Raw genomic sequence first — 270,324 nt, forward strand, 5'->3', positions numbered from 1 at the left:
GCAGTATATGAAATGGCGAGATATTAGCTGTTAACAAGGTAGCTACCTACATAGGTAAGTATTGAGACGTTTGACGTTTCCAGATGCCAGATTTACTTGAGGGCGTAGAAAGCATTAGTGAGGCTGTAGCGCATTAGGTAGTTGCCGATCTCCCGCGCTCGTAGTGCTCAAAGCCACTGTGGCGGGAGCTATCATGCCCCTATTACGTATCAAAATATCCCGCTAATTGGAAAGAACCCGACGAACTGGACCCGCATGCTACACTACATGTACCTGCCATCTCATATGTATTAACTGCCATATACATATTAACTTTAGATTAGGTAGTTAGAGGTACATCGCATTATGTCACTCCTTTTTTGTCGAAGATGAAACTTAGGTACATGTATATAACCAAACTACCACGAGGAAGTCTTCGAGTTACGAACGAGACCCGCCCATCTCTCAAGAAGCATGAATTTGACAAAAATGAAATTCGGCATAAGTCTAGTCATCGCCCGACGTCTTTCACCATGAGTTCAGACCTACCAGTACAAATCCGCGCCAGCTTACAGAGTCAGGGGCTGCCAACTCCGTCCTTAACTTGGATCCAGAGTGCTATGCCAAACCGGAACCCGCTGCCTCCTTTACCCGCTTTGATAGCTACCGTGAAAACGCGTCTGCTAGCAGCCGACCTGACGAGTCCGGGTCTCTGGGAGTCGCCGTCGCCAGCGTTTCCACCCAACTTGGGTAACCCGGAGGTCAAAGAGACTAAACTCTCCCGAGACGTCCCCGTGCAAGTCTTGGATATTGACAATCTGTCCAAAAGCAAGTGGGATCAAGTAGAGGAGCTGGAGGCCATCGCGCGCGGGGAACAAACGAGAGGCCGGGAAATCATCCGCCTGCCCACCGGGAACGAGGAAGACGAAGAGGACGGCGCAGTCAGCCAAAATGCGTTGGCAGCCACGGGTAGGAACGCGGCTGTCAACGCTAACGTGGCAAATGCCGCGGCCGCCGCGAGGAACGCGACGCATAGGCTCGTGATACAGGACTGCAAGGGCCAGAAGGTGCACGGGCTGGAACTAAAGCGCATCGATCGCATCGGCATCAGCTCGCTTAACATCGGCGAGAAGATGATTCTGAAACGAGGCACGACCGTCGCGCGTGGTATCGTCCTTCTAGAGCCGGCGACTTGCGTCGTACTAGGCGGGAAGATCGAGGCGTGGCATAGAGCCTGGGTAGACGGGCGGTTGACGAGGTTGAGGGAGGCGGTGGGTGCTGACGTTCGCAGTTAGGTCGCTTTTGGGGACTGTTATAAAAAGAAGGAGAAGTTAACGAGGGTGACGATAGAGGTCATACTTAGTTTGGTCAACTTAGTCCATAGTGTATATAGATTTATCTACATAGCTGTAATTAGTCCAGTTGAAAAATGGCATTATAGTATTGTGAGTGTGGAATCAATATAATATATAAGAACAGCTTTATAATATTTCAGGTAGTCATATCATAGGTAGACTATCAGTTCTCTATAATGGCTGATTTATTTCTAACAACCTCCTAGATAGACTAGTATCAATACCACTGTTCCGATATCGTATTACGTGGTATAAATCGAAAATAGGCTCTTCACGTCATATTGCAACAAAGTCTAAAATAGATGAAGCATCAGCTAGGTTGGTACATATGTACGAATTACAAATCTTCCGTTTATTCCGGACAAAGAAGAACTCGGCCGAGTCTGTAGGACCTTACCGGGTTAGGTACCCTGAACCCCTAGAAGTCAGGTACGCGGGTGCTTAGCGTAGTGGATCCTACCAGCTAACCCGAATTCCCGGTAGGCACCTGCACGGTTAGGTAATAGGGATGTACATGAGCTGTCGTTCCCTTACGACGCGCAATCGCGATCAACTTACACTCATCCATCTCTCAACTTCCCATTGTCGAAGCATCATAGCTTTCACTCAACTTGTGTTATTTATCATAAATCGTGCTATTATCTACATCGAGTCAATAAAAATTTATATCGATGCGATCTTTCTCGTTATATATTTCATAAGCTATTATCAACCTAGTCCATAATAGCCGCACTTCAATTTACGATCACAGCAGAATATGTCTATAAGACAATTCCCCAAACTAGCGAGGCTACCATTTGTTGGCTCCCTGTACCAGTCGGCCATTAAAGTCCCCCAAACACACGATGACGGTCAAGCTTTGCTCGAAGATGATGCGTTAAGTATTCCACTTGAGAGCAATGAGCCAGCCTCTGACCCAGCTTCACAACGGCCAAGACTAGCAGCAAGAAGTTATTCTCACGCCGCGTCGTGGCAAAACAAGTCATGCCAATACGCAATTTTCTTGGCCATACTGGCTGGCCTGTTGCTGGCAGTATTGCTGCCGCGCCGTCATCCCACTTCTATACCTCGGGCTGACGGCCTACTACCATGTGGTAGTTCAAGATATTCGATTAATGATGTGAGTTTAAGGCACACTCTTTATTAAGATCCAAGAAGCCAGTTCTAAATCAACAAGCATACGTGCTATCGTGGTAACTTTCTCTGTCCGGTTGTCGACAAGAAACGCACGTTACAGTGTGGTAACGATTGTTATCTGCCTCACCTATTCTCGTAAGTCACTTGCCATATATCTGCGGCAAGCTTACTTACAACTCTAAGTTGTGACAATGGAAAACTAGTATCATTACCCGAACCTGACTTCAACGAAAGGCTGCCATCTAAAGAGGCCGGTCAGGAATTGTGTACATCCAGCTCTTTCCACTTAAGCGATCCTCCATATGATAATTACTTCGCAGCCGATTGTAGCAGTGCAAGTCAAGTTGTTGTGACTAGCCCATTACCTAGCAGCAATCTCAAGATTATCGGTCCTAGACTTCTAGTAAGAACCGCGACTCTTATTATTTCCTTAATTACCAAACGACGGTTGAGACTGATGTGTATCAGATCGCTTGGCCAGCCGGTAATAGCGGGATCGTGTTATATTTCTCACCAAAAAGTGGCGTCAACGGAACACTCGGTATTGAGCTTAAGAATCTTGCTAGCGTAAATCGTACGTTAAATCCGCTTATTGGCGGAGTAAGCGGTATTCTGTCTCTCAACTCATCTGCTACACTTGACTTGGCTATTCTAGGAAGTATTAGAACAATACGGGAATTTGTCGAAGGACCAAGCATTCTTTCACCCAAGATCCAAGATGCAATCGCGATTCAAACATTGCCCGATGGGGGTATTCATCTCAATCGCATATGGCTCGACAGAACAACGGAGACATTTCTCACAATACACAACCTTAATGGCACTTCTATCCCTGTCAAAGACGGCCGGCCTCGTCTTACAGTCGGTACTTATGCCTTCAATGCTTGGAGCAGCTATCCGCAACTTGACCAACTCGGGACCACTGGAGTCATCAATCCTGCCTCTAAGTCTATTATATCGCAAAATCAGGAGGACGTAGAATCGCTCACGTTTTTATCATACCGCTCCAAGATTTTAGCTGGAGCTTGGCGGTTTCTCACCTATTTTGGACGTGATAGTCTAATATCGCTTCTCCTACTCAAACCTATACTCAGCGAAGGCAACGGGAGCGCAATTGAGGCCATTCTCGGAGCAGCCGTTGAGCGAATTAACCCAAAAGATGGCAGCGTTTGTCACGAAGAAACTATTGGTGACTATGCATCGTACTTGAACGACCAGCAGGGGATGGATAGCTCAGATCCCTTGTGCGACTATAAGATGATTGACACTGACTTCTTTCTTCTGATCGCAATCAACGAGTATTTCGTCAATTCCGCCATTGGAAGAACCCGCCGCGACCTATTCTTTTCTAGGAATGCGTCCGTACTTTCCGCGAACCGTGGACTTGCATATGAAGATCTTACTTTAGCTACCGCGAAGAAGATCATGAAACTCACCGCTAACTTTGAGCAATCTCCCGTAAAAGAGAATCTTATCCATATCAATAAGGGGCAAACGGTAGGGCAGTGGCGCGACAGTCCTAACGGTTTAGGCGGAGGCCGTATACCGTACGACGTGAATACGGCTTTAGCTCCAGCAGCACTCAAGTCCATCGCCTCGTTATCTGACAATGGATTTTTCCCTTCATATTCAGACTGGAGTGCGGTTGCTCATAAGCGTGCTACCATCTGGGAAGATAACACCCTTTCTTTCTTCCAGGTCAATATTACGGCAGAGAAAGCCCGAGGTCTGGTTGAGCGCTACGTCGACGAGGCAAGATTCCCAGGCAAGGTCAATTCGTCAGACTTGGACTCGCCAGTTGTATTCCACGGTTTAGCCCTCGCCGGTGATGAGCAATCGGTTGTCCAAGTGATGAATACAGATGACTGCTTCCGGCTTTTTCTTCTTAATGGTACTGACCAAGTCCAAGTCTCCGCTTTCCTCTCTCAAGTAGCAGATAATATCCTACGCCAATTCCCCCTCGGTCTTTCTACAAGTGTCGGATTAGTCGTTGCAAATCCGGCTTACGACGATGGATCCGCGAATTTAAAGGAATTTACAGAAAGTGCGTATCACGGTACAGTGGTATGGGGTTGGCAACTTGCGATGATGGCTGCAGGGTTGGAGAGACAGCTTGCGCGATGCGAGGATGAGGAGCTGGCGTATTGCGCGGACTCGAAATTGCACGGGCGTGTGCTCAAGGCGTATAACCACCTATGGGATCTAATCGACACCAATCGCAAGCACCTAAGCAACGAGGTCTGGAGTTGGGTCTACAGGGACGACGACTTTCATTACACACCTTTAGGTGCTCTATCACCCCCTGACGGGCAGAGCCCAGTTGGTCCGTTCGATACCGCTGAGAATTTGGAGGAAACCAGCTAACGCGTTTGACAGAAAGTGATATTCGGCAACTTTGGAGTCTGGCCTTCTTGGCAATGAAGAGAAATGAATTGTATAGTTCCTCCTGAGTACGAAACCACGAACTTTAATGCAGCATCATGGATGCTGCAAATGAGGCTCGGCATGGTATAGCATATATTCCTTGTCCCTCTTGCGGTGAGTATACCAGCCCGACGCCCAGGAAAAGTAGCCATCCGGGCCTCGTGTATTATCGTGCCTAGCATAAATTACATCTCGTTTCATAAACGAATAACAACTGCATGGAGGTGGAGCTCTACCGAATTTCTGGTCCCTGTGGCCTAACTAATCAAGATATTATAGGATGATAACGTTGTTGAAAAGTCAACAACTTTGAGACGTATACGAGGCAAGTTTTTAAGGTATTAGAATTGCACAATTTTGGAAGCGAGAATAATGCAGGGGTTTCCGTTGTAGGTACCTGCAGGTTTAATAATTTGTTCTTATTTCGCTGACCACCAACTACATAGGCCGGACCCCAATCCCACCTACGACCTGGTAGCCTCACCACACGCCACACACACCCGACTTAGGTCTCGAAAATCTTCAAATTTTTCTTAATTAACTCCCGGGACGTCGATAGGTTGCATATGTTTCAGTTGCGGAGATGAGTAATTACATCCAGGATAATAATCTCATCTCACTAGTATATCACATGCCCCCCGTCTTGACAGATGACGCTGAAGGTCATTGTTTCAAGTTGTACTATTTTGGGTCGGCAAATTTGGCTATGGGCGGGCCGGCCTATTGTCTTGGGGATTTTCCCCCGCTGACTGCCGCCAGGCTGTCTCAACATTACCAAATCAACGAGGAACAGAATAAAAATGAGGAATTGCATACTTAGGTATCTAACAGGTACCTATTCCGAAGACACGCTATATAAGACGTAGGTAGATAGGTACCTAACCTACAGGTATATATCCATCTCCTTGCCTCTATATGTAGATACGGTGTTACATCACCCACGTTGGTACGTTGTTTCGAACGCTACGTATTTCTAGATAAGGCTGAGGCGTCCACTCCGCGAACCACTCTTTGGCATTCCAGCCTTTCTAGTCTTTTTCCCCCAGCTGCAATCCCGCGCAGTTTATGCTGCTCTTGTGATCGTTAGCTAATCTTATATACATGTACATAGCCCCAAGTCGAAGTGGTATTATCCAGCCGGCACTTATCTAGAGAGACGCCCCTCCTTTTCCTGGCTCGCAAAATTACTGCAGATACTTTTGGATTGTTCCTAGTTTAACATTGATACACATTATTACAGCAATTATACATGAACGGACATGGGACCTACGTTTTAGTTTCCTGGCGGACAATGTCGTCTTGCCCCCAGGAATATTGGCCCTCAGCTGATCCCGACATAGCACTACAGTTCTTGAAAGCCGGCTCGTCGCCGAGTGGGAATCAACCTGTTCAGTCTCGAAATGGATTCCCCATTTTTCCACTGTCAGGATAGGTATCTACCACACTTTCCACACCTCCCCCAAGGAATATAAGTATAGATATAAGTGGGGAGTGTACTCTTCTCTCTCATACTTACGCTTACTTCCCGGCCCTTGAATGGGTCTTGTACCTTTGTGGCCTACCCGTCTCATCGCCCGCCGATCTATGTACGCATTGCGGTCTCTACTGTATGTGTTCAGACGAATTGTTTCGGCATGCAGGTCTGGGCCGCAGTTATACATACTCCCGTTGATCGTTGACGATTTGTCAAGTATAATTCCTTCGGGGCCGGAAGTCATAGTCAAGCTTGGGGTACTCTCACCACGGTAGAATCCATCTCTCATAAATAAGGGCCTTCACCATCTGGTTTTTGGGAGTTCTAACCTGCTTAGCTCTAACTTCAAAGACAGACACTTTCATCTTCTCAAAGTCCGAAGTCCAATTTCCATACCAACGACATACGCCTGTTCCACGCTATAAAACCTACCGAATTCCCTTCTTCTCCAAGATCCTTCTGTTGCTTCGTCTTCGATCTTTAGCCCAGTGCCATCAAACTATATCTTATCATCATCATCATGGCTAATGCACCTTCCTCTATCGGAATCAACCTCGACGGTTGTTCATCTGGCCCGTGAGTCAATCCTCCCGAGCAATGACGGCAAGCTTGCAACTAACATTAAATTATCTCAGGCACGGTCCGATCATTGGATCTCCTGAGGAGAGAGATAGCATGCGGGACCAACGTCTTGCTATGACGCAGCATCCAGGAACAGACAGCTTCACCGATCGTCACCTCAGCGGTAGAGCTGGTTCTCATGACCACGAAGCAACTATGAGAGAGAAGCTTGCGGACCTAACATCTCGACTCCCTTCGACCACAACGAACGGGTCGACTAACGGCAGCGGTAATTCCACGTAGCCGCCTTTATGCTACAATATAACTTCACGACCATTATTATGTACAATACCGCTCATCTGGCAGACGCCTGCCGAAGACGGATGTGATACCATTTTACTACTGTATGAGATTACTTGAGCGGCGAAGAGTAATTACTGGACTATCCCCTTTAATGTATTTTCTTTACTCTTGTTTTAATAACTAGAGGTGGAGTTCTCTTATCTCTTTACTTTTCTACCCGCGAATGGCGAATGAAGGATTTCGGGTTTCTTGTCAGCAGGGCGGGGTTTGAACGACTTCATGTACAACACGAAAACTTTCCTTTACAGCATGTATGCCTAGGTAGATTTCGAGCATGGGACATTTCACGTCTTGCTTTTTCATTCATGTAACATATACCCCTTATCTCATTTCCCGGACACCATGTACTAGTGGGATGTTCTGGTAGGATGCTAGATTTCCTTATTCCAGAAGATTCGTCAATAAAAGTTTTGCTTTTGTCCCTTCCAGCTTCTAGCTTCCAGCTTCCAGGTACAACATGACGCATGGTGCAGGATATGGCGCAGCCATCGGTCTACACGCCGCAAAAACAGTACCATGGCTCTGCCCTGAGAATCCTACCGTCCCCATATGTATGTGTATTGTATATAATCTTTAGACACTGTTTCCCACGTGCGGCAACAAAGCCAATCTACCTTTCTCCCCATACCTAGATCAGCGATCCGCAGTCCTGCCCAGAAGCTCAGGTCAGGGGTTTGCGGCTCAAACCCGACTTGGCAGTACCCAGGTCCATTGTATCTATGTACATATAGCACCGTCCAATCGGGCAGTCCGTCAACTGGTACGACAGCAAGCAGGCTATCATAGGTTACCTAGGTTAGGTAGGTAGGTAGGTAGCGAGTGAATCTGCCGGAAGCTTAATTCCCTGTCGCTGATACATAGCTTCACGACGTTTTTAGAGGTAAAGGTACACGACTTCACTTGTGCTAAAAGATGGTAGAAACAGACATGCTTCTTGTAAGACTCAACCCAAGGGCTAAAAATACTGCCGTTGCTATCAATCATCCTAACCATTCGCTTTGGATTACTAATTCCTTATGAGTTCCCGTCTTGTCCCGTTACAGATTACAGATGTTGTTAGGAAACCAACCGGCGGCATGCGTCGACCTTCCTATCTTGTCTTGTTCTGTAAGTATACCTAGGTAGAGGTTGTTGTTTCATCGCATATAGCATAGGTATACATCACTGCCGCGTCCGAGTTGAGCTGTTTTTGAAGCTCGCTAATGATAACAACTATGTATATTCTCTATGCCTATTGGACCAGACCAAGGAAGCTGGGGAGTTTCAGCGCGCTCCGGTTGTGCAATAATTGCTACCCTACAACGCAGGGCAACACAACACAACACGATAGTGCCTACCTAGGTAGGTTAGGTAGGTAGGTTAGGTACACCATGGGCTAAGCCACACCAACTACCTCTTTGCCAAGTCTCGAAAGCACGAGCTAGACGAGCAGATGTCACCTCGTGTCCCTGGCAGCATACCCCTGCCACCTTGCATCATTCCGGCACGTTTATGCACGACTTACTGGGGATGTCTTACTGGGTTCTCGCACGTGGCTTAGAAGATCGTCTAGGGTGTTGCCAATGGTGGTGCGTTATTCGAGTTTCTCTAAGAATCCTATCCCAGAGCTGATACCACCCACACCGCGCCTTAACCATCCACACCACCACGCCTTCTTATACATTACATACCTACATTACATACCTACATTACATACCTACATTACATACCTACATTACATACCTAGGTAGGTACGCATACATGGCATGGCTACGCGCCGACCTCTCGTGCAGCAGCGATCAATCCTTTCTTTTTTCAGAAGCATAGGTACATACATGTCACGTTGTAAGACATATCGAGTTTATTAGGTACTGTGCCATTCTTTTTCCAGAAGGTGTCACTAAAGCTAAGCCTGATCGACCAACCCGTCGGCGCTTAAAAACTGTGCCTCCGAGGAAACATACCATACATTAATCACTCTGGTCATTACCCTTACGTAAGTACTTTCATACATGAAGAACAGGAGTTTGTCTAACGAGAACGTGTCTCTCTATAGCACGCTCATGTCTTTCCGGGTCAACTTCAATTGCCGTACGGGATGCATAGGTACCTAGGTAGGTACCTCTTAAGGTACCGTAAATGGGCGCTATGTTTCGACAACCGAGGTCTCGCATTAACCACTCGATCATTTACATTAGGTACGTATTTCATATCTATACCTACGTCTTTTCTTCTTTTTTATAGATCCGGGTCCCGATTAATGCACAAGTCTCAGGGGGGACCTTGCTATGAGGTATCTATTTGATCCCTGCGCCACGTGGTGAGGATGGAAACATCCGAACGGTAATAAGGATGGCCTAGTTCGTCGCGTCGCCCTACAAAATAGAGGCATATTATATGCGTACCTAATGTAGTACATAGACATTTACATGCATACAATACATGGTACTAGGTATGCACGGTTATCCAAGCGAGTCTAAGACATTTATGAATAGTCGAAACTTTATGGCGCCGACACAGCAGATAGTCTGCGAAATGAGAATATTCCAACGCACAAATAAAATAGGCACTGCCTCCCCCACTAACCCAATTCTCATCCTAAGCCCGCTTCTCATGATTCAGAATACTAGGTACCTACCTACATACCTAATTCACCCCAAGTCTTTACCGTTTTCGGATACCGATGCCGAAGCCAAAGGATGGGCAGGTCGCTCTTGCCGCCCGGTGGCGCTAAATCTTTCATTCTACCTACCTTAACTCCGTAATTCCGTAATTCCGTAATTCCGTACCTTCCCCGGCCCCATGGAGCAAGACAGTAAGACAGCAAGACAACTAGGTAAGCAAATCTATTTCTTTCCCCCTTTATTCTTTTCGTTTTTTCGTTTTTCCTTCGTTCAACTCTTGCGTCTCCATTTAAATATCTTCGGCTACTTATTAATTGGCACGTCCGGCCCAAAAAGATGCTTCACTCGGATCCTGCTATGCAAGGTATATAGGTATATATGCATTACATACACCTGCTGCATCACAAATCGCAGCGCCATGTCATCTACCTAAGTAGGTATCCTACATATTGCCCAAGTTACTTAAGGACACCCCCCGGGTCTACCCCCGTGCGGCCCATGTCCTCAACGTTACATACCGAGGTGCATACAACCGCATCTCTTCGCAACTTTCGCAACTTGGACATGTTTCTAGAATAGCGTGTTAGGCAACCCCCACAATCCGCAAGCATTCCCCGTTACTCTTACACCAAGCAGCTAGGTACGTAATCCTACGCGGCATTGCGCACGGGGAAACCCTAGTAAGTTCCTAAAGATACCCAAGGTGTCAACGGACCACGACGCTGACTGTTATCTTGGGGCGCGTAGAGTAGGTAAGACCTGTCTCTCCGGAGCCGCGTCAGTCTTACGGCATCTCGGGGCCACTCATCCCGCCACGTCACGGGATGTGCCGAGCGCATTCACGCCGCGAGGGGGGTTCGATTATGAATAACGGCCAAATCTATCACTGGCCACATAATACGAACGGGTAGACTAAGCACCTTGTTGATGCGTGCAAAGTTTTGCCCCGGGACAATTTGGCTGTCTTACTGTAGTAGACTTGGTGGGGACGTTTATGAGGTGAGAAGTAAGACGTTTATATTGTGGACTTGATAAAGGTTAAAGGTTATGAGAGTAGATCAGATGGGTAATAAATAAGTCTAGTTCGAAGATGATGGAAGCATGCTTTAGAGTTAGCCAAGATTCTGGTTAATATCACTATTACTATTATATTACTATTATATGTTATCGGATCTCTTGCGGAATGATATACTATAACTACTTACTAAGTACTCGTTTGGTTTGATGTTAAATTTAGACAGATTGAGTCTTCACTATGTACTATGTCACAGGTAGGCCGGCTTTATAACTTGTAAGACGTATGATAACAAGTTTTCTCATTGGAGAATGCCGAAAAGACTCATCGCTCACTAGATTAATTTGCAAGATCTAGCTCTTGAGACTTACTATAAGCAGAAGCACTATACCATGATGATTTTCTTTGAGTTAAGCATATATATTCTATATTCGCTATTAATCACTCTTCTTTTACTAATGTGTTAGCAGGCAGTGTATTAGATACCAAGGTTATATATCGACTTTATATCATTAGTATTATTATTTTTTAGATCAAATTGTCACATTTAGCCCGTAGCCCCTCAAATATGATTTATATCTAGTTCGAGGTATACCACTTTCATTTTAGGAGAAGGTGTAGTGAAGCTACAGTATCTTCACCTCGTTATGAAAACAACTCATATCATCTGTTCTTATCAAAGACCCATTGAATTGTATCAACTTTGGAATCATTTATGCCTCTGTGTAAGTCTTAAATATTTATAATATTTCTTTTAAGCTAAGTCATATTTAAATTGCCGGCTCTCTCTCATTCGACAGCGAAGCAGGATATGGGATAAGTCTCGTGATTATGGTAATAACGAAACTTACCAGACACTCCTAGTTGAGAGACATAGCTAAACGGGCAGTTATACGATGCTTTTAATATCCGCTTCTTTACTTCACAAACCCCTGAATCCAGCCAAAGGAAAGCCGTGTAAGTTTCGTAGCAAAATGCTTAGTAAAAACTTTGGTATCCATCACTTGGCGATGCAGCGAAGAACATAAGAAGTTGAGTTCGTACCACCATAATCATCCAGGCACCACCTTTTGCAATATAAAAGAGCCTCAGCTTGACGATTCCCTGCGCCACGGCCATATTTAGTTTCTCAAACTTATACCTACCAAAGGTAATGCTAAGTCCATGATGTCCATCGTGTATCTTAATATACTACAACCTAGTAACATACATCAATGCGAGTCTCTCAAATTAACTTCCTCGAAATAGAAAAGGGGCTCCCCTGAATAATATGTGTTGCAGCTTTACCGGGTTCTAATTGGTTAATATTCGAGACTCTTTACCAACGTAGGACATGCCAAACTACCTTACCTACCCAGGTACCTGATATACCTGACCTATATCAGAGTCCCTATATACCTCCCCAATCTACCCAATCTACCCGAAACACCAACCAGCATCTACCAGTCTCAACTAGTTCTGGAGCCACACGCCTGGGTCGCCGATATTACCATTCCCATGCCCTGTCACCTTACCATACCGGAGTGCCTAGCCCATAAGGCTGAGTGCAAGATATAATTAGGTCTGTGTTTGTAAGGTGGCACGGTGCCTACCTTAGGTACGCATGTGAATCAGGTATGTGTGTAGGTATGTACCTGCATCCGCGCCTATAAGGCCACATGGATTGCATTAATATAACTAGCCCTATGCACAACAGCTAGCTGCACAACAATCCTGTTGCCTTAGGTATCTGCCACTTACCTGCCTAGACATGCAACTGCAGCCGAAACCCTCCATGTGCCGACATGTCGTTACCACCGTATCGTGCCGTATATGCCGTGCGCCACGCCACGCCACGCTTCTACATGCCTACCTACCTACCTATCCACGGCTGCGGGTTCGGGTGGGATATAGTTATCCTTACCTAGGTACCTACCTAACTACGTCCATGTAGAAACGTATGATTGTATGATTCCCCAAGCTTGCCTACCCAACCCTTTGACAACAGGCGTTGCAGAAAATGTTCGCATGAGGGCTACGCTGCACTGCTACGTTACCCTATTTTCTTACATAGGTATGCTAGGTACCATACTCGCCTATGCATATCCCATCTCCGTTCCTTCTTTTCCCGCTTCTATTTTACGCCTACATAGGAGGTACCTATATACCAGAACACACCCCTCCTCCCCTCCTCTCCTCCAATCATCACAATCGAACATCTCATCTCACCTCACCCCACCTCGCCTCACATAAGACGTACCTACCTACCTCAAAAGTCCCAGCCCCCCCCCCCCCCCGGTTTTAACCCTTATGTTATAACTACCTTTACCTAAGGCTAGCTATGTACTCAAGGTAGTATCATCTTTCGCGGAGAAACGCAACATACATGCTGAGGTAACTTACATGCCATCTGCGCCTCAATCATATAACCTACCTGGCTACCCAGGTTACTACCTCACCACCTCACCCGACTTAGACGGGACCGCTATTGGGCCGAACACATAGGAATCTACGTTAGGTAGTTAACTTCCGCAATAAATGTGAAACGGCCCCAGCCCTATTTCTTTTCCTTCTCGGCTTTTCCTCCGACCCGCGCCGCGCCGGCCAACATTTCTATCTACCTACCTGGTATAAGCAAGCGAGCGAGCAAGCACCTCGGACTGCAGAAAAATCTACAATATTATATTCTATAGACTATCTATCCACCTCTTATTATAGCATACCGACGTACTGACTGGCCCCCGTGTTTAACCCTGTCCATTTCGACGATCAGTTATTATCTGTCTATTTCACGGAGGCTAAGATGCGTATAGGACTTGAATGATTGCTAACTTAGTATGCTAGGTGGCTATTAATTACCGTGTCTATGTATATATCCATGCTCGAGATAGATGGCCGTCTTCTCCCAGATACAAAGACAGATCTATGTCTAAACGCGGCGCATTTAGACCCCGATGAGAATTGTCTACCTATGCTGCTCTAAGCTTAACGAGGTCATCTGAAGACCATTACCAGCTCGTCCGGAACTTCCGGGACGTCAGGCCGCCTGCTGTTCTATGCTCTCCTTCTAAGGCTATTCTGCGTGGGAGTGAAAAGCGGCATGCTTTATTTCAAATGTACGAACAAACCCTTCTAGCCTGAGCCAACAACCCAGCGCCACGCTTTTCTATACCCCCTACTATTCCTAGTATAATCATAACTTCGATCTGCCGAGTCATTCAGGTACTCGGCCCTCGAGTCCGGCAACGGTAGCAAGGTTAACCTGGCTTAGTTGCTCGTGCGTCTCGCCGCTCAGTCCAACTCCGGCGAGCAGAGCTATCGACTCCACAACATCCTCCGGCTCCAGCATGTGCCACTTAGCCAACGTGACCTTTGTACTAGCACCGACGGTAACGGTGAAGACGTGGCTCCTGTCGACTTGTGTGTCGCTGAGACCGTTCAAAGCCCTGAACATGTCTTCGTCGGTGAAATCGTCACCCATACACAGGACGAATTCTAACTTTCCTTCTTTGTCCTTGTCGATTTGCTGCCCGGATGCAATGTGCGCAATATCGGTATTATAATCATTAATCAGGCGTTTAGCGATCTCGCCTTTGTTGATGAAAGTGGGTCGCACTTCAAGGTTAGCCTTGCCTTTCATTACGTCGACCTCCCACTTCTTGACCACGGTCGACTCGAGTTCCTTATATAGTGCTAGAGATGCATGGACGCCCTGTTCGGGATCTGCCTGGCGATAATGCCAAGTCAACGCGCATCGTTTACGCTCGATGAATGAGCCTAGCAATTATTAGTTAGTGGGATTTATAAACCATGATTGCACGGAGAGATCTTACCGGGTACGCGATCGGTGTACTTTTGGAAGACTTCGACCACGTCTGTCTGCCAGCCCATGTCCAACTTCTCCGCCAGATTCTCCCAAGACGTGCTGCCGGGATGTCTGATAAAGCTTCCATGCTCCGCACTGAAACCCAGTTCTGGAATATGACCTAGATGCTGCTGTAGAAAATCCTGATCTCTGCCTGAAATAATCCAGACAGCATTGCGGTGGTCTGCTGCCAGGGCCTTCAAGGTTTGGATAACGCGCTCCGAAGGAACAGCAGCCTGGGGATCCCTAACAATTGGAGTAAGCGTACCATCATAGTCGAACATAAATAGACGCTTGCTAGCCTCGCGGTACTGCTTCAACATTAGTGTGCGATCCAATAACGGCGTGACATTTTGGTTCTTAGTTGACGCCAGCGTGCCGACGAGCTTGCGTAGGAATTTCGTGATCCAAACTTGAACGTTCTGAGTCGTAACGTGCCGGTAGAGGCTCGACTGCATCGCCATGCGCTTTTCGGCGGACATGGTGAGAGCGTTATGAATTTGGTGGGCAACATCGGTAAGGTCCCAAGGATTTATATGTATGGCGTCGCGCAGGCTACCTGCAGTACCGCTAAACTCCGATAGTATTAACGGACCATGCGTATCACGCTGGCAAACGACATATTCCAAACTGGTAGTGTTCATGCCGTCCCGGACCGACGTGATCAGGCCAATGTCTGCTGCTCTCATCAATGCGAAATATTCCTCCGGTGACAAGTACTGCGGATAATGTTGCACCGGCGAAAACCCCAGGCTTCCATACGTGCCGTTAATCCTCATGACCAGCTCGTTGACTCTACTCGCTATCTTATTCTCCGGTTCATCTCCTCCCTCCTCAATTGTGTTTGGGGACGTAACCTGTACTAGAACCACCTTCTCTCTCCAGTCAGGATAAAGTTCGAGGAATCTTTCGAATGCCATAAGCTTTTGGGCCACACCGCGAACACTATCCAGTCGATCACGTCCCACGATGATTTGTTTGTCCTTGTAGAGATCCTTTAGAGCCTTGTACATATCCGAAACTTCTTTAGACCACGCCAACTGCTCTACCTTGGTTACGTCAATGCCAATTGGGAAGACGCCGACTTCAACCCGAGACCCGTAAGCATCCACACCAACGGAATCCGAAGGAAAGTCAAGGATCCGGGTACAGCAGCTCGCAAAGTGGCGCGAGTAGCTGTACGACTGGAAACCGACCAGGCTGGCGCCAAGCATGCCTTCGAGAACCTCCTTCCTCCGCGGCAGGCATCTCAAAAACTCGCTACTAGGGAATGGACAATGAAGGAAGAATGTGATGTACATGTTCGGTATTCTTTGCCGCAACATGCTAGGAAGCAATAGTAGATAATAGTCATGAATAACGACGATATCCCCGGGTTTATAAGTTTCAATAATCTTATCAGCAAATTTCAAGTTGGTACGGAAGTAGTCAGCCCATTCAATACGTTCCGAGCGGCCATCGTTGGGTTCGTGTTGCTTGTAGTGGAACAGGGGGTACAGCGTGTGTTCAGCATATCGCCGCCATCGTCCTTGGTGGTTTAATGTAATGCCCTCTTCGCTCGTCTCGTTATCGTCGGCGAGCCACACGGGAATTGCTTTGATGCGCCTATCATGGGATAATTGTTGTTCTAGTTTCAATTGGCTTTCGCGCGTAATCCACAAACCGTCAACCTCGGGGGGTGTTGGTGGCGTTTCTCCATCCAATGGTATAGGAGCAGAAAGATGGCTCAGACCCGGGATATTAGCAGTCGTATCGGGGATGGCCTCCGATACAGACGACAAGGATTCGGAAGGTGATTCAATCTCGCCCGTCCATGCAACTACAGTATGATTCCAAGGTGTTTCGTCGGACGACAGGTAGGAGAAGGAGTCGAAAAGAGCAGATTGGCCGCGACGATGATCCAATTCCTATCTAGCGTTAGTTTCGGGATGCATTTATTTTTCCTGCCATATCAAACTCACCCATTCGCCATTCTTATGGTACTTAATAGAATAAGGCGTTGTAAAAGTAACCGAGATGATGTTACCGCTGAGAGCTAAATCGGGAGCAGCAGCTCGTATTTCCGAAATCGACTCTCTTCGACCCTTAGTCGAAATACTCATCCGTCGTAAGACTTCCTGGTCTGAGGTAGCACCTTTTACTAAATTTGTGGGAGAAGATCCATCTGAATGGGTTTCTGTCGGGGGTGGTTGTGACACACCGCTGCTATGGTTGGCAGGATCCCGTGTGAAATAGCCCTGGCCCGCAGCCTTGACAGAGTCGGTGCTCGTTCCGGACAAATAGGTCGAGGACTGAATACCTGGGGTCACGGGAACCCTCGTAACAGAATTTCGAAGGTGAGGTGGTAGATCAGGTGAATCTTGTTGAGAACTGCCGCCGCTGAGCGACTCGCGGGGGGAGATGGACATTTGTTCGGCCTCCTTTATGATGTTGTTGGTGGTAGCGGTCTCAGTTTCTTGTGCACGTTCTGCCATGATTGTTCAGCTTTGTTTTTCTTCAGGAATTAGATAGTAAAGTAATATCGCGATTCCGAAGTTCTAGGAAACAAAGAGATGTAGCGGTGACGCGAGATAAGGGGGAAGGCACAAGGCTATAGTAACAGTTGATAGATTAGAGGGGTTGTTGGTAGCGAGGGAGAATGTTGGCGGTGGCTGTTATTACTAGGTAGACGAAGGACTACACCGACAAAGCAGTCAGGACCAGGAAGAAGGACGTAGGAAAGAGGATTAGGTTAGACATTGGCAAGTTCAAATAAGAGTAAAAGTAAAGTAGGAAGAAGTAGTGGAAGAACAGAATCTAGAAGGCCAGAACGACATGGACTCATAGCGGGGCAATCATCGCCGTCGTGATAATTGGTTTATTCTAGCTTTAGGTATGATAGTGGGGCAATAGAAGCAAAGTGATGATACCTGATAGTGATTATTGATAGGCGGGAGGTGTGGTAGATGTAACCGGGAGGTTTTGCTCCTAGGCGATGTGGGCTACTTTGACCGTCCTGGCGACAAGTTCTGAAGTGCACCAGACAACGCAACCCACTACAGCGAGCAAGGCCAGCCTCGAAGTGATTTGATCTCGGTCTTTCTTCGTCCCCGGATTCAAACTTGGCGGTTCTGGGTACGGGGCTCGAAGTGGGCAGATCAAACATGTACCATAGAGACTCAATTAATAAGGAGGATAGCCGAAGATGAGTCGAATAAGAGGCAAGTTGCACGAGCAATTAGACGAGCTAACCTATTATAAGTTGCAAAACTCCCCAGACGAGGTGATTGCGGTGATTATGTATAGATAATTGCAGATGTATGTATTTCTATGTGTTCGTTCGGTATGTAGTGGGGTAAGACGTTGTGAGCCTGTGACGCTGGCACATGCTGAAAGACGGGCTGGGAAGAATTTGTGGAAGACATCATCATGGACAAGGAAGAAATAGAAAAGCGTGGAAAAGCATTGGCCAACGGAGACCCCGGACTAGCTGGAGAGCTAACTCGGGATTGGTACGTACCTCAGACCAATGACGTATTAGACATGTAACACCTAACCAAAAAATAGCCTAAATGCGACTTTAAGAAAGAAAGAAGCATCGAGTGTATTTATAGTTGGAAGTAATTCTACAGGGAAGAAGAGATTGTAGTACTTGTACTAACACCAACACTAGAGAAGAAAAAAAAAGAAGAAGAAAAGCACATGAATTCATTGCTAATCGGTCGAACGGGTTTATATCGTACATTACGTATGCATGTACATGTAGGACCTACATGAATAGTACATATACAGCATACAGCATAGGTTAGGTAGGTACATAGGTACCACATATTAAGGTACCTAGCGTGTATTCGAGCAGAGAATTCCTAGTGCGCAGTACTAAGCAGTGATCAATACGCTTATAATCGCTATCGAATCGATCACGATTGGACCTTTTCAACCCTTACTTAACATGCTCAAAGAGCAATCAGAGCAATCAGAGCAATCATCTCAAACGGAAACCCCGCAATCGGATATGAGTAACACACATGCCACCAGAATACAGCTTCTCCAGGTAAACCTTTCCTGCTGGTACCGTTTATACGCCTTGATTGGTACATCCAATATAATCCAAACACCCGGAAGAGAGTGCATGCCATAGTAGAACGTCTGGCTGCGCGTTCGAGACCGGCCTATGTCTCTACTGCAGTGAAACGGCCCGTATTTGGGCCTCTTAGGGTGTGACCAGGCCGTTAGGCAATTAACCTCACAATAATCTAACAAGCCAGTTGCTGTGTAAGTCAAACCGTAAGACCACAATATCGAGAACCCGATAAACTCCGCCGAAACAAGACTCTCTAAGAACAAACACATTAACCTGACGCATAAACGGCAATTATATAGTTTTGAATCAATATGCATTATATCGGCTCGGCTAGATCAAACATTGAGCGATTTTGACTTGCGGGATTAGATGCTGTTATTGATATATGAGGGCATTCACGGCCCGGTTATCCCCGCGATGCTGCCGATAGTGCTTTCAATCGTACACTCAACATGGCTCTAATTATCTTAGCCAATATATAACTCATCTTTTAAACTTTATTATAGAAGATTTGGTAAGGCCATGCGTTAGACTTTAGCGTTTCCAACCGACATATTCATACCCCTTACACGGGTGATGAAGCCTGTTCTCAGATATTCCCCCTGAAAAGGGGGGTTCGCATCAATATATAGTTGCTCCAGAGATTTCGTTTATAATAGCGACCCAATCCTAGTACCGCTCCGCGGGGTGGGGGGTTAGACTAGATGTTGTCGTAATGGTATCATCTACCAAGATTTCCAACGACACTACTAACCATCACCGCGACTTCACGATCCCACCCGCCACTCTTTTCGGTATCTCCTTTCGGGGTCTTCCCCTTAGCAGCCACAACGGTACTAGGAGGCTGACTGCCTCGGATAACGCACTCTCTGATAGCTTCTCCTACGCTGTTACGGTTTGACTTCAATGTGCGAGCTGAAACACCTCCACGGTTTACAATTTCTTGAACTCGTGTTGCCAAGCCGCTCGCCATAGTCCGCCAAAAGTAAGATGCAAGCGAACCAGTCTCTAGATATGCCAACAGAGGCTGTAGAAGGTTATATTTATCTAATGTGTGCTTATGTGCTGGTAAGAGTGGATGCGCAGGCGCACTTGTTGAAGCGAGAATGATCTCTAAGGCGATTATGTTTTGGCATCGCGCAGAAATTTCCGCCAGAGTCCGGTCAAGAGACGGTAGTGTCGCAAGTGACCTGGCTAGCGATGCGACGGAGCTCTGTAATGCGTTGCGCAAATATACCTCGAGGATCTGTAGGAGTAGCAGAGGAGTCCATTTATCAGGCTTCGTGCCGGTGATGGGCGATATGAGGTACAGAGAAATAACGGCTGATATCGTTCGAACTTTGACCTCCTCGCTCTGTGCAAAAGTGGCTGTCCCTGAAGCGGATCCAATGCTGAATTCTCTAATAATCTGTTCAGAGATGTTTTTAACAGATCTTTCGACTGGGCCCACGACATTGTCCCGTAAACTCTTGATTGCGTTGACTTTATCGAGCCCATAGCCTTCCTCCCCTGGTGCTTTCTTGTCGAGTATTTCCCGCAAGGATAATATAGTATGTGCGCAGCGTACTAGTGCTCTATGGTCTTCTTTTTTGCTGCTGCTAGTCGTGGTAGCAGATGCTGAACTAGATATTTCGGCATGTTGGATTTCAAGCTGCCGACCCAACTGAAGACAGCGGCCAACAGACCTTCCCAGCTTCAGAGTTTCCCATAGTCGGGCAGCAACTTGGCGTACTTCGTCGGCTTCGGCATGCTTTTGTATAACCTCCTTCTCTAATTGCTTATAGCTCTCGTTTAAGCTCTTAACCTGGTTGTCGATTTCGGATATTATCTTTCCGCTCGCTTCTGTCTGCTCTTTGGTGTACGTTAAGAGAGGGATCGCGGATCGGGTAGTAAGAAGGTCAATATGAGAGTCGACCTCTTGGGCATCGAAAAGCACTTTAGACAACGGTGTTGAGAGGTCTAGGGGAGTATCGTTGGGGTTATTTGTAGCAAGGACAAGGCTATTAGCAAAAGAAGAGGGGCTAAAATTCGGGTCGAGAAAGGCGTCGTAGTCGACATACGACGCATCCTCGTCTTCGTTGGTTGCCATATGGGTAATTGGGGTAATTGACGCAATTGGGACACATCAAACGGCCCAATTGCTGCTCATTTACGAAGTTGATGTTTAACGTATTATTATCTGAAGTACATGTATGGAAGTTCGCGAATATTTAGGTACCTAGGTTACGTGTTTAGGTAGGTAGTACCTACCCCACTAATCGATAACGGGCTAAGGTAAGGTTCACATAGGAAAGTCAAGCCACGGAAATGCTCCATGTACAGCCACGAGAGCCACAACCATCACCCCCTTTCATCAATCATTAGGTAACCTAACCTAGTGACATAACGCAATCAAGTTTCTAACCAAGAATATAAGTAATTATTCAAAAAGCCAATTCAGTATTGCAAGCATCTTCGCTATATCCAAGATGGTAGTTATATCATGTAGTTAAATTAAATTTGAAACATTTTCGTTTTATTAAACGTCCAACATTTTCAAAGTCAAGACCCGATTTCCACGTCCTAGGTTCATTTATTCGTTCATCATATCCCATTACATATACGCCAACCCTCCTGCCTTATTAGATACCGTAGCTCTTAAATGCACTGTCGTTGTTCTTCTTAGCGGCTCCGCCTGCGCCGGTAACACCGCCAACGGTGCTCCCGACAGAGTTCGTCACGCCGCCGACAGTGTTGCCAACACCTTCGGTAGTCTGGCCCACGGCGCTTCCAACTCCCTTAGTGGTCGAGTTCAGGCCCTTGCCGAGTCCTTCCGTTGTGCTGCCGACGGCACCGCCGAGACCCCCGAGTAGACCGCCTTGGCCATTAGCCTTCTCGCCCCCAGTAAGGACGTTGTCGACTCCACCGACTAGACCGCCGAGGAGTCCACCGTTCTGGTTGTTGTTGGACATTGTCTGTTGTGGCGTAGTTGAGTTTTGTAGGTTATAACTTTGTAATCAAGTGAAGCAAGCGATCGATTTTTTGGTAGTTATTAGATCGATGGAGATTCTGAATTGACCATAACAAATATTTGTTCAAACAGCTCGAAATTCTGCTTTGATTTATATTATTACGAGGGCTGTTTCTATGCCTATATTCTCACGAGCCACACTATACGATATGATGTAATGCCTCCAGTAAGAAATTATGTTTACCTTGGAAGAAACGCCACATGAACGCATACTTTATGTGGCTTGCGTCAGAGTTATGGGTTGGTGTGGGTAGAAACTTGTTCCTTCAGGCTTGTCAAACCCCAGAACCAGGATCCAGATTTCTCACGAACCATTCGTAATCCGGTAGACGAACGTGCGGCTCGGACACCGATCTCTTAACCATGGTTTGATTTGCCGATCCAGATCTGCAGGTCGCCCAGTGACGCTAATAGCCTTAGCGACCGACAACCAGAGCCGGGTTACGACTGGCGTCATCCGTGGAGAGATGATCGATTATCGATGGATCGGATGATTTTATCAAGATGAAGACGTCAACAGGTCAGCCAGGTTACTACTTGCCGGGGTGGCATTTTTACCCAAAATCTATTATGTTTAAAGGGGTTAGAAAGTAATTAATAAAGACAAATTTCTTATTTCGGATTTATCATAATCCAGCCTACTCAAACCATCGGGCCTTTCCTCTTAATCATATCACTATCCTTTAAGCTTCCGTCTGACTTATCTATAACACTTAACAAGTTAGAGATTCGGGATTGTCCTATGAATTATGCAGTGAAAGGTCCCAGAACACATCCGGTCCGTATCAATTCATTATGGAGCTTTTGCTGAACAGACTCGTTTGCAAATCTGAAGATAGGTTGTCACTACGAACGATATGAAGCTTAAAGTGAAGCAACTCACAGCTTTAAGATAGCCATGTATTATCTAGCAAGTCAAACACGAAAAGTTACTTGATAATATGAATCATATATATTATGGTCATAAAACGTTTCAGCGAAATCGAGAGCTCAAGAAACTAATCATAAAACCTAGCAAGAACAGTCACCATCAGGAATAAATAAAATAATAGAGAAACTTAGCTCTAGAACACTATTACACCTTAGGGGAGTACTCTCAACCCGAACAACGCCTATCTGTCCTCCAAATACAATTTATCTAGCTAGTTCCTTGAATTAATAATACCTAATTATTGTAATCTTCATGGCATAAATGGATTTATATAGTGTCAAAATAATAGTTTATATAACATATTTATCGATATAGTATGGCTATAATAGGCGTAAAGCAGATGGTTTACGCGGACTTGAAGATTTACAAGTTTAATGACATGACCAGCCGATTCAATAGCTTAAAGACTTATAAGGAGCAAACAACTGCATAACCTAGGTAGGTATAAAAATAGGGTTGGTCGCAATCTTGGAAGCTCTATAAGCTTATACCTGTTAATACTATAGTACAAGCGAGAAACGAAAATTTATCTACTTTACGAGAATGTACTATATAATATTTTCCCAATTCCATCTAGGGAATAATAGAATTATTCAACTTGGGCGTACTTTTGTGTCTAATACTCGGAATATCATAAATGTCCCTTCAACAAAGTATTAAAATACTCCTAGGAGCTTAGAAGACAAAGACAAATTCCTCGTTCTGGAGGTCAGTCAGGTTCTCAAATGCTCTCTCACCAGGCCTTTCTACTTCAGTAGAAGCGGCAGCGACATCACCTTCCTCGGCGTTCTTAGCGTTCTTATCCGCATCATCGCGGATTTGTTGCGCTGCTACCTCCTCTGCAGAATCTAGGCTGGTATCAACAATAACAGCACTCTTACCCATAGCGACCCGTCTCTTAGCATGTGCCGCATTGAGAACCTTGAGGTATGAACTGGTTATCCCAACCAGTACGATGATTACAATATAGAGCGCTAGGTTCGAACGTAAGCCCTTGGTATAACCTGGCGCTTCTGTCTGTGTGTATAACATCGGACCGATCACATTTCCCACAGATTGGCCGATGAGAAGTATGGCATTGGTACACTTCTTTTTCGTATCTCCAGCCGTGTTTTGCGATGCCCAGGAGTAAATGAGCGGGGCTTTGAAGTATTTGTTAGCATTTGACTTGGGGGCATCTCATTATAGTACTCACTGATTCCCGGATAAACAGATATGAGATAGTATCCAACTAAAAGGGATGCTCGGTGAGAAGCATCTCTAGGAAGTACCATAAGCATCACACAGCCGGCTATAGGGGGTAGGCAAAGCGCGGCGATAACAGGTCCCTTCATCTTGATTTTCTGAGCCACGAAAGCCCCGCCAACAGTCGCGACTAGCTGTACGAACCCAAAAGGGATGTTGAAGAGGATAGTCCCGAATGAATCGAATCCAAAAGTCTTTATGATCAGCGGTCCGAATGTTGAAATCCCACCGGACGGAATACTGATTGAGAATAACAGCGCGAACCAGAGCCACGACTTAGGGTCCAGTAGAGCTTCCTTAAGATGATCGTTTCTCCACTCGCGTGATACCACTCCCATTTGGTTCATGCGCAACCGCTCAACAGCTATTAGCTTGTCGTCGTCGCTTAAAAACTTTGCTTCTACCGGCGAGTCTGGCATAAAGGCCAACATGACAAAGCTAAATGCAACCGTGATAATTCCAAAAAACAGGAATATGATCTACACGTTGTTATTAGCCTTCGTAGCAGTAAACGTGGTAACACGTTGGTGATTCTTAAATACCTGGTAGGAATGTAGTTGCGATGATATGTGGCCCAGGCCGTAGGTGATTAAACTGCCGAACTTCGTCATCTTTAGTCAACTCACCCTTTTATAAGCTGCTGGAGCTAACTCACCATATTCGTAAATCCATTCATAGCACTATAAGGTAAAACGTTAACATAGTTGAACCCATCTTGCACGTCCTCGGGGATCGTCTTCGAAGTCGCAATACACATAGGTATGGAATGCAGATGCTTCCAATACAAGTCTGCCAAAAGCGTCTTGTACTCCCAGCGAGAATATGCAGCCTATCGGAGAATTTTGGAGTATACTTACTACCAATAACTAGTTCTAACAGTCTGCTCTCGTCTCCTCCACCACATCTGCGTGATCGCAACGAAGCTAGGTGCAACACTCGCCTCAAACACGCCCAGGAAGAAACGCGTGGCTAGCAGGCCGCCAAAGTTATGCGCAGCTGCCATGCACGTGAGAGATACACCCCATAGGAGCACCATAGCGCTCGTGAACTTGGCGATAGGTAGGCGCACGAGTAACCACGCCAGCGGTGGCTGCATGGCAAGTTGCGCTAGGTATACGATGCTGCCCAGCCAACTGTACTGGTTGCCCACAAGTTTGGTGTCCTCAATCAGCCCGAATACTGAAGCGTATGCGAGCGTTGTCTTGTCGAGGCCTTGCAAGAAGTAGACTGTCAGCATGATAGGTAGTATGACGGTGTCGATGCGCCGTAGGACTCGCGCCGACTCGGCAGGAGTTACAGATACCCTCTGGCCCGCAACATTTTTGGCGAGGAACGAGGCTGCGATGTCTTTGCTGCCATTGCCATCGTGCCCTTCTTGATGGGGATTCGGCGACGGAGTGGCATATTCGGCTTCTGCTGCTGATGCTTTGGTCACACTCATCTTAACGGGTATTGCGGTATCGTAAGGTATTTTCTTGTCGCCCGCGACTTGACGATGGCTTGTGATATAAGCGAAGCATATGATGTGAATGTGTGTTACCGAGAGCCAGGTCCGGTAATGAGGAGTAAGTGGGAAGTACCAGGATGCTCTCTCATTCTATACCAGAATGGTGGTTTCTACTCCGCACGCTGCCGCGTGTTTGTCAAGGATTAAAGGTCACACGCAGAACTTATCTCACTTTGGTAAACACAGATCGGTCTGGACCAATTGCCATGCTTGTGATCATGACTGCCGGTTTCATGCCCGGTGTACTCAGTCTTGGACGGTAAATAGTTGAGCATCATTGACCCGATAACCGAAACATGAACTTCACCGGCGTAGACATTCTTCTAGATACGGAGATGTTTCGAGATTCTTTTATTTTCTTATATTTATATAACTATAGAACAAATCCCAAAACTGTGGGCTTGATTAAGACGAAATAATTTACCTGTTTGTATGTATGCATGATACTATCGTGGCCCAAGTCTTTCGCGACGATGTGTAGGTCAATAGCAGAGGGCAACAAGTTTTATCGGTAGTTTTATTAGAAATGCCAAGCATATGGGGTATGTTATTCCTCGTATCAACGGCAACATACAATTTGGTCCCTAAACTATGACGTGGGTCTATAATGAGACCCGAGGTTAACTCATAAAGACACTTTGAAATCCGAGTTGTTGGTGTCATAGGGTTATTGAAAGGTTTCTGGTTTACCTTATGACTTTGAAGGCCAAGAAGAAAAATAGAGCTATCGCAAAGGATTAAAATCATTCGCCGCAACTTTAAACGTAAGTACGATGTGTCATATTATAAGAGTATCTTGTAAATTTGTTGGCTTAATTCGACGTCTCGCATCCGGAATATGAGACTACGGTGATAAAGCTTACTTTTCACATAGCTAAGGATAGCGTAAATATTTATAGTTATTACTCGTCTAAGCCAGAATATGTGCATGTGCTTGAGAACTATCGCGTGTGTGTTGGCTATGGTGTATGGATACGACAATGTGACATAATAACATGATGAAGAGCGTATGAGAACCCATAGGTTGAAACATTAAATAATGTAGTTAATAGTGATAATCATATTTGAAAAGCATTATGAGCCTTGGTAATTGTTTGAGACTGCCGCGTCTTCGGGTACCCAACTACCCAATTAGGCGTTAGAGGTATTTGTTAGTTGCCTATACGTAAACAATTAAGTGATAGGTTTGTAAGAGTATTTGTAAAGACGTATACATTTATTACATAAGTAATTGACTACGACTACAAACTAGCATTGTATGGCTTGAATTATCTCTTTAACTTGCCGTAGCTAAGCTACGACATAAAAATTTACCACATAATGCTGATAAATGCTATGTGGAATAAAATGACCATGGGGGGTTGAAAAGATGGCTACATAGGCGAGGTTATACGAGATGCAACATTCGGGGTGTACACTACCTTGGCTTGGTAAATTACCAAGGTATTTATAGTATTGGAGCAGGAAATTAACTATGCTGACGTCGGAAATCTGCATAGACCAGGGGTTATCGTATACATAGTATGTAGGTAGGTAGGTACCTAATGCTACATCAACTAACAGAGCAAATAATCAAGTTTGGGCCTCATTTCCGCCGACTCGGGCTGCATTCTTAACGCCCTTGAGTGTTTTAGCCGAGCTTTACAGGCAAACGCGTCGTTACAAGTTTCAGATGATCCGACGAGAAATGGGTGCGAAACAGCGACTCTTGTTTGTGATAGTATATAGATAGAGGTAGGTACCTAAAGTACCTCCTGCATTCCAACATGAGAAAACTTGATAGGGTTTAAAGATCCGATCTCTAAGATGTCGCCAAGAGATATCACAATGCATATTATATATAAACGTTTCGCGCGTGAGAACATTTTAGAAACACGAACTGTCCGAGCTCAAAAGCAACGGCAAAGTTGCGCACTAAGAGACGAGCAAATTCCGCTTATACGTCTGTTTGCGTGATCCCGTCGCGTATAAGTCGGGGCAAGGGCCTTAGGTAATTATTAAAAAATACCTGGCAAGGTGTGATCGAAGAGTCGTAAGATGCTAGGTTAGAAGAGTAATTTGCTAAAGGGTCAATGATTATGTGCTTTGTTTGTTTTATGTGTAAGAACTTGCGCGGCTATTGCTAGGTAGGTAGTTATCTTGGTCATCCCTTGGCCAAGTTCAGTAGATTTCAGTAGATAAGAAGTGAATAACTGATTTGGGTAGGTACCTACCTAGGTAGCTTACAACATTGCAACATCCTAACAGAAAAAGCAACATCTCAACAATATTTACCAATCTCTCGTATCAACGTGTTAACGACAATCCTCCTATCGATATATGCAAGCCATCTGCAAGGGGAGCCAAGATTTAACGGGGTTTATACGTTAGGTAGTTAGGTACCCAACGTAGCACGTTGTATCACCATCGGAACCTATTTGGTACGTTAGCTTAGCAGCCCTAAGTGCCGATTGGGCAACGATAGACAAAACTTTGTTCTGGGGTTCCCCATAAGAGTCCCACATTTTGATGAATCGCCGGATTGAGTTTACGGTTCGCAAGGACTACATCAATGGATCCATCACCGGCAGGCACCCGTCACAGCACATCATAATGGTAAAAAGTTTAATCCCCTGCTCCCCCACAAACCTATAGTCCGATGCTAAATATTTTAGGTAGGTACATACCTCCAGGGCTACACCTACCTTAGGTTAGGTACTTATATACATACATGTACTTCTTTACTTTGCTTCTTCTCCAAAATTCGCATCTCTGGGCATCTCGAGTCAACATGCCGTCTGCATGGCGTACCGCGACCCGCACAGAGGCGGCGCTTAACGTTACCATCTAACACCCGAATTCCTACAGTTTATAAGTCACGCGGCCATACTGTCGATTGCTCACGCTCACGCTACTCGCACTCTTTAGTCTAGGCCCGAGAGAGAATATGCACCGGCTGTCCAACAACTTAGAATGCTGTCAGCTTGCAGGGTCACGCAGCCTCAGACTTCGAAAAAAGGGAGGCGTGGGAGATATGGGAAACAAGGAGTTCGGGGAGTTCAGGGAGGTGAGAACAGACCTCGGAGCTAGAGGGCGTAAGGCGGAGTGGAATCCCGTCAGATGATGTCGTGGAATGCTTATTAGCCTGCCCTCTGGTCTCCATACAGTACCCTATCTCAAGTATATCTCAAGCATGCTCTCATCTTATATCAAGTATATGAAGGCCGCGATACCTAGGCCCTGGGTAATGCCGCTCTCCTACATTCCCTCCCTAATCCACGCTACACATCGTCGAGTTCTCGCTCGGAGCTGTCCGAGGCCCGTGGAACTTCAATGATTACGATAAAGGTGGCTATTCTCGTGCTGTGCCACTTGTGCTGCCTTGTAGTCGCTGTTGATACTGCTGTCGATTTGACATGCAATAAGTATGTCGGCGTAGCTACGCCGAACGGCATCACGCAATGGCTTGGCATGCGGTACGCCGCGCCGCCGGTCGGTAACCTGAGGTTCATGCCTCCGCAGGATCCCCCATGCAGCAACGCAACACAAGTAGCCGACCAGGTGCGTGTTTCCCAGCTCTAATTTATAGAAACACTTGCTAACACTTTGCTTTTATAATAGCACGGGAAGCTTTGCCTGTCAACAAGCAACTCCCCACCAGACAGTAGCCATGACGAAGATTGCTTGTTTCTCGATGTGTATGCGCCCACCGGCGCGACTCGGCACTCCAATTTACCCGTATACTTCTTTATCCAGGGCGGCGGATTCAATGTTCTCAGCAATCCAAATCTCAACGGATCTGGTCTAATTGAAGCTAGCGGGAACTCCATTGTCGTTGTCACCTTTAATTACCGTGTAGGCCCGTATGGATTTATCACTAATGGGGATAAAATTACCCCTAATAATGGGTTGCGCGATCAGCGGAAAGCACTTCAGTGGGTACAAAACCACATTTCCCAGTTTGGTGGTGATCCGGGACACGTGGTTTTGGGCGGCGATTCGGCGGGCGCTGCTAGCATCAGTCTTCAAATGGTAGCATACGATGGCAAGAAGACCGACTTGTTCCACGCCGCTGCAGCCGAGTCAGTATCATTCGCCACGGTCCTTACCGTTGATGAGAGCCAGTACCTTTATAACAATTTCTCGGCCCTTGTCGGATGCTCGGGTTCTAATTCTCTCGACTGTCTGAGAAATAAGACTGCTACGGAACTCCAGAGCCAAAATACAGGCTTGCCTTATCCAGGAGAGATGTCGAAACCATTGTATTCTTGGAACCCAGTACTTGACTACGACTTTCTCACGGACTACACGTACAACTCATTCGCCAACGGCAAGTTTGTCAAGATCCCCGTAATTTACGGCGATGATACCAATGGAGGGACAACCTTCACACCAAGGAGCACGGCGACGCTTGCTGAAAGCGAGGCATTTCTGCGTTCTCAGTTTCCCTATCTAACTCGAGATCAACTAGACAAGATCAGCTCTATGTATCCAAATAAGAATGACAGCTGCCCCAGCACCGGTTGTTACTGGCGCCAGGTCAGCGACGTTTATGGTGATATGAGGTATATGTGTCCGGGACTATATATATCTTCAGCAATGAGGAAATACGGAGTTGGCCGCTCATACAACTATCGTTACAACGTCGAGGATCCGGGCCAATTCGCCGAGGGGTTAGGTGTGCCTCATACTGTAGAGCTGGCAGCAATCTGGGGCCCGGAGAATGTTGGGGGTGCACCGGCGAGTTATCAGAATGGCGGCATTAATGTTCCAGTTATCCCCGTCATTCAGGCGTATTGGACGAGTTTCATCCGTACATTTGATCCGAATACACACCGATACCCCGGCTCGGCAATCTGGAAGAAATGGGACGAGGGAAAACAGAACCGACTCTTGTTTCAGACAGGCGGCAATACGACCATGGAAACCGTGGCGCCAGACACTCAAACCCATTGTAAATATTTTGCGAGCATCGGTGTCGATATACGGCAATAAAGCGAATTAGAGTCACACGGTGCTCTATCTCGACGTTGGGAAACGCGAGCGTAGTCCCTATCAGGGCTTCCAACATGCTTCTTGGGACAGTTTGGAATAGGTAGATCCAATACCCGGTATTATAGAGGCGTATGATTAGTTGGGTTGGCTTAGAGGTAGATAGGTCTAGGCTAGTGATACCCTTTTGGATAGTTAAATCATTTACTTGTTAACTAACGGAAGCCGAAGCTTCCACATTTCAAACGATTTGACTTAACAAGTGACAATATTCAGCCTCTTCGTAATAACACATCCGCCGCGTGGCCCTACATACAAGGTATTCAAGAACGCTCACATTATAACTCACATTTGCAAAAAACCACAAATTCAGAATTCGCATCACCCTCACATGATTAGTCAGTAGCATAACGGTAAGTTAAACCACCCTTACTGGGGCCACCCTAGTAGGGGCCACCCATTTCCCATACAAAATCAACAACTTCGCATGTCTATAATTAATTTAAGAAAATAGATAAAAATATATAATCTCTTATGTTTTACTTTACAATTATTATAATAGCTTATATATATTTTATTATATTTAAAATTTAATATTTTAATAGTAAAATAATAAAGTATATTTTTAATGTTATTTTTAAAATTTTTAAAATTTTAATTTTATATGGAAATTTTATTAAATTACCATAAAACTTTATAAACGCTTATAACTTCTTAAATAAATAAGTTATATAATTGGCCTTAAATTTAAAAGTTATATTAAAACGTTTTTTATTTAACAATATAAATTCTACATTTATACCATATTAATTAGTAAAATTATAAGCAATAATATTGAATAGGAGTTGGTATCTCCTGTAGAGTATAGCATATTACTTTAACGTTTAAATCTTCGTAAAAGGCTTTAAATAATTGATGATAGTATTATACTTTAAAAGAATTGTAAAGATCTATTAATCGGATAGGATATATAAGATAAATACGCAAGATAAAGCCATAAGCTATAAATATGGAAAAATAATAAATGTGTTTATATTGAATGCATAATTAAATGATGATGATTGTGGCTATTTGATCAGAAGAATACGACGAATATTAAATCTTTATATGGTCTGTGACTTAAGATTACATAATAATACCTTTGTTCTTGGCATTGTGGCACCATACCAGTTCAATATCCCTTAATAACTTTACATATAAATTTTTATATGTAATTGTTAATGTATACTCTTGTATTCATTTTACCACAAATATTAGCCCTGCCATTTTTTCAAAAGTTTATACCTGGTGAGAATTTAATACCGTACTCAAAATCAAAGATTGTATAATTTTATCTATTTTCTTGAATTAAATACAGATATGCGAAATCGTTGATTTTATATGGGAAATGGGTGGCCCCCACTAGGGTGGCCCCAGTAAGGGTGGTTTGACTTACCTAACCTACCCTCTAAAGTCAATACGACTTTTAAAAGAGTCGCCAACATGTTGGGCGTGATAGCTGGCGAGTTATCTCAGTAGCAATGCGTACATTACGAGCTAGCAGCTTAGTATAGCTATCCTAAGGTTAGGATCCATAGTTTTTCACACATTGGCCTATGGCCCTATCCAAGCAGATTATTTCGGAGCCTCCCGTTGTTAGTCTCAATTACGAAGGCCCAGGCGAGCTAATTTAGACCTAACATCAACATGTTGAAGTTCATAAGACATTTTCTAGCTTAGACAGAGGCATATAAAATCCGGATAATTTTCTAAGAAGTGTCTTCAGTTAGCAAATATGTATTTATATGCCTTTGGCCAGTCTCGTCACCATCTCCTGAAGTAAGCAGAACTTCTATATACCGCAAACATTATGTGGAATATGGAAATATTTACATATCAAATCCTTCCAAGACTTTCTTCACGAATCACGCTCATTCTTCATATATAAGTCATACATCAGTTAGTACCTTATATCCTACTCAAGTGACCAATATAGAGCTGCGCGGTAATTAATAAAACACCTTATTCTGACGACATCAAATCGATGTTTCGTAGTGGAATGACAGCATCTAATTTTGGATAATTCTAGCTAGGGATTAAGTCATAATACTTAGCTCTATGTGGACGCTTTAGGCATCCTAGTATCTGTTAGCCAAGCGGCGTTAAGGAAGTCATAACGAGTCATTTGTTGATACCGATAATCCACTAAAACAGAAACGTCTAAGTAATAGGTTTCTGCTCTAAATGGCATTATAAACTAATAGATTCTCTAGTCTAAAGGCTTTTACTAAGGAATTGATATTTAATATGTGTAAGGAGTTCGCGAAACTTATTGCTAGTAAGTTTATGTAACAAGGGCTTGTAAAGGGCTTGGAATATAATCAGGATTACTAATAATTTTCTAGGGTCTCAAGGTCCTTAGTTCTCCCCTTCTTTCCAAGAGGAGATCTCGACCTATTTGTAAACAATCTAAAGTACGTATCTCTCGGTCTAGCCGAGTCCTTATCGATGTGTTGGCTCCGCCTGCATATAGCTGCATGGTCGTGTGATATTCCTTATCCAATGAATCCTGAAATAGTTATCCTGTATCTCTTGTTGGTTGTCTTCTTCAACCAACAATCTCTTAGCATTACTATCCGTGTGACAGTTTACGCCTGAATAGTGGCGCTAAAGGGGTGTTTTTAACGAGATAATAATAAAGGAAACCAGGATAATTTCGTGCGAGTACTCTTAACTTATTTTACTCCATACTCCTATAGGTTTCTTAACCTACTTATATTTACCTATAATCAATATGTGTAACTGTAACATAAACCTTCCTACTTACATGTAGTAAGTATACAAAATTATAAGCAGGGTTAACTTAGAAGTACCCAGGTACTTTAGTAGTATCCTTTAACATCTAAATATGTGCAAAGCTGTTGAAAACAAATACTAACCCTAAATAGTACGGCTGTCTAGCCTTAGACCGCTCGAGGAATTATGGGCAAATGTATATCTATGGTCTTACATAGATAACTTGACAGCTATACGTATTTTAACCAATCGGGACCAGGGCAGCCAGGCTGTGCTGTAACCAAATGGGAGTTAAAGGGATAACCATAGCCAATTATTAGGTTTCATTGCATTTTTTCAGCTGACTACTTGCAATGATACGTGGTAAGCCTTCTCCCCTACCTTGATCAAGCATTGCTTCTTAAAAGGTCGAAATCGCGCAATCCTCAAGCCTTGAACTCTATCCATCCAAGTGTCGACATCAAATCTTCATTCACACTTGCACCGTTCATCATGGCTTCATTTTCTAAACGTAGAATTTTCCGGAAGATTTTTGGAAGAGAATTGCCAAACTTACATGAGGCGGGTAGTGAGGGAAAGAGCCCGCTCAGCTGCCCCTCTACGCTGTACAGCAATCAACCGCCTATCGTAACTCAAGATAGCCAGTCTCAGCCTGTTACTTTAGCCTCTCAAGATCAAATTATAAGGAATGGGCTTGGGGAAGATGTCTCCAATGCAGAACCGTGGCCAAGTAAACTTACCTTAAATTCTGAAATTCATAAATCCGAGTATTTACATCTTGATAGGGAATATCGGGCTCCAGCTTTTCAGCACCGAACATTTGAGCCAAGACAAAATCAAAGTGATCAAATCAAAATTGGACGATGCCACAACAAAACTCAACAACACCATTATCAAGCACGAAAGACGTAATGGAAGCCAGGGAGTTGAGTTTACTACTAAGGGTATGGTAGACGCTATGAAGGAAGCTGGCACTTCACCACAATCCGGGATAGTGTTCGGGAAGTACATTGAAGGAGTTGTGACTAAACAACGGTTCCTACGAGACGAGACGACACGCGGAAAATTAACACACTATGCAGCGAAGCTATACCCCGTCACTAGAATGGTTCTCGGGATCGTTTCCTTCAGTGCGGATGCTGCATCTTTTTCACCCGTAAAGATCGCCGCCAACGGCTTGCAGCTAGTTCTTTCGGCTGCCATGGACGTGCACGAACAGGGAGAAGATATTATACAGCAATTAGAAGCGCTGAATGACTATGGGCCATTTCTCGAGAACCTCCGCGAACTCGATAACAGTTCTCAACTAGTAGAACGAGCATGCGAATTCTTAATAGAGGCTACCAACTTCCTAAATGCGAGCCTAGAGCATTTAGACAAACCAGCATTTCGTAGGGCAGCCAGCGAGTCATGGGTTATGAGTAAGGAATCATTTGAAGGTGCTCGCAAGAGGTTAGACGAGCAAGTTGAAAGAGACGTGCAAATCAACCTCTTCAAATGGATCAAGCAGAACAAAGTTGATAGGATTCTGTCCTCCATATCAGTGGATGCATCCTATAGAGAGAAGCAGCAACAATATTCAGCCAGGCGAATGCCTAATATAGGGCAATGGGTATTAAACAATGACAACTTTAGGGAGTGGGAAAGGAAACGGCCAACTGACAACGCCAAAGTCTTGTGTTGTACTGGATTGCGTAAGTTAAGCCGTTGAACTTTCTGTATGGTATCGAACTAATAGCTGTTTAGCCGGGGCTGGAAAGACATTTATTGCGTAAGTATTTTATGCCGCATCATACACCATAAATTATAACCACTGAAACTGTATTATAGGTCTCAAATTGTAACACATCTCGAAGAAAAAAGATTTAGACATGCTTTCCAAAACCCCGAGGGTAAAATTGGCATTGCATATATATACTGTAGCATCGCAGATGAAGGCCAACAGACCGCAATAGGGTTTATATCAAGCATTGCAAGACAACTGACAGAACTCCCATTTCCTCGACCTAATCCACTTATGGGGGATGCTGAGTCTTTCTACAATAGCTATTCTTACCAAGGGAGAATCCCAGGGCTGTCCGAATACAAGTCACTCATCCGAGATCTTCTCCACCGTTTGGATCATACTTTTATTGTGGTTGATGCCCTAGACGAATGTACCGAATACGATGAGAATCACATGAGCGTACGCGATACGTTTGTGAAGACACTACTCTCCTTTGATGTACACCTACTATTCACATCACGGCACGTCGGTGCAGTTGACAGTTTAAAGGAGGACGCAGTACGGTTAGGGGCTTATTTCAAAGCAATGGAGATATCCCCCTTACCAGATGACGTGAAGAGTTATATTGACTGGAGAATAAATGATGAGCAACACGGGAGCACTCATTTACAAAGGTGGATAGAAAATGGCAATCTTTCTAGAGACGAGATCATCAATGGAATTCTCGACAAATACTCCGGCATGTAAGTCTTAAAATCTGGCTGATCTATATTTTTATACCGGCTGAGCTAATTATCTACGTGTTTTGTAGATTCAACTTGGTCCGACTGCAGATGGACGAAATACAGCAGTATTTATCACCCGGCGATGTTCGCGAGACTCTGCGTCAGCCCGGGAAGACTGAGGAACAGTTCTATGATGAAGCAATGGACCGTATCAAATCGAGCGACAATACGGGTATACGACGGCGTCTTGGATTCCGCACGCTCGGTTGGGTTCTGCGTGCAAAGAGACCCCTTCATTTCAAAGAGCTGCAAGACGCGTTAGCTATGAGTCGCTTTATGGGCGCTAAATCTCCCCGAGCTAGGTCAAGAGACGAGTTCAATATTCGGGAACAGGACATACTAACCGCTTGCCATGGTCTCGTCATTATCGAGTTGAAGACCAGGCTTGTCACCCTTGCGCATGCAACTGTGAAGGAGTACCTTGTTAGCACCCGCTGTGCAAAAATTCCATTCGATATTGATGTGGACCTAGCAGAAATTTGCCTCTCTTATATTTCCGATGATGTCTTTTCCAACGGAGCTTGTAACGACGATGATTCTTTCGCGAGCCGTGTGGACAAGAACCCGTTCTACTCATATGCAGCACAATATTGGGGGGAGTATGTGCGTGATAGACTTGAATTGGCTCTTAAAGACCAGATCATTAACTTCCTCAGAGCCGAGGGATTGCTACTCAGTGCCGTTCAAGCAAAAACCATAAAGGATAACAACTACAAGTTCCGTGGGCGGAGCCAAGCCTATGCTAAAAATATCAATGGGTTATGGTTCGCCTCACAGCTTGGCTTAAGGGATATAGCTGCTGCTCTCATCGAAGAAGAAGCCGATGTTAATATTTGCGACGACAAGGGCCGAACGGCATTAATGATGGCGGCTATGGGAGGACACCAGGAAGTAGTCAGGTTACTAATACATCGAGAGAGCGATGTATTAGCCCGAGATGAGGATGGACGAACAGTGTTACACTACGCGATTGCCCCTGATCGCCTAGGGGTGATCGAAATACTTATTACTGAAGCAAACGTCGACATTAACGCAAGGGATAGAGATGGATCGACACCTTTACAGTATGCGGCAGAGGCAGGCCTAGAAGCCGTGGTAGAAAAGCTGCTGGGTCATAATGCCGATCCAAAACTAAAGAACAAATGGGGATGGACGCCACTTGACTCGGCAGCCCCGTCAGGCTATCAAGGAATAGCAACTAAGCTGTTAGATCACGGAGCCGATGTTGATTCAACTGATGTGAATGGATACACTGCCTTGTATTGGACCGCGCCAGGTGAATATAAAGACACAGTGAAGTTGCTTCTAAATCGAGGGGCGAGGCCTGATTTAGGTAATCGAAATGGTGTAACTCCGCTTCACGCCACTGCTTACGATGGGGTTGAAGAAATCATGAGGCTTCTACTTGATAAAACTACAGAAGTTAACCCCGAGGACTCATTCCGGTGTACGCCGCTTCACGCCGCTGCATTGAGTGGACGGGATGATATGGTACGACTACTCCTCGAGCAAGGTGCTGAAATTGATATGGTCGACGAAGATGGATGGACCCCTTTAGAGGCAGCATGTCAGATGGACCATGAGTTGGTAAAAGAAATGCTAAGAGGGAAAACCCATGGCGGGGACGAGATAGTTGAGCGGGTGGAACAGGATAAAAGAGACCCATCTCTCAAGGCACGGAAAGAAGTGCAGGCAGAGAATAAAGCGTACTACGAATTTGCAGTTACCCGTGCTCTGGAACTTATTGGCGGAGGCCGTATCGATAAAATTCAAGCTCTTCTTTCGGACGGTTTTGATGTTAACGGGTACCAAAAGGGAAATATGACCCCCCTCGGCGTAGCAGCTGGCTGGGGTCAAAAGGAAACCTGCCGGTTACTTCTCGACAATGGCGCCGACGTCAACAAACCTGGAAACAGGGAGAACATGACTGCACTCCATATATCATCTCGTTTCGGTGATTGTGATATGGTCAAAATGTTTTTGGGAGCGGGAGCTAAAATCGACGCAATCGACAGGCTAGGAAATACTCCTCTCTCGCTTGCTGCTGATTATAGAGACCGAAATATAGTCGAAATACTAATTGAGGAGGGGGCTGATTTAAACATTGAGACGCGTGAAGGGCTGACGCCTCTCCATCTTGCTGTTCTTGGCGGCGACGAAGAACTCGTGCGGATGTTACTCAAAGCAGGGGCTGATACTGAAAGGCCGGACAAAGATGGGTTTACACCATTGCTAACAGCAGTCTACCAGTGGGAATATAGGATAGTCAAGATGCTACTAGAAGGGGGAGCAAACTTAAACGCAGTAGATGCGGACGGGATGTCAGCTTTTACATTGGCAATACAACATGGCTGTCATGAGATTTGCTGTCTCCTAAGACCTGGCTATGAGTTTGGGACAGGGGGAGATTACTATGAGTTCGGATTTGAGTCTGAAGGTAGTGGCTCAGAACCGGAAGAAGAGGACGAAGAAGAGGATGAACAAGAAGATGAACGAAAAGATATAGTGTAAATGCTAACCAAATGATAAAAGATTGTCTGTTATTGAGTTAGTATAATTGAGTAAATATCTCCTAATGTACCTAAGGCACTTAACCTGAACCTATATTTTGTTCTTCGCAACACAATAACCCAAAACAGACATAAGGGTTCTATATCATTAAGCTTGATCTACATTTAACAATTGCAAGTGCCTATTTCGCCCCTATTTCGGCGATATAGCTACCTCTATAGGAGAAGGGGCTTCGACAAGACCACTTCCCAGCGCTCGGTTAACCCCATCTGAGACTAGCTCATCGGCAAGCCGACGTGGAACTCCTATTTCGGATCTAGAATTGGCATATGAACTCCATTACGTACCATCCGGCGCCGGGGGCTACGACAATATGCCAAGCCCGAACCGGTCCCGCCGGCCTATCTCTGTCCGAGAAAAGCCAACCTGGCCAATTCTCAACCGTGATTGGCTAACCCGGCTACGCGACAACTTCAAAATAGCACCAATCACGGATGCGGCGACGTTCAAAGAGCCAAGTTCCTCCCGCCGTCGTGAAATGCCGTGCTTGGTGATCGGAGCCCCCGCATACAAGCTCTTGCGGAGTAAGAGGCGTAAACATATGCATTAGACATGGTCATGTGGGATAATAGTCTGGTTTTCCGACCTCGCGGTGTCTTCTCCAACATGGATCATCACCACCCCCCGCTCCGCCTGCTCCGCCTGCTCCGCAAGGAATTCTCTTTTAAACCTTCATCGGGGTTTTCTTATGAGGTAATCTTAACTTAGTCCTCAGTCTTAGTAGCTGCAATTCTTGAGTTATCAATACGGTGCTTCCTACATTTACTCGGAACTCTAGTAGGAACTTGCGATGAACATAGTTCGAGACTCTATTCCATGTCAGGCCACCCCTGTCTCAATTCTACCACAGGTGACTCTTATTAGAAGTCATATAGCTTCTTGGAAATAAAGTACCCAGATACCTTTTCCCCATTGCTCGCTTGTCATCCATTGCGTATAAGCCCCAAAGATGTTCAAGCAGTATGAATATATACCAACCAACTATGTGTTGGACACTTCGCACGAGACCAGCTCGGAGAAGACTCCCTCCCTAACACTCCTCTCTAACGGCAAAAATAGCCACGAAACATGCAATTTCATATTCGAAGCCCTGCGTCCAAATGTGTTTCGCACCACTTTCACAACCGCCCAACACTTATTACCACCACATCCCAGCGCAGAGCGTCCGGAACCTACCCTTGGGGGTGTTACTCCCGAGATCAATGTTAACGTGAATAAATGTTCTCAAACTATAAAACTTGGAGACGTCAAAATTGATATTAATTGGTCAAACACACCAGTTGTCTCTCTCTTCCTGGATGACCAGCAGAAGCCGATCCACCGTGACCTGGAATTCCGATCGTACGCTGTGGATGGCTCCGGCATTGCTCATTACACGACTTACGAGCCGGATAGTCTGCATGTTGGACTCGGAGAGAAGGCCGCACCAATGAATCTCAGTGGTCGGGGGTTTAATATAACAGCAAGTGATACCTTTGGATACGATGCTTACCGGACGGATCCCTTGTACAAGCACATCCCTCTACTGATCAACGTCACTCCCAATGGCTGCGTGGGCATTTTCTCGACTTCTCATGCCCGAGCGACTTGGGCTGTTGGATCCGAATTAGATGGAATGTGGGGTCATTACAAGGTCTACCGGCAGGCTCACGGTGGGCTTGAAGAGTATCTCATCGTTGGGAAGACAGTGGCAGACATTGTTCGATCTTATGCCGAACTGGTAGGCTTTCCGTTGCTCGTACCTCGGTACATGATGGGCTACATCGGCGGCGGCATGAAATATACCATGGAAGACTCTCCGCGCGGATGTGAATCTATCCTCAACTTTTTCAAGAACTGTGAAAAACATGGTATGCCGTGCTCAGCTTTCCAGATGAGCTCGGGATATACGGTGGCCGAAACCGAGCCCAAGACCAGGAATGTTTTTACTTGGAACTATCACCGTTTCCCAAATCCGCGGGAATTCACACGCGAGTCCCATAAGCATGGTGTTCGTCTTCTGGCGAACGTTAAGCCATATGTCCTCGCAAATCATCCAGCGTATGCAGAGCTTTCGAAGTCCGGTGCTTTCTTCAAGGACCCGAATACTTCAAATACTGCAGTCGCGCGACTTTGGAGCGCCGGAGGAGGAGAGAGCGGAGAAGGCAGTCATCTTGACTTTACCTCTAAGGCGGGATACAACTGGTGGTACAATGGAGTGAAGGCCCTTAAGGAGGTTGGGATCGACGCTATGTGGAATGATAACAACGAATACAATCTCCCCAATGACGATTGGCAATGCGCTCTCGAGACTGTCACCGTACCGCCTGGTGAATCTCGTAAGAATGTCGGACTCTGGGGTAGAGCGCTACATACCGAGCTCGTGGGGAAGAGTTCTCATGATGCGACAATCGAAGCTGAACCCGAGGTTCGTCCATTTGTTCTCACACGTAGCGCAACAGCAGGTACCATGCGATATTGCGCCAGTTCGTGGAGTGGCGACAACGTAACAAGTTGGGAAGGGATGAAAGGTGCAAATGCGTTGGCGTTAAACGCAGGTTTCTCTCTACTCCAGGTAAGTATCAAGTCAGTCTCATCACACCTAAAAGTTCTGTATCTTATTTATACAGTGCTATGGCCATGATATTGGCGGTTTTGAAGGTCCTCAGCCGACGCCAGAGCATCTCGTTCGTTGGATACAACTTGGCATCCACTCACCACGGTTCACTATCAACTGCTACAAGACCAATCCCGACGATAATCTTATAGGAGATGTCATTGAGCCGTGGCAATATCCGTCCGTGACGCCAATTATTCGAAAGGCGATGCAGCGTAGATACGAGTTAGTGCCGTATACGTACTCCCTCATGCTGAAGTCCCATCGAGAGGCAATTCCGCCTCAACGATGGACCGGCTGGGGTTATGAGTCTGATCCTACAGTTTGGACTAAGGAGATCCTCAATGGAGACTCGCAATACTGGTTCGGGGATGCTCTGCTCATCGCAGGCGTCTATGAACCCGGGGTTTCAAGCGCAAAGGTCTACCTCCCAGATCAAAGCGGGAACGACCTGGGATTCTTGAACCTTTCGGCGCCGTATCAATACCTCAAGGCCGGTCAGTGGCACGAGATTTCTTCAACTTGGCATAGCTCAATCCCCGTGCTTGCGCGCATCGGATCTGCTATCCCTACAGGAAAATCTAAGCCGACTACATGTCTCGTCGAGGAAGATCCGGAATTCCCAGGTATGGAAAAGGATGATTACCGAGCGGTCGAGATATTCCCTCCGCCACTAGCTCAATACCCTCACTGGCCTAAAGGTAATGAGCTTTCAACACCCGTTAACACGTCTGCGGAGACGAAATGGTTCCACAACACATGGCTTGAGGACGATGGTGTAAGTCCCGTGGAAAAGCCAACACTTTGCGAGGTTAATATTTCCTACGGCGTATCAAGCGACGAGATCCGCGCCAAAGTAGAATTCCAAAAACACAGCCAATTCGAGCCGTTATGGATTAAGAACGGCGTTACTTTGGTGTTGCCCGTTGGCGAAGAACGTCCTGTTAAATCGGAAAACAGCGGGGATTTTCAGGACTTGGGACGCGACGAGAAAGGTCGGCGGACCTGGAAAATTGGTATTGATGTGAAGGGTTCTTAGAGGAAAGGTTGAAGCAAAGAGAGACGGGCTTATTTAGAAACCAATAACCTAGTACATACTCAATTTGTAGCAGGATGAAAAGCACGCGGATACTCAGTGACATGACTTAGTGAGAGAAATACGCGCTAACCTAGAAGTTATTGTCGCTTGTTTCTAGCGGCATTGGGATAACTGGTTAGTAACATTGCTACAAGTATTCAAAAACCCCGCGTATTTACATCTAAGCATCAGTGGTTTAGTGGTAAAATCCATCGTTGCCATCGATGGGCCCCGCGTTCGATTCGCGGCTGATGCATTTATTTTTCTACATTAATCGTACTATTTTCTTTTTCTTTTCTCGTGTGCAACTTAGCCGGTATGTCCAATATCACATCAATTACTGCCGTTCTGGCCTTATAACTATTTCTTTTAGCACATTTCAGAGATGTGAGCGCCTCAGTGTCGGTTCCCTCACCGGACCTTAACACCATTGAGTATTGTACAATGCTACCAGGTTGTAAGAGCATGGAGGTAAAGATGTGCTGGGGTTGGGAGGAGACATCGCGGCTGAGTTGCATCCGTTTCAGCCCCCGCTGCTGCTCATCCTTCCGAAGACAGGATCACTGGTGAGGTAACCAAGTGACTGCTAGATAGGTAGCTACCGTCTCAATTGCTCCCGTACTTCATTTTCACTATAATCTATCGTAGTCACAACTAAGAAAAAAAAAAGCACTCGTGTTGCTGTTATATTCACTCGAACTATGATATATATAATACTAGGTTAGTGAAGTCTCCGGGTCTCCTGTGCTACCAGTATGGAAGAGTTTGCTCAGCTGGCCCGTGAGAACTTTGAGGTCTTCCAGCGGTATGGCGACACGGCGCTCGGTCCCGATCCCAAGCTCCGTGCCATCGCCGTGTATTCCTCGCCCTCGGGCCCGACGACCTACATCGAGAAGGATTTGAAGCTCGGCCACTTATCCAAGTTCTTTAGAGAACGACCGATTAACGGCGACCCTCGCAAGAGTGCAGCAACTACGCCGCCGCCGCCGCCTGCCTCGCTCAAGCTAGTCGTAGTCGATAGCCGGCTAGAGTCGTGGTCCACCCCCTTTCCTTCGCTGTGGGTGACCAAGGATGTCTTCCTAGGGCTTGTTGATGCGATGCACATGAGCCCGGCGGCACTATGGCTCCTGCGCTGCGAGTATGACGGCTTTCATTATTTCCCTTCTTCCTCCGTCGATTATGTAGATTATGACGAGGATCTGGGAGAGGAGAGCGCGACGGCAGATGTCGACACGTACTATGTCGGAACGTCTAACTTTGTATTGGTATGGACGTTTAACCAACGGACCCTACAGACGCACGCCCTATGGATCCTACGGCAGCAGCATAGTTTTAGTAGCAGCGCGCCCGCGGCCTGGTTCGTCAACGTGCTGCGGCGGCACCAGGAACACTTGCGCTCGCCGTTTCTGCTCGCATACGTAACGGCCCTAAGCGTGTGCTGTATGTTCGACGGCGAAATCTCATATCGCGCGCACATGGTACGGCTCACAGAGCGTGAGACGGGCTATAGCAGGCACTCGAGTGGTATTGAGGAGCGTCTAGGGATGGAGTCGATTACGGTATATATCAAAGACGTTGGCGAGGTGCTAAACCATATCGCCAACAACGAGCGGCATTTCCGCCTCGTAGACGCCGTCCTCGACTTCGTGCTTGATAGTGCGCTGCTGCCGGGCGCTGGATACGGAACCGCGGTCTAAGATAAAAGCACACGTCGCCTGGTCGCGGCGATACCTCTATTGAGGAGGCGCATGCATGCCTCGCAGGAATATCTCAAGTATCTCAAGGAGCGCGCCGAGCGCCTGTCAACGGTGGTAAGACTCATCCCAGAACAGTCATTCATATCCTTACCTCCTTACCTTGCCTTAATTTATCTTCCGTTACCCCCTAGACATAGAGCAAATATATATCCATAATGAATATCCAAAGAAAAAACCACAGCTAACAAGAGCCGCAAAAGCTCTTCGCACTCCTAACGCACGAAGACTCCACAACGCACGCAGACCTAGCAGACGCGAGCCGGCGGATCGCGGAGGCGACGCGGCACGACAGCTCGAGCATGCGAACGGTAGCAATAATGACGATGGCGTTTCTACCCGCGACGTTCTTCGCGGCACTATTCGCGCTGCCGTCGCTAGACTGGCACGCCGAGTCCGTTGCCGGCGTCGTCCGCAACCCCGGGTTCTGGGTTTACTGGGCGTTTACGCTGCCCTCCACCGCGATTGTCTTTGGTCTGTGGCTGTTGCTTGATCGCCGGAAAGGTGGACGTGGTAAGGATAGGAATGGTGGAGCGGTGATAGAGGGCCAGCCTGCCAATGATGACGGGAGGCCGCGGAGTGGGGGGAGTAAGGTAGAATAGAACTCCCCTCATGTTGGACAATTCCTATGCTTGGTAACTGTGAGATGTTGGATATATGATAGGGTCTAGATATACGTACATAGGTATTTTTGGTTATTTTAGGGCAGGAGTATAGCGGCCTTTGTATAAATGCTACCAAGATTAGAGTTAGATAGTGTTTATATAGGTAATGAAGCACTGAGCGTAAACTTTAGGGGTAGTGTACCCAGTATCCCATAACCCAGCGCATTCTTAAGATCTCACCAACTCGTATAAGACAATATGCCGTCCAAGATAATTTGCATTATTGTATCTTAAGTTCAACGCATACTCCAAGCCTGTAGATTAAATCACCGCAGTCAACTAATAAACACTAATACTTGGACGTGCTTAAATAGTAAACGATTTCAACCCAAATCCAGGACGCTTATGCTCCCAGACCTGTTGCCCATCCAAGACTCCATACTACGTACATGCTATTCTTACAAATGCAAGAAGCCCTCTAACGAGCGCCTAGATAAATCCGAATTATAGTCAAGTAGAATTAACGCCGCTCTAAAGTCCATCGCTGCCGTATGCTAAAATGGAAACCGACATCTTCATACCCCGTACCGATCTATGGCACAGAGTCAATTCATCACCATCCATCCTCATTATCTTCATCGCCCTCGGAATGCTCTTCAGACATATCCGCCGTTATTCCGCCGTTCTCCAATAACTCGTCTTCATCTTCGATCTCATCGTCCGGGAAGTTGATGTTGTTGCCTGTATCCAAACCTTCACTGCCTATCGATGCTTCAATATCCGAGCTAGCATCTGGGTCCGGAGGGACAGGGTTTTCTTGGCGATACTGCCTCAACTTCTCAAACAGAGACATCGACTTCGTCTTCACAGGTTCCTCGTCCTCATCTTCGGACTCATAAGACTCTTCCGATTCGTATGCAATATTGCAGCCTTGCTTTATATCCTCGCCTTCACCCTCATCGTCCTCGTCCTCGTCCTCGTCTTCGGTATCGGAAAGAACGACGCGGCTTCGCTTAGCAGGTCGCGACGGCATTTTAACTTCTTCGTGCTCATCATTAGGATCCTCTTCATCGTCCGAAGACACAATACGACGTTTGCGCCGGGCGGTCTTCTGAACAGGCTCCTCGTCGGAACCATCCTGCTCCGAACCATTATCATAATGATTAGGAGACTCGGGCTCAAGGCTAGAGAAATTGCCGACTTCTATTTCGCCGTCCAAATGAAGCTCAGGGTTCTCGTCCTGAATGGGAGAAAATCCGTTCAAGGTAGACAAACTATCTTCGTCGGAGCCAGATTGCACGACTAAATCGTCTTCATCCTCATTTGAGCCACCATCGCTATCAATTGTTGCATCATCTATTCCCTCGCTTTCGTACTCATCCTCACTTGAAAGTTCAAGATCGGACTCGCTTTCCATATCGGAGGACCATCCTTCGGCCCGCTCGCCCGACGCTTCGAGTCTTTCGTAGCGGAAGGCCCCCTCGTCATATCCGAATTCGATCATGGACCAAATTTTTAAGGGTTTGAGATGTCCAACGGTAGTTTGGGCATGTTTTTCAGCGAACTCTCGATGGTTCTCAATATCCGGCCAGCAAAACATAGATCTCAAAGGTTGTGGGCCCAATACTGCGTCATATTCTGTCTGCTGGGTGTAGAAGCGCTGAACTGAATCGGATATACACCACATTAAATCGCGGGAAGAATACTCGTAACAATCATAGCAGTAAAATATTCCTTTCAGCGTCGGATGAGTCGCCAGCCTCGAATAGAGGATTTCCTCATTAGCTGCGCGAAGGTAGTTAAAGGCAAGGTATTTGATACTCCCGAGAGATGAAAAGAACTCTTCTATGTCATCCGGGCCGAGGATACAGTTAATAGAGAGGAGTACGACATCTCTCTCACTGTTGTAGCGAACAACACCGCTTCCTCGATGCAGATCAATAGTATCAGGATATGATTTCAATGCTAGCGCGCGACTCTCCTTACATGTAGCCAACATTGCTCTCGCCGGCGCAGTCTGTTCTATTAGAGTTGCGCTTCTCCAGAACTCGATTGGCTTCGTCCTGATAATCAGGTGAAATACTCGCGCCTTTGTTCTAAGATCCGGGTCGAAGAACTCCCAGATGCGAGCGCGAAGTTCGGGAGGTAGTGATTTGAACTGGGGAAAAAAGAACTGTTCCTTGGTTGAGGATGTATCATCCGAATTCTCTGATTCGCCATCGGATTCGGCAGCTTCCATGTCTAGAAACCCATTGGCATCGTCTAAGCTAGACTCGTCAGAGCCATATTCATCAAGATCCTCATCGTGCTCAAACGCGACGCGATCCTCAATATCAGATTCCTCCTCCATGATGAGACGATGAGTAGTGAAATTTATTAAGAGCGCGAAATTTCGGGGAAAGGATTGAAGGCGCGCGATGCCTTGAATAGAAAGACTTTCAAGTAAGGAATTTTCAGATAAGGATTGGATTAAATTATGTACGGAAAGAGACTTGGAGGATAAGATGCAGCTGGAGGAAGGCTGTGAAGTTTAATGATGACGAGAAAAGGTACAAACGCTAAATTGTGACTTAACGAACTGAGACAATAGTATGTAAGGCGCGATTGGAAGCAACGCTCGAGGTTGCTTTTGTTGCATTCCGCGCTGGGATGTACATGTACATGCACATGTACACAGACCTCTTTAATTACATAGAAGTACCTACATGCATACCTAGGTACCTAAGACATTAGGTATGTACCTAGGTACCTATCCTCACCTTTCAATGTTTTTCATTTCAGTCAATTCTCCAATCTCTCTTACTTTCTTATTCAAGAATCCAATCGTTGTATTAATTCATGTTATTGGCCCTAATCTGAATAAAACTAGAATACTTCTTCCCACCTCTTGTACATACTATCATTCCTCCATCCGTTTTCTTTATGCGCCTTCGACAAAGCGTCCGTCTCCCCAACATAGTTGTTCGTTCATTGTCCCAATGAGACAAATTATTAAGAGTTGCTAAGTGTTCCTACAATCCAAGCCAGAATTACTTACTAATGTGAATCTACGCATGTCAGAAAGATTATTAATGGCATTGCTATGTTACCTAGGTAGCTTGGTATCTTGGTATCTTGGTATCTTGGTATCTTGGTATCAATTTATTGTTCGTCTCGAATACAGCACATGTATTCCTGGCCTTGTACTTGTTCGCTGGTCAACTTCATCAGAGTCACGATGTCACTGGCGTCCTTGCGCTGTTGGTACTTAGCTTCGCGCTTCCTTCTCTTTCCTCCATATCCTGGTATGGATTCGATAGCCCGCGTAATCCTCGATTACTGGTCTCTTCCCTAGAGCATCCACTAGCAGTTATTTGCTCTTGCGAGATAGTTTGCTACTGCCGCTGTTGTGGGAGCCTTTTTTCTTCAAGAATTTCAAGTCTCGGTCTCGCGCAGCCTCTCGCGCGGCCTGTCTCTGCTCGGCATCTCTGACTGTGAAGCATCGCAAGATGCACAGGTAGAAGGAAACTTTTCTCACGAAACCATCGCTCCATGTATTCCAGTCCTGACGATTCGCCCGACTACGGAAGCTGTCTGCCAATAGCACGAAACGCGTGAGATGGTCCGCTAGATCCCATCCTACTCTCTTCTCTGGACGCGCACGTGTCCACCGGTTAGGCACCACGTCGCCCTGCTTCACGGACTGGAGATCGAAGAATAAGTCCTCAGCCACCCAGTACGGCTTCTCCATAGCATAGCTACTTTCGCGGTAGCAGCGTACGAAGTCAGCTCCTAGCTCCAAGATCTCTCGCGCGCTGATGAATTCCTGGATCGCCGTGGGGTTCACGTCCGGTAACTCAGCCGCGACTTCTCGAAGTGTGTTACTGATATGATTCCAAAGCGTCCCCTGGGGTGATTCGGCCCATTCCTTCCTCACGCTTCTATGATGCCGTTTCGATGAACTTCTGCGCGATCCATCTACAGAGCCGGTGGATCCCTGGCGGCTAACCGTGGAAGACGAAAGGCTGTGGAGATCAACGGTGCTGTGCGGCCGGGAGATCTCAGGCTGTAGCCGGTTGATGTAATCGGCGAACAACGCAACCGAATTCTTAGCATCGCGCATATCGCCCATCGGGTTATCTTGGCATATTTGCGGCCCAGCTTGGTGATGTTCGTATTGTGTAGTAGACGCTTGCCAAGGCTGCATGATTATCTAGGTAGGTATGTATGCGAAAAGTAAGTGCGCTGCACGGAACCGAAGGGGGTGGGTATAAGTCGAAAGAGAGACGAGAAGAAATTTGAGTCCGTATCGTTCAAACGGACTCGATATGGGCTTTGCTGATCAAAACTTAAACTGGTAAGAAACACCCTTCCTGAGGATAGCAAGAAAAATCTAAATTGTGCAATGGCCAGCCAATATCTAGGTAAGGATGGTGAAGTATGAAGTGTGAAGTGTGATGGTTACTCCGGTACCTGAACACGTGTGATTTCTGATATTTAAACCACGTCACTTGTAAGCGGATGCCTATAAGACGGAACAATTGCCTTGTGATACTAGATAAAGACATGTATTTGCGTATTAAAAAACAATACAATCGTGGGATGACACGTGAATCCCGCTTTTGTATCCAAGAGAAGTTTGCGATCGCTCCCCGCCTTCTTGCGGGCTTTGTCCCACTGTCAGAAGAAGACAGTGCACGAAACAGCATTTCCTTAGACAAGCTCCTTCTAGGGGAAGCCAGAAAAAAAATTAAACTCTTTTGGACAGTCTTTCTTTTTCCTTTCTTTTATTTCTTTCTGTCTTCCCCTGAGCAGTATTAGCGTTCCATCCCCGAAATAATAGCCCCCTATCTGACAGCACAACTAGTGAGCAGCAACACGTTTAACAGCCAACGTAGATGGCGTTGGCGAAAAGCGCATAGGTGTCGGCGTGGTTCAAGTTCTGGGACGCCGTAAGGCCGCGGACACCCGAGTATCCGTAGGTGCCGTAGTCGTCGGTGCCGTAGAGATGGGTCGACTCGTGGAGGGTTGTGGTCGCCTGGTCCTGGGCGTGGCAAGTCCTGGTCAAGGCTGGCAGCGCGGTGAAGTACAGGTTGCAGTTGACTTCGTATTGGGCTGAAGGCAAGGTGTACGCAAGGACACCGCTCGTGCACGCGCCATACACGTCAGAGCAGTAGAGCCGCGCACCCGACGTAGTGCTGCCGCACTGGCTGGCTACCCTGGAGAAGAAGCTGGCGACTGTGCTGCGAGTAGAGCTGGTGCTCGACTTGAAGTACTCGGTCACCTTAGCGGCGTCGCCCGAGGTCGCAGCAGTCTGGGCGGCCAAGGCCAAAGAACGGCAGTTGCTGATGGCCGTGTTGGTAGCGCTAAGCTTGCTTCCGGTGCAATCAGACTGGACGGCGAGACGCTTAGCGTGGAAGCGGCGGCGAACTTCCTTAGCGGCAGCGCCATCGATCTCGGCGGTGGTAGTGCTTCCAGCAACCGAGTAGATGCCGGCAAGGTCGGTGGTGTTGAGCTCGGCGTAGGACATGGCTCCCAGGGAGACAACGTCGTACTTACCGCCGGCGCTGAGGTCGTAAGCCTGGGCTACGTCGAAGGTGGCCTCGACAGTCTCGCCAGCAGCGATGGTCTTGAAGGCATCCTCGTCAAGTCCGGTGGTTTGCACTCGCAGACGAATGCCGTCGAACTGGACCTTGTTACCTAGCAGGCCGAGTTAGTCTCTTCTAATGGTCCATAACGCATTTGCAGAAAACTTACCACCCTGGTAGATGGCAACCTTCTCAGTGGCAGCATTCTCATCCAGGAAAGTACCGGTCTTGAAGACCTTCAGGTCAGAAGCACCACTAAGAATTCATGTCAGCTCTAATTCTTAAACCAACCCCATTTAGACTTCTGAGGGGAAGAGTGAAATTCCTAGGAACTCAGCTCCTACGTACGTGTTGGTGATGCTAGCCTTGACGGCTGTGTTGCCAACCATCTCAAGCTTGACATCGAGAGGGGAGTCACGCTTGCTCAGGTCGACCGAAAGAGCGCTGGCCGCAGCGGCGAAAAGGGAGATGCCGGTGGTGAACTTCATCTTGAAAATATTCGGATTATGTCGGACTGGCTGTGAGCTGCTGAGGACCTTGTTCGAGCTGCTTACTGGCTAGGAGTTTCTCACAACTTGGAAGAGAGGAAGGGGGCCTTTTATAGCCGACGGGTGCGCGGTGTCGAACTCGAAGACTTTGGCTGATGTATGTTTCTGGAACGATGGTTTCTTTCTAGACGCATTCAGGAAGTTGCAAGGCAGGGTAGGAAAAGGCTGTATCCTTCAAGCGTTAAAACTAGACGCCAAGCCGATGGAATCATACTCTCGACGGCGATATGACCTGGCCTAGCTACATCAACACGGTAGTCGAAGTAACCTCGTGACAGGTCGCCAGCATTAACAATCTAACCAATGACCAGCATCCTGATTCAGGCAGAGACACGAGGTAGTGTGTCAATCTTACTCGTCCGTCACGGAGACGATGCTGCAGGAACACGTCCGGGGAGAATCGTATGGACGATAACAAGCCGTCTTCCAACTTCGGAAGGAGATCATTACAGATCCGACGGGAGGAAGATAACATTCTCGCTCCACCTCGTCAACGCGGTCGTCCTGTCGGAGAACATGGCGGAGTCACGGAATTAGCAGCCGTATTCATTGGTTGTTACCCCCATTAATCATGATAACAACATCTCCCAGGAACAGAGTTACAATTGGCCCCCCAGCATATCGCGTTATCAATCTATTCGCGAGGACCCGGTGAAGAAAAAGCTTTTCTCCATGTGGTAGGTATCCAGGATAATTTACCCGGCAGCGAGGGGAGAGTCGTGTTTGGGATTTTGGGTATGATCGTGTTCTGCAAACTTGGGAAATCTGAAAACCGTGTCGCAGGGATCTATAATATCCGGATTCTTGGCGCTCGAGGATGCTTATCAGCTCGGGAGATGGCCGGATCTTCGACGAGCTGAATTGCAAATCTAGAAGCTGAGATGCGATGTCACACGACTGGCCACCATGATCTCCAAGTGTTATAGATCTCGGGTTTTCGGTGCATAACTGCCAGACCTTCCCGATCTTGCTAAGATCGCTCTTTTGACTATAGTCGAATTATGCGGGTCTGTCGGATTACCGTCTATAGTTACCCACATCATCTTGACCTTCTTCCTTTGCCGTTGGGTCCTTTGGCTTGGCGCGGATCTCAAAGCTTATAAGTTGAAGGAACCGTTGGGGTGGCGAGGAAAATGTTATAAAATGCTTCTTTTGGGCTCGAGGGGTGGCGGTAAGGCAATTCATATCCTGGCATTCTTTGGGTCCCGGCGTTAGCTTCGAGCCTCAAGTTTAATATAACATCGGTTGGCATTACCACCTGCTCTATTGGATTAGTTACTCCGTCCTGCCGGTGCGCGTTGTCACCATCGCCGGGCCAGTTAAACTCTCTCGGCAACACCCCGTACTTCCCAACAGCATAAATCAAGATAAACGAGTTATATCATGCCACCTATTAGCATGTTCGTGTTGACATATGCTAGGAGGTAGTTAAATAACAACAATTGACTATCTAGCATCCTTGGTCGGCAGGTACATGAAGGCCTTGCCCCCTTGATCTACACTCAGTATTTCCTTCTCTTATCGCCTGGAAACCATCGGATACCACCGCTTAGCTCTAAGGATACACCGGCCGAGATCTTTCAGATCGACGGCCATGATCTTACAAATCAGCCGGGAGGCCCCGTTGCCTCGGGGCGTATTAAATCGCCGCAGAGACTTGACTTCCTATTCCAGCAGTTAAATACAGAACGTAAAAGTAATTGTAAGCGCAGTGTCTTCGTTGCCAAGTCAAGATAGTCCCACCTACTGAATTCGGAGGACTCAATACTGGATATTGTGGTTCATCGAGTTATTAGCGAGGGGCGGCCTTAACATCCTAGAAGTAATTGATATAGGTAAGAGAATATATATTAAACGAAAGGCAAATAACGGCTAGAGGATATATGCTATTTGTCATATAAAGGTCTTAGGAAGCATTTGTCTTTTCAAGAACTGAAGTAGCATGAAGAGACAACTTATGAAGGGGGGGGTAAACTAAGGGGGCAGTAGCTCAATAGTCCTTCTACCCATATACTACCATGCAATGAGAACCTTGGTGGAGATAACTAACAGGTCTGTTGATTCTAACATATCCTCAGCAATTCCTCAGACTCGTCTAATTCACTCAACTGAAATTGGTTTCCTTGTACTACTGATATGCCCCTTAAACAGTCTTTACAACCACCGAAACAAGTTCTCGTAAGGGCTAGGTTATCCATAGCAGGATCTTTCGAAGGTGTAAATGAGACATGCTGCGTATTATATTTCCTCACTGAGTTAAAGTCCGAAATTAACCGTGACCAGGGCATAACTAAGACGATCTGTCTGGAACTGTATCAGTCTACTATGGAGGCAGTGTCACTTTTCTATGAAGCCAACTTAGAAGTGTATACCAATAGATTCAGATAGCTACTAATTATGGCGGATATGCCAATATCAAGGGCTGACTTATATAACCCAATAAAGCCGTAGGTCTAGGTAGCTACCTTTAGGAGGTAGTCTCCTTAATACTGCTAAGTTTCCCAGTGAGCTCAGAAGAGTTCTTCCAAAGTCCTCATGAGAAACTTGCCATTTTCTCGCTCATAACCCTATTTTATAACTTACACTACCTATACAACCTACTGTGCCTTTAAGAGTTTACTTTCACCCCGCTACTGCATCATTAACGCTATATAATAAATATAAATACTAAATCACCAACATATACCAAAACCCGCGAGCTATCACGGGCCTACGACTAAAAGCAAGCAGTATATAGGTATAGACAAGTGGTATCAACCATACTTACACACCGATGCGCTGCGGCGGAACAAAAAGGGGGAGGTATAAACTTTACGCTTCATTCTTTCCCTCGGTCCGGAATAACTGCGCTGCACTATAATCTCCGGCTGGGCGCCAGTGTGTCCGGACATCTGGCCGCCCCAGCATTAACAATTACCTACTGTACAAGGATCCTATATAACGTTCATAATTTGTGACGCATAGTTCATATCTCATATCCAGTCGCGGAGGAACCGGTCTAGGTCATGCCAACCTTCCGATCTTCTCTCTTTTGAAGGGTCCTCGTACACTCCCGTGAGTGTCTGTTGGTTCTCACTATCACGGGAACCTCCTGGTTTTATTTGTTATTTCCGAAAGGCTAGAGAGCGCGCACTTCTCAGCTCCCGCCAGCATTTCCGTATCTTCCCATCAGAGCATCGACCTCCCTTTGCAATGCGTCGAGGTCCGCCAATATCTCCGCTCCTTGCTTGGTATCAATCGCAGCCTCAGCAGTAGTTGGAGTGGAAATTGTGGCCTCCTTCTGGGTGTCACCGCTTGTATTATCCATGCTCTCTGCAAGCATAGCTGAATTTTCCACGCTCGCACGGCTACTACCACGTTGTCTCGGGGGAGGTGGTGGAGGAGGTGGCACTGTTCCATCTTTCTCCTTACTAACTCGTCTTATTATGCTAGGCCCGCTGCTAAGATCTATACTCCTGACACTTGGTGGGCGTCTCGTGCTGGCTTGTCTAGTAGGTGGCGGGGGTGGCGGGGATAGTTTGGACAGGCCTTCCTTGTTTATGGTTATATTCGCTAGACTATTCGGGGCTTCTGTCTGCCCAATTTTGACCACGGACCCAAAACTCGTCCCTATTGGGCTGCGGTTGTCCTCGACCAGCCCTATAGTAGAGGCCGGAGTAAAATTCCCCTGGTTTGGACTCGTAAACGAACTCCCCTGTCTGGCATGATTTGGCCGGCGAGGAGGTGGTGGAGCGGGTACGTTTGGATTATTACCCAGGTTAGTATTCGCGCGTAGACTATCAGTTCGCGACCGGTTCGACTCTAGTGATGATCTCGGCGGGGTATCTTCATCTACATTCGTAGTATTAATGGAAGGTGCTCTACTATCGCTTCTTCCGTGTCGGCGTGGCGGAGGGGCTGCGGGCTTGCGAGACTGCGTGGTGCCGTTCGACTCAGAGGAAACCTGAGTAGCTAGGGATGATGCTGGCGGTTCGGAATTCGCCTGCGGATTAGCGAAGGGTTCGGGAACCTTTCCTATAGCCTCGCGATCGAATGGGGAATCAACTGCCTCTTCCACAGAGGGACGGAAAGGTGTTAGCGGGAGCGGTTTGTTTACATCAGTTGTTAAAAGCGGAGGTTGTGACGGGCTGCCCGCCTGGGAGTTGGGTTTACGTGACGGTCCAGTAGAAGGTAGGGTGGTAACATTTATAGATACAGGAGGTGTTGAATTTCTAGTGGGACGAGATTCTATACCTGCTCCCAACTCGATCTTTATCAGTTTTCCATGCCGCGAGCTAGGAGGCGGTGGCTTTTTCTTTATGGAGGAGGGAGCGGCCGAGGAAAGGGGAGACGTGGACAGGGCGCTTCTTCGCTCCCCAGGATCTTCCGATCCATAATTCTTTTGTGAGATTCTCGAGTTTTCTTTTGGCATGGCATCAAATATAGACTGGCGTGTTCTAGGACGTGCGTCCGTACTAGTCTCGCCGCCATGCAAGGGCGATTGAACCCTAGGATACCCTCCTAATTCGGGTGCTGACGCGGATGGGTGGCTCGGGATATTTGCGTATCCTGTTAATAGAAGTCTCTTGAACGAGTCAACATCAAGGGCCCCTTTTGTCAGTGCTTTAGCACTTTGCTCTTGCTCGGACTGCTCTAAATCCTGTAGCGTCTTGGTGAAGGGATTCGCTGGAGGCTCTATTCGGCCAAACTCAGAGCTATCCCGATCTTGCACAGCAAAGGAATCTGTGCCGCGTGGATCAATGTGATCAATATACTCTGGTAGATCACTATTGTCACTATCATATCCATCGTCATCGTCATCGCTTACGGAAGGAAAACGGCTGACGGGTACGGCATCCTCCTCGGGTGACGATGGAGGTGGTGATTGGACTCGGACTCTTTTGATAACCTTCTTCGGCTTATGTTGTACCGGCGCCGCCTCTTTCTCTCTCCCCTCGTGCGCCTTGTACTCGTCGTGCTCGTCATCTTTATGTGAGGCTGACTTGAAAGTCGTAAATGGTGTTCGTGGAATAGGATCGGAGGGGTTATTAAAACTCGAGGCGGGTGCCGAGGCGGGGCCGTCGGTTGAGAGAGAAGGATAGCCTAGCTTCCGACGAAAGGGGTTATTAGAGCTGAGGGACTGATCTCGCGAAGACATGATGCGATGATGCGATGATGGAACGCCTAAAAAAGCACGGTTTAGACGGATTGTGCAGGGAAAGCAATAGTGGAAGCTATGTTAGGCTGGCCATGATACGTGAGCGATACGGGAGCGATACGTGAGTCGGGTCGACGTCGGTATCGGTATCGGCGTGGTAGTTGTAGTTGTAGTTGTAGTTGTAGATGTGGTGCAGTTGTAGATCCCCCTCCAGACTACGACATACAGTAAAAAATAACAACTTGGGCGCGATGTACTGTATTGATTAGGTGTGTGACATGGTCAGCCTAGGCTGGAGCGGTAGACTCTTCGGAAGTTTCGGTAGCAAGTTTCGGTAGCGGGCTATCGGATTGCGATACCGTTTTGTTTGATAACGATAAAGTTCTATCATACCTACCTTGAACCTCTACATAATATGAACTAGACCCCAAAAATTGGAGGCAATAGCTCCCAGCTTTTGCGCAAAATGGGAAACGGAAAGGGCATAGTGTAAAAATTAATACAAGGCTAATCTAAAAATGGGTTATCAGCTGGATAAACATAACGTAGATCTACAACTAACAGGTAGTTATATAGTGGAGAGGGAAGATCGTGGTACAATACTAAAATCTGTAAGTCATAAGTCTGCAAGTCTGAGTTTAAGGTGTGGAGAGTTATATTACATAGTATGCAATTTCATATCTACCAACTCTATACTCCGATATTGATAAGACCTTGAAGCTGCTTTACTATAGTTATTTACATAATTTAAAACATACAACAATTATACTAGGTTTAACTGGTACTATGCACTGTGCATAATTAGCTTAATCTAGGTTGGTAACTTGTCCTACATCTCCTATGTGCAACTCATTTAAACAGAGTATAACTACCTACGTTTCAAGACTCAAGTATGGCTGTTCAGTTAAATATGAATTTATTGATATACCTACATAGCTACACACGCTTGTTTATGCTTACGGTCGTGCCATGTAGGTAATAGTCTGCATTTACCGGGGTACAGCTATTTACATACAACCAATCAAATTCATGGGGATACGCCATGTTAGTAATACATACATAGCAGATTAATATAAGAGCCCCTCTCACCACACGTGATAACTACTAGTATCAACACCGGTAGGAGCCCCGCAATGCTACCTAGCCAGGTTGTAAACAAATCGACAGTGAGCAAACGCGTCAACCAGGATCACATAAAAAACTTCACAACCGCGACAAGACTTAAACATAGGTCGGAAGCCGTGCAAAGGCCCTCTTTTTCATTGGTATAATTACAAGTATACTCATGATGTCGTCAGTTCCATACCCATCCTCTAACAGATGCCATGACTGGGGAATATGTGCAATCCAACCGAAACAACCGTGATCCCGCTAAGGGAAGGACAATATGCACACGAGCCGCTGGCACCGCTGAAGGTATGTCGGACACATCTGCAACGCTTCGGAGCTACTATGGCCCCCCTTCACTGAAATCCTTACCGACCCTTCCAAAAACACGCCGAATTCCATGGCGCAGTAAAGACGCACACGTAACTTTGTACCCTGTTCCCCAAACGCCATTAAACCGCCAAACCCCAACACACAATTCGAATGACACAAATCAAGATGCGAATGTTCATGCTGCAGCTTCAGCCTTTGCTTCCTTCTTTGGTGCCTTTTCCTTCTTGGGTGCGGCGGCCTTTTTAGGCGCAGCCTTCTTGACAGCAGGCTTAGCCGCCGTTGCAGTCTTCGTAACTCTGCCAGCCTTGGTCTTCGTCAAAGCAGCAGGCTTGTCCTCAGTAGCGGGAGCCTAGATCCATTAGATAATGCAGAGGCTGACAAGAATGCGTGTAAACTTACATCCTTCTTGGGTGCCGCCTTCTTAGTAGCAGGAGCTTTCTTGGGGGCGGCGGCAGCGGCAGCAACCTTCTTTGCTGCAGGCTTCTTCTCAGTGGCTTCCTTCTTGGGAGCTGCAGCTTTCTTTGGTGCGGCGGCCTTCTTAGTAGCTGTCTCTTTCTTCGGGGCAGCCTTCTTGGGAGCGTCCTTCTCAGTCTCCTTCTTGGCAGCTGGCTTAGCTGCGGCAGGCTTAGACTTCTTGGACAACTTAGTACCACCGGAAGGTCCTATAACAAGTTAATACCCAAGCATAGACACGACAAGGAATGAATTATAAGACATACCCTTGGGCTGCTCGAAGATACCCTTATCAACACCAGCCTTCAAGGCCTTGTTGAATAGAGAGTCGAACATCTTGTCTGTAACATTGATGGTGTTGTTTGCCTTGACATATTTCTTGAGTTGTTGACGACTATGATATAGTTAGCACGGATTGATCGGGGGGGTAAACGCGACCACTAAAATAGTGGGTATGAGGACAGGAGTGCTCGGATTTCCTTACCTGGAACCATTTCTCTCTTTGAGCTGAAGTTGAAAAAAGACGCGTCAGCATGTTCACTCAATAAGTCTAAATGATATGCTAGTCATGTAGGGTTGAGTGGCAGCACTGGACGATGAACACCTGGCATGCAACCCAACCACAAACACCAACTAGGCAATACACGATGCGCCGGGGGCAAAGGAATGGGGATAAGTACATGAACAATGGCATCAGTAATCATATCCTATAGCATGTTAGTACTCAAGATTGTCCAGTAAGATGCCGGTCGAGCTGTCGCTGCACATACCTGATAGGAAGCATGAGTGCTCTTGGGCTTGGGAGCTCCGTCTGCTTTCTTGGGACCCATTTCGAATGTGTTTGTTGGTTTTGATAACGCGTGGGAGGGATGCGAGCAATCAGTTGAAATAATCAATTGAATCTGAGAATGGCTTTCTAATAAATAGATGCAAACGGGAATGTTTCTACTGTACGGAAGGAATATAGTCAAGAGAAAACGGAAGGGAGGGAGGCATTCGATCGGGACGCGACAGCGAGAAAGGTGAGCTTGCTTATATATTAGGCGGGGGGTCGTGTACAATCAGTAAGTACGTTAGGTAGTCTAGTACAATCAGCTACAGTGGGAGAAATTGGTGCTTCCTCCTCCTCCCCCTCCATAAAAATGGATTCACTTTAAAATTCGCTGGCACTAAAATAAATACCTACATAAGGTACCTAATAAAATACCAGCAGTCGAGGCAGGTAATGTAGGCAACACGCACCTTTCACCCATATATTTGGACCCGATCGCACTCTATCTACCCTGCCTACTTTAACCTTTAAGGTTGCATTATCTTACTGAAACGTCTAAACTACTTCCTAGTCGGGCTTAGACCTAAATAACCCGCCGCCCGATAGACATCCTGCATAGCCTCCACCAGCCAGTCAAATGCTTGGAAGGACTGATTCGATGCTGATTTGGACCTCTCACAGCGCCTAGAATCTTTCCCCAGTTCGATAAAGCTGATCCGTCTTGTCGAATTTTTTGATTGGCCGAAGCTCAAACAACAGCTCACGCTTTCAAGGTACCTATTTTTCATTTTTTATTTTTCTTGTCACTTCTTAACTCACATCGATCAAATCATGCGCCTACGAAACTCGAGCCCTCACACACCCAACTCTCCCACCGTCCCCCCCCTTCCCCGTCGTCCTTCTGTTCTCCTCTTCTCCCTCTTCTTCTTGTTGCCTCCCACACATTTTTAATCAGGCGATCTGTTGAGTCATTTATTGACGTTCTATAGAATAGTCCGATTTAGAGAATAAAAAGAATGATTTAGTATAATGCCAACTTGTATCTTGGTCCGTCTCTAGAGCTTCTAGTTTGTTTTCGACCGATTTGGTTTTCGATATTATCGGTCGCATTCGAGATGGTGGCTTCATAACCCATGCATTGGCTTCCAAGCCTCGATTCAAGTGATTCTTCAGTTATTTAGCTATCTCCAAGCTATAAATGATACCCCGTTGATTATATTGCAATTTCAGAAAGACGGGCATTGTTTAGTTATGGGTTTTGCTGCTAACCCACCTGCATTCTCCCACGACATGAAGCTATCCGCATATCTTGCACCACCTCAACTACTCAACACATAAATCTCATCTCCCATTGATTTCTAGTCCTAACGCATATTAGCGACTCAAGGGGGTACTGTCTACTATTTTCAAGATCTAACCCGCTAAGTTTTGGTATTAAAACGCGTCTTGGTGTACACATGGGATGTATTTCATGTCGTGTTCTAAACTGCAGGTTTATCGCGGCGCATATCACAACAGCAGCAACCCAAGGCTCCTTCGGTGCTTTCGTACCTATCCTACCAAGCAAGGGGGCCAATATCATTCGTTTCGTCTATTTATCTGGAAAAGAGTTCAGTAACTAGGACTCAATTCCTTGGGGCATATACACATTCGCAGCGCGTGTCATGACGAGCCACATTCACAGAGATGCCTCAAGGCTGCAAGCGAGAAGCAACTCTGTGTTCTACACCAATAGGCTTCTACGCCCTTTTCAACCGTCATCCTAGTTCACTGAGAATCTGGTAACCTGGCCGTCATTATCTCGATTCGTGCCTGATGGGTCAAATGCAGAAGATTACTGTGTGGGGTCATGATTCGCGATTTCGATGTCCACGTCACCCATATGATCTGCCAGCATTTCAGCTACCGAGCATGACCACGACATACTGTCAAATTTTATTGTCAAATTTACGACAAACTTGCGAGCATTCTATCGCAAAAGCCTATCAACCCAAGTATTAACATCTACAAGAAAGGATTTACTCGGTGCAAATTTCTAGTATCCTGTGTTTGGACACATCCTTGGGGCTAGAGTAACACGGAGAAACGATCACGTTAAAGACATCGCGATAATGTTCCTCATGGGTTTCGGATATGAAACAGCAAATCTTGTGGACTTTTTAGGAAGGGCTTGGATTATTAACTGGACTATAAAACAGTCCGATGCCTTTAACCTCCTATTATGGCCATCATCTCGCCTCTCGAGTATCATTGGACCAACCATATTGGACAAGCATCAAGTACCAGACGCCAATGCTTCAACCAGACACAGGAACGAAGGTGGTACAAATTGATATACTGGACCAGACTAACAGTGTTTTTTAATGTGTAGGTGCACCTATCACAATACACAAGTACGACTACTGGGACGGCTTCATATGGTTTCGAGCCCTACAGCTTAAGAATTATCAGTCTCGCAACCAACTATCGGCATATCTGATTCATATTCTAGTCTTTCAGCAAATCTGGTTGGGACTGAAATACTGCCTACATCATGAGTTCCCTTCAAGGGAATGGATGGCAGGTCGAGGAAGCTCTCTTTGAAGCTGAGGAAATGGGCAGTACCCAACCTTTAGCAGTTATCCGATGCCCACCTACAACTCCAAATAGCAGATATCGAACTGGAATTATAATTAAATTCTCAGCGAAACATTCAGAAACTATGCCATATTCATGGACACTGCTCGGATAATATCGGCGGCACTACCACCTAATCCTAAATCCAAATCAGTTTGCATTAAGGTCGATCCTTAGGAGCAGAATGTGCTTCAGTCAATGAATTCCATAATCCGATTTAGGCCCAGCGACAAGAAATTTCATGGCAGCCAAACAGATGTTTCAATGTAGGTTGAGTGCGGGTTTTCGCATTACGGCAACGATACCCAGTTCATTCGAATTTTATTTCCAGTCTCTTAAGCAGCAGTCCTATTGGATTGTTGTTCTATTAACAGTAGAAAGGCTCTAGTGAGCTTGTGCCGTGTTTATGTTAATATACCTTAGGTACCTATCAGTCAAGCACTTGACCATTCCTTCAGATGGTCTGTACGCACATACCAGAGAATATTGTGCACCTCATATTTATGAATATCACCGATTATAATTTTAGGCGTAGCTCCGTTTCTATGTCGCGCATCGATGCTACAGTTTCTACTGGGAGATTCTGATGTTTTCGGTGGTTTATAGCCTATGGCTAGCAAACAAGCCTAGAAGATCTCAGGTGTAATTGATGCCGAGCCGCTCTAGGTTGTCCTACCCATCTCGTATCTATCCGAGGTCTTCGGAAATTCAACAAGTGTTGCGATGTCCCACACTGGATCAAAAAGGGGGTTCGTTCTGCTTCATATAATGTCAGTGCTGTTAATACATAATTACCATGCTTATTGACAATTTGAGGTAATTTAGCATTCTGATGGAATTTCTGGTTCCAGGTCCCCGGTATTTCGGTGATCTAGCTCCTCACAGAAGCTGGCAAATTATAAGCAATAGGACAAGATCGTCGACCCCGCCCTCTCACTCCGCACATGCAAATCAAGCGATTTAGGAACATCTCATAAAATATGTTGAAATGCAAACCAAAGAAGGGATAAGGAAAGACGCTCTTTTATATGTTTTTTTATGCTACATGTTCAAGGACAAGCAGGTCATAATGCCGCCGCTATCAGAAGAGGTTAATAATGCGTCGAATTGGTCCGCTACTGCATCTTCAGACGAGAAGCAGCAACCGAATTTTGACGGCGCAGATGTTTCGACGAGAAGTTCCCAAAGCGAGACACGGCAGGATAAACATAGCCATCCTTTAGCCCTATACGAGGAAATTCCAGACTGGTATCAGGACAACCCATATATCCGTCGAGGCTATCGACCCGTGTCCAACTCGGCGCGAGTCTGTTTTGGAAGTTGGCTATACCTACACAATGAGACAGTGAACATCTTTACGCACCTAGTGCCAGCAATAGCCCTCTTCATAAGTGGCCTGGCTTATCTAGTCTCGCGCCTACAGCACCGCAATAGCAACGATGCCGGTGTTGTCGCAATACTATTACTTTCCGCAACGGCATGTCTCGGTCTCTCTTGCGCTTACCATACGTTAATGTGCCATTCTCGAGAAGTAGAAGCTCTATGGTTGCGTCTTGACTTTGTCGGCATCATTTTGCTGATACTAGGGTCTCTCATTTCGGGCGTCTACGTTGGTTTCTGGTGCGAGACGTTGGAAAGAAATATTTATTGGTCTATGGCAAGTAATAGTCATTCTCAGTTTACATCTCTAATCATACCTCTGGCCGTTCCTAGGTCAACGAAACCGAGCAAACACCATGTACCCGATATGACCCAACTTCTTTACTCGGAATTGAACTAACGAGTTGTCTCTGTATTGGTTTACAGATCGGATCTCTTGCTGCAATATCCATAATTATCGTGTTGGCACCCACGTTTCAAGGCCCAAAGTGGCGCACCTTACGTCTGCTCACGTTCGTATGTACGGGATTCTCTGGGTTAGCCCCTATCATCCACGGGATCGTCATGTTTGGCTTCGCACAGATGATGAAGCAATCCGGCCTACCTTACTACCTGGCAGAAGGGGGATTGTTTCTCATCGGAGCCATTGTATATGCCGTAAGTCAATTACTAGTCCTATGTCTATTTGTTAATATTACTCTTCTTCAGAATATTCCTCTCCACCTCAGGTATTCTCGCAAATAAAGAGGAACAAGAGTATCTAGATCACTAACTAGACCATGATGGATCATACAGACGAGATTCCCTGAGAGTATCAGCCCGGGATTATTCGACATATATGGATCATCACACCAGATATTTCATGTTCTGGTTGTCCTGGCTACTGGAGTTCATCTAGCCGGCGTCCTTGACGCTCTCGACTACAATTACTATAACCGACAATGTTTAGGGTGAACTTTACAGTTTGCTATCCTCTAGTAGGTGGCAGGTGTCATATTGGAATAGCGCTAGCCAACATGCGCTGCTCTCCTTGTCCTTGGGATGCGCTCTGGCGCCTGAAACATCGCCATACAAAATAAACTCGAATAGAAAATATAAACGTCAATATCCATAGTCAGCTTGCTCCTATTGAAGACCATAAAAATGCTCTCGTAAGAAGTCCACTGTTTGATCTCACAAGGACAAGCGAAATTTTCATCCAGGCCCTCTTATAGAGTAAGTTGAGCGGAAGCTTTGAAATCGAATCTAGAGAATATCACTGCTTCCAGGTATTTTTAAAAATTCCTTAAGCGGAGAGAAATCCAGCAGCAAACCATAGCTTAGGCACCGAGCTATCATTTACTTTAGAAACTTATTGTAACTCAGTTCCAGATGTCACTGAATCCTTGACCAGCCTACTATGGTCTCGTCATTGTTATGTGGGGGTTTTGAGCGATGACAGCTAAGAGTATGATCATGGTAGATTCATAGATGTAGCTAATGACTTGGATACCTACCTAACCTACTAGCCCTGACAGTTATTATCTTATTAAGGTAAGTGAGTAATTATCATCCGCACATGCTTTATTTTAAGCTCAGGTAGGTTTGCCTATATTTTACTTTATTACCGTAATACATATTATCTAACATGATAATATATCGTAAAGACTCGACCAAGCATGTTTCATCGAATATAGAGCCACAGCTTAGATCGGTCTATTTCAATTTGCAAATCATATCTCTATAGTTCTGATTTTATTTCGTTGTAGTTACTTTAAGAAGTTTCCATGTCGCTAGCAATAGAAGCAAGTATGTTTATATACCTATTCGTATGTTTTCAATCACTAGGAGCATTTGTCTTACTACCAACCCTAACCCCTTCATCCATATATCATTCGCATATGGACATAAGGTCCTAGATAGGTGTGTAGGTCTTAGTATCTGACATGCATCGATAGATCGTACGTACTCCAAGGGCCAGGGCGAAGCAAGTTTCCTATAGTAAGAAAGGCAGATAAGGTAATGGAACATCAAAACCACTCATCGAGTTTCGTTGGTGCTGTGAGGCATGCGTGAATTATGCGATACCAGGGACTGTTTGCGGCCTCGTATAGAGCAATATAGGCTAAATGAGATATCTACCTTCTAAATTGGTTCTGCTTTAACGGGTGGCTTTTGAAGTACATTGTATGTCAATCACAGCTGTTTGTTTTTTGTCTGATGCAATATCATACCAGTGATTTTGCTACGAGGGTTTCATACAGCCTAGATCAGGTGTTTAGCCTTTATTCACGACATATATCATCTATAGGACACGGCGGATTCTAAAGGGGAGAAAGAGTGATAACACAAACCTGTCAAAATTATAAATTAAAAAGGTGAAGTTGTGTTCAACTTTTCTGATATTACTGCTAGGGAAGGAGTTGCAGTATCTACCAGCTTTTAGACTGATAACTCAAATATACTCTTCTATACCTTGATTTATTCTCTCACTCTCTCCCCCCCCTCTTCTATTTCTTTATATGTGTGTGCATGTGTGTGTGATGAATGGCAACTCTGTTGAGTGTTGAGTTTGAAAGGAGCGAGTAGCTTGGAATAGAGAATATGAACAGAAATATTATGCTTTGGGCTCAATATGCTTCAAGAACAATAATATCTTAGGACCTTTATGTACGACCATTAGTACATAGTTGAATGTTAGTATTTTTGGGGCTAAATTTGGAGTAGTTGCCGACGTTGGTTGAAGGAAAGGAGTCTAATAAGCCACAACTCTTGCTGAGGAAATGCAAGACCGTTATGTGCTTTAGTTTAAATAGGTCTTTGAGCCAGTAAATCAAAAGATGGAAAGTCTATCAAGGTAATTGTCCAAGGCAGCCGTATATAACCCGGCCTTATAGATCACAGTGGCATGCAGTGAGAACATTGGAGAAATCGTTGTTGAATTTAGAACAGGGCCTCTAATTCTAAATAGAATAACGCCCTTTAAACCATTTTTAACCATTATACGAAGGTGTTATAGCATGAAATCCTCTGAAACTACGTTTTCGAAGAGCTACGGCAACCTCATAAGGCGGTAGTAGATATACGCTTCAGGATCTCAGCGAAGCAGCTCTAGGGGTCCGCTGAATAACATTGTTACAAGGGGCGTACATTAAGCTGTGAAAATCTCTAGTGCACTAATTCCGTCTTAGCTATCTGGGTCGGCATGCAGGCCGGTATGTACAATACATCCTGCTCTGTTGGTTCTACGTACATTAAGACCCAGTCGCTTCTAATCCAATAATAATATCGCTTGTTTCTTCAAAGGCTATTTGAGTAATTACCACTAAAACGTAAGTATTTACCTGGCCTATATTATACCATATATATGAACATTTTCCCACATGCCTATTTCACTGAATGAGTAAACCCCATATTAAATCTTAAACTCGATAAAGTAAGTTTAAGCCTCCTAAACTTTGAGAGGCAGTGGGGCGTAATATATCATAAGCTATCATATTTCTTATATATATATACGGGATATATCAAGGTCTGTATAATTTATATACCCGCATGCTATGCTGCACTAATACGGCATATATAATCCGATTAAAAGACTATGTGTTGAATCCACAACGCGATGGATCATCAACCCTTGTCGATATATCTATTATACATGTTGAGCGTCTTCACTTACGGCCTCCTTTTTTCTTGTCACTTAGCAATTCCTAACAATTACCTGATAGTAGGTTGTTCAATTATTTTATTTTATACTTTAGGTACTTACTTCCTATGCATATATATGTGTGAACAACGCGATCCGTTTGTTTCCTTCGCGTCGCGTCACATCACGTGAAATATTACTATCTGCTCGGTGTGCTCGGTGTACTGCATGTAATCGCACGTGGGCCCCCATGATTCTTAATGTCCTTAACCTGGGTGGTCCCCCGGATGCCTAGGTATGTATCGGAGATTGGTATTACACGTGTGCTTAGGGTAGATCACAAAATAAAAGTTCCTTGTACGATACGAGATTATTAAAGAACCGTGCCAATTCCAAAAGGACAAAAAAAATAAGATAAAGGCATATGCCGTTAGCTTATTCGCAGTAAAGTTTCTAGCTCGAAGGGGGCGGCGGAGCTAAACTTAATTACTACTTCCGTTGGCCGTACTGCAGTGTAGCATTGAGAACCTTATTTACATAGTATTGAGAATAGTACATGCTGTGTACTTGGTACACCTATGTATATTAGGTGTGTATTTATGTACATACCTAAGTGCATAAACCTAACGTCATCGCCGCTGATCGGTAGCGCTAAGCTTAACCTTCTCGAAATCTAAAGTTAAGGGGTGGGAAATCCATTACCCAGACCCCTGCTGCTTTTAGGCGCTAGTAACGGGAATATGACCTTATTAAGCCACGCGCAATGGAAATAACCTTACATAAGATAAGGTATTCTGGAACGCCTTTAGATCCGTTACATGGTTACATCCAGCGGTCTTTTTTTACCCACATTGTTGGTTTTGAGTTCTGTCTCGATTGTGGGGCGAGCCACATCCCGAAGTACCTATCCCAAGTAGCTAAAGGTAATCTACACTAGGTAGTCTACCAGCCAAAATGGAACATACGAAGAAAATAAAACAAAACAAAACAAAACTTCAAACTTCAAGCCCGCCGCCCCCCCCGTCCCACCGTCCGTGCTAAAAAAGGACCTTAGTGCCACGGGAACTACGAGAAGTTGGTAATACGTGCGAAATACGTCGCGGATATCATACAATTACAGCACGAGCATGGTCCGATGACCGATCCAGATAGGTAAGAGAAAAATGCGTCTCTTGCCAAGTCAAACTGGTGACCGAAAACATCATGCTAGTATATCATCTAGCGTACCTAGTTACCTACCTAAAGTTAGATAGTATTATATATGTGTAATCTATCGTATGTGGTTAAGGCGAAGCAATATTGTATGTATATATAACGCGTTACGTAGGCTATAAGCTACATGTGCTTGGCTACCGCTTGTTGGGTTCATAAACAGTCGAGTTTGAATTTGAATTGACGAACCTTATTTAACCTCATAAGCAACCAACATGGATTATCGTATACATGTACATAAATACAATGTAAGCGTGTACGTATGTACATAGTATATAAGTAGACCAGGCAAGAATAAACGGGATGCGTTACAGGGGGACATCGTGTCTACCATGCCGATCTCTAATCCCTGCAACCCTCCCCCTAGTCTCGGCGAGGACCAGATTTCAAACAGTACTTACGTACGAAGTGGATGAGAAACGAGCGGTAAACAATGCAAGACTAAAATATTTGATTTCATGATATCGCATCGCTAACCTATCTACTCCTTCACAAATCCTCCTGATCTCAACCTTGTATGCCCTGAGGCCCCATTGATATGTCTGGCCCACGAGGGCGTCCATGCTCTGTTGTACGCGACTAAGCTATTTACGAAGCGCTAAATTAATATCGAGAGAGTACTTGAGCTCTGTCATAACTATCGTGAAGCTGAACCATAACTCCGACCCGCTGAGGATGCCTCGTAGATAGTAGAAAAGCACCCATGCCAAACAAAAGACTAGGCCCTGCCCCATCGCCTTGAATGCAATTTTTGAACGCCTGACCAATGCCAGCTAGATTCCCACCGTGAAGTCCTCGAGAGTCCTCAAAGGTAAAATTTGCGATTAAGAGATTGTATTGCTCGATTATCCTCTCCTCTAAACATATCTGTGGGTGTCGGTACACCAGATGCTCCCGCTGGGAGAGCTCGGGGTGAACTGCCCGCGCTATTATTACTACCCGGGTTTGCGCTATTTGGTTCCGAGTTAGCTGGTGTCCGGTTAAGAAGCGCCGATAAGCTGGCTTTGTTTGCATTGCCATTAGCGCTCTCCGAAGTCATTTGCCTTGGCGGCGAAACAGAATGATTTCTTGGGGGCGTCAACCCTCGAGATGCTGTAGGTATCGCGGGAAGTGGACCCTGTGGATTGCGTGCGCTTGTTGCTGATAGGCGGGGATCTATAACGGCTTGCACGGCTTGCGCAGCTTTCGCGGCTTGTGCAGCCTGAGCGGCCTGCGCAGCTTGAATTTGAAGATGTTGGGATTGCGGAGAGAGGCTTGGGGCTCGCCCAGGTACTGGGTAATGCCTGGCTAGAGTAGGCGGAGGTAGTCGATCACTCTCGTAGGTAAGACCTTTGGGATAAATGGGAGCCTGGGCGGAAGGCGCTGAAGTTGGCGGTAGCGGGGGTAGTTGATGTGGCCTTGGAGGAGGCTGCTGCGGTTGAGGTCGAACCTGGTGCTTTATCTCTGGTGTCAGCTTCCCTTGCATAAAGGGAGGAGTCTGATTAGGTGAGGGTGGCCATTGGCCTTGCCATGGCTGTTGGTTCCATGCGCCGTGATAGTTGTTATAGGGTTGCTGCTCAAGACTACCATTGTGAGTGGTGTACGGCTGCATAGGTGTCCTTGTTAAAGCAGGCGGGTTTGTCTCGTGAAGGCTTGATTCGGGATACATGCCCTTTACGGGGATAATATGTCGTAGTTGAGGATCCGTGGTTGGCTGAAGCAAATCGCCGGCTCCAGCGTGTGGTCGGGAGTAATATGAGATCAAGTGAAGGTGCTGGCCCTGCGACGTCGTTATGCTAAATGACTGCTTCATCAAACCATCCGCCTTGTATCTATAACCCTCTGGCTCACCATCCTGGTCTTCCTCGCTAAGTCGACCGCTATCAGGTGTCCTTCCGTTACTTCGTCGCGTTGTACCGAATGTGGTGCCTCGTTTACCCTCCATCTCTCTATACGTGAGAAAGCTACCGGAAACCCTGCTCGCACTCCAAGATTTCCCGTCGGTCCACCTGCGCATACCAGCTTCCCTCTCATCCCATACAAAAACTGAGCCAGATGTGATGGACTGCCGTTCTTTCTCCGATAATCGTCTTTGTACTCGAGGCAGTAAACCCAGCCTACAAGCTTCAAAGAGCTTGATTGCATCTGCGGGTGTTCGTACGTATCCGCGATAAGTCTCCATCTTTTCCCTCCTTGCCTAATATGGAAAGACAAAAGAAGAAGAAGAAAAATAGATGTAGTAGAGGTTTGCTAGATGTAAAACCGAAGGGAGAAAAGGTGGAACTTGATTCCTTGCCAGGTAAATAAGGTATTGTTAATCCTGCTACCCATCCACCATATCAGATCCACACACTGGCTTCAATCGAGGTGGGTCATCAGACAGTGAGCGGCTGAAGACTATTGCTGCGGATAATGGAGAAGCTTGCGTGGTTAGGGTCGGCCCTAGTCTTGGTAGCTGAAGAAGTGAGAATGCAAGTGTTGTCTTGGCGTTTCTAAATTGCGGGTAACTCGTGTCGATAGTCGGGGTCCCTGGATAATTAACGGTCCAGGCGTTACGGAACTAGAGCCGAGTGTCCAAACTCGTGGAAACCTTGCCTAGGGAGTTATCATGTTAGCTCTCCCAGTCGAGGCATCTAGGGGTAGATGAATCTCAGCCGCCGCTCTACACCGGTGTAATTATGCAGTACATGACATGTCTATATGTATCTGATAGGCCTACGAGATGTGTAGAGTAGAAACAAGAAAGGAGTAGTTGAACAGAATCTATATTGCTGCCAAAGTTTAAGGGGACTCAAGCTGACTGCGATCATTATTTGAGTCGTCACCAAGGCCTCGGTCTTAGGACTAGTTGTCTCATCCTAGGCTTCTCTTGGACTCAGTATAACCAGCTAAGCCAATGCAACGCGCTTGACGAAGAGGTTAATAATGCAGACCAAATGCTGGATATATGGTCTCACTAGGGTAGATTCCCTAAACGGGTTGGCTTGACTCGCCATCCCACTCCGCAAGTCGAATCTAGAACTCGATGCAGGTTTGACTTTGGGAGAGTGTGGAAGTGAACTTAAAAGAAAATATACTAGAGCAAATAGAAATGGCACGTACCTATGTTAGGCAAATTGGTGGCCGGCCTAAGGCCCGAATAAATTTAAATAAAGTCAAACTTAGCAAAGTGACCTCACACCGAACGTTATACGTAGACCGGGCGCTGGAGTAGATATCCCGGATGGAAAAATGAGGACATCAAATGGGAGAGCCAGATAGAGCCAGGTAGAGCCAGGTAGAGCCAAATACTTGGGTGGTTGACAGAGTTTTCAAGGATTTCCGATTGTGCCGCTTCAAGTAAAAAAGGTCCAACCAGGTCATAGAAATCTCCCGAGGTGTCCTTTCGGGGTATGAGATGTGGTTAGACGTGGCAGATGAGGTACTGTTGCTTTCAGACAATTAAGCGACCTAAGTCAAGGAGGAGGGGTATCTCCAATCCAGCTGGAATCGATTTGAAAATTTAGGGTGCTATAAAAACGGAACAAGAACGAATCTACGTCTTGTAAGCAAGTGATCCCAAGAGAATGTAGTACGAGAATATAGTGCGAGAACAGTAGGTTGAATGGTAATCTACTATTAGATGGGCAAAGGCGTTTTCTTTTATACAGGATTGGAGGATTGGAGAAAACAAGTTGAATAATTAAACCGTGAGGTTGCAAAACTGGGGTTTAAGAGGCTGCTTTGCTTACCAGGGTTTGATAGGTGACTTGTAAGTTTTTAAAGTTTTGTGCATGTATATTCGAGGAAGGCTGTTGGTGGTGGGGAAGATGGCCTTTAGAAGACCCTGAGACCCGAGCCCGAGCACGAACCAGCTTGTAGTGGATTGATTGAGAGAGGTAAAATAACCTGCCAGGTTGGCGTTATCGAGCCTCCTTTGACGAAGCTGACCATGAAATAATTAAGCTTGGTTGGACACGTGTGAAGTTGGAACTAATAAAATAGCTCCCAGCGTCGAAAGACCCTTGCCGCTTGTTCTGTCCTTTTTTATTTTTTATTTTTTATTTTTTTTAAAAATAAAAAATAAGGCCTGAAGAGGAATGGGGTTGACCAAGTTTACTTTTTTTCTTCTTTTTCTTTTCCCCTACGTAACGGATCTAGATGGTCTAATAATTGCCCCTTTCGTTGGTTCTTCGTTTACACCCTGGTCCCTCCTTGTATCGCTTCTCGTTCTGTTTCGTACCTACACAAGTCAAGTTTTCGTGAAGATGCCGAAGAGATAGGCTGCGGTCTGAATTTGTTAAAACGATGATCTGGTATTAATCTACGCCTGCAGCTGCAAGTAAACAACCAGGCGGGTCGACACGAGGCTTGTCTTTCGAGGCGAATGATTAATTAATCAATCAATCGACTTAGGGTAGAATGTTAAGAAAGACGTGAATAGATAAAGTAGACGGACAGTAGATAAATGTAGAGGAAAAGTAAATAAATTATGACGGAATGACGGAATTTTGAGGCAAGGGAAAGTGCGGGAGAGGAAAGCACATACAAAACGGATATTACCACAATAATGTGAATAAATAAGCTTCCCAATTAATTCAAGCTTATTAACCTTATTTTGCAACGTCTTTCCGATTTGATTTTTTTTTCGGCGAGGTTGCGGTCCCACGGTTACACGGGTCCAAGCATCTCGCAGCGGCTCAAGTACTTTGTACCCACTTTACAGGGGACAGTTAGCGCCCGTCGCCAAGACCTGGAAAGGCTCCAGTCCCCGGTACCAACAGCGGTATCCAATATGTACTCCCCTTCAGCAGCTAGGTAATCGGCCAAGGATTCCAGGGATTGAGTACCAGGCTTTACCTGGCATTGCGCTGCCTTAGGTGGGCTAAGCATTACTATGTACATACCTAACCTAGCTATGTACTTTGTATACAATTTATCCTTCGCATGATACTTACACCACGATACTTAAATATGTACATTAATGTGTATCTAACATATATATGCACCTACCTTATTGTATGCATATGCCAGATAATGTACATGTACCTATGTATTAAGAAATGAAGCTGTACGAGGCTCGCAGCTTCAACCGGGAAGGAAAAGAAAAAAAAAAGAAAAACGAAACATGGGAGGTATTCATGGAAAACGAAACCAAAGTCTCTCTTTTGAGGTATGTTACAACTGAGCGATGTTCACCGGACTCACTAGAAGAATCCTTCCGAGGTCCAATCCAAGTCAATTTATTTAAGTGTCCAAGTTATAAGCCAAGCCTAACATTCATTTTCCGCCTTATGAGGTACAAGTATTCCATATGGGGAAATGCGAAAGACCGTCCGTTCGCTTGCACATGCCTTTGAACTTTCCCATGTTAATCAGCACAGACTGGCGAAAGGTTAGCCATCAACTTTAAGAAACAGTCTTTCATCACTATGTGGCAGCCCCTGAAACTAGGAGAGTCTACGGAAGAGACCTTCGATGTCCAAACTCGTTGGAATCCGGTTCACAATCTCCTAAACAGACAAGAAGAAACCGTACCAGGTCGGCCTGGGCTCCCCGATGGTTAGACGAGGCACGGCGCGTACGTAGGGACAAGAGAACGTCGGCGCTATCAATGCCCAACTCGCCTAGTAGAACCGGCTATAAGTTGTCTAAATTCTAAACGGGACCTTTTTTAATTTTAAATTTTTAAATTTTTTTTTAATAATATGGTTAGTTGGTTATTATAAAGTTACTTACTCGTGAGAAGCTCACCAGCTAGAGAGCTAGAGAGCTTGGATAGCTATGGCAGGTCAGGTCAAAACATAGTGCGTCTCGACTGTCGAACCACAAACCTTATCGCCATCGAGGGCAATCCGTCTCGTCAACCCTGAGACACATCACGACAAGCCTTTGTGTTTCCGTAGTTTAATCACGTCCTCTGTCTTACCGTTTGAATCCCAGAATGGGATCCCGTGTACCGCAGTGTTGTCATTCTCGGACAGGACGTCACCGTTTTCGGGGATTCCTTGCCTCTTTCGTCTCTGCTGAGGTGATCACAACATTCTGTATGACACGAATGAAGCTTCTACTCATGTCCATCTCACATGTCATCTCCGAGCAACATTGCCTCGAGGGTCTAAGATACACAGGCACAACCACAGGCCTCACAGGCCTCACATCATCAATGCCCATCGTGCAAGTCTTAGGTGGCTATTACAATCCCTTACGGGTAAACGAGCGATCTTAGAAAGCTCTACGGCAAGCCGCACCCGTCGGCATGAAAAACTGATCTTAGTTGATGCCACCTATCTGTACCAATATCTGAATGATCTGGTAGTGACCAAATATATCACCTGGGAGGTTCAATATTCCTTTAAGCCGAAAAGCGCTGCCGAGCTTTATGCAAGGACCAGGCAATCCCGCAGCTTGCAAGTCGTGAATTCGGTGTGCCGAAAACGTTTACGGTAAGAAGTGTACATAGATAAATATATTGCTTGCTATTGTCAGACGAAAGGGCAAATTTTAGGGTTGGTTTTTTTTTTCTTAAGGAAATAAAAATTAGCACAAAGGGCAAACTTTTCGACGCTGCTGACGAAGCCGAGGCAAACTTCTTTTTTTTCATATCCAATGCGTAGAACAAGCGAAGAACACGGTTGCTGTCAGTACGTATCTGCATCCGACACAAATGGCTATTCGTCCTTGTGCCGGCGGCATTGGAACCTGGCTGCCTGGCTGATCATTGGTACACGGCACAGTAGTGAGTCCCGCTATTGGCGATCAAGCTACCATTCACCCGTCGAAGAGACCGACATGAGCCCATATGAATACTGAAGATCGCCAACTTTCCCTTCTTACGTTTCATTGTAATGCATGAGATCGTGAAACTGCCGACATACGGCTCTTCGTTAAATCATAACCCCGGGGTTTGGAGAATGAAGATCATATTTGGCTACATAAACAAAGGTCGCGGTGGCTTGATATCGCACAGCCATAGTTAGTAGCCCGCTGGAATTTCCCAAGGGAGGGATCTGGACCGTAGTATTCGATCGCTCGGATGGAGTAGTCCCTCGAACCCGCAGCTAGCACTCAGCACATGACATCAATAGCGCCTAGTTGTAGGTAAATAATCAGCAATCCTACTATTTACTGAGGATATACGAAGTATACTTATTTCCATGTTCTAGGCTCTAACCATCCAGTGTAAGGGACCTAGGACATGTAGAGGATTCAAGCTTCTTTTGTATTGGCCCTGGGGTGCATATGAACACACATAATAATACCCAGACAATCCAGACAATTGTTATAATAAGGGGAGATGCATAAAGGAGTGAATGTAATTGTCGGTGAGCCGAACAACTCGTATCATAGTCTAAGCAATCACCCACGAAGCAAACAAGTGTTTTGCGTTAACGCATATTACGGTAGCCTATAACCGGAGAAGAGGCGGCCGCTCAGGCCGATCAACCCATGAAAGCGAATGTTTTCTCTCTGGTCATCATCTTAAGCGTCCTTCGCCCAGGCCTGAGCTGGGAACGGATTGGTCTACTGCGGACAAGTGTCGGTCACGCTGATGTCCATGACAAGCAGCTCAACTCTGGTACTTGTTGGAAGCTAAGGGGAATGATCCCACTTTGGCATTGGCTGATGCTGACTAGGGGCTGGCCACGCGCTTGGCATCTTGGCGACCACGAGGGATCTAGCCCCAGACCCTCTATTCTAATGGCCTGGTCCGTTCACTTTAAGCATGAATTTAAGCGTGCTGGATAGCCAAGCAGGGCCAAGTTCATGTATGTACTCACATGAATGATCAGTTAGTAAGATGCCTTTTTTTAGTACTTATTCGAAACCCCCATCATACATAGCGGGTCGAGTGGCCGAGAACCGGATCGATTTCTTTGTTGCTATGTATCCTATCTACGCGAGAAGACTGTTTTTCCCGCATTGGCAAACTTGGCCGGGTGTCAAAAGACCGCTATGATAAAAGCAGGCCGAATATTGTAAACAAAAGCAATTACCAAGCCATATAATCCTGACTACAATAGCGAAACGGAACCCTTTCCACTTGGCGTTCACGCGTTACCGCCATCTCCACAATGAGCATAAAGAAAATACATACTCATGCGTCCGCCCTATCACCTTTACGGGAGGATCTGCGATCTTTCGGTGCTCTAATGACGTTTCACGGCGCATTTTGAAAGGCACACAGGGCTAAAGGTGTCAACTCTAAGCTACCTAAAGTGGGAAACAAATCCCACTCTCACGATTAGACTACTGACAAAAATGTCCTGCAGATCTGCAGTGAGCACCCTATGTATCCATCCCCCGATATGATGCGCGGAATTTACCGCGGTATTTCCTGCTACGGAACTATACCTTTGGGATGCTAAGACACTAACCTAGGACTTGGACGATGATAGCTCCCAGATACGACGATGCTATATGGTGTATACGAAGGATATAGCACGGGTTCGTCACCCCGTAATAATACGGGTGTATGGGTGTATATCTGGGTAGCTAAGGCGGTGCTGAATACCATGGTGTCCATACATACCGACCCCCTATCTTAAAATGCAATGATGGGGTCGTAGCACAAGCATAAGCTTCTGACGCAGCGACAATCCTTCGACACACCATCCTGGGAACTTTGCTCTGCTTTGCTTATTGCATTTCACTTGCTGCGGTAGGTATACACTTTTCTAATCTTCTATTATGGGTTTCACCTCTAACCTCTAAGCCATATATCTGGCACGGGGTCGCGCAGCCTACGGCTTCGAAGTCCGTAACGTCAGATTCCCCCTGTGGAACTTGAGAAATGACACCTATTTCGTTCGAGAGTATCGTCTACGCTTCTCTGCCATTGGCCGTGTTGGTAAAGTGCTATCTATTATTTCACCTACTACGAAGTATGGTAGTGACGGCGGGTGAGTTGGCTAGTAGCCACATTATTGGCCTGCACATTATTGTTGGGTAGAACTTTAGTTATTAGGATTCATTCCTAAGCTTGACTCGTCGTCACTCCAACTAGGTTCATACGGATCAGGTGTATATGGTCATGCCGCCGGGGGAAACCTCGAAAGCGATAAGCTTAGACGGCCGAGTGCCCCTATTAAGGTGTATACATACACGGAGCCGCGGTGCTGGGCTACTTTTTGTCCCTTTGTGAATTTTCCCTAGTACGCACGCAAGCCCTAGGCATGCATTATCTTCCCGGTCCCCAGCCCACGGTAGCGGAACCCAATGGCGTGTCTTCGCTTATCCGAAAAAAGAGTAGAATGCCCACCATCACGTTAGCAACCCCTCCCTTCATCGCGCCGGGGTCATCCTCCTCTTAAGCTAAGTTCAGCCCTCCTACGCCACGCATAACCAACCAAGGACCCTGACTTAGTAATATAATGCGAAATCGTGCGCCATCAAGTGTGTCGGCCGCCTCTAACGGTACCGACAGAAGGTTGAATGAAGAAGACTTGCTTCTTTTTCTTTCTACCCAACCATGGCGTATTAAATCTGTCACATCAAACGCGGCGTTAAGACCGGCTTTTGACGAGTAACGCAGCTTACTATGTACTACTACTAACTACCGTGGGGGGTGCCATCTTTCGACAGGATGGTGCTGAGAAAGCCCAAGCGAGGCTAGATCTGATCACGAAAGTTCCCAACCCCGCTCGGTATAGTCCATCCCGCGCTTCTCAGCAGAAGACTACAGAAGATGGCTGCATGTCGGCGCTCGAAGCTTTTGGAGGTGACAAAAGACCATTATGCAATGCTCAACTAATAGAGACGCTAGGAATATGATCGCAGTCTAATTCTAGTCCGGGTCTAGAGTAGGTATCTCGATTAAGTTTATCATATACCTACTTACTCTAGTTATACTATAATAGCCTTGTCATCTATGACTACGCTAGTGGTTGAAATAAAGCCACATTTGCATGGGATGCTTTAGCTTCAACTGGCTGGAGACTCTAGATGATACTGCGGACTTGGCTAGCTGGACTTACTGACTTCCATGGTGGATTAGAAGCTCGTATCTGTGGAAGGTAGAAACGAGTTACTGACGTTGGTGATTGGTCACATCGCTCAGTTATCGTTATATTACATACTCTTGCTCGCATAGTATGTTACTAAAGGAGGTAGGTCGTACGAACGGGGCACCGGTAGATGTAGATGATAAATAGAGTAGCCGTTAAAGTACATCACGCTTTCTTACCACGCCCGAAGCGCCGTTACAAGGGGGAGGAGGGACAATAAAGATTAAAAATAAATGAACTGCCCACCCTCCTCCGGCATGCCAACGCGACAAAGCGAACGCAGTTACACGAAGGTGAGCAGCCTGCAGCTACAGCAAGCAAGATATATTACAGTCAAACGAAGCTTAAAAGTCAAAAGAAACCTCCGATCTCTCCATACTCCATCCCACCCTACCTTATTTCCTCTCCCACCTTCTCGATTCGGGGTCGAATTATTATTCCTTTTATTTTTACACGTAACCTTTATTCTCTTTTATTCCCGCAACAGGTAGAGTAAGACTCTGGTTGCTTTTTAGCCAGTACCCTTCCCTCGGGTTCCGGATCGAATCCCAATCTGAGTCAAGCCGCCAAGTTTCGCCCACCCGCGTTACCGCGGAGCTACATACCTAGGTTAGGCTTTTAAAAAGCCATTTCTTCTAGTTTAGGCAACTAATCTGATTGATTTTTATATCGCGTAGACGCGGTAAATCTTCTTAGTAGTGATAATACGCCCCGCTTGCTCGTACGTAGTATAAACCGCACAACGAGAGAACTCTTATAATCTCCTTTCTGGGCTAGTCACCTTTCCGTATCTACATACCTCGTCTGCTAGTCGATACATACATATGTCTGTCAGCTTACTGGCGTCGAAACGAGGCGCTCAACGTTCTGGAAGTATTATTATTTTTCCCCCATGCCCTGCGAGCCGCTTTAACAGAACTTGTACGTACGGGATGTTCCATGCTCACGTCCGGTCAAACGGCGGAGAGAGGATATAACACGGAATAGATCAGCTATGATAGGCATCCTTTAAGAAGTAGTTAACCTGTTAATTGGTGTAACCCGGGTTAGGAGATCTCTCGGTGACAGAGCAATAAATATGCAAGTTGTGCATATACTCGTTGTGATCTGATTCACCCAACATACACGAACACGGGCATCATGACGACAATGGCACTTGCGAGTGGCTAGGATGCGACAATTTGCGTCTGGAGTGCATTAGCCTCGAGGCGTATAAAACGAATTATATACCATCTTGTGTGGGTGAATATGTATGAGCATGTATGAGATGATACCATACCGGATAGAGAAAAAAGAAACATGCAAGTTGTGACACCTAGGGGTCCTGATTATAGCGCGCGACGGCAAACTTGGTGGTTATATAAGAAATGGCGGTAGTATCACCCGAGCGCGTAATCCTCCTGTATGTAAGTAAAACTATGCCCTGCGCAACAGGGGGCTCGCCAGTTAATACCCAACCTGGGAGACAAGGTATGGGTACCGGGGAACTCTTAACCCAAATCGCTGGGACTCCCAAACCATTCGTTGGGAGTTCGATTCGAAGGAACAAGAACCTGGCCTCTTTCGAGTCAGCTTTTTAACCTAGGTAGTGATATGGCAAGCTGACATCAATGCGAAAGTCCATCACAGTACCATGTCTCTAGAAGCCCGGCCTTGTATGTTTTGGGTAGTTTACTGCGCATGCACGGTGATATGACCTGTACATAGCTGTCGTGAGTCAGCACCGCTATATCAAGCAAGCTTTCTAAGCTATGTACATATCCGGGTCGGATAGCGGTTGGTTTTCAGCGCCTCTTCTAGAACATCAGTAGGTGGTAACCTAGATATATCTATGCAAAGGGTATGTAATTGCGATAATTGTTGAAAGTCGCTAGCGGGCAAGGGAACAGGTGAACGAAACGAGACAGCCGTAAGGCACGTGCTATTATTAATTCATAGATAGATGCCTCAAATTCAAGAGCTGTTTATGTATATATTAGATATAAAGAGAAAGAGAGAGAGAGAGAGACGGAGAGCTAAGGCTGAAAAAGCTAACAGAGAAAATCCCAACACTAGCAGGGTAAGGAAATATTAACAGGCTCATCGTACCATTGACAGCGCAGTTGTGGGTAGTATGAGCATTAAATCTTATTTCTTGTAAACCCGGGTATTACTCAGATCAGGGTATATCAGGGTATATCAGGGTATACTTGTAGTTTAATCCAACCGAGTAGCTGGTGTCTACCTTGGTTAAGTTGTTCAATAAACCGGCTGAATCATCGCTCATACCTTCTAATTCTGCATTCTGCATTCTGCATTCTGCTGCGTGTCGGCGGCACAAGCGGACTAATACATGAGCGACATATCTATTGCATATCATTAGGTTGGGAATGTTTCCCAGGGCAATGCGACCGACCGCTAAACAAATCCCCTATCAAGACCATCACACAAACAAAACAAAAAAGCAGCACAGCTTCGAATGTTGTAATCTATGAGTATTGTGTAACGGGATGTAATCATTAGCAAAATTAATTCTTCTATACATACTATTTCGTCTAAACATCCTAAACGTCTTGCGCCTAGAGGAGGCACTATAAAACACATCACGGAGAGACCTTCGGGCACAAGAATCGACATAGTACGGGCGTACATACATGTAAGAAAAAAGAATATCCATTTACATACATGTATTGTACATAGTTTGTCCGGTTCGGACCCAAGTTTTGTTAATGGGTACATACTAAAATCGGCAGCGCGTTCCAATGTTGATCTTAACCCCCATATTTCTCGGCTACATTCTCCATATTGCAATGCTACATACATAACCTACATACATGCCTACATTTCTGCGGTTGGCGATAGGCCTAGTTGGCGAAAGATCGCAGATGCTGCTGATTCGCACCCCACACAGATAGTTCATAATCTTATTCAGACGCCGCTTCGCCGCTGTTGGCTAATAGCCAATAATCCTCTCGTGGCAGCCCCGGCTGACCGCTGACATTGTCCGTGGCCCACCCCCAGGCTCTTTCGCATTTGCTCCATGAGTCCGTTTCGGGTATCGCCTGTGGCACGATGGCAAATGCATACGCTTCGTATAGATAACCTAGTTATATAGGATATTACTCGTACTATATGTCCGCGAAGAGCCTTAGGAGTATGAGCCAAGGAAAAGCGGTCGCTGGTCTCATACATAGCAGCTGGCTGTGCCTATTCCTACCCAACTCTCGTCTCGGGGGAATACTATGGAATAAACATAACTATCAAAGAAAAGAGTAACCTAACCTAGGCTTTTGTCACATGTGAAGTCAATATGACATAGGTATGATATAGGCAGAATGCATCCTGGTTATATCGACAAGAAGGCTGTTGAAGGATATGAAGCATATGACGTGATGTTAATATCAATATCATGAAGTCAGGTAAATATTGTTTCGCCCGTCGTATCCGCCTATTGGCAACATGACTCCCTTTTAGCCCACTTATAGTTATGGAATTGGAGGCTACCGGGATTATGAGGTACTTTCGGACATGTTGCTGAAAGAAATGAAACAATAGACCCTCCATTTGTTACAATAAGGAATCTGCGGCGATTTATTGCCCTACGTAGATCCATACTAGTTACTCGGGCTGTAATTTACGGGGTGTACATACCTACGATAGAAATGGATCTACTTCCTTACGCCTAATCTTCTTCTTCTTTTTTTTTTTTTTTTCTGCCCCCAAGCCGTAACCAAGTTCCGAATCCCCATGTAACCCCCCTTACCCCCCCCCCCCTTCGAATGATGGAGAAAGCTGCTTAAGCTTAATTCAAGGACAAGGAACTTAATCAAATCAGAAACGTCGCTGGGGCGCCACTCATATCCTATTTGTCCTAGCGTGACCCCCCTTTAAATAGCAAAACTACAAAAGGGGAGGGGAGGCCACGCCGAGCTCTTGATCAGAGAGCTTGGCATGGGTTTTTTATACCCTGCCTGTGCTTAAGAATCTCGGCAGAGCCAAGCAAGCGTACACACAACCCACAGATGTAAATTCATGGCCGTAGCTTATTGGAGCAGGTCGAGTTCCCCACCATGTCCACCTTATTCTAACAGCATACATAACTACCTTTAGTCGTGTGCTGACGCGGCCCTTCGGTGATACTGTTGGTAGTTGTCAACCGTACATTCATGTACGGTAGATAATACAGCAGGTGGTAGCTTATTACAAGCTTATTACATACTATGTAGATTAGTTCGACTCTCGTTCTGGGATCGGAGGGCTTCGGAATGTCGAGCCTAAACTAATAGGGCCCATATCTCCGCGAGGTGGAACATCGTATACCACCACCAGAAACCTGACTTCCGAGCGCATAACAAACTGAGCGGAAAATGCCCACTGGCGATCGCATCTAAGCAGTACACGTGGGTCACAGGGGTTAATTAACGTAATGTTTACGAATATGTCCGCAAAATGCCGGGCTCGCTACCGTTAGAAATGCGAAGAGACCAAAGCGTCGTCTTGGACGGCGCAGCGAGATGACGGCTCGTTGTGTATGGTATGTATTGTATATCGTATCGAACAGCAAATGTTTGGCAATATAATAGTGTATCTGCGCCGCGAACCAGGGGGGTACTTAATAACAAGCCTGCGACTAACACGACTAACACCCTAATATGCACCAAAGAGACAAATTAGGGTGTAGCCAAGAAACGTCAAGAAAACGCCAAGCTTCTGATCGTGTAACGAAGAAACGGTCATCCAGTACAGAAGAATATCGTTTTCAACCGATGTTGATTGCCTAGCAAGCCCAGGCCCTAAGGGTGGAAACACGGTGGAAACATGGTCTGATCAGGATCTGGGTTCACAATCGTATCAACGAGATCAAGGTAATCCTGCACCCCGGATACACGTGAATCATCTCGGGAGCACAGAGATTCGTCGGGTAGGCAAGCGTCCTTCCTTCGATAGTCGCTCGGCCAAGCGCTTCATCGTCTTCTCATTAGGAAACGCTCTTCCCGATAACGAATCATCAAACTTGATAACGGCTTTGTTACCTAATAGAGCAGCTTGGCGCTCTTTGTATGATATGTATGAATGTATGATATTCGAAGGCCCCAATATCCCCCCCCCCACTGGTTACGAGCCAAAATAATACGTAGTAGTATTAGTAGTAAATTGTCCGTGTCATTCGTGTCCGCCCACCAGCTAGGAAGAGATGGTGATAATAATGGATGTGACGAAAGGAAAACGGGAAGAATCTGCCGGCTGCTCTTTGTGCCGGGAATTACACCGCAGCTCGATGCTACGTCTAGCTTGTCCAAATAGAATTTGTTCTTGGCAAGCGGCTAAGGCTGCCTGCTTGCATCTGCACCCTATCGCGATGAAACCAATATTTCTGAGGGTTAATTGAGGGGGAAACATCGCGTCGTCGTCCAAGGCCAACTGCATCAATGACAGTTTTTTGGGGCCGCGGCCCCAATGGATAGCTGACTTCAATATTCCTTGCATTAGATGAAACGTCAGTAGGACCTACAGATTGAGGGTGCGGTCATATGGCACCAAATCCGTCCTTTGCCGGCATAGTATGGGCACAGTTGGCAAAGCCGAACGAAGGTACCTAACGCGTAGTAATAAACCGAACGCTACGCCGTAGAAACGGCCGAGCAAGGCGGGCAGATTCGCTGTTAAACCGGTCAGGACGCGGGAAGGTCAGTGATTGGTCGTGATCTGGGTGTTCGCAGATATTTCCAGCTTAGGCGTGTCTCATATCCAGAACCGCCGTTGTACAAAGTGCTCCAGCTACCCAAGGTACGGAAGGGCTCGTCACTTTGCCCCTGACACTGAGCGCTGTTCCCTTTCGGCCGTACCAATGATGGCCTGATGAAATTACAACAAGTGCCCACCAAGATTGGAAAGGCTCGAAATATCACAAGCTCCAAAAGAAATCTTACTCAAGGGATGATAGGATCGTACTGGAGTTCTCCAAGGATAAGGATCTCCAGTAGAAAGTGGTTGACTTGACAGGTAGGTAGGTAGATTCGCACACCTGTGGATCTTCCACAAGAAGAAAAAAAATCTCTCATCTGCTGTGTCTCCCCGGAACGCTTTCCAGTATTCACCGATCCGGGGATGGGGATGAAGTGCTTGTGACGCGGCAGGCAAATGCTCCAACTGCCAACTGCCGAGTATCATGAACAAGTTCTGTCGATCTATCGCCACCGAACTCAAGCGCTAGGGAGGCTCGAAGACCTGCGCGTGCAATGGGAATTAGGAATTAGGTTATCAGATGGGATGATATCTGCATTGTATGATGCTGTTTATGTTAAAGTACGCTACATGATTATAATTAAGCATAATGCTGCAGCAGCTAGGAACATGTTACTCCGAAGTCCCTTACCTCTCTATCATAGGCTAGAGGCACTATTCAAGTGACTGTTTACTTTCGCTAGTTATGCGGTAAGCTGAAGCTCGTAGATGATAATCGACGGGTATTCTCTTTACGGTATCCCTCGAGCTCCTCCTAATATAAACGGAGAGTGGATATGGCAACACAAGACCCGTACGTTGTGTTTAGGACCTGTCAAAAACTAGCCTTAGACTTTGATTCTGCCCTCGTGAAATCCGAATCAACGCACAACAGACGCCACAAAGCTTGTTCGGCAGTCAAGTCAACAAAACCAATATTGCTTTGTGCGAAGGTGGTACAAGACACTCTCTACGTCCCAGAGAAGTAAGCGTTAACGAGCACGGCATGCCCGCTAGTAGATATATTGTGTTCAACAATCACATCGGCCGTACCAGCGGGGAAACGCGGAAGTGTCGTGTATTGTTTGGACCCCGGAGAGATAGCATATCAGCCGATCGAAACCCAAGCCGAAGCCGCCATGAGGAGGACAGCCCCAGCGTCGTAGGTCAACATACCAGTTAAGGTTATTTTCGACCGTATGCGATAGTTCGGTGGTATCATCTGGGGTGATGCTCGGGGTCATCCCATGATTGCGCATTGACTCCACCAGGTTTTCTAATCGATGCTCGCGCATGGACCCGCCTGCAATCTCGCAGAAGTCTGGCACAAGGAGGTCAAAGCATTCGACAGTTGTACCAGGTGCTGCCGTGTTGTGGTTCTCTGCGTCTGCCTTCATGTAGAAAGCTTTGATGTCTCGTGGATAGTTCGTGACGAACACGGGACTATTGCCGTTGTCTACTTTCATAGCAATATATTTCTCATGTTCAGTGTGAAGGTCTTGGCCCCAAATAGGATTGTGAATAAACGGCGTTTCTGACTGCTTCAGCAGCTCGATGGCTTCTGTGTATGTAATACGCGGCCAAGGTTCTCGTATAAGACCATCCCAACGCTGGGAAACTTGTTCTGCTGTGGCCAGATCTGAGGAGCTCTCACTTACGCGTGCTAAGATTTCATTCTTAACTCTCGATCCGGCCAGATCGGTGCAGACATGTCTTAGCATATCCTCAACAAGGTCCATTAAGGAATCCAACCTGTCAGTAAAGCTTATTTCTGCCTCTAGCATGTAGAACTCGCTAAGATGGCGTGGTGTATCACTTTTCTCTGCACGAAATGTTGGAGACAGAGTCCAGACATTACCGAGGGCTTGAGCTAGAGCTTCCAGATGCAACTGAGCTGACACGGTCGTATATACAGGGCGACGGAAGAAAGACTTTGGTGTCTCAGACTCTGGAGAGGATTGAACAGGATCACCAGACGACACGCGGAAGACTTCTCCTGCGCCCTCGCAGTCTGATGAAGTGAAGATGGGTGTGTGAGTCTGTACGAAATCACGGCTGCTAAAGAACCTCATTAGGGATGCGATGATTTCAGAGCGAAGCCGTAAGACGACTGAATTGAACGGTATCCTCGGACGAAGATGGGGCATGGCTCTGAGGTATTCTGGAGTCTGGTATTTCTTCTGCAACGGGAACGTCTATGAAATGGTAAGCTATATCATGTAGAAATGTGAGGCACGGCAGCCAGGGATTCTAAGCTTCAACAAACCTTACCGTCGGACGGTCCCAAGACTACGGCTCGTTCAACTCGCAACTCATGGCTCTGTCCATGGCCTTGAGATGGAATCCAAGACCCATGTAGTCGGACTGCTGCTCCAATATTCAGACTATCGAATGCATCATCATTAGCAATGGTGGATATTGCAGAGGTTTGATTCAAACTTGGATCTCGTACCCTTCAGCCTGGTCAGCAGGTACTACAGCTTGGAGTGGTTCGAGAGAGGATCCATCGCCGAGAGAGACAAAGTGATATCGTTTCTGTGCACGGACAGACCGAACGAAACCATGAATATTCACATCTGAGACAGGTTCTTGCGGCTTAAAATTAAGAAAACCAGCGATTGAACTGGGGACGGTTGAAACGAAAGCGCGCGGTATTGTCCGTGATGAGAGCTTCAGGGGGGCTCTAGGTGACGCTCCTCTCAAAAGCGGGAGGATAGAATTCATCTCACACAATTTATTATGAGATGTTCGGAAAGTTCAGGTGATTCCGATTCATTCGTGAACATCATGGACACATACTAATTAAAAGGTTGTGTATTATGTGCTTCATTACATGACATGTCTTCTCTTATAAAAAATTATGGAATGCCTTAGGTATTAAAATCAGTCGTCAATTTTCGGAAAGTCAAGTTTATCCTAGACCGGGTTTTGAGCACAGACCACATGAACATACATATTCTTCTTTTCTATTAACTTAGGTAGGTAGTTAGTCATCATTCATCCACTTTCATATCTCTTAATGAAGATGAAGCCGTCTCGAGTTGCACCAAGCCTAATTTACGCGACCCGGTCTCATGCTCCGAAATATTCATTTTATTTTATTTATTTATTTATTTTTTACAGAATGGCTATTGCCAGGCATACTTCAAAGTCAACTGTTGCGTATTGTGATATAGGAAGCTGAAAGCACGACTGAAAGATAACAAGGTTGGAACTTACTTATTATTCAGCTCATGGACGACATCATACTACAGAGGGTCATTAAATAAATACTCGATATAGTTGTGTGAGCAACCTCGGCGTAGATCGTGATTGCTAAGTTCCCGTCACAAGGTATGCACGTCAATCTCTGACGAATAACGAAGACTTAGTGTTACTATTTATCTACGAGCACTCTTATCTATCTATATCCGGTGAAGCCGTCGAGACGGACTTCCCGTGTCTATTATGCTCGTTAGCTTTGCTTTTCCGGTGAATCCTCGCCAAAAGGGGCTTAACAACGCCCCTTATGATTAGCTACCTACCTACTTACCTGCCTACTTTGTACCAACCCCGTTCACGACTATCGATACAAACAAGACGCAGCCATCTTGCTTATTGTAGCATCTGCTCGCGAACCCTCGACTGCAGTAAGACGGCTAATAGATTCATCACCCGTTAAAAATCGTTTCGTCCGCAGAAGTTCTACGATGCTGCGGGCTTAGGAGTACCAGATCTGTCCGACTTCGGTTATCTGCAGTGCGCCCTGATCTTCGACTGGAACAGCGATTCCATCTACCTGGGAGCCGAGCTGTATCACAAAGACAGATGTCTAATTCTCCCAACCTACCGGAATACCAAGCTGGTAAAGACGGCGCGGAAGCGCTGCGGTGGGTTTATATTATGAATAGCGAGCCTCTTAACCTATTGTCTGAATTCACTTCATCTCAATGTCTAGGACATAGTGGACTCGATAAGAGCAATCATCTTGTATTGGTGACACAAGAGTTTCTCCCGTCCTCTGCCCGCCGTTGACCTGACTGGGACGTGCCTGATACCTCAGCGTGAATATGACTCCCATCCTATTCGAGGCTGTCAATGTAGGTAGATGGAGCAGCTGCATCCCGTCTCATCTTTCATATATCCTTTCATATATTATTTTATATAAAACGATATCGAAGCCCGGCTATTTGAATTAAGTCTTCGTTGTCGACTAGTCACTTGTTCATACCGACCTTCTGCTATTCTACCCGACAGTCAAGTCTCTTCATAATGCCTTCTTCAAAACCTAAGCCTTCCGAAGTTGCGGCGGAAACGAAGCGACATTATATCCCTGTCATAAGAGCGGAATACGCCCGCCAATGGCCAACCCATTCGTATCTGTTCCAGCAGCCGCTGGCGCAGATTCCGCTCCAGAGCTCAATCAGCGGGTTTTCTCCATCCCCTCCGGAATTTTGTACATATAACCTTGTCGTGAATAATATCTACACACCCTACTCTAACATAATATCCAGATGTTTGCTCAGGGGATCCTGTCGACTTTGCCATCGATTGGAAAGAGAAGGTCAACATTCGGATACCATTTATATGCGCGGCGAATGACAAGAGAGCCGGCGGCGACTGGGAGACGGGTGTAGTAAGTTTTCCTACATTTACATACTTACAGCGGCTACTATTTACTTATACGCTTACTTACTTACGTAGGTGGGATACGAAGAACGACTCTGTAGACGCAGTAATCTATCGGCAACACTTAGCACTCCCGGTCCCGGATCTGATGTCGAGAGCAACTACCCCATCCCGTCCGAAGGGGGCATCTATTCTGAGTTTGTCGTGGTATTCCGTGGGCCACACGACCAATACAAGAAACTAGACCAATGGTACGACCTTCCGGTAGTCTCGATGCCGGCGGCGCGCTGGCCCAAGTTAAGCCACGGCGGTTCCAAATATGCATTCCCACTGGAGCGCGAAATGGTTAGGAACAAGATCCGCGCTGCTCTGCGCATCTGCGTCTATTACGAGCACCGGACCGTCGTTATCGGCGACTTCGGCCTAGGTAACGGACACCGCAACCCACCACAGGAGCTCGCTGAGCTCTGGCGCGAAGTGTTCCTTTACGACCCAGATATTCGGGGCCGTTTTGACTACGTCGCCTTCGTGTTTGAGGACCAGTACCAGAGCACCGCGAAACTAATCCTCGACGACATTGCCAAGAAAAGCAGGGGCAGCAGTAGTCACAGTCACAGTCACAGTCACCATTCTAGTAGCTCGAAGAGCAAGTCGAAGGCATCCTCCAGCTCGAGCTCGAGCTCCAGTAGCGGCTCCGGGTCGACGCCAAGCGACTTCGAGATATTCTCGCGCGTCTTCGACCCCAGCGAGATCCAGGGTGTCATGAGCCGACCGGATCCCCGATACGGGATTTCTATGCTTACATCCTGAAAAGGAAGGGAGAAGTTCTAACATGTGCGGGACGTTGAGTCCTCGTACGTCATTACACAGCGTCGAGTGTTATACGAACCCGTGTGGGTGGATTCAACCCGACGATCCGGTCGTATACCGGGACTTTTAAGTCAATTAACCAATTCAAGGGCTGGGGGTTTTTGATTATTTATCGTCGAAATTGAGTAATTGTATGCGAGTCTTTGGATATAAAGAGTAAAGAATCGGTCGTTATGTTAATTATTCATGTATTCTAATCACTTACGTTGTGTTACCTGCTTCTATCACATAATGATATATCATAATATCATCTTAAACAATCTCTTATTATTCATTATGAAACATCATATATTCCGGTTACTGGTTCACTTCTAACACTTGAGGTCATCGGGGCTGTCGTTTTTAATTTTGATAACAACCTTAGTTGAGAGTTTATAACATATCAGGTACTGCATTACTTAGACGCATACGCAGATGGCTTCAAAAGGGAAAAGTCTTACTTCCGTTATTAGGAGCAGGTCGATCCTCTTACGTTTTCAACCGTGAATGTCTTCATGTGATAAAAGGATCGGCTAAGCCGGACTGAATCGCGATCCAAGCCCCTCAACGATCATAGACATGCAGCACGTAGGAGTTATCTATTATAAAGCTCGAGTCGCACGGATCTTACACCAATTCAAGATTTAGTAGCTATTTACGATATTAGAACTTGATTCTGTAAGTAAAGTTCGGAGTAACTAACGCCACATATACTACCCTGCAAATCTTGATCATATATCATATTAAACTATCATGTAAGCAAACGCCAAACTTGCATGGGAGTAAGACCGGTGTAGGGGTGGGGGTACTGAGAGAACGCTTTCTTTTTTCTTTTTCAACGCTGGCCGGGCCTGGGCTCTCGTCATGGAGCCGTCAAAGCATAATCATGAGGCTTATATGGCGTGCGGCTAGAGTTCCCCTAAGGGTCCAAATTACTTAAATTCTGACCGGCCTTTCAAGATAATATCACACCATGCATGCATAAGGTATGGAGGTATATGAGAATGAAGCAAAACTCCTAAGTAAGTATCTACCTAGGTAGGTATGAGAATAAAACGTAAGTGACTAAAGATTAAAGGTATAGCTCGGGATCTACCGTCTAGACCTTGATATCGTATGTGATGTATACGCAGCCACTAGGCGTCCGGCCATGGGATGTGCATATCCTGTAGGTACTGTTACATTTTACGCCATCTACGGGGAGCATCGGGCGTCGACCCTGGAGAGCACAGCGTTAATTTCATATGCGACCTACCTAACATCCTATCCTAGCCCTTACTCGAATGTCTTTCCTTCCTATATTAGGTCTAGGACAATGCGCGCAGACGTTTCCCGGTCTGAGATAGATAGGCGAGACCTATCCTATTGTATTCTACCCATGTGGGCTGAGCCTCGCCCGTAAAATATTTACTCCTCGAGGTTGTAAGCACGTTCTAGCCACCTAGCCTAGGAGATTAATGAGCGCCACAGAATCCTAAAGATATACTCCAGCTGTAAGGCGGCAAGGGGTCAAGTATCATATCGGGCCTTGAGAGTTGGAGTTGCAAACAGGCACACGCATTTCCGGATGCTCGCGTTTACATACTGGAGAACTTCGAAAGGTTTTTTTTTTGATTGGAGCCTACCTAGGTAGTATGCATAGGTAGCTGTTTAATCAGCACACGCGATATTGGTGACTACAACTTAGACTTCTCCGAATGTATGTCTGAGAAGTCCTGTGAGTTCCCGAGTCCCAGAACCATAGCTCGGATCCAAGCGCAAGGTACCGAAACATCTGGTCTCTGGTTACGCCATAAAGAAAACTGGGTAATTACTTGCGATGGGGAGAAAACTTGAAACTTCTCTTAAGTTCTAGAAGGCGAAGGAAAAGTACGAGCGGCTGATGATAATCCGGCTAGGTTATTGCCTGTCAGCGGGATGGTCTTGAAGATCGCGTATATAATAAGGAAGTCCAGAACCACTAATGCGACTTATAATAAGTCACGCCTCGTATTATCAAGGTATGCGATACTATTGAACATGGCAGGTCTATAGAGCTAGATAGTATCCGATTTAACAAGATTACCAGTGCAAATAAGAGGGAACGTATGCTGCTATAGACGTGATTAGCAGATGTGTGAGGCTGGCTGAAGTGTGATAAATCTCTTTAATTGCCTAGCGCGAGGCGTGATATGGCCTGGTCCATGTGAAGTCCTCTCCTTTGCAATTGTGCATTTGTCGACACGTAAGGATGGCTGCATATGAAATGGCTATAACCACCGCAAAGCTGCCCCGTACCTAGGTACTAACTTAGGTGAGTATCTAAGGTACCTACTCTGACTTGTCAAGTTCCAGCTATTAGGAGATAATCGCGAGAATGCACTGTCTTAAAGTCGTATGCAATGGAAGTGTAAGTCAATAATATCCGTGAAGTAATATCCTATACGTTCAAACGGGGCTCACGGCCGTTACGAGCCATTGGAACGGGCTGAAGTAGTCGGCTATTTTCAGATGTCTTGGATTGCACTTCCGCTGTGTTGTTTGCTTGGCTGTGGTCACAGGCGAGATGCAGGGAGTTTCGGCCGAAGTAAGATTCTTCTCGTCTTCACTAGGAAAGATGCACAGGTGTTTTTCATAAGACGGTTTTGCGGAAAATAAAAAAGTGGTGACCTAGAGATTGGCATGTCTTGATCGGGGAGCTTCGGTGACACGGATTTACATTGAAATCACAACAAAGTCAACTTGGAGAACAGGCTGGTCATATGGTATAGGCTTGATGCCGTTCCCATATTGTGAAAAGCATGACCTGATGCCGATGCGGTGTAACCTAAAGGCCGAAATACTCGCATGCACTCTGGGTATTAGAGTCGATTCTTTTTCAAAGTCTCGGTCTGAGGTTAGGTACACCTTTTAACCCTGGGTCCTTGGGTTCAAACCTATCTGTACACGTAACTGTTGATATAGGGGTATTCTACCAATATTGCGGCCTCAACCCTTGAAATGTTGACGCTAGTGAAGTATGATCATCGCCCTCCTTTCGTCTTTGCCCAGCCAACTACATCGAGCAATGTTAGTGAATGTCCTCCACCCACTTCTAAAGCACCAGCTAATTCCACCAGAACCTTCAGCCTATCGTAATGCGAAGGGAACAAGAAATTAACTTACCTCAAGTTGTACGCCCTTATGTATATGTACTAACCAGTCTACATAACTTTGCGCTTCGTTGTTCCGATCTTCAATTAGCATTCTTGCAAACTCATACTCGGCTCCATCAATTCCTTGTCTAGCTAGCTGGATCGTCAGCGCCTTGGAACCGCGCATGATTTTGAGGAACTCGATTATGTTCCGGACCTGGGCGTTCAGGTGTGTCTGTAGGACTGGTAATGAAGAGCTATACGGGTCGAGTTGATTGAGGCTATCCTTGCCCTCTCCGAAGAGGTCTACTAGTAGATTGGGCGATGTCTGAGAATGGAACCATAATAAACATTGTTGCCCATTATCCACCAAGTATACGCCGCCTGGCTCGACTCGGCTGAAAGATGTACGAACGGCTGGCGGAATCTTTAAATAGCCTGTCTGTTCATCGGGAAATCCATCCTCCGGGTTCAGATTATGAATGGGTATCATCCTAGGGTATAGGTAGAGACTGAGCTCCGGAGCGCCTATTGACCTAATCATGCGCATTTCATGTACCCTCCGGTCAGATGTTTCGTTGCCCCCCTTGAATGCTCGGCATTTAAGAAGCCCAAGCATGTACATTGATAACTCCTTAAGTTTCTCCGGCATAACAAGTTGTCCGGGAGGATGCGATTGGGATGAAAAGTTCTTGCGATACCCTGCTAATATATCGATGGTTTTCTCTGTTAATCCTAGTCTTATGTCTTTGAGGGTGCTAGAAGTCGAGGCGAGTTTAGAAGCAGCATCCTTAGCGAGAATCGTGTAGACAGCATCTTGGTCTACGAATTTCATGCACTCTCTCGGGTTGTCGCTAACGCTAGCGATCACGTTGGAACACCTTACTCGTCGTTGGCCTGATGCGGTTGTATATAACAAGGCGGATTGGAAATGGGCATCAAGCTTCGAATCAAGCTTTCCATCGTAGCCAAACGTTACACCTACAGCTTTGTCGGCATCTATTACACCTATTTCAAGATCAGCTCCGAAGGTATGCTGTATGAAGTTGCCATGGTACGCGGAGATTTGGAGACCATTGGAGCATCGGACTTTCATCAAAGCTTGATAACCTGTTTCCCTTGTGACGGTGTGCTTGATTTCAAGGGAGAGCTTGGTATTATCGCGACCGGCCACGAAGTTGGGATAGTAAAACGTCTCTCCGCCTGTCGTAGACGAGACATGGCCTTGGGCGCGCGGTTAGCTACGATGATGATAGAATCATGTCTTGTATGTAGACTTACCAATGGTAGCCACGTCCAAATATCCACCTGACGGAGCAGCCAAAAAGAAGTCAACACCAACTCCGGCCGCTACCATCTTTTCTGCAGCTTTCTTCCACGCGGGATGTTCGGTAGAGAAAAGTTTCTTATCTATTTCACCACCAGGATACTTCCCGTCGTCTCTCATAAAAAGCCGTCCGGGGCCCCATGTAGGTAAAGCCGACAACGAACATACAATCTTGCCTCCGGTCTTTTCCAGCGCGGCCAAGCATGACGTTAATGTCGGCAGTAAGGCGGGTTCTGGATTTTTAATGTCTGCAAACAGGGTCGGCAATCGCGTAAGCAACGACGTGATAATAGCTCTAGATTCATATGGGTCAACGAAGAGCCCATCACTAAGCGGAACAAATGGGTCCTCGATATCGGGCATGATTATCATCTGTGCCTGTTCTAGAGCGGGCTAACTGGTTGTCAGGGACACTTCTTTTCAACAAGTTAGCTGGATACTCACATTGCAGTTGTAGAAATGTATGTCCTTGTCGTATGTGACGAATCCGACCTTTGCACCAGCTGGGATTCGCCGTTTCGGCTCACCACTCTCATCCGTCTCATCATTCTCTTCTGAAGTGTAAAGCGCGGCAAGAATGCCTTCACAGAAAGCCTCTAAAAAGCCCTTATTGTAAGATTCCTGGGTAACATCAATCACAAATAGCCAGTGGAGACCTGTCGGCTCTTTCGTCCAGTACTCCTTAGGTACCAAGAATTCGACTGTTCCCCTTGTCAGCTCGGGTCGCTGATCCCGATCCACTCTCACACCCTGAGGCGTAGTCGCGCAAAAATATTCCGAAGGGGTATCGTTAGGGTATGTGCATAGATTGCACACGAATTTACTGCCCCCCGAACGAAACATCATGAAAGGGTTGATATAGGCACGGCATCTATGACACCTCGGTGGTCCTACATCACCGAAATCGAGTACAGGGACTTCCATTTCACCGGGCTGAAGGCGAGCTAGTGGTTGCAAGACGAGACCTAGAGGCAACCCAGTGCTTTTTAGGCCTTCCGCATTGGCTGGGATATTGTTCATTGTCAATCGCGTAAACTTGGGCGAGGAATTGCCTTGGTCATAGGCAACGAAGGAGACAGTAGCTGGGGGAGGCACATGACGCTCAAACGTTGGATACACATTGCTTAGGTAGTGTTGTTGTGCCACGTCTCTGGAAGCTGGTACACTGGGAATGTCGTCTGCCGAGACTTGTCCTCCACCCGATGCTGGCACGAACGTAGGCGCATGACCTGGATCCATCTGACTATTTCTCGCAGCGAATTCAGCAGGAGTCGCTGGGGCTGCGGGGTGGAAAGGGGCATTGACAGGCGCCGGGAACTGGTTTGGCGAAAGGGGTTGGCCAATAAACTGGTTACCGGCTTGTATAGATGGATCTGCGTTCAAGAAAGCCGTAGCCTGTGTCCCTGCTGGTGGTATACCATTGTATGCCTGAGAAGAGCCAGCCGGCGCCTCGACAGAGTGGAAGGCGTGTCGGTCCTTCTTCTTTCTCCTTGCCGTATGCTGCCCATCTCCCAACGACATACCTGCCATCTGCGAGGCGAGGCCTGTATCTTGCGGAGCCGCGAACCCAGGTGTACCAGGGACAGGCGGTGGGGGACTTCCATAATACTGCTGATTTTGGGGTGCGGGAGAGCCATAGGCGGCGCCTTGTTGGTAGGGATTCTGAGCAATGGGCGGCTGAAATTGAGGAGGGGCGGGTTGATTCGTTCGGTTGGGGTCATTGGGATCAAGCTGCTCACCCTGCCCCAATGCGTGATACATGGAGTAATCAGCCATGATGAAGGAGAACAGCTAGATATCTAACCGGGTATTTCTTCGTAAACCAGATACTATGTAGGCAATTTAATGCGATGTGTCTCGTCGCATACGGGTATTTCGAGATGTAGTATGGTTCAGTTCGGGGATCGGCAAATCATGAAGATCGGAAATGTTCCATGGTATCTGGTATCTGGTATCTTGTGTATAGTGTATAGGGGATAACGCGTAACCTTTAGCCGTAGCTGTAGCTGTATCTATAAATTCGGTGAGGCGATTGACAATAGACAATAGGACGAAGTAAACAGGGAAGCAAGCTGTTAGTTAGGAATTTGTTTGCGACCTTCTGTCCCGTCTCGTCTTTTTTTTATGACTACAGTTGGAATTGGCATCTGAAATCGAAGCCAAGATAGGACGGCGCATGGAACAGAGCCAGGGGCCGTAGATCGATGGAAATATTGAATTGAATTATGGAATTGACACGATAACATTCCGGTGATTTTCCGATAATTTTCTTGCTTTGGCTGCTTTGGCTGCGCTAGCTTTGGGGGCTCTGTCATCTGCCCCACAGACAGATCCCATACCCCACCTGCCTAAAGGAGGCTTTACTATATTTAGGTATGCCATACAAAGACGTTAGTGGTCCATGCACTTAATCAAGTTGTTTTTAGTCCAACTGTATTATGTTTGTTTGTATTACATGAGTTGAAGGTTAATAAATCCAAGTCGTACTGTTTTTGATATTATTTAACATTATACTAACAAAGCAATCTCAATAACTTTTCTCATGTGATATAACAAACTTAGAGATGCATATTTAATCCTACATGTAGCCAGGTAACCTTGACTCACCTATCTGACTCAATTATCATATATCGCGCTTTGCTTAAGTGATCCTCTTTGAGAATTATGGATCGAGATACAAGCTTCAGTGCGCATGATGAAGTAGTAAGAGTATATTGAAGATTGCCCTAATATATAAGTGCTCTTGTCTAATGGCAATTTCTGAGATTATTCTCTCATTAAACGAACCGACAAAACTTTATAACTACTAGTTAAACTTATTCATCTTCTACCAATCATGGCATCCCTTAGCAAAACCCCACTGACGAAGTTTGAAGTCTGTCTCTACAAGAAAGACAACATCTCATATGTAGATTGTGAAATGGACTACCGAAGTGTATCCCTTCCGCCAAACTCTAAAGGACATGGGCCGTGTAAAGTGGACGGTTCTTGACTATGATCTCATGTCAGTTTAGCTGCGTAGCATTGACAACATGCTTGCTTTGTATAAAGATCCCGAGTGGATTGAGCTCGAAGAAGAGGCGCAGTTACGATGTAACATAACTATAGGTCACTTTGTCATCGGCCATGAGATTGTGGGAATCTAAGGAGGCATCTGAGGGAAACCTATCGGTATTGTGGATATTGTGGAATATGAACTTGTAACTAATTCTGATCACTTTAGTGTGATTTATAAATGAATATATCTCATCTCATTTTTAAAAAGTTATCATGGTATCTGGAATATTTTCATAAGAAAACAAATTGAATATTATACCTATATGCATTTATCTCTGAATAGTTACACGCCTTATAAAGATATTAGATATTACGATGCCTGGGCAGGTACCTATTGAGATGGGTAAGTGAGGTAGGTACCAAGGTACTTAAACTACCTAATGCCTGCACTATTTGGACGTGACTAATTTGACGCGTACCTGCACAAAATGGGCAATGAGCTGAAGCTTAGCGGCTGCTTAGATAATACTAATAATTGACTTGGTACCGCGAATTCAATTGGAAGCATTCCGATCTTCCTTTGTACCTACAACACCTTTCAGTTTCCCCGGATTGGCGCAATCTTACATCGCCAATAAACCATCAACCATCCCAAGCACTGGGAGCTGGGAGTGTTAGAGAACCATCTATTAGGCCTCCTAATACGATGACGCAGTCATGTTTACCTTTAGCTCATTACAGGGAGCGCTATCAGAATCAGCCGCGTCGCAATCTATCCTTGAGCTAGATGGAGGCATTAAAGTTTTGGTCGATGTCGGCTGGGATGAGTCCTTCGACGTCGCTAAGCTTAAGGAACTAGAAAAGTATTCTAGCCCGGTAGTCCTAATGCTGTGATGCCATTATCAACCGGATAACTAACATATTTGCTGCTTATAGACAGGTGCCCACGTTATCCCTAATTCTTCTAACGCATGCTACAACAAACCACATTGCCGCCTATGCGCATTGTTGTAAACACTTCCCCCGTTTTACATCGATCCCAGTATATGCGACATCACCTGTCATCGCTCTAGGTCGTACACTGCTTCAAGATCTTTACGCCTCTACCCCCGTCGCTGCCACCACGATATCTTCTACTTCCCTCGACGAGGTTTCGTATGCAGCTCAACAGTCTTCCTCCGATATACTTCTACAAGCTCCCACGCCCGAAGAGATTGCGACATATTTCTCCCTAATACATCCTCTAAAGTACTCCCAACCACACCAACCACTTGGCTCCCCATTTTCCCCTCCCTTGAATGGTCTGACGATCACGGCGTACAACTCAGGTCGAACTCTTGGAGGCACCATATGGCATATACAACACGGGCTGGAATCCATTGTGTACGCCGTAGACTGGAACCAAGGACGCGAAAATGTGTTTGCGGGAGCGGCCTGGCTGGGTGGTGCAGGGGGTGGAGGCGCTGAGATTATCGAACAGCTACGAAAGCCGACTGCTCTGGTATGTAGCAGCAGAGGAGGCGAGAAGACGTCTATCGCTGGAGGCCGGAGCAAGCGAGATGAACAATTGTTGAACAAGGTCAAGGCCTGCATTACAAGGGGAGGTACCGTTCTAATACCTATTGACTCGAGCGCCCGAGTCTTAGAGCTGGCTTACCTGATGGACCATGCGTGGCGAGCAGATGCGGCAACGGGTGACGGTCAGCTAAAATCCGCCAAACTTTACCTTGCGGGGCGCAATATTCACAGTACTATGAGATATGCTCGTAGCATGCTCGAATGGATGGACGACGGCATCGTTCGAGAATTTGAAGCCGTAGTCGATGGCTCTAGGCGAGTCAACGGCACATCGGATGGCGCCAAATCTGGTAAGGAAGCTGGTCCATTCGACTTTAGATTCCTGAAACTACTGGACAGAAAGGGTCAAATCGAGAAGGTCTTCGGTAGCGAAACCGACGACAGCCCTAGAGCCGGCAGGGTCATCCTCGCAAGTGACTCTACACTCGAGTGGGGGTTCTCGAAAGACGTACTGAAACGGATTGCGCAGGACTCGAAAAACATGGTCATCTTAACAGAGTACCCATCCTTAGCCTCGGAGACACGTCCGTCCTTGGCGAGAAGTCTCTGGACATGGTGGAAAGAAAGTCAGGAACGCGCAAGTGAGGTCTCGAATGGCACAGATACGCACGAGCTCGAATTTACGGATGCAAAAAGGCAACCCTTAGAAGGTAACGATCTCGTTATCTATCAGCAATGGCTTGCACAGCAGCGTCAGCTTCAAACTACTCTTCAGAGTGGAGGGGCCAATGTGCTTGAAGCGACAGGGGATGTAGGCGATGAAGCTTCCGAATCAGAGTCGGAGTCAGAGGATTCCGACAATGAGCAACAGGGCAGGGCTTTGAATGCCGCAACTACGATGGGCCAGGCTAGTAGGAAAAAGGCTGCTCTGACAGACGAAGATCTAGGTATCAACATATTACTAAAGAAGAAGGGTGTTTACGATTTTGACGTAAGAAATAAAAAGGGTCGAGATAGAATGTTTCCACACCCAATTCGTCGAAAGCGTGCTGACGACTATGGGGAGCTTATTCGACCGGAAGATTTCCTAAGGGCAGAAGAAAGGGACGATAACGATGGCCAGGACCAAGCACAGATGGGAAGAGATGAGGATGAGGAGAAACTTGGAAAGAAGCGGAAGTGGGACAACGCTACGACATCTGGCAAAAACCAGGGTTCCGGTCCATCCAAAAGACCACACCTTACCCGCAACATCACCGATGAGTTTGAACCGGCATTATCCGATGGTCTTGTCGAAGACGAACTCGATGGGATCCCCGACGATCCAGACGAAACAAACTTGGGCCCGTCGAAATTAGTGTTAACAACGGAGACCGTTGCTATCAAGCTGGAAGTAGAGTTTATTGACCTCAGTGGTATCCATGACAAGCGAAGCTTGCACATGTTGATTCCCCTGATCCAACCTCGTAAACTCATTCTCATCGGCGGAAACGAAGGAGAAACCTTGACGTTGGCTTCGGATTGTAAGAAGCTATTAGCCGAAGGCTCCGTTAGTATCTACACGCCAAACGTAGGCACGGCCATCGATGCGAGCGTTGACACGAATGCTTGGGTAGTGAAGTTGGCTCCCTCACTTGTAAAGCAACTTAAGTGGCAGAACGTTCGTGGATTAAGCATTGCGACAGTTACAGGACGACTGCTTGCAATACATAAGGAGCTAGCTGTACGCCGCGACGAGGAAACCACGAACAAACGCCTGAAAACTGAGAACTCGGCTGAACTTCCAGTCGAAGTAGTGGAGGAAGAACCTGTCGAGCCCACACTTGACGTTCTTCCCACCAACATGGCCTCGGCGACACGGTCCGTTGCCCAGCCTTTACACGTAGGAGATTTACGACTGGCGGATCTGAGAAAAGCTATGCAGCAGTCGGGTCATACGGCAGAGTTTAGGGGCGAAGGCACGTTGCTAGTCGATGGATCGGTAGTCGTGCGGAAGACTACAGCAGGGCGGATTGACGTGGAAAGTATCGGTCTCCCGACAGATGGCGGCCCCGCTACCCAGCTTGGTGGTACTTTCTACGCCGTAAAGAAGACTATCTACGAGAGTTTAGCAGTGGTTGCCGGTGCTTAATCGATCGGGACACCACCGGGGTTTAATGGACGTCACGTGTATGACTACCTTGTAGGACTAAATAAGCGCTTGCGCTTGACTTTTACGACAGTCGCGTTATTTAATAGGCGATGGAATAGATTTTTGCCTCTTATTTCTTGTGATTTAGGACGATAGTCGCAGTATTTATGATAAGAATTAGTTACTCATATTATATTATACTTTTAAGTGATATCTAGGTACCTAGGTTAGGTATCTTTGTAAGCAGTTTTGATATCACGGGCAGCATTATCACCAAGCTTACGTGAAGATTATTACAAATGACCATCAGCCACCTCCTCGTAATTTTGATTTTTAAGCTAGTTAATATAGGTAGGTAGATAGTCCTCCTGGAGAGGAGAGGCCGTTATTATATTTATGAAGGGGTAATCGGATATTTGCAGTTGGATTTTGTTCTAATGACCTCTCCCTGGCCTCCTTTTTTCAAGCTCGACATGAATGAACATCCAAAGCACCGCTTTAAGGATACCAGCGAAGTAAAGTCTATGAACAATTAGGACATTGAGGATACTTGCACTTCACGGTGACAATCTCAGTTTACTAGTGACTACCTAGATTCGGTTAAGCAATTGTAGTTTGCCGAAGCTTCAACGAGCATATGTTCTACCGTGTCAAGTTATGTGGCACTTATTTAGGGGCAAATCCAAGACTGGAAAAGAAAGACGAAGAAAAAAAATACTAATATTTCGGGCTAAGCACTCCTTCGATAATAATAATTCGCTACGTATGAGTTTGTTGATCCCGTGGTTGGAACATTGCGAGGGGATTTAGTAAAGCAAGCCAATAAACCACATCAAGGCATCTTAGGTGGTGACATGGAATTTTTAGGTGTTTAAAATAGTTAAACTACGTCAATCTAAGTCGTACGCTCGCTCATGAGCACTTTCGACACTGACTCACGATCTAGATTGGCACGCTCTAGTTAATACGTTATGTAGCTTATATGTGGCATAAGAGTTTAACCTGATCTGTTGCTATCTATAACTATCTCCATAAAGAAAATTATAGGTATTGTTGAAACAGGTAATAGTCTGCCGTACACTGCAGTTGTTTTAGTAAGGATTGATGTAAAGCAAAACGATAGATCCCCATATTATATCTTGTAAATGGTATGTTTCCAGGCTGAAGATGGTGAGTACCTGAGTAGTATCTAAGAGAAGAGACAGGCTAAGTGTTCCGATTTAAAATATGGAGTAATCTATGATATTTGGGGAGCCATTAACTTGACGAGTTGGTAAATAAGGGGTTGGACGTTTTATTTTTTATTTTTTATTTTTTGCTTTAGTTTATACAATACAGTCACCCCACGCGAGGTTGTTGCTGGTACTATACCATGTAGTTACTGTTTATTTAATTTTTCATGCGATCAGACCTTTCCTACAGTCATATCATCCCGTAGAGTAAACTTAAGCTTGTTTATAGAAGCTTGTTTTGGTCCAAGCATAACATTCTTATAAGTTGGGTTGGATTCCCTTGTTTTTCAGTGAAGCATTTTTTCGGGCATTCTGCTGGGCATGCGGGTTAGATTTGGCCTGGTAGTTTCTACCATAGCTTATTCGAGATACTGCAGTACTCTCGACTACTTCTATTTTATATTTCGGTGATTCCCTAGGATATCTTGTACCGCCCCACTGGTTTGCTTCCACCTAGCAGCTTTCCCCAGCTAATGTCTAATTCATCATTCTAATATCTTATTGTGCATTGGCCATGTAGGTACCTACTTACCTGACCTGTATTATACGGCTTCTACTGCCAGAGAAGGTGTGAAGTCGCTGCCGGCTGCCAATACTTCATGACATCCTTCATCGTCTTATCCTAGAAGCATAGGTATATTTACCTACCTATTCAACCATTCAACCTAACGGCGTCGTGGAAGTAGTTCCTAGCACTTGCAAAGAGATATCACACCTTCCTCACCCGTCAAATATTTCGCACTTGCCCTTCCATTATTTTCACAATAGTCACTGCTAGCCTCGGGTTTTCCCACATCACCCATATCACTCATATAAAAACCAAGTATCTATCCACCTTGATATCTACCTTCACTACCTACCCTTCTATATTTCATCTCCCATATTCTAGGAAGCGATTTCGTTTGAGTGTGAAGTTTTTACTCCACGTTCCTACCGTTTACAATAAAAGCTCTGGTCTTGTTCGTCGCCGATACTCTATTTTACCCTCTCGACAGCAAGACACTTTGTCTTTCGGCAAATCATTACTCACGTATTTTTACACACGCCTCCTAATACGCGCTACACTTCGTGTCCCGTCAAGGTTTGTATTTTATATCTACTCAATGTTTACCATCATACCCTGTCGCAGACGGATGTCGATCTAACTGCCAACCCTAGACACCGCACTAAATCCCGTCACTCTGAATTCAGTCAGCAAAAATGCCGTCACCGTCGTTCCTGAAGTACGAAGAACTTATCCCTGAGCTAAAGCTTGAGATCTGGCGCCAGGCCTCGCTTTCTCCCGGTGTCCATTACTTCAAAATTAGACCTTGGATAGGTAGACGGGGAGCCGATCTTCGCGTTCAAAGGGTTGAGCTTACCCCTTCCGGTCAGCCGGACTCTGATCCCTCGGTATGGAGAGTTCGTGATAGCATTGCCAAGGCCGATAAGTACTCATGGGAGATCGCGAACAAACTTCTAAAAGGGGCATCAGCCAAGGAACTCTGGCGTCCTCAACGCGGAGATCATCCCGGCGCTGTAATTGATTGTGACCATGACCTTGTCTGTATCCGGTTCCAGGGTCTCATCTCCAACCCGTATATTGGACGCTTCGGCGACTTCGACAAGTTGTCGGGCATTAAACGCGTCGCGGTCGAGTACAAAAAGAATTGGAGGCCTTCCATCATGTACAATTGGCCCCAACCGACTTTCCAATGCCTATGTCCTAATACAATCCATGAGGTCACAGCAGTTTGTCCCAAAACTCTAGAAGACTTCATCCCGTACTTTCCAGATATCGACACCTTCTACTTTATGGTCAAACTGACTAGCCAAGCCATCAAGCCCCTTCCACCAGCCCCAAGAGGAAAGAAGCGAAGTCGACAGGGAGTTGTTAAGAAGGAAGGTGGCCAGCAGCCTGAGCCCACACCGATAAAGTCACAGGCACGAGGAAAAGTTGCTCAGATGACTTCAGAGACGTTCACCAAGTTCCGAGGTAGGTGCTTCTTCTTATACCTTACAGGGAAGAACAAAGCTGGACTTCTATTTTCTTATGTATAGAAAATATGCTAATATGCCTGTGTGATTTGCAGATATTGCGGAACGGAACAAACTCGACACTTTCGAAGATCGAGTGTACACCTACTGCGAGGTGCGAGAAGCTGACACGTCGTGCCTCTTTATGCACGAAGAACTATGGAAGGTCTTTAGCGAACTAAAGAACCTTTGGAAACTCGCCAAGACGAAATCACCGCCTCCTTACCCGGTCAGAGAACCCGAGCTCAAAGTCCTAGTCTACACCGAATTGAAGAAGAGGTAGCTGTATTAAATATAAGGGCCTATAGAAGGCGGCACTTTGGGCAAATCTTTCACCAAAATTTTTGATCACAGATAGGGGCGTATAGGTCAATGTCGTTGGCATCTAGCATATGACATTTCCGAACCGGTAGTCCGAAGCAAAGCCATAACAGGTTATCATCTAGTAGGCCGAGATCGGCGATGCGAGAGGAAATAAAAGTGGCTTGGCGACTTGCTGATAGATCATCCCCATAAGAACAATAAAAATGCCTCGGTCATCCGAATTTACCTAACATACCTAGGTACCTATATAACAATGAATGAGTCTTCGAATAATTCCAATATACCCTTCCCTTGTTAATTTTCTTATTATATTAATCTAATAATACTTCCACCATGGCAGTCCGACGTAAACGGATTGTAGATGACTTACTGCCCGCCGTACAGCTTGTATGATCTCCGTAAATCCTCCCCTAAATAATTTATGCGCGGACATGCTAATCGAACGACTTCCGCACAGGCATTCCGGCATTCCCGGAGCAGCATCATACAATCGTGGCTTTACGTGCCCTTTGGCATAATACTGATGCTGCTGGCCTGTTTTGGGGTTAATAAGTTATTCGGCCTTGGGTCCGTGCCTTTCCCATCGTCGGTGGCCTGTCTCATTATCCTTTTCGCGGCCCTGCTGCTGTCCGAGCAAGTTCTCGGCGAGCATCGGACAAAGCGCATCGTTGCTACTATTGCGATCCCGGTAACTAGGCTCGTTATCCTCTTCGTGGATGACCTTATATGCTGAAGTTTCATCTAGGGCGACTGGGCGCTGCGATGGATAAACGTTTTATTCACGCCTTCATTCGTGTTATTACCCCTGAGCCCGTCAATAGGGGGAATTGAGGTCCTTAAGATAATCGCAATCTTTGGTGGGTAACCAGAAATAAGCCCCCGGGACTGTCAAGATCTAATATACTGACTCTACTTAGTTATCGGGTTCCTCGTGATGATGGCTCTCGCCGCCTATATGACCCGGGCCTTACAGCTTATGCTCGGGTCTTCAAAGCGAGCTATGACGGAGCGAGCAGAGGAGCTTAACCCCGATAGCGAAGATATACCTATGACAGCAACCTCGGTGCGCCGGGGTAATTCAACCCCTCAGTCTGACGAGGTTGATTTACAACGTCCCCTTCCATCCCGGGACGCTATACAGGGGCATCAGGCAGACGATTCACAGTCAAGCCGCACCCTCGTAGACAGCGACACCGACCGCCCCAGCCTACCACCACAAGCCCCCATACCTCCATCTAGATCAGACCGTTGGGCCGCGACCATCACCACTAGGCTAGATCTTCTAATCTGGAGCGCAACTTTCCTATTCGTAGGGCTCCCCGTCTATTACGCCGCCGGGTACGCGATGCCGATGCACCTAAGCTTCAACATCCTAACGTACTTCCTGGCAATGTCCCTACCGGAAAACTGGCGACGGTACCTCCACCCGGTCCTCGTATCGTCTCTGCTCACGGTTTTAGGCCTCTGGGCCCTCGGTCTAATCAAAGGCGATAGCCTCCCGTCCACGCTTGCCGCGTACAAGACGGGTATCGGATACGCAGAGCTCTGGAGCGGTAGCCACGGGCTCCCGGGGGCAGGCAACTTGTTTTCTAGCGTGCTAGACGCCAGTATTATTTCCTTCGCACTGCCCGTGTACCGATACCGGCGCGAGCTGAAGCAGCACTTCGCCGCGATCGTAATTCCCAACGTTGCCATCTCCGTCGGCTCGCTGTTCGCGTACCCGTATATCTGCTACGCCATCGGCATCAGCGCTCAGCGTAGTCTCGCTTTTGCGGCCCGCAGCCTTACGTTGGCGCTTGCTGTACCGGCAACGGCTAACTTGGGAGGTGATTTGAATACTGTAGCGGCGTTAGCTATTATGAGTGGGATCGTCGGAGTGCTGGTTGGTGAACGTATGTTGGCGTTGCTTAAGATACCTCAAGGTGAGAGCACCCTTTCCGGATTTTATGCCTCGTTGTATTTTCCGCATTTACAATCGGGGACCATACGTATTTATGAGTTGGGACTGACCACTTCACTTATGCAGACGACTACGTTACTCGCGGTGTGACGATGGGCGCCAATTCGTCTGCCATTGCAGCAGCGCTGCTCCTGCGTACCGACCCGCGAGCTGCCGCGCTGTCAATTCTTGCCATGAGCCTATTTGGCACTATCACTGTTCTGTTTACGTCCATACCACCGATAACAGTTGCAATCCAGTCACTAGTACAACTATAATCCCCGGAACGAAGTTGGTAACTATCTAGTTTCTAGATTTTTGCTTTGGGTCATTGGGCACGGCTTATAGACGACTCATTTATTCAGGTGTTTTAGCCTCGCCCTAGGTTGATACGAGCTTTGTGAAAACATTTAGAATGTCCAACGGGTGTGCCGGCCACCCTGGTAAATTCCTATCGGTGGTCAGTCGACTCTGCTCCTAACGAAGCATGGGTGAATTTCGTTCGTTTAGATTGACTTACTAACTTAATCATCACATACACCATTTACAATTATACAGGAGGCACCCGAAATGAGCGGAAGCTTACTATATAATAGACATATATTCATCTATCTGCGTTATTATCCCGTAAGTACTCAGACGTCTTTCTCAGTTGACGGCACAGGTGGTTAGTTTCATAATAGTAATCCTTATATCTGGCAAGCCGACTTATAAGCAGTTCAATATTCCTACACTCCTATCGATTATATGAACTAGAGTTCCAGATTATGAGAATTGGTAAAACATAAGAGTTAGTTACCGGAACATATATTTTAACGAGAGTGATGCCTTCGTTGAAGACAGATTGGCCTTGGATACGTCTCGTAATTACCATCAAGAGTAATAGTAAAATAACTCAAAGTTAGCAAGTATCGTCACAGAAGCCAATAAGAGAAAACAAAAAATTTGTTTCCTACTTACCTTGCTGCCTCGACAGATCCAGAGCTAGCCAATGAAGCTTCATATAACAACGAGCCTAACGAACTAGCATGGCCTTAGAATAACATAGCGCGATTCAGCTCGGATATACATTAAACTCATATCTCACTTAGGTATCGAACTACGGCGCCATATGCGCATATGTATTAACTACCTAGGTTAGGTAGGTAGTTAAGTTAAAACTAAGTTGCAACATACTTCGTAAACCCAAAGCCTCCATCGTCACTAATAGAGTTGCTGGTAACCCCTCCAGAGCTGTCTGAGGTACATAGCTAATAAACCACATATGACGTCACCCGTTAAATCTGCAAATATATCCCGACTTACCAGAGGATTGGTTTTACTTACGTACAGAATATAACTAGGGAGATATCCTCATTAGATTAAAGCGAATATAAAATAGAGCGCTATTACGTATTCTTTACCTTCGTGGCATGCGTAAGGCACTAATACATACCTTAGGTACATAGGCGGGCTTCACACCCGTAGAAGCAACCCCCCGCGCGGACAGGCGGATTAACAACACACAGTCTATCAAGTTAACTAGCTATATTCCCATCATAGTTACCGGCTAACCACATCATCGATAAACATACTATCATATCGCAACAAGCTCGGGATATGATGCTACGAGGGCCCAAGACGTACATCTATGTGCTAGCTCGCCCATACGACATTTAGTGTATTGCAAACTCACGCTCGCTAAACTTAGCTAAGGACTGGCTTCGGACTAATAAGTGCCGGAGTTCTCTCGGCCACGATCCTGTCTGGAAACGGTAACCGGACCGCCGATCGCTGCGGCGTTAGCTCGCTGCCGTCAAACGCTACCTCACTAGCCACTGTCGTTAGATCTCGAAGATCCTCGAGCGATATTGCCCAGTAAAGCTGGTGCCCTGCCCTGCCCCGCCCCGGCTTGACATATGGGTGAGGCTTGACCCAATTCTGCTCGTCAGGCCACGTCCCGATCCTATTTACTTACATACGTAGGTACCAACGCAGTCGCTGTGGCAAGTTGGGTATCGCTGTCAACTCGGGGATCACACGTAGTGCATAGGCGATTCGTCGTCGGTGAGCGCTCATTAAGGGATAATGCATATTGGATGCAGAGCGTAGAAGATCTCTCCCCCCTCAACTGGTCTACTTATGAGGTATGTGGCAAATGCGGATGACTGCCGGATGAGGAAAGTTTTCTACCTGATAGAGCCCTGTCATTGGCTATTGTGATACCCTATTTCGGTCGGAAAGTCTCTTAGACTTGTGGCTCAGAAGTGGCAACTTTACGTGTCTCAAACAATGATATTAATCTATCAATACCTACCATAACGCCTCATTCCCCCTCCCTTTAGCTATCTGTTGCGTCGATATGATGTGGCTAGTGATCGCAGCGATGCCTGACCTCGTCGCACCGACATCGCCCAAAGAGGGAACCACCCCAGGGCGTGATACAATAATATGTGGCTCATCGTCTTATACTAGGATCATATATTCTTGTGGCGATAGTAAGCTCTATGTAATGTAGATATTCTTTTTACAATCCCCCTGCCCTGGGCTGTTGGCGAGCCTCTTCAGAATCATGATTGGTTCCGGAGCCCCTGCCGGTTGTCTAACGGCGGCCATGGTTCCTGCAGAGACCGTAGCAAGCCATCGGTGGCGATCATTAGGCTTCATACATAATTGCGCTGGATATAAAATCTACCAGTGCTGGGAATGCCTTCGCTTCTGTACCTCGACCTCCCTGCTCAGCTGAAATAAGCGTTTCCCCGAGTTCTCATTGGATCCAGGCCTGATGAGACATGCATATGCCGTAGATTGCGATACCACGTGGTATAAAGAGGCCTCACTATGTTGTATAGATCGGGCTGTTCATAATAATTTTGTGTAGACGTCTTATATTCCCGGAAAGTCGCATGGGCGTGGAACCACTAGTCGATAACTCCAACACTGGATGGAAGTCAACCCTAGGTTTGCGTTAGGGCTAGCACGATATACTTCCAATGCACTACCGCCGACCTCTGGGCATGATACAATTAAAAACCCTCCCTCGCTTGCGTGGTTTCCGCCACCGGTCGGCTCCGGTATGCTCGATCCGGATTCGCGGAGAGTCCGGAAGTTGTTATCGGGAGTCAAGCCTCCCGTAGGTCTAGAAGGACTGTGGCGAGTGAGCCCCCTGACTGACCCCTGATTGCCCACTGTTGTTGCTGTAAGTACCTGTACTTGGACCACTAAACAGGCCATCTTCTTAATACCTGACGGGGGTCTAGTTCGCAGCGCGTCACAGTTGCATATGCAGGACCCAATGAACCCCAAATCACAGGCTATAACGGTACTGTATTCTCTTCCCACGCGCTACAATAAATGCTTTTAGCTGCAGCTCCAGGGGTATACGTCGGCACTGGATGTACCTATTGAAGTAAACGCCACTAATACTTCCGATAATTAAACCCGCTGTAATGCAATGCGATACGCTGAAATTACTGAGGATGGCGCTAAAAACCCCTCCTACTAGGGTTTACATGTGGCTATCGTCTGAATCAACTCTAGTAGGGAGTCTTTGTAGACATTAAGTCAAGTAGCGAACAAATATATTACCTTCATAATTTTAGCTTATGCCGATATGAATAAGCTGATTGGCGTCTAGGATTTTTGCGATGTGATCACAAATCTCACTTTGAACCAGTTATTTCGTCTGCATGGTCAGTCGCACGGACGGTAGGGCACGATGCTGAGTTTATTGTTTCGGTTCCCAAGGGTAGCACAGTAAAGGCGCCGTGTCTGAGATCCAGCGCCATTGGCGTCGTTGGAATTTCTAATTGCTTACCAACCATTCGAACAAGGCGAACCCACTAGACGGGGCCGTAGTTAGAGAATATGATTGTAGAGTTAATTGTAGAGTAAATGCCAGTGTTAAACTGTTAGTAGATGCCATAGGGAGACTGATAAGAAGGATGGTAAAGTCTTCCCATGTAAGACTAAGACTACCTAGTTACCCGTCCTTCAAAAACCCCTAACCTAGAAGATGTCTACAGACTGGTTTCGCGAATATCGATGCGGACCTCTTAGAGGGGGGGGGGAGATCTAGAAGTGAGCTAAGTCTCGTCCCTGCGTCGTGTCTTAGGGTTCTATCAGCCGTGAACCCAAGTACAAACAAGGTAGTCAATCCGGCTGGGTTAAGATAGGTCAGGTACTTTCGCGACCTAATACATATCCTACAAGCGCGGGGATGACGGGACTGTCTTCACCCCAGCAAAGTACCATATACCTGACGGTTAGGTATCACTTGTTCTAATAACTTCGAGGCCCCGTACCATGGGGCTTGGGCACCAGTAGTATAAGACATCCATCCATTCAGCCAGCCACATGTCGAGCCGTATGTATGTACACAATAGACTAGACCAGCCCATGTACAGAACGCGCAAACCACTCGCCACAGTAGGGCGAGTTTGCACTGCCCCAATTCAACCCAGACGTCGATCATTATTTGTGGCTTTCGAGGCATTGGAATTTATTCCAACGTCAGTTCATTATCGTCGGAAGGCTGTCAGGGATGTGAGTACCAAGCCCGCGTCCACGCCGGAGAAATGGCGTGTATTTGGATAATGAGGCGGTAAGGAAATAAGCGGACATGAATAGTGAGGATAGCCTTGGGGGTCCTTTGATTGGAAAACCGACGGTCCTGCAGATAGTTGATCAGTTGCTCTCGTGTCTGACGAGAAATGACGCTTGTCATGTCGCCCGGTATCATCATCATCATCATCATTATCATCATCACCACCACCACTACCACCACCACCACTACCAACACCGCTACCATCGCTATCATCCCTTTTTGTTTCCCTCCTCCGAGATTATCAACCCCACACGCGGAAGCAGAAATGTTAACGAGAACGCGGATAGCTCTCCGAGTGAAGAATGCATTAAAACATAAAATTGCACAACAAGTGTTTAATTGCTAAGCTACTACGACGGAGCGGGGGCGTGCTTCAAGTTTAAAATGAATGATCTTGGAATGAGGAGTGGTTGTTAATGGTTGTTAATGTTTTGTTTCTCTTTCCCATGTCCTCCTCGTGTATATCTACGGGGAGGATGTTTCGATTTGGGGAAATAATCCCGGTCTGTTGTTTTAATAGGAGGGGTTAAACGGTAGTGATTGCAGAAGATTGCAGAAGATTGCAGATTAGAGAGATGAAAGGATAGGACCCGGCGTCTTGGAGCCGGAGTTCCGCGTGCCTTGTGGGGTGCGGATCAAAAGTTCCAGGCGCCTCAAAAGCGTAATACTACCTACCTAAGGTACCTAGGTACCTAGGTAGGTACCTATCAACCCCACTAGAGCCATGATATTTGGAGGTGCTGGTAGGTAACTGATAGGCCGCGACTAGGTATGTAGAACCTCGTTGGGTTGGTTAGGGCGGGCATATTATTTAGGTACCTTAAGGTACCTTCCTTACAACAGTAATCCATGCTCTAATAATCCATGCTCCAAAAACAATTACGTAAGCAAACTCAGGTGCATTATGATTGGCTCGTAAGGCAGAAGATAGAAGTATCGTCCACCCCTTACATTCAACAATTCAGCATTCACGTAGGTATTAAACACGAAATAACCTAAGTCTACGTGCGCCAAAGTTGTAGTTAACCAGGCACTTCTATCAATTCAATATTTACGTCGTTCTTTATTTCCGTACGATGCTGACAGTCTAACAGGTAAACATGTCCGGCTGCTAACTTATCACTTACACGGATAACTTAGACAAGTATGGCCCTAGCAAAAGGTCGGGTACCTAGGCCTGACATGGATATTGTTACAGAACGTTTTAATAAGCCTCCCAAGAGCCCAAAGTGATCTAGACCTCAGCCCTTCCAAATGCAATGTGACCATAGGTAAGGGGGTAACCTTGAAGATCCCGTCAATTAAAGTTTCCGTGATGCTTCGATGCTGGCATAATCGGTTTGATGAAAACACTGTTTGAAGGGGCATCGCCGTAAGGTGAGGAGATCCTACATGAGGAAATAATACCGCAAAATTAGGTAAACATAATACCGATCGAGATTGTCGTCGTAGACAGATTGGCGATTCCTGGGAGATTAAAGCGTCGTCACCCGGCTAAACTTATGTAAACAGTATCAGACAAGGCTTCTAGTATCTAGACGAACCAACCCTACGATAAGGCAAAGAAAAATGAGTAGAAAAACACATAGGCTCTTAGATCAGATAACTGCCTAATAGGGAGTTACAATGTATTAGTCGTATTTTGTATATACCAAAAGCTAATATAGTAATTAACAAAATATTTAACAGCAAGTCGTACAGGTCCTATAGCATCATCTCTATATTAGGTAGACACCCTCTCATCGCCCATAAGCATCCCAGGACCAGTCGCAGTAAAAAGGAAAAAATAATGGTAGGGTGCAATTAGTATAACAGTGAAAATGCAATATTTGTGGGGTAAGCTATAGAGGCCTGCTTCGCATGCAGTGTAATTCCCAACCGTCTTAGTTGACCTGCTAAACCTTCAATATTTCCGAGGTACTCTAGGCTTCAAAGAGCTGCGTATATATATATATATATGATCCAAGTGGGTATACTCCATGACCAAGACATTATGCTCAAGATAGCGTTTTGGCAGCGCCTAAACTCAAATAGATAATACAGGCCGTATCTTCTCTAATGTATATGGCATCATCAGTCTAAAAGACCCGAACGTCGGTCCGTCACAACAGAGGGATCGAAGAGAAACAAAGCTGCCCTTAAAGGGCATGGTATCTTTTGATGTGCCGTTCGAACTCCATATATAATAAATCAAAATTCCGCCGGTTGTTCGTTGGGTATAAATATTCATGTTCGTCAAATAAAAAGGCGCAGACCGGTTCCAGGACTATCTTCCCGCCCTAGTGTATAACCATTGAAAGTAATAATAAACTCCACACCATAAACCCTTCAACACCCGTAGAAATTAAAAAGTAAGTCGTAGTTCGTAGCCTGTTGTTGTTCGAAACGCGCTGTGCGTCGAGGCTCTGTCACCATCAGGGGCATCGACGGCCATCATCTCCCATTCTCGCTTGGGTTGAGGTACACTTCGATCGACCTCGGCAACGTCAAGCGTCATATCCTGACCTTCAGATACAGCCTGGATCACGTCGTCATCTATTTCTACTTCCAACCCACTCTCGAGGACATGGACAGCCCGCACAATAGATGAGGGGTCGATAGCCCACTTAGCCGAAATTCGCGACACAAACTCCGATACTGTTCTCTGGGTTAGGTATATCGCTCGGTGAAGTTCACGTTTCTCTGGCTCGGGTCGATGCCGTCTGGCAATGTAGAAACAGGCGACGGGCTTCACAGGCCTCTCGGTCGGTGGTTTGTATGTTGGATCGACTCCAAGTGCTTCTATCCAGCCACTCAAATTCCCGGCATCATCTGTTTTGGGCACCTTTACAGGCATCTCAGACGCTCTTCGGGAAGCTGATGGCTCCCCGCTACTTGGGAAATCGTTCCATTGAGTGGCATTGGTCGGTTGTGAATGCAAAGACATAGAACTAGGAGAAGGAGAGACGAGTGAAGAACCGGCTACCGAACTTCGCACGCTTCTGATTTGCCATGCAGCGGCGTCTTTAGGGTCGACTTTGGTAAGATCGGTTGGTTCCCCAGGGAGGCTCACAGGGTGCAAGTCTGGATCATCTAAATCGTCGCCGCGTAAGTACAAGATGCTCACAGGCCGCGTGCTTGTGAACATATCCTGTAGTGTCTGAAGTTTGAAATGCAAGTCATCCTCAAGCGAGGGTCGTGTATTACCACCACCCCCGCCCGCGGAGCTGGCTGATGACATCGACCAGGTTCTTTTATGCTTCGGGGCTTTCCCTGGACGTTGATGGTCTTGGCTCTTAATGTGCGAGCCACCACCTCGTTTGCGTTTCCCAAAATCTTTCGCCCCGCTTTCTGCTTGAGCAATCTGTTGCTTGAGTTTGTCAATTGTCTTTTTAACATGCGCAACATCGTTAGAAAGTTTTCGTTCTGCTCCGTGGTCCCTAAAGAGCTTTACTTTGCAGTAGCAGATTTCGGACGTCGGGTCTGGCAAGGGAGGCGAGTCGGTCGCCGATAAAATGCTCGTCTTGGCACATAGCCTTACTGGAATGCCTTTGACACCTTTAGAATGACTAAAGTCCGTCGAGAGGAAGTTGAAGCGGACCGCGATGTTGCACTCCGCGGCACCATTAACACCTGGAGTCCAGACGACTGAGAACCCATTAAAGGAGGCCGTCTCAAGTTCGATACGGGTTCGCTTGTCATCGCCCTCAGCTGGTTGCCCGGCCTCAACATACTCGACTGCCTGTAGCTTCCCACCTCGCTGGTGCGCCTCATTGGTCCCCCGGCCTTCTTTCCATAGGCTCCAGCAGACGCCAGGCTTTTGTCGTTGTTGGTCGTCTTCGAAGGAGATGCGTACGAACGTTCGATATTTCGTGCCAGGAATAATGGGCATACTTGCCGTGGTATCGATTACTGCCAGCGAGTAAGCTTGTCCCTTGTTCAGGTACGTCACCGGAATCTCATCCGCGTGTTTGATCATCGCCGTTGGAGCGTTCAGAGTCGAGTGGAAACGGAACTTGTCGGCCGAAGGTGGCAGTAAGTGAGTCATGGGGGCGCCAAATTGTCTATGTTGGAAACCAATAATATTAGGCGGTGACTGTGAGTGGAATGTCGCACCCATAGAGCCTATATGATCCTCGTGACTATCAGAATCGAAAGGCGACCCGTCGTGATCCATCGTTTCGTAGCCGGTATCCTGGTGCACAAATGATGAAGGTGCAAACGAAGCTTGGGGAGGAGTCGGCTGGATAAACGGGTTGTAAGACTGTGGGAATTGATGCGGCGGTATGCCGTGATGAAACTGAGTGAGATCCATTAAAGCTGGTCCGGCCTGTATGGTACTTTCAGTTGTAGGAAGTGATAACGGAGTTCCGAGTCCCATCCCTAGACCCAATGACGGCGTATGCAAGTCGCCTGCTTGCGGGTGGTAAAGCGTATTGGTGCCGCCGGGTGTAGGCGTGTAATAACCCGGCGGTTGGTTTGCAAATGTGCTGAAGGAGAAGGAGTTGGGATCTAGCAACGAAGGGGTAAACCTCCATTCCGCACCCGAAGCCCGCGGTGTAGGATCCTGATCTCGGAACACATCTTGACTTGTGCTTTGATGTCTAGAAATATTATCAGGATTAGTTTTGCCATTTTATTTATTTTACTAGCGTCTTCTAATACCCCCCCAGTAGCAGGATCATGTGTATCAATGCTGGAGTTATAATCGAGCTGGGGGCTACGGAATACCCCGCGCTCAAGCTTGTCGAAAGCTCTAAGATGCGCTTGCACCACCTCACAATCGGACGACAAGACGCCAGCGGGAAGAATAAAAGGGAAAGTTTAGGCGTCAGGGGTGAGGGGTGATTCTGAAAGAAATCGCAACATACTGTTCTTGGCCCGGCGGAACAAGAACCGAGTTGTCAGCAGTTACAATATTTGGTGCTGGCACTCCTGGCGCCGAAGACGAGGTTACCGACGTGATCTCAGGAAACTGTTGTCGGAAATTGGCAAGCAACTCATCGCCAGGCTTTTGTGAGCTTGTCCTAGATTATGTGTAAGTATGGTTAGCAAAGCTGAACGAAAACCAGGAATTGTCGCATATAGACATGGAATACGGCATAAGCCATAAGGCATCAACGAGATGGTGTTGTTTTCGTAACAACCAACCGGACACACGCAAGGGCTAGCCATGGTTGAAGCACGATATTAAGCATAACTTACCTCTGGCGAAACATCTGGAAAAGACTTAAACAGGCGCTGTCGCAAGACAGCTCTGCCAACAGGTTTGCAAAATAAGCCCAAAATGAAATTCTTTGATGGAATTTGATTAATGCTCGAGCAGAGGCATGCGAACTTGAGAGATGTCCGCGGTGCTAAACCCTGCTACGGAGGCGGCGCAAAGTGATAGGACGAATTGCGTATAAGTGAATTTGAGCAGACGGTGGCGGGTACGTGAATGTATGTTGTTTCGTGAAATTTTCGTCGGCTGTCAATATTAAACGATAGAAATATCGTGGAGATCGGCGGCGCGGCACGGCGCGGCGCAACGTCTAGAACGATCGTGAGGGGAGAGATAGATTGGGGGGGGCTTGTGTCAGAGTAATGAGTCTAACAAGCGGTAAAAATAGAGAGAGAGAACAGAGGTAGGTAGCGAGCGGAAGGATTAATATGAATAGACACTGATTTGATAGGTTCCTAGGAGGGCGACCTGGTGGTAATATAGTACGGCTCACTAAAAGAGTGCGTAGTGGGTACTTGGACTTTAACGTGTTCCAGGTGGAATTGGTAGTACTTGTAAGAAATTCGCAATCTTCAACTAAGTCCCAACTTGTCGAGTTCTCTGGACTGCTGGGCTGGGCCGGGCCGGCCTGGCTAGCTAGCTACGGTCTTGTACGTATTTGTATAACGGCTAGGGTGCTGTCAGGGTCCAGCGGTATCAGTTGTGGTGGCGGTAATGCCAGTAGTGGTGGTATAAATTAGTACGAGCATAGAAGAAGTATAGGTGTAGTAGCTGTGTTAGGTCGTGGGTTTATGTATGGTATGTATAGTCATGGGACGGTGAGATGCGGATCGAAGACATTAGAGGGCCGGGACTCAGAAACATTAATAAGTTCGGACGAAAAGAGAAGGAGTACGGGAGTACAGGGGATGCCTGAGAACGGATGGGACTTAAGGTACCGTAGGTAAGGTAGGGCAAGGTATGTAGGTAAGGTAAGGTAGGTAGGCTCTGGAGAGCGATTGTGAGGGGGGGCGTGTAGCTTTGTTAAACGAAAAGAGGAGGAGGGGTGTATTTCAAGAATATTTCCACCATTGCACCGAGATGGTAGACGCCGCTGCGCAAACTTATACATGGGGGTATGTATACCTGTCTCTTCGCAAGTCGCAGTCCCAAAATTCCATGTACAATGACACTTAGGTTGGATTAGGTAGGTAGGTAGGTAGGTTAGATTTCCATGCGCTACCTTTTTTTTGCCCGAGTTGTCTTCTTGCCAACCGACGGTGTTGGTCGTGCACCAACGAGAATTAGCCTTAGTACGATCTCGTAGTAAAAGAATGGGGGAGGTGAGAAGGTAGGAGAGGTGGGAGTTGGGAGTTGGGAGTTGGGAGTTTGCGCGATTGTGGGAATGGAAAATGAGTGGAAGCTTCAATACAAGGTACAAATGTGCCCACCTTAGCTAGCTTAAACATTGGGTACACCTTCTCTAAAAGTGAAGGGATGATAGTCCGGGGCAGATGTAACAGATACTGCAGATACTGATAGATCTAGGAACCTCCAATTCGAGTCCCATGTACCTTACGTACAAAGTACGGTACGTACCGGTACATGAATTTCTTATCCCCTAGCAGGTAGTTGCCCCCCCCCCCATAGAGGCTTGTCCGTACTGGGAGGGTGGGTACGTACCGGGACGGAGTCTAGCCGGAAGTTGAGAATATACAATGGACATGCAAGGTCCAGCCAAAAAGACTTCCGGCGCCTCCATGCCTTACAGTTATTGCTCCGTTTTACTGTGGGTAATGTTCTAATAAAAGAGAAAAGAAAGAGAACAATAAGCATTAAAAAGCAAAAATCAAATAAAAATCATATTACGTAACGTTATTATATTAAAACACCAAGCTACCCTAATCCTGTCTAAATTAATATAATTCTCACCATAATAAAAACGGAAATTTGGTCACGTTAGCCTTTGCACGTGTACTAAGCATCTCTTATGTTATTATTTGTGCGCTATAATATTGACGAACATGGTAGAGAAACGGACATCAGCTTCTGTATCTAGACCTGACTACTGCATTAGCCCCTGCGGCTGACCCAGATTAAGAGACGTGGCTAGCATATGATTGTCGGCTCCGGCATTCAGCTGGCACCTGCGCTCGGATGGGCCTGATCGTGTCGTACGTGTACCCGCGGCATTTCAGACATGTCCCGCTGTAGCCAGTCCTCAGTTACAGAAAGGGGGCGGTGTTTCTAGGTGGCAAATGCTGAAGGATAGACGATACAACTGAGCGCATATTATACGATATACTGGCCGCTTTATGCCCATTAGCACAGCTAGAAGAAACATTATAATAGAGTTTTGGGCCGCTATTAACTATATGTCATCATTCATTCGTTGTCATTTCTTAATAAGATGTATGTGAAATGTAGAATAGCACTTATACCAGAAGTATGTATGAATCATTTAAGGTTATCATTTATCGTAGCGACTTCTCTAGTTTTGTCAAGATATTTATTTCATCAACATTGCCTCCACAGGCAACTTTATCTGTTAAACTAACGAAGGGTTGACATAATTACCTACCTATGCACCTAGGGGGGCAGCGAGATGACCCGTACGCGTTCACATCGGTTTTAAAATATGCCATAGTTTAATTCACACACAATTTCATAAACATGCTGCTAGATACTCGCGTACATTACATTTATAGAATAACAAATAAATAAAAAGGAGGTCACGTTACAATTCCTTGAGACCTAGCAAGTGAATGCTTGGCTTATGTCTTAGCAGCTGTCAAGCGTGCGATGTTTTCTGCTTGGAAAGATATTGGTACCTTTTAGCTACGGCTAATGGGTTATTAGCGTTGTCATTAGAAGTTTAGGAATATTGGGGGGAGCTAATGAGGGCATCGTCGATCTTTAGTTAGATATGTTTGTCGACGGAGGCTCATGATAGACAAAGTAAATTATACGGGTTGCAAGCAATATGTTAGAGTCGGTGAATTGACTGCATAAGGCATATAAGCTATGGGGTTACTCCCGCTTCTCGTTTCCGGCAACGAGGATATATTCTTAATGGCCCATTCCGTGTGATCTCTCGGTCGATTGCACTAATCATTATGTATGGCAGCAAGACAACTGTCGTCACTCCCCACGAGATAGCGGTAGTAGTAGCCTTCTAGGGAGGCCTCGCTTGGCTGGGGCAATTTCGATTTACCTACCGCCGAACAATCCTACGCGGCGTCCTAAAGGGCTAGTACAAGTGCAAGCGACTAGTTTAACGCCACTGTTTTCTACTGTGTCCCTTTTAATCTTCTCATGGCGCGATCAACGCGTGGCATGTTTTACAGATTGTCAACCCTAATTCGCGCGTGCCGCCAAGTGCTGAACGAGAATGGTGTCTTTGTATTAAATATCTTGAGAGGCGAGCCCAGAATAATGTGAAAAGGAAACTGTAGACTTCTCGTGGCGTCCTAAGCCTCGGCATACTAGACCCAGCCAGCCTCCGAGCCTACCTGGATAGAGAGATGGAGAAAGGAACATTAATTGGCCTCTGCACGAGATAGCATATACGTAAATGTCGTGCTTGGGTAATTTAGAGAGGACCAAGGAAAGAGAAGAAGAAAAAAAAAGGAAAAAAAGCGAAGAACATACTGGTGGAATTGTTAATGATGGATGATAATCATCCGGTAAAGAGGCAACAAACTATTTTGGCTACATATGTTAAGTTTGCGTAGCATGATCAACGTAAGAAATCCCCTAGCGAGCAAGGTAGAAGAAGATTGGTAGCTGGGGGGGTCTTTGCATAGATCTGCCCCCGTGTTTATTTTTAACCCTTGAATAATTGATTAGGATAGGGCAGTAATGGAGATTCCCGCGGCGTTGTAACATCACGTGGGGTGACGCACTTCTTGTGGCTTGATGATTACCTATCTTAGGTAGGTTAGGTACCTACCTCCTAATTCTTTCGCAAGTCCAGTATTATTACCTACCTATGTTTCGACTTCCGGTACCAGACCCGTCTTTAAACTCTTGTGATACGGCGGGAATCTACGGCGATGAGATGCGTACCTGCCTTATTTACCTAAACTTTCATCTATACGGGCAGGTATGTATGTTCATTACTAAACCATCGAGGATACAACGTACTTTCTGAGCTAGTCTTAACATACCTAGTATAGGTAATTCCTACTGCCCTTTTTTCTTCCCGTTGCTTCCTCCCCTCTCCGCCCGTTATGAGTGAGGTCCCGCCATCGCCCGCTCAATCTCCGCAAGTCGGCTCTGTAACCGACAGCCTATTACGATCCTTGATACACTTTTGTTTTTTCAACTCAGTCCTCTTTTGGCCTCTTCCTCCGCCGCTACTCTAGGATTTCTAGGATCTCTAGGATTTACCATAAAGCCGGCCCTCACCCAAGCAAAACCGCGCGCGAAAGAGATTGGGGTCTGTGGAGGATGTATTCATGCAAAGGACCCAGAGCTTATTTCAATTTGTCTGCAGGAATCCACACTATGACGTCATGACTTATCAGTCAGCGTACCCCTCGTCTATCACATCTGCTTATCCCCAGTTCCCCCAGCTCGAAAACGGTCTTCACCCGAAGTCAAGCGTTAGATCCGGCTTTGAATATAGCCCTACTCTAAAAAGAATATTAACTACCACGTCTAGCTTCGCAGAATTTCTCGGGCCAACGCTGACAAGGTCTTAATATCTTAATATAAGTAGGGTAAATGCCCGAAAAGAGGCTCTGGATACTATTCTCGGCGTCGGTTATATATCTACAGAGTTCGAGGTAAAGAAGAAAAAAGAAAAAAAGCTCGGCCCTCTACACCGTGCCGACCGCTCCATATGCTGGTACTCGGCATAAAAAATAAGAAACCCGCCATGTAGCGGTCAAATCCCCAAACGGGACTTTCTGACGCTAAGGAGACGCATATGCGACTTCAAGCTAACTTTACTTAGAAGCATCCCGCGTTATCTCATTCTCTACCAATAGGGTTTTGAGCTTCAACTCTACACTTCCGGCTGTCTATTAGCCAATAATAAATCAATATGACATTTTATAACTATTCGGACGCAAGCGCGTAACGACAATGTTTATCAATATGTATAATGCATGATAGATTTTAATCCTAAGCGCCTTTTTAATCGCTATTTAAAGCGCAGCCGCCGGGTTACGATTGAAATAATTCCGCGTTTAAATTACAATATATACCTTTTTTAGGAAATTTTCATTTATAATGCATCCGTACCTGGCAGACCGGCAATCTACGGTTCTAGATCGAATTAATAAATAGCACATGATGGTTGATTGAAGGTGATTAAAAGCGATCAAGACTTATACTCGTGCTACATCAAATATGTGGTTATAGAGTATGTGCCGGTGCTGCCCATGCGCGACGCGTCGTCTTATTAGCTGTCATCTGGTAGTTTAGTACGCCTTTAACGGATAAGCACACGAGGCGTCGTGATGAACGGAGAATTATTCCGCAACAACTTCTAATTCAGTGTGGCATTAGTATCTTATTTTTTATTTGACTGTATCTATCGTTGCGTTCATATAATCGATGTTTCTCGTCGATGTCAACTTGCAACCTAGAAGTTCTCACGTAGCATCCGGGTCCTAAATCCGTCAACAGCCGCATTAATTTATAAAGTACCTAACAAACCACGTACCAACCCAACTTCGGGACGCCTATCATGGTAAATATTAGATCACTGCTTATTATTGGCTGGCAACGTCTTTTCGTGAAGACGCTAGTCTTGTAGGTGAATTGAGAGCTTTCGTCCTTTTACTACTTCTACTCATGTAGACTCAATATCGTATAATACTTGGGTCTCCGTACATTGACGTCGTTTAGCCTATCGAGAAATGAATCAAAATTTTATGACCTCCGGTATCTTTCTTAGGATTTTTCTTCGGATCGTGGCGCGATTATATGGCAAAATTCAAAATTCTCAACAGCCATGATCCTGCATCCCCCCATCTTAAAATCGAAGACGATGCAACTCCCCGCTGTTTCACATAGCTAACCGTGCTTTATCATCATCAAAACTTACCAGTCCGATGCTATGCTTTCTCGGAACCGGCATAGTGCGTTTGGCTGTCACGCTTTCACCGCTTCGTCGCATAAACACTGCTGTTGACTATGCTGCTATAACCATTCAACGAGGGGGGGGGGGGGGGGGGGTCTGCATGCTGTACCACCAATTCTATGCCTCTACAAGGCCAAACAGTTGGGTTATCGCCTACGTGGCATAGGCCAGATTAACATATTGCATTAAATTACTCTACATGAAACAAGCGCTTCCCCAATAGTAGGCGGCAAAGGCCTGGTAATTGGAACTGCAGCAATATCTGATGATTTCTATGCAGCAAGGCTACGTTTATTGCGTCAGAGAAACATCCCGACTGGTCCATTAGATACTTCCGATATCATCTGATGGATATCGTGGCTTATGGCTCGGCATACTCGACCAATGCAACGACTTATATAAGGGCATCTGGACATAACTGCATGTCATATTCAGTAGTAAGACTTCTTTGAAAGCTTTGTTCGAGTGTTTGGTACTAGCATGGCTACCGCAGACAAGTTGTTACCTTAAGCCTTGACATCTGCGTGTGCTCGGCCGCGTTCCCATGTTAGTCTCTAGTCTGTCACAACGTTCGAAAAAGGTTATGCTGCTTTGCTTGACCGCATGATCGGGTTTGAATTGACTTATCATCCCATCACTTCCACAACCACCTTGCCAACTGCCTTGACGCGTCTTGCTCAACACTATTCGCTATTATCTTACGTGCCAGCCGGCGTTCCATGGTCTGTCTTGCATGCCAAGCTTTGCGATGCAACCTTTTCCCATAGCTATCTGTGTCCTAAATTCATTGCGGGATGTTAGCTAGTTGGTACTGGGTTTAAGGTCGCATCACTAAAGGCGATCGTATTGAAATGATGTGGCTTTTGTCCACTAACGCGCCCTTTTGAGTACGGCCTTGTCGCCGCTCGTCGCCGTTGGCCAGCAAAAGTTTCCATGTCGCATTCTGACGATATGATGATGTATTTTTGATGGCTGTTAACCTATTATACATAATTCTCTTGAAAGAGGTACTTATAGCGTCCTCACATATTCTCGGCTTTAAAAGGCCTATTGACAACTTGGTAATAAGTCCGTTAGTTACTTAAACTACATATACACTTCTATATTAAGAGTATTTTCATCGGAAAATTAATGTGATCTACAGATCTACCTCGTATCGATAAGTATAAGGCAAGGTTTGCCAAATATATTTTTCGCCTGATAGCTTTGTTTAGCTATACCTAAGACCAATGAAGGCATCAACTCGCACGGGAACGTAATCTCAGAAATCTTTCTATATGCACTCTCCGAACATGGATGCGTTGCCACATGTCTAGTGTATGGCGCTAGTTACGACAGATCGGTAACATTCAATGTATAAGACTATAAGACTATAAGTAAGCATACCCAGTCAACTCGGCCGAGACTTGGTCGGGGGTTACAACGGAGCACGCCCCGGACGGAAATTCCACCTAATTTTATCCATGTGCGGTCTTTTCAAGCCCCAAATGGAGACGGGGCCGGACCTAGTTTCTCGGATGAGCTGAAAGACAATTTTACGTTGCATTTTCATGTGCAAGGTGCAGAAAAGTCTCTTGCGGGGTGCTTTCGCTGAACTCCTACCTATGTAAGTCCTAGGGGTTGCGTATGGGGCTACCTATCTCCCTAAACTACATAGCATAAGACAGCACCTCTACTATTTTCAGTATTAATACATCAATATTGGCTAGTTAAGATAAACTGGTTCTACGTTATTAGATTAGTCATTCATATTTATTGTAGAGACATATTGCAAATCTTTTCTTTATGTTAATGAGTTGCGTTGACTCTAATCCGTACCGATTACTCTAGTTGAGGGGATAGCCCATAAGTTTGAATTTCTTCAGGGCGAGTAAGCATAGTAACATTATCCCCAAGTAAAAATAAACCGCATTTGACACTATGCCATTCCGCATCTCGCATCTCGCATCTTCGTCATGGTCTTCAAGCTACAGTTAAGCTATGATTTTCACGGTCCCTGCAGGAATCCGTAGATCCTCAATACCCAAGTTCGGAGGGGTTGTTTAATTAACACGGAGATGTATACCCAAGTTATCTATGTATTCCCCCTGATCCTACCAGCGGTCGTTCCCACCGCAAATCACCCAGCTCTGGGACCGAGGCTCTGGTACTATGAGCATGGTTCCAGCACCGCCCGGAAGCTTTGACGATAATTGTGCTTTACCATACATACACTTACAATGAACTACCAACAACAACCATGCTGCTGTCCCGCCGCCCACTCAACGCGACGAGCTGCTTTCTCTAATATCGCGGGATCCTCCGCGCGGCGACTCGCCCATGCATGATACCTCGTGTTCAGCCGTACTTTGGGTCTCCCCGTCGTCATCCCGTAGTATTGGAAGAGCCGTTCCTGCGTGCTTAGGGCACGGGGGAGACCGTTCTCATGCGCTGTTGCATCATCCCGTCCAGCGCCGGGTCACGTAATAGCACTGCCACACCGACCACAACAACCGTTCCCGCAGATCATTGCCATTTGAGCCGCAACGTGTCGGGCATGTTTGCCGCAACGGTATCTAGGGTCCTTGGACGTCTCCATTATTGGATTTTATCAGTCTTTGCGCATTTCCTTCTGGAAGCGTTGGAAGCCCTTTTTTTGGGTTTTTTTGCTTTGTGATGCTTGACAAATCCCATAAATGGTACAAAGGGTCTTCTGACAGATTTGCCCTCGCGTGCATCGGGGCGCTAGCCCCAGGTCCGCGTTATCGTACGATGCAACGGTAGATTTGCAGGGCTCTAAATATCGTTTCCTGTTGTTCCTCTCAGAGGCCTTATCATATAGTATTATATCTAGAGATCTGCACACTTGATGCTATTCCCAGCCTTGTCAGCCGCGTTCAGCGCCGCAACACGAGATGTCTCGCTGTTGCTAACGTCGTTATTCATGGCTGACATTTAGTTTCTCATGTGATTATTGGCCCCTAGTTCGTAAACGGATATTGAGGCTCTAATCTTACAGAATCCAACCGTTGTAGATGTCTTCAAGTGTCGACTGTACTTCAATGTCTGTACCGATACAGAGGCATACATCCACAGACCTGGCTGACGGCAATCCCCGCAGCTATGGCCTCTACTACGCGCACACCCACCCAGGCTGCTTCACCCGACGCTGACAACGTCGGAGATCAACGCATTATATGATCTATTATATGACCGGAACCCGTATTCACTCATAGTCCTGAACATAACCATGATAATTGCTCTTGAAACTTGGAATAGAGGCGATCAGTTCCGTAGCCGATGTACGCCGCCTTCGTATCATCATTGATGAGCGGTCTATATGTTTATGAGTCGCGTCAGTAGCGGGACGGGAGTTATTCCAGCCGATGCTGGACAAAATGATTAAGTTTCATCCCCTTACCCTATCGGCACCAAGGATGTTGCCAAGTCCAATGTGAGGGTGAATGCCGGAGGCCGCCATGCAGCATGCACTGATCTACCAAAGCAGGGGATGGTATTTAGCATGCGGATTCGCAATGAGACAGAACCAGCATCAAAACGCACGAGCCCGGTGTTGTGTGAAACTTTCCAGGAAGATGGTATATTCCTGACTATCGTACGATAACTTCAAAAATGCGGTTTTCAAAAGGTTGCATAGTAAAATTAGATGTTGAATATGCATAGTTAGATACTCCTCTATGTTTACAGCCACATTGCTAGTCATCTCCCCGGCATTAACTCCGGTATTGTACTTTAGCCCCGTGTACCAGCAACGACAGGACACAACTCCACTATCGTAGATTAAACACCAATAGATAGCAATAAATAACATATAAAACGAAATTGAGAGTTAGTGAACGGCGCTTAGGCGTCGCCTAAAATAACATTTAGACCAATTCTACGCGGCCATCTTCATCCTCGTCCAAAAGACCCAACCCACTATCATGTTTCCGCCTCTTAGGCCCCCTGATCGACTTCGCCAGCCCACCTGCGAGGTAAGCCCGTGACCTCGAGGGACTACCGTCAGGAGTCGTCGTATCGTCCTCTCCAGCTGCCCTTTCGGCAGTAGTAGATTTGGTCGAGGAGCGCCAGCTTCTCACCGAACAACTGGTGCTTGACCTCGACGGCGTAGCCAAGAACTCCGAGCTCATCCTGAGCACGCGCTCAAGCTCAGCCTTCATTGTGTCGACGGCATGCACGGCACGGTTCCTCTCCTCGTCCAGACATTGGTTCAAACCCATGTTCTCTACGCGCAACTCCTTAATTGTGGTGTGCGCCTCGTGCAGGCTATTATTTACTTGGTCGATAGCGTGTCGTAGATCCGTCACTTGTGCGTCTCGTGTCGCCAGAGCTATCCCGTGATACTTGTTCAGGGCCTTGACTTCGGCCGCCTTGCGTCTTTGTAACTCAGCGAGCTGCAGACGGAAGTTCTCGGCTTGCTCACGCACCGACGTGAGCTTAGCCTCTAGTTTGGCAACGGTGGCCTTGCTATCAACTAGCTCGGCCTGTGCGCCTGCGACCTCAGCTGTGAGCCGCTTCTCGGTGATCTTGCTCTCCTCTTCCATACTCTGCACCAGGCTCTCTAATTCCCCTACATCGCGGCGATAATCGTCAGCAGCGCCTTTCAGACGTTCCAGGCCAATCTCTAGATCTGCGATACGCTCGTCTTTGCTAGCGAGCTCGGTCCGGTTTCGCTCGCGCATACTATCCATCGCATCGACACGCGCATTGAGTTGTTGTCGCAATGACAGCTCCAGTTCATGGTATTCGTCGAGAGCATCTTCGTCCTCACGGACTTGGCGCGCGAGGTCACGTAGTCGAATGAGTACCAAGTCTAGAACCTCAGCCCCGCGCGAGGATAGGGGAAGAGTGATTTCTCCCGGCGTGAGGTACTCGAGTTCTAAACGTGCTGAGCGGAACGCCCCGGTCAGGGATGTCACGATCTCGCCCGCGTCGTTGCCAGAAAACCCTAGGGAGGTAAGAGACGAGTTGAGATCTAGGAGTGCTGCCGTCCGGTCAGAGAGGGACTGTAACACGGCATCTAGATGCGCCTCTACGTCCTTTGATGACTCCGCAGGGGGGTTGGCCGTGTTGAGTTTATCCGCAATGCGTGTCTTGAGGGCCTCGTGGCTCTCGAGGACTTCGGTCAACTTAGTTAATTCGAGACGTAAAGACCCCAACTCGGCTTCTAAAGCCTCCTTTTCGGGATCGGGGAGTGCTGCTTGTATCCCGATATGAGATTGTGGCGTTACGGGCGTGCTTCTCCGCAAAGAACAAGGAGTAGCAGGGACTGTCGGGCTTGTGCAGGGTGGCGTAGGGAACGATGCCGATGCGCGAGTCTTCGACGGGGTGCTACATATCAAGTCCGCCATTGTAGCATCTCCAAAGGCCTCGTCGTCATCCATATAGCTGTCTGAAAATGGATCGCGAGCGGCCAGTGTCCAGTCATAGTTCCGTGTTTGGTCGGCATTCGACGAAGTCCTGCTACTCAGTTCATTCCTAAGTGATTGGATTTCTTGCTCTAATTCCAAGATTCGATCGGTGTCCTGGACCATTGTAGTATTTTGCAGCCTGTCGATTTCCTGGTCCTTCTCCGCTAACTGGTCCTGAAGACGTTGCAGCTCGACCTTTTGCTTCCGAATGCGTTGCCGCTTCTCCTGGGTGATGGTGTTCATTTCTTCACTTAATCCATTTCGACGAATGCGTCGCTTGACGCGATCGTCGAGGACCTGACGCAGTGAGAAGAAGCGTATTTCATTGTTGCCATCATTGCCAAATAAGTCATCTACTCCGTCGGGATGTGACCTTGGGGTTGGTGTAGAACGACATCTACGTTTAGGTGAAGGAACGACACCAAGGGACGTTCGCCGAACCATTGGTGTAAGTCCTGTTGTTGACGATGCATCATCGTGCTCGATATTCGGGCCAGGGTCAGAAAAACGGACCCTCTTCTTGCTCCGTCGCTGAGGGGTTCTTGCATTTCCTTCCGAAGCGGTATTGGTTGCTGATAACCGCGATGCACCCGATAATCCTGCCGCCCCGGCGCTGACCCGAGGCGTACGCCGTAAGGCAATAGGGAGGTCTTGATCTTCCCCCATTTCGTAGTTACAATCACGACGCGATCTGTAAAAATGGAGGGAAAAGATGTAAATGTGCAAGCTTACATACAATATTATTTTTCTTGATGCAGTGGAATATGAGCAAGCCCAATGGGATAATTTTTTTTTTTTTACAGCAATTACAGCAATAACAGCCCTGATAAAGGTCGCGTCACGGGTGGCTGCACAAAGTAAACATCAACCAATACCATCTACACATTTGGTTCCCGTGGAGACTCGACACTTGTCAATTGTTTAGACTTTTCCTATTGTGGTCTGGCGTGACGTAGGTCCCCAATGCCCCGCGGCTTGATATCCAATCAATTCTTGTTCTACAGCACATTTCTGGATCGATTCTTAGGCTGCAATACATACGGTACCTACATAGCTCTCCTTTTCATTAAACGCCCAGGCAGACAGGCAGACAACTACATTTTTATTTTATTTTTATTTTTAGCTACAATACCTAAGGCATGCAAATCTCAAAACATGGATTCTCTACGGATTAGACAATTTTGATATCAAAACATAAGAGTAGGATGCCGCTTAGGGTTGCTCCTAATACTGATAACGGACATGAGGGTTTTTTCTTTCTTTTTTTTCTCTTTTACCTAGGTACGTAGCCTCAGAAAATTATCGCAATGTATAGGAAGTTTAGTTACACTAATAAGAACTAACCTACATGAGATGAGCTTGGGCGCAGACTCGAGTGAGTCATCAACTAATTTATCCTGATGCGGAGCCTGGGGAGCCTGGGAGCCTAAACTACAAGTCAGACAGTCCAGATGAGATGCATATATACACTGTACCCTGTATGAATGTTGACAATACCAATAACAGGTACCCGGTAAAACTTCTATCAATACACTAGGTTACATACCTACCTCCTAACCTAGTCCCTTCCCGAAAAATGTCGGCCGGCACACTCCCGGTAGCTAAAGGTAAATTATTATCGGCAGATCCCGTAACTGCCACGTGAATAATGCATTGTTAGTCCGGCTTGACACGGAAAAGCCCCGGACCAGCCACTTTGAAGCAGTACCTCGTTCAGAAGCGGTGAGATACAGACTTGGTTATCTTTCAATTCTTTATAGTCTAGATTGACGAGCCTTTTTTTCTCCTATCGAATTACTTGCAAAGGCTGGTATTCTTGGCTTCTGCCGAGGATCGGCAACGGTGTACTAGAAGCCGCTCAATATTATACATACCGCTATTGCTCTTTGGTTTACAGTTGCTCTACAGCCACCAATTGATTCGACGCGCGTCTTGAAGTAAGTTTCTCTAATGAGTCCCACTAGAGAAGAATACGTATAGGTATGCCAAGGAAAGATGTTTCGGTTCGGAAGCGGCTCTACCTGCATCGGGAGTCGACCTGAAAAGTTTCCGTTATCGTTGGCATCTTTTTAAGATGAATGACATGACTACCTACCTATACCAGCTAACCTGGAGATCTCAGCGAATCGGCTTGTTGATATTTATCCCGGTTAGCGACGGACTTGTTCTACACGTTCTCAGATGCGAGTGTGCTACACTTACATCAACAAATCAATATTTTCAAAAGAGTCAAAACATATCATTTCAGGAATGGTACAGAGGATTCAGTCAATCGGATTTGTACGAACAACGTACTGTGACACGCTCGCACCCGAAAACATAAGAGATAAGAAGTCCAAATCGAGGCTTTACAATCTGACCCGTAGCCATCAGGGTCGATCTCAAGAGCCCACTTATTACATACATTTTTACCTCGGTAAGTTTTCTATCGGTGGAGATACGCCTAAGTACTCCTGTATGTATATTCTTTATGTTAGGCGGGGTAAAGTCGGTAGGTATTCGACTCGATTTTCTAGGTAGTTGCTAGTGAAAGGTAAATAAATATTTTGCAATTTTGGATGTTAGGAATTTTAATATCTAAAAGGCAAGATGAATTTCGGCAAAGGGTAAAGACTGCGCTTTGAGGTACCTCGAGGTCGATGACTTTTCGTTAAGAGCCTCAAAGCATCTAGAAATTTTCTTTCCGACCTTCCTAGTAGAGCATTAGCGTGTCCCAATCTGCAATGGCGCCTAAGGATTTTTTCTTTTTCTATTATGATCGAAGTGATTAGGGACTTCTCCGGGAAGTAGAACAATGCCACAATGGACTCATGGATTTTGCTGGGTATGTAAGTGCCAACATGTAAGAATATGAGGGAGGTGTTTCGACATTCAGCCTCGGCTACGATTTCGGCTCTTTGTAAGAATATCAATGTTCGTAAGGAATAGCTCGTGGTGTGTAAGGGCGGAACAATGATGTGATTCTCTAAAATCAAGGGACTTTGCCCCTAACGTGCATATCAACATCTACTACCCAGTCTGACGGGCCACTCATGCATGTACATACTGACAAGGTTGCCACGAAAGATAGACATATGGGAAGCTAAGAGCGCACGAGGGAACAAAGGTGATATCTTTCCGCCTCCCATGCGCATGCAGAACATCACACAGCGGTCCGTTCTATCAAAGACGGCAGGGGTGGCTAGCTAACGTTACAGCCTTATACATGGCCTTCTTTATTCCTGAGGGGTTTATTAATCAGTTCGGCGTAGTATACCTAGGCAAAATCACGCAAATAGGCCCGTGATAGGACTTTGTACCCAGTTACTAGTACTCGATTAGTAGCTCCCGGTTGTTTCCAACTCATCCTCTAGTTAACTGTAAATAATCCCTTTGTTTTTATTTCTTAACTAGACCTATGTCTTGCTATTGTTAAATTTAAAATACATATGTTTAGGCCTATGGGCTATTATATATATGGTCTATCATATATATTGTCCCGTTCTCAATCGTTAGTTTCAGGGGTCTTGACCGACTTTATTCCGGTTGGTCTCCGCAGCAAGTTGGCGTAAAGGTTATTACAGACCGTTCCTGGCTGCTTTTCTTCCGTGTGACTACCCGCTTGCTACATTGGTGAGACGCCCAAATGGCAGGCCATGAAGATACAGAAAACGGGCTTAGCAAGGACAAGAGGGAACCTAAGCGTATAGAGAAGCGTGAGATGCAATCGCGCGAGGACTCAATTGAGGAGAAGCGGAGCCGGCATAGGCGTCTAAGCCACTCGAGCCGCGCATCGAATGCCTCTGACGATACGGATCCATTGTCGCCGCTGGAGTTGGCAATCTCACCAGGAATACAAGTTTTCGAAGAGGTCACTCGCGTACGTACGGCGACCAGCGTTGGCACCTCGGCATCGCGACTCCCAGACTACGAAGTTGAATTTGAGGAGAACGATCCGGAAAACCCTCGATACTGGCCTTTATGGTACCGGTCGGTATGTGATATTGATAATCGCTTCCCCCTTTGTCTCGGAGAAACAATATTCTCTCATCAAGCTGATGAAGGAGGCTACTACTCTAAAATCATACCTAACCCCTATTCCAAAGTCACTTGCTGAAAGAAGTAATTGCTAACTCGTCATTATAGTTTGTTATCTTCGCCATTAGTTTTTCGTCGTGGGTAATCGTGCTTTACAGCACTAGTTACACGGCGTCGACCCCTGGTTTGGTAAAAGAGTTCGATTCTTCTACCACTATAGTAACTCTCGGCGTTACCACTTATATGTTCGGTCTTGCAACAGGTAGTCTGCTCGTAGCACCTGCAAGTGAGCTCTATGGACGCAGGCCCGTGTATATCGTTTGCTTGATCTGCTTCGCGGCCATGGTAATTCCGACCTGTCTAGCAACCTCGCTAGCCGAGATTCTCGTGGTCCGATTCTTCGCGTAAGTGGCCAATACTTGGACTTCCATTAGGAAAGTACTGACCCAGGTGCTAGGGCGATGTTTGGGAGCGCGATGATAGCCAACAGTCCAGGAACTATTGTGGACATCTCGACGGAAGAAACTCGCGCTCTGTTTATGTCGTTATATTCAACGGCCCCATTAAATGGTCCAGTGTAGGAAACCTTACTCTATTGGTTTTCCAAGGGGAGAATGAGAAAGCTAACTTTGACATAGGCTGGGCCCTGTGATCGGCGGCTACGTTTTCCAATACCTAGGATGGAGATGGGATAACTGGCTTGTTCTTATACTTGCCGGGGTCGGTATTTTCCTCGTCTTCTTCACCAAGGAGACATATGCTCCTATAATTCTCCAAAAGAGAGCTGCAAAAATGCGTAAGGAAACCGACGACGAAAGATGGTGGTGTCGATACGACCAGAAGCTGTCTAAGGCGGCACTTGTGAAGATTTGTCTGTTAAGGCCCTTCGAGTTCTTTATTAAAGAACCAATCCTATGGTTTTTCAATATCTGGTATGTATGTCTTACATGTCTAAGATCGCGTATATCAAAGAGTTCAGGTGTTTGTTACCTGTGTTTGTTACCTTGAACTTGTTACCCCGAACTCTCGCCTTATTTATGGCTCCTATTTATGCTGCGTAACTGAAATCCCCATATAAAGCTATTTTTGGCTGGCCACGTGATCTCGTGACACTGGCCTTAACGCAAGCGCGAGCTAAATTTTGTGGGGATATCTCGGTACGTACCGAAATTTAGGTCAACAACCTCTTTTACACCTACAACAACTTCAACTATTCAACTATAAGAAAGGCGGAAATGGTCTAGGGGTGATATTGGCTCTGTCCTGCTAACATTTCATTTTAGGATTTCCCTAATTTACGGAATTCTCTACCTCTGCTTTGTCGCCTATCCCATCGTATTCTCCCAACACCGTGGCTGGGGTCCAGGCACTTCTGGTCTTGCATTTATTGGAATTGGTATCGGTTGTACATTCGCCATTGTCGCCGAACCGCTATGGCGTAAAATTATCAACACTCATCCTAAGGATCCCGTTACTGGGCGTGCACCTCCTGAAGCGACTGCGCGTGTTATGATTATTGGTGCGATACTTGTTCCCATCGGTCAGCTCGTCTTTAGCTGGACATGTCTACCTACGACCATCCATTGGGCTATCCCTATCGCCTTTGGTATTCCTTTTGGTGCAGGCAACACGCTAAGCTTCATCTATGGCTCTAACTATCTAGCTGGCGCGTATGGTATCTACGCTGCGTCCGCGTTAGCGGGCAACGCCGTAACTCGTAGTATATTTGGTGGTACCCTACCTCTCGCTGGTCCCGCCATGTATGCAAAACTTACTCCGCAGTGGGCTGGTACGCTCCTAGGTCTATTAGAAGCGGCCATGATTCCCATTCCCATCATCTTTTATCGATACGGCGAAAAGATCCGCTCTAAGAGCACTATTATCCGACAGATGCGTGAGGATCAGGAGAAAAACGAACGCCGGGTCGCAAGGGCAAAGAAGCATAGAGAGACATTTGAAGCTGAGGATAATAATGACTCGCCAGCTTTAATGAAAGAGGTTGGTGAAAATCCTGAGGACCTAGAGAAAGGTGTTATCAGGCCGGCCGTCACGGTTACATCGACCTAATTGGTGTACGAACCCCCTGTGCGGCAACGTATAATCCCATGATTATATATTTAACCAACACATATACCTGGAACGCGTAATATGAGCTACATGGCGACTACGGAGACGAGTTAGGAAATTTACGCGTTGAGAACATTTTACGGAATTGGGATGGAGATATAGAGTAGACGGCCTCCAGGTGCCCTAAAAAGCCATACTTCTCTACTATAAGTGTACCTAAGGTATATATAACACTTAGGTATATCTACAAGTAATAGTCAGATTTAATACTATTAGTTTTAATATAATAACAAATAGACTTGCCCGGCGTCTGGCATATCCAGCATATTTTCAAGGTCAAGATCCTAACTCTCTGGAGGATAGACGATGATCTTATCAAGATCGGCACCCTTGTATTCAACCCCGTTATATAGGCCTCCCACTGTGATAGTGTTATTCGATCCTTCCTCTAGAGTTAGTTGGAGTGGCGTCGACAGTATGATTCCCTTGTGGGTATCCCTCTGGTACAGTGTCTCGACGTTCTCGGTATTCCCGTTCACGACAACGCTAGAAATGCGGCGGAGCTGCCATTTGCCACCAATTCGATCTGGCGAGCCGCCGGCTGTTAAGAAGTTTGTTAGTAGTTGAATGGCCGTGGTGATAGTCATAAACTTACGTTGATCCCCGAAGCCCATATCGTCGGTGTCTTTGTCCCTGTTAGAATATGACCCTAACATGATGTTGACGTGAGGTACTCACTCTGGTAGTAGAATGAAACCCATTGAGGTTTTCCTGTTCCCTCTATGCCCTGGAAGGTGACTGTGCTGTCGTTGCCCTCGATCCCGGTCAAGATAACTCCATCCGTGGCAAAGTTCTACAATACACGCGAGTATTAGTCAAACTGTAATACCTCCTTGATATCATTGACTTACAGCTTCTTGCTTGAAAGCGTTTCCGCTTGTTGTCGCGTCTTTGGCAGAGTATACGATCCCATCCACTGGCTGCCAGTTTCCGGTTTTCCTAAGAGCGTACGTTAGGGTTCATCTGCGCAGGAGTGAGACCGACCAGCACATACACATCTAGATCATAGACATCGTGCCATTCCAACTGAAGGGTTTTCTTGTCATCGTCGATGTTTATGGGTAGCCATATATAGCGAGATTCCCAAAGCGAATTAGAATCCCACTACAATCCGTTAGTTCTACTTTCTCGGAATACTCCTTATAGAGAAATGACTCACCTGGTCGCCCAAGTATAAATATGTCGTCTTCTCGGTTCCTGCTATTCTCAACGTAAAGCCGGACTGTGAGTTAAAAGTACGCGTGTTAAGCGGTGCGACAATCCAGGGCTGGGACCAGGGGCCACTCAAGCTGTCCGCTCGAAAGGCAACGACGTCTAAAGTAATTAGCAAACCCTGGTCTTATTAATAGGACTCCAATACTAATATGGCAATACGTGGAGGGCATGACACGATATTAGAATATGTTGAGCGATTTACTCACTATTGGGTCTATATCCCGTTTTATGACTCAATAAGGCGTAATAAGAATGCTCAGTCTGTACGATAGAAGGAGCTTCGAGATCGAACTTATCAAAGCGGTAAACCACTTCTTCAAGCGTCGTGATTTCCTTATTGTACGAAGCCAGATACACGTCTCGGCCCTCTGAACTGTCACCGTTCGAGTATAACGCATATGTTTTTCCATCTTTGTAGTCGGTAAACATCCCGAAGTCCTGCGACCAATTACCCAAAGGAGCTTGAGCACTGACGAAACTGTAGGGTCCACCGATTGTATCCGAGACTGCGAGTCCTTGCAGTAGACGCCCGTACGTAGCATTGTCGGCGTGCCACCACATCTAACGGATTATATTAATACTGATGAGTATGCCCAATGAGTTAGGGGTAGCCTACATGATACTGGTTTGTCGACTCGCTGTACACAACCTTGGGCCGCTGGATAATGTTCTGAGGTGAGATAAAGGGGTGCCAGGAGATAGGTTCTATTGTTTCAATTAGAATTTATTTTCCATCTATTTTCCTGCAGTTATAATTAAACCTGACTTACCTAACGCCAGGCCATGAGAAGTCCAAGTAGCCAAATCTTCAGAGCTGTAAACCGAAACACCGCCACCCTCTTCTTGCCCCTCGATCTTGTACTCGCCGAACAGCCAGAATGTGCCGTTCTCCAAGACGACGTTACCCGCGTGGGCATTGACCAGGTTATTTTCCGTATCCCGCCATCTTGCTCCAGGCACAATATACTTTGCCTGTGCTGTAACTGCAGTGATGAGCAATAGCCTGCTGTAGAGGCGCATATCTAGACCGAGCATCTTTCACCGTGGACTGCAGCTCCGAGCGTATGTGCAATACCGGTCTGATAATCTCCATGTGCTCCATCTCAACCACCCAAGGCTTATAAGTAGTTCATAAGTCTTCTGCCAAGAGCGACCTTCGTGTTAATTAACCCCGCAACACCGATTCCAATTTCTCCGCATCGCTATATTAAACCCCGTTATAATCATCTTCGACTGGGGTAATGAGGAGAATGACATGTTTGGGGTAGTATAATCCATCGTCCCCATGTGAATATAAGCCTCTAATAAAGAAAGACCAATATTTCTCCAAATTCCAAGGCTTGGCAGAGTACTGGGTATATGTTCTAGGCTTATGAGGCTAAGCATACCAGTTCAATTGCTTTACCTCTTCTGTTTTCCGAATACATATCCAATTCTTGATCTATTTGGGGCTTTCTTATCTTATTTGATTATAGGGGTTAGTATTTAATACTTATTTTCCTTATTTTCCTATATTGCGTATAGATTTCATACTTCTCATTCCCGGGTGGCCTGGACGATGTTAAAATAGCCTGAAATAGCCTGGAGCATTCTCAACCACTTCAAAATTAGCATACTGAATACTACGATACATACAGTATAACAGATTAGCAAAGGATTAGCTGGCAATATCGGGGTAGATACAGTCATTTAGGCTAACGAGCGGTATTGACTACTGTCAGGCGTTTGAGCGCTTACTATGGAGTAAAACGTATCTAAAACATTTGAAGGGTAGTAAAGAAAATATATTATAAGTCGAAGCTAGGAGCTCTAGGCCTTTAGAATAGGGCTTTATAACCGCCGTCCTACTATATGAGCGTATGGTCATATGTGTGACAGTGATGTAGTGATTGATAAGTACCTACCTACCTATGCATAGAAAAGTATGTGGGTGAGCTTCGCACGAACCACTCTATCTAAATACAATGGCAGCTTAGTATATGGTTAATTGCTCACTCGCTCGCTCAATTACTTATTCTCTGAACTAATATGAGGATAAAGTCTTACTCTCTATTAACCCTGATCCTTTCAAAAAGACGAAACCCCTGACAAGTTCTGCGAACATTAATGAATTAATAACTAATACAGACTCGGCAGCTCCATCGTGTCAGCGTCGAGCTTGGCTTGTCCAGTCCGAATCATCTCAACGTCAGGGACGGAAGAATGCTTTTCGCCCTCAAACAGGGCGTCTATTTCTTCCAGTGTCTTGCCCTTCGTTTCGACCCAGAATACCGCCTTAACACAGTGAAGGGGGATGTCAGCGACATAAGTTACTCAAATTCTTTAGAAGTGACCAGGTACTCACAATAAGTATAGCGATAACAATATCCCAAGAACCGTTAATCATATACATCTTCCATCCGATATTGTTCAGGCCGATGGGCATAATGAATACGAAGACACATCTAAGAATATTATCAGTATTCAAGTACACCTTTACACCTTTAGTCGGGATCTAGAAACTTACGCAAGTGTGTTTAGAGAGAGTGTCGAGGCAGCTAGGCCATTGGCTCTAATAGAGTACTATCGTATATTGTTAGTGAACTTGATGCTACCTCTGGAAATCCCCATCTTCAAATTCCGTCCAAAATGAAGAGTAAGAAGACAGGGGAGAGTATGTTTACGAACTATATATTTATTAGCACATGCCCCAGAAGCGCATACCACAAAATGGGCAAACAGCGGAGCCAAGCTTATTACTACCTGGCTTAAAGATCGAGTTTACATACCCGAAAAGACTTCTGGGGGATAGAGGTAAAGCAATGGTGTCCAAGCCACAGAGTAAAATCCCTGGAATAGGAACATCACCGCAACGTTTCCATATATGAGGCTTTGAGAAGCGCTTGCGGGATTATCAGCATACATCTTGGAAAGCCCTCCGATTATAAAGAGGCATATAACGAGGAGTGCTTCCGAAATGAGAGCCGTGGGCTTTCGGCCCCACTGAGACACCATGTGCGTACCGACCAAGGCACACAGAAGGCACCAAACATTTAATACGACATTCTATTCGATGTGAGCGAATTTGTACAATTAGTAGAGGTAAGGGCAGTCCTACAGCCTTCAATTGGTCTGTTGAATCGGTAATTCCGGCGGTCTCAAGCTCAGCACCTAAATAGTACGAGGCGATAATGTTGCCAGCGACACATGAAAAGGGGCCTGCGGACATTCCGATGAGGAATCGCTTCCTCGTGACAGGGGTTTTGATAATCTCCTTTGGACTCATTGACCGGCCTTCTTTCTTCTCCCACTCGAGGGCGTCGAGAATCTCCTTATACACTGCGATAGCAACGGGGTCTAGCAGATTACCATTGGAGTTTGTTTGCGCTACGGAAATCCGCGCGTCCTCAAAATATCCTTGATGGCAAAGCCACCTCGGTGATTCAGGACTGTTCGATTGGTTAGGATAGACCGAGGCTTTGACAGATGGTGAAGCTTACACGAAAGGTAGTATGATAATGCAAAAAAGCGAAAAAATACCCTGTATCAACGATGGAAGCCGCCACGCCCACTTGATATTTGATCAGCCGAACAGTTCAATCCATGACTTAGACCAATATTCTTACTGTTGATTGCCACTGCCCAGTCCCTAAAGTAACCCCAGACGCTATCAATGCTCCTACGCTGTTAAATAACCTTAGTTAGTTCCCGAGATGAACTATTATTATTATATCTTCTGTCGACTGAGCTCTTACTAATAGAAATCGTTCATCATCCCGAGCCCCCAGGCACGTAAGCTGCTGGGAAAAGTCTCAGATAGGAACACACCGGAAGACACGCCCGAAATGGAACTTCCAAAGCCCAGAATAATCCGTCCGACGACGAACATGGCAATGTTCTGGGCTGCCGCCTGAATGGCTGTACCGATCAGAGTGATGACGGACCCCCAAAACATGGCTGGACGTCGGCCGAGTCTATCAGCCATGATGCCGGAGACGAGCGTGCCGAGAATGCCGCCAATGAATACAGAAGCCGTATTTAGACCCGTTGTCGCCGGAATTAGTTGGAAGTAATCCGTATACGAGGGCAGAATATTCAATCCGTTCAACATGGAGCCGTCATATCCGCCCGTCTACTCGTGAGGGAATATCCACAACGATTAGTAAATCAACCTCAACATTGGGGGTTATACTTACAGTTGACTGCGCTATCGAGCAGAACATCAACAAGAAGGAAAGGCATGCCGACGACTCTGGCACGAATGCTCCTAGCCATGTCCTAGTTTTTGTTCGCTTAAGCATCGTGATGTTTACCAGGCCTTTTCCTACCGATAAAGCCGCTCGAGGTAGAAGATATGACTAGGTACTAGGTAAATTTAGCGTTCGTAGGAAAATACGTATAAAGACCACAGTAAGATGTTATATAAACATTCTATACGATCTATCCGCTTATGGTTACAATTATCTTGCGGGTAAGCCCAATATACCAAGCACATTCGCCGTTTATGAGTAATAAGGAGAGAGAGAGAGAGAGGTGATGCGACAAATCCATGGTTAATAATAATAAAATTGGTTGACCAAGCTAGTATTACCATAAAGATCAGCGGGTTTGGCTTATCCAACCTATGCGCAGTCATGGATGGTTTCTATATCTGCATGGCTATAATACTAGCTGGGCTTGGGTCATGCAGATACACGCGACTGTGATTGAGGAGACGATACAACGACCTATCCCCCGCTGTGACCAAGATAAGCCTTAGGAGTATTAGATAATGATATCTGCTCAACCAATCGTTAATTCGGGAGTTGTGTCTCTCTGTAACATGGCGTCCAGTAAAAAACGTCATTGGTTGCACCGAAAGGTGAAGTTGCAATATCTAACCCTTGATATTCGTCCGCTCTGCTAGTGTAGATTAGGTATCTAACCTAGGTAGCTTTATATAGACAGCTTATTGCTAACATAGAGGTAGTTAACCCAGCAATTGGCTTAGTTATTAGATTTTGCTATGTACCTGAGATATATGTAATTGCTTTGGTATACGTTACTATGGGGCACTGCATATATACCAGGTAAGCTGTTAATTAAGTCGTACCACGTAAATAGAGCAGATTATGAATTTTTGGTATGCACCTAATCATATTCTCAGCCAACATGTAAGGGATAATCAGGTGGCTCATACATAATACTCGTTGAAATTACCCCATCATCACGTATTTGGTAAGATAAGTTAGCCATGGTATGTAACGTACCACTCATTGGACACCTTTTTTAGTTGCTTATTAGTATTTTGGTATTTGTTTTATGTCCGGTTAAATACGGCGGATGGTAACGATTTCTCGGTTTGATGGAACGGTTCGGGTCCTTGGTACCTAAACTAATATTATTATCTCAAATACTATAATAACTATTGCCACGCTATTTTCAACAAGAAAGGGGAGATATTCGGGACGCTCTGCCGTACTAATATTGTACGGATCGATGTTGTATAGTAATCTATAGTAGTATAAGACGTGAGAGCGGGGTATAGTAGTGGGTACTGAGCCACGTATTTAATGTGACAACTACTTAACCTAACGGACTCATATGAATCTTGAATATGAAAAGTATTCTAGCTTGTATTAAAGTGAAAACGGGGCGTCATATTTATGCGGTGAGTTGACACCTAATGTAGTTGTCAGCTTAGCGTATCTAAACTACGGAAGAAGTGAGGCATAATGCCTCCCCCGTTGAAATTCTTACGTAGTAACTCGACATACAACGATATGGAGACCGAAAGAATGGGATTTTTAACGGGGATTTCCCGTGCCGTGTCTCGTTCGGTGACCTCGGGACCCGTAGTCGAGTCGTTGTGGCTGTACCAATACTTGACCTCTCAGTTGCTAGTACAGGCTATTAATATAAGAAAATTAAAATACTATTGCTATCTAGTTATACTTACTAATTAACAGTCAGAACAAAAAGCAATAAGCAAGGGCCCTAGTTATTCAAGTAGGTAATATCGTGTCAATTTAGGCTCTTTGTGTATTCAACTGATATTATATAGCTTCCCCCTCCCCTTTTTCTTTCTGGCTTTATAAGGGGTTATAAGAAGAATACCTGTTTTATCTGGGCCTTCTTTATATATTATATATATTTTATTCTTAGCGTATGATACGACGGAAGGCTAGGCGTTTATGCTATTTTCAGCTCGACACTTGGGCCTATATGGCGAACCTCCACACCACTCGCATTAGACCTTGAGGCTCTTAATAGAAGCTTAATGTTTCATCAAACCCCCCCCCCCCCCAGAAACTGAATACCTACAATTCTAATACGGTGCAGGTAAGCTGGCATTATTGCGTCACGCTTGCCACACATTATATATATATATATCTAGGTCACTCCCTGAGTTCTGCGCCGTCGGTGATAAGTCGGCATCGCCGATACCCAGCTTCACAAATCGGGGTTTACCACCGCAAGCTACTTTTATCACCTACAGATCAGACGAAGACCAGTTGTTATATAGTAGGAGCATAGCCCTAAATCCGCGAAAAGCCAACGTCGTTCGGATTTCTACAGCAAGATCCGATTTCAGATCTTCGTGTTGGATGGAAAAGACTGCACTTGAGTATTTCGTGCCTTCTGATAATGACTTAGATGGACTGACTGCTTTAAGGAGCTGGCATTGTGGTATAACAACCAACAAATGTCCGACCTGTATATAAGGGAGAGAAGGATTGGAGTTGGATAGGTAAGTAGGTAGGCTTCGTATCTCCACTCAATTTAACCTCATAAAATCCCACAATGTCTGTTTAATTCATCACAGGAGCATCCAATGGCTTTGGCCTGCTGCTTTGTCTCAAAGCCCTTAAAGCCAACCACCGCGTCATAGGAACAGTGCGCAGCAAGGCCAAGTCCGGGGACGCGGTGAAACAGATCGAATCCGCAGGAGGTCAAGTCATCGAGCTGGATGTGAACGAGCCTCGGGAGAGCATCACTAGGAAAGTTAAAGCGGTCGGACAAATCGACTACTTGGTCAACAATGCGGGCTTCCTCGTCCTTGGCGCCGTCGAGCAAATGAGGTAAACATACCACCTACACTAATAACAGGTACCTTCCAAAGAGTTTCAGAATTGACGCCATCTAGTGAGAAAGAAGCCCAACTCCAACTCCAAACCAACTTCTTTGGGCCACTGTACGTGATACAAGCAGCGCTAGAAGGCATGCGGGCACGGCGTTCCGGCACCATCGTCAGCATGAGCAGCTTGGCAGCCAAGGAATACGTGCCGACAACCGGGCTGTACTCAGCAAGCAAGGCAGCGCTGGAGGCCATGTCCGAGTCGCTAGCAGCCGAGGTAGCCGACTTTGGTGTGTCTGTCTTGATTGTCGAACCGGGCTCTTTCCGGACCAACTTCCTCGCTGCCTTGAACCAATCTGGGACACCGCTGCCTGAGGATTACGAGGGCACAGCCGTCGCACGGATCCGGGATGTCTTGCTAACCAAAAGCGGCAAGCAGCCTGGTGACCCCCAGAAGGGCGTGGATCGTATCTTCGAGACGTTGACTGGAGAAGGTTTGGCGGGACACCTGAAGGGTAAAGTGTTGAGGCTCGTCCTCGGCCGGGACGCCCTGGAGCGTATAAGAAAGGCTAACGATAAATTCCTGGAGGACTTGGCGCTTGGGGAAGAGATCGCGGTCACTACGGACCTATAGGTTAGAAGTATGATAGAGGAGGAAGTCCGCCAATGATTATGGTGTTAGAGGATACTATCATAGAACTCAATGATATTAAACCCTAGGTGTATGATTAAGGTAGGTTACATGTTTATGATTGTACTCGTTCGAACTCGAAGTAACTATTAAATATTCCCAATATATTTCTTCTTACTTGGCCTCTGAAGATACAGTAGATCAGCTACAACTAGTAAATTTCAGGATAAGGTAGAGGTGAGAAGCCAAATAGGATAATATAGACCTTTGATAAAAGGTCAACATATGTTCAAAGTTCTTTAGAATCTGTATGATAAAAAAACGAAGGTTTGTGCTGAGTATGCCTCAGCCAAATGGTAGAAAGTCTTGATGAAAAGAAAAACTTCTGAAGAAGACCTATCTATCAGCGTCTACATGCTCCTGAACGCCGCTTAAACTCGAATCTGTGTCTACCCGAAAAAAAAAAAAAACCAAATATTAAACGAATGCACAGAACTCCACGTGCGGCTTTGGCCAAAGCCGCTATGCCTTATCCCCATGGTTGGTAAATGTATGCGCGTATATATGTAAGGGAAGCCATCCAAAAAGCAATGATGATGTATCGTAACCCAAGGACTATTATGCAATGCGGAACCTCGATGTTCCTACCCGGTCGCTATGTTTCTAACCTTGAAGGATGCTGCCCGTTCTAGATGATCCCTTCCAAACTCCAGTCTTCCTTCTGTGCCCTCTCGAGCACTTGGCGGCCCTTCTCTGTAAGGTCAGGCGTTCCTCGTTTGTCTGTAACTTGATTGAAGAAAACTGGTTTCCAGGTTTCGTTCTTGCGCTCACGTTCCCTGGCTTTCTCACGCTGTTTCTCCTCGAGTTCAACCTTGACGTTAGTAGCTTTTGAAAATTGCTTTGCCATGATAGCCTGAGTCACGCCGTCCCATAGCACCAAGGACTCGTTCTCGGCCTGTTTCTCTTTCGGTGGTGTAACCTTGGGAGCCACGGTGAGCGGGTTAAGGTCAATGATCGTTGTTTGCTTCTCTGGCGGATGTGAGTCCTAGGATAGAAACCGTCAATATATCGCTGCTAGAATGAGAGGAATGGGACATATTCTGCAAACTTACCACAGGTTTGGGACCGAAAGTGAAGACGATTCTATCTTTCCATGCACCACCTAGCCTCACAACCACGTCCGAGTCAGGTACATCCTTGATACGTGTCTTGTCGTCCTTATCTGGGTCATATTTGAAGATGACGCCTTCCATCTTATTTTGTGCCCGGCCTAGCCAACCATCCTCGATGTAATGAAGGATGGCTTTTAATTTTGTCTGAGGGCAGGTCACGTAGGCGTAGTCACCAACACTCACGCTTAGAGAGCCTCGTAGAATTCCCCCAAGATGTGCAGCTGGATGCTTTAGCTGATATGTCTCATTATCCCTTCGCTCGAGAGTAATGAAAATGCCTAGATTATGCTCGCCTGGGGATACTTTGATAGTAGTACCGGTGAACTTGGCGCTAATCTGATCGAACCCCTTGGCATGTAATCCTTTCTCGGGGCAGCTGACGTAGAAAGCACTGACGGGCGGGTGGTGAGAGGTTTGCTCAGTCAAGTATGATATCCGAACGATAGGTCCGGACGGATTGGTTGTAGTCTGGACAACAGATACGGTGGATGCTGTTCGTGGGTCGCCATTAGCCTTGGATGACTTGACCGAAGATGCACTGCTAGCATTGCCGCTGCTAGCAGCTGTCAGACTCTTGGTATCGATCCGTGGCGCATTGTCTTCCGCTTCCCAGTTACATCGGAAGAATTCGCCCAGGCAAGAATTATACGGTTTGCACGGTTTGCCCTTGACATATTTTAAATCCTTGGTAAACCAGAAACGTAGGACTTCGAGCATACGATCTAGCGGTTCGTCGGATGTACCTATCGCAGCAAACGCGCTGGGACTGTCGAGGTAGTTCCAGTATTCCAGGTTGGGTGTCGGTTCGAGGAGCTGGGACGGAAGAGAGAATCGCACAGCAGCAAGATCTGCAACACCTATGAACCTAGGACACAGAGACGACGTCAGCAAGACCTATTACTAACGAATGCAAACGCGTGAAAAAAGCGCATATCACTGTGTTTCGAAGTGGCTCCGATTACGGATGGACACCGACGGTGGCGGTGAGTTTGCCTTCTTCCCCTTTTGCTTCAGGGGAAGCAAAGATCAGTATGCAAGAATTTACTTACTTTCGTAGGATAGAGATGAAGGTTTTTAATTTAGACCCTTCATTTTGAGGGACGTCCTCATCAACGTGTGCGGTGGGCGGAGGAGCTGTAGCCATGATGATAACTTTTTGGTGGGATACTCTTGGTGGGATGAGGGATGGGATGCGATTAAAGATGACTTCTAGATGATGAGTTGATCTAGAAGAATTCTTATCGAAGAGATGAATATCAAGATAGAATATAGCAAACCCCTATAGCGGCTGAGTTACCCCGGGCTGGGATGACCAGCTCGCAAGTTTCGCCTGGTGATATAGATTGAATATCTGGATGGCGATGACACACCTCTTGGTGGTTTGAGGGGAGAATTATTATGAGGTGGTATACGTAGCGAGGTAGTGTAATAAATGCGATGTGGGTTAGCTGAGGAAAGAAAGTCGAGGGTCTTCAAAGTGGGTAGGCTCGAAGTTAGTAAAGTTGGTCTGGTTGGCTTGACTTGCCCCAGCACCCAGCACCCAGCACCCAGCAGCCCTGGCTTTTAGGGGAGGTTGCATCAATAAATAGGTGGGTGACGTTAGTGCGATCGATAACGGAGTACACATGCCGGTACCTGGATAACACGGATAGATGGTAGATGGTAGATGACCAAGCCTAATCCACTGTATTTTATACATAGTATGTAGTACTTTTCCAAACAATTCAGATAAGCTTTCAGGGCACCTTGCATGGTATTGTCGCACAAGGCCCCAGGTTTCATTCATTCGGAGCTAACGGGATAAGGGTTTACTTGAAGTACCTACCTCCCCTGTATCTCATCTGATGTCATTGAGGTCATTAGACACACTTAAGAGAGAAAAGGTCATTTGGAATATTTGTCTTTCTCATTGAAGCTAACCTAATCCTACTTGGATATTTCATATTTCTCTATAAAACCTATAACTAAGTAGGTACCTACCTACGCATAATATGTGAGTTTCCGTTGAAGCAGCACATCTATACCTGACGTAGGTATCCTCGGTCGCGCTAGTGTCTTAGCCGTTCTGATACTTCGCTTGGACTTCAGTCTTGCATCAGCCAATCATTTAACCACGAGTTTTGAATACTGCAACTCGATTGCTTTGTCTTAACGTGCGTAGTATTACATAACCTTCGGCGTCTGACTCCGAGTTTGACCATCCTAGTTGTTATCCGAGAGAACGTGACTCGGACTATCATAATTGTTCCCTTGCCACACGAATTTGTCATCTGATTATTTATAGTGCTCCCAGGTTAGCTTGACTAATGCTGTTCTTCAATGACCTTTCAGAACCTTGGTACGGGCTGGAAGGGTCTCTATACTATATAGCATCACCCACGTCGTTCATTAAACTTCCATTATCTATACAAGCCAATCCCTTAAGGACATACCTTGCTGTAATGTATCTCACTACTCCCGAGACAGGTACATACAAAGCATCGTTGAGAATCTGAACGATTGGATCATCGTTGTAGCTGCATCATTGCTGTAAAGAACTCCGCACCACTAGTTTATTATGTTAGAACTATGCAACTGGAATTTTATAGTACCGAATACTACCTGGATGATATAAAGGGACGAACTTACACGAGGACCGACACCATCGCTATAATAGGTGGTCTAAGCCCTACGAACCGCTCTCCCCAATGAGAACTTATAGCGTGACACGCGATGGCGAGCAGGCCCAGAGTAATCAGGCCCAGAACTGCATCATTACAAGCGAACCGGATGCGTAGCCTATCTCTGAAGCCACTCACGGACTCCCCCCTTTTGCGCCCAAAGATCGAGCAAAACGGGTAGCTAACAATACTTGTGGTAAGAGCGAAAATATTCCAGACTGGGATAACCAAACATATGCCGAAAAGGAATATATTGATCCAGTAGTTCCATCCGTCACCGATCACATTGATCGCCTTGCCTATCGTGCAAGCGGCAAATATGGTGTTGAAAAGCCGACAAAGAACAATAATAGCTAAGCCGCCTACGTAGGGTCTCTTACGAAGAGGCTCGGCTGCGGGGTTTTCATCCGAGGAGGGCGAATGGTGCTCATCAGGGTACCCAAGGAGTGGTTCCAAGTCTTCTGCAAGCCGGGAACGACTGCTTAGCTCGGCGGCCCTTCTCGGCGATTCATTTGCTCTCGCCATTACGGAAGAGAGGCTTTTGGCGTTGTCCATATAAGATGGAATATGTGAATCCCCTGAAGCGGAATTTATGTGTGGACTGGAATGCTGCATGCTGATAGACACTTAAGGATTTACCTAATGGGATCTAATATCTGACGTAGCGAAGTTATCGATGAATCAGAGAATAGTCTATAAGATATGCTCAAAAATCTAGGCCGAGGGAGTGAGTAACAACTTTTAATTTGGCAGGACTCAGCCTTGGTAGGCTGTGTACCTACATAAAATCATCAGACCTGGACCCGCAACCAGCTGCTGCAGGGGGAGGAAGACGTCGTAATAATGGCCAATTATATGCAACTTATTCAGTAGGCTGCAGGCGCAGGAAATTATGAACAGATTCATCTTATCGGACGAAACAGCACTTAGAAGTGGCAGTGAAAGATTGCTTCACGTAGATATCTAATTAATAAAACATAAAAAAAGTGAAGAAAATCCCATTAATGTTGACTATCGCCCATGCGAGCCTCGCTGAACGTCAACCAAGTATGAAGCTACCTTCGTCTGCCTCGTGTGGCAAATTCGATATTTTGACGATTGGAGAATATTCTCCGCCCATGTTACTCTGCATTAAGACGCCATGTTACGAACTGTTTGTGGCAAGACACCGATTCGTGACCTGTACTGAACGGCAAGAAGATGCGAGGATTGGTAAATTCAAAGGCTCTAGTCAATTAAGACAATTTGTTTAACCTACTTATTTACTGTTAGCTCGCTCCAATAATGATAATAAAGTAAAATAATACCGTGAAGTGTGAAAGGTACTTCCACGATTGGCCTAATTTATTATTTTGTTCGTTATAGTCCACGGTTCGTTCGTGGTAGTTTGGCGTGGCCGCAACTTGACGTGCCCCGTTACTTGGGTCTTAGGACGGGACGGACATAATAGAGAGGAAGAGATGCGGGGAGTATAGGGCCAAACCGCGCCTCCGTCAGAAAGATGGAGCGCGGCTCAAAATTACGGACGTGTAACACGGTCGGTCCCGTTATAAGGCAACCATGATAATGCGGAGCGAACGAGATGCTATCCAATAACGAAGAACCAGGATCCGAGCCACCAGAACAAACTTGCATAAGAGCACTACAGTGCTCTGCACGCATATATACATGCTGAGCCGCATGGACAAAATGTCTAGCCGCGTCTTAGCATACGTTAGGTAGATTTGGTTGATTCGGTGATTCCCCGAAACTTCGTCGCCACAAAATCCGACATTATCCGCTCTAGATTATGTAGGATAAATCTACTACTGAACCAGGTCAGTTGTATGCGGATTCTATTGTATGAGATGTTTTGATGGTTCGTAAAGCATGGTCTTATCTTGGTGAGAAGTGTTGTATCACGTTATTCCCGTTGTCACAAGACGATGGGACGTTCTGGATACGACATTACATTCTTATGGGAAGCAGACGACTCTGAAACACCAAATTCAGGCTATTCCGCAGATACGCCACCAATTGAAGAGGAACATCCGTTATTCCGGTGGAAGGACTCGTTCCTACAAGTGGTCATGACAGCTTACAAGGACCCGTGGGGGCGTCAGCAGGATGAAAGCGCCTTAATAATCGACAGCACCGAAATTTCATCTGAATTAGTTGAACATGAGCATGGAGATAACCGGCCGCGTAAACGTAATCGCTTGTCGGGCTGTACCTCAACCATTACCGGAGAAAAGCAAAGCCAAAGGAGTTTTACCAAGCGACGAGCACAAGATCGCCGACTATGGCTAGCTTGTCCTTATGCCAAGAAGGACCCGGTCCGCTATAAGGATTGTTATAGATATTTCCTGGCTAGGGTTCGTGATGTTAAACAGCACGTAACACGATGCCATCGCAAACCAATACACTGCCCAATTTGTAACGATACATTTAAGGATGAAGACGAGAGGGATTTGCATATCGGGCTGAGGAGTTGTACGCCTCGACCTTCCGCCATAATGGAAGGTATCTCAGAGAAGCAAAAAAGGGAACTCAGCCAGAGAGTGTCGTCTAAGATGCCGGAGGAGCAGCAATGGTTTGCAGTCTTTGACATTATCTTTTCCCCACATCCGCGTCCAAGGACACCTTACCGTGACCGAGAGCTCTCCGACGACTTATGTGTTTTCCAAGATTTTATGACAGCCCAAGGACCGGCTCTTTTGGCCGATTTTCTAGAAGCGAGGGGAGTAGTGACCTGGAATCTCCCCCGCGAAGAAAGGGACCTGGATACTTTTAAAGAGGAGGTGTTAGGAGAGGGGTTGCAAGTTATCATCGATCAGTGGATGAGTGATAATGCAAAAGCCCTCGAGCCAGCCAGCGCTTCTCACAGTCTTCGCTCATCGCCAACGCTAGACTCAGGTATTGCGATGCAAAGCAGTCGGCAGCAAGCAGCAGACAAGAGGAGCAAGATCGACAATCCACTAGGAAACGAGTACCGTGATCCTAGAAAAGAAGATGAGGTATATGGAGACAACAACCCACACACAGTCAATATCTTTAGCCAGACGACAGGTCTAGAAGATCGGGTGGATACAACTCTAAGCGGAGTTATAGCAGACCATAACTCACAATCCGTCGTAGGCGAATCTGCAGAACTATTAGAAGACATCTCAACCAACCCTGGCCAAAAGTATTTGCTGGACATGGCAGATCCCTCGACCATATCACAATTCGACTATACCACGTTCCCCACACCAACCGAGGTTCCGGACCTGCTTAATTTCGATATGGGATGGCCACCTTGAATAGCAGTTCAAACTTCAACTAGCTTATTAACTTGCTTACTTGAAACCTCCGAATTATGTACTCCCGACGCTGATAGGGTTAGTTCAAGACGAGGGGAAGTCCCATTCCCTTGTAAGCTCAGCCTGGTGGTGTTAGCCTCTGCAGGAGACCTAATCGGTTCCCTGTGCACAGCGCATGGCTACCAATAACGAGCGGTATTAGCTGGAAATGGCGAACGGAGTATATCGATAGTGTCCGCGTGTTTTGACGTCGGCATGATATTTAAACATGTTATGGAAGATGCTCATTGGGAGCCTCACCGACGTTCATACCTCAGGTACCTAGGTTAATGTATTTGACAAACCGGACTACGGTTGCCGATAACAGTACTGGCTCTTTTCGTTAGTTGTAAGGTTCACCAATAAACTAAATGTTTTTCGTTCCTGATGGGGAGCGTTCAAGCGAAGCGTATTAACCGGCGAGAACTGAGACGAATATTCCGACAAGAATGAGGAAAAGGATGTTGAGAACTGAGTTTGGCTCGGAAAATGTGCCAGGTCCCTTAGGTACCTACTTACAAATCTTTTTGTATTAGATAAGCTGATTCACAGGCGGTACCTCCTATGCGCACGTGTAGGTATGTACCTAGACTAACGCTAAGGCAAGTACCTAACCTTAGGTACCTAAAGAAATGCAAATCCTGGCGACTTATACATTTTTTATACGTTTTCCATTTTACCTTCACATTCTTCTCATCCTAAATTAAAATTTATGGTTGGCATAGGGCTAGCCCAACAACGATTTAACCTCTATGATACATCCGTACCTAATGAAGATGATAAAGAAAAATACGAATCCATGCCATCCGAGTATCTAAAGTTAGCAGATCTTTGACTGTTCGATACGCCTATCCCCACTACAGATCGGGAACTATCATCCAATGAAAATGGTTTCGTTGGGAGATCGGCTTAACATGTCACCTTTCTTGGCTATAAATACGAAACGGTGCTGATGAAACGATTATGCGCCCGCTGAAATGCTCGTATTGGTTGGGTGTGTATGATAAATCAAAAGTCGGGCGTGGAAACATAATAGCTATGGGTTTGAACTTTTCAACTTCAACTCCACCGACATTCGTTTAAAATGGCAAATCGTATATGGCGGTATTGGCTAGCCGCCTGTCTAACCATCGTTGGAGTTTTCGCTTCATCAAATGCGCCGCGTGCGACTTGGCCGAACGGGCCTTTCGTCACTTCGGACCGGTGGATCCATGATGCCGCCGGCTCAACCGTCACCTATGTCGGCGTTAACTGGCCGGGATCGCTCGACACCATGATCCCGGAAGGTCTACAGTATCAGTCTATTGAATCAATCATTTCCCGGATCAAGAGTCTAGGCATGAACACGATTCGGCTCACATACGCCACTGAGATGATAGATCAATACTATGATAATGGGGAGACCGACGTAACGATTCAGAAGGCTCTCACCGATGCTTTGGGACAGGATGGTGGAAAGGCAGTGTACGATAAGATCATTACCAACAACCCGTCTTTGAATGCAAAGACGACGCGGTTACAGGTTAGTTGGCATTTATTAAGTCGCACGCTAAATTCTCAAAGCTAATGGGATATCCAAAGGTTTATGACGCTATTGCGGCTGAGTGTGCGAAGCAAGAGATCTATGTCCATTTAGATAACCATATCTCAAAAGCTGGCTGGTGCTGCAGCCCCCTTGACGGGAACTCCTGGTGGGGGGACGAATTCTTTAACATTGAGAACTGGACCCGAGGCCTATCTTTCATGGCAACTCATGTCTGTATAGTCGCATCTTGGTCAACAATAAATCATGTTACTAATGCCGACTAGGGGAAAACATGGCCAAGCCTTACGTCGATGTCTCTGCGAAATGAGCTTCGCATACCCCTGAACAACCTTACACTTGCCAGCAGCTCCTACAGCTGGGAACGCTGGTATACTTATATCAAACAAGGCTCAAGCGCCATTCATAAAGCCAATGAAGATGTCCTGATATTCCTCTCAGGTCTAGATTCAGATCTAGATTTAAGCCCTGTAGTTAACGGAACAGCACTCACACCCGGATCGGCTACGTTTAATAAAGACGATTTCTCAGGTTTCGCGAATAAACTGGTTCTTGAGCTGCATGCATACGACAACATCTTCGGACCTGGGCCTAGCAACTGTACTACGGTTCAAGTCAAATTGTTTAATGCTGGATTCAAGGCCTTGACAGACGAAGCTAAGAATCAGTTCCCAGTTGTCTTGACGGAGTTCGGTCTCGTACAGAATGGCACAGCGGCGCAAGACCCATATATCTCATGCCTCTTAGATTATGTACCTTCGGCGAATGCTGGCTGGATGATCTGGGAAATAGGGGGAAGCTACTATATCCGCGAAGGAACTCAGGATCACGATGAAAGCTGGTAAGTTTCGTAACATCCCTTCCTTGCTGTAGTACATATGATGTAGCTTAGCATTGCCCTTGGAATGCTAAAACATCAATCTAACAATCAAATTTCATTAGGGGCTTATTGACACACGATTGGTCAGATTGGAGGTCTTCGGATTTTGCCAATAACGCCCTAGCATCTGCGGCAAAACGAACATTCACAATCGACCCGAACTCAGCAGGCAATATTTCTCCCGGCACAGCCAACAGCGATAAATCCCAGGGGGCGAGTATGATAGCCATGCGCGCTTCAGCTTTCTTCGATTTACCACTATCACTCCTCGTCGCGATACTTGTTGGGTTTGTATCTGTTTTTTAATATAATATAATGCTAGATGAGCATGGGCTTCAGCGCCTAGATATTAATAAGAGCTGAATTATGGACAGCACAATTAATTTTCAATCGCTGTAGAATACACCGCGACGTCGTTTGGAACTGATCACTTCATAGTCTATCCATCAAACTCGAATAGACTCTGCATCTGAGCACTCGTATATCCGGCATTCAATGCTAATTGCAGCATGATGCGCGCCTTTTGGGGATTCAGAAGACCACCCCCATACCCACCAGGGCCGTACGGCGGGACGTAACCATCCATCGATCGTCGCGAGTCAACCACAATTGTGCCACTCTTCTCTACGACATCATCAATAACATCCGATCCCTCCGGAGTCCATGATCCCGCTCCCATGCCAGCAAGCACAAGACCCCTAGCACCACTCGCAACAGCCGCAGACGCTAGAGCGGGGTTAAGTCCCTGATGGCCGAACAGAATATCAACCTGCGGAAGGCAAGTCGCATTACCAACGTCGAAATACGGCTTTCCGTACGGTAGTGCGGGTGCGAAGTAGAACTTGGGCTTGATATTGTAAAAGAAGCCCAAGAATCCCTGCTCAGCGGCTCTGAATGTGTCTAGAGAATTCGCGTTACTCTTCGTTGTAAAGAACGCACTTGCGATGCGGTCGTTTAACACAATCATAGCGCCCCGACCTCGGGCGTCTGGATGTGCGGCCAGGGTTACGGCTTCGAGTAGGTTAATTGGTCCGTCAGCGCTGATAGCTGTGGCGGGGCGCATGGCGCCGACGATGACGACGGGTTTCTCGGAGCGCAACGTTAGGTCGAGGAAGAAGGCGGATTCCTCGAGCGTGTCGGTGCCATGTGTCACTACGACACCCTGGCAGTTCGGGCTATCTAGCTCTTTCTGTATTTGCCGTGTTATATTGAGAAGAATCTCGGGCGTGATACTTGACGATGCGACATTCGTTACTTGAACCCCGCGGACATTGGATACGTTTCGCAGCTGCGGCACGGCATCGATTAGGCCATCAACGCCAAGCACTCCGGCCTTGTACCCAGCAGTCTGATCGCTTGAGCTCGCGCTTCCTGCGATCGTGCCTCCAGTCGCGAAAATAGTTACATTAGGGAGACTCGCATTGAATGGTCTGTCCTCCCTCACGGAAATGTGGAAGCTCCTAGGGAAAGGCACGGGAGATCCTACAACGAATGATGCTATGGCATTGAGTGCTAGAAACTTAAGGGACATCATTGTGACCTAACCAATGTCCTTGGAGATAAGATTCACCGGCTCAAGAGCCTAGAGTAGGACATAGCGTTACGTTATATAGAGCCGCACGCTGTGGAGAATACCTTATCTATGGATGACATTTGAAATTCGTGATAGATTAACTTGCACATGACTATTTCTCTTGGCTGCATTTCATGCCGACTTTCCTCATGCAGATGGCTAAAGCAGGGTCTTCTATATCGCATACGTCGTAGCATGGAGTTGCCAAGCGGCCGATGTTACCATGTCGGAAGCGATGTCAGAGTAGTATGAAATAATTCTACTCTCTCGATAGCTTCAACTACAAATCTACCTCAATGCTATCTATCTGCTAGCGGCTAGATTTGCCGCAAACCGCAGAATTATCTGTCTCCCGTTGCCATATCAGGCACCAACATGTGTAGTTGACACTGCCTGAAAGGAGCCGCAATTCTAGCGCCACGGAGTATTATGGATGGTCGAGGTTGAGCCGCGTGAAGTATTCCCTAATGTCTCTTCCGTCGTTTGCGCGGGGGTTCGCGGAGGGGTTCGCGGAGACTACTTTCATCCACTCACCCCTGTCGAAGGGTGGTCTGCTATAATGGAGAGTAATGCCGAATTGACGGCAATATTCTTTCAGTCTGACTAAATGATCCCAGGGCCACGTCTCCGTGGCATAACCCTGGTCGGGCTTAAAGATAACGCAGATCCTCTTGAGTGGCGATGACTTTGACACTGCTACATCCACAAGCTTTTGTAGCCATCGCTCTTCTCTTTCTCCAAATGCATTCCAGGGTTCCCTAAAAAAGCCATTGGAAAGAGCGAAATACCAATAGAATTCTTCAAGCCCCGGTGCGAGTATCAGATTCGCGTCGCTTTCGCAAGATTCCAGATCATCCGAGAATAAATATCTGGAAAGCCCAAGGCTCTTCAGTTCTCGATATTGGGTCAAGTCGAAGATATTACCTTTACCCGAGGGCGATAAAGGGCCGATATCTATTTCTTCGAGTGTCTCTATGTGAACCGAAAGCCAGGAGCCGAGCATGGTTAGGTCCATATAGTCTTGGTCGTCGTCGTAGAAGCTGTGCCCAAGAGTGAAAGACCGAAGCCGTTTAGGCCATCGGATCAAACGTTCCATAGCTCCGCCATCCTTTTCGAAACCATACATTCTAAGATCTCTCAAAGCAGCCATGTTATCTCGGTTTTCAATGGTCTCTGTCGATCCAGCATTTCTTATATTCCAAAGTGACAAGGCCTGAAGTCTCGAGACGGTGTCGTGTTTCATCAGAGACGATAACATAGATCCGGGGAACGGAGGGCTAGAGTAATCTTTTTTGATTGTGAGGTGCTCTAAAGTTGGCATATGAGTCAAAATATCGGAAACTAGCTGCCATGTCTCATCAATAGATATGTCGAATCTGCCTTTGATTATCAGGCATCTTACTCGGCTGTAGCCCCTGAAGTAGTCATTTAGAACAAGCCAGTCAGCCTTGGTCAGAATTCCCGGATTCTCGATATCGATCCTTAGGTGTTTACAGTCTTGTCGATGATGTGACCAGGAACGACGTAAAGACTCGCAACCGTCGGCGGGGGGCAGGTAATGGTTCATGTGACTGTAAAGGAGTGGTGTCGCTAAACGGTTTAAACGACGGCAAACCTTCGTTAACGCCAGGGCAGTTCGGCCATTTGGGCAACCGAAACAACAGTCGCTATAGAGGTGTCTATTACGGCTAGTCGCAAACTCTACAATAGCGAGGAGTAATTCATCTGGAAGTATATCGAAAGGGGATTCGTAGCGTGTGTTCTCGCTATTATGAGCCCAGGGTAAGTCCACGATCTTGAGGACCCCTGTCATAGAAGGGCCTAGATGTAATTGCCGAGTAGGCATCTGTCTAGTGGGGAGATGCTTCGAAGCCATCGTGTTCTGATAGTTGGGAAAATAATATGAATAATATACACCGCGAGTTTGAAGTACGTTGAAGAGTAGACTTTGGGCGGTAAAGTTGGTCGAGGTAGTTTTTGAAGCGACCTATAAATAATCTCGAAGCAAAATGACCCCAGCAGCCCTCCTCAGATATCCAGGTAGAAGATCAGACTGTAGGTAGTGTCAGGATAAGACGTGAGAAGATTATGTTACGTATCTGATTAAGGACCTACCTCCTGACCGTAGGTAAGTAAGGTACCCAACTCGCCACAGTGTTATTCGCACATAGGCCTACTCACACCTTTCTTTGACGTAGTTCCCACGTATTCTGGGTCAACTGACCGGCATTGATTGGAATTCACTGGTTTAATATTTTAGACGATTTGTTTTCCTACTGTATGTAGGTAGGTAAGTGCCAAGGAAAAGATTGAAGTTTGCTTATCTACCTCACTTGTGTTTTGAAGGTATGGATACCTGACATGTACATACCTGAGATATACAATGTAAATTTTACTTGTACCGTGTGCTTTGGAAGAAAGTGCTACAACTTTCTAGGATAAAAAGGAGTTTTCGATCAATCGTTGGTTATCTGTAGAAACGATGTAAGATCATTCTATCGAGTAAAGGCTTTCAGTCTATCGAGGGCTCCTTAATGTTTAAACTAAAGGATATTGTTAACCTAGCTTCGGGAGTACGAGTCTTAGAAATCCCAATTTCTTACCAGAAGGCCAAAGAAATAAAAGACATCGAAGAATCACCTAATGTCTAGGTGCCGAGGTGAATACTATATAACTTAGGTACTGAAACATTTTAAGTCAATAAACAATACCCCATTATCGATCAACCAGAATCATTAACCCGAAATCTTATGACTACCAGATCTAGGCAATGCTGTGCCCTGTATGCTTTGAAAACAAGTCGATTGCTGATTTTCCAGAAGGCCCATTGACAGAGAGTTGTGCCCATCATAATTACTGCTTCAAATGCCTCACAATATGTATCAACTCTCAACTTCGGGATGTCGCTGTAGATAGGCTTATGTGTCCTGAATGTAAAGGGGAATTAAGACACGCAACAGTTAACTCCTTTGGAGATAAGGACTTATTTTCTCAGTGAGTTGAAATCTTCAAGTCAAAATACAGGTAGTTTTCGCGAATAACTACCTAATTTCAAACAATCATAAACTCTAACATACTACTAAAGGTATAAGAGACGAACAATCGAAAGGATTCTTTCTAGTACGAACAATTTTGTATGGTGTCCCCTTGGTTGTGGAAAAGGACAAGTACATTACCCGGGAGAAATATCGCCTATGGCTTTCTGCCCCAGAGATAATGTATATTTCTGCTTTCGCCATGGGACCGTCTGGCACCACGATCTCACCTGCGAGAAATATGATGCCTTCCTTGCCGACCCTCAGAGCTTCAACCTCAATGTCCAGTCACGGAAAAAGACACAGAGAGCAGCTGAGAAGAAACGAAAACAGGAAATTCAACAGCATATTAAAGATAGGTTAAGAGCAGAAGAGGCCGCAACAGCCCGTGTCATCAAACACTGCCCGAATTGCGCTGTTGAAATTTTAAAGGACGGCGGCTGGTGAGTATATCTACCAAGGCGAAAATAAGTGTCAAAGTAAAGCTTGCTAATAGAGTACTTTCTAGTGACCACATGTATTGTATGGCTTACCTTGCAAGCATATCGTGCTTCAATACTCAAAACGTCTGCTAATACTCAGTTACTATAGGCACTAATTGCGGATACAGGTTCGATTGGACCCTAGCTAAATGAAAGGTACCTTTCTCCTTTGATTCCCATCGGAAAGCTAGTAAAGGGGATAGGTACCTAGGTATGTAGTAGGTTGAGGTCGAACATGTTCGAGAAGTCGGGTTCATAGAAAGGGAGTTTCTCATTTTAAACATTGTAATTAATACTCCGAGACAATAGAAATACTTCGTACCTCTTTAAAAGATCTGAGGGAGAAAATTATTCTTATTGAGCTTATACTATATTTCACTATTACAATGTTCAAAGTTTATACAAACACGAGGCATGCTACCGCGCCCTTTTCCCCAGATGCCCAACAGACATCCCTCTTTACACACTCCACACTATCCAAGCTACTATTATCAAACTCATGCCAATTCCTGCCTCCATCGAGAGTATAATCTGATCCTGTTGGGCCTACCGCAAGAGCCATATTAAAACGTCCAGGAACCCAGGAAGACCCAGAGCGATAACCGCCGGGAAACGACGTAGACGGGACCCAAGTTACGCCACCGTCTTTTGACCACGCTGCATTGCTAATAGCTCCCGTAGGCGCCGAATAGTTTCCGCCAACAGCAATGCCGTGCTTCGCATCGCGGAACTGTACCGAGAAAACACCGGAACCCTCGCCGCCGGCTATAGAAGCATCCGAAACGGCCCAGTGGTGCCCATCACTACTCCTAAATATACGGCCAGGGTTGACACCCCCCGAGGCAACATACCAGCGGCCGGCCGTTGTTGCAAGACACGTTCCGCTCGCGGCGAACCCCGACTCGCCTTCGAGCGCCGGGACCATGCCGCCAGAGTCGACAACACCCCAACTTGCGCCGCCGTCACGCGTCTCGATTAACCGGATCTTCCCGTCGACAGGGTCGCTCATCGCCATCCCCCGCTTCGCGTTCTCAAACGCGATGCAGTCGTAAAACGCAGTCGGCTCCTGGTTAGTGAACGACTGTGCCCAGGTCGCGCCGCCATCATCTGTGACGTAGATGCGCGAGCTGTTGCCCTCGCCAATTGACAGTACGACGGCCTTATCCGCGGACCACGCTTCGATGTCGCGGAACTCCAATGCGGAATCTGTGCCCGATAGTTCGGGGCCGACGGATTCCCACGTGTTGCCGCCGTCTGTGGAGCGGAGAACAGTCCCGCTCGTTCCTGATACCCACACGATCTTATCCGACACGGGTGCTAGGCCGCGGAAACGCGCGTCGCTTCCCGTGGGGAGATGTTTCCATGCGGGTTTCGGGAACGCGATGGCCGTCGGGGTTGTTGATAGCCCGGCACTTAAGCTCGCCAAGGCAGCGATACCCAGCAGGGTAATCCACGATAGACGCGTCATGATTGCTTCACTCGCGCGTGCTCACGAGTCACGATCGCGATCTTCACCGAAGGCTGAGTGTTGATGCGGTCGGTTCGACCAAATAGGAAGGATAGGGGACATACCTTTTTAAATTAGATCTCGACTCGACCTGATCTTATCACTGTTGATTTGATCCCGAGTCCATGGCGCCTTTGCGTACCCCTGTCTCAAGCTTCTTTTCCTTATTAGGCAGGTCGATTCAACACCTCCAAGTCGAGGAGTCTAGTTGTTTATTCTTAGAGCGCTAATGATACAGGCTATAATATGATATGATTTATTGTCTTCATTGTCTATTCTATTGGGTGCTACTTAAAAGCTGTAATAGACCTAATTGCAAAAAGTCATTCTCATTGTTCTATTCATCAATGTGAAATTTCGGTATACCTAAGTTGTCGTTGTTGCAAAGTTCAATACTTCCATACATGGAGTCCTTAGTCACTACCTACGCCAGAGTAAGAATTGCATCACTTCTTACTTCCTACTCTACTCTTAAATGGAAAGTATTTCGGCGCCCGAGGATAACCCATTAACGTCATGCAAGGTCGCTTGTCCAGGTATCCGTCCTTAGGACAAGGTTGCGCGACTGCGGCGTATGCACTTCTAGAAAGTGGTGGTTTAGACCCCGATCCCATGCGCGGAGTCGGCTTACGCTCCACGGGGTCTGGCTCCGGTATCAACTCCGATACCAATTCCGAACCGCAGATGTCACCGGCTATAGACATAGCATAGGAGCCTTGACTCACCTGTAAGATGTTTCTTGCTGATACGTCCTTTACGATTACTTCTCTGTTGTAGTCTTCAAGTTGTTCGCCCGAGTCTAGTGGTTCAGGAAGTATTACATCTACGAAGACGGATTCATTATAGGCGTTTGCTTCTTCGAGGTGTATTACATATGACACCTGTTCGTCCACCTTACATTGTCCCTCAGCATTCGAATCGTGTAACTTGGTGTCATTCTTTGAGAGAACCTCAGCACTATTCTCAGTTGCACTTGTACCCTCATTATGACCTTTAAACTGAGCTTGCCTAGAGGATTCTAACGTGTCCGGGTCAAATGATTCTGGCATAGCTTCCGAACATGGCCATTTCGTTCGTAGGTATTCTTCGTGCTCCATGAACTCAATATCTCCCTCAGAAAATCCTGCGTTGGACGGGCCTAGCTGATGCCAGAAGATCTTGCGCTGGGATGACATCTCTGGGTCATCTGAAAGGTCATTGAATGTATTACATCTCAGAAATTCTACTAAAGTCTCGGGCAGTATTTCACTCATATTTGTGAAGAAGTTCTTGGAGGCGACGGAAGTCTTTGATAGGCACTTCTTTATTATTAGAACTAAGGCGTCTCATCGACAATAGATACAACGCGATTGGCATAAAAGATGACGAGGCTACCAGCTTGCTATAAAGCATATTATATAATCGCCGGCAGTTTAGAACAATATGTCTCTTGCTCAGGGCATTATTCTTGAACTTAGCTTTTGTTATGATAGTCCTGAACGAGGACCTTCATATATGCCAAGGAAACTCTTTATTCGAAGTTATTATTTTTTGCTTGCTTGGATGGTTAGGAGTGCCCGACTGGGTCATATTAAATTATAATCTATAATGTAAACTAGGACGGCTATATTAAAAAAATCATTCTTTATGAGGATAATTGAAATTAAACATTAGAGTATAACGCATTATACTTATTTGTTGTTTACGAGTAGTAGAAGGCATACGTAGGCAGGTAGGTACCCAGGTACGTATATCTTTAAACCACTCGATTTAAACTTAGACACAGCAGACAATCTTTTGGAATGTGAGGGTAAGTAGATTATTCATCTTTATGTAGGGTATATGGTTGAATGGGTTGTTTATCTCACTTATAGTTGTTTCTAGTTCCAATGAGGTCTTCTATTTTACTCATAAACTTGTTGAATCAAGGGATACATAGGTGTAGGACGACCTGGTTTACCGAGGCTCATATTGTCTTACAGCATACCCGTTTGAGCATGACGGGGTGGTCCGGACGTCTCCAGCTTGAAACACACAGCATATAGTTAAAGCCGTCAGGTCCATTTATTGGTGATTCGTCATTATTTTGCGACACCAGCGACTACGGAGATTTGTTTGCATCGACTTACCCATACTTTACCGGAGTTATTAGTGCCCCTATCTTTATGCGGACACAACCCTATTATTTTTGGGCCTTAACTGGAAATCCGAACACGGCGTTCTTCACAATCTCCTTGATAATAGCGTCCCACTTATGAGGTCTCATATCGTAAGGGCTTACGACGGTGTAACTTCTAGTCGTGTTCTGGACGGGCTTGGCTCTGTTGTGCGTAGTGTATACTACATAAACATGCATATACCTGTTAATTAGACTGGACGCTAGGGATATCTCAACGGCTACGTACCGCGCTGGATGATTGCCCTTATACCGTTGGTAAGCCTCCACCTAATGCGAAATAACTTTAACGAGACGTCAAGATTCGGATACTTAGGGGAAATCTTTTTGAAAAGCTATTCTAGAGGATAAAGTTCTTATTAAGAGGTCTTATGAGTAAAGCTAGAGACGTATGTCGTCGTCAAGCCTACTCTAATCTTAAGATGAGTGAGAATGTTCACATGTCGCGATGGATTCGGTATATTTGTGCATGTAGGATACGAAGAAACTGGCCGGCTTGTGAATCCCGACCCGAGTAGTATGGAAGCAAACCAATTAAGTAGACCGAAACTGCACGTGGGCTATATATTATATGTAGTGCGATATGTTGCACAGCAGTAAAGCAGTAGCACTTCTATTTTCACCCTACATATGCGGTAGGAGTAGTAGATAGGCTTTACTTTCTCACACCGAATTTTCATATCCTTTCGTAGCGGACTGACAAGAGGTCTTCATCGTATTACACGTAGCATTTCGCATCAGCACCCGCGTCATCAACGGCATGCTCGGAATTCTCGTGTTCTGAGATAAAGTGATCGAACCAAGCTTATGATGTAGGTCATGACCGGACCGACTGCCAAGATCTAGTAGTTGGTGAGGCTGAATGCGGTAATGTCCCACGCCGCTCATTGACCCCGCCGCTACGGCGTAGGATGGGGTCTCTTACGATTCCCGACGCCGTCGTTAAGTTAGTCGAGGGCTAAAAGAGATTTTAGGATGCGGCAAGGATGAAAAATATCCTTGTGAAGATAAGCTACGAGCCCGACAAAATAATTGATGAAGTCATTTCACATAAGGGACCTTGTAAGAAAGCGAAGCGAAGTGACAGTCCAACCGACCTGCTGACCAGTGCCAATCTCCTTGGAAGCCTAGGGCTGACTCGGAAACGTCTTGCATGCCAACGATGATCTGCGCCGGAACGGGTAAATAGCTTCGAGAGTAGTACCAGCTTCTAGTTTTGTTACTGAGGATACAACATTGAAGCTTGTGGTGACGATATTTGGTCACAGAAAGTTACGGATCACCATCCGTGGCCGAAGGGTTTCTTTCTACTTACTTACTAGCGTACCTGGCTAAATGTATGCATCGCAAGATCCAACACGTTGGATCTCTCGTTTTGTTACCTACATGGATCGTATTGCTAGTGTTAAAGACGTCATGTAGTTTGCAAGCAGTGGCAGGCGGATTTACCAAACCAATTAACTCGGGAATATGCATCGTTGCGTCTGCATGTTGTCCTGTATACCGGCGCCGTTCGAATAACGGCCCAGCCCTTTGGCGGTTTTTTATTTTTTTTATTTTATTTTTTTATAGGTCAAAGTCAGAACGGCAACGTTTAAGCCAGGATTTACATTAATAAACCCGCAAGGGATGCCATTGATGGCAAGGAGGGGCTAGACCATGCCACCAATATTCACCGGTGAATCTGAACGAAATTCATCTATCCAGTTCTCGAGGATTAGGCTCATATCTGGACTGGCCAACATGATCTTAACGTCATAAAATGCCATCCTGGTTCTCATGGCTTCAAGGATACGGTCGGTCGGGAATAACAAGAATACAACTACTGCAAACCCCGCGTTGGCGGCACCGCATCGTATAGTACCAGGGTTAGTCGGGCTCGGCCCAGCCGGCACAGCTAAGCTATCGTGGAAACCGGCCCCAAGAGAACGGGATTGTATGTCTGACGCAAAGAATCGATGGTTGATAAAAAAGAAAAGGGCCCACGCTTTGTGTCCCCGCTCGAGTCGACAGTTACACATAGTCAAGATAGTAAAGACGGGTGGTGATCGTCAAGGGCTAGACCAAACACAGCATATTGCTTTGTATTCTTGCCAGCAAAGCCATGCGCCAAATACGTGCGGTGACGCCCGGCGGCCCCAATTCTCGTATTTGGCAACACTTTGCAGCCTCTGCCGCTGCATTAGACGCTCGATGGTATGTACAATAATACACATAACGCAAATACTACACACACAATACATATTACGCATACATATGTACGCAGTATGTAGGCAACACCCCTGCCAGGTTAGGGGTTCAGCTCACAGCCTCATTTGGCACAAGCGCCAACCCATCATAACCGCTTTTAAGATTTCCTAACCGCAAATATCCTGGAAATACCCGTCTTGTTTCCACTGTTCCTGCAAATCAGCATGTTGGAGCTATGACGTTTCCTGGGATCTTTGTGCCGGAACATTGCCTTTGAGAGCAACTACCAAAATACATTGAAAGAGATCAGCGTCTTGTTCTAAGATGATGATCGTCAATTGTATTCTAGAGCTCCAAGAGCACAACATTTAAAGAGTCTCGTCCATCACTAGATCTTACCCACGATGCATTGGGGATCTTGACTTACATCAAAACCCTTAATAATTATAGCTTAGCACCCTGAGCTCCATCATTCTATCTGTGTGGACCTTCTCTCAATATAATAATAGTAATCACCTTCCAGGGATACGATCGATCCCGACTGATCGGCATAATGCGATTCGCGTTCACTACCCAGGCTCTCGTCGGCGCCGTCGCCGTCTCAGCTCTGACGGTTCCCCGCTCCGTTGTGAAGCGGTTAACTCTTATCGACCTCGCTCAGTTCGGCAGCTTTCCGACTATTACACCTGAACAAGCTCATGCTCAAGCCGAGACAATAAAGGGCCCCTTTAGCGATGGACCTCAGTTCAACTTCCCCAAAATCATCGGTGGCAATAAGAGCCCCGCTGCTGGAGAGGATAAAGTTGTCACTACGAGTGCCGCTGCCGACGACGGCACATGTGATCGAAACAACCCAAAGGTTCGTGTCGAATGGCGGAATTACTCCCCAGATGACCGGAAAGCCTTTGTCAGCGCTATCAAATGTCTAATGGACAAGCCCTCTGCTGGAGGATTCCAGGGCTCAAAAAGCCGCTACGAAGATATCGTATCGGTACACCAGCAAATGACTCCTAATATTCACCAGCGTGCCGTATTCCTACCCTGGCATCGATACTACGTCTCTATTTTCGAGGATTTGATGCGGAATGAATGTGGCTTCAATGCCCCCTTTCCATGGTGGGACGAGACGAAAGATGCTGGCCACTTTGCTGACTCGGATCTTTTCACCGATGCGTATTTCGGTCCCCTCCCCGGAAAGACGTCTGATGGCCAAGGCACCTGCATCGATACGGGTGTAAGTATTCTCAGTTTTACCTCAAACAACAAAAACAGGACGTAGACTAACTGCTATAGACATTCGGTGGACTTAGGCTTCACATTGGCCCCGGCAGTGGGTTCCAAGATCATTGCCTTTCGCGAGCTGTCGATGAGAGCTTGACTGGTACCGTCAGTGCTCAATTTGTTCAGGACTGCAACTCCCGTACCTCATACGATGACATGCGAAGTTGCCAAGAACTTGGGTAAGATTCAGCCTCTCAATATATTTTAGAATTTCATTCATTAACAGACCCTCGTAGCCCACACGGTTACGGCCACAATGGCGTTGGCGCGGTTATGGCCGAAGTTCAGGCCTCGCCCGGAGACCCAATCTTCTTCATGCACCATCTGTTCATCGACCACTCGTTCCGAATCTGGCAGAATGCCGACGCCTCGCGCACTACCTCTATCAACGGCTGCTCTGACACGAACAGCCCATGTACTCAAATTACTATGGACTACGCCCTCTCTTCCAACAGTCTCAAAGCTAATACCACCATTGCCAACGTGATGGATACCATGGGCGGCTACCTGTGTTACCGATACGATTACTAGTGTCGGACCTTGTACCGTGGATGTACGCTACGGTCGCTTTCTATTAACTGTTTATCATGGCACTTTTATCTTGCATCGCATTCATATCAATGCAGAACAGGCGTTGGGGTTACGGAAAGACTTATGATACGGCAATGGGCAATCACATTCGATTAGCCATATGATGATACCTTTTGGGATAGAAGAAGAGTCGAGTCAGAACATTCCTTAGAATCTATACCCCTGGGAGTGTTTAGTACATAGCAAAATTAGGCATGGATGTATGTTAGTCTTATTAAGTTTTAAAATTCACTTTCAACGTTTTTTTGCGTCATTTCAGATGATCGACGCTGCAATCATCCGAAGCTATGAAGTCTTTACCAACCCAACCTACATATATATATGTAGGTACGCAGCGAGTGGGATGCTTCGTTGTAACCATACCACACCACCATCAGCATGCTCAACACGTGTTTGCCAAGCATGCCTAACAAGCATAAAATATACTAAGTCTGCGATAACTTTGCGCTTTTATTATTTGGATGATTGGTATCTACCTTAGGTATCAGCGGTAGATTAATATAGTAGCATGAGAACATCTATATTTTAGGAGAAGAAATCTACCAAATCTAGTATGGTAAATCCTACAGGATTCATACCGCTAAAACATTAAAAATTTACATACACCTTTAGGACTATAATTGCTATACTGCGTCTATCCGCTTGTGACATATTCTCTAATGAAACCCTTGGGATAGGCTATTGTAACAATGGATTAATGCCATTTAAACTTAGAGTACCCAGTTTTAAGTCGTATAAAGGTCTATAATTCTTTGTATTTACCTCTTTTAGGGATGTATATATATCTTGAAGTGGTTACCAAGACTAAAGAAGTCACGAAGTTGCCGAATAAATCGACAATAGTAATGACAAGGAAAGATTCGGACCGAGGGTAAACTTATGAGTAACAACTAACAATTACGTTCTTCGGGGAATTGAATTCTTATTTTTCATTTAAAATATTACGCAAATAAGCCTATAGTAATAAGAGTATAATAACTCGAAAAAATAAACGTTAAAAGTTTTTTTTACCCCGTTATTACTCTTTTATTATACCACCACCTTTTTATTTTAATAATCAATTATATAATTAATTTGCATTTAATTTTTTAATAATAATAAGAATAAATAGTTTAAAAATAAGATTTTAATATAATATATATATTATTTAATTAATATTTAATATATTAACCTTTTACCTTAATAACAATAGTTAATTTCTTTAATATAATTAAGGTTAATTTATTTAACATTTCCTCCTCGAATTTATCTTATACTTTTAACGTTATACGTGTAAGTAAATTTAATGAGGTAATATTTAAAAACATTAATAATAATTTAAGATGTTTAAAACAAATTTTATTTTTAAAAACTTTTTAAAAGTTTTTAATAAGGTTAAAATTAAGTGAATATAAAGGTTAATTTATTAAAGTAACCCTTTTTTATTTAATTTATTAAATAAGATTTAAACGTTTTAACCTTAAATTAAACTTTATTAAATTTGATATCAAAGACTTTTAAATAATGATTAATGATGAAAAAAAATGATTTATATTAAAAATAAATGATATTATATAAAATGAATATATACGATTATAAATGGTATTTATATTAAAAATATAATCATATAATTAAAGTTAAAGTTATTTAATACATTAACATTAATTTATAACCTCCCTTTGAATTTTATTAAAGCCACGAGATTAAATTCGACTTACGAAATAAGGGTTAAGACTTAAAAAAAAAAGAAATAAAACAATACAAGTGGGGATTAAATCTTAAGCTTTAAAAAAAAAATTTCACATTGTTTAAACTATTAAAGTTATTAAAACTTTTAATTATCAACCTTATGGTATAACTTTATAATACAACTTTATAATATAACTTTTTTAATATTTTAAATATTATCAAGTTTTAAATTATATTTTAAATAAATTTATATACCGTATAATTTAACCAATTTAACTAAGATTTATTAATTAAATATTTTATATCATTAAATCATATCTTTTAACCATATAAAATTATATAATAACGGGTTTAATTATAATATTTATTATTAAATTAAATATATATATAAATCGTGGTATAAAAATTATCGTATAACTTTATCTTTTTTATAATAAACTTAATTAATCTCATTTTTTTTCTTATTTTAATATCGTATAACCCTCGTAAATAACCCTTGTAATTAAGTTATTTACTTTTTTTAATATTTTAATATTAATTTAAATAAGCTTTAATATTAATTAAGCTTTTACTTCCTTTATAATAAACCTGGTGATTTATTAATTAATTAATTAACTTACTTCTTTTATAATAAACTTAATAACTTATTAATTAATTAATTAATTAAGCCTTTACTTTTTTTATTATTAACTTTTTATAATTAATCGTTTTATATATTAAGTATAATATAACTTAAAAAACATCATATATTATTTTTAAATAACTTAAAACATAACTTTAAACGTGATAATTACTAGTATTTTTATTAACTTTATCTTTATAATCTTTTTACGCATTTAATAAAACTACTTTTTATTTTTTAATATTTGATTAATTAAGATACGCTATGGTTTTTACATATTTTAAAATTAACTTATAATTAAATCTTAATATAATAATACTTTTTAAATCGTATTATATTTTATATTTCGATTTAAAGTATAAAAATATCGGTATTTTAAAAATCGTATTAACTTAATTAATAAGTAACGTAATCGTTAAAGTTATTAATAAAGTTATAAATAAGGTTTTTAATAAAGCTTTTAATAAAGTTATATTATATCGTATATATTAATTAATATATTAAAATATAATTAAATTAATTAATAAGTAAAATATCTTTAAATTAGCTGATATGACTGATATAAGGCTTAAATTGTTTAATTAGGTTATTTAGCTTATATTTAAGTTATTAGTTAAAAGTATCGATGAAGTTATCGTGGGCTTTATAAGCTATTGATTGATATATCGTAAGCTTTGTGGTAATTATTAATCAAGTTACGATAAAGCATTTTCGACGATAATAACGGTTTTTTTAAAACTGGTGTTACGGGTTTAAATTGTTAAAAGTTGCTATTAAATAAAACTTAAACGTTTTAACCTTAAATCAAGCTTTATTAAACTTGATATTAAAGATTTTTAAATGATAATGAACAAGACTTAGACGTCTTGGCCTTGGATCAAGCCTTATTAGACCTGATATCAAGGACTTTTAGATGATGAAACTAATGATGAAAAGGAATGACTTGTATTAAAAGTGGATGATACTATGTAAAATGGGTGTGTGCGACCATAAATGGTACTTATACTAAGAATATAATCACATGATCAGGATCAAGGTCACCTGATACACCAGCACCAGTTCAATAATTAATGATAAAAAAAAATGATTTATATTAAAAGTAAATTATATTATATAAAATAGATGTATACAATTATAAATAATATTTATATTAAAAATATAATCATATAATTAAAGTTAAAGTCATTTAATACACTAACATTAATTCATTATTTACGCAATTAATTTATAACTATATAAGCTTTATAAATAAATGCGTTATTTATAATAAATATATTATTTTTCTTACACATTTATAAAAAGATTTTTTGTAAAATTTTTAAAATAATAAAGCTTATAATCCCGGTATGTTTAATATTAAAATTGTTATATAAATCGATTAATAAAAACCGTTTTTTTTTACTTAAACATACTTTAAAATATTTAAAAATGTTTCGTTAACTTATTTTTTAATTAAATATTTTCTTTATATAATCTTTTGCTTTAAAATTAAAATTTCGGTAAATTATATATAAATAAAGTTAAGTAGGTTATTTTAAAAAATGACGTATTTTTTAATAAAACACCCACATTTACCTTTCGCCATCGCTTCGGGCTACCGTTAACTTATTCGAGAAAAATTAACGTTTTTAATATAAAAGAGGTTTTTTTATATGTTGCCGGGTAAAAGCCAAGCGTTTATTAACATATTTTTATAATAATTTTAATTTATAAAACGTTTTATAATGTATTATGCTTTATTTTTAAAGTTACGTTATAATAATACGATTATAAACTTTTAAATTAATCTTAAAAAAAAGCTAAAAAAACAAAACGAAAAAGTTTTTACCGATAAGTTAAATAATATGCCTTTTATTTTATAATTTAAGTTTATAATAACGCTTTCGGTCGGGGTGTAAAAGGGTTAATTTTTAAATCTTATATCGGATATTTATTTAATATAAGCTTTAAGTTAAAATGCCTTTTATAGCCTTAATTTACTTGGTTAAAAGGCTTATTTCGAATATAAATTTAATCCTTATCTTTTTATAAGGAAATGTTGGATTGACTATGTATTACGTAATAATATGGAGGGGAATGCAAATAACGATCGTGTTCTGATTGGTTGTACTAAGGTAAGAGAGGAGGGGTTCCCCCGAGTGGGGAAAGATATCTATTGTACAAATGCGTGGGCTGTGCGTGGGCGGTGTGTGTGGGCATAACCCTGGTCATGTGACGAGGTCACGTGACCGTTATCCCAACAGGAAATAAATGCTTTTTAAGCCTTTTAAAACTAAGTGGTGGTATAGGAGCCATTATTGAAAAATAAGGGTGGGTAAAAAATAATATACGCAATTTTACGCGTTTATATTTTTAACGTTTATTTTTTTGCCTTATTGTACAGTAAAGATACTTAAAGAATACTAGTTTGTTACATAGGGAGCAACAACGAAATTGTAAAAGACCTTGCATTTTTACGCACTTTAATATTAAAGTATCTTGAAAAGAGTACAGCTGATAAATATTTACTAACTATGAAACGAGTGATGAACCAATACAAATGAGTGCATAAGAAAAATACACGGGCGACATTGGAATGCCGCAAGAATAGGGGGTATCCACAGCACGACATTCAAATAAATAATACTTAATACTTAATACAAAAACAATCATACCGACGGTCTTAAAGCAAAATTGTATATCTTTTGAATTAATGAAAGTGATGCAAATTGAGTACACATAAGTCTAGTTGAAAATTGCATGCTAATCTCATTGGTCTCATCTAAAGAACGGTCTTCACCCAGAAGTCAAGCTCGGGACTGGAGCACAAGATACTTCAGCCTTTTCCATCACATTCTCCATGTCATATTGCTCCCCATCAATATTTCCGCTCTTGAATAGCGCCGGACCGACAATGATCTCGACGTACTTATGACAATATTGATCTGATGACGGTGTTTCTTCCTTGTCTAGATCCATATCTTTCATGACGCCATCATCAAAGATAGCCCTCAAAGCGATGGGCATCGCAGCACTATTACCGCCCGGTACAGGCTGTTGTCTGGTAGCTGGGAAACGTACTGACCATGAGGCACGTTGGCGCCGGAGCAGGCGAGAGAGTTCTAGCGCCGGCTTGTACACATTTTCGATGAGCCGCTGGGTTGTATCACGCTCGTGTCCTAGGGGATTGATTACTTTGAGCACGGATGCTGCGTTTTCTATCATAACATCTTCCTCGGTGAAGTCGGGATACTTCTTGGCGAGGAGCGCCATTGTAACAGCGCGCCATTGGTGAAAACTACTCAATGTTATGGCATGTCCTGATAATATTGCGTTGTATTAGCGTTCACGTTTGCATTCTGCGGCTATCTGGAATAGTCATTCGGACTAACCTGAGTTCAACAGGTCTCGCTCTACATCTACCAGTCCCCGACGAGTTTGTTCCGGAATCCAATAGTCGGTACCAGAATCCCACTATAGGGTTTAAAGTACCAGTTAGCATTTCAAAGGACTTGGAAGCTTGAATCTGAGCGAAAATGCTTACTTGGTAATTTTTGGATGGCAGTGTTCGAAACATGGTCTCGGTAACATTAAGAGTCACCCAGCCGCGGACGAACTTACGTCGCCGCTTGCTATCAGAGACACAGGTAGCCCAGTCGTCAACGTTGCTCATCATCGGTAGCACTCGTTGTAGAAGTCGGAACTGCTCTTCATCAGGAAACCCTAGCTTGATCGGCTTGTCGCTGTTCACGCAGAACTTGTTCGCCCACGTTCTAATCTGATGGTATAAGCTGCGGAACTTGGAAGTGATCGCTTCGTCGGACTCCTGATACCCTACAGCTGCTTCTTTATTGTCTACGTAGCCTTGGAGCTTATCGTTGCGTCTCTTAATGATCTGGTTGGACTCATCTAACGCTTGGACCAGGTCGTGCAGATGCTCCATTTCTATCTGTTGTTTTTTGTTCTTTTCCTTGGCTTGGTAGTACTTTGCTTCTAGTCTATCAAAACGTTCGTCACACGTTTGTTCTTCTGGAGAGGGACCACCCCGATTAAGACGGTCAACCATCTAGTTCCGACAGTATTTAGCACCAAATCACCCAGAAAGCTTCAGTCGACTTACACCACGGAAATCTGTAAATGAAATTCCAGTACCCTGTGCAGTAGTATCACGACTACCATGCTTAGGTTGGTTTCGCTGGCCTTGGCCATTCCCTGGTAAATGAGCTAGGTTCCCCAAGGTACGTTAGTATCGAGAAGAAGAATAAAACCCTCACAAGCATACTTATTTCTTCCACGATAAATCCGTCGTTTGATCCTCTCCCCGTGGCTATCTCATCATTGTTAATTCTTCTCAGTCCTTTTCTAGTCAACTTGTTACCAGGTCGAGGAGGGATTCCTGGGCCTTGATTGTTTTCATCACTTTCTTCAAGGCTGTCATATCCTTGCATGTCTCGTGAATGGACCGCCCGATTCATACTTGACATGAAAGGTGTAAATTTCTATAAGGGATGGGTGAAATATGGGAACAGAAATATAACTTAGAGCGTTGAAAAATTGGCAGCGACGAATTCTCAAAGGGTTAATTCTGACGGGTGCGTAAGAACTGAATCGAGAACAGTCAGTCTTAACCACCTAGGATGCCGGCCAGCTTAGAGGCGTATGATATTTCGCCGTACTCTCGGTATGTGTCTATTCCACCCACAAAGCCTTCATGGAGCTGGACATTAGTTAAGTCAATCTGCCTATACCCCAACGTATGCAACGGATGATCTTAGTCCACCACCCACCACCCGTAGAGGCCTAGACAATGCCATATAATTAAACCCTGCGATGCTACTGTTTTGTGATGGAATCCTAAACTAGGTGCTAACTATCACTATTCGCTATATAATTAGGACTTGTAAGCCTATCTTCCTTTTTTATCTTAATCTCCCTCCATTCCTGGACAAGGGGGGTAGCAGGCGCTTCTGGATATGTAAGTAAGACGCAAAGACGGATGAGGCAAGTTTCATCGGACTTTACACCGTGCTTGGAACACGAGGTATTCTAACCGGGGCTAGAATCAATATTTACTTTAAGGAATGAAACTACCTTAGGTAGTTATGCGTCAGATTCACCACAGCCCTTTAGACTATTATCTAGTTAACAAAGTAGTCTAACTTGAGCCGTATTATCTTGCAATTCAAATATTATGCGTATTCCAAGGCCTGGCAAATGGAGCACGTTGAAGTAAATTTAAATTGTGATGGAAGTGTATTATACAAATATTCTATACAATTAGTAGTTGTCCTAGCCAGATGAGTCCCCAGCAAGCAGTCCCCCTATCCAAGAAGTAAACAAATCGCCTACGCCTGGGGGCACGCCGACAAAAAGAAGCAGTATATTGATAGCGATTGGGGCGAACGGAAGGGCTTTATTGAGCCCTCTGACGAACCTTTGCCTTTTAGTCTCCTTCCGAATTTCCTCTTGGACTTCCCTCGCGATGTCCCGTCCAAGACTCACCTGTTGCTGTTCAGCGCTTTTGAGCCGGTCCCTCTCACGCTGTATGTCCAATTGCACTTGGCGCTTCATCATTCTATCGCTCTCTTGGAGCTCTCTTCGAAGATCCTCGAGGGCTTGCAATTCTCTCTCGTATTTTGCTTTTAGGTCTTCGAGGCCGTCGCTGACATATGAGCCAGCAGTTGTTTCATTTAATTGCATGCCATCATTGACCATTTCTTCCTGGAGCTTCAAGGTGACTGTTTCTTTGATAAGTAGCTGGGCAGCAATGGTCCGAGCTGAATCGCGATCGCCGTGAAAGCGATTCATACATGAGCCTCGACCAAGCATGTAAGCCCACTATTATGACATTTAGAATTAGTAGCTGTATCACAAATTGAGCCACTTCAACTTGAAGCCATGTATAGGAGATGATATATGATTTCAAAAATTACTCACGAATTTCTCGCGAAGTTGGCGCTCCCGGCTAGCCCCAGTCGGTTCGTCAACTTCGTTTCAGCGACTGGTAATAAGAACTACGTTCTTCATCGCCTCGTCTCCACAGATTCGCCTAAAAATCTCGAACGTTTTAACGGCCGAGCCTGTATAACGGTTATCCGTAATGCGGTGGACATAGATGATCCCCTTTAACTGAAAACCGAGAGTGTACTGGCTGGCAAGCAGTCTTGCGATCTCAGTCAGGATATCCGAGTCTGTACGGCCGGTATCATCAAAACCAGGCGTATCGATGAGAAGAGTCCGAGTGCTTCCAATTGAGACGGGAACCACCTCACATCGCTGTGTACCTATGCCGAGCGTGGAATTAGCTCTCAGAAAACCTCCCTGGACAACGATACTTACATGAGTCCAATTGAGACCCTTCTGCGACTGCAGGGAGACCTGCGAGCTTATTGATGAAATAACTCTTTCCCGACCCAGTTACGCCCATCACTACAATCATGGGAAGCCCAAGTTGAGGCAGTGGAGGAGAGTTGTCGAATAGCGGCGAATCTGTTGGGCTGTCCATGGTTTATTCCTGCCAACTGGAGAACTTCACATAGCAAAGGACTAGAATAATAGAACACAACAAAACACAATTCACTTTATCAATATTCGATATTAGCACGTAGGACATTTAAGCTAAACATAACAACTTTTCAGTCTCATACTGTGTATTCCCATGCAAAGCTGTCTGAGTGTGGCAGGCAGTGCAGGCGGATTGTCTACCTTGCAAGTTTAATCAATAGTTATATAAGTGCCTCTACGCTCGATGTAACGAGCTGATAATGTTTATTGGTTTATCTAAAGCTGCACTTTTCTCTTATTGGGGAGCATTCTGGGTTGTGTGATTCAGACCTATTAGAGCTAGGATGCTCTGTTGGAGTAACAGGCCTCCTTATATTACGGTGGCATCAACTAGACTCACATCGTTACTTTTCACTCAGATGCTCCCAATTAAGTCGTAATTATTCCTAAATTTGGTATGATATGCCATGATATTCCCTGGAACACGGGGTTAGGCCGGCTTCGGGGGCAGCGGCGCATTGCTGAAGGTGTTGCTTTTGGAGGATTGATGACTGGCCACCCTCCGGTTACTATCTAACATGTGCCTCGACTGACCCTAGCTAGTTTAGCTGATAGGCTTACTTGGGGTCTTCCACCAAAGCTTGAGTAGATCTAGCCTAGAAAGTCCTAAATAGACCTCTGGAGAACTCGTTGTTACTCGATGTAACTCACTTGATGCTGAGTTCGAAATATTCTCATGTTTCTCATCGGATACATAGTTTTAGTATCTTGTCTTTGGATCGTCAATTACAATGAGTTTTCGGAATAGTAGTTCTGTTGTTGTTAGATCTACTGCTTTTAGTTCGCTTGTTTCTACAGCAGCCACATCCGTTCACTTGGTTGGTCCAGAGATAGTTGTCGGTATAGACTTTGGAACAACGTTAGTTGTCCATGCCGAAATATATTTGGTGGGTGATTTGCTAATGACTCAATGTTTAGGCACTCGGGAGTTTGCTGGGCTATAAACGAGGGCCAGAAGAAGATACGGCTTATCACTGATTGGACAAACCCACAAGCCGTCAACGCGAATGCTGAAAAAGTTCCATCAGTCATATCGTATCGAAATGGCCAAGTTAGCAACTGGGGATACGAGGTTACAATGAGAGAGGACAGCTTTCGTTGGATGAAGATACTTCTTGAGCCTGAGCACAAGTATGCTAAGACAATCGAGGACGTGAAAAAGAGCAATGCTCTTCTTACCAAGTTGAACAAAACTGCCGATGAGGTAGTTTCCGACTACTTGCGGGCTCTATGGGCCTATACAAAAGAAGACATCCGCAAGCGGATCGACGACGAGAATTGGGAGACCACATTTCGGCTCCGGGTCGTACTAACAGTACCCGCAATGTGGTCCCACCAAGCTAAGGACAGGACTGTTAAAGCGGCACGAGCTGCTGGCCTCCCTGTTCATATCTCGATGGTAACCGAGCCTGAGGCAGCTGCTTTGGCAACATTAAGGGGGAAGGCGGAAGAGGATACACTTCGTGTAAGCTTTCCCGCTTGCGTTCGCAATTAATGCTGAAAGTATTGTATATGCTTCGTATGTTGCTGACGCCAATAGCCCGGAGACTCGTTCGTGGTCTGTGACGCTGGTGGTGGAACGGTGGTATGCTTGCAGCCCAGTCTCCTAATATTTCACCTCTAACCAGATCCTGAAGGATTTAATAAGTTACAAAGTAAATAGCATTCACCCATTGAGAGTGGAGGAATGCGCCATTGGGGACGGTGCGTCCATAAAATCATTTCACCTAATCCTAGGTACATACTAATACACCTACTAGGTGACCTCTGCGGATCAGTATTCCTCGATCTAGCATTCGTTAAATACATCGCCGCGTTGATTGGAGAAAAGCAATACTCGCAAATTAAAGAAGTGAGCAAGAAGAAGATGCTAAAGGAGTTCGAATTTGGTATCAAACGATCATTTATGGGTGACGATAACAAGGATTACTCGGTAGACCTAAGAGGTGTTGAAGATAACGAGGATGAAGGCATCGTTGACGACAACGTGCCGCTTAAGGCGTGAGTCTAAAGAACCCTGTCAGATTGTTGCCTGCGCTCATACACTACATAGCAACATGTTGCGCACCGTCTTCGATCATATTTGTGGTCAAATAGATACTCTCGTTCAAAACCAGACGATGGAGGTTCAAGGGCGAGGACTTAAAGTGAAGGTATAACTGCCTAAACTCTTCCCACGGTATGAATGGATATAACTAACAGGACAAAGGCCATCCTCTTAGTTGGGGGATTCGGAGAGAGCAAGTATCTTCACAGTCGCCTCGAAAATGCCTATACTTCGGAAGGGGTTAGGGTTCTCCAAGTAGATGGAGCGTAAGTTCAATAAACTCATAAAGCGTGAAAGATACATTCTCCTTACAAGAACAGTTGGTCGGCTATATGCCGTGGTGCGTGTATGTGGGGATTGGAACAAGTGCAAAAGCCTCATCCTTGGCTAGCAGCAAAAGACCTACCACCCTATAACGCTATCGATCCCCCGTTGACGCCCCAGATGGAACCGACTATCGTTTCACGCATCTCAAGATACAGCTATGGGATTCCTCTTACGGAAGACTTTGACCCGAAGAAACACCTTTGGAAGGATCGTTTTCTTGACAATAGCAGTGGCAAATATGCAGCAGACAACCAGATGAGATGGTTGTTGAAGAGAGTAGGTGTCCCAAAACTTAGCTCGTGCTAAAAACTGCTAACTACTAACAACTTTCAGGGCGAGATGATGCGGGAGAATGGCATACTGTGGATCGATATCGTACAACCAGTACACGGTATCGGCTGGACTAGTACAGGTGTCCGCGAGTTCTTTCAAGTCTTGCTCTACTCCGACCAACCAAAGGCGCCCACTAGGAGGGATGATAGTAAGTGATTTCTCATACGATCCAAGTTAGACAAAACGCTTATCTCGATCGCTGCAGGCGTTAAGAAACTCTGCGAATTGAGCTTCGTGATCCCCGAGAGTGTCATATGGTCCCATACGGGGAGTTACAAGAGTCCCGCCGAGAAGGGGAAATGGAAGGGGAAATGGAGAGATTGTGTCTTCAACGTAAGGATGATTTTGGGGAGTGCGACTCTCGAGTTTGAAATATACTATCATGGATATCGGATGGCACATACGGAGGCAAAATATGCTCAAGACGATCGATGAGATGAATAGTTGGCAGAGTACCTGTTGTGCTGTATATAAATAGGTATATAATGAGTTTCTCTTTTGTTACGGTACACTAGGAATCTCCCTTTCACCTCGTTAGATAATTCTCTCAAGTCTTTATTTCAACTTAAACAAGCACACGAGATGTCGTTTATGATAATTTGTCGTACTTGTGATCCAGATATGGTTTATCTCGGTGAGTTAGATCTACGGGGAAGAAAAATAGGCCTCGAAACTTCGTCCGAAGTACAATTGACATTGCAGCAATACGGAGGTTTTGGTCCGAAAGGCCCGGGTCCGAATTCACTCGATTGGGTCGAATCCTAAGAGGTGATTGGCTTAATTAAGCTTTAAGTTGGACGGCTAGGACGTAAGCTTGTTAGCTTACATAGGTACCTAGGTAACTTAGCTTACATAACTAAGGTACCTATCTACCCATGTATGAGGGGATCGGACTAGGCCGCATGTATTATATAATGTATGTCCGGTACCTTGGAATTTGACGAGTTCAAAGGTGTGGTTCATATTTCATGTAAGTATGTCGGGTAATTTTTACCGAGATTTATTAGAGCATGATCCATGGAACATGGTAGCTTCGAGAATCCTCATGAGTGTGTGAATGAACCTGGAGCTAAGGTAAAATCGGCGCTGGCGCTGGGTGGAATAACATGTACATTTAATTCTAGAAACTAGAAATATCTCGAGACTAACTAATGAGCCATTAGCTGATATGGTCGATATGGTTATATGTAGTTGGGGGCATGGAATTGAGATTCAATATCACATGTAAGAATGCGAATGCTCTTATCACTTACCTACATATGTAACCTACCTCCTTGTGCTCATTATCCCCCTACCGGCGGTTAGATTGCATACCTCATAAGAATCTACACCATCTTATCTATCGGGCCTATAATTGAGATATTTTCAACCCGCGGAAACATGAGTCAAGCAATAAGAAAGGTCCGCATTAAGGAATATGTTTTTAATTAACCACGGTAAGTAGGTACTTATTGTCAATTGTTAAATAATAAATAAAGTTTGCTTATTAGGATTTAATAAAACAATATAATATAATGGGTTACAAAGTTCCTTTCGCATAGTTAAACGGAAATAACCAAGTTATCTTTTAGTTGTAGTTTAAAAGGATTTATAAGATAGGTACCTAGGTACCTAGGTATTTTAATTCTATTGAAAGTTAAAAGTTCACGATTTTTCAATGTTGGAGATGTGCACATCTAATAGTGTCGTAATACAACATGTTAGCAGCAACTGATATCTTACCCGGAGACCCCGCAGTACCCCGCTAAAAAGGACTTGGAATTACGTAGATGGCCAAAGCGTAACGGACCAAAGCTCCCTAAGACGCGGGCTTGCTGCAAAGAAGCAGAGAAGCAGAGAAGCAAAGAAGGTGGGTTGGCGGGCTAGGCTCTTGCTCTGACTGCTCGGCGGGGCTGGGTCTTGAGGGATTTCGCCGCTCTTGCATCTCGATTGCATCAAACCAAGTCTTTGACCCAACCAGATTTCACGCTTAAACATGTAAATAGGTGCATACCTCTTACTTGGTATGTACATACATCTAAAACTATCCCCGCCTAAAAAGGAATCGCCTACGAACTTCCATGTACATACATATCGCTGCGGCCCCTCCCTTTTCCCCTTCTCCCCTTATCAACATTAGAACTTGCTACTTCTCGTCATCAGTCAATCACGCATTTAATAAAACGCCACTAGGCCTTTGAACGAATCACACTTATTTCTTACAGCTCGTGCTCCGACGCTCTTATGTTGCATCACCTTTTTTACTTAGACCTTCATAGATCGAATTTGCATTGCCGCGGCTAAACATAAGAGCCTTCCACTTACAAGCTCACTTACAAGCTTTTCCTCTCTCATATCTTAAGTGTTCGACTCCCGCCTCATATTCTAAAGCACGGCCGCGTCGATACAATTCTTGCTCACTGATATCATAATTGGCAAGTGAACGAACGATTGGGATATTATTAACTACAATAATGCCCGAAAGCGAGTCTTCCTCCACCGGCGACCGCCGGCTGTTGTTGGTATCTAACCGTCTTCCAATTACGATAAAACGAAAAGATGAGGGAAACTACGACTTCTCTATGTCATCCGGAGGTCTGGTCACTGGGTTGAGCGGTCTGAGCAAAACGACAAGCTTCCAATGGTATGGCTGGCCTGGTCTGGAAGTCCCCGAAGCCGAGATACCTGTAGTAAAGCAGCAACTCAAGGATCAATATAATGCGCACCCCATATTCGTCGACGACGAACTTGCCGACAGGCACTATAATGGCTTCTCGAGTATGCCCAATCCGTCCTATGGAAAATGCTTTTCTACCTGTTAATGCTGACTTTGACTTGTAGACTCGATCCTTTGGCCGCTATTCCACTACCATCCCGGCGAGATTACCTTCGACGAGAACGCTTGGGCTGCTTACAAGGAGGTCAATAGGCTGTTTGCCAAGACGGTTCTGAAAGACGTTCAAGATGGCGATTTGATCTGGGTACACGACTACCATCTCATGCTCTTACCTGAAATGCTGCGTAACGAGTTGGGTGACCGAAAAGACGTAAAGATCGGCTTCTTCCTCCACACCCCGTTCCCCAGTAGCGAAATCTACCGCATCCTTCCCGTTCGCGAAGCGTTACTCGAAGGCCTTTTGCAGTGCGACCTGATAGGCTTCCACACCTACGACTATGCTCGCCACTTCCTTAGCTCCTGCTCGCGTATTCTAGAGGCTCCGACTACACCGAACGGCGTCGACTATAAAGGGAAGTTTGTAACGGTCGGAGCGTTCCCCATCGGAATAGATCCAGATAAATTCGTCGAGGGTTTGAAGAAGCCAAAGGTGCAGGAGCGGATAGCTTCGCTGTCTCGAAAATTTGAAGGCGTAAAGTTGATTGTGGGTGTCGATCGTCTTGACTATATCAAGGGTGTCCCGCAGAAGCTACACGCTCTTGAAGTGTTCTTGACAGAACATCCAGAGTGGATCGGCAAGATCGTTCTTGTGCAAGTGGCCGTGCCGTCAAGACAAGACGTCGAAGAGTATCAGAATCTTAGAGCGGTCGTCAATGAGTTAGTAGGAAGGATCAATGGTCGGTTTGGAACGGTCGAGTTCATGCCCATCCATTTCTTGCATCAAAGTGTCCAGTTTGACGAACTGTGCGCCCTATATGCGGTTTCGGATGTCTGCCTCGTAAGTTCTACGCGAGACGGGATGAACCTTGTGTCGTACGAATACATTGCAACTCAGAAAAACCGCCACGGTGTTATGATCCTCTCCGAGTTTACCGGCGCTGCCCAATCGTTGAACGGCAGTCTGATTGTGAACCCTTGGAACACAGAAGAGCTTGCCAATGCGATCCATGACGCAGTTACCATGTCCCCCGAGATGCGCGAAGCCAATTACCGCAAGTTGGAGAGATATGTCTTCAAATACACATCAGCGTGGTGGGGTCAAAGCTTTGTTAACGAGTTAACCAAAGTTAGCAGCGCCCATAGCCACGGGGTTGACAGTAAGGCTGGCCCAGACGCGAAGCCGATGCTAACCAGCGATGTTGGTCGCGCATTATCGGGAGTATTTGAGAGTGTCAAGGCTGCTACTAGTGCAGCTGCTCCATCAGGTGGCGCCCTTGGTTTACTGAAATAAAGGAAGGAGGGGGGGGGGGGAGTTGGTCGGGTCGATTATCGATTGACTAGAAACAACTGCTTATGATAATGTATGGGATAATACTTACTCGGTGGGCTATTGATGATATTAATAGTCAATGTCACCTAAGCCTAGATCATTGAAGCGGGCATATTTGCTTGAGGTTGAATCCATAGATGATGACGATGAGATAGGGCGACGAAGAAAACGGAAGGCATATGATAAAGACAAGGTCTGGGACGGAGTTTATGGGATTGGTAGATATTCGGCAACGGAGCCTTGGGACACTGGTTCGTATAAATGTGCATAGTACCATTTTCAAAAGTTCGTACAGTTATCATATTGCCTGAATGATAGTAATTATTTATAATTCTGAATTTATAACTCTACCTACCTAGGTATGTAGCATATCACGTACGTGAAACCCATATGAACATTGAAGCCTTCGTGAACTATCTTGAAAAAGACATGTGACAGGTACCTAGGTACATGATAATGTGTATTGTGAAAAGGAGGGGAGCATTAGGGGGTAAAAATTAAGATATGACGACTAAATTCGCGGAATTGCTGCTCTTACGACTTGGTCCTCTTCAGCTTATCGGGTGCTCTCAATATAATAAGTAGAGGTTGCCTTCAGACTTAACCAACCCTAATACTCGAGTTGCCCTAGAAAATTCATATTTCCGAGGCATAATAATAATTAGTTGACCTATGACTTTGTCTATGAGAATGAAGACTGCCCAGTACTTATTCAATGTCGGATCAATGAGTAGGAACGTGTAGGAGCATCTTGCAAGTTACCTTATGTTAATGATTTCCGCGCTGACAACCGTATATTTCCAAATTAGTAACGGTCCAGTCGTAAGCGCTCCGAGAGGAATTGTGAAAGTAATAAATACCAAACTTTATATAACTAAGTCCTAGATATTACACAAAGGCTGTTTTGAAAAAGATAGACGCCAGTTTGATTTATGTAACATCTCCACACGAAGGCGCTTTGCTGCGACTTTGATATTTCAGGTAACTAGTATAATCGCGAGAAATTCTGGGTTCGAATCACATTGTGGTCAACCAAAAGTCGTCCGAATCAGGTTTTCCCTTGGGCACTGCTGGGCACTAAGTGTGGTTCCAACTCCAACTCTGTTATAATCATCGCTGTCGCGAGAGATTCACTAGAAGAAGGAGCTCGCCATATAACTACAAGTAGCCTTTTAGTAACGCTTCTGCTAATACTGTGACTGTGTTTGAGTCCGGTTTAAATAACCTATCGCTTAGAGCTAATCGAAAAACAAACCTCCTTAAAGGTGATCTGTATATATATTTGTAGCTAAGAACGTTTCAAGTAGCCATCTGATGGGCCTCGACATCATCTTAACTGATTAGACCGCTACACAGCCAGAGACATACAATATCTAAACAAGCCAAGAAAACAAAGCCTACTGTTATGGATCCAACCATCAGCGGGACTTACTTCGAGGAGGCTAGCCAACAATTATCAAATCTCTCCCAAGCTATCGAGCAAGATGTAATAGCCAAAGATCAACTGCTCGAGGCTCTGGCCTTTACAACGAAAGGTTGGGGCCACAACCCAGTACCCAAAGAACTTGATACGACGGGATGGATTTCCAACGTCAGTTGCGACCATTCCCCATTTGAGTATTCGGTCCAGTTAGATCGAGACACCGGGGACGCGCAGCTGCGCTTTTTAATCGAAGCCCAGTCAGAGGAGATTAGCTTGGTACGGTCTCAGGAGAGTGCGCGTCTCCTGAATTCAGACATTGCAGCTAAGTACAACGCAAGAGTCTCTCTAGACAGCTATAACCTTATCCAGGACCTTTTCTTGCCTGATGAGCCAAACGGGGTATTTGCCGCCTGGCATAGGTGCGCATCGACAAAAAAGGGACTGGAATGGAAGGTTTATCTTAACCCATCTGCATCTGGTAAAGACAATGTTCTCTCTGCGACAGGTGACGCGTTCGAGCATCTCGGCCTAGGGGATGCGTGGGTCTTCGTAAAGAGCATTATGACTCCTGGCGATTCTATCGGTTACTTCTCACTTGACCTCTCCCCAAACCAGGAAGAGGCTCGCGTCAAAGTGTACATCTTACATCAAGACGCAACCGCATCCACCATCGTGAATAAACATACCTGTATCTGTCCAGACGCAACGTGGTTCGAGACCCAGAGGTTCTGCGAGTCGATGGCGAATGGGTCACATGGGCCGTATTCCTCGACCCCGGTAGTGTCCTGTTTCGCGTTTACCAGCAAGAGGCCGAACCAGCCCGTGGGCACTGTTCATTTTCCCATTCACGGCTACGCGGAAAACGACGCTGATGCCCAGGCGCGAGTTGAACGCTACTTGGACGAGGTATCTGCTTCTCCTGTTTGCAAAGAGAGATACAAGAAAGTCATAAACGCGGCACGACGCCGACCCCTAGACCAGGGACGTGGGGTACACGCCTGGGTGAGCCTGAAGCAAGACTCGGGATATAAGCGGTCGATTACTTTCTACGTCTCTCCAGAACTATTCGGTCCTCTTCAGGGGACTTACCTAATCACTGGATAATAGGTTACATTGAGATATCTCGGCTATTTCTTGTGCTTGGTATTCAGTCTAGACTGACAGCAAGTGCCAAGCAATGATTCCATTTGCCAACTTGGCTATCGGCCTTTACTTAGAAGATAGATTTTAGCATAATATAGGCAATCAAGGACGAGGAGGTTAGGAGCTATCAATATACTGGTAGCCGTATATTTAGTCTCATATTCTTATCATTCCCTATCCTTTTTTCTTGACGATACATCCACAGCGATATACTTAGATCTTTCATCATGAAGTAGATCTAGATTTATTGAAGAACACATAACTATTGCGAATAACCTTTAGACCTTTATATATTTCTCTTCATCAATTCTTATTTAGGCTCGTCCTCAGCGCCAACGGCACAACACTAACCGCCCTACCATCGCTCGACACGGTAAACACAAACTGATCGAGCGGCATGTCGGCATACACGGCCGTCGTCTGGCCAACCCACGTACCGCAATTCGTTGAGAACATATCGCCGGTATGGTCCGTGATATCGAGGTTTTCAACCACAGCCTTGAACGCTATCCTCCTAGTCCCTTCTGGTCCTTGAGGTTGTGTTTCTATCCCCGCGGGGTAGAGCCGGATCGCAGGCCCCGTCACGTTGTAATTCAGCGTGTACCGTATCGCGATCGGCATCATGTCCGTGCCATTGCTGATCCACTTCTCGATTCCGAGGCCCGGGCGCGACGGGTCTGTGCTTAGCACCAAACTGCTATTTAAGCCGTCATCCGCTGTGTATGTGCCCGCGTAGGAAGCGTCTGCCTGTTCGCGCGCGGTCTCCTCCAGTGCGGGGAGAAGGACCTCACCGATCGCGTCCGCGATGTCCCAGTTGGAGTTTCCAGGCCAACCGCCCGCTAGAAGCGCTGTGATGCCGACGTCGTAGTCGGGCAGTAGCACCAGCAGCGACATGTACACGTTGATGCTACCGGCCTTGCTGTACGCGTCGACCACTCGGCTGCCGTCGTTTAGCGGGATGCGCCGGATACCCCAAGGCGAACTAATCCCCTCGTGGATGTCAGCTGTGAGCGCCGTAGGCTTGAGCCACCGCCGCGTTTGCGCCGGCGGTAAGAGCGTATGCCGAAAGATAGCTCGACCGAGACGCGACAGGTCGCCTACCGAGGAGTACATATTCCCAGTTCTTCGCTTCAGCATTAGTATAGTATCATCAATAAGGAGGATGAAAATAGGACCAGGAGAAACATACGGGCTCGCCTCGCCGATACTAAACGCCCACATGGCTTCTTGGCCTTGGGGGATGACGCCGAGCTTGTCGTTAGGTTTCTGGTAGAAAGTGTTCTTGAGCTGGAGCTTGTTGATAACGTCGGTCTGGAGCATCGCCGCGTATCGCTTATTCGTGATGGCTTCGAGAGCGTAAGATAATATTTGATATCCCGCATTCGAATATCCTGCTGTCCATGATGGCGAAAAAGACGGAGGGACGCTGGCTAATCCAGAGAAAAATTCTAGAAAGAATCCCGTTAGATATTTTGACACGCCTTTCTGCTAATTTCCTCCTATGTTTTTCTTTTCTTTCTTCCCGGGCACTATTCCTCTTTTCTCGTATAGGGGGGAGCATCTGGAACTTTATGGCTGTTGACTTACGGGCACGATTACACTTTATAGCCTCCCCGCATACTGGTGTTTCGTTCCTAGGCGCTGGTGGGAATCCCTGGGACTGCAGAACGGTTTGGTTATGCTCTTGCGTCAGTTCCCCCTCTATGGCATCTGACAAATTAGTTTCACCTCAACTTGGTAATCTTTTTATATTTTTATTCCCTCCCCCCCTCCCCCCCTGCTACCGAACTCCTCATCCTGCCAACTTCTAGATTGTAGTAAGAACGACGAAAAGCACTCACAATCTCTAACGATGCCCGCCATATGGCTCGCCAGATCCTGCAGCGTAATGCTATCCCAATCAACATTCATAATAGGGTCGTATTGCGCCTTTCCGGCTAGCAACTTGAGCTCTGGGACCCATTGCGTCACGGGTGTGTTCCAATATGTGTCTCCGGCCTCGATCAGGAACGTTAGGATAGTAAATATTTTTGTAACACTACCAATTCGGTACACGGTATTTCCGTCGACACTTTTCACACCGGGAGTGTCAGCTGCCAGCAGATCCGTCGCTGTGTGATAATGGCTCCATACGGGCTTGTCTTCATCTGGATCGGACGCAGAGAACACTTGAATCGACCACGACGTGCCATTTGGGTTCGTGCTCGGGTCCATGCCCCGCGCGTCAAAGGTCGCCGTCAGGTTTGCGATCACTGTTTTAATTATATCGGAAGAGGCAAGTGCTGTCGGCTTTGGGAATGCCGGACCCGGGTATGGACAGTTGGGAATACCATTGACCAGGAGGATCATCTGCGCCACGAGCAGCAACGCCGCCACGGGAAAGAAGGGAATCGACTTCATCGTGAGGAAATTACTGCTCTACAAAAAGAAGAAAAATATTAAAATAAGGGAGGATAGAAGTGGTAAGGAATGGGTTACGCTTGAAACACCACGTCACCAACGGACGCGCACAGGATCGTCCTGTAAACGTTTTCTCTAGAATCGGGCAGGGAACTGAAGAGCAAATGCTACGTCTATGCATCCCTAGACTTAAAGCTTATAGCTGCGACATTGGGATCTTCCAAGGCACGTAATCCGTTATTCACCCGAGAACGTGGTCTTATAAGCGCGTCTAAAATAGGGACTCGGTCGAACCGGGTCGGCGGCGGCGGCACGGGACGTCTCGATGGGGACAGTTACATCGAGACATCTAGAGACATGTGACAGTAACATAATGACGAAGTAGACCAACATATTGGGTCCTACGTATTGCCTATCTCCAACCCGGAGACAAGTAGGCAACACAATAAAAGGGGGAAGAATAGGTGAGAGGTTCACCGCATTTGGTACTACATCTCACACGATATTGGTCTCCAAAGAACAAAAAGCTCTAGTGAGCTATCACAACGCCGTGGACCTGTTTTAGCTACGTAGTATGATCATCAACGTCGTATGGTTGCGACATAGCCTAGGTACATATGATTTTTGGCTGAATGCAAGTTGTCCGATCTTTTACTAGAAATCATCGTATATCAACCACAACCCTACCACGAGATCCCGGTCTAAATACTAGGTTACTTCGTAACTTTGTCACCTATTGCTGATTATCTGGTAGCAAGGTAATTTCATCTCGGCACGTAGTAATTTCGAATTATGTGCAGCATCGCCAAGCTGTCACAGAAGCTACCACATTATACACGTAGATACAAGCCTGTTATCCTTCTCCCCTTTCCATCTATATAGATGTTCCATCCCCATCACTCATAAATCATTTAATGCTACCTACGTCGTTTATGGTTGTTATCGTAAGTATGATGACACCGTGCAGGAGCTTTCATATAAGTAATTCGCCGAGCGAGACTCCTAGCTAACCACATACATACTATCTTATATTCTTTGACAAGAAAATCCCGCGCTCTACGTGCCACGCGTGCAATAATCTAGCAAAGATAAGGAAGTATAAGCTATACCACGTATTTCCGAACATTTTCTTGGAATTGGGCCAATAGGAATTATCCCCAAGGGTTGCACTATAGGAATGGAAGGATGGCAATAGATATCTGCTATGTTAAAGGAGGCGAGGGATAGTGGCACTAGCACGATTTGTTCGGGTAGACGGGTAGATCATCCTACCATCCCTAACGTTGTAGTCAAATCATACAGTGCGGCTCCTAGACAGCCCGAACGTTCACCAAGCTACAAAATGTGAAATACTCACAAACGGAATATCGATAGAGTAAATTACTAACTACCACCTACCTAACTAAGGTGAAATCACCAATATCATGGGGTGAGAATCAGGTATCACCTTAAGCAAAAATTGCTCGCCTCAGGTGAGTGAATAAACACCAATTTCCGTCTCCTTCCGAACGCCACTGGGGTATGTATTGTAGGAAAAGTGCGATCTCGCCTTCAACACGAGTGTAACTTGGGAACAACAAATAATTCAATTGCGAAATCATCCATTTGGCATTTGCTCGGAAGCTCAACCTTAGTAAGGTGAGTTAACCACATCATCCTTACCAAGCTTGTAGCGACCGCTTGCTCGTGTGCCGACGCGTCCCGAACTTCGACTCGGAGTGCCCAGCCGTTGAAAATCGCCAGCAATACTCTCTCTTGTAGGCTTCTTGAGATGCTGCTTGCCAACCATGTTTACCCAATTTGGTAAAGTAACAATGACATTCTGGTCGGTGCCGAACTTGAAATCATCGGCCTTGACAGTGTCCTCGTAGCGTTTGATGATGTATGGCGCCTTTGAGCCACGAGTAACCTTGTCAAGATTCCAGTCAACAATGTATGGACCAGTTGCGGTGATAATGGATGTCTCGCCGTTTGTCTTGCTTGTGTTGAACCGAGCAGGAGTGAATGAGACGCCCTTTCCAGTTTCGTGATGGAATTGAGCGACATGCTCGGGATTCAATGCCAGACGACGAGGTTGAGGTTTAGCATCCGCGGCAAATGGCTTCTCAAAGCCAAGTTTACCCTCATTCTTACCGGATTTTTGTAGCGCATCGATGAGTAGTAGATATGTACGGCAGGTTGCAAGCACCCAACGACCGTCCGCAGACACATCGAGACCAATGATAGGCTCGCCCAGGGCCGGGATTACAGTCTTCGCGTTAATACCCAGGCGATCAAAAAGTCGGATGTCACCCTTGTTGGAGGCAACGGCTACGTATCCTTTTTCTGTAGTAGATACTGCAGAGAAATCATTCTTTGACACGTATTGCTTGAGCTGAGAGTCTACTAGCTTGTTTCCGGACAGACGAGGGTCAACCCGGAATAAGGCGTTGCGAGAAATACCAAGGAAAGTAGGTTCGTGGGTCATCTGCGCAAATTTGTTTTCCGGCGCAAACGTGACAACAGGAATGTCGTCATGAACATTCCATTCATCAACGACTTTTCCGTACTCGAGATCCATGCGATAAAGTTTATTGGGATCTGTGTCGTTCTGTAGAATTAAATTGCGATCCTCATTGTGTAACATGACTTTCTTGGGAACGAAGGATTTGCCATTTGGAGTTTCGACCTTGGAGATATTGGTTGTGAATTCCAAGTGGTTTTTAGGAGTATGCTTGAATACGCCAATTCTAGGACCTCTAACGACAAAGGAACGATCGTGCTTGTACCCAACAGCCAACGCGGAATTCGTATGAGGATCCTTGGGTTGAGTCTCGACATCGTCTTGTTCCTCATCGCTATCATAATGTTCGCTCTGCGGCGCATCATCCTCTTCAGGTTCTTCGATTTCTGGTTCTTCTTCCTCTTCTTCTTCTATCGGCGCATCCTCCATATTCAGATCCTCGAAAGCATCTAAGACATATTGTCGGTCCTGTTCCTTGACCTTAGTCCACTTGACTTCATTCAGCTGTTCCCAGAGTGCTCTCATTAGACCATCCTGGAATCTTTCAAGGGTCTTGTTGTCCTTGAATCTCAATAGCCAGGAATAAGCAGAGCCATCCTCGGTAAATTGGTTGAAGATAAAAGATAGAAACTCAAAGTTGAACACCGGGTTAATATCAGCAACGACCGGAATACCAAGCCACTGGCGATCTGAACTAGCAATATGCAGCCAGTAGTTCCAATGACCAATATCCGACACTTGAGCTGTCACGGATGAGTCCTGGAGAACAAATGCGCCGGAAGGGAAATCGAAGAAGTGCAGTTCTCCGATCTCCATCGCAAAAATCTCCAGCGGTTCGGGTTGGGCTGGAGGTTCCGGGGGCCCTGCCTGCTTAACATGTTGTGTCTCAACTTCTTTTTCGTAGATCTCAGGCTCAGGCTCCGCAAGTACAGAAGCTGCGGATGGTATACTGTCGCGCTTAGTACCGACGTTAGCTTCGTTCTTTAATTGGAACATAGCGTCGGAGGATTCGATTGATCTTGCGAGCGTAGGGCTATGGATAGGACTAGCCTGAGGAATGGGCTGCTCTTCAAAAACAAACTGTTGGAGGTCGGCCGCAGAGGCAGTAGAGTGAGGTTTTCGGTATTTGCGCTCGTACTGACACTGCCTTGCGATTCGCTCGAATGCCTCAACCTGGGCGGATTTAGTCGAGGGATCGCAGACGAATTCGTAAACGTCGCCAACGTCTCCGCTCAAGTCCTTCCAAGCAAGAACCTTCTCTGATCCTTCCCTACCCTCAAAGCGGAAGTGGAGAGCCTCGTCGAGTAAAAAAGTCTTCTCGTCACGCTCAGCTGCCAGTGCGTTAAGCTCCTCGTCTTCGCCTTCGTCGTCCGCTAACTCGGCTTCACCCTCTTCGTAAACTCTTTGTACGACGAGCTGGTACTGGAAGTCTTGGCCAGTACGACGAATTCGAGCGGTAGCGTCCTTGAAAATCAGCTCAGAGTATCCTTTAGGCGATAGTGGTCGAACAAGGTAGAGTTGACCCTGGGGCAACTCGATCATAGATTCTTGACTACTAGTGCCGAAGATAAGCTTGCCAACTATCATATAATAACGTTAGTCACATATCGGATATTCATATCCTAGCAATAAAGGAAACCATAACTATTGAGGTTTGCAGCAAAGATGTATCTGCAGTGAGGCAGTGAGGCAGTGAGGCAGTAAGGCAGTAAGGCAGTAAGGCTAGCAGCTCAGCGACGAGGGGTATCACTCACCATTTTTGAGGACAAACATGTTGTCCCTTTATGCCTAGAAGGGTGATCTCAACTAATAGAAAAATTAAATTGTTCAAGAAGAGAACGACTTATCATAAAGCGATTGAAGAACAAGCCCAAATTTGGTACAAACGGGGAGTTCGTCGCGGCGCGGTTAACGCCAGATCTTGTTTTCTTTGCGGTTTGTTGTATGGTGGGAGAAAGCAGAAATGGTGCGTCATAAAGCAATCCCACTTTGGCCTTTGCCTAGGTAACCGCAGCCTTCTTGGCACGCTAAAAGGTACATACATAGGTAGGCAGGCACGCACGCTACCTAAAGCAAGGGTTTCACAGAGTTTCAGAGAGGGGTGTGGCTGTGGCTGTGTGACGGTGTGGCGTTATGGCTGTGTCATGCAACTCAAGGCAGCATCCGCCTTTAGTATGTACATTAGCCTACCTAGTTGTATAGTATACGCATATATGCATTTATATATTATTAACCGCTTAATCCGTAAGACCCCTTTCCCCTTTCCCCTTTTTATATATGATTCCATCATCAATCTTTTACTGTAGCCACTGTTGGCGGTGTAATTTCGACTACTCTAACGCCCATATCTTCCAATAGACTCCTAATATTATTCGACTAAAAATGTGGCCAATACTTTATATCATTTTCTTAGTCAAACATGTAGCGTAGTACACATCACCAAAACGACATGCAATATGTCTGGTTACCTTTGTATTTACCTTAGATAAATGTGTTGCTCATTTCCATGACTGTAGCCATACAATATCAATGCGAATTCATTCTCAACTAGTTACTATACATAATAGACCCAAAAGTTTTAAGTGTGACAAACCTCCTCGACATCAATCTTCCAATATAAGCTCTCTTTAAGCTTAATACACATGATTTATTCATTCTCTCAACAAGGCAGCAATATATCATTGGAAGTTTTTTAAGTGAACTAGCTCCAGAGAACATGATACAGGATCTATTGTCGGTACCGTCAAGTAAAGATTCTCAAGCATCCGATATGGTAAAGGTGCGGAAATCAGATTACAAGATAAATAGGAACTCACGCGTATGGTCAAATTCCTAAAATAACACGCTTTATGATTGGTAAGTATGCCTACGTAAACTGTAACAACTCTTGAATTTATGAAGCTATCCAGTACCCTTATCGTTTTGCAGGTATCCCTAGGTACTCGTAGACATTCGGAATAACTGCTATACAGCATTCAATATTGGTATTTGGGTGTAAGGTGTTTGTATATATTGCAATGCTTAACTTCATAGATATCGAAAGATAAAATATCGATCCGATTTCTAACTATAGATTATATAGAACTATGGATTATAAAGAATCGCGTGACTGCCTCTGTGAGATGCTAAGCAGCAATATATATCCCAACTCGGTTGGAAATTACAGATAGGACATGGCATACAGATGAAATATGTACAGACATTAGTGCGTAATATGGTACAGTACTGGTATAAAATCTATGCCCATTTCAATCAACAAAAGAAAAGCCGGCCCTACAGCTGACGATTGCATACCATGGTAGTTGAATAACAACACTGGAATTCTCCCAATCCTTAGTCTTTCTTGTCTTGTTCTAATCGAACCTCGACCCTGCCATCTAGGCTGAGGGGACTCGAAATACGGTACTTTCCGCCAAGGACTAAGTCTTTTGCAACCAATTCTCTTGTACGGCCTAAACTCTCAATAGCCGCGATACGGTCCAGAGTATCTTGAAGGAATTGTCGAAACCCGGGCTCGCTACATATTTCCTTGAATGCGCGTTGCATAGGCACGGAGCTGGCACGTACGTGAGCTTCGCTGCTTATAGTAAATAGATTTAATCGGTCAAGCTCTCGGATGAAATCCGCTCGAGTCATGATTTCTTGCGCCTTATGCATCGGAAAATACGGGAGAATATGTCCCGTCTCCTGGTCATAGGTTTTTTCCATATCCTCTTCTCTGTCAACAAGGGCTAACGCGAGCACCATAGAAGCTGACTGTGGCAGATGTTAGTGAGTCCTTGAGATATAGGGGGTCTTGTAAGCAGACTTAGAGGCAGAAGCTAACGCATGCATATGTGCCACGTGACTACCATGCTCGTCATCTTACACTATACCATGTACATCTGTGGACACGGAGAATATTCCATTACCAACGAAAGAAAAAACTTACCGAGAATTTTTGCTGATCCATTACGTCATCATCCATTTCAGATCCAAGTATGGCGCAAGAGTTTAGAAACCATGTCTTTTCGATCTCCTTAATGAGATCACACGTTGTAAGCATATCGCGTGACTTGGCTACGCGATTTAGAAAGGAGAGACGACCCCCGACTTTATCGTATATCTCCTCGAGGATAGATATATCCACATCTTCTGCAAAGTAACGATGTCGGTATTTCTGCAGTGCCATTATCGCTTGGGGTTTCGGCAGATCGTTAATTGGCATAACCACCATTCGCTCTGTGGCACGTCTTTTTAGTCGCTCATAGATCCAATAATCATCAGTTGTAAAGATGACCGAAACTAGGTTCGATGCACACCAGGCCTCTGCCCGGTGCTGAAGTAGTTCTAATAAATCTTTGCCTTCGTCGTCATCTCGAATTAGATGGGTCTGGTTAATGATGAGGATCAGGGGCTTATTCTTCTTCGCCCGATGTAGCAGCGCCACTTTCTCCAACTTATTCATCGCCCTCTCTATATCGAGTAACGCCGTAGATTCTCTAGGACCGCGTTCGCTAAAGTAACCACCGATGTAATCCTCGTGATACTCATAGTCGATTGCCTTGCCCAGTCTTATACGGAAGACTTCGACGCTGTTAGATGCTTCGAGCATGGCGCAACCATCTCCGTCTACTTTCCTCATAGCTTCGATCAGCATGCTACTTTTCCCACATCCTTTATCACCCATCAACAGGTAATAGTGGCCCGTTTCAGTCGCCGAAACAATGTTGTTTATTATAGTCTGCTCTTCTCGGATAACCCAATTAGGTGGCGCTGGCACGTTTTTCCCTGCCAATGCCAGAATTGGCTCGGCTCCTGGCTCAAACGCGTGGTGAATCTTCTGGAGCTGTAACCACTTATACAACTGATGATAAGCGTAACCAGCGCCGGCGAAGCCAAGGCCTAGAACTACGACAGAAGCAAAAGTAGTAGCTGCAGCTTCGCCCATTTTAAAGGATAATGACTGTCTTGCCTCTGGCTCCGGGCCAATCTGGTACCTCATAGTCATTGTTGTGGAGAACGATCGCTGTGATGGGGGCCAAACCAGCCCAGCGCGTGTCGAGGTAGCATTGAGGCGTTTACATGCTGACCTTCTAAAAGGGGTAATCCGGCTCGTTAGTCCCGGCAGCATCGTAAGTATGGTGGTTGGTCATGAAGAGAGCTGGCGTAACTGCTAACTTTGCCGTACTTCCGAGAATTGAAGTGAAATGAGACAAAAACGGGAAGAAGTCGCTAAGGAGAGTCCGGGAGATTGCGCGTTGCTTCCTTGTAAGAGCCACACTTACCTATCGGAGGCCTTCTAAGGTATCTCGGTAGTGGCGCAGCTCTATCCAAGCAGCCGGGTTGCCCCCCTTACCTACCCCCTGTTGTTTTATATTTTATGGGACGTCTGGTGGTCCCCTGTAATGTATTTATGTACAAGGTATGAAGCAAGTATGTACCTACCTATGTATCTAATCCTCCTAGTCATCAAGAACCTCAAGACTTGATGAAGACTTACAAACTTATATCGGACAGTTTTAACGTCGAAATGAACAAAGAGAACCTCTATTTTGCTAATACAGTCAGTCACGATGATGCACCTATTTACTTAGGTACTTAAAAATTATTTTGTTTATTTAGACCTTAGGAATAAACAAATGACATATTTTAAGGGATATCTAAACAGCCTGCGTAGCGTTATGGCACCGTGACTGTCTAATATCTGCTGAATTGCTTCATGAAATAACTAACAATTGGTCCAAATATCTAAAATTCAAACCTGCCAATATTTTGGAGGATAGATTATCCTTGACAATTGTAATTTTGGTGTATGCTTAACTCTTGACAACGGGCAAAGCCAGTGACTCTTAAGCGTCCCGCACTTCACAGACTTGCCATTTCAGATTCTCCCCACGCCGACCTAGTTGTGCATAGCATCCTTTCCGCACAACAATTTTTTTTATTGAACGTCGCTTCTTGCAATCCCCACAAGTTCAATTTTGTTACATCAAAACTACCTGATTTCGGCACACGTCATGTGCATCTCGATCCGATAACCTCGACAAGTTTTGCCCTTTCTTGACCGTTATACCTTTATAAAAAGTTAGGTAACTATTATTATACAAATCATCCTCCTGTGGTGAATTCAAAGCCCGGCCTCATTAAGTATTCTATTCCATTTTCATCTGGAATTATTACAAAGTAAGCCCATAAAATATATAGCTCATTATGGCTATTGAGAAGTACTAACAGAACATTTAAGATAGTTACAACTTCACTCATAGTCGCGTCGCGTCGCGTCACAGCAGCAACCATGTCTGAAAGACGCCATAAATATGTTCTGTATCCGCCGCCTGACAAAATACCAGTCCAGGCGTCAAGTATACCCTCACCTATACCAACGAGGGGACTTCGCGGCGCCCAGAGGCGTGGCAACCTATCCCCAAGCTCGCAGTCTGAGTTGGCAGAGGAGACTACGAACAACATCGTTGACATCTCACCCCTAAGAAGGTCAGTCGAAAGCTTGATTGACGCGTACATGCCCCCAGAGGATGCATTATTTCTAAAGACAAGCCTCTTTAGTCAACCGCCCCCTAAATCTCACACGGAACCAGGAGAGGGTTCAAAGGAGACTACTCATTCATCCTCTATTCATGAGCCATTATCGGCACAGAAGTCATCATTTGCAACATCTTTGAAGACTCCTTCGTCACGAAGTGTGAAGTTTGCCTTGCCCAATAAGGCAACTTTTGATGAGACTATAGAGAGCTTAGAGGAGGACTCTCCAAAGCCTTCTAAGCTCCCAAGCATTAATAGTTCTACTAGATACACAGAAGCAACAAGGGTGAGAACAGGGGATATCAATCCTCCTAGAGACAATGGAGAAAGTCTTCAAGGTACGTTGTCTAATTAACGCTTCTTTCAATACTTTGTTTAGACCTGTGAAGGTCATCTGTCATCTACAGTCGACTATAGATCTATAGCTAACGGTCTTTGGTGGAATTTAGATGGGTCAGTAGATGATGTAGATGTATCAGGAGAAAGACGTAAGGAACAGAGAACGACAGCCCCTAGTAACCCTGAGGTCAAAGACCATGTTGCTGAATTTCAAGCTCTTGTCGGCCCTGGATATCTCGGTGCCTCAACATACGTCGCCGACCCTAGGCCCATGGAAGACCGTAGACGTTTTGCTAGTGACGGAAGATTTCATAATCATACATCTGTCGGCGACCACCAGCACATTGCCGATCGCCAGCACATCGCCGACCCCCAGCAAGTCGCCGGCAACCCGCATGTCGACGACCATGTGCACGTCGGCGATTCTAATCATACTGCTGATTCCAAGCATAAATTTAAAACGGATCCAGGTCACGTCCCTCTGCGCCTACCAACAATACTTCAACTGGAACCACCCTTCCCACCCCCAAACTTTCCACCACCACCACCGCCTCGACAACGCCCAAGAGCACAAAATCTCAAGGAAGCCAAGCCACCCCATCACGAACAGGCTGCGTTGCCTAGAAGCACGTCGACTACGAACTTGCGTAGACTATCAGAAGAACCAGCCGGAGGTGCTATTTGTTCGCCCGAGGAAATGACAACTAATACGTTGACGGAGGACGTGGTTCATAGAGAACCATTAACGGCTGCTACGGTGCGATTCCCTTTCCTTGGAGATGATGATTCAGCAGTCGAGTCTTCGGTCTACTCACTTAGCACACAGTCTGAGGCTGAATTGCTGGCCGGCCCAGTTACGAATAACGAAGACGGCCCTAAGTCACTTACGTTGACCAACCAGGAGATGGCAGAACTAGAGCAAGAAGTCTCTATTTCGGAGAAGTCCCAGGCGACAGATGCCCAGGGCTCTGATTGCAACAGTAATTTTTTTCTTTTTTTCTTCTGAGCATAGATCACGAACTTGATCTGACCGTAAACAGACCGCAGCGCAGAGCACCCAGAGCACCCGCACATCGAGCAGGGACAAGAGAACGAGACCGATTTGGTCAGCTCTGCTCCGCAAATTCATTCTGGTATGGAAACATTTTCTTTTGAACCACCCAAAACCCTTTTGCATTTTGTGTCATGAGCTTACGATACTTACGCACAGAATCTCCTCTGACCCATCGCGAAACAAGCCAAGACGCACGAAATATCTCGCGAATTCATTGTAAGGCTACTTCACTTCTATGTACTCACTAGATATCTTGTTGACCTTTGACATCCACAGTGACTCCTCGAAGCGTAATGGATGCCACCTCGGAGCTTCAGCAACTTGCTGGAAGCTACTCGCCAGAAACTCATCCGAACACTCCTCTGGTTGAACGATTCCAGAGAACTCTCCAGCGAGAGGTAGATCCCGAAGAATCTGATTTTGAGGAGCCGCCTAGAGCCCCGGTGCCCGAACTTGAACGATCTCGCCGTGCCCGCCGAGGCACCGATCAGATTCACCCGTCGTCAGTCATTGCTGCGAGCACCCCTTCTCGAGCCCTGGGCAGCGAGAATATCCGAGCTATCATCCGCGATGAGATGACCGATTTCCAAGCCAATGATTACACTGGCCGAGTCAGTCGACCTACTGCTTTAGCAGCATTGCAGCATAGTCTGTACCAACAACCCCTGCGAACCGAGGCCGGTATGAGAACTTTCATCCGTCATCAGGTTATATTGCGCGCGCCAGGAATCTCTGCGTTCTAGAGCAGTGCCGAGCTTCACGCGCACAATACTACGGCTGAGGACCGAATCTTTGAAGAACTTTCGCAAGCTATCGAGCGCGAAGAGCAGGTTGGTCAGCCTGCAGCCCCGCAGGATGATCCCTTCTATTACAACCCTCACCATGGCCTCTTTCACGACGCACCGAGCGTTCCCAACATCGCGGTCCATGAGCATGCGCACCATATGCCCCATATCCCCCATGCGCACCATGCGCACCATGTGCACCACGCGCCCGCATCCGCACCCATCGTTCCGGAGCCCGCACCTCGTGTGCCCTCGGCCCTTAGCTCAGCCGCGAGCCGCCAGTCGCGACAAGGATCGCGACAAGGATCGCGACAAGGATCACAGCACCACAGCCAGCCGGGAAGTGGTCTCTCCGTGAACCCCATGTGGCTCGATGCGGACGACCAGTTCGTCATGAGACCCGCCCCGGGCCCGTTCCTATACGCGCCCGTAGATCCGGAAGAGCAGAAGCGCCGAGACGAGGAGAAGCGCATGAAGCGCCAGGAGCGCGAGAAGGAGCGCGCCCAGAAAAAGGATGAGAAGGCCAAGGCCAAAGCCAGCCAGAAGATCGAGAAGCAAGTGCGAAAGACGAGCTCGCAGATGTCCGAGTCAGCCCACTCTGCAACACTCCGAACCGCCAGCAGTTTCTCCGGTTCGCTGCGCCGCGCGTTCCAGGCGCTGAAGAAGCCGTCCGTTGCTACCCCCAGCCTTCCCACGGCCGACGAAGACGAGCACGACGAGGAGGAGAGCCGAGAGTGAGGTGGTGTGGTAAGGATAAGGGGAACCCGGCCTAGGAGTAGAGTAGTCCTCCTGAGGCGATGGTCAACTGACCATGAGAGAGGGTGAAAAGGGAGGGTATCGGTTGCTTTATTGCAGAAAACAGGAACTTCATGTAACTAATTGCTAAAGATGCCATATGCCATACCTGTTAAGGTCGAGAGGATGAAGCTAATGCTTTTGCCTTTTTCTACTGGCAGGCACAAACAAATGGATTCTCGTACTAATCATTAATCATATGCGTGTTGATGTTTTAGCCATTCCATACTACGTGATAGGGGTCTTTGAATGGTTCTCAAGTGACTCTTCTAAATCAAGCTCTCCTTAATTGTCATTAAGTTCGTATCCTCTTTTACCTTTCGGTTCTGTATGTGATTGAACAACGCTACCGCGCGTGCTTCCTAGGCAGCGTCTTAATAGAAAGCTAATCATATTCGATATGGCCGTGATCTATGAATAGGTACCTACCTAACCAATAGGTTGGTATAATCATACACAAGTTATGATCATGACCTAGTTAACTTGGAACATGTAGGGATGTTCAACCTAGTAGCGGGAAGCCTTGGCTTCTATTAAGATATGAGCATCCATTGATTAGGTTAGATTTATAGTTGTAAACTTCCGGTTTATATGTAACTTATATATAACACTATAAAACTCGCGTATATATGAACCTGGAGACTTAGCTATGGGATTACTATACATGTAATATACATGTAAAATAGGAGCATCTGAGTCGTAGTTAATTTACCGGTAGTGGTGTCGTTATCTTTGTGGGGTGTCGCGAGCTTGACTACCCCTTGTAAGTCGTATTGAAACCTTCTCTAATTGGCTAGGTCTCGTCCAAGATCGTGGGGTCATTGGATGTTCCCCAATGATCAACACCAGCCTCCCTTAAACTCTCCCTCTCTTCTTGTTCTTCCTCCTCCCTTTTCATCCGTACATTGTAAACCACAACCGGAAGAAATGGAGTACGGGAAGGGTGAGCTCCCTCCTTACAGTGCCGTAGCTGCGCCGGATTGGCGCAGGCGCAGGTCTGTACGGCGTTCTCGGGCTGTTAAGTTATTCTTTCTGACATGCCTCGCGTTTATCGTCTACGCACAATGGTGGCAAATGGATACTCGCCCAATGGGCCGCCCAGTGGGCCGCCCAGTATCTCAACTATCGATTGAGAAGTTGAGTGAGAACTTGCGGACTTGTGCCAAACTGCGCTCTAAGCCACGCGATCCCATTGGCCTAGGCCGGGAGCGGAATGCGCGTTATGTTGATGGGCACAAGCCCACTCTTATCAAGAACGCCATTATTTGGGTTGGCGAACCCGCCGACGGGACTAGCGACGAGGATGCACGCGCTGGCAAGGGCTTTTCGTGGATAAACGCCGACGTTCTATTGGAATACGGGCTCATTAAGGAAGTCCAGAAGGATATTGATGCTCGCTCACTCCCATCAGATACCTTGATATGGGATGCTAAAGGTCGTCAACTCACGAGTGGTATTATCGACATGCATAGCCATGCTGGCGTCGACAGTCTACCGGAGTTAGTTGGGAACGACGATACAAATGAGATGGGTTCTAATATAACTCCATACATTCGTTCTATTGATGGTATAAATGTGTTCGATCACCAGATTCAAGTTATAAAGTCTGGAGGAGTAACGACAAGTTTAGTGTTACCGGGCTCTAGTAACAACATTGGCGGCGAAGCCTTCGTTATTAAGCATGCTGTTGGTATACCTGACGGTCGCAACGAGACTTCAATAAACGACTTATTAGCCGATCCGGATCGTTCTTGGAGATACATCAAGATGGCTTGTGGAGAGAATTCTAAGCGAACCTATGGCAAAGCTGGCGAGCATGGACCTACTAGCCGACTTGGCGAGTCTTGGGAATTTAGACATGCTTTCGAGCAGGCTGCAAAGCAAGTTCAAGCTCAAAATGACTGGTGTACCCTTGCCGAGTCCATCGGTGTTGAACAGATGGATAGTTACCTGCCTCAAGATTTGGAATGGGAGACACTAGCTGCGGTGTTGCGTGGACACGTCCATGTTAATACCCATTGCTACACGGTTCCAGATCTGGAAGCATTCGTGGACCACACCAATGAGTTTAAGTTTCCGGTTCGAGCATTTCATCATGCTCACCAGACGTTCCTCGTTCCCGAAATCCTCAAACGAGCATATGGTGATACCCCACCTGCATCGGCCCTTTTTGCCGATAATATGTGGTATAAGGCCGAGGCCTATATTGGATCAGAATATGCTGGCAAGGTGCTGTACGACAATGGACTGACCCCTATTTACGTGAGCGACAATCCAGTTCTAAATGCCCAGCATGTCGTCTTTGAGGCCGCAAAGGCATTCGGATATGGATTGCCTTACCATGCTGCCTTGGCTTCAGTTACAACAGCCCCTGCTGAGCGATTGGGCCTTGGACAGCGAATAGGTAAGGTGAAGCCTGGATTTGATGCCGACGTTGTTGTATGGGATAGCGACCCGTTGAGTGTTGGGGCCGCACCGGTCCAAGTCTGGATAGACGGAACAGCACAGTTTGAGGATCCTGTCGAGTTGGAGAAGCCGTTTACTGCCCCTCGTAATTTTACGTCGGAGGCTCCTATTACTGAGGAAACGGTCATTGTGGGTGACGTAGTCCTTATGGGGATTTCCAAATCATTTTTACCATCCCAGCAACATAATTCCCACGATGAGGATTTTACTGTCGTGATTTCGCGTGGTAAAATTGCTTGTATGGGAATTTGCGAGGCTGAGCTTGAGATGGCTTCCAAATCAGGAGTCAAAACCATCCATCTCAAAAACGGCCATTTAACTAAACCGTTCACGGTATTCGGCTCTCTTCTCGGACTCAATGGTATCGACGCCGAACAGGATACCGAGAATGGAGGTAGTCCGGAAATATTTAGTCGAGGTATCGACGGGTTGGCTCTTGAGACGAAGAAATTACATTACGCGTATAAATATGGCGTAACCAGAGCCATCTCGGCACCCAAATACTCGGGACAAGCGACTCACCAAGGCACCAGCGTGGGATTCCGTACTGGTGCGAAGCATGCCCTTGACGAGGGTGCCATATTTGCCGATGACGCAGCGGTACACTATACGCTAGATCTGAGCGCAAAGCGTGGTAGCACTTCGATCTCGAACGCTGTCAATACATTACGCCACAAGCTGATCGAGGCTTCTACTTCCAATACTACTACTGCAGACCCTTACACCGAAGCTGCATTTTTAAGTAAAGTGATCGACGGCTCTTTGCCATTGGCTATCACGGTTCACAGCGCTGATGTGATCGCTACGCTCTTAAGGGCAAAGGAGTCTGTTGATAATGCTATTGCTTCTTCAAGAGGTAGTGGCAGTATCTCTCTTATCATCATCGGCGGCGCCGAGTCTTTCTTGCTGGCGGATGAGTTAGCAGCAGCAAAGGTGGGTGTCGTGCTCAACCCTCTGCTCTCATACCGTAACTCGTGGGACCAGCGACGGGCGCTGACTGGGGCGCCTCTAACAAACGGTACCGCGGTAGACAAGCTTGTTGAAGCCGGAGTTCGTGTAGCCATCGGTATTAACGAAGACTGGTTAGTGCGCGACGTAGGCTTGCTTGCCGGGATCGCATATAGAAACGGTCAGGGTAGGCTCAGTGAGAAAGATGCCCTGGATTTAGTCTCAGATAATGTGTATGAGCTATTAGGACTAAAGAAAACCGATGATGCTAGGGAGTTTGTTGTGTTCGAGGGTAATCCTTTAGAGATTGGGGCAAAGGTTCGGGTAGTAGGGGGTGGTGTAGGAGATGAGGTTACGCTGTTTATGTAGTATAGGTATAATGCAGGTAATTTATATATAAATACTCTGTTCTTGTTTCCAAGTTTCCAATAGGCTCTAGTAGTGGTTCCCATCTCCTGTCAGTATCATCAAGTATGGAAACTGTCGATATAGTCTATAAGACTAAATACCTGATCTTATGTACATATGCATTAAAACGTATAAAGAACTGCACGAAAGTGGAGTAAGACATGCAGCTCTGGTAGCACATCCCATATTCGAATCAGGTACATACATAAATACCTTAAGGTGCCTGTCTGTTATAAAAGGGATTTGGATAACGTAAGTACCTACCTAGGTACCTAACATGAAAGGAAATTTCAGGGCAAGGAAATAAGCCACGATTAATACAGGTACCTAGGCATGTACCTATGAGTCTTGCACAATTAGCGCCATAGGAGGTACCTAAAGCATGCAGTTGCGCCGTTACAAAATTCCCATAGAGTAGGTGCGATTGTGCAAGTATTCCGGACTAGACCCCGCACGGAGGGAGGGAAGGCACATATGCCACAAAGGACCCTTGTAAATACTTAGTTGTACTTCGTAGATAGCCCACCTTTACTTTTTTTTTTTTTTTTTTCCATCTAAACGCGACGGAATGTCACACATCACCAACTTTAACGCGTACCCCCAATTAATTCACATGGGCTTTCTATACGTCTGCCTTACTTCACCTTGATCGCCGACTACCTAGAAGGGAATTGTCTACCCCCCCTTGGCATTTGTGAAGTCTGCACTTTGTTTCTTTTGCAACGAAGTCCTATTCTGCTTAGGACAATTGCGTAGCGCTCGAACGCTTTGCACATCTATCGCGACTCTACATCTTATACATACCACCCCGACCTCTTTTCTACAACATTAAAAGGTCACCAGAGAGCCTGTCCCTCTTATACCGCATCAACTATTCATTTCCTAGGTCCACTTGACACCATTCGTAACTTTCCACTTATTGGAAAATGCACTAAATCATGGGAAATCAACTGAGCACTGAGGTGAAAACTGAGTTTGATGGTGTAGAAGGCGATCCGGATTTAACACCCCCCCATCCTTCTCATCCGCCGTATACTCCCCAGTCTCCCGACATTGTGTTCTCGAGTCAAGTGCCCCCATCCGCAACTCGTCTGCCTCCCAGTCCGACTCATCAACAATATAATCAATTAGACATCAAAATGTCTAGCTCACCTCCCCCACAACAGCCAGCTGCGGTGTTGCCAAAGCATAGCACCGAAGTCGAAATACCCGAATCTCCAGATTATAAACAGCAGATTTCAACCCCAGTCCCTGGATCAAGCAAATCCAAGAAACGAAGACGCGGAAATCGACCCAGTCTAATATCACAACACCGCTTCCTCGACCTCGATAATGTAGTGGATAACGAAACAAACCTGAATAGTTCCTCTCCAGGTGCCGAGGAAGGTTCTCTCAGTGCACGCCGTAGGCGTAAGAAGCGCAACAAAATGCGCCAAAAGAAAGCACAATTGCAAGCATCTCCTGATTTAGGCAACCTTGAAATGCCTAACGACCCCATTCAATCATTGGAAGCCGATGAAGTCCAAGAGACTCAACAAAGTCCCATCATTGGCTTGCATACTACCAACAGTACGACTACAGAGTCTATACCATCAAGGGTCTCGTTGTCAAAGAAACGCAAGATACTGGGCTCTGCTACCAAGGACAGAAAGAGACAAAAGCTCGACATCAATGGTAGCCTTGGAGTGAATTCGGTAACTTCATTCAGTGGCCTTGCTGAGAGTCTCTATGCCGGTCGCAAGAAGAACAGGAAGGCTTTGGAAGTCATTGAGGATGACTCCATGGACACCAGCATCCCAAGAGTGTCGCCGGGCAACCTTAGGCAAGAATCCATATCACACGATTCTTCGGTCTCCGATTCGAACACGAACAGTAACAGCCCAAACCTTGAACAGGCTATACACCCCAGCACAGAATCCAACGAGATGGAGACAAGGTCACCTGAGGATAGTTCGTCTGATACTGGTCTGTTGCCAAATAGTATGCGACAGGATGACCAGAATCATGCTACTAATCCAGATAGCGATGGTGAAGAACCAGAATCTGATAAAGGGAGTGATAGTAGGGAAGAACAAAGGAGCATTAGCGATAGAAATTTAGTCCCCCAGACTATGCCTAACGCCGATACCACTGATGATGAATATCCACCAGACTTTCAAGATATCCAAAACAGTAGCAGTATCAGTCTTCGGCCTAAGCAACACTCGGCACGGAAGCGTGTTGCTAAGCCGTCATTTTTCGAACATGAGGCAGAGGGTAATGCCAACAGTTTAACCAAACAGGCTTCTTCCTCGTCTGCCACAGGAAAGAAACAAGCTAAAATCTCGGCTATGCTTCAAGGAAACGGCATTAATACCCCCACACCAAAGAAAACCCCATCCAAACGCCGTGCGCCTCCGAAGGAGACACAACCTCATGAATTGGCTACTGGCCAGTTTAGTGACTTCGAGCTTCGTAACATCAGTCAAGCCGTTGAACGTTGGAGAGATGACCACAACTTGACTCAATCCGAAATGAATGATCTTATTCAGGGTAACCCCCGAGAAGTCAAATCCCAAGAATTTTGGGCTCGCGTTGTGGCTACTTGCCCAAATCGTCGCCGTCAGAAAGTGATAAATCAGTGCCGCCGAAAGTTCCACAACTTTGTTGCTCGTGGTGCATGGACTCCGGAGCAGCACGACGAATTAAGGAAGATGTGGGAGATACATGGATCTAAGTATGCCGTAATTGGAAAGCTCATCAATCGTCATCCCGAAGATGTACGAGATCGCATACGAAATTACGTCGTGTGTGGCGAGAGTCGGCGCGTTGACCCATGGACCTATGACGAAGAAGAAAAACTCCGGTCAATAATATCTGACGCCGTCAAGGTAATTCGGGAGCGCCGCCAAGAAGGACATATTGTATCAGACGAGTCTGATGAGGATCTGATTGATTGGCAAAGAGTCAGCGAGTTGATGAAGCGAACACGTAGCCGACTCCAGTGTATTCAGAAGTGGAAGCTTATGCAGAAGCAAGTGCAAGATGGCGTTGGTAGCATAGACGGCGGTGAGAATCTTCCAATCGATCAGATCATTCAGAATGCTCGGGACGAGGCAGAAACGATATCAAGTCGAGACCGATATAACATTGTCAAAGCTATTCGAACCTTCGGTGTCAATGCAGACGGTCGTATTCCGTGGGCGAAGGTTAGAAAGCAGTCGGGTGATCGTTGGCGGCGTCCTACAATCATCTTAGTCTGGTACCGCTTGAAGCATTCCGTCCCCGATCATGGTATCATGACTGTCCCTGAGATTATCAAACAACTCAGTGTGAAATATCATGAAACCAAAGAACTCGACTTCCCAAGTGGCGAGGACTATGATCAAAATGCGGAATACAATGAAATCGAGCGCAAGGTCAACAAGATCTTAAGCAAGACTCAGCGCGGACCAAAGACTCCAGCCACCGTTGTTAAGACCGACGATGAGGATGATGAGGACGACGACGACAATAATGACAAAGAGATCGCGAACGATAATAAGGAAAGTGACGCAGATGAAGACAGCCAGGAAGATGCAGAAAACAACGAGGAAGAACAGCAGATTGGAGAGAATAATGATAAGGCTGAAAACGAGGAGAGCGAAAGCAGTGTTCAAAGTAGAGGCGAGAGTGACGAGAGTGACGAGAGTGACCAATCAGAGGACGAAGAGCTCCCAGAGCAAGTTATAACGGAGCACACTTCTGATGGCAGCGCCAGTCTAGGGAACAATGTGGAAGAAGACGAAAACTTCCAGCGCGAATCTTCGACTGAGTATCCTATCGCCAATATGAGGTCACAGAGAGTCTTAAAGAACCAGAATCGTCGTAGCTTATCCAATAAAGCCATGGCTTCTCGAACTCCAATTTCCAGCAAGCGCAAGGTCGTCACGAAAAGGAACGAACCTATTGATAACGAGCAATGCTTGGATGTTGAGGAAGAACTGAGCAGTGATACAAACGCAAGCGAAGTGGAGAGCATTCCGGCACATTTGTAATGTGTAGGTAGTCTTGACTGTAGACGTATACTACATGATATCACCCTTTCCCTTTCCGCCATGTCTTGCAGGAACCCAACGAGTTTCATTCTGCATCGGGAGCACTTTATTAAGAGTATCCTTGGTCTAGTAACTTCCCGAAGCTGTCTCTTCACAAGTTGGCATAAACAGGTTTTAAGATCTTTTATCGAGCCGCTTAAAGCAACTCTCAATTGGGAGCGCATCGGCAATTGCACCAACGAATTTTTTTTGGTCTTTTGGTCTAGTTATTGCCAAGCCTCATCATTGCAATACTCGATAACCCAAATTCTCAATACGTCGGCGTTCTTTGATGTTGGCACAAGGGGCGGTTCAGCTTGTTACTTTTAGTCAGGTTTGGTTTAGTCTAAGAGATTAAACAGTGCCAACAATTTACGGGTTCTAGGTGATGGAAATAACAACCACTAAGATGAACGAGTAGAGAAGCAATGTATGGCCACGATACCCCTTACTGTATTTTTATATATACCTCTTGGGTAGGTAGGCACTTGTAATTCCTGATAGCTCGCGGGTGGACGAAGCATGCCAGTTTATGAGGATTGTGTATGGCACCTTGAACCATGAAATGATCACTTCATCTGGCTCTTTGCAGATAGCCAATAATATAATATTCTTGCGAATTGACAAGATAATGCAATGGTTCAGACTTATTATAATACACTTCGCATGTGATCACGGGCACTTTAGACAACAATACAGTGACCTTTGCTGATGAACCGAATAGCTAGCTATACTTTAGGGACTACTTCTCCAAACACATCATAGAATATAGTAGATGTCATAAAGGGGAGAAGATATTTTACTTATCTACCTAGGTAGGTATATAAATGTTATGCGGGGCATACTTATAAGTAGTGTATAAATTTTAATAGAAGGATAGCTGCTTACAAATGCCTACCTATCATTCAAAGTCTTTCGGACGAAAGTGATAGCACATAACTTGTCTTAAGCCCGACGGACTGATAGTTGTACCGGATGATTAACTCGCATAGCTTATACAGGTGGTCTAATATGTATGACAGGGGTATCGCCTATCTAAGCGGCACAAGCGAGGTGTGATACGACAAAAGTACGTATGGGACAGAAACATCTATTTAGTATGGGACGCATTTAAGACTAACTAGAACATGACGTGTAAAAAGCTACTCTATCCGCCTTTTCAAGTCACTAACGATGAAATATTGTTTATTTTTACCTTGAAGGTCCTTGCGGTATTAATCCTTCGATATACACTACCAGTAAACCATTTTATATTACCTTAGGTTAGATAAATATTTTAAATATGTAGCAACTATGTCACTGCATGCAGGGTTATGAGTAACCCTGTAGATTTATTTCTTTAATGTCCCGTAAATATGCAATACCCTCGGAGTCAAAATTCAATTAACCATAAATTAAGACTAAGAAGTGTCAATACAACATTCAAAGACGTCATGAACTAATATACTAGGTTAAGCTAAATAATTAAACGGAAAACGATATATTTTATTGTTCATAGTTTGTATCATGATTCACAATACATGCCTGGTATCACACATCACACTCGATATGGAGCTACACCCCTTTACTCCTTTAAATCCGGTGTTGTAATACCTTATAGTTGCGATCCAACATACGTTGGCACCACAAATGTTAGCAGAGGCGCGCCAGTTATTTTGTCACTTTTTTGGTAGGTACCTACGTAAATAGGAGGTTGCATATGCTTTATAATCACCGTAGGAAGCTCTCGGAATTCCACTATATAATCGTACCAGTATCCCACCCCTCAACCAATGTTGGGAGATCGTCCATCTCATTGAATTATACTTGCTAAACTCAGAGTTCACTCCTACCTATATTTCACTATTAAATCTATACCCCTTGGTCATTCAGAATGGCGCGCAAGAACCACTCATTCCACCTTGCTGAACGACCCGAGGGCGATATCATCCCGGGACGAACTTTCAAGTATCTAGAAACCGATGCACCTACCGCCGACCAGCTAAAGGATGGTCAAGTCCTCGTAGAGACTCTCTACTTGTCTCTGGATCCCGCTATGCGCTCTATGCTGCATGGTCAGTCACCTATTTTTCATACTAAGTCCCTCTTCCTCCAGCACCAGCCGTCTTTTTAAGTATAACCGATCCGTTATGTTGCTACCCAGACTGACAGGAGCCGTTGGCTTCGAATCCTATAGACTTCCGGTCTTATGCGCCACCTGTCGCCATTGGGGAGCTAATGCGCGGAGGCATTGTTGGTAGGGTTCTCGCGAGCAAGAGCTCTAAGGCGAAAGCAGGCGATTTGGTATCCAGTTTTGCCGGATGGACCGAAGTTATCATCCTAGACGATGCAAAATTTGACGTACTCAACTTGCCAGCTGGTACTAAGGCCACTGATGCACTGGGAGGGCTTGGTATGTTGACTCCTCTTAATGCCGATCGCGTGGATATGACGACTAATGAATTATATATAACAGGGTTAACAGGGTTAACAGCCTACTTTGGCATCAAAAAAATCGGCCAACCCAAGCCAGGAGATACTGTTGTTGTTTCGGGAGCCGCAGGCGCGACAGGCTCCGTCGCCGGCCAAATTGCTAAGATCTGGGGTGCTCGCGTGGTCGGCATCGCTGGCTCGGATGAGAAGTGTAAGATCTTAACAGAGGAGCTTGGCTTCGACGTCGCGCTCAACTACAAGTCGCCGACGTTCCGCGACGACTTCATCAAAGCTACGCCCAATTTTATCGATGTCTACTTTGACAATGTGGGCGGCGAGAGTAAGTATTTCCTAAATCAGCTACGAGTCAGCCCCTTTCGACCCCTTATATGCCTACAAGTCCCTAATCCCACCCACGACTTATCGCTTATAATGCCTATGAGAACATCTGGTTTCAGTTGAACAGAGGAGACGAATGCTAACTCATCATAGTCCTCGAAATGGCACTTGACCAAGCCGCAGTGCATTCGCGTTTCATAATGTGCGGCAGCATCAGCGGCTACAACAAGCTCGGACAAGGACCCGGAGGTCTTCCAGATGTAACTGGCATTCGAAATCTCCTCCGAGTGACTGTCCAGCGTATCCGTATGGAAGGGTTCATCGTCATAGACTACATAAGCGAGTTTCAAGAAGCACAGCAGCAACTAGGGCAGTGGATGGTCGAGGGTAAGGTCAAGACCAAGGAGACTATTGTCAAGGGCGGCCTTAAAGTGGCAGAGACTGCGATAGGACAGTTGTTCTCTGGTGGGAACACCGGAAAGCTGATTGTGGAGGTTAAACCATATGACAAGGTTAGTGGTTTCTAGAATTTGGCTATAGGGGCTTTACTAATGAGAAATAGTAATCAGGGCAAATGAAACTTGTGAAATATGCGGTTTATATGTCTCTGGATTTGTTACCTAGAGAACAAATCGATTAAAGAATCATGTTTTAGTCAATGAAGAAAAAGTTGAACCCAAGGAGTCAAATGCTTTCTTTTCCATGTACGTGCCTATGCCCAATTATATTTCAACTAAATAGGGGATAACACACGACTCTGATTATCTAAACCTGGATATTTCCTGGCGTTGCTATGTCGTAGAATTAGTACCTCGTTAAGTTTATTAAACCCGTATTCATGATCCAATGATCATAATGGCTAGAATAATATAAACTTAGATACTGTGCTTCCCGGGTAAATACTTTACTCCTAGTGTGGCTCAACTCGGCAGCACGTTCCGTCGTGACGATCTGCCGAGTGTTCGTCTAAATATAGCCTCAGTTACGATATAGATATGGTCTAATGGTTGACAAACTCTACCCAATTGCGTCAGGATTTAATATGGGCGCGATATTGATTAGTACGGGACTTTTGGCAGAGATAAGTATGTCGTGCTGCAATACTACTCGTATATAGGAGGCATTTTTGTCATTTAGTTCGCCTTTACCTTTGAGGCTCTTAAGATCTATAAAAAAGTCGTCACTGCACTTACCCGGGGTCATAATAGTGCACCGAGTTTGAAATCGACGAGAACCATGAAGCTTCGGGGCTCCTTGGCCGCAGTGGCGGCAACGGTGGTCACGTTCTTCGACGTTGTACAGGCCCATTGCTATATCTACGTAAGTAATATCGAAGAAAACAGCCGTGTTTTATTGGCCTTTGAATCCATTTCCTTGTTGAGATAGTCACTAGTCAATCAGGGGTCGGGAAGATGACTATCTTCATAATACTAATATTTTAATTTACTAGTCTGTCTACGTCAATGGTGTCGATAGTGGTACATTCTCGGGGATCCGTACACCAGCATACAATGGACCACCACCATACGGCTTCGCTAATGGCCCTGTCAAAGACATCGATAGTATCGACTTGCGATGCAACGTGCTAGGTGATCACCAGGTACCACATACCATCCAAGTGACACCTGGGGACAACCTCACGAGTTAGTAAAGTCTTTCTACTTCAGAACGCCGCTATATAAAGAAAACAAGAAATACTTAAAAATGAATATGTTTGTAGTGGAATGGCATCATGATGCCCGCACGGCTACAGACGACGTCATCGCATCTTCACATCACGGCCCTGCGATGGTATATCTCAGCCCGGACCCACCTAGCGAGAACTCCTTCGTCAAGATCTGGGAGGAGGGTAAGTTTGCTGAGGGAGAAGGCCCTAGAGCGCCGGGAAAGTGGGCTACCACGGCTGATATCGCCGGCAACGGAGGCAAGATGAACGTGAGAATCCCTAAGGGGCTCAAAGCTGGCTTGTGAGTGACGGATAAGGACACATCTTTTCGGCGGAGATATGTACAAGAATTTGCTAACCGACCTATAGTTACCTTATTCGGGCCGAGATGATTGGACTCCATGAGGCTGAGGTTAGCTACCAGAAGAACCCTATCCGCGGGGCGCAGTTCTATCCAAACTGTGTTCAGATCGAGGTTTTGGGCGATGGCGATGTCAGCCTCCCTGAAGGCGTCAGCTTTCCAGGAGCTTACAAATGGGACGATCCCGGAATTATCTACGATGCATGTCTATCTATTACATTGTCGCTATTTCTTATAACCATAGCTAATTATCTCTCAGGTTTACTGCTCGACGAAGACCACGACTACAGCCCCCTGTACCACGACTTATCAGATCCCAGGCCCGACGGTATGGTCTGGCGCATGGCCCGATACGCCATCGGTTGAGCTCGGTACTATGACGGGAGTTACGAAAGTTACGAGCTGGAACACATGGATCGTGAAATCGGTCGTCACGTCGGCGTCGGCCGGACAGGTCTTGGGCACGTCCACTTACCAGCCTCAGTGGTCGTCTACTTACCATGCGCCTACCCCAACTGCATAGGTTAGATAGAAAAATAAACAAGACACTTGTAGTTAAGTCAAGGGATTGTGTGCATGTGCACTGGAAACTGTGGAAACGGCGTGAGGTCTTGGAATTGAACGGATTTAAGGGGTATTAGGGGGTATTTTCATGGTTCATATAATGTTAAGTACTATATACCAGGTACGGTACCTATCACAACAGCAAGAATCATACAACACGTTCGCTAAATTTGTAGGCTATGCCATTGGCCAGCTAGCCATTCTTAAACCAGATCTGTCTATTAAATATGTAGAATCACGCGAGTCAAAACCGCTCTTTGGGTTAATGCTGTGCCCACCTGGTTACTGACATATGTGTGATCATTGCTCACTCTATCTAGCCCATAGATACACCTGCAGTCCTAGTCTAAACGAGCGACTGTGTTAATGGCCGAGTAAACTCAGATGTAAAACATAGTAACTATCATTAGTATTATGGTGAGATTTTATTTCAGTTCCGGGGAAAATTAATTCCCGGCTAGGTTTCTGAACGTTCTTGTAATTCTTGGCATCCTGTACCGTCCATTGACTAGGATCATCGAAGAAACCGTCGAGGTACATAGCAACGAGCCCGCCCACATGCTGTATCAGCATAGTAGGCAGGAGTGCAAACGCTAACCGGTTTCGTGGCACGACCGAACACATAATATAACCACTGTGTTACGGCCTCTAGCTCGCTAACTGGATTCAGACGGGCTCTGAATATCTCGTCGTGTAGCACAAAGTAGTGTATCGGACGTGCAGTTCCCTTCATCGCGGTGTGGGGTCGAAGGTAGAAATCCCAGTACCGAGCTTCCGTCACGCCCCGATCGACAATAGTTCAAGGAAAGGGGTCGTATGGTCCCTGACCAGGTGTGTAGAATCGCGTATGGTGACGTTTCCCAACAATGATCACTGTGAGCCGCGACGGCCTGTTCTGATAGAAGGGGATGCGAGTACAGGCTTCGTGCAGAAGAGGCAGCTCTTGATTGAGTACCATATCGTTTACACAGTCAACGGTAACCTTAAAGCCATTAGCTACCTAGATCTACCGGTTTTCTGCATTGCATTCCAACTTTAGAGAGCTCGTTTTGGAACAACGTCTCTAGTTCTTTGGGACTCCCTCGTATGAGCTTGTTGCATTCTGGCTCATGATGATCACACACGACCACCTCTTCATCTCGGTAGTTTCCATGAATTGCATATCTCGGGGATTCCAAGCCCTGCTGCTGTTTAACCAAGGGTTCTTATTACCGTAAGCAACTGTGATTAGGCTCGGCTCAGACATTTCCTCTGGGAAGCTGATGTTAAAGAGGCCCTATATGATTTATTAAAAGAAAATTGTTATATTATAACTAAGTGGAAAAGAATGCCTACAAAGGTTCCGCTCTTACCTCCTAGTCCAACTGAGGGCAATCCGATCTGCTAGATGTCCAGTGAGTACTTAGAGAGACCGCCAGTACAAAAGTCAATCATCTTCTGAGATTGTTCGGAAGTCAATTTAGTTCTCGCCACCCGACCAGGAAGCACGCTGCAGACATTAGAGGGGAGATATGCCGGGTTTTCTGATGTCCCGACATTGATGACCGGCAATTTCAAGTCAACGGGTATATTGTATTCTGGCCATGCTAATAAACCCACACCAAACTATGATGATGCTAGGGTCCTTACTTTCTTTGAAGTAGTCGTAAACACTAATGTAACCTCCTTTCGTGTCCATTGAGAATTTGATTTCATTAGATTTAGCGTCAAAACTACGACCTTCGGGGGGGGGGCGGTTAAATCGTTTCCATCATTCTCTGTAACAAGGCTACAAACTGTCCCGATTTTGGAAATGGCTTCGTCGTTTTTCGATCGATTAAGGTGGTTTACCTGCACTCTAAGCCCCCTTAAAAAGAATGCCAGTTCACATCTGTACCCTCTACGTCCTTCTGGTATTCGAGCATCAAGTCCCGAAGTAGCAAGGTTTTATAGATGGCTGCGCGGCAGACATTTACGTTGAGAAGGAAACGGAAAGTCATCAATCTAACACTTGTGGAATAGCCCCCTATTACCTCTAGGCCACCGCCGAGGTCCCAGTTTTTCTGAGAAGTGTTCACAGGGAAAACTCTTCCTGGCCCAAGTGATCGGTAGTCTCTACATAGTGATTGAATATTAAGAGGAAACAATAGAAGGTAACAGGGAAATATGGGGTTTATAGATTGAATGAACACTCCATGTTGGCAATCTTATGGTTATCTTCTACCTAATGGAAACCACTACAACGCCTGCTATACACACAGGTTTGGTCCCATAAGTGATATGGAATATCATAAATAGCGAAAAACAATAGCGCTTGTGTAAACTTTAGCTTATTAAAGGTAGCAAATATGATATGGATCATGAGTTGTCATATGTCTCATTACACCTATTAATTACAAACACTCATTGTCAGATTACTGGTAGTTATCTTGGTCAATTCAGGCAACTATTTAGGACAAAGGGGGTGGTTAGAATGCTTCCTTGACAACAGCTGGATATAGATAGCATATAGGTCATAGCTCATTCAAGTTTACGGAATGAGTTTGATAACATCTGGGTAGGCTGCTGGGCCGTTTTACGAATCATAACTGGAGTCTTGATGCCTAGATAGATATCAAGACTAATGCTTGTCATGGTACCATATTTATATAGATATTAAATTGTCTATTCTATATTACTAAACTATCTGTCTACCTACCTACCAAGTAGGTAGATTAGGTATCTATGTAGTGGGTGCACAGTTAGTCTTAGTAAAGGTTAAGATGATATCGGAAATTTTGATTATAAATTGTGTATCTTTTAGAGACACCATTCTCCTCCACCCGGGAACTATGTGTAGCTGTAGACACGCATCATAGGAATGCAGAATATGTACGAGCCCCAGACCGAGATGCATTTATGTTCAAGCCGCAAATAGAACGGCGAGGAGCAAGATGCCCCTTAGTATGTATGTACCTACCTAATGATGACCATGCTCCAGTAGAATTAGTACCTAAGAAAACAAATGCAAGATGAGATAACGCCACCCAGAAGACTCCGTTTAGATAAGTAGTTTGTCGAAAGACCATATCCGCCGTCCCCGGGATACCCGGGATAACCGAGTTGACCAGTCCCCGTCCATCCAAGCCCCCATCCAGAGCAAACGCCACGTCATCAAAAACACAGGTAAATGCCTAGCCAGCTACCGTTACGCTGTCCATCGAACCGTTTTAGGAGTTACTAGTTTCGGACCGCACCAAAGAGGTGAGAAGGTAGATAGTCTAGAAGATATTGGAGGTTGGCCGAGCCCACATAGCCCAGCCATCTATCCGACGTCCTGATATTTGTCGCACCCATTTCGTACGAATTCCGTCCTCATTTCCCGAAAGCGCCGCCCATCGTCACCACCACCACCGCCGCCGCCGCCGCCGCCGCTGCCATAAACAATGACACCATGGTATAATTTCGCGATTTATTCTTTGCAACATGAACCAGACCTATGACTTGGGTATATATGTAAAATAATAGTGATGACCAAATGAGCGATAAAACCCAGTTATATGAAATAAGAGAACCTTGAAAGTAAATTGTTAGTCGGGTGGCTTTGTATCCAACAGGAACGGCGTTTATGACCGTTCTTAGACTCCTGTGTTGAGTTGTTGTTGTTGTTGTTTGAGACCGGGCCAGAGATGGGTACGACTTAAGCGCACGAGAAGTCGAGGCCCATACTTCTCGCAACACCTTGCCAGTCCCATACGCGTGTCCAGTCGCCGCGTTCCATCAACCGCCAGACCTCTTCGAGTACTTCACCAACGCGGTCGCCGTTGCGGAGCCCAGTGTAGCCGCGAACTGTCCGGATTGCGTTCCTCACTCTCTCCCGTTGTGCGGGAGCGAAGCATGCGCAGCCGATCACGAGACAAGGTACCAGAAGCAGAGTTTGCACGGGATCACTCGGTTTGAAGGAGTCTAAAATCGCTAGTGATTCATCGACGGCAATGGTTATGCGGTTGTCGTGGTGAGGTGGGTATCGGATCGGTGCCGGAGATTCGGCACGGGGCGGCGTCGTATGACTACTTGTTGGTCGTTCAGATGAAGGTGGGGTATGGACAGAGTGAGACTGAGAAGTCGGAGATAGAGGAATGACACTTGTTGCCGGTTGGGTGAATAATGTAGACGGCGATGTTGTCGATGAGGGCGGGTAGATGGTCCGGAACAGATATACCCACATCATCTGCTTGTATAGGAGCCCGACACGATCGCGGCTATCTCCCGGAGGCCAATGTGGAGTCCACTCTCGGATAGCAGAATCGATTTCAGCGGCTCGATATAGCGAGGTATAGTCAACGACGGGATCCGCTTCGGCAGCTATGTTCGCTCTGATGGTGTTGCGAATACTCGTTATCTGCGCAAGGTAGTGGAATAAACCATCGGCAATGCCGATCAGACGCGCGGGTTGGATTTCAAGCCAAGGTGTCCAATCCTCAGTCGCTAATCGTGGGGTGTGAATATCAGGATAACGTATGAGCTCGTCTGCAAAAACGCGATACTGGAAGAATTCGGTGATAAATATCAAAAAGGCGTCGTCCGGGGGTGGCGACTGTTGGATTAGGTTCTTGTACGCCTGAAGATGAACTCGATGTTCGCCATTGGGATTACCTTCTGCGAGAGTCTGCAAGAGTAGACAGAGCATCTGCCCATAGCGGGGAGACAAATTAGTCTTGTTTTTCGGATCACTCTCGTTGTCCATCGGCTCGCAAAGTTTCTTCATCGCCTCCTGGTGGTGAAACTGTGACCTATTCAGTAGCGAAGCCAGGCTGATCTTTGGGTTAGAGACAAGGATTTTGGTGCCGTATGGAGTATCGTAGTCGATATGTCTGCTAGCCACAGAAAGAATAGAATGCATCAGGCCTTGATGCTCTACTGCCATCTGGAGTAGCATATCCTTGAATGCATTCTTATACTGCCCTTCAACCGTAAGTACACCACTTAGGTGACTGATGTAGTGATTCAAGAAGACCATATCTTCGGGCGTTTCTACTCCCTCGAATATAGGTTGGAGAGTAATTTGTGGCAAGCTGAGCCGCTTCTGTAGGTCTGCGCCGAATGTTAGAGGATGAGCGTACATCCAAGTTCTGGTTATGAATACCTTCTTCTGCCTGCCTCTCCTTGCCGCTCTTCCATATGGTTTTCTCGTGGTATCCCTCACAAACAACAGCATTTTTCTCACAATTTAAACCTATACGGATTAGATGCGCGGTGAGGGACGGATGGAATTTCAACTCACAGCGTGGTTTTGCCTCGTCGCATTTCTTTTTTCTTTTTCGACATGTGATACACCCGGTCTTGGAACGACCTTTGGCAATCTTATTCGTTGCTACTTGGGGTGTGAGGGGGTGTTTACGAGGCCGGCCCCTCGGTCTCTTTAACTTCATCTGTGGCACCGGTGCAGCATTCGGTTCCGTAGTCGGGGTGTGTGGAGCTTCTTTGACCTCGTCCATCTGGAAACCATCATCTTCGAGAGGTTCTATCTTGGGGACTGTCAATGCATCATCTGAATTCTTCTCCCATGACATATCGTGTTCGGCTTCATCACCCGCCCCAGCGCCTTCGCTATAGCTAGTGCTCCAGGATTCCGCACACGACGACGTAGCGGAATGAATCATGGTCGGCACGGCAGATGCGGCGGCGCCCACGGGGGAAATCTCGAGTTCGGTGCTGATAGGAGACAGCTGGCCGGTATCCATTCGGTTGGTTTGGACCGGATTTGTCCATAGCGGTGAGGTCGGCACGACAATAGAGGAGCTTCCCTCGGAGGCCATACTTTGACCGTCTGACCAAGGCATGTCTCCATCATCCGCTACTAGAGCCAACGGGCAGTCCATAGCTCGTGGAAAGGAATGTCATTCCAACGAGTAATTCTATGAAAAGGCAGGATCCGTCTCAAGGGTCCCCGGGATTCGTAACTCATATGAAAGGAATAATTACTTTTTCCTTAAAAATGAGCCGGGGTGGCAATTTCCACCGAAGATAGGATATTAGTGTATACGGTCATAGGCCCATCCCTCAGGATAATCCTGCAGAGATATGGAGATGTGCTAAGCTGGTCTCAATAACACAGCTGGACTGATTGGCCTTTCCAAACGGAGCCTTGCTGTAGTCGTCGGCAAAAGGCAAACGGGCGGGCAGTCGAGACGACCCGATGTCTGATTGAGCTGCAGCGATGAATGGCACGTCTCATGGAGAAGCGAGAAACAGATGGAGGGGTCGGCCTTGGGCAGCGGAGATGGAGTGTAGGTCTTATTTGGACCGTGGATGTGATACCGTGGGGCGGCTAGCGGAAAACGAAGTTACGTGGGCGGGAGATGCACATCAGCAACGTACCGTAGTATGTAGAGGGTAGGACTAATGGGGCACAGGGTTGGATGGGGATGGGCAGACGTCGAAGGCCCGAAGACGCACTGAGCTTCTCCACCCCCATTCCCGGGCCCTTGTACGACCTCGAGAGGGGGGAGAGAACCAGTCGAGCTTTGTGGGCCTTCAACCATGAGAATACCATGTAGAGCGTGCAGTAGCAGTTAGAAGCTATATTACAACGGGTAAATAACACCGGGTTACCAGCTCAGCATGACTACCTACGTAGTGGCTTCACGTGTACGGGCCTTACGTGAGAGACCCTATTACGGCATACGGTGAAGCACATAGAGGGTGAGCGAAGCACGGAAAAGCCTGGTAGGTATGAGTGAACAAGATGGCCGCGATGGAATAATGGCGATGCGAATGCAAGTAGGACGGGGTTGCCAGTGCTTGGCGCCTCTCAAACCCCTGTCGTCCATCCTAAGACCCCAGCAGAGCTCCCACCACTATGTGGTCCCAACATGCACATGCAGCATTAGCGGGACCCTGCGAGACCATAAGGTACTTGGTGATACTTGGAATAGCATATGTATTTTCCTGACTTCCTAGATTTATATTCTCGCCATGCCCCCAATTTGGAATAGAGCTACTATATACCTTGCTAGTTATTCGATGCTCACGGCAATCTTGCCGTCTAAGGTACTGAATCCAGCTTGCCATTTGCCTCGAGGTTATACATATCACAGCCTCGTGGGACCAATACGTAACAGGGTAGGTAATGACATGGTGAGGGGTCTCTTAGTGAGCTGTGCAAAGTAGGACAGCGGGGCTGCAATACAGAAAAAGATGAGCATTGGACCGAGTCTGGCTCCTCAGCGGACCGGAGCAGATATGTAGAAACTTGTCTTTTTAAGCGCGCAAGTTACCGTGTGCGGAATACTAGCAGGTAGGAATCAGCAACATATCATATACAGCTTATCAAAGAGTTTTCTACCCCTCTGGTAAGGTAATGTGAGATGATCTCGTGTCGAAAATCTTTACTTAACTACGACTACGACCATAGCAAAGTGGTAGAATTTGTCAACAATATTATTTCACATTGCTCCTCTGGTGTCGTTATGTATCTACATTAGGTAGGTAGGTAGTAGGGGGTAGTTTATTTGGGTTTGATTTTGCTTACATCGTTCGATTTATTGTTAAACAAATGTCTCAAGGACAACATCAAGTAAACTGGACCTCCGACAATACAGGCGGATTATTGAATATTAGCTCGGCGAGCATAAGTGAACTCCAAAATAGTTTATACTCATTTTCTAGGTCATTAGTAATACGTACGTTCTGTATGAAGCTGGGATAGAGAAGACTGGAAAGGAGACAACAAGTCGGGATGATGGAAAGAATCTGATTCGACCGGGCATGGCGGATGGGACTCCCGATCCTAGCTGTGGCTCATTATTATACCTTCCATTGTCACCATCGTGCATTGATGGGATTCAAAAGCTTATTTAGCGAAGTGCATCTACATAATTATCGCCTGCATTCTTATTATGATCGAGTATAGAGGTTACAACAGCCACATATAATATTAACATATCCGCCTTCCCAGATCGGCCGCGCCACTAATCAATACGGGAATGATAGCGCCCTGCCATGCCATAGAAGTCATATCAACTTGCATCTGAGTTGACGCGACGCCCGGCAATATTGCGGGACGGTCCGACCCAAAGGAGTACAGCAGAGAGAGACGAAAGGAATTGAGCCGCAATAACAGGGCCGATACACTTGTCTATTTGAGGCAAGTTATAGATTCTACTATAGTAGTCAATAATTTAATTAAGACTCTAATATTCTTCAAAAAGAGACAATAAGTTAGTTACGTTGAACTTCCTGGACTCTTTTTTAAATGCAGAATAGCACTGAAAAATTGGAATACGTTTTCGGCGATAACTCAATCAATATTTCATCCAAGTGTCTCTCGACAGGGAAACTCGAGCTATATCACCAGTACTTAAGCTACATCCTTGTTCTTGTCCAGGGGTCCGGCCGAACCCCCCCCCCTAGCGGGAAGCGGGATCCAAATCGCAGATCTCTCATTTTTTACGCTTTTGTTATAGATGATTAACCTTAAACGCTTTGAAAAATGACAAACTAACGGCTCGTTGAATACATAATTAGATCACATGTAGTTCAATCATGATACTCATGCGGCTTTCAGCGTCGAACTAGATCCCCCACAAACTAAATCTGTCTCTAAGCTCATCCCAACCCCCTTAGAACTACATGTAGTATTGTAGTAAGTTTTTAGTACATAGAATATGCGGGCATGTAGATCTTATATGTATTAACCTACTCTGATTCGCCTTCTGTGCTTATAGCTGATGCCGACGGGAGGGCAAGCCAATCACATCCTGGGAGGATTTAATCAAAGCTATTTAAGACATTCTGAAATCCAGATGTCATCCCATAGCGTCGTCATAGGACAAAAGAAGACTGCGCCAACCTTTTCTGACTATTATTCGGCACCTAGGCTTAGACGCGGATTGATGTTACCGTTGTCTCTAAGGACATCAACTCTCTCAAGACCTTAAATTACTCCACACGGCAAAAGAACTGCATCTTACATGGTATGTGGTGTACCAACCACTGTCAAGGAAATATCTATAAACAAGGTTGCTCGCACTATGGCAGGTAGATATGACCCCCACGACGTTATTATCTGTTTCCCATATGTTAGGTACTTGGTTTGGGGGCGCTGGTCGTTCCCCAGAAACCATAACTTGGAGTAACGATGCTTTTCGGGCGTCGGAAACCTTGCCGGGTCTATAGGCCTTCTCTTTACCGCACGGAATCCTTCTTGGGGCCTATGCAACGACCCCCTAGGTTTGAGCCGTCAACTCATATTTATGGCTCCTTCAATATTTTAACTTTTAACCTCTCTATAGTTTGACAATTATACTTGGTGTTTTCAACGCGAATAGGACAGTGTGGCATTTCATATTGGGACGTAGGATTAGATAGGACAATACGATGAAGAAAACAGATGGCTCATCGTCGCGTAACACATATAAGTCATAGCGCGGTCATCCTACATTGTTATACATTGTCGCTAATCTTCTCCGCTGCACCGTGTCATCATCCTCACGAGCTACAGCGACGATTTTAGCCAATACAATAGTTGGGTGCGAGTCTACGCACCAGATAGAATCTAAAAAGAGGGGGGGTCAGGGTGAAGGAACGCGGAGAGTAGGAGTATTTCGGGCTAGATCGTTGCTATGCAAGCGTTACATAGACGGGCGTCGCATGCAGCTGCCAGAAAGCGTGTCTCCGGCTTACCCCGAAGAGGATGTTTCTCGATTCCGGGGTTTGGATCTATCATAATTCGACGGTTTCTTGGCGATCAAGACATATGATAGCCGAGCCCATGTCAGGAGTTGGGCATAGATGAAACTCACCGAAAACCGAACGAAGACATTGAATAGCAAGGTAGACAAACAGATGTAAGAGTATTCTATTCCATGGCAAACATACGGTCCACTCCATTCATACGCTTCGAGATGAGGTATGTATTCCCTAACCATGTTGTAAGTATTGTACGGTTGCGGAATCTTGGACTAGCAGGGGGGAGCCGGTACGAAAGTAACATCGGCCACTTATGTAAATTGTCTAAGAGGCACAGATCAGCGCCCCTACTTATTAAGCTGGTCAGGTCTATATACCAAATTAGGACTAACAATAAACCGAAGCGTGGGATAGTCTATCATGTATCATGGCATGGTTGAGATGCCCAAGAATTGTTTGCTGTGGATCTATCCATATATTCCCCTTCTATGTATGAGTATGCGAGGACCCATCCAGCTGCATTCGCATATCTTGCGCAAGCCGTTAATCAATCGGTCGAATAGCTTCGTATCAACTGGGGTCAACAGCGAATCCCGGTTCAAGTATTAGTTTGGCTCTGTAAAAGCAACACGCATCCTATTACTTTATGAGGCTAACATGCAAAGTCACTGTTAGCTTATACACAGTACCCGCGGGTACATTAACCGAAATCTCTTTACCAAGGCCTTTTACGCTTGCGCTTGTAGTTCTGCTCGGTGAATGCCAATCAATAGCTGCTTCTCGATTAGTTATGTGAGACTAGTTGACTAAGGTAAGCATCTTCTTTGGCCAGCGTCTCCGTAAGACTCCATCGACGTCAGGGATAATCAGTAGTAACCTACCTACATATATGGTGAACTTGGTGAGAATTCAGAAAACTCCATAGTGGATTAGCATCCTTCGTTGCCGTCTGGGTCCACAGAACTATACCCTTTGGGTGGCTAGAAGATAGATGACTCTCCTGCCTAGGCCTCTTGGCATCAAGATTGACTACTCTCTTACCAGTAGTCACACGCGCGATGCCCAAAAACAAGCCTAGAATTCGCGGCATGGTGGTTGATCATCCAACTTTCGAATTGTTCTTAGATAACCACCCGTCCCACCACTACAAGTAGAATCCAAGCTTCATCAGATCGGCAACTAGCGTGTGGGATGTCGTTAGAAGTCGGAGTTTTCTACCCAGATTCCATAGAAACGGGTTCGATATTCTCTACTAGTTAAGCATGGCTGTCGCTAGAAGCCACTATAAAACTCCATATTTACCGGTCAAGTGAACATACCAACACCTAAAGAGGTAGCTAGCCCTACTTTTACTACTCGCTAGGTTAAGTGTAGCGGACGATTCGACGTTAGGCTAAACCTGGGATGATTCATAATGAAAGAACGTGATCAGGCGATCAATATAGCTTCTCAACAGAATTCCAACTTGGGGCTCCGATGATCTTTTAATTGATAAGACAACTAATGAATTGATTCTCGGTCTCCTGATGCTGCTTTAGGGGATCGACACGGAACTTTTGAATAAGATGAATAAGAGAATGAGTAATTGACTATTGGCGACCAGAGTACCTACCTTTGTCCTCTCGTGAAGTAGGCTTTTGAAATAGGCGAATTGGATCCAACTCCGCCAATATCGGCGCCCGAGTCACTCTCTAATCCTGTGGTCAGTCCGTCTTAATTTTAGAACAAGCGTGTCGACGACAGGTACGGTATCACGGATAACCTCTCTGTAGTAACCATCAAGTTCTTGTGAGCTTTCGACTATTAAAGACTTGTTATGTTGGTATATAGAGAGGGAGATACTTTGGAGATTCTCCTAGCGGTGTATACATCAAAGCCCCGGACTAAACTCGCCATATCATCTGGCATACACACCATGGCGTCGCGGCCATAACGCAGAACCGTGGTACTCATTTGGAGTAGATGCAAAGAATACAGAGAAGCGCTCACCGACATCTAGAAACATTAACCCGGACCGGTGTGAGATTTCCCATCGTAAACGCCCCGTCGGGATTGCTAGATTGCACACTACTTCGACGCTATACTAACTTGTATCTTAGTTAGTATGTGACCTTACCCTCAATCAGCTAAGGCTCAAGATACTATGCTGTTCAGTTGGGTATCCAGATCCTCATTCTCGACAGTTAGATGCAACTTAGCCTCTGTGGTATACTAAGTTCGTACGATTATGACGGCATCACTTACCGATAGTTCGCCGCGTCTCGAGTTACTCATCGCAAAGTCCTTCTTGGTGGTGAACAGTCCATGTATACCTATCTTCCCGATCGCTCTACACCGCTTCATACAATTGTGCTCTATTCTCAGCTACTAAGATAGAGCCACATCATCGCCGAGCATGCCTGGTTGGTGCCCATCGTTGATTTGGTTACTTTACTGCTACTGCCCAAGTTTCCCCTCAAGCTGTCTAGAAGCGTGATTCTACGGTGAGGTGAGTATTTCATCCGAAGGCCTCAACTTTGCAACGTGTTTGAATGATACTGGAGTCGTTCAATGTCAGGACGAAATTCAATATCCACGCTAGCTCCGTAACATTACTATCGAGGAACGAATTAGATCATCTAGTCTATGGAAGATAGTTAGGTGTGTAACTTTCCCATCAATCATCTTCGTTTAGCCATAAGCATAACATGTATCCACCCTCTAGCCTATGCAACTCTAAGAATTTGATACGTCTTATTTAACTGTGCAGAAGTTTCCGTGCGTAACCGTGTGAAAGCGGCTCTATGCTTCACAGGATAGCCGTTGGGCTTCGGCGTAATAGTAGCCTTGCTTACCGAAGTAGACAATCTCGGGACATATCTCATCGATAGGGACCATCAAAAATAATTCACTGGATGGACCATATTTGGGAACAAGAGGGGAGCGGGGAAGGGACGTTTGATTCGCGGGTATAACATGAAAAGGTTCCGCTGGATTGGGCTATGGTGACCCAACTATAAAGGTATTCTGGTCTTTGGTGAGGCTGGAACTTCACGTGCATATGGTCATTCTCGGCAGAAGAGTATGCGAGAACCATTGGGGCAATAGTCATAACAGGGGGCGACTATACCTTAGCTGTACATCTACTACCTTGAAGTACTCCTATATGAGATGGACATCCCTATCTGATACATGTATCTTCATGCGGATTTACAATTTATGAGGCTTACGCACATATCTTTCGCCAAAGATATCATATCAGGTTGATTCCTAATCCTTACTCTTGACAAGCAAGTATATCCTAATTTCTCTCAGAAGATGATAGAATTATCGTTTTGGTTTCGAACTATGTTCAGGTCCTAATACCCAAAAGCTGAATCGTAATCGGATATTCAGTCAAGACATACCATATTCGCATTATACTTCGGTTAGGTAGTTAGCTTGCTATGAAAATGAAGAATTTTCAACTTTAGAAGTGTCTCATAGCTTTAGACTTGCTTCATACGACGAATAAGACGCTTTGCTTAATACTCCTAGTTATATCTCTTCAAAAAACCTATGTTCAAAGCGCACATATTGCGGAGGTGATCTACGCACAAAACTTGACTGGACAGGCCATGCCAAAATTCGACTTCTAAGGAAAGGCGATCGTTTCCGCTTTTCCCCAGATATAAACCAGTAGTAACGTTGGGGAGCTCGCGGCACGCAGGGTTACATCCGGTGCGGTTCATGCATTTGGTAGGAGCGCATGCGTCGAGCTGTAAATCGCTGCACTGGCAAAGAGGACGTAAGAAGGGTCTTTGGATGGCTATTTGCGTGGTAATAGGCTTGCTGTACCCCCACCGGATAATGATCCAGCAACAAGATCGAGACAGGATGTGCATGCAAGATGATAACGACGCTGTCATAGCACTATCCCGTTAATTCTCGGTGGCTATTTCGCAATACGTTCGCCATAAGTCAAGTCATTTTCCCCGGCCAAGGTTCCCCGACAAGCCCATGATGTCTATCAACCGTCTGGGCAGGTGTGTATGGCGCAATCTGGCGTCGGGAACCATGGAAGAGAGAGGCTCTCATGCACTTTCCAACCGTCCAGCACGCTCATAACCCAAATTTATCCTTATTATGAACATGGAGGTCTTAAGAAATCGCCATACTCTATTCTTCCCCGGTTCGGTAGAGTTGGATTTAGACCAGTATTTACAGCACTACTACTGCAACTTAAGGCAGGTGACGCCAAGAGAATTCGATTGAGCATAAACGAACGTCATTTTTCAAACTAATAGGAACACTCGGAGTTTTTCGGCATTCATGATAACGTTTGCCAAGGTGATATTATTAACGATTGATCTATCTGATACAATAAGGTATCCCTTATCTATTCCCAATAATACTATAGCATACCTACCTAGGTACCTACCTACCTAAGTTATTATCCACGAAATGGAAAAAGGAGGAAGGGAAAGGGAAAAGAAAAAATAGTCTTACCACATTCTAGGAAGATATACATTACTCGTTGATTTTTCTAATCCTTTGATGGTTATATCACGCGGCCTATGAAGCTCTCTGTTAACTTTCAGTGTTATAAATAGGGTTGGTTATTTTTATGGCTAATCTAACTATTTCCGGTTGTATGATTTTGACGATCCTAATGTAACATGATATTAGATATATAGGTATCTATTATGTAATTGTGGGTTGATACTCTAATATTTGATAGGGGTTTTGTAAATTAGGGTTCTAAGAAAATGGAATCATTCCTAATAGACCTATAGCAACTTACCCGCTCAATTACCCCTTTTCTAATTTTGTAGCTCTATGATGATACTAAGTAGAAAGTTCAACGCTTATTCTACCTATGAAGCCCTTTTAGATAATCATATCCCGTATCTGATACAGGTACATGTCGTGCATACAAATCCAAATACTCGTATATGGTATTCATCAATTATTATTACTCGTGATAATATTGTATGTATACAGTTCTTATCATAATACTGAGTCCAAACCGTCTATTAGTTGAGTCTAGGCCCACCTTGACCAAATCCTGCTCTGTACCTTGTTCCTATGTTAGGCGCGGCTCTTCTTTTTGACAATGTCTCGTTGAACCCAGTATACTCCCCTAAGGATGGCGGTAAGTCCTTGACAGCTGTACCCCAGGAGCTTTCGTTCCTTCCTAGGGTAAGAACAAGTTCTTTGCCTTCTGTGAAGAAACTGTGATCAATCCAGTTTTTCGTGTACGGTTCGCCATCAAGGGTCGCGCTTTGAATATAGATGCTCTCATAAGAGGGATCGAAGTTGACGTTGCGGATAGTTGCGGTTTTGCCGGTCTGTGGGTGTGTAATATTGACACTCTCGAAGAATGGAGGAATTATTAGATATACGTCTTGCCCGGGGTTTGGGAACAAGCCCATCATGGAGAAAGCCACAAATGATCCCATTGCACCACTGTCGTCGTTCCCTGGGAGACCTTCAGGGGTAGTGTCAAAGAACCGAGGTATGTAAAAGTGTGCACGCTTTGCCGATAAAGCAGGCCGACCAGCATAGTGGTATTGGAAGACAGTAAGGAAGGCAGGCTCATTGCCAATGTAGGTTATGTTCTGATCATGCAGGAAATCAAGGCGGCGAACAAATTCAGATGGTCCTCCATAGAGAGTGATCAAGTCGCCTTGGTTATGTGGCACGAAAAAGCCGTACTCCCAGATGCTGCTCTCAAAGGTTTCGTGAGCTGTATTTTGGAGCGAACAAGCAGTGCCGGAGTTGTCGATATTGCTACATAGCAAAGGGTCCTGCTCACCCCAAGAACCATTCAGGTATTTCGGGGCGTAGAAACCTTTGAATCCTGTATCCTGACCGTTGGCGAACTTCGATATCTGATCTTCTTTGTATAGGTTTTTCCAATTCTCGCTCGATTGCAGGTATTTTTCTGTGTCGGCACTATTGTTTCTCAGTTGAGACATCTGTGCGATGACAAAATCATTATAACTGTACTCGAGAGTACGGGAAATAGACCTAGTCATAGTTCCAAAGCCTTGCCAATCTAGGTCTTGCACGGGGTAGTCAGGGTTAGCTTAGAGCGATAACATGTTAGGAATAGGATAGACTTATAATATATCCGAGACGTTTCCAGCTCTCAAGACCGCCGCGTCCATTGCTAGACCAATCGAATGGTTCAACCTCGGCGTCTTTTATGACAGCTTCATAACCCACGTCCCACTATCCAACAATAGCGAGTTATTAAATGGTTCAAACGTGTAATCAACAGGGTTAGGTACTTACATCAATACCAGCTGTAATTCCTTTTAGATATCCATCCGCCAAGACTACATCGGCATTTGAGCCACCCTAAGAACTAAGTATTAGCTTAGTCCGTCTTTAGAAGCCGAAAGGTTCTGACCTGTGTATAGCCCTTGGAGAATGTCATACGGCAGTCTGGCAACCAACCCTCGTATCGATATGTATCAATCAGAGAGCGGATCATCTCGGCTACCGCATCTGGATCTATAAGGGTGAGAAACGGGATTTGGCTTCGAAAACTATCCCAGAGGCTTTGCTGAGTTAGTGGCTGCGCTATCTATATATAGACGATATGTCAACTTACCAATAGAATGAATCAAAATATGGTTCCCCTGTTTCGAATATAGGGTTCTCTCCCGTATAGTTCTGGGGGTTTACCATTGTGCGGTATATACCGCTGTAGAAGTTCTTGATCTGATTCTCATCTACCTCGCCAGGCGTGATCGTGATCGGGCTGAGCTTCTGCCTCCAGGCATCGGCAGCAACCTGTTCAAGCCCATCAAAATCATAGTCTGGAATTTCGGCTTCGGCATTTGAGCACGCTTGTTCAGAGCTTATAAAACTCAGACCCACGCGGGCAAGCACAGGGGTATCGGTAGACTCAAATCGAACAAAAGCTCCTCCAGGAAGAGGATACCCATTAATTGATCTAGAGATAGTCAAGTTTTTGACATCTGCAGTAGCTCTACTGTTCACAAAAATGCCATTGTCGAATATTTTAGGACCCGAAAAGTCGGTGCAAAAGTAAGGCACACTATCGTACCCGAAATTAGTACTTATCTACATTATTTGAGAAACCCTGAAAGAATTGTAAAGAATGTGATGAATAATTTCGAATGCACTTACTATTTTCCCTGGCTGAAACTTGACTGGAAACGGGCGTTCCCGGTGATTCTTCCGGTTTTCTCATCGACGGAGACGGTGCCGTTATCTTGACGCGAGTCCGAAAGGTCTGTCAGGTCCTGTAAAATGAGGGGATGAGAGGCATTCCCATCTGATGCAGGGAAGGTAAATTGAAACAGCGCAGCATGTTTACTGGCGGTCATAGCAGCTTTAACGCCGGAGTTCAGCGTAACTTCAAAATACCCCGGACGCGCCACAACGCTACTTTCGTCAAATTGGCCATAGTTGGCCCGGGTTTTCTTGGGAAAATCGCATCGATTAATATCATCATCAGGGCAGCTCGCATACGGGAAGAGCGGGAAATTTCCTAAGGACGGCGAGCCTCCAGTTCCCGAGTCGTGTAGGGCAGAGAAGCCAGAGATTGGAGTCCCATCGAGAGTGAAGCCTCCTTGATTACTTCCACTGGTAGTGTCGGCAACAGCTTTGGCCATACCGTAAGGAAGTGTGGCGCCCGGAAAGATATTTCCTCCATTTCGACTTCCGATTAATTGATCAACATACGAAAGAGGATCTATAGCGGCAGCATCATTCCCCAGGGCCGTCGCCAAGACAATAAAAGCAATTGAATAGGAGCGCAAGCCAAACGAAGGCATGGCGACTAGAGCTTCTTGCTGCTAAGAGCAAGATAGAGGAAAAGGGTGTAAACGAGTGTGATATGTCCCTTTACATAGTATGTCCTTTATGTATTATTATCCCTAGTTGATAATGCATTCCAGGGCAGATAACGATGCACCTGACGACGGCTTTGCGGTCCAGATAAACAATCCGGAGACAAGAATTCGTTCGATATGATAAGATAAACACGTCAGATTGTCTCTAAGTGGTAAGGAGGAGCGGGACAAACATGTCTTGGACCTGCCCTATAGTTGCCCTGTGGTCGTAGTGTGGTTGTGACCAGCTCGCGTGCCGTCTGAGTGGAAATAACCTTCCATCCCTGGCATCCCTGGCGTCCCGGTGAGCTCCCGGATACGCCAATATGTCACTGCATCATGCAAACTGCAGCGAGGCCTTGTTAGTAACCGGAGCATACGTCCTGTCCTAATCTTCGTCCCCACCGTTACATCGAGTAATGTCTACGAACCGTGCGGCACGTCTTGCCTCCATTATCTCGGAACGCGGGGTATCGAATCCTGCGAGAGGGTTCATCAATGAGAAGACGAACGCGGTGTAGATACCCATGCAACTTTACAAGCAATACATATATACTATCAGGGGTTTGCAGGTTCGTACCTACTATGTATGTAGGGATAAACGCCATTGGATAGGTCGATAAGCAATAAGAAGCTGGTCCCATCATAACCAGATCTGTAAGTTGTGCGGTTTATTATGCCCCATGCATTGGCGAATCTTTCGTGCTTGTTCCTGCATATTAGATGCTAGGCCAGCTAGGAACGCTACATACAATAAGGAAGGTTGGCGGCTACTGATGGCCTTTAGGTGCTAACGATGGTACAATGTAGTAGAATATCATTAATTGAAGATTTCGTTCGCCGTAATCGTGCATCCGGTTCGCTCCTTTTGTGTTCAGTGTTTCGTTACATTAAATCTCTAGGTTAAGTCGCCCAAGTTAGGAGGTAGGTTGGCAGGTTGGCAGGTTGGCAGGTTGGCAGGTTTAGGCGCTATTGTAAGCCTAGGAATCAAAAGTAACACCATAAACTGCAGGGAACTGATCGTATTGTATTGTACAATACAAAGCAAGGTGTAATTAAACGCATTCAGGGGTCTACGTACACTAACGATGGTTACATTCAATTCGTGTAAGTGGGTACAAAATATGCCGTCTTGGCTTTTCTATCGATAGGGAGGTAGCACTTTACAACGCACGACCCTGAAGCTAATTCATAGATCATCTAGTTATCGTCTACCTATTGTCTATTAAATATATGGCATGAAAAGTACCCAGCTTTTTTCTAAGCATCTTCTAAATTGTAAGACTATGAATACCGAATGTCTTATTGATTTGACTGCTGACTTGAAGGGAAATCCGGGCGAATCCAGTCGAACGTATCGAGGAGGTCAAAATTGAAGTCTAACTGTGTTGGTGAATCCCATTGAAATACCGCGGGAGGTTCATATATGCTCGATGCAGTATTTAACGTCTGGTCCAGAACCCGTTGTATTACTGATTTAGCGTCGTTGCATAAATATCCGTTCGGTGCTGACGGACTGACCCAGTTGAGAAATGCGACAAGGAGACTCAACTTCTGGATGATGTTAGAGCGAGTGATTCTAGAGTCGCTATGGGGCCTCAAATGGAGGGTGGGTTTTAGAAGTTCTAAACAGAGTATACCGCCTGCAGGAACAGCATAAGCCATGACCTTTAATATCCTCGTCAGAAAACGGTAATAAGATATTGTTCATATAGTGACTTACAAGCCATTCACAGCCGTTCCTGAAAGATGGCAGCCTATCTAAATGTAGATAATCTGTTCTGCGTTAATATCCGCGGCAAATACACGAGGGAAATTATTCCATTTCAGTCTAATATAACATGATACAGGGGAAAAAAGGTGGGTGAGGGAGGTCACGACGTACTGTGGTGTTGTTAGTCTTGGATTAATAGTTACGAGGTAAGGCCTAAGCGTAGTAGGTTTCTGAACATACCAAGGTAAAGTCTGAGTAACTAAGTCATAGCTGACTTTCAATAAATCGCCCTTGTCTTGATGACCGAATCGAAGCAGGAGTCTTTCAATAAAAAACATATTCTGTAGATGCTCTTGCTCTATAAATAACCTCACAGATAGGTGGTTTATGGGAACCTCTAGGTTATCAATTTCAAGAGGATCGAAGTGCAAGCATGAAGGGAATGCTGCAACTGCCGAAAGCTCGCGAGATCGAAGTTGACTACTCATCTTAGTTAATACCAGACTGAGAACACATCAATGGGTGCTTAGGTAGGTACTTGCAGCAAAGTCTCAACAGAAAATGGGTTCCGAAGCGTATTTTGTCTATGGCCGAGAGCAATTTCGAATATTTCTTCGCGGATTAATGCGATGATTGCTCGGGCGCGAATATGAGTAGAAGGATATATCTCCCCGTCGGTATTCCAACCTTCTTCGTCCAGACGTGAAATAGCTTTCATGAAAGTATCATGGTCAGACAATAAATCTTCGTTACTAATATCGAGCGGAAGAGGCGTCGACGAGTACCGAGAACTAATTAATGGAGGTCTCCCGGTAAAAGAGACAACGTCCATGGCTATAGAGAACGTATTATGAAAAATCCTCTTCTTGATCTCGGTCGATAAGGATGTTTGATGTCGGTCTTTTTCTTCTACGGCGTGAAACCCGAGGAAAGTAAGCAATGAAATCGTCTCCGCGTGAGTCCTCCATACAAGCAAATCTTAGGCACGTTAATGGTTAGCAATGGGTGATCCCAGTATTTCGACATGATATACGAGTAATTGGTATAGTAATCAGAGACATAGGCCACTTACCAGCATCGCCTACAAGCACTGATGATAAAAATTAATAATTACTAATTTTAGTACGTGGCTTAGAAGGTTTGGTATCTTCTGGGGAACAGGAACTTTCAATCAGTAGGCACGTACTAGAATCCACAATGGTACATCTCTGACTTAAACAGAGCATCATAGAGTTTCCGGCAGACAATTCTTTACATAAATCGAGGCTCAGATGCATGTTCTCCCTTGCTATGCGAAATCCACGGTCAAACTCCGCGGAACGCTTCCCTTTCCAGAAGTCTACGTCTGAACCAGGAACGAACTCCCAAAATATGGAGAGTATTCCTATTAACTCCCAGCGTATGTTCTTCCCCAAGAATTGGCCGAACCATTTGTCCGGGTCAGATTCGTCGTCTGAAAACGGCTTCAAAGTATTGGCACAGATAATCCGAGCGAGTTCCTCCAATTTAGCAGTCGGTCGGTTTCCCGTGCTGAAATAATCACCGAAAGTCTCATATAATGACTTGACCACTGGCTCTGCAATACTACGTATCCAGCCGTCACTCCCGGGATTGAAGCGCAGGGTACCCCCCTGGATGGGATCGGGTATATTACGTAGCACTGAAAGTGCCATATCACGAACTCTGGCAGAAATATTGGTCTGGGAGCCTTCAATAGGAGTATGGCGAGCGACGCTCTCAGATTGGGTAGCGACTCTGTGCGCTCCTTGAAGGAGTGAAAGGCTATTTTCGGTATCTTCATAGATATTACAGTAACTGGTTGGGCCAAGGTAGCCAGGCCGAGTGAGGCCTGAAACCTGAGCGTCAGGTGTCAAAGTCGAGCTATTTTGAGAATGCTGAAGACTTCCGCGCCTCGGTGATAGGAGCGGTGTAGAAGGTGCTGAAGATGGTAGTGGGCTCTTGGATGTCAATATCCTTGAACCCGACAAGAGATACACGCATTCGTCATCCTGCTTTCTCTTCTTACAACGACTGCAAACAGGCCGTGTATGGTCGCAGGCCAGCTTACGTTTACGGCAGGGCTTGCACACTTCATTAATAAATGTATCTGGAGACAAAACACATATATTACTTACATCACATGCTTGAGGCCGACCGTTACGGCGTAGAAGCAGTGGCGGGTTCGTATGGTCGTTCATCGAGAGGGCGAGATTAAGAAAGACATGTAACTACAAGGAGATTCTATGAAAGCAATCCGAAGCCGTGAATCAAGAGCTTTGACTCCGACATGAACTGGTTCGAAGTCTAAGATAGGGTTTGTCAGGACAGGCAGCGAATGCTAGGTCGGCTTCGGCTTCGGCTTCGGCTTGACGTTGAAGAAAGAAGCCCAATCCGCTTGCTTATCCCCACTATCAAGATTCTGATTCGTCAAACCAGATTTGCACGATGTCTTACGAATGAGCTCGGCTCTCGGTACGCTATCTCGGCCTAGAGAACCGAATCAAAATATCAAATATGAGTAACTCACACCATGCGAAGGGGATTTAGTGGATTATAAAGCGTATAGGGAATGTCTGTGAAATGTATTAAAAAATGGATTCTCCCGTCGAGGAAGGTAACATCATTAATGAAATTGTATGCGGCTCACTCTCAGTTTTGTGAATTTCTATACAACACCAACTATCGTATTGCAAACATCAATTAAAACCAAGTCCTTCAATAATTGTACACGTACGGAGCCTAGAACCTGCCAAAATGTCACCGCAGTCCGAACTATCATCCCCCACCAATACGACAAGCCCAAGGCGATTGTCTATTGCGTCGGAAAAAACTTTAGTAGATATGCTAAGTAGAAAGGAGGATGCCTCAGAAGAGAAATACCAAGGCAGTAATGATTGTTAGTTACCTTTTACTCCGACTTACTCCATTAACTTCTTTGCATGACCTTATTTTACTAACTTTCATCTACGCCAAGATCGCAAGTCATCCTCCGACGTTAAAACTCTGGCTAGGAGCAGTTCGCTCCTCAGTAAGATGGGCAAAGCCATAGAGAAGGTTGGGTCGAAGTTACAGGAGAAAGACATAAATTCTAGGCCCAGGGGTAGTCGACCTGCACCTGATGGGTATCCGGACACCCAATTCATGTGGCAAGCATTGGCTGGTAAGTGACATCCTCATGACCGTGCCAACCAAAGTAATAAACTAACACTAAATATGACAGAGACGAGACTTTAAGCACAAGGATTGAAATGCTTATTTCACCTGGAGAGTTTGATTGGATCCTCTTGGTAATGTATTCTGACGGCCAATTAATTCGTATATGAATTCCGGCATGGGCCCAGATACCGTCGAGATGCTTAATCTTATTACATTGCTGGCAATATACATCAAGAGGATGGATTAATAATCGGCGCTTTAGGCAATAGCAAGTGGGAGCCATCGGAAACAAGTAAATTGGATATGGAGAAATAATACCCATTTTCAAATAAAAAAAGTGCTATGGGTAAAGATTGACTAAGAATTTTCAAGTGAAGCTAAGATAGGGTCCGATTTCTTCATCGGTTTGGTTTAGCGGGCACAATTATTATAAGGGGTAATTCGTAGTTTATTTGATAGATGATGGATTCCTTAATATATTTTCAAAATGCAGAGAACACCCTTTTATGTCATCTAAATTTATCTGAACGAAGCACCATTTCTTATGAAACTAATCGAGACTGTTAAGTGGTCAAACATATCTCTAAGTGTATTAAATAACTTCACCCCCGCCCCCCTTTTAATTGGTATAGATAAAAGCCTCGAATCCTACATAAAGTCTGTACAGCACCTATTAGGGAGTCTCATCCTAGAAGAGAGGCAGTCGTGAGGCGCCATGATATTTAAAAAATAGGTGCCTACCTAGGTAGGTAGGTAGGGAAGCAACTTGTCATGGTGGTGTTGAGCGCGAAAGTATAAACACGAGTGTTGATTAACTAGGGATACATTGATACACAGAATTGATATAGTAGACGTTTGGTGGGCGTGGACAATGAAAGCCAAGTATGGTTAATTTATAATTAACAATTGGTTACAAAGTGTCTTTGTAAACAACATTGAAATGACTTCGGCATATAGTCTTATGCTTATGAGTTAGCCTTTACCCCTGGAGCGCTGGCGTCAGCTTAGTGGTCGTCGGCTGCTTTACGTTGGGTGGCTGAGACAATCGGTTGCTATACTAGCTATATCGCAAGGGGGTGATGATCGCCAAGTTATCGTACATCGCTACTCGGATGGTACGATCAGGTAGCCTAGGTATATAATACTACAATGTCTCTAATGAGATTATATCTTATTCTTTAGTGTATACGGAGTTTCCTTACTTCGCGATGCCAGATTAGTGAATTAAAGTAAGAACAGCCACGCCTGTGGTAGTATCCGAAGGATCCTTGAGTTACTTTTCCTAGGAGTAATAGCCAACCATATGCGAAGATTTCTTATACGAGGTAAGTAGTTGGGGCGAAGTCAAGACGATTCTTCTGTCAGACTCCCACCCAGATCAGATTCGGTATCATGGAGGTAGGTAATATAGAGGTTCCATGTTTAGTGACAGAAAGATTATGTCTCTGGAACGAGTGCGTCTCAAGTGTGTTCTTATAATATATATCGCATTGTCACTCGATAGCACTTCTGGAGCTCTGGGTTTTATTTATAAAGTTGTTTTCTTTATCTTAAATACAATATGCACTCCAATATTAGGTTGATTATGGGATTTATGTTTATGGTGAGTATTGCCTACTTCTGTTAATCTTCACATTGATAATCAGTATTTGAATTCTACCTATCAAATATGGGTGTTTGATTTTATGATAGTTAACACTTTGTGTGGTAGTACTCTTTGCTGGTAGGATATCTTCGATCGGCATGTTGGAAAGATCCAACATCTGTATTCTTCCAAAATGGACGAGCACATGCTGCTCCATATTCAACGCATCGAATTCAACAAGCCATACAATATGCCGATCTGGCAGGAACGATTAAACGAGCAAAAAGCAATAGGACGACGACATCGCCTGAATTGTGCATAGGCATCCCTTCGGTACGAAGAGACGGGATATCGTACCTCAAGTCTACATTGGGCTCTCTACAACACGGGTTAAGTGCAAAGGAACGAGAAAGTATCCACTTCGTCGTGTTTCTTGCCCATATCGACCAGAAAAGCCATCCAGATTACGACCAGTCATGGCTTATTGCCATGGCTGATAGGCTTCCTTCGTATAGTGACGATTCGGAAAGGTTCACTCTTGCTGAATTTATGGAGCGGGATAAAACTCATGGAACTAAGTCAAAGTTCGACTATTCGATCGCTATGGAAGAGTGTATGAGGACAGGGGCACCCTATATCTTGCTTGTTGAGGATGATGTGGTGTTTTTGGACGGATGGAGACACAGGACGATGCAGGCATTAGATCAGGCATCCACTAAGTCTTGGAAAATGGGACATATAGACTGTAGGTCTACCGATATGTTTTATATAACCGCACGGCATGCAACACACTAATCGACTGAACAGTCCTATACTTACGGCTCTTTTACTACGAAGGTCTTCTTGGATGGAACGCAGAGTCTTGGCCGATATACCTAGGCTGGTCTGTAGTTATTGTGACTGCTGTCCTGAGCCTCTTCATCCTACCACGGTGTTATATTCCTGCAACGCGCCTGTACCTAACATATTACGTATTCCTTCTCATCTTGTTAGTTTTCACACCCCTACTCCTGGTCCTCTTTTTCGCTGCGGGCGGCAACTGCGTACTACCGCAGCCGCCCGGGGTGCATCTAATGCCTAAACACGTGTGCTGCGGTCAGGGGCTTGTTTTCCCTGCTGCAACGGTGTCGAATGAATTGTTACCCCTTTTCCGTAATAATAGGTGGTCAGAGGTACCTACAGATAGTTTTATAGAAGACTACGCTGATGAAACCGGGATGTTACGTTGGGCGCTGACACCGGTTGTAATGCAGCACGTCGGCGGCCGGAGCAGCCACGGGGTTTTTAGGGGGTACGGCAAGATGACGCCGAGCCGCATCTGGAACTTCGGCTTTGAATGGAATGATGCGGATAGTTTAGTGGAGGAGCATTTACGAGTTAACGATAAGATGGTATGATTACGGTAGGAATATCGACCAATATCTGATATACCTGAATTGAGTATTTAGTGTTATATTTTTATCTACAATATTGATAGCACCCATAGATGATTTATTATCACCTTTTGTTTTTGAAGAAAATAGAATTAAATCGTCAACTCGATCGGCGCACATAAGACCCCGCATCTACCAGATATACGTAGGGAGTTCTAGAAGCATAGCGAGAAGTAGGCAAAGGTAAGTAAGAAAGTTTCAAGCTAATTCATCATATAATACAAGGCAACTTGTTTACCCCTTAATCCTTTAGTCCATGTGCTCTTGAAACTTGCCAAAAGCTTCCAACCTTATATCACATGTTATTGGAATTGATGACGAAATTGAGATTTATAATACTTCGATACTTGTAGTAAGCTTATTACCTACGTACTTTCTTCTTTGATTACTTCAGTACGAAAGTAGATGTGTCGATCGAGGTTGCGCGCTGTAGTTCCTACCTAAGGCCTCAGTACATTTCACTAGGGCAATAGGCAAGAGGGTGTTTAAGAGCTACGTTATTAAAACCTTCTAGATACACTTTCATCGTCACTACCTACCTACCTGGGTAGGCTTGTCCTTTCTTTCAGACCCTTTGGCCATTTTCACATCTGTTCAGGATATTGCAAGGTACTAACCCTAGGTACCTACCTCTAAGGCAACACAACTCCTACCTACATAACCAGGACTACTTCATCACCAAACCCCCTTGTCGGCTTTTTCCATTACTAAGCTGTTAAAGCTTTGAAGCCGATACGGGCCATGTAGAGTCCCTTTGAACTCTTTATTAAGGCTCATCTTGCAAAGCTTTTGGTTGAGATACGGAGCAAAGAGGTAACGATATTTGCAGATTAGAGGCTGTAAGACAGATTGACGCAAAACGCCCGTTTGCAATAACTTCAGCATATAGAATGGATAGCAAATGGACTCAAAATCATGGATCTCAATCCCGAAATCTGAAGCCCAATACACCCAATGCAAAGCCTAAAAATAATACTCTCAAGCCTGAGGCAGTCGGATACTTCAACCCTTCCCTCAAGGACCCTCATAATACTGGTATCATCGCCGTAGGAAAGTACACAGTCTTCACAAACATCTTTCCATTCACCGATCGCCTAAGACAGCTCGCTGTTTCCCATGGAGAAGGCAGTGTCAAGGCAGTATGGGCAAATTGTCTTCAGGAGACAGCTTTGGCGTGGTACTCTACGGAACTCACGGATATGGAGAAAGATGCTCTCCAGAAGTTGAGTTTGGATTGGGTTATCCAACAACTCATCAAGGCGTTTCGCAAGTCACCTAGCGAGGCATTGCGTAGTCTAAAATCAGCCTTATTTACCCTACTTGACCTGAAGAGAGGCAAGGGACTGAGGCCTTTTGTTTATGGTATCATTCAAGACGCAAGAGCATGTGACTTACCGCCCAAGATCCAGTTGCTATATGCCTTCGAGGCTTTCGACGTTGAGATCCAGTCACTGCTATCAAAGCCTACAGATAGCACTACCCTTGGAGCGTTCTTCAAACAGCTTGATGACAGGGAGAGTGTTCTTCTAGCAAAGGCTAGACAGTTACCTATATCCCAGGATCTCCAGCACCAAGAAGGTTATTCCTGGCCCCAACGGACTCCCTCCAACCAAGCATCTAACCAAAATCTCTCTCGGCCTTCTGTCCATATTAACCTGAATCAAAATTACAATTCTGGGATACAAGGACGTCTACATCAAGGTCGAACCCCACGCCCGGGCCGCAGTTCCGGTAATAATGGGCTGGAGCCGAGAAACTATGCTGCGTCCCCCAGATGCTCACAGTTCCGAGGTACGCAGACCGGTCTAGATGACCCCTTCGTAGATCCCCGTTATCAAGACGCTTTATGGGAAGCTATGGATAATCTGCAGAGATTTGGATTCGAAGACTTTGGGATTTTCCGAGCCGAGTTCACGGAAGCTAGCATAACATATAGAACCGCTTCGAATGCCTTCGGAAATTCTCAAACCCGAAATGACTTCCACACGCTGGAATACGGCACAGAGACTAATCGTGTAGAACATTCGCTATGCAACGTTTATGGTACATTAACAAGATCGATCGCCCATTATCATGGCGAATATTTAAAAATAACTGCCCCCTTTCAAGGAATGCCATACAGCAACACGTCTCAGATCTCAGAGTCAGACCGCTTAGTTACTGAGCTAGATTCCCTAGACTTGGGTTCATTAGAAGCTAAATCGGATTCTCCGTTCGAAGGTGGATCCCTTCCAAACTATCCCAACCCTTCGGGCGAGTTCCAAGACCACGGATATTATGAGCATAGGGGCTACAGCGAGCAAGATAATCGTGAAGAGTATGATACTCAAAGTGACAACGATGACCATGACAACCATAATGATTATTATGACCATGATAGCTACGATGACTACGACAGTTACGATGATTACGACAACTACGACGACCATGATGATTACGACAACTATGATGACGGTGGCGGCTATGATGATTATGACGATTATTAGTTATCGTATATATCGGTTGGAGCTACTATCCAATTGAATTGGTTTCATCCTTTACCTAGCGACTTCGGAGTAAGAGATTCGTTTGAGAACTTAACGCTGGTTGACCGATCACGACTACCGACCTCCCCTTATAAAAGTTTCTAGTTATACGATTAAAAACTAAAAAGTTCCTCTTCGACCTCAGACTTTCAAGAAACCAAGGCCGTTATTTATTAGGTTATAGGGTAGGTGTATTACAATTCACATATTAGGTCTGGTACACTGAAGGACTGTACTGATACATGGAGAAGAGGTAAATTCTGTCATTGGTGTTAAATTTTATTTGAAAAGGCATATTTCCCGTAAGTTCCATTAGGAGGAGTTTTCAATCTAGGAGTCTCAACCCTAGTTCAACCTATCAGTTAGCAATTTCCTCCCCCTCTAAACAAATGCCTAAACCTTGGTGGAGTTTTTTATAGTATTAATAGATAAACCAGTATGCTCGCAGACATTAGTATGAATGATAACTATAATTCATAAATGGAATGCCTTAGGATCAGAAAGGTTGTAAAGGTACCTTTGGCATATAACCAAGGCGAGGTCGAAGCATGGTATGAGTTTGATTACCTATATTCACAGGAGAATATGCTTATAGAGAATGATCTATGGATTGGTGTCGGAAACACCCTATCAGCAGCTTTGGATCCCAGCCCCTATTTTTCATGCTCGCCTTACACCTGCATCCCCGATACAGCAGATAGGCAATATAAAATATAAAACAACCATACTCTAAGATATCCTACTGAAGCTCATATAAATCCCTCAGGTCATCCCGAAGTAAACTATACGTCACTTGGTCCATAATCTTTCCCTTCTTGCAGACGGCCTGCCTTCTTATTCCTTCTTTTGTATAACCAGCCTTCTCCAAAACTTTCTGACTCGCGACGTTCTCTATAAACACACCAGCCTCAATCCTGATCAGCTCCGGGAATTGCTCGAAGGCCCAGGCGGAAAAACTCTTGAGAGCACTTGTTGCGATACCCTTCCCCCAGAAGTCCTTTCCGACCCAGTACCCGATCTCCCACGTACGATACTCGATGTCCTGGCCGGGAATAAGCCCGATACCGCCGGCGAAGGTGCCTTCAGGCGTGAAGATGCCGAAATTTACCATGGGGTTGCTGTTTAGGGAAAGGTTGATCCAGTAATTGGCGTTGTCTAGTGTGTAGGGATGAGGAAAGGTATTGCGCATGTATTGCACAAGCTCTGGGAAGTTGGCTGCCGCCACGGCGCCCTCGGCGTCACTAGGCACATATGCACGTATGATGCATTTGTCTGCTGTTACTATCGGTGCGGGCGTCGACTGTGAGGTAGAGTCTGCCATGGTGAAATATAAGCCCTTTGGGTCGGGTTTTAGTAATAATATTAATAGTAAAATATTTCAGCGAAGAGTTTAATTCAATGTAATTGCCAGATCTTGGTATAATTGAGTCAGCAAACTAATGGCGGTGGTGAATAAAGGTGTATAGCTGCTGTAAGCAGTACCATAATTGATACTCGGGGTAAGCTCTCATACTTATAGAACGATAAATCTCAGCCCCGGTATGACTCATTCCCGATTTGGGAAAGCTACCTATTTAGACGGATTTCGTGATGCTACACTACTTTCGCTTCCTGCACCTTTCGAGTATTGCGCCCTATTTATATAGGTCCCTATATATAGGTGTACCTTAGGTATGTATGAGGTAGGCATGAAATTGATATAGGGTAGGTACTTTCATAATAAGTATTTTTTCATATATCGGGGCATTACTTTTATCCTCAACGAACTATACATATGCCTCCTATTGGTTTGGGGATTATATTTAATAGCCCTTTCTTTAATGCTAGTAGCATATGCAGGTTGAATTTGCAGCTTGACGAGAGTTGCATTGAAGTGGTCAGCTTTTAACTATGTAAGCAAGAGTTAGAAAATCTTATACGATTATGGCAGTACCGTATTATTGACCCCTGTTTATTCCGAGGTGGATCTAAGCCGACTTTGAGAGACCGTCAATAATCCCACAAAACGTCCCTCTCCGTCACGTATGATTTCCGATTTGTGACAAAAGCCAGGGCTGGCAACGGTGACGACGACAGCAGAAGATGGAACTCGCTTTGCCAACTCCGCTACAAACATCTGGACAAGCACTTTGGATGTACCGTACCGCTCTTTAAACAGCCACTTCGGTTCCATCTTCTTTTTAAAAACCGGAAGTATTGGATTTGACTCCTTTTCATTAAATTTGGTCGCATTCGCTATTCCAGAAGACACCAAGACTATACGTCCAGGGGCATCTCCCGTTTTCTTGTCTGCCAAGATGGGCACTAACAGGAGCGTGCGAAGAGCATTTGATAGATAGTTTACCTGGATATCTTCCTCATAGCCCGTAATACTATTAAAAGAATCTTCAACCTTGTAAATGCCAGCGTCAAGAGCCGCTATGTCAAGCCCTGTCAGAGTCTTGGCGCGCTCAGCAAAATTCACGACAGAATCGTATGAGTTAAGGTCTAATTTCCAAATTTCAACATCATCTAATTGCGCGTCGCAGCCTTGGGCGAGCTGCCGGCGCGCGGCTTCGCCTCTTGCCTCGCTACGCACGGCAAGAATTACCTTGCACCCCAAATCGAGGAGTTGGCGAGCGCATTCTAACCCTAAGCCCACATTTGCGCCGGTAACTATAGCTGTCTTGCCAGCGAGGTCGACTTCTTCCCGGGTAATAAGCGGTGGTGTAAATAATAGCTGGCTTTTAAGGAAACGGAGTAAGCCCGCCTCATTTTCCGACGAAGCATCGAAATTCACAGCCATACTATATTGTTGGCGACTGGAGTGACCCCGGGAAGAGTGGACATGTAACAAGGCAGATTATCACCATCGTCCTTCTTTCGACACCACTAAAAACAGGACAATTCGTATTCAGTTATCGATTCTCAGTGACTGATTCGAATCATTCGTACTTGCGTAATAGATTGCTATTTACGTCAAAGAAAATTGAGGCTCATATGTTACCAGTATTACGCACTCGTTATGGAAACATCCCCAAAATTTCGGCGTTAAGACCACAGCCCCGAGATCTACATACTAACAGTATCTTAAACAGCTAAATAGGTAGCCAAACAAAATATCCATAGCTGAATAGACTGTCCTCTCTTATGTAAATTATAAATAATCATTAAACGAGGTCGATATTACCTTTCCGCCCCTCAGGCGAAAAGGGGTATTACGACGTGGGACGAGAAGCAAATCTAAGCTAACTGAAGATATTCTTTGTTATATATCTCTCATCTAGAATCCTCACATAGTCCAGGTAATATTACTAGGTAATATTATATATCTTATATCGACTAGAAGGCTACTATTCGTGTATATTATCCTTAACTTGCTTGGCAACTAACCGCATTAATAGATGCCTTTTAAAAGCCCTCAAGCTAACCAGCATCGAAATATAAACATTCCAGGGCTAGAGCATTATTTCTGTGAAATAGAATCTCACGAGGCGATTCTACTTCGCTCTCATTACTTGTCCCGTGTTAGGTCCTAGCCTCCTGAGTTATTCGTCCGACCTATGATAATAGAAATGAATGCCGTTGTGTAATACCCCTTTAGCATTATCCCCTCCTATACCCTAGCCGTCTAGCGTTCTTTAATCGATTAGTATCTCTAGCCTCCCGGTACGTCATTGTCAAGTTCGCGATAATCTCTTGACCAGCCTCCTTATCCATCTTGGAGCCCTCTAGGCTTCTTGAGCACAGTTTCGATATCCTCTCCTCGCGTGATAGCTTCTATTGCTTTCTCCGCGGCCACAACACTCTCAAATGCTGGAATTTTGCCGTATTTTCCTAGCGACTTAACATTCCTAGCACTCTTGCTCTTCGTCCTGAAGCGAGGTACGAACCATCGTTTCTCATTCTCCCGTATAATTGTATCAGCCAACCGGCGCATAACCTGCCAGCCTTTAAGAACTGTGTTAGTTATTGCCTTGCGTTCGGACTCTGTTAGGGCACTAAGCTCCCGCTGTGCTTGAATGATTCGTGCGCGACGGAGGTATTTAAGAGGCTGCTTTCCGCGATCGGCCTGCTTAGAAATACCTTTGAGCGTATAGCCTATTGGACCGACCAGTGCCGCTATATCTTTTAATATAAATCCGGTAAGTCCCATGCCAACACCCGCGAGTGCGCCCTTGACTCCATCCTCCTTAGCTCCGCGAACCGGCAATCGAACAAGCCCAGTGAATCCGTCGTAGATGCCATATATGAATTCATATCCTGCGGCCTTGAGCCCGGATCGTATTCCCGTGATCCGGATTGGGCGTCTAACGGTATCATCGCCATACAGACGGGGAGCATTGTGGAAACCTTGGGCCAGTGCGAGTGAAAGATCAACAGGTGCATGCGCTAGGGCTCGGCCAGTTTTACCAATTCCTTCTTCTATCTCGTTCAGGTACTCCTCTTGAAAAGGCTCAAGAGCTGTTGCAGGCGTAGTTGCATGCGTCGAAGCATGTTCAAGGCGACCGTTTCCGTTCGTATCAGTCCCAGTACCTCCACCCCCTTGGATTGGAAACGGGAATTCGGTTGGGCGCTTAGCTAGGGCATCTTGTTTTTGCTGTCGCTTCCTCTCCTTCTTTCTTCTCCGTTCAGCTCTCCTATGTGACGTTTTTGCCAGTCTATACGGAACACTACCTATTCCACTAAACACGTCGCCAACTGTTCCAACTATCGAGCCAACAACTCCTGTAACAGGCTCGCCCGGTCCTTCAAAGTCATTCCATTCCTTATGTCGAAGGAGACGTAGTCTCCGCCAATTTATCAACCCCCGAGTGACTGCGATGTAGGCTGCCACAGCGCTGAGCTTGATACTGGTTTTCTTAATACGCCAGACCGCCACGCGATCGTCAAGAATTGAACATCGCATTGAATTTTCTCCGGATAGCGTTAAGTTTCGATGGAATGCCTTCACCGCGTTTTGGGCACCGTCACCTTCAAGTTCGATGTCTCTAGATATTTTTTGCACTGCTTCCAGTGCCGCATCCGTTAGGCAGAATTTAATGCCTTCTGCTAACTCCTCGGCATTCAATTTCTTGTACGGAACCGGGACCGGTCCAGCGCCTGCATTGCTAACCATTGAACCCCAAAAGTGTTGATCGCCAAAGAAAGGTACAATCATGGTCGGCTTGCCGCATTTGAGTGCGATAGCAGTGGTTCCAGCACCGCCGTGGATGACGCAGGCTCGAACCTTTGGGAAAAGCCAATCGTGTGGAGTATTTTCCAACATGTGGATATTATCGGGAACGTCTACCTGGCCAAGACCACCCCAGCCTTTCGATACCAAGGCTCGAACACCAGCTAGTTTCACAGCTTCGAATATCATCTCTGTGAAACGCTCGGCATCATCAACTACGATCGACCCGAAGCCGATGTAGATTGGTATCTCACCATTCTTGAGAAATTCAAGAAGATCCTTTGGTGGATTAAAAGAAGAGGCAAGATCGAGGAAGGCGAAACCAGACACGTCTATCTCCTCACCCCAATCGTCGGGCTTAGGTACTAATCCCGGACTCCATAAATATGTGAAAGGGACATGAAGGCGGTATGTCGCGCCAGGAGCCCAGAGTGTAGATACCGGATCCAATCCTAAGGTCTTAACTCTGAAAGCATTAACGAGGTCTCCGAGTCCCTGCCAGACCATCATTTCTACTAGGGGGTAAGAGATAAAATTAGTATATCCAGGGTCCACATTGGATTTTTTTATAGTTGCTAAAGGATGAGGAAAAGCTTGTGTAGGTGTATAAGGAAAAGTAAACATGAGATGCAGGGGAATTCCTAGAGCTTCAGCACAATGAATATGCGCGAAACTTGGTGGATTCGCAATGATGGCGTCTGCGATAAATGGGTCATTTTCATCCATCATCTTTATATTGCGAGTGCCTTTCTCGTTATCGGTTGCATTAATGCAAGCTCTCCAAAATCCATCAAACATCTCGGCCATAGCAGCGCGCCTTTTTCCAATATCGCCAGCTTTCACTGTCTCGAGCGTCGGGATCATACCAGGATTCTTAACCATAAAGGCCATCAGCTCTGAGGGGTCGCCCCCAACGGAGAAGAATTCCAAGCCCGAATCTTTCTCGATAAAGTCGCGAAAGGCTGGATGGGTAGCGATACGTACGCGATGACCGTATTCTTCTTTGAGCACCTTTCCTATCTTCAAAAACGGCTGAGCATCACCCCTGGAGCCAATAACCATGATCACTATATTCAGTTTTGGTCGTCTCCATTTCTCCGATGTTGCTGTGGTGGCTGAGGATAACTGTGAGGGGGCTAGCTGAGGGCTAGTTTTCCCTTCCTCGGCCTTCCTGGGTTGGACCTTCTTAACTGCAGTACCAAGCGCCTTTGCGAGATATCCCGTATTACTTGTGTCATTGACTGTAATGTTTAATCGACCATCTCTCTTGGATACCTTGCCATTAGTTCGATATAATTCATTCGCGACTCGAAAGCGCCGATATCTGTCATGGGATGTTCTCCGCTTCGCCTGTCCTGAGGACTGACCTGTACGCGTTTCCGTTGCTTTCCCTCCATCTTCTGTCTCCGACGATGACGAGTCTGATGTATCTTCATCTTTGTTTTCGTTATAGGAGTGTTGTAGCGCTATGTCAAGCATAGAAACATTCGTTCCCGTTCGCTTCATAAGAGGGAAAGCCGAGAACGGTGAAGCCCGATATTGGTTTTGTTGGGGGCTGGATGACGACTGTGCTAACTTGAGAGATTTCTTGTTCACAGGCTCCGACATAGATTTTTTGGGACCCTCGATCGGACTGGCACTTTTGAACTGATCTGGTACGCCATCCGATACGGCTCTCTCGCGCGAGATAGGCAGTTCGATATCCGGTGGAATGTAGCTTGGATATACAAGATTTCCTTGCGAATCTTGGACGATAGCCCGGCGGTGCCCATCTCGCGGAACATCGCGTATTCGGAGTCGGTCTTGTTCAGACGCTTCGGCATTTATTGGCGCCGTTGAAGGCTTGTCTAATTCGATTGGGGGCATAACCGCATTAGTTGCCTTGAAGATGAAGCCCACACCCAATTAGCTATCGTTGTGGACGATGCTACGAATATAACTGTAGCCTAAAACCTAATCTCATCCGGTTATATTCGAACACGTATTATTTATCACCAATTTGTTTTTGGTTTGGTGGAAATCTGGTCGACGTGCTGAGGAGAACTCTACTCTTAGGTCGTCATCTATATAGAAAATATAGGGGGGTATATTACAATTAACGGTGACGTTAATGTCGACTCATCGTTAGCTTTAGCCAAAGTTAATGTTATTCAAGGCCGTAGATTGCAGATTGCAGATGTAGACACGGAGTTAAATATCGAGGTTTTGTTCCTCGTGAGATTCTTGTAGTAATGAAGCCCATGTTTGATAATAGGGAGTAGATAGAAATAGGTAGATCCATATGACCTAGGTTAGTAGAGTACCTAGATAAGGTAAATTAGGTAGGATAACATGAGAATGTTTGATGAGCTAGAATCCTGAAAGGTTGATGCCGATATAAGTGGATAATAAATTGACGCTTGTGACATCACCGAAGCGGACGATACCTATGTATATACTAGCATGAACGCCACATGTCAGGGCAGACTCCACCCATTATTCACAGCCGGATCCCAGTACACAGATCAGATCCCTATACGCTATACTAATTTCGGCATAGCGTCCAGCTCGGGCAAAATTCCCTTATGCAGAGAGGGAATTCAGCCATGCAGCTATGTATGTCCAGCCACATGAATTACATGTAGGTACCTGTTATGTATTGTAGTAGCAGCCACCTCCAATGTAACCTAGACCTTCGAAATTAGATCCCCGATTCAAATAGTGGACTCCAAATCATCAGGAATTAGTATCACTTTACAACTTTATAAATATAGTTGCAAATCTCAGACATCATGTCTATTTTACGTTCATAGCTAGGTAGGTAGTTATGGGGGACAATTATCAAATCATGTCTTACGGTACGGCCCGTCGCTAAGTCTTGAATACTCTCATAACAATCGCAAAATGCTTTAGATTTGGCCAAACGCTTCGGAGACTAGGCCTCAGTTCGGAATCGCGTTTACACCAATACTGATACCAATACTGATGGCGCATTTCCTTTCAACCCCTATCTGGTTGATAAAAGAGCTTAGGTTCGATTTCCATTGACATTATTGGGGTTTCCCCTGTCCTTTTTCTATTCCCCTTTCACGATAGGGCTGCAGTTAAAGGTAGCTGCATATTATGCGATGGATTCCCATGGGTTGAGCTGAATCCTTAGCCCCCCGATGGAACCTCGAGCGTAGTATCGAATGGTATCTATCCAGCAGTAGCGCCCTGTGATGGCTCTAGACTGCATGGGTAGATTATATCCGATTGTTGGTTCGATTGAATTCCCAATGAGCAGAAAACGGTTATTTTTAGCTTTCCTACCCATCTTCTTCAGTCGCACTCGGTGATTTGCTACATTTCTTCTTCACGGGCCCGGGTTCTAGCAGTATACATCTCATTCCCACCTCGCGCGCAGCTCGGCGTTTCCTCGTTTGTAAACGCAGTACCACCACACTCACGGGACATGTCAAACAATACCGCTGCCGGACCCGACTTAAATGCAGTCTGTCCTCATTATTTTGACGGGAGGGGCACGCCTGTATGTTGGGACTGTGCTGAAGGAGGCCATCTTGGTCAGGGTGGAGAGAACTCAATGATTCCAGAGAGAACTAAGAAGAGATTCGTACTCATGGGTGGTGAGAGTAAGATTCTTGACAACGATCCCTTAGCACCAGAAATACATCCTCCAGTAGAAGGTATTGAAGTTGGCTCACCCGATCCACGAAACGTCCCTTCAGGAAAAGAGGTCTTCTACGGGTCGCCAGTTATAAGCACCCCAGATAATTATACTAAAGACGAACACAATGGGTGTAATACCGAATCAAATCAGAATATTACTGCCGCCTCTAAACCTCCTACCATACTTGGACTTCGAAAAAGAGTATTCTGGTTACTCTTGATAGGTATGTTCGTAGTTGCGTTCGTGGGAGCGGCTGTCGGTGCAGCGGTTGGAGTAACTCAAAGGAACCAAGCCACCAATGCTTCGTAAGTAAATATATTCTAATGCTTTCATCCTTGACGCAAGATAATTGCTAATGAAGGCTTCTCTCCGATAGGTCGGCAGCACCGTCACCGGTGGCAGGTGAAAATCAAGTAAGTTAAAGTCGTGTAGTATTCTCCCGTATGATGGCAGAGTTATCGGTCATAACAAAGACTTTGCCATTACAACTACCGCTACTGTGCGCTACTAACCAAATCAAGTCTACAGGCTCTCCAAGTCCTACAACGACCTCTACGACGACGGCCTCATCCTCTAGTACAAGTGCGTCACCTACAGCTACTCCAAGCTCAGTACGCAGCTGTCTGGGCATCGACGGAAGTACATATACAGACTCGGGCACTGGAACGAAGTTTAGGATCGAGTGCGACGTAGCACACCAAGGCCGCGATATTGAGAACCTCAAGTCCGAATCGATGAAGGACTGTGTTTCGCTGTGTGCTAAGAACACACGTTGCGTGGGGGCTATCTATTACGACGTTGGACCGCAAGGGACGGATCTTAATTACTGTTGGCTCAAAAGCTCCTTGAATGATAGCGATATAAGAACTACGACAGATGCGCAGTCGGTAGTGCGGTTATAATGGGGATAATATTAGGTCTTTCGTGTGAGACGATACCGCATATCTCGGCTCCTCGATACTGCTTTATAATGTTGGTTGGTAATTAAGCCATATCCTTGATCACATATCCTATGCATAGCGTCATACCATTAATCGAATTCACGCACGAGGAGTACCTAAGCTTTTCAACCTGCTGTAATTCCCAACAAGAATGTGTCAAGATGTAGAAATCATACGTTCATGACGCGAATTCCTTCAAGTCGTCGCCTCTCGTTGGAAAAGAGTTAGTAGCGAATACCGTATAAGGTAGTAATATAATATTAGAACAGGTAGAGTGACGAAAATTGAAGTTTATGCATGATATTCTTTTAGTTTCCTACAGCAATTATATGGTCTATCATCTATTAGACGCCATAACCATACTTCCTCATACGACGCGGATAGTGCCTATCTCTGGAACTCCATCGCGAAAACCAAATCCTTTTTACTTACCCTCGGATTATACCTAAGTGAAAAGAGCGAAATGGCTGTTCTCGCAATGTGGGTTCGAACAGATTCAGGTGCAAAACGTTAAGTACCTACCTATGTGATGAAGGATCTATTAAACCTGTAACTCGACATATACTCCTACCGCTATAATAAATCTACACGAAGGTAGAGAGGCATGCTTACTGCTTCCACAATTTCTTTTATATTTCACGTCAAGCCAAGGCTGACTTGAATATAACTCGAACCCATAACTTCCCCACTCTACATAATCGTCCTCAAATGAGAAGCCGACAACATTCTAATGTCAAACTTGATGAAATATATTGCGTAATGTCGTTATTGGGTCTCTATTCCTTGAATGACCTTAAAGGTACACTACTGGGAACAGATAGGTAACTAATTCCTCACGATTCTATCGGGGGAGTTGTTCATGGCCCGGGTCTGTTTGGTAACGGCCTAGGCCCAACGATTTGCCTCCTTCCAGCTCCGATACCCGCGGATCCATTGTTTTGGCTGTCGCCGCCAGTATATCCGCTCCACTGACTAACGTCCCACCGGCCACCAACTCCGCCGCCAATACCATCTACACCATCGCCTGCTCTAACCGCCTTAGCCGTCTCCTGCTGCGACTCTTCCCATTCGCGCTGCCTTTGCCTTTCCATCTCCATCTCGCGCTCTAGTAACGACTTGCCTGCCCAGCCGCCTGCCTTCGTCTTAGCTTGTGATTCGGCCCGTCGTCTATCCTCCGCATCACGTTCTGCTGTGGCGTCGAGCTCACGAGAGTAAGTTTGCTGCGGAGGAGCCGGAACAGGCGCCGGATTGGAGGCGAGGAAGCGATCCGTACGATTACCGTTGGAATTCGGGGATGGGACAGGAAGGGGCCGTGCTAACGGATTTGGGCTCGAGCTACCGGTTGCCTGGTTCTTAATCCGGTCCGGAATGGGAAGGGGCCTACCCTCTCCAGTTCTTTGAGGTTTTATGGGAACAGGTGGTTTCTCTCCTGTGCGATTGGTCTTTATTGGTGCAGCCAATCCAGGTACGGGGAGCGGACGCGGCGGAGGCGGGGGAGCCATGTCGTGCTGTTGTTCTTGCTGTTGCTCTCGCTCTCGCTGCTCTTGCTGACGCCGATTCCACTGTGTACTGAGGAACTCGCGCTCGTCTTTAGGTCGCCATGAGTCTTGGCGACTGGGTGGCCTACATTCTACCTTTTTTGGCCGGCTACGAGATCGTGCTCGATTCTGTGACCGCTTTTGTCGCTCTTCCTCATATTCCATCTCTCGTTTCCTTGCCAACTCTAGTTCTTGTTCTAACTGTTTGATGCGATCGCTATACCCGCCCCCGCCACTCTTTTGCGGCGTGATATCGTGTTCGGCCTGGTATTGACTAAGAAATTGCCCTTGTAATCGGCTATCGTTTTGACCCTTCGCACGACGGCGCTCTTCGGCTAATTTTGCTTCGGCTTCTTCTTCTTCCCTCCTTCGCTTCTCCTCTGTTAGTTTCCATTGGCGCTCTTCCTCTTCCCACCGACGTTTCTCTTCTTCCGCCTTGCGCTTTTCTTCGGCGCGCAGCCGTCTTGTCTCTTCCTCCCATCTATGCTCCTCTACTAACCGCGCCCGTTCCTCTTCAGCTTCTAGCTCAGCCTTACGAATACGTTCCTCGTCATCTGCCTGCAACCTCTGTCGTTCGGCCTCGGCCTCGGCCTCCTGCTCTTTGCGCTTGCGCTCCTTATCGGCCAAGTTCGGGACAAGAGGACTGGCGCTGGTAATCTGCCGCCGCCCTCCGAAGGATATACCTAGGTTGCCCTGACTTGCGCCGCCCATATAGCCGTACTGTGCAATGTTCCATGCGGGGCTTGTAACTCCTTCGAGGTCTCTTTTGCTCCAACTAGATACAGACGGCGATCCTATACGTTCGGTCGATGGCGGTGGACTCTTGGTAGGACTCCAGCGTCCCGAACCCGAGTCTCCAGTTTTCATAGGGGTTATACCGGACCGTGAACCGTACGTAGATGAGTTGTTGCTGACGTTGGACAATTTCCTATTACGCGGGGTCGTTGGACCCGTGCTCTGCGGGCTCATGGTGGCGGACACCTTCGCCTTTGATCCAATAGGAGAGAGGAATGTAGAGGGGTTAAGGAAATGCGCGGCTCGAGAGAAAGCGCCGAGGCACTGGAGAACTTGGGCAGGATCTTTCCGCTCGTATAAATCGACGGTAAGAAACACGTCGTGATCTTGTAAATTCAGGGGTGGCGATTGGCAGGCGCGAAGGAAATGAGAGATGTTCTCCATCTGGATGAATGGCATAGCGGATTGTTTGAATTTAACACCAGGAGGACCGACAGCCAGATTAATGAGTCTACAAGAAAGATATATCGTTAGTTAACCTAGAAGATATAGTACTGTGTATGTATACTTGAACATACTTGCATAGAGCAACGCCATCCTTAAGTCCGTCAAGAAGATCGTTGGATGGAAGTCTGCTACCTAATACACCCTCAATCCACGACTGTGCCTCGTTCGCGGCAGCTGGCGTATATTTTTCGAGGCGCAATTTTCGCAAGTCCTTGTCCAAGGATGTTACTGATGCCATACTAACTCGCGATTCTATTCGCGCGGTTCTGAAGCGCAATGGTCACTGCGTGTAACTTATAGGTATTGATAATCAATGTGATTAGATTAATACCTATTTAGTTATATATGGGAGGTGACTATGAGCGCAGTAAAGTGACTCGTATGTATTGAAGGTAATAATAGTGATTTGCAGTTCGGGGAATTGCTGGTTGGAATGGAGGATACGTGGGATGAGATGAGACGACGTCACCAGCGACGAGATTGGTATGCGAATAGACGAAGGGAGTGAGAGTGAATAAATGACAGGTAGAGATGGTAATTAGAACGCTATGCGGGAATTATTGGAATTGCGACGCGTTGGTATTTTTTACAAATATCAAATCAGCGAATATGCGTCTATTAAAAGATAAGAAGTTGAAGATGGCGGTTGCGCCGTCTTAATGAGGAATACATACAAGTATGAAGATGGCAGGGCTCCACGCCCCACTAAACGCCATTGCACAATTACATGTAGGTAGGAAATAGGCTGCGCGACAGGGATGACGTTTCCCATCGGCATTAATTGATTCGGTCTGACTTACATTAGGTACAGATGGGGCTTGCGCGTGGAGATATGGAGGTACATAGGTATTTGGCAAATGAATGGATGGATGGAACCCTGGAAATAAAAGTCCGTGGCGGTGCATATATTTTCTTATCTTATCGCATCTTCAATAATTCTGACGTCGACTTTCGGTTTGGATTTTTATTATTGAGGCCTAATAAGTTGATAGCTTCATTGCTTGATAGCTTTGAATCGTAGTACACACTTCGTCTTAATACAACCCTCTAAAAGATACCGAATTTACCAAATTTTACTTGACTATGAGGTACTTTATAAATATAATCATATTCCAATGTCAACCGTAAAGCAAATAGGTCCTATACGAAAGGCCTGGTATCAGTGGAAAGCCCTCCGTCTGCCGTGGAGAAAGCGCTTTCTCGTCGGTGAGTTATAATATCATGTCGTTTCACTTAGCCTTTTCATATAACACCATTACTCTCTTATCTCGAATAATTAACTTACGTGTTATCTTTTTCCCCTTAAATTGTAGGCCTCGACCTTCAAGGCAATACGTACTGGGAATTCCGTTTAGTCCGCGGCGATCCCTCCGCCCCGGACTCCCGGCTCCGGCGCATCGTCAATTATCCCCGGTCTACGCACTACAGCGAAGTCAAAGTGCCGCCCTCTTGGCATCAATGGCTTCGGTATCAGCGCGAGCAACCCCCAACTCTTGACGAGCAGGCCGGTGACGTCGTTCGACAAGAGCGCATTAAAGTCCTTGCCGCCGAGGCCGATGCGCGCTGGGAAGCTAAGCCCAGCTTGGCTGACGTGCCGGGTCGCAAAAAGGGACAACCGGTACCTTCGCTCAACACGGGTCGGACACAACCTCAGGAGCGCGCGGCTCGTGAATCGCCGACTCGGAATGAGCGCGACGAAGTAACACAACAGAAGGATGATCCCTGGAAACGCGCACGGAGCAGTGGCCCCGGCGAAACTTGGCAACCAGAAGCGTGGACTCCGGCCCCAGCGAAGAAGCGGTGAGAAGAAGTTTACAGAAAGCCACGGATGGTGTATAGCTTTGTATTATTGCGTGAGCAATGGTATGTACCTATGTATATCATAATATCGTGTAAATAGTATAATGAGACAGCTCATGGATTCTATGTCGCATTAACAGACACACCAATACTACTATTAGAACCGCTTAGGCTCACATAAAATAAGGATATGAATTCCCTCCACACCAGAGATATGCATATTTCTCTAGTCGTCTTATAAATTCAATAACCAAACATTACTTCCGCTTTCCGCGCTTGGGACGTGTACACTCAGGACACATCCATTTTCCTCTCGGCTTTGACTTGAGGCCGACGCATTCCCAGTGAAACCATTCGTATGGGCAGTTTTGGTTGCCGCAGGCGATCATATCACCAGACTCCTTGTCCTGGCACAGGCAGTATAGCTTTTCTTCAGTTTCGTTTTCATACTGCTCCATGTTATCGGCGGCTGTTATAAAAGTTGCATCAATATCATCATCTACATGTTTAATTAGTACTTGTCGATAAGAGGATATAAGAATTGCTCTTCGAGAATGATATGCATACCTTCGTTATCCTCATCCTCATCCATAGGCTCCGGTTCCATTGCGCTGTCACCATTGCTATCGGCTTCGATAAGATCAAGTAGTACGTGCAACCTTTCCCCTGACATTTTTAACACGAGGCGAGCTTCTACATCCGGGTCTTCGGTATTCATTCGTCCCCGGGCTGATGTTTTCTTCCTTTTGACCTTTGCCTCCCTCGCAGCTATTCCTTTCTCAGTTGCTGCCCTAAGGCCGTTGCTTAGTGCTCCACCTCCTTCGCACCACAATATCTGAAATACGTTTTCAAGTAGTACTGATACCTTCGCGTTGTCTTCGACTGCGATGGTGTTCGCAGGATAAGGGAGAAAACAACGTTCTAGGATTTCAACAGTAATGCCATCTGAATCTTGCCAGGTACGGTCGACTTTGGCTGGCGAAAGAGCTGTGGCGGGCATTAAGAGCAATAGAATACCTTGTAATGTTGATATTTTCGACTCTAGCTTCAGGGCCGACGTCCGGTTGTTTACGAAGGCGGTAAAAATAGGCAGAGGAAGGGACTTTACCGTCGTTTCGAACCTCTGATAAAGGTCAGAGAGGTCCAACGGAGGTCTTGGGAGATAGTGGCAGAGATATGATAACTATTCTACTCATTAGCCCGCGACGTGGTTTTACGAATAGGAAATATCTTACTAAAGAGAAGAGACGTTGTCGTAGAGGAATTGACTCTATGTAAGCTGGCTCTAACGCTTGGAAATCCGAGTCTCCCATATCACCAGAATTCACCCTTCGTTTCTGCGGTGTCGGCGGTTCAGACGTTTGAGAAGAGTATACCGATTCATCATCCAGCCAGCCTCCAAAATTACCCTTGTCAATATTGACCGTTTCGCGCTTCCTTTTCTTTGCGGTGCTTTTGGTATTTTCCTTTTGTTCCTTTTGCCAGATTTCCTGGAAGCGAGAACTCGCAGCGACACTGCCGTCAGCAAATATAGCTTCCATGATCCATTTCAACCCTCCTGCGGAGCGTCCAGAGCGTTGGGCAACATAGCCGGCCAGAATTGAATCCCGAAGCATAGGGCAGTCCGACTGGCCATTTTCGATGTCTAGATTATGGCGCTCAATGAGATCTTGCTCTAATAGGTCTATCATGAACTTGAGCCAATGTCTCCAGTGTCGCCATCGGTTTGGGTAGAGAACACTGCAATTGAATGCCCAGCCTACCACGTGAAAGAAATCATGCCCCCGTTGCCAAAGACCGTCTTGATAGTGTCTACGTCGCATCTGTGCATAGGTACCATCGCCACCATCGTCGTCGCCGCCATAATCCTGATCATCGTCCGAATAGGACTCTGGTGTGCCATTTCGCGAGGCGCTCGCGAAGCGGAAGGCCTCCTTAAATCGGCCGTTGATAGGTCCTACGCGAGAAAGGAGACTTTGTAGGTAGACAAGGGACTCGGCAGATACCTCAGACCAGCCCTCTTCCCTCGGTCTTGTTGTAAATTTTGGGTGTACAACAGCTGTGCTGAGCAGCGATAATTGGTTCGGCGGGGGACAGTAATAGGGATCGGTTGGACCTTTGCGACTGGATGACAATAGGCTATTTAAAAGGTTGAGAGTAATTAGGTCTAGAGAATAATCTATGATCAGTGAAACCCGTCTACAACAAATTCTCGAGAGAAAATAAGCATACACAAATTCTCCTCCAAGTAAATCTGACAGTGCTGCTTAAGTTCCGGGGGAAGCTGGCTGGCCTTGCTATACGATTTGTTGGCTACATCTCTACCGTCGACGATAGGGCTGCCAATATCTGTCGTTGCAGCATGCAATGGTTTCCGGGGAGACTCTGTAGCTGTCGCATACGAATCAGGTGAAGAAAGAGGTGTAGAACTCAGTGGTAACCTTGTCGACGTCATCGTCGTTGAATTCGGAATCGAGTCTAGAGCTTGACGCGTGAAGACGTCAAAAACGCGACGAAATATCCCCGCGGTTTTAAATGGAAAACCGGCACTAAATCAGATCAGTGGGTCGACTATCTTTCTGTGGGTGCCACTAAACAGATCTAATGTTACACGACAGCACAAGCTAGGTACTGGCATAGGGGCAGGGAAGAATTGTCAGCCCGATTTTCGTTTATTTCAAAAGTCAAGCTATTGGAATAAACGCCAAGTTCATAGTGACTTACTAATCATTTCTCATGCAGTTTCACGTAATTTTCACTTTATCAATACCTTACGTCATTAAAAAAGCTGCAATAGAAAGTACCTAGGTACCTAGGTAGTCGGCACATCCCCTAATTTATTTTAGTTATAACGCAACAATCAGAGCGTAATTGTCTTCAGAAACCATTACTCAATGCCAGAGAGCGCGTCTTCCTGACGAAGCCCGCTTCCTTAACCTAGTTGCCTGTGGCAGATATCTTTTTCACGTCATCTAGCTATCTACCTTTACATATTGGCCTTGAGTACCTCAAAAGCGTCATCTCTACTTCCAGCGTAACGCGCCTCGGCAGTCTTCCAGTTGATCACCTTCCAGATGTTCTCGACGTAGGCCGCCTTCCCGTTGAGATACTGAAGATAATAGGCATGCTCCCACATATCTACGCCGAGGAGGGGAGTGTCGCCTACGACAACCGCCTCCTGATTCGCGAGAGTCACAATGCGGAGCTGACCGGTGACGGCTTCTTTGACGAGCCACTACATCATTAGGTAGATAAAGTTAGCTATGGTCATTTCGGAGCATTATCAAACAGATCAGGTAAGTGGTGATACGTTTTAACCAACCCAAAGAAGATAGGTTTAAAAACATGATCGTCGAGGACAGTAAAGAATAGACAGATAATATCTAAAATGTACTTACACCCCAGCCACTCCCCTGGATGCCCAGTAGGGCGGTTCCGAAAACTTCTTTGAACTTGTCGAAGCTACCCCAGGTGTCCTTGATAGCACTGGAGAGCTTAGGGGCGGCATCAAGCTTCGAGTCGGGAGAGGAGGAAGGCGCTAGACTTTCCCAGAACAACGAATGGTTGATGTGACCGCCACCGTTGAAACGGATGGCCGACAGCTGAGCCGCAGCATCCTGCAATTTACCTTCCGACTGAGCCTTGGTTGATGCCTCAAGGGCCTTGTTAAGGTTCGTGATATAGGTCTGGTGGTGCTTGGTGTGATGCAGTTCCATGATCTGCTTGGAGATGCTGGGCTCCAAAGCCTAGTGCGCCATGTTGTCAATATGGGAGTGTTGTTTGCGTAGAGGACAGCCGGGCTACTAGTATAATAAGACTTACATCATACGCATACGGGAGCGGGGGAAGGGAGTACGTCTTTGAGGCCATTGTGAGATGTACGCTGATTGATATCCCTAGGAGAGTTCTAGTTGCAGAGAATATTGTAGAGAATACGAAGAATAATTTGGTGCTAAGTAGAGAAATCCGCGACCGGTGGCAGTTCGATCCAGAAGAATTCGGGTGCCTTCTACCGTATTGCGGGTAGATCGATTTGTGGATAGTTGATAAATAGGAGTGAAAAGGGCAGGCAAGGTAAGGAGGGCAAAGTAATGTGCCGTAGGTAAGATGAAAAAGCTCTTTAGCAGTGATAATGATGACAAACACAAAATAGGAGGTGCCGAATGACCATCAAGGTCCTCTTTCCTTCTTCCCCACGTTCTTGCGCCTTCTTTACCTCATATTCGTGTACTATGTAGCAGGCACACCGTCTATCAAGGGCAAGAGCAGCTAGCGATGATTGGTCACTCACTAAACTTTGTGATTGTGCGATGGTTTCCCGGAAGCGGGTCACAAAACGGCCTCAAAGAGCGCAAACTTGCTCAACTTACGTGTGGAAGCTGTAACAACCACAACTCTCTCATTTTTCTGCCAATGTATTTAATCTGCTCTTATTTGCTTTTAGTGTTACATAATAGGGAATATTCCGTATCAAAGGTGACGAATGTAGATTACAATAGTACATAATGCCGCTATTGGTGTAGCTGCATCACGGAACCTTGAGGGCCAACAGAACTGGTCCTTACTCCTGAATCCTTGGCACGATATATTTACCTTAGGTTCTTTTCTAGACTTAATGCTTTTGTTAAATAGTTAAACTTTTATATCCTCTGGTATCCTATTATTTTTTAATCAATTTCTTTTCCCAAACAGAAGTTATTTTCAGCATCACATATTCTTATTATCCCCATCTAAGTGAGTTAGGCGGGTCCTCGCTCTGAACGAAAGTCCTCTTCAAAGAATACATCCAAGGAATACCTAAACAATGTGTGGCAACCATTCTAGACAGTCTCGCGGCGGTGCCCTCGCCGTACTCAGTCTTCCGTTAAGAACCACTCGATTCATGCCTGCAGTGACGACAGGTCAGCTTACATTCCACGACTGTGGGGAAGGAAGTTCTGTCGCTACTCATGTCACGTTCGTACCCGACGAAAACAGTGGCAACAGTAGCTTCACTAATTTGGATTCATGTATCGTTGGTATCCAGTAAGCATCCGTATCTCTAGAAACTCCAGAAACATCTGGCCCGGAGCGAGTAAAAACGCTAACAAGGCTTGCATAGTGAGACTGGAGATCTCACGAGGTCTGCTATAATAAGTCCTTTTCTCTACAAATTTAGCTTGACGCGGACACAATCGACATTGCAAGACGACCAGGAGCATTCGATAGAAGTGCCTCTTAATCATCCTATGAAAATAGAGGTTGGAGGTGAAGGGATAATTGGTCGCAGGGTTACTCTGTGGTCGCAGCATGCCATCGATCCCATCGCAGAGGGAATCATAGGATACAACTGAACCGACCTACAAGGGGAAAAATATTAGTAATAAACAAGTGCCATGAGTTGAGTTAATGATAAGAAATGGAGAGGTCTCGTCATCTTACGATACTCCGTGAGGACAGTTGGTTTTCCTCGGTGTCATGGGCTAATAATCGACCTTGTCAAAGGGAAATATTAGATTGTATCATTTAAATTAGGTGTTTTTCAAGTCAGGAGCCGGAGAAGATCATTACGAGCCCTAGAGACATGCCTGATAGAACAAGGAGCATTATAATATAAAAGCTCAGTTTCTAAATAGATGATAATTTAACTCGATAAATTACCATGACCCTTTTTACTATGCATATAGGAGTACTAGCTAGTATCTTGTCACCCCCAATCCTTTCCTTGTCCATAAGTGTCTATCCCCTGCCGTAGAATATATCCATACACAGCGTGTAAATAATTCAACAGACCTAATATTACCGATTATCTAGAGAAATATCGCTGGCCATGAGAATCTCCTTAAAATCATTAATCCGAAATACTGCTTAGAATACCCAACAATGCCGCCGTTACTGATCTGTTAGCTTTTTGAAACATTTCAACCCACTGAAGCGACAACTTACGACCTCCTGCTGTCACGATGTAAGATGCAGTGCCCCAGGCAGTCTGGATAGTTGCTAGGTCTGTCCAGTCCTTCGAGTTTAGCCAAATGTCGATTGCGATGCTTAGCAACACAGGTAACAGCACTACAACTGAAATCCTCTTTGCTGACCAGTCCAGCACCAGTTCAAGCGAATACGAGCCCTTAGGAACTTTATGTGAACCTTCATTCAACACCGTGTGGATCCACATCGCCCATTGCTTTGCCATATAGTCGGTAACATACCACTGCTTATAGGTAGCCAAAAGTAATCGTAAATCGCCGGTTCCATAACTATCTAAGTCGATGGATTCGTGAATCCCCCTTTGAGAATCACACTGCAAAGTATGTTAGGCTAACGCTATACTTGAAAATACAAAACATACATACTTTATATAATCTGAACTCCTTCACATGCCTGAGCGAGAAGAGACTACTGGTTAAGCCGCGCAAGCGGAAAGCAGCCCAATGAAGGCGCAAGAATAGTTGTTCCGGTCTGTCAATAAACACGACCGTCTCTCGTGGATTGGCATAACCGCGAGGGAAGACTCCTAGGACAATATAGGTAGGCTGAACTGGAGTCTGGGATCTGATTTCCGACCACCGTGTAATGCCAAACCATCGAGTACCGAAGCCTAATTTCCTGTTTTTAAACTTGGACAATTGGTGCTCTGCGGATTTTCTAGTATTCACTGTTGTAAGAATACCACGTTCTTCCTGTGCCGGATCGTTCCGTTCAGGTGACGGATCGGCATTCATAATGTCCTCTCCATTACCTTGTCGCCGCGACCTATCTGGTTCATTGATTGCGCTTAGAAACGAAGCAGGGTAAGGGAAGTCCGATCTATCAAAGGTAAACCTTGGCTGTATCACCCCAACGGTATGAGCAACACCATGCATAAACGAATTTACCGAGCTACGTGTAGTTGTGGTGCTGCCTAATTGAGACCGGATACACTGGTTCTTCTGCTCGAGGGCGTACTCATGTTCTATCCGTCCAAAAGCGTAACTTGTATACGTATGCCAAATTCTTTTGGGGATAGGCTCAGTTGGTGCTTGCCGCGTTAACGAAACCTTGGAAGCTTCTTCACTGGTAGATTGGCGAGCAGGAGTACCTAGGTTACTTCGATCTTCACGTTCGTCATTGGTGTTCCTCGTGTCACTGTCGTGTGTTGCCATGTTAATCAAGTGTCTCTCAGTGAAATATACTATATGAGTAGTATGAGTATGGATGATTTCATTGACTCACTAACATTCTTTGTGAGTGAAAGGAGAAGCCTGGCTTATATACACATTTTTGCTGAGATATCTCGTACAGTACCTAGCAGCAATCCCCTGAACCACTTATTTAAGCCTCATTTAGGTATCTTAGGCTCGGCAACTTTAGCAGTTAGAATATGATAGAACAAGATTTTAGAAAGTTTTATAGGTCTGCAAATATCGTGTGGGAGATAGTATGCTCTATTGGACGCAAAGTTTGGGTCTACTGCTCGAGCTATGCCCAAAGTGGCGGCAAAGATTCAGCCGCAGACAACTCAACTCACAGAAGTTTCTCCAATTTCTACGCCAGTAAGCCACTCAGAGCAGGAAATGATAAGTACTCTGCCAATAAGGTAGATACACATCCTTTAAGCATACATGATAGCCTTCCATCGAGGTCAGAGGGTTACATATACCTGCATTATTTGGTGGGATATCAGGACTTGAGAAATGATATCCAAGGTTCACCGAGACGTGATTAAAGATTATAGTTCGAAGAATATTAGAACTATGTTTTATTCCAATAAAAGCCATTGGCATTTCCGATTTTACGCTAATAGCTTATACCATTGCACAGATTATTTATCAGTCCAAAGCCTTTTTTGTCACATCCTTACCACCCATCTCTCTACCAACGTACTGCCACTAACCTAGCACCTACACCTGTCGCATATAATAAGCAATGGCATTTATGACATTACAAGTTACCTTTTGGTTAAGTGGATAATCTGACAACGCCTTACCAAGTGATACACCACCACCATTTTGGATAGTTTTATCACCCAATTATCTATATTATAATTACCAGGTATATATATAATTTAATTACTTAACTTCTTTACCAATAAGCATTAAGTGACGTTTAATTTGAATGCATACTAGTATTAAGAGGCTCCATGCTATATTTATCAGCGACCCCTTAAATACCCGTTTCAACATACCCGCTTATATAGCCGTCCAGAGGTAGAACCAACGCTACTACAGCTCTGTACAATCCTTGTTGAGTGTTGATTACGAATTCTAGGATGAAGCTTTGTTTTTCTAAGGGACAAAACAACCTCCCATCTTCACTCTCATAATTTCGTAATTTCATGATTTCATAAACAGTTGCATTGTCATTACACTAGAACAATCTGATCGCGTAACCCTAACTGCCAATTGCTCGGGATATTCAACTCGGCCAGCCCACACCGATGATAAACATTGTCCCCTTGGCACGCTGCAACTAGTGCCAAGAAGCGGCCATTTGTCTCGCGTGCGAGCACTAGAAATAACGACTGCTCTTCTGGCAGGAAGTGATATTCAACCTCACCTTCGGAAAAATCAGACCAGCATTCGATCAGTATCTTAGGGCCAGTATTTCCCATCCTAGGAAATACATCTTCTCCTTTTAGAACATGGCATGATACCAGTAGCCGACTATACGAGGAATTGGTGTCCCACTCAACTGACGCTTCCGGTTTGTCAAAGTAAACAACACAATCCAAATCTACGGGTCCCGTGATGGACATCCAGGACCAAGTTGGTAGGCCGATGATACTCTTTCGCTCTTTTAGAGGCATAGTCTTCCACAATAACCCACTTATCGGTGATGACTCCCAGACGCCAAAGTGGCATTTATCTCGGAAAGTGCTGGAAAGGAAGTCTACCACACCACTGATAGCGAGCGGTCTGTCCGTATAATAACTAAGTTGGCGAAGAGTATACTGCTCCACGATCTCTCGCCAGATATTTTCGAGGTCACCTCCTTTCGTATCCACGAATAGGCCGTCTTCGTGAGCTTTCCTAGTTGCTATGCTATCAATGATTCGCCGAGGATGCACAGCAGAAAGCTCGTAGTCGATGGAGCTCCATGATTTCCTCATCACATTCTTTGTTCGGCATCGGATAAATGGCTCAAGGTCTCCGAATACCAGTAGTCGTAGAGGGAGAAGAGCCTCTTGAAATGTCCAACCCCTCTTATTCAAAGGAAAGACGTCGGTCTTATGCGCATGTACAGGTGAGATAGTGATACTATTGAGACTTTTAAGATCATAGCCTTTCTCGTAACTGTCAATGAAAGGGACAGTGCAGGTGGCATGTCGTGTATTGAACGTTGCCGAATTGTTTAGGAAACTCTCGTGAACGGAGGTAGATGTAGCAGCGGCGATGGTGACGAAAGAGTTTTGGTAAATGGTACACATTTGGCTGATTTCTTTCTTCTTGTCCTCAGGGTCATTTTGAATGATACATAATGCATCTATCCATAAGTAATTTAACCCTAAGGAATGTGTCACTAAAATTGCGTCTTTTATTGTCTGCGAGAGGGAAACGCTGTCTAGATCATTGTTAAGGAGAAGGCCGAGGTTATCTTTTGTTAGTTCCAGTGGCTGCGGGCCTCCCCAGCAGTAACTCAAGGCTACATACAATTCATTTCCGAATCCTTTTCTCGTATCGACTAGTCGTACTTTAAAGGCCTTCTCACTTCCCCTAATTCGCAACAACCGTGATGGAAGTGATGATGGGCTAGACGGTTGGCATTGAGGGTGCGATGTTCGGCAATATTCAAGCATCGATTTAATATCTTCGGTCCATCTCCTAGTTAGGCCATTCCATTCAACAGGCCGAAAATTCGTAAATGATGCCAATGGACTATCTAAGAAAAACTACAGTCAGCTGGCCAAGAGCATATTTTGTAGCCATTTAGTCCTACGAGATGTGAAGTTTAGAGTACCTTTAGAAACAACCAGACACAATGGCCGGAATGCCTGCCACTTAGTACGTCCTTCGTCTGATTCTATGGCTATGAATATTCTGTCGACACCTTGGACTTGAATTAAGTCATTCTTCACTGTAAGAGGTTCCATACTGACGACAGCTCCAGAGATTCCCATAATATATTGGTTTCTTATAGGACGCGTAATGACTACCCAGCATGCGGCAAGTTCAAGTTGTTTCTCTGGTTTTATTTTACCAGATGCAGGGTAAATCAAATCGCGTAGGCGTCGCGTTGTGAGCACATTGATAGCTCCTCCGATGAAATCCTCGTTCCAAAGGTAACTACAGAACCGGCAATCTGGTCGGTCGGGGAAAGTCGCAAGTTTTGAGTGTCTGAATGTATTTGATGAAAGTAATTGTGAGAAGCCATCTCTTGAAAATAATAGTTTACACCTTTGACATAAGTTACCTTGCTGATCCATGGCGGTTAGAAATTATGTAGCTACCTATGTAGCTATCTTCTATACAAGATCAAAGGAGAAGGTTGCTATGAAGATGCTGGGATTTAAAAGGGGTCATTTTAGATTAACTATTAGGTTAACCTAGGTGACTTACATACATAGTAATCCAGGATCCCCACCGTAAGCACCGTAAGCACTATAATGATGCCTACCTAGGTACCTTACCTAACCTACCTAAGGTTAGGTAGGTAATTTAATTTAATAAGAGTGCTCTTTAATAAACGCGAGTAAGATCCCAGAAAACAAACGTTTTCCATTCCTTAATAAGCCAATTTCTGGGTGTTTCCTTCGACTTTCCAATCGCATGACTATTATATTCATCACCCATAACAGTCTGCTCCAACCAGCTTTCTATTTTGTCGACGAGGCAGCTTTTGCAGAACCCGCACGGTCTAGTTTCCCCTAAACACCTACCGGGCGCCTGGCGGGCCTTCAATGTCCAATGCCACGGCCATTCTAGATGAACGTAAAAGCTCTTCATCCCTTGCAATGCCTGCAATGGTTCCAAAAGGCGTTTATGGATCTTGAATAAAGATTCAGTATTGTTGTTTGCCAGTTTCATTTCATTGACGAAATACTGAGATCTCCAGTTGTCAGACCCACGAAACATTATATGAATATTAATTTTCAAGTTGGCGACATTCGCATGGATTCTGAGGAGGTCTATAGCATGCGACCAATCTGAATATAGAGGATGAGGTTCCTCTGGGTACGCATCCGGATCGATGGGCGGAAATACAATCTCGAGACAACGCAGACGAGAGAGGATGCTCGGCTGTCTATATCTTAGAATGAATTGTGATATCGGTAAGCGTAGCGGGCGTCGATTGTTTCCCGACGAAGAGTGAGTTACGTGGTTGCCATTGAGAACTATAGGAAATACGATAATGCGGTTATAAGTGTAGAAGACGTCGCATGCTTCCTGATATATGGTACGATTAACAAGCATAAGAGATCGTGGTGGAGTCCAACACCGACAGCGCGGTGAATACCCGCTGCAAACAAGACGACAGAAGTCGACCCGGGCCACACGCCAACCATATTCAGGCGTCAAGCAGCCCAGCGGTTGACACTTAGAGCAACGACCATTACGACAAAAACCACATTCATCGTGGATGCAGCAGATCCAACGACAAATGTGAAAGCCTTCGCTTGGACTCCATTGGACCTGGTTACTTGGCGCGACCAGGTCTGTGTATCTTAGTATCTCGTGCCTAATTTCCGTTGGTAGTTGCATAAACGGGAAAGGCCTTCGTAAACTCGCATCCAATCCTTTAGCACGAAGGGCTACCTCTTCAGCATACTTGGATATGCGACTATTTTTCTTGTCGTGCAATCGAAGTTCACATTCGGCCAGGACACCGGCAAAATCTAGCAGGGGTTGAAGGATCGCTGAGGTAGATTCGCTGTCCTCCTCTCCTGTATCGCATACCAGATCTAACTTCAATTTTCCCAGTGTTGCATTAGAGAAAACGTGTTTGGCAGCAGCTTGCCAGTCGGCAATCTGTTTTTGACTAAGAGGGATGCACTTGGCTGATATTGGGTATCCGCCATGCAGATGCAAGCAAACAGACAACTCCGTCAGGTCGGAACAGCATTCGGGTGATAGCCCGCGAAGAAATTCGAGATCTGTTTCAAGGTCCTCGTGGTAAACTGCAGCCCCAAGGCCATTGTCGGGGAATCTGAAAGGCATCGTTTATTCCGAGCCAAAACTCAAATGCGGTAGTATCTTTTTTGTTCCGAAAGTAAATTCAATTCTGCAACGAAGGTCGACGTCGAGGTCAGTATATGGTCCTATGGAGCCAAGGAGGTAAAGAACAGACTTTTGTTCCTGCTGCTTGTTCGTGTTGTTTATGGCACAAGATGATGATCTAATATGAAAATCCAAAAGAATGGACGGTTTGTATGCCAATGTAGCTATGGGGCTTATCATCTGAATTTTGTTATACGTTATAATAAGAGTGACTCATTTGGATTCCGAGTATCTGCTTTTTATTGAATATTTACACACTAAAACACCTCCTACCTCAGGGGGTAGTAGCATAGTTTCATTCACTAATACGTACATCGATAAGAGATGTCGACGTTGTATCATAGTGTATCTAATGATGAGGATAATCCACGTGTTGAAACGAACGTGGTAGATTAACAGGTTTTCTATGTGATATGTACCTAATTGGTAATAACTTAAATCATTATAACCTTAGGTAGACTTGTCTGTTAGATAAAATGAGCGTCTAGGAATAGGGTTTCGGCTGCCTTGTTACCTCATACACTTCTTTCCTGCCTTATAAAAAGGAGTAGAAGATAAAGGAGTTAACTTGATGTTATGCCCAAATTTATAAGAGTTATCATTTTAAGCAATCTACAAAAGGGGAAATTCGTATATATGCACGTTTAATGCCCTTTCCTGTTAAATGTACCTTATATCTTATGTCTTTCCAAGTTTGTACTTTTGCTTTTGTATAAAAACACGGATGTTTTTACTTCCCAGGTCTCCAAGGTATTTTCTCAAAGTGCTCAAGGTGCTAAGGTACATATTAATAGAGGTGTTTGAAGTGTTTAACCGTGTAATAGCAGTAAATCCAAGCTATTATAACAGCCCGAAAAAGAGTCCTCCAGTTTAATAAGTAATTGGCTATTGATATTATAGGAATATGGTATAGTGTAAACCTTAGGTTTTTGTGTTACGAAAGAGGTAACTTCTAGTTTTCATTTTGCACAATACATATAACCCGGGTAGGCACCTACGAAAAAGTCTCTAGATATGCGTATGCTTACTCTAATGATGTTTATCGATACTTCGAAGAATCGCCCATCTCCGGGCTCTATGAAGAGATATCTAGTTGCGGCATTCTGACAAGTATATAAACTTCGGTTATATAGGTATTTTGAAATATATCTCGCCACGTTCTATAACTGGTCCCCATTGTGGGGGACGATGTATATGGGGATGATTAGCCTGCAGTTTCTCTTCTAAATTCCATAGTCTCCTTGCCAATCCAAGTACACCTATGTCGAAGAGCCGTTCGCACCTACAAAAACAACCAATACAGCGGCGTATGCCGCCGTAACCGAAACAACCGAGAGATTATCATTGAGTACCCGTGCTGCAGGAATACCGCCTACGAAGACAAATACGGTTGTTATAATCGGCAAGGCGTAAGTAGTCGTCACTAATATGATAAGCCACATGGGACCAACGAGAAAAGCTCCTCCAGCGATGGAAATTAATATTCGCTTCAAGAATGTCACACAGATAATAATACCAAAAAACTATTAATTATCCCTAACAACCAACCAAAAATACAAAATAATTATTTTAAAATTAATTAGATATAAAATATTATACAATCATATAATTATATATAAATAAAACTAATATATAATTTTATTATATAAATAAAACCAATATACAATTTAGGACTTAACTAAACCAAAAAATATATACTTTAAATTATTTATAAATAAATTAAAATTTTCTTTTTAAAAAGAAAAAAAGAACTAAAAACCTTAAAACCTTAAAAAATTATTAATATTCCTAATTTATTTCTAAACCCCTTATAATTTTTATTATAAATAATTTTTTATTATTTTGAGAAGACCTAATATTTTAAAATAATACGTATATTTTAGATTATTACTTATTTTATTTTATATTAAAACTCTAATTTAAGCTTTAATAAGATTTAAAAAAAATTATTTAAAACTTTTTTCTACTTTTAATTCTTTTTTTATTTTATTTATTATACCATTACCACTATTACTATTTAATAGTAATATCGAATCAAAATATTTTCCTATTTTAAAATTAATACTTTTAAAAATTACTTCCCCTTTTACTTAACCAAAAAAAAAATTAATAAAAGAACTCAAAGAACTTATACCTCGTAAACACACAAGTAATTTCGCCATAAACCTTAACCTTTTCCACAAACATCTTCGCAATAAACACTAAAAACGCTTCTTAATCCAACTTAATATCTTAAAACTATCCTCAATTTAAACCAATATTATAGGTTTAATATATCTTAACAAAAACCATACTTTTATTTTATATAAATCGTAAAATTACAAAATAATTATATAAAATATATCCAAAATTAACACAATTAATTTTATTATTACCAATTTATTTAAATGGTTAATTTAACTGTATAATTAAATAAAAAAAACCTATAAATTTTTTTAATTTTTTATAAATTTAATAAATACAAACCATAAAAATAATTAAAATTAATTTAGCCGATAGTATTAAATAATACAATTAATATATAATACTATAATATAAATATATTAAGTTAATATCTTAATTTTGACTAAATAGATTATTTAATTTAATTAATAAATTAAACAATTTAACTTAGTGTTTTTTTAAAGGATTTAGGGGATAATTACTTACTTCTCAAATAATAATAAAGCGCAACGAATAACGATTATTAAATTAAAAAATGCTGCCTGTAAATAATATTAAATTTTTTTAAATTTTTAAGTTAGGTAGGCGTTTTAGGAAAATCTGTTAAAAAAAATTACTATTTAGGCCATTTAAAAAAAAAATAAATTAATAACCTTTTAGCTTAAAAATATATAAACTTAACGTATATAAATAAATATTTCCGTAAATAGTTAAAAGAATTTTAAATTTATATAAAAACCGTACTTACCAAATTTATTTTAAAAATAGCGTTTAAATAATTTATTTTAATAAATTTAATATTATAAAATATTAGAAAAAAAATAATATTAAAATTTTTTTTTAATTAATTATTTTAAAATTATTAATTAATAATATTAAAAATATTTCTATTTAAATATTCTAGTTTAAAAACCAAAATTAAGGAATTATTATTAATATAAACGTTATAAAATACCCAAATTAAATAAACATTAAAAAATACCTGCGTTTAGTTTAAAACAATATATGCTAAATCTTTTATTATATTAAAAAGAAATAAATAAAAATTAAAACTGTTTTATATATTAATAAAAGTTTTAAGAAATAATTCAGAAAATTTTAGCAATAATAATAATAATTAAAGGTTGTAAAACCTACCTTAAAAACTATTTTATAGGTTTTTATTTTTAAAATTTAATAAATTTAAATAAAATCCGGAATTTTAACATTTAAACAATATAAAAAACCAATTTTTATAAATGTTAAAAAGGCTTATTAAATCTATTCCTGCAATTGTTAATTTAATATATTTAAATAAACTATTTATTTATAACGGTAAGGATTTAATTAAATTCTAAACCTAATAAATAAAAGTTAAATTATATTTAAAAATCTATACAAAAAGTTTTCCTAAGAATTATGTTTATATTAATTAGATAGGATTATTATTTATAAATAAAATCCAACTATAATATTAATAATATTTTAATTAAGTTAAACGGTTTTATTTTATAAATTAATAGGTTAATTACGTATTAACCTTATAAAAACAATTTAAAAACCTTTTAAAAAGGCATAAAAACTCTAAAAAAATATACAAATTTAAATACTTAAATAATATAATTTAATATATTATAAAACTTTTAGATTTTAATAAAATTGTTTAATAATTTAAAATTATGTTTTAAAACTATATTGTTAAAACCTTTCCTAATAAAATTACTAAATTAATTTATTTTAAATAAAATAAGATTTTTAATAGTAATAAAAAATTTCTTATTATAATTTAGAAAGTAGGTTAAATTTATAAAAATATATTAACCAACCTAAATTTTTCAATAATAAAAAAAAGGTTTATTTTAATATTAAAATAATTAAAATTAAGCTCATAAAATTATGACAAAAAAATTTATTTTAATCTAAACTAAACTTAATTTTTAAAAAATAAAAACTAAATTAAAATTATTAATAAAATAAAGTCTAATTTTAAAAATAATTGATAGCCTTTAAATAAAAAAACTTTTTAAAGAATTGATTAAAAGGATATTAAAAAGCGAAAGAAGAATAAAATAATATGTTAACGTTATAAACGTAATATATATAACACTTTTTTTTATTTCGTAAAAAAAGATATTAATAATAAAGAATTATTAACTATACCAAATCGTAAAATTTCTTCTACTAAACGAAAATATAATATCAATAAATAATTAGTTTTTTTACCTATAAAAAAAACTAAAATAAATGTAGTAATGAGAGAAATTAACTATTTTTATTTTATTACCAAAATTAATAATTTTAATTTAGATTTTTAAATACCCTTTATATTATACCTTATAAAATATAAAGATAAGAATAAGATATTTATTTATATTAATTGGTTATAACTAAATAACCAACTAAAAAACCTAATAAATTATAAAAAAAAAGGCGTTAAAAACTTTATTTAAGAAAAAAACCTTTAGTTAAAATAATATTAATTTTTAATAAGTAAAAGTTTTTTATAAGAATATTATTAAATATAAGTGTAATTATATTTATTATATTTATATTCAAAATTAAGTTATAGGATCTTCCTAAAATTAAAAGGGATTTACCAAAAATAATAATGTTTTTTAATATTACTTATATAAAAAAAAAAATTATTACTATATAAACTTTTTAATATTTAAACACCAAACAAAATATTATATTTATTTAAATTTTAAATTAAATATTATAAATAATAAATATAATTTTATTTTATTATAATAGTGGTTAAAAATCTATTAATTTATTAATATTTTTTTAAATTTAAATAATATATATTTTTTATTTAAATATTATTAATGCTATTGTATAAAAAAGTATTAATAAATACGTACGTAAATAGAAATAACAATAATAACAATAAAACAATAGCAAATAAATCAATAGTATTAAAACTAGTATATTAAAATGTTTAAAGAGGGAAGAATCTATCTAAGACTAACTAAATATAATATGTTTTTATATTCTAATAATAGTAGATATTCGATCCCTTTATCTAATAAAATCAGATATCTTATCTCTTCCTCCCTTATTTACAATAAAGGTATTTTATTATTAGTAAAGTCTTTTTATATTAATATTATATAATTATTACTTATTTTATTTTCTTTTTACAATTAATTAATTACAAAATATAATTAAATAAATGAAATTTTAAAATTTATGTTAATATATATTTATATTAGTTTAAATATATATTATTATATATTTATAGTTTTATATATTTATAATTATATATATTTATAATGGTTAAAGGATAAAATTATAATGATTTAAATTAAAAATTATTTTATAAGTAGAATTATATTAATACATATTGTACCATCTCATTCCTAATATATCCCTCCTTACTTCTTATAATAACTTACGTTTAAATTGGTATTAATAATTAACTTTAATAATTTATTATTATATTAGTTTAATATTGCTTCTAATTTCTTCATATTTTACTTATCTTTTTAAATATAAATCAATTTAATTATTTTTTATTAATGTTTTTATAATTTTATTTAAAGATGCTTTTATTATTATATCCGCTAAATTATAATTATCATATATTCATCAAATATTATTAATTTCTTTATTTTTATATAATTATTTTAAGGTTATAAAATTAATTATTAATCTTTTCTCATTAATACTACTTATTTAAATAAAACATTAATATAACAAGAAAAAGTTTATATACAAAATAAAAAGAATTATTGGGAAGTTTAATTGGTTTAGGATAGTATTAATAGTATTATAGATAATGTAACCCATATTAAAACCTTATACCATTCCATAAATCTTATTAATAAATACGTTACGCATAACACGTTTATATTTAGTAAATAATTAATAAATAATATTATTAGTAAATTATATTTTATTATTATAATTTATAGATCTTTTATTATTAAATATTACAATATAATTAATCTAAAAGTTTATATTTTTATTATTAACGAATAAATTATTTACAAAAACGTATAAATATAAGTCTTAAAAATCTAATTCTATATACCTAAAACCTTGATCCTTATGATCTACCTACCATTTAATCCTTACGTTAAGGACTTTAACTTCTTTTAACCTAGATTTTATATATTATATTATTATAGAATAATTAAAAGCTACTTTAAACTAATAAATAAACGCAATATAAGCACCTTTTATACGTTATTTTATAAATCTTTTAATTATATCGAATATTTTTAAATCCAATTTTTTTAACCTCTTCGTTTATCCCTTTTAAATAATAGAAATTATCTTTTCATAAACCACAATCCGTAATTTATTAAAATCTTCAACTACGCCTAGTTTTAAAATCTTTTAAAATTTTATTTTAATACCTACCCTTATAAAAACCTTATCCTTTTTAAT

General features: G+C 45.0%; 72 protein-coding genes and 1 non-coding gene across 73 annotated transcripts in view; 32 read left to right on the forward strand and 41 right to left on the reverse strand.

The window, feature by feature from the left end:
* F4813DRAFT_293139 (Vps51/Vps67-domain-containing protein) overlaps positions 1-103 on the reverse strand; it is a 1,181-nt gene extending 1,078 nt beyond the window's left edge. Inside the window, exon 1 of the mRNA XM_049240653.1 lies at positions 1-103. This exon is cut by the window's left edge and continues 549 nt beyond it. The gene's annotated coding sequence lies outside the window, so the exon portion shown is untranslated.
* A 142-nt stretch (positions 104-245) lies between these two features.
* F4813DRAFT_349806 (uncharacterized protein) lies at positions 246-1,610 on the forward strand. The gene has a single exon (XM_049242228.1). It carries the CDS (start codon positions 369-371, stop codon positions 1,272-1,274), a length of 906 nt encoding a protein of 301 aa, XP_049102363.1. The 5' UTR covers positions 246-368; the 3' UTR covers positions 1,275-1,610.
* A 287-nt stretch (positions 1,611-1,897) lies between these two features.
* Positions 1,898-5,168, forward strand: F4813DRAFT_293189 (carbohydrate-binding module family 52 protein). Its single transcript, XM_049240654.1, has 5 exons — positions 1,898-2,454; positions 2,512-2,606; positions 2,655-2,874; positions 2,940-4,794; positions 4,848-5,168. The coding sequence occupies exons 1-5, from the start codon at positions 2,092-2,094 to the stop codon at positions 4,919-4,921; spliced, it is 2,607 nt and encodes an 868-aa protein (XP_049102364.1). The 5' UTR covers positions 1,898-2,091; the 3' UTR covers positions 4,922-5,168.
* A 1,558-nt stretch (positions 5,169-6,726) lies between these two features.
* F4813DRAFT_293345 (uncharacterized protein) lies at positions 6,727-7,372 on the forward strand. The gene is made up of 2 exons (XM_049240655.1): positions 6,727-6,945; positions 7,005-7,372. Exons 1-2 carry the CDS (start codon positions 6,890-6,892, stop codon positions 7,231-7,233), a joined length of 285 nt encoding a protein of 94 aa, XP_049102365.1. The 5' UTR covers positions 6,727-6,889; the 3' UTR covers positions 7,234-7,372.
* A 6,732-nt stretch (positions 7,373-14,104) lies between these two features.
* F4813DRAFT_379217 (glycosyltransferase family 20 protein) lies at positions 14,105-17,229 on the reverse strand (the record flags this gene model as incomplete). The annotated part of the gene is made up of 3 exons (XM_049245424.1): positions 14,105-14,667; positions 14,724-16,662; positions 16,717-17,229. The coding sequence occupies 3 exons, from the start codon at positions 17,227-17,229 to the stop codon at positions 14,105-14,107; spliced, it is 3,015 nt and encodes a 1,004-aa protein (XP_049102366.1).
* A 1,415-nt stretch (positions 17,230-18,644) lies between these two features.
* On the reverse strand, positions 18,645-19,337 carry F4813DRAFT_293590 (uncharacterized protein). The gene has a single exon (XM_049240658.1). It carries the CDS (start codon positions 19,133-19,135, stop codon positions 18,725-18,727), a length of 411 nt encoding a protein of 136 aa, XP_049102367.1. The 5' UTR covers positions 19,136-19,337; the 3' UTR covers positions 18,645-18,724.
* Positions 19,262-21,023, reverse strand: F4813DRAFT_293587 (oligomeric Golgi complex subunit 5). Its single transcript, XM_049240657.1, has one exon. It carries the CDS (start codon positions 20,905-20,907, stop codon positions 19,540-19,542), a length of 1,368 nt encoding a protein of 455 aa, XP_049102368.1. The 5' UTR covers positions 20,908-21,023; the 3' UTR covers positions 19,262-19,539.
* A 191-nt stretch (positions 21,024-21,214) lies between these two features.
* On the reverse strand, positions 21,215-22,037 carry F4813DRAFT_349831 (uncharacterized protein). Its single transcript, XM_049242230.1, has one exon. It carries the CDS (start codon positions 21,767-21,769, stop codon positions 21,440-21,442), a length of 330 nt encoding a protein of 109 aa, XP_049102369.1. The 5' UTR covers positions 21,770-22,037; the 3' UTR covers positions 21,215-21,439.
* A 1,159-nt stretch (positions 22,038-23,196) lies between these two features.
* Positions 23,197-25,634, reverse strand: F4813DRAFT_349833 (MFS general substrate transporter). The gene is made up of 5 exons (XM_049242231.1): positions 24,862-25,634; positions 24,660-24,684; positions 24,547-24,606; positions 23,955-24,483; positions 23,197-23,901 (listed from the first exon to the last, which is right to left on the reverse strand). Exons 1-5 carry the CDS (start codon positions 25,443-25,445, stop codon positions 23,435-23,437), a joined length of 1,665 nt encoding a protein of 554 aa, XP_049102370.1. The 5' UTR covers positions 25,446-25,634; the 3' UTR covers positions 23,197-23,434.
* Positions 25,635-28,113: 2,479 nt separating this feature from the next.
* On the forward strand, positions 28,114-30,697 carry F4813DRAFT_349835 (alpha/beta-hydrolase). Its single transcript, XM_049242232.1, has 2 exons — positions 28,114-29,051; positions 29,112-30,697. The coding sequence occupies exons 1-2, from the start codon at positions 28,824-28,826 to the stop codon at positions 30,483-30,485; spliced, it is 1,602 nt and encodes a 533-aa protein (XP_049102371.1). The 5' UTR covers positions 28,114-28,823; the 3' UTR covers positions 30,486-30,697.
* Positions 30,698-34,414: 3,717 nt separating this feature from the next.
* On the forward strand, positions 34,415-35,780 carry F4813DRAFT_293682 (uncharacterized protein). Its single transcript, XM_049240659.1, has 3 exons — positions 34,415-34,951; positions 35,004-35,028; positions 35,088-35,780. The coding sequence occupies exons 1-3, from the start codon at positions 34,459-34,461 to the stop codon at positions 35,728-35,730; spliced, it is 1,161 nt and encodes a 386-aa protein (XP_049102372.1). The 5' UTR covers positions 34,415-34,458; the 3' UTR covers positions 35,731-35,780.
* A 3,508-nt stretch (positions 35,781-39,288) lies between these two features.
* Positions 39,289-44,369, forward strand: F4813DRAFT_379221 (glycoside hydrolase family 31 protein; the record flags this gene model as incomplete). Its single annotated transcript, XM_049245425.1, has 5 exons — positions 39,289-40,893; positions 40,949-41,966; positions 42,776-43,669; positions 43,712-43,824; positions 43,971-44,369. The coding sequence occupies 5 exons, from the start codon at positions 39,289-39,291 to the stop codon at positions 44,367-44,369; spliced, it is 4,029 nt and encodes a 1,342-aa protein (XP_049102373.1).
* On the forward strand, positions 42,199-42,269 carry F4813DRAFT_t40. Its single transcript has one exon. It is a non-coding gene; the product is annotated as a tRNA-Gly (tRNA).
* A 229-nt stretch (positions 44,370-44,598) lies between the features above and the next one.
* On the reverse strand, positions 44,599-47,006 carry F4813DRAFT_293744 (uncharacterized protein). Its single transcript, XM_049240660.1, has one exon. It carries the CDS (start codon positions 46,720-46,722, stop codon positions 44,986-44,988), a length of 1,737 nt encoding a protein of 578 aa, XP_049102374.1. The 5' UTR covers positions 46,723-47,006; the 3' UTR covers positions 44,599-44,985.
* A 666-nt stretch (positions 47,007-47,672) lies between these two features.
* Positions 47,673-48,648, reverse strand: F4813DRAFT_293758 (uncharacterized protein). Its single transcript, XM_049240661.1, has one exon. The coding sequence runs from the start codon at positions 48,556-48,558 to the stop codon at positions 47,722-47,724; it is 837 nt and encodes a 278-aa protein (XP_049102375.1). The 5' UTR covers positions 48,559-48,648; the 3' UTR covers positions 47,673-47,721.
* A 158-nt stretch (positions 48,649-48,806) lies between these two features.
* F4813DRAFT_349861 (Deuterolysin metalloprotease family-domain-containing protein) lies at positions 48,807-50,355 on the reverse strand. Its single transcript, XM_049242233.1, has 3 exons — positions 50,240-50,355; positions 50,120-50,181; positions 48,807-50,063 (listed from the first exon to the last, which is right to left on the reverse strand). Exons 2-3 carry the CDS (start codon positions 50,148-50,150, stop codon positions 49,234-49,236), a joined length of 861 nt encoding a protein of 286 aa, XP_049102376.1. The 5' UTR covers positions 50,151-50,181; positions 50,240-50,355; the 3' UTR covers positions 48,807-49,233.
* Positions 50,356-53,623: 3,268 nt separating this feature from the next.
* Positions 53,624-55,624, reverse strand: F4813DRAFT_386612 (uncharacterized protein; the record flags this gene model as incomplete). Its single annotated transcript, XM_049246442.1, has 1 exon — positions 53,624-55,624. The coding sequence occupies one exon, from the start codon at positions 55,622-55,624 to the stop codon at positions 53,624-53,626; it is 2,001 nt and encodes a 666-aa protein (XP_049102377.1).
* Positions 55,625-56,852: 1,228 nt separating this feature from the next.
* F4813DRAFT_349869 (uncharacterized protein) lies at positions 56,853-58,580 on the reverse strand. Its single transcript, XM_049242234.1, has 6 exons — positions 58,288-58,580; positions 58,198-58,224; positions 58,002-58,024; positions 57,784-57,911; positions 57,464-57,726; positions 56,853-57,413 (listed from the first exon to the last, which is right to left on the reverse strand). Exons 1-6 carry the CDS (start codon positions 58,345-58,347, stop codon positions 57,240-57,242), a joined length of 675 nt encoding a protein of 224 aa, XP_049102378.1. The 5' UTR covers positions 58,348-58,580; the 3' UTR covers positions 56,853-57,239.
* Positions 58,581-61,974: 3,394 nt separating this feature from the next.
* Positions 61,975-63,239, forward strand: F4813DRAFT_386614 (HlyIII-domain-containing protein; the record flags this gene model as incomplete). The annotated part of the gene is made up of 3 exons (XM_049246443.1): positions 61,975-62,643; positions 62,712-62,942; positions 63,081-63,239. The coding sequence occupies 3 exons, from the start codon at positions 61,975-61,977 to the stop codon at positions 63,237-63,239; spliced, it is 1,059 nt and encodes a 352-aa protein (XP_049102379.1).
* A 4,685-nt stretch (positions 63,240-67,924) lies between these two features.
* Positions 67,925-69,280, reverse strand: F4813DRAFT_386615 (Gti1/Pac2 family-domain-containing protein; the record flags this gene model as incomplete). Its single annotated transcript, XM_049246444.1, has 1 exon — positions 67,925-69,280. The coding sequence occupies one exon, from the start codon at positions 69,278-69,280 to the stop codon at positions 67,925-67,927; it is 1,356 nt and encodes a 451-aa protein (XP_049102380.1).
* Positions 69,281-83,818: 14,538 nt separating this feature from the next.
* F4813DRAFT_379225 (asparaginyl-tRNA synthetase) lies at positions 83,819-85,781 on the reverse strand (the record flags this gene model as incomplete). The annotated part of the gene is made up of 4 exons (XM_049245426.1): positions 83,819-84,982; positions 85,054-85,171; positions 85,240-85,410; positions 85,741-85,781. The coding sequence occupies 4 exons, from the start codon at positions 85,779-85,781 to the stop codon at positions 83,819-83,821; spliced, it is 1,494 nt and encodes a 497-aa protein (XP_049102381.1).
* A 1,139-nt stretch (positions 85,782-86,920) lies between these two features.
* On the forward strand, positions 86,921-88,525 carry F4813DRAFT_294017 (uncharacterized protein). The gene is made up of 3 exons (XM_049240662.1): positions 86,921-87,222; positions 87,281-87,402; positions 87,471-88,525. The coding sequence occupies exons 1-3, from the start codon at positions 87,039-87,041 to the stop codon at positions 88,203-88,205; spliced, it is 1,041 nt and encodes a 346-aa protein (XP_049102382.1). The 5' UTR covers positions 86,921-87,038; the 3' UTR covers positions 88,206-88,525.
* Positions 88,526-91,194: 2,669 nt separating this feature from the next.
* On the reverse strand, positions 91,195-94,460 carry F4813DRAFT_379227 (beta-sandwich domain of Sec23/24; the record flags this gene model as incomplete). The annotated part of the gene is made up of 4 exons (XM_049245427.1): positions 91,195-91,278; positions 91,389-92,581; positions 92,639-93,077; positions 93,129-94,460. 4 exons carry the CDS (start codon positions 94,458-94,460, stop codon positions 91,195-91,197), a joined length of 3,048 nt encoding a protein of 1,015 aa, XP_049102383.1.
* A 1,798-nt stretch (positions 94,461-96,258) lies between these two features.
* F4813DRAFT_349918 (beta-lactamase-like protein) lies at positions 96,259-99,541 on the forward strand. Its single transcript, XM_049242235.1, has 2 exons — positions 96,259-96,544; positions 96,618-99,541. Exons 1-2 carry the CDS (start codon positions 96,399-96,401, stop codon positions 99,328-99,330), a joined length of 2,859 nt encoding a protein of 952 aa, XP_049102384.1. The 5' UTR covers positions 96,259-96,398; the 3' UTR covers positions 99,331-99,541.
* A 2,149-nt stretch (positions 99,542-101,690) lies between these two features.
* On the forward strand, positions 101,691-102,998 carry F4813DRAFT_349919 (uncharacterized protein). Its single transcript, XM_049242236.1, has one exon. The coding sequence runs from the start codon at positions 101,763-101,765 to the stop codon at positions 102,600-102,602; it is 840 nt and encodes a 279-aa protein (XP_049102385.1). The 5' UTR covers positions 101,691-101,762; the 3' UTR covers positions 102,603-102,998.
* A 237-nt stretch (positions 102,999-103,235) lies between these two features.
* On the forward strand, positions 103,236-105,119 carry F4813DRAFT_379229 (LrgB-like family-domain-containing protein; the record flags this gene model as incomplete). The annotated part of the gene is made up of 5 exons (XM_049245428.1): positions 103,236-103,289; positions 103,360-103,590; positions 103,648-103,759; positions 103,820-104,824; positions 104,929-105,119. The coding sequence occupies 5 exons, from the start codon at positions 103,236-103,238 to the stop codon at positions 105,117-105,119; spliced, it is 1,593 nt and encodes a 530-aa protein (XP_049102386.1).
* A 6,382-nt stretch (positions 105,120-111,501) lies between these two features.
* On the reverse strand, positions 111,502-115,030 carry F4813DRAFT_294250 (CP2 transcription factor-domain-containing protein). Its single transcript, XM_049240663.1, has 3 exons — positions 114,611-115,030; positions 114,277-114,432; positions 111,502-114,000 (listed from the first exon to the last, which is right to left on the reverse strand). The coding sequence occupies exons 1-3, from the start codon at positions 114,622-114,624 to the stop codon at positions 111,771-111,773; spliced, it is 2,400 nt and encodes a 799-aa protein (XP_049102387.1). The 5' UTR covers positions 114,625-115,030; the 3' UTR covers positions 111,502-111,770.
* Positions 115,031-124,430: 9,400 nt separating this feature from the next.
* F4813DRAFT_294288 (uncharacterized protein) lies at positions 124,431-126,903 on the reverse strand. Its single transcript, XM_049240664.1, has one exon. The coding sequence runs from the start codon at positions 126,777-126,779 to the stop codon at positions 124,569-124,571; it is 2,211 nt and encodes a 736-aa protein (XP_049102388.1). The 5' UTR covers positions 126,780-126,903; the 3' UTR covers positions 124,431-124,568.
* A 2,835-nt stretch (positions 126,904-129,738) lies between these two features.
* On the forward strand, positions 129,739-132,197 carry F4813DRAFT_386625 (MFS general substrate transporter; the record flags this gene model as incomplete). Its single annotated transcript, XM_049246445.1, has 5 exons — positions 129,739-130,086; positions 130,239-130,534; positions 130,588-130,707; positions 130,769-131,062; positions 131,414-132,197. The coding sequence occupies 5 exons, from the start codon at positions 129,739-129,741 to the stop codon at positions 132,195-132,197; spliced, it is 1,842 nt and encodes a 613-aa protein (XP_049102389.1).
* On the reverse strand, positions 132,015-134,626 carry F4813DRAFT_349938 (carbohydrate-binding module family 35 protein). Its single transcript, XM_049242237.1, has 9 exons — positions 134,243-134,626; positions 134,089-134,177; positions 133,679-134,033; positions 133,417-133,571; positions 133,252-133,361; positions 133,109-133,196; positions 132,936-133,050; positions 132,853-132,882; positions 132,015-132,798 (listed from the first exon to the last, which is right to left on the reverse strand). The coding sequence occupies exons 1-9, from the start codon at positions 134,505-134,507 to the stop codon at positions 132,542-132,544; spliced, it is 1,464 nt and encodes a 487-aa protein (XP_049102390.1). The 5' UTR covers positions 134,508-134,626; the 3' UTR covers positions 132,015-132,541.
* A 964-nt stretch (positions 134,627-135,590) lies between these two features.
* On the reverse strand, positions 135,591-137,752 carry F4813DRAFT_379236 (putative hexose carrier protein; the record flags this gene model as incomplete). Its single annotated transcript, XM_049245429.1, has 8 exons — positions 135,591-135,746; positions 135,817-135,953; positions 136,241-136,517; positions 136,570-136,900; positions 136,952-137,022; positions 137,078-137,135; positions 137,207-137,583; positions 137,648-137,752. 8 exons carry the CDS (start codon positions 137,750-137,752, stop codon positions 135,591-135,593), a joined length of 1,512 nt encoding a protein of 503 aa, XP_049102391.1.
* A 1,413-nt stretch (positions 137,753-139,165) lies between these two features.
* F4813DRAFT_386628 (putative short-chain dehydrogenase) lies at positions 139,166-141,142 on the forward strand (the record flags this gene model as incomplete). The annotated part of the gene is made up of 4 exons (XM_049246446.1): positions 139,166-139,333; positions 139,400-139,439; positions 140,257-140,512; positions 140,578-141,142. The coding sequence occupies 4 exons, from the start codon at positions 139,166-139,168 to the stop codon at positions 141,140-141,142; spliced, it is 1,029 nt and encodes a 342-aa protein (XP_049102392.1).
* Positions 141,143-141,221: 79 nt separating this feature from the next.
* Positions 141,222-143,966, reverse strand: F4813DRAFT_349945 (uncharacterized protein). Its single transcript, XM_049242238.1, has 3 exons — positions 143,361-143,966; positions 142,252-143,176; positions 141,222-142,184 (listed from the first exon to the last, which is right to left on the reverse strand). Exons 1-3 carry the CDS (start codon positions 143,453-143,455, stop codon positions 141,828-141,830), a joined length of 1,377 nt encoding a protein of 458 aa, XP_049102393.1. The 5' UTR covers positions 143,456-143,966; the 3' UTR covers positions 141,222-141,827.
* A 244-nt stretch (positions 143,967-144,210) lies between these two features.
* F4813DRAFT_349946 (uncharacterized protein) lies at positions 144,211-145,738 on the reverse strand. Its single transcript, XM_049242239.1, has 2 exons — positions 144,940-145,738; positions 144,211-144,858 (listed from the first exon to the last, which is right to left on the reverse strand). The coding sequence occupies exons 1-2, from the start codon at positions 145,584-145,586 to the stop codon at positions 144,816-144,818; spliced, it is 690 nt and encodes a 229-aa protein (XP_049102394.1). The 5' UTR covers positions 145,587-145,738; the 3' UTR covers positions 144,211-144,815.
* Positions 145,739-147,040: 1,302 nt separating this feature from the next.
* Positions 147,041-148,252, forward strand: F4813DRAFT_379238 (uncharacterized protein; the record flags this gene model as incomplete). Its single annotated transcript, XM_049245430.1, has 1 exon — positions 147,041-148,252. One exon carries the CDS (start codon positions 147,041-147,043, stop codon positions 148,250-148,252), a length of 1,212 nt encoding a protein of 403 aa, XP_049102395.1.
* A 744-nt stretch (positions 148,253-148,996) lies between these two features.
* Positions 148,997-151,087, forward strand: F4813DRAFT_294486 (glycoside hydrolase family 5 protein). The gene is made up of 4 exons (XM_049240665.1): positions 148,997-149,813; positions 149,873-150,046; positions 150,101-150,675; positions 150,777-151,087. Exons 1-4 carry the CDS (start codon positions 149,376-149,378, stop codon positions 151,018-151,020), a joined length of 1,431 nt encoding a protein of 476 aa, XP_049102396.1. The 5' UTR covers positions 148,997-149,375; the 3' UTR covers positions 151,021-151,087.
* Positions 150,654-152,512, reverse strand: F4813DRAFT_349952 (L-asparaginase). The gene has a single exon (XM_049242240.1). It carries the CDS (start codon positions 152,246-152,248, stop codon positions 151,154-151,156), a length of 1,095 nt encoding a protein of 364 aa, XP_049102397.1. The 5' UTR covers positions 152,249-152,512; the 3' UTR covers positions 150,654-151,153.
* Positions 152,494-154,461, reverse strand: F4813DRAFT_349953 (uncharacterized protein). Its single transcript, XM_049242241.1, has one exon. It carries the CDS (start codon positions 154,161-154,163, stop codon positions 152,715-152,717), a length of 1,449 nt encoding a protein of 482 aa, XP_049102398.1. The 5' UTR covers positions 154,164-154,461; the 3' UTR covers positions 152,494-152,714.
* A 1,020-nt stretch (positions 154,462-155,481) lies between these two features.
* F4813DRAFT_386635 (uncharacterized protein) lies at positions 155,482-155,957 on the forward strand (the record flags this gene model as incomplete). The annotated part of the gene is made up of 3 exons (XM_049246447.1): positions 155,482-155,765; positions 155,831-155,844; positions 155,914-155,957. 3 exons carry the CDS (start codon positions 155,482-155,484, stop codon positions 155,955-155,957), a joined length of 342 nt encoding a protein of 113 aa, XP_049102399.1.
* A 208-nt stretch (positions 155,958-156,165) lies between these two features.
* On the reverse strand, positions 156,166-157,497 carry F4813DRAFT_349954 (oxidoreductase). Its single transcript, XM_049242242.1, has one exon. It carries the CDS (start codon positions 157,270-157,272, stop codon positions 156,202-156,204), a length of 1,071 nt encoding a protein of 356 aa, XP_049102400.1. The 5' UTR covers positions 157,273-157,497; the 3' UTR covers positions 156,166-156,201.
* A 75-nt stretch (positions 157,498-157,572) lies between these two features.
* F4813DRAFT_349955 (uncharacterized protein) lies at positions 157,573-158,519 on the reverse strand. Its single transcript, XM_049242243.1, has one exon. The coding sequence runs from the start codon at positions 158,484-158,486 to the stop codon at positions 157,758-157,760; it is 729 nt and encodes a 242-aa protein (XP_049102401.1). The 5' UTR covers positions 158,487-158,519; the 3' UTR covers positions 157,573-157,757.
* A 3,107-nt stretch (positions 158,520-161,626) lies between these two features.
* F4813DRAFT_294520 (Di-copper centre-containing protein) lies at positions 161,627-163,599 on the forward strand. Its single transcript, XM_049240666.1, has 4 exons — positions 161,627-161,662; positions 162,107-162,890; positions 162,950-163,116; positions 163,174-163,599. The coding sequence occupies exons 2-4, from the start codon at positions 162,210-162,212 to the stop codon at positions 163,466-163,468; spliced, it is 1,143 nt and encodes a 380-aa protein (XP_049102402.1). The 5' UTR covers positions 161,627-161,662; positions 162,107-162,209; the 3' UTR covers positions 163,469-163,599.
* A 4,888-nt stretch (positions 163,600-168,487) lies between these two features.
* F4813DRAFT_349971 (uncharacterized protein) lies at positions 168,488-170,644 on the reverse strand. Its single transcript, XM_049242244.1, has 5 exons — positions 170,080-170,644; positions 169,918-170,030; positions 169,342-169,863; positions 169,190-169,271; positions 168,488-169,117 (listed from the first exon to the last, which is right to left on the reverse strand). The coding sequence occupies exons 1-5, from the start codon at positions 170,279-170,281 to the stop codon at positions 168,594-168,596; spliced, it is 1,443 nt and encodes a 480-aa protein (XP_049102403.1). The 5' UTR covers positions 170,282-170,644; the 3' UTR covers positions 168,488-168,593.
* Positions 170,645-171,086: 442 nt separating this feature from the next.
* On the reverse strand, positions 171,087-172,236 carry F4813DRAFT_379243 (P-loop containing nucleoside triphosphate hydrolase protein; the record flags this gene model as incomplete). The annotated part of the gene is made up of 4 exons (XM_049245431.1): positions 171,087-171,635; positions 171,735-171,755; positions 171,816-172,081; positions 172,137-172,236. 4 exons carry the CDS (start codon positions 172,234-172,236, stop codon positions 171,087-171,089), a joined length of 936 nt encoding a protein of 311 aa, XP_049102404.1.
* An 856-nt stretch (positions 172,237-173,092) lies between these two features.
* Positions 173,093-175,560, forward strand: F4813DRAFT_400656 (uncharacterized protein; the record flags this gene model as incomplete). The annotated part of the gene is made up of 10 exons (XM_049248292.1): positions 173,093-173,220; positions 173,280-173,826; positions 173,902-173,946; positions 173,999-174,065; positions 174,122-174,362; positions 174,415-174,514; positions 174,571-174,674; positions 174,729-175,011; positions 175,069-175,216; positions 175,274-175,560. The coding sequence occupies 10 exons, from the start codon at positions 173,093-173,095 to the stop codon at positions 175,501-175,503; spliced, it is 1,893 nt and encodes a 630-aa protein (XP_049102405.1). The 3' UTR covers positions 175,504-175,560.
* A 1,346-nt stretch (positions 175,561-176,906) lies between these two features.
* Positions 176,907-179,563, forward strand: F4813DRAFT_349985 (glycosyltransferase family 20 protein). The gene is made up of 2 exons (XM_049242245.1): positions 176,907-177,825; positions 177,889-179,563. Exons 1-2 carry the CDS (start codon positions 177,522-177,524, stop codon positions 179,172-179,174), a joined length of 1,590 nt encoding a protein of 529 aa, XP_049102406.1. The 5' UTR covers positions 176,907-177,521; the 3' UTR covers positions 179,175-179,563.
* Positions 179,564-180,577: 1,014 nt separating this feature from the next.
* F4813DRAFT_400658 (uncharacterized protein) lies at positions 180,578-181,740 on the forward strand (the record flags this gene model as incomplete). Its single annotated transcript, XM_049248293.1, has 1 exon — positions 180,578-181,740. Exon 1 carries the CDS (start codon positions 180,619-180,621, stop codon positions 181,738-181,740), a length of 1,122 nt encoding a protein of 373 aa, XP_049102407.1. The 5' UTR covers positions 180,578-180,618.
* A 342-nt stretch (positions 181,741-182,082) lies between these two features.
* F4813DRAFT_386644 (beta-lactamase/transpeptidase-like protein) lies at positions 182,083-184,179 on the reverse strand (the record flags this gene model as incomplete). The annotated part of the gene is made up of 3 exons (XM_049246448.1): positions 182,083-183,227; positions 183,367-183,489; positions 183,621-184,179. 3 exons carry the CDS (start codon positions 184,177-184,179, stop codon positions 182,083-182,085), a joined length of 1,827 nt encoding a protein of 608 aa, XP_049102408.1.
* A 1,352-nt stretch (positions 184,180-185,531) lies between these two features.
* Positions 185,532-188,902, reverse strand: F4813DRAFT_349991 (VID27-domain-containing protein). The gene is made up of 2 exons (XM_049242246.1): positions 188,437-188,902; positions 185,532-188,262 (listed from the first exon to the last, which is right to left on the reverse strand). Exons 1-2 carry the CDS (start codon positions 188,453-188,455, stop codon positions 185,810-185,812), a joined length of 2,472 nt encoding a protein of 823 aa, XP_049102409.1. The 5' UTR covers positions 188,456-188,902; the 3' UTR covers positions 185,532-185,809.
* Positions 188,903-189,639: 737 nt separating this feature from the next.
* Positions 189,640-192,051, reverse strand: F4813DRAFT_349992 (uncharacterized protein). Its single transcript, XM_049242247.1, has 2 exons — positions 190,614-192,051; positions 189,640-190,438 (listed from the first exon to the last, which is right to left on the reverse strand). Exons 1-2 carry the CDS (start codon positions 191,793-191,795, stop codon positions 190,016-190,018), a joined length of 1,605 nt encoding a protein of 534 aa, XP_049102410.1. The 5' UTR covers positions 191,796-192,051; the 3' UTR covers positions 189,640-190,015.
* Positions 192,052-192,569: 518 nt separating this feature from the next.
* F4813DRAFT_294800 (uncharacterized protein) lies at positions 192,570-195,441 on the forward strand. Its single transcript, XM_049240667.1, has 7 exons — positions 192,570-192,753; positions 192,909-193,156; positions 193,229-193,542; positions 193,654-194,523; positions 194,584-194,676; positions 194,754-194,813; positions 194,874-195,441. Exons 2-7 carry the CDS (start codon positions 192,960-192,962, stop codon positions 195,338-195,340), a joined length of 2,001 nt encoding a protein of 666 aa, XP_049102411.1. The 5' UTR covers positions 192,570-192,753; positions 192,909-192,959; the 3' UTR covers positions 195,341-195,441.
* Positions 195,442-197,020: 1,579 nt separating this feature from the next.
* On the forward strand, positions 197,021-200,008 carry F4813DRAFT_349999 (uncharacterized protein). Its single transcript, XM_049242248.1, has one exon. The coding sequence runs from the start codon at positions 197,105-197,107 to the stop codon at positions 199,958-199,960; it is 2,856 nt and encodes a 951-aa protein (XP_049102412.1). The 5' UTR covers positions 197,021-197,104; the 3' UTR covers positions 199,961-200,008.
* A 560-nt stretch (positions 200,009-200,568) lies between these two features.
* Positions 200,569-204,701, forward strand: F4813DRAFT_350001 (uncharacterized protein). Its single transcript, XM_049242249.1, has one exon. The coding sequence runs from the start codon at positions 200,938-200,940 to the stop codon at positions 204,013-204,015; it is 3,078 nt and encodes a 1,025-aa protein (XP_049102413.1). The 5' UTR covers positions 200,569-200,937; the 3' UTR covers positions 204,016-204,701.
* Positions 204,702-205,538: 837 nt separating this feature from the next.
* F4813DRAFT_294821 (NAD(P)-binding protein) lies at positions 205,539-207,692 on the forward strand. Its single transcript, XM_049240668.1, has 5 exons — positions 205,539-206,108; positions 206,231-206,446; positions 206,510-206,806; positions 206,959-207,317; positions 207,368-207,692. The coding sequence occupies exons 1-5, from the start codon at positions 205,928-205,930 to the stop codon at positions 207,368-207,370; spliced, it is 1,056 nt and encodes a 351-aa protein (XP_049102414.1). The 5' UTR covers positions 205,539-205,927; the 3' UTR covers positions 207,371-207,692.
* A 159-nt stretch (positions 207,693-207,851) lies between these two features.
* On the forward strand, positions 207,852-209,656 carry F4813DRAFT_350003 (uncharacterized protein). The gene is made up of 5 exons (XM_049242250.1): positions 207,852-208,125; positions 208,256-208,448; positions 208,526-208,772; positions 208,841-209,033; positions 209,092-209,656. Exons 1-5 carry the CDS (start codon positions 208,042-208,044, stop codon positions 209,353-209,355), a joined length of 981 nt encoding a protein of 326 aa, XP_049102415.1. The 5' UTR covers positions 207,852-208,041; the 3' UTR covers positions 209,356-209,656.
* Positions 209,657-213,054: 3,398 nt separating this feature from the next.
* Positions 213,055-215,098, reverse strand: F4813DRAFT_379252 (fungal-specific transcription factor domain-containing protein; the record flags this gene model as incomplete). Its single annotated transcript, XM_049245432.1, has 3 exons — positions 213,055-214,448; positions 214,501-214,590; positions 214,639-215,098. The coding sequence occupies 3 exons, from the start codon at positions 215,096-215,098 to the stop codon at positions 213,055-213,057; spliced, it is 1,944 nt and encodes a 647-aa protein (XP_049102416.1).
* An 8,943-nt stretch (positions 215,099-224,041) lies between these two features.
* F4813DRAFT_379253 (glycoside hydrolase family 92 protein) lies at positions 224,042-226,819 on the reverse strand (the record flags this gene model as incomplete). The annotated part of the gene is made up of 6 exons (XM_049245433.1): positions 224,042-225,072; positions 225,131-225,242; positions 225,306-225,371; positions 225,424-225,574; positions 225,628-226,077; positions 226,170-226,819. The coding sequence occupies 6 exons, from the start codon at positions 226,817-226,819 to the stop codon at positions 224,042-224,044; spliced, it is 2,460 nt and encodes an 819-aa protein (XP_049102417.1).
* Positions 226,820-227,833: 1,014 nt separating this feature from the next.
* F4813DRAFT_350017 (uncharacterized protein) lies at positions 227,834-231,150 on the reverse strand. The gene is made up of 8 exons (XM_049242251.1): positions 230,726-231,150; positions 229,777-230,671; positions 229,663-229,680; positions 229,133-229,568; positions 228,832-229,070; positions 228,600-228,652; positions 227,922-228,544; positions 227,834-227,850 (listed from the first exon to the last, which is right to left on the reverse strand). The coding sequence occupies exons 1-7, from the start codon at positions 230,786-230,788 to the stop codon at positions 228,179-228,181; spliced, it is 2,070 nt and encodes a 689-aa protein (XP_049102418.1). The 5' UTR covers positions 230,789-231,150; the 3' UTR covers positions 227,834-227,850; positions 227,922-228,178.
* A 4-nt stretch (positions 231,151-231,154) lies between these two features.
* On the forward strand, positions 231,155-232,240 carry F4813DRAFT_350022 (uncharacterized protein). Its single transcript, XM_049242252.1, has 3 exons — positions 231,155-231,486; positions 231,565-231,750; positions 231,811-232,240. The coding sequence occupies exons 1-3, from the start codon at positions 231,345-231,347 to the stop codon at positions 231,822-231,824; spliced, it is 342 nt and encodes a 113-aa protein (XP_049102419.1). The 5' UTR covers positions 231,155-231,344; the 3' UTR covers positions 231,825-232,240.
* A 1,067-nt stretch (positions 232,241-233,307) lies between these two features.
* On the forward strand, positions 233,308-234,747 carry F4813DRAFT_400667 (uncharacterized protein; the record flags this gene model as incomplete). The annotated part of the gene is made up of 3 exons (XM_049248294.1): positions 233,308-233,349; positions 233,458-234,076; positions 234,139-234,747. The coding sequence occupies 3 exons, from the start codon at positions 233,308-233,310 to the stop codon at positions 234,726-234,728; spliced, it is 1,251 nt and encodes a 416-aa protein (XP_049102420.1). The 3' UTR covers positions 234,729-234,747.
* Positions 234,748-235,654: 907 nt separating this feature from the next.
* Positions 235,655-237,250, forward strand: F4813DRAFT_400669 (uncharacterized protein; the record flags this gene model as incomplete). The annotated part of the gene is made up of 1 exon (XM_049248295.1): positions 235,655-237,250. The coding sequence occupies one exon, from the start codon at positions 235,655-235,657 to the stop codon at positions 237,248-237,250; it is 1,596 nt and encodes a 531-aa protein (XP_049102421.1).
* A 415-nt stretch (positions 237,251-237,665) lies between these two features.
* F4813DRAFT_350025 (acyl-CoA N-acyltransferase) lies at positions 237,666-238,789 on the reverse strand. Its single transcript, XM_049242253.1, has one exon. The coding sequence runs from the start codon at positions 238,608-238,610 to the stop codon at positions 238,029-238,031; it is 582 nt and encodes a 193-aa protein (XP_049102422.1). The 5' UTR covers positions 238,611-238,789; the 3' UTR covers positions 237,666-238,028.
* A 421-nt stretch (positions 238,790-239,210) lies between these two features.
* F4813DRAFT_400670 (uncharacterized protein) lies at positions 239,211-240,074 on the reverse strand (the record flags this gene model as incomplete). The annotated part of the gene is made up of 1 exon (XM_049248296.1): positions 239,211-240,074. One exon carries the CDS (start codon positions 240,072-240,074, stop codon positions 239,241-239,243), a length of 834 nt encoding a protein of 277 aa, XP_049102423.1. The 3' UTR covers positions 239,211-239,240.
* Positions 240,075-240,416: 342 nt separating this feature from the next.
* Positions 240,417-244,850, reverse strand: F4813DRAFT_350028 (glycosyltransferase family 1 protein). Its single transcript, XM_049242254.1, has one exon. The coding sequence runs from the start codon at positions 244,308-244,310 to the stop codon at positions 240,981-240,983; it is 3,330 nt and encodes a 1,109-aa protein (XP_049102424.1). The 5' UTR covers positions 244,311-244,850; the 3' UTR covers positions 240,417-240,980.
* A 310-nt stretch (positions 244,851-245,160) lies between these two features.
* On the forward strand, positions 245,161-247,334 carry F4813DRAFT_350032 (uncharacterized protein). The gene is made up of 3 exons (XM_049242255.1): positions 245,161-246,398; positions 246,470-246,506; positions 246,615-247,334. Exons 1-3 carry the CDS (start codon positions 245,878-245,880, stop codon positions 246,993-246,995), a joined length of 939 nt encoding a protein of 312 aa, XP_049102425.1. The 5' UTR covers positions 245,161-245,877; the 3' UTR covers positions 246,996-247,334.
* A 15-nt stretch (positions 247,335-247,349) lies between these two features.
* On the reverse strand, positions 247,350-250,624 carry F4813DRAFT_350034 (uncharacterized protein). Its single transcript, XM_049242256.1, has 2 exons — positions 249,886-250,624; positions 247,350-249,818 (listed from the first exon to the last, which is right to left on the reverse strand). Exons 1-2 carry the CDS (start codon positions 250,050-250,052, stop codon positions 247,892-247,894), a joined length of 2,094 nt encoding a protein of 697 aa, XP_049102426.1. The 5' UTR covers positions 250,053-250,624; the 3' UTR covers positions 247,350-247,891.
* A 305-nt stretch (positions 250,625-250,929) lies between these two features.
* On the forward strand, positions 250,930-251,618 carry F4813DRAFT_386663 (uncharacterized protein; the record flags this gene model as incomplete). Its single annotated transcript, XM_049246449.1, has 2 exons — positions 250,930-251,020; positions 251,128-251,618. 2 exons carry the CDS (start codon positions 250,930-250,932, stop codon positions 251,616-251,618), a joined length of 582 nt encoding a protein of 193 aa, XP_049102427.1.
* Positions 251,619-251,812: 194 nt separating this feature from the next.
* Positions 251,813-254,243, reverse strand: F4813DRAFT_295054 (uncharacterized protein). Its single transcript, XM_049240669.1, has 4 exons — positions 253,847-254,243; positions 252,850-253,781; positions 252,182-252,797; positions 251,813-252,113 (listed from the first exon to the last, which is right to left on the reverse strand). The coding sequence occupies exons 1-4, from the start codon at positions 254,067-254,069 to the stop codon at positions 251,872-251,874; spliced, it is 2,013 nt and encodes a 670-aa protein (XP_049102428.1). The 5' UTR covers positions 254,070-254,243; the 3' UTR covers positions 251,813-251,871.
* A 357-nt stretch (positions 254,244-254,600) lies between these two features.
* Positions 254,601-255,484, reverse strand: F4813DRAFT_386665 (superoxide dismutase; the record flags this gene model as incomplete). The annotated part of the gene is made up of 3 exons (XM_049246450.1): positions 254,601-254,849; positions 255,013-255,360; positions 255,437-255,484. The coding sequence occupies 3 exons, from the start codon at positions 255,482-255,484 to the stop codon at positions 254,601-254,603; spliced, it is 645 nt and encodes a 214-aa protein (XP_049102429.1).
* Positions 255,485-256,418: 934 nt separating this feature from the next.
* F4813DRAFT_386666 (uncharacterized protein) lies at positions 256,419-256,947 on the forward strand (the record flags this gene model as incomplete). The annotated part of the gene is made up of 2 exons (XM_049246451.1): positions 256,419-256,639; positions 256,716-256,947. 2 exons carry the CDS (start codon positions 256,419-256,421, stop codon positions 256,945-256,947), a joined length of 453 nt encoding a protein of 150 aa, XP_049102430.1.
* Positions 256,948-257,257: 310 nt separating this feature from the next.
* Positions 257,258-259,009, reverse strand: F4813DRAFT_350041 (uncharacterized protein). Its single transcript, XM_049242257.1, has 2 exons — positions 257,947-259,009; positions 257,258-257,894 (listed from the first exon to the last, which is right to left on the reverse strand). Exons 1-2 carry the CDS (start codon positions 258,733-258,735, stop codon positions 257,445-257,447), a joined length of 1,239 nt encoding a protein of 412 aa, XP_049102431.1. The 5' UTR covers positions 258,736-259,009; the 3' UTR covers positions 257,258-257,444.
* Positions 259,010-259,934: 925 nt separating this feature from the next.
* F4813DRAFT_379265 (HET-domain-containing protein) lies at positions 259,935-261,995 on the reverse strand (the record flags this gene model as incomplete). Its single annotated transcript, XM_049245434.1, has 2 exons — positions 259,935-261,451; positions 261,530-261,995. The coding sequence occupies 2 exons, from the start codon at positions 261,993-261,995 to the stop codon at positions 259,935-259,937; spliced, it is 1,983 nt and encodes a 660-aa protein (XP_049102432.1).
* Positions 261,996-262,248: 253 nt separating this feature from the next.
* Positions 262,249-264,078, reverse strand: F4813DRAFT_379266 (uncharacterized protein; the record flags this gene model as incomplete). The annotated part of the gene is made up of 3 exons (XM_049245435.1): positions 262,249-263,687; positions 263,854-263,905; positions 264,046-264,078. The coding sequence occupies 3 exons, from the start codon at positions 264,076-264,078 to the stop codon at positions 262,249-262,251; spliced, it is 1,524 nt and encodes a 507-aa protein (XP_049102433.1).
* Between the last annotated feature and the right edge of the window lie 6,246 nt (positions 264,079-270,324).

Source organism: Daldinia decipiens (assembly GCF_022478715.1).
Source record: "Daldinia decipiens strain CBS 113046 unplaced genomic scaffold F4813scaffold_6, whole genome shotgun sequence".
Classification (NCBI taxonomy): Eukaryota; Fungi; Ascomycota; class Sordariomycetes; order Xylariales; family Hypoxylaceae; genus Daldinia; species Daldinia decipiens.

Bases quoted from the DNA above. Each gene is read 5' to 3' on its own strand.
- F4813DRAFT_349806 (XM_049242228.1), top strand. From the start codon at position 369: ATGAAACTTAGGTACATGTATATAACCAAACTACCACGAGGAAGTCTT.
- F4813DRAFT_293189 (XM_049240654.1), top strand. From the start codon at position 2,092: ATGTCTATAAGACAATTCCCCAAACTAGCGAGGCTACCATTTGTTGGC. The intron at 2,455-2,511 runs GTGAGTTTAAGG...TAAATCAACAAG, and splicing joins CAAGATATTCGATTAATGAT to CATACGTGCTATCGTGGTAA. The intron at 2,607-2,654 runs GTAAGTCACTTG...TACAACTCTAAG, and splicing joins TATCTGCCTCACCTATTCTC to TTGTGACAATGGAAAACTAG.
- F4813DRAFT_293345 (XM_049240655.1), top strand. From the start codon at position 6,890: ATGGCTAATGCACCTTCCTCTATCGGAATCAACCTCGACGGTTGTTCA. The intron at 6,946-7,004 runs GTGAGTCAATCC...AAATTATCTCAG, and splicing joins GACGGTTGTTCATCTGGCCC to GCACGGTCCGATCATTGGAT.
- F4813DRAFT_293590 (XM_049240658.1), bottom strand. From the start codon at position 19,135: ATGCATATTGATTCAAAACTATATAATTGCCGTTTATGCGTCAGGTTA.
- F4813DRAFT_293587 (XM_049240657.1), bottom strand. From the start codon at position 20,907: ATGGCAACCAACGAAGACGAGGATGCGTCGTATGTCGACTACGACGCC.
- F4813DRAFT_349831 (XM_049242230.1), bottom strand. From the start codon at position 21,769: ATGTCCAACAACAACCAGAACGGTGGACTCCTCGGCGGTCTAGTCGGT.
- F4813DRAFT_349833 (XM_049242231.1), bottom strand. From the start codon at position 25,445: ATGAGTGTGACCAAAGCATCAGCAGCAGAAGCCGAATATGCCACTCCG. The intron at 24,607-24,659 runs GTGAGTTAGCTC...AAGATGACGAAG, and splicing joins TGAATGGATTTACGAATATG to TTCGGCAGTTTAATCACCTA. The intron at 24,484-24,546 runs GTATTTAAGAAT...AACAACGTGTAG, and splicing joins CGCAACTACATTCCTACCAG to ATCATATTCCTGTTTTTTGG.
- F4813DRAFT_349835 (XM_049242232.1), top strand. From the start codon at position 28,824: ATGATTACGATAAAGGTGGCTATTCTCGTGCTGTGCCACTTGTGCTGC. The intron at 29,052-29,111 runs GTGCGTGTTTCC...CTTTTATAATAG, and splicing joins CAACACAAGTAGCCGACCAG to CACGGGAAGCTTTGCCTGTC.
- F4813DRAFT_293682 (XM_049240659.1), top strand. From the start codon at position 34,459: ATGGACGTGCACGAACAGGGAGAAGATATTATACAGCAATTAGAAGCG. The intron at 34,952-35,003 runs GTAAGTTAAGCC...ATAGCTGTTTAG, and splicing joins CTTGTGTTGTACTGGATTGC to CCGGGGCTGGAAAGACATTT. The intron at 35,029-35,087 runs GTAAGTATTTTA...ACTGTATTATAG, and splicing joins GCTGGAAAGACATTTATTGC to GTCTCAAATTGTAACACATC.
- F4813DRAFT_293744 (XM_049240660.1), bottom strand. From the start codon at position 46,722: ATGGAGGAGGAATCTGATATTGAGGATCGCGTCGCGTTTGAGCACGAT.
- F4813DRAFT_293758 (XM_049240661.1), bottom strand. From the start codon at position 48,558: ATGCAGCCTTGGCAAGCGTCTACTACACAATACGAACATCACCAAGCT.
- F4813DRAFT_349861 (XM_049242233.1), bottom strand. From the start codon at position 50,150: ATGAGAATGCTGCCACTGAGAAGGTTGCCAT. The intron at 50,064-50,119 runs CTACCAGGGTGG...GAAGAGACTAAC, and splicing joins GCCACTGAGAAGGTTGCCAT to TCGGCCTGCTAGGTAACAAG.
- F4813DRAFT_349869 (XM_049242234.1), bottom strand. From the start codon at position 58,347: ATGGGTCCCAAGAAAGCAGACGGAGCTCCCAAGCCCAAGAGCACTCAT. The intron at 58,225-58,287 runs GTATGTGCAGCG...AACATGCTATAG, and splicing joins GCACTCATGCTTCCTATCAG to GATATGATTACTGATGCCAT. The intron at 57,414-57,463 runs GTAAGTTTACAC...TAATGGATCTAG, and splicing joins AGGCGGCACCCAAGAAGGAT to GCTCCCGCTACTGAGGACAA.
- F4813DRAFT_294017 (XM_049240662.1), top strand. From the start codon at position 87,039: ATGCCTTCTTCAAAACCTAAGCCTTCCGAAGTTGCGGCGGAAACGAAG. The intron at 87,223-87,280 runs GTACATATAACC...CATAATATCCAG, and splicing joins TCCATCCCCTCCGGAATTTT to ATGTTTGCTCAGGGGATCCT. The intron at 87,403-87,470 runs GTAAGTTTTCCT...TTACTTACGTAG, and splicing joins GCGACTGGGAGACGGGTGTA to GTGGGATACGAAGAACGACT.
- F4813DRAFT_349918 (XM_049242235.1), top strand. From the start codon at position 96,399: ATGTTTACCTTTAGCTCATTACAGGGAGCGCTATCAGAATCAGCCGCG. The intron at 96,545-96,617 runs GTATTCTAGCCC...TGCTGCTTATAG, and splicing joins AAGCTTAAGGAACTAGAAAA to ACAGGTGCCCACGTTATCCC.
- F4813DRAFT_349919 (XM_049242236.1), top strand. From the start codon at position 101,763: ATGCCGTCACCGTCGTTCCTGAAGTACGAAGAACTTATCCCTGAGCTA.
- F4813DRAFT_294250 (XM_049240663.1), bottom strand. The intron at 114,001-114,276 runs GTATGTTGCGAT...TAGACATCAAAG, and splicing joins GTTCCGCCGGGCCAAGAACA to CACAAGTCAAGATGTGTTCC.
- F4813DRAFT_294288 (XM_049240664.1), bottom strand. From the start codon at position 126,779: ATGGGGGAAGATCAAGACCTCCCTATTGCCTTACGGCGTACGCCTCGG.
- F4813DRAFT_349938 (XM_049242237.1), bottom strand. From the start codon at position 134,507: ATGCTCGGTCTAGATATGCGCCTCTACAGCAGGCTATTGCTCATCACT. The intron at 134,178-134,242 runs GTAAGTCAGGTT...TTGAAACAATAG, and splicing joins TTCTCATGGCCTGGCGTTAG to AACCTATCTCCTGGCACCCC. The intron at 133,197-133,251 runs GTATGTGCTGGT...GTACGCTCTTAG, and splicing joins GATGTCTATGATCTAGATGT to GAAAACCGGAAACTGGCAGC.
- F4813DRAFT_349945 (XM_049242238.1), bottom strand. From the start codon at position 143,455: ATGGCTACAGCTCCTCCGCCCACCGCACACGTTGATGAGGACGTCCCT. The intron at 143,177-143,360 runs GTAAGTAAATTC...TCTGTGTCCTAG, and splicing joins TTCATCTCTATCCTACGAAA to GTTCATAGGTGTTGCAGATC. The intron at 142,185-142,251 runs GTAAGTTTGCAG...TTTCTATCCTAG, and splicing joins CTTTCGGTCCCAAACCTGTG to GACTCACATCCGCCAGAGAA.
- F4813DRAFT_349946 (XM_049242239.1), bottom strand. From the start codon at position 145,586: ATGCAGCATTCCAGTCCACACATAAATTCCGCTTCAGGGGATTCACAT. The intron at 144,859-144,939 runs GTAAGTTCGTCC...ATAATAAACTAG, and splicing joins GCGATGGTGTCGGTCCTCGT to TGGTGCGGAGTTCTTTACAG.
- F4813DRAFT_294486 (XM_049240665.1), top strand. From the start codon at position 149,376: ATGGCAAATCGTATATGGCGGTATTGGCTAGCCGCCTGTCTAACCATC. The intron at 149,814-149,872 runs GTTAGTTGGCAT...GGATATCCAAAG, and splicing joins CAAAGACGACGCGGTTACAG to GTTTATGACGCTATTGCGGC. The intron at 150,676-150,776 runs GTAAGTTTCGTA...AAATTTCATTAG, and splicing joins CAGGATCACGATGAAAGCTG to GGGCTTATTGACACACGATT.
- F4813DRAFT_349952 (XM_049242240.1), bottom strand. From the start codon at position 152,248: ATGATGTCCCTTAAGTTTCTAGCACTCAATGCCATAGCATCATTCGTT.
- F4813DRAFT_349953 (XM_049242241.1), bottom strand. From the start codon at position 154,163: ATGGCTTCGAAGCATCTCCCCACTAGACAGATGCCTACTCGGCAATTA.
- F4813DRAFT_349954 (XM_049242242.1), bottom strand. From the start codon at position 157,272: ATGACGCGTCTATCGTGGATTACCCTGCTGGGTATCGCTGCCTTGGCG.
- F4813DRAFT_349955 (XM_049242243.1), bottom strand. From the start codon at position 158,486: ATGTCATCCCAGCGCAAGATCTTCTGGCATCAGCTAGGCCCGTCCAAC.
- F4813DRAFT_294520 (XM_049240666.1), top strand. From the start codon at position 162,210: ATGCGATTCGCGTTCACTACCCAGGCTCTCGTCGGCGCCGTCGCCGTC. The intron at 162,891-162,949 runs GTAAGTATTCTC...TAACTGCTATAG, and splicing joins GCACCTGCATCGATACGGGT to ACATTCGGTGGACTTAGGCT. The intron at 163,117-163,173 runs GTAAGATTCAGC...AGACCCTCGTAG, and splicing joins CGAAGTTGCCAAGAACTTGG to CCCACACGGTTACGGCCACA.
- F4813DRAFT_349971 (XM_049242244.1), bottom strand. From the start codon at position 170,281: ATGTCAAGTATGAATCGGGCGGTCCATTCACGAGACATGCAAGGATAT. The intron at 169,864-169,917 runs GTAAGTCGACTG...TGTCGGAACTAG, and splicing joins CATTTACAGATTTCCGTGGT to ATGGTTGACCGTCTTAATCG. The intron at 169,118-169,189 runs GTTAGTCCGAAT...CAATATTATCAG, and splicing joins GCGAGACCTGTTGAACTCAG to GACATGCCATAACATTGAGT.
- F4813DRAFT_349985 (XM_049242245.1), top strand. From the start codon at position 177,522: ATGCCCGAAAGCGAGTCTTCCTCCACCGGCGACCGCCGGCTGTTGTTG. The intron at 177,826-177,888 runs GTATGCCCAATC...TTTGACTTGTAG, and splicing joins GCACTATAATGGCTTCTCGA to ACTCGATCCTTTGGCCGCTA.
- F4813DRAFT_349992 (XM_049242247.1), bottom strand. From the start codon at position 191,795: ATGCTGCCGGGACTAACGAGCCGGATTACCCCTTTTAGAAGGTCAGCA. The intron at 190,439-190,613 runs GTAAGTTTTTTC...CATCTGCCACAG, and splicing joins TGGATCAGCAAAAATTCTCG to TCAGCTTCTATGGTGCTCGC.
- F4813DRAFT_294800 (XM_049240667.1), top strand. From the start codon at position 192,960: ATGTCTGAAAGACGCCATAAATATGTTCTGTATCCGCCGCCTGACAAA. The intron at 193,157-193,228 runs GTCAGTCGAAAG...AAGCCTCTTTAG, and splicing joins GACATCTCACCCCTAAGAAG to TCAACCGCCCCCTAAATCTC. The intron at 194,524-194,583 runs GTAATTTTTTTC...GACCGTAAACAG, and splicing joins CCAGGGCTCTGATTGCAACA to ACCGCAGCGCAGAGCACCCA.
- F4813DRAFT_349999 (XM_049242248.1), top strand. From the start codon at position 197,105: ATGGAGTACGGGAAGGGTGAGCTCCCTCCTTACAGTGCCGTAGCTGCG.
- F4813DRAFT_350001 (XM_049242249.1), top strand. From the start codon at position 200,938: ATGGGAAATCAACTGAGCACTGAGGTGAAAACTGAGTTTGATGGTGTA.
- F4813DRAFT_294821 (XM_049240668.1), top strand. From the start codon at position 205,928: ATGGCGCGCAAGAACCACTCATTCCACCTTGCTGAACGACCCGAGGGC. The intron at 206,447-206,509 runs GTATGTTGACTC...TATATATAACAG, and splicing joins TGATGCACTGGGAGGGCTTG to GGTTAACAGGGTTAACAGCC. The intron at 206,807-206,958 runs GTAAGTATTTCC...AACTCATCATAG, and splicing joins TGACAATGTGGGCGGCGAGA to TCCTCGAAATGGCACTTGAC.
- F4813DRAFT_350003 (XM_049242250.1), top strand. From the start codon at position 208,042: ATGAAGCTTCGGGGCTCCTTGGCCGCAGTGGCGGCAACGGTGGTCACG. The intron at 208,126-208,255 runs GTAAGTAATATC...TTAATTTACTAG, and splicing joins AGGCCCATTGCTATATCTAC to TCTGTCTACGTCAATGGTGT. The intron at 208,449-208,525 runs GTTAGTAAAGTC...ATATGTTTGTAG, and splicing joins ACCTGGGGACAACCTCACGA to TGGAATGGCATCATGATGCC.
- F4813DRAFT_350017 (XM_049242251.1), bottom strand. From the start codon at position 230,788: ATGAACGACCATACGAACCCGCCACTGCTTCTACGCCGTAACGGTCGG. The intron at 230,672-230,725 runs GTAAGTAATATA...GAAGTGTGCAAG, and splicing joins GTCGGCCTCAAGCATGTGAT to CCCTGCCGTAAACGTAAGCT. The intron at 228,653-228,831 runs GGTATGTTCAGA...AACGCAGAACAG, and splicing joins AGTTACTCAGACTTTACCTT to ATTATCTACATTTAGATAGG.
- F4813DRAFT_350022 (XM_049242252.1), top strand. From the start codon at position 231,345: ATGTCACCGCAGTCCGAACTATCATCCCCCACCAATACGACAAGCCCA. The intron at 231,487-231,564 runs GTTAGTTACCTT...ATCTACGCCAAG, and splicing joins ATACCAAGGCAGTAATGATT to ATCGCAAGTCATCCTCCGAC.
- F4813DRAFT_350025 (XM_049242253.1), bottom strand. From the start codon at position 238,610: ATGGCAGACTCTACCTCACAGTCGACGCCCGCACCGATAGTAACAGCA.
- F4813DRAFT_350028 (XM_049242254.1), bottom strand. From the start codon at position 244,310: ATGCCCCCAATCGAATTAGACAAGCCTTCAACGGCGCCAATAAATGCC.
- F4813DRAFT_350032 (XM_049242255.1), top strand. From the start codon at position 245,878: ATGTCAAACAATACCGCTGCCGGACCCGACTTAAATGCAGTCTGTCCT. The intron at 246,399-246,469 runs GTAAGTAAATAT...TCTCTCCGATAG, and splicing joins AACCAAGCCACCAATGCTTC to GTCGGCAGCACCGTCACCGG. The intron at 246,507-246,614 runs GTAAGTTAAAGT...AACCAAATCAAG, and splicing joins CGGTGGCAGGTGAAAATCAA to TCTACAGGCTCTCCAAGTCC.
- F4813DRAFT_350034 (XM_049242256.1), bottom strand. From the start codon at position 250,052: ATGGCATCAGTAACATCCTTGGACAAGGACTTGCGAAAATTGCGCCTC. The intron at 249,819-249,885 runs GTATGTTCAAGT...TCTTTCTTGTAG, and splicing joins GATGGCGTTGCTCTATGCAA to ACTCATTAATCTGGCTGTCG.
- F4813DRAFT_295054 (XM_049240669.1), bottom strand. From the start codon at position 254,069: ATGACGTCGACAAGGTTACCACTGAGTTCTACACCTCTTTCTTCACCT. The intron at 253,782-253,846 runs GTATGCTTATTT...ATTATTCTCTAG, and splicing joins TTACTTGGAGGAGAATTTGT to ACCTAATTACTCTCAACCTT. The intron at 252,114-252,181 runs GTATGCATATCA...TTAAACATGTAG, and splicing joins TGAGGATGAGGATAACGAAG to ATGATGATATTGATGCAACT.
- F4813DRAFT_350041 (XM_049242257.1), bottom strand. From the start codon at position 258,735: ATGGCAACACACGACAGTGACACGAGGAACACCAATGACGAACGTGAA. The intron at 257,895-257,946 runs GTATGTATGTTT...CATACTTTGCAG, and splicing joins AGGAGTTCAGATTATATAAA to TGTGATTCTCAAAGGGGGAT.